This window comes from Pleurodeles waltl, chromosome 2_1, assembly GCF_031143425.1.
Source record: "Pleurodeles waltl isolate 20211129_DDA chromosome 2_1, aPleWal1.hap1.20221129, whole genome shotgun sequence".
Lineage (NCBI taxonomy): Eukaryota > Metazoa > Chordata > Amphibia > Caudata > Salamandridae > Pleurodeles > Pleurodeles waltl.
Genome location: NC_090438.1, coordinates 11,893,226 through 12,181,583, shown reverse-complemented (window position 1 = coordinate 12,181,583; position 288,358 = coordinate 11,893,226). Strand labels below are relative to the sequence as shown.

General features: G+C 46.3%; 1 protein-coding gene across 3 annotated transcripts; it reads left to right on the top strand.

Moving 5' to 3' along the window:
• Positions 1-76,542: 76,542 nt before the first annotated feature.
• On the top strand, positions 76,543-281,426 carry LOC138260374 (NXPE family member 1-like). 3 transcript variants are annotated; one of them, XM_069208800.1, is made up of 8 exons: positions 76,543-76,679; positions 171,462-171,534; positions 194,138-194,290; positions 194,382-194,451; positions 260,814-261,523; positions 268,492-268,553; positions 273,316-273,534; positions 280,844-281,426. In XM_069208800.1, exons 3-8 carry the CDS (start codon positions 194,265-194,267, stop codon positions 281,377-281,379), a joined length of 1,623 nt encoding a protein of 540 aa, XP_069064901.1. In that variant the 5' UTR covers positions 76,543-76,679; positions 171,462-171,534; positions 194,138-194,264; the 3' UTR covers positions 281,380-281,426. The 3 variants fall into 3 exon arrangements, with proteins under 3 accessions (XP_069064901.1, XP_069064910.1, XP_069064918.1); XM_069208809.1 differs by lacking the exon at positions 171,462-171,534 and having other exon boundaries at positions 76,546-76,679; XM_069208817.1 differs by lacking the exons at positions 171,462-171,534; positions 194,138-194,290; positions 194,382-194,451 and having other exon boundaries at positions 76,547-76,679.
• Positions 281,427-288,358: the final 6,932 nt, after the last annotated feature.

Here is a 288,358-nt window from a genome sequence, read left to right as displayed (position 1 = left end):
AGGCAGTGGGCTGCTATCCTATGGCTATCATTTAGTGGAAAAGGTAGGGATAGGCTCCTTACTGTGAAAGAAAATGATGCTAATAATTTCCAAGTTCTTAAGAATGCACTCCTGGATGGTTATGGCTTAACCACTGAACAGTACAGGATAAAGTTCAGAGAGACCAAAAAGGAGTCTTCACAAGACTGGGCTGATTTCATTGACCAGGCAGTGAAGGCCTTGGAGGGGTGGTTACATGGCAGTAAAGTTACTGATTATGACAGCCTGTATAACTTGATCCTGAGAGAGCATATTCTTAATAATTGTGTGTCTGATTTGTTGCACCAGTACTTGGTGGACTCTGATCTGACCTCTCCCCAAGAATTGGGAAAGAAGGCAGACAAATGGGTCAGAACAAGAGTGAACAGAAAAGTTCATACAGGGGGTGACAAAGATGGCAACAAAAAGAAGGATGGTAAGTCTTCAGACAAGGGTGGGGACAAATCTAAAAATGAGACTTCATCAGGCCCACAAAAACACTCTGGTGGGGGTGGGGGGTCCAAATCCTCCTTTAATCAGAACAAGGAAAAGAAACCATGGTGCTATTTATGTAAAATAAAAGGCCATTGGACAACAGATCCCAGTTGTCCAAAGAAAGGCACCACTGCTCCTACCACTACAACCCCTACTGCTACACCTAGTGTCCCTACTAATAGCAGTGGTGGTGGGAGCAAACCTACTAATAGCCAATCCAAGGGAGTAGCTGGGCTCACTTTTGGTAATTTAGTTGGGGTTGGTCTGATTAGGGAGACCACAGAGGCTACTTTAGTCTCTGAAGGGGCTATTGATTTAGCCACTTTGGTTGCTTGCCCCCATAACTTGGAGAAGTACAAGCAACTAACCCTAATAAATGGTGTTGAGGTCCAGGCCTACAGGGACACAGGTGCCAGTGTCACAATGGTGATTGAGAAACTGGTGCACCCTGAACAACACATACTTGGACACCAGTACCAAGTAACCGATGCTCACAACATAACACAAAGCCACCCCATGGCTGTTGTAAATCTCAACTGGGGGGGGGGTAACTGGTCCAAAGAAAGTTGTGGTAGCTTCAGATTTACCTGTAGACTGTCTATTAGGGAATGATTTGGAGACATCAGCTTGGTCAGATGTGGAGTTGGAGGCCCATGCAGCAATGCTGGGCATCCCAGGGCATATTTTTGCTTTGACAAGGGCTCAGGCCAAAAAGCAAAAAGGACAGGGAAGCTTGGATCCTGGAACAATGGACCAAGTGCTCCCTAAAGCTAGGGCTAGTAGAAGCAAACCACTTCCTACTATCCCTCCCTCTACAGTGGATTCTACTTCTGAGGAAGAAGAATTCCCTCCCTGTGCAGAACCTACACCAGAGGAGCTGGAAGCAGACACTGCTGAGCTTTTGGGTGAAGGGGGGCCTGCCAGAGAGGAGCTGAGTGTGGCACAGCAAACCTGTCCCACATTAGAGGGTCTCAGACAGCAAGCTGTCAAACAGGCTAATGGGGATGTCAGTGACTCTCACAGAGTTTACTGGGAGGACAACCTCTTGTACACTGAGCAGAGGGATCCTAAACCTGGAGCTGCCAGGAGATTAGTAATTCCTCAGGAGTACAGAAAGTTCCTCCTAACACTGGCACATGACATTCCCCTAGCTGGGCACCTGGGTCAAATGAAAACTTGGGACAGATTGGTTCCATTGTTTCACTGGCCTAGGATGTCTGAGGACACAAAGGAATTTTGTAAGTCCTGTGAAACCTGTCAAGCCAGTGGCAAGACAGGTGGCACTCCAAAGGCACCCCTTATCCCACTGCCTGTGGTTGGGGTTCCCTTTGAGAGGGTAGGGGTTGACATAGTTGGCCCCCTTGACCCTCCTACTGCTTCAGGCAATAGGTTTATCTTGGTGGTAGTGGACCATGCCACAAGATATCCTGAAGCTATTCCTTTAAGGACCACTACAGCTCCTGCAGTGGCAAAGGCCCTCCTGGGAATATTTTCCAAGGTGGGCTTCCCAAAGGAAGTAGTATCAGACAAAGGAAGCAATTTCATGTCTGCATACTTAAAGGCCATGTGGAAGGAGTGTGGTGTAACGTACAAGTTCACAACACCCTATCATCCACAAACAAATGGACTGGTGGAGAGATTTAATAAAACTCTCAAAGGCATGAATATGGGTCTCCCTGAAAAACTCCGCAGGAGATGGGATATCCTTCTACCATGCCTCCTTTTTGCCTACAGGGAGGTACCCCAGAAAGGAGTGGGCTTCAGCCCCTTTGAACTTCTTTTTGGACACCCTGTTAGGGGTCCACTCACACTTGTAAAGGAGGGTTGGTAACAACCTTTAAAAGCTCCTAAGCAGGATATTGTGGATTATGTACTTGGCCTCAGATCAAGGATGGCTGAGTACATGAAAAAGGCCAGTAAAAACCTTCAGGCCAGCCAAGAGCTCCAGAAGCAATGGCATGATCAGAAGGCTGTTTTGGTTCAGTACCAACCAGGGCAGAAAGTGTGGGTCTTGGAGCCTGTGGCCCCAAGAGCACTCCAAGATAAATGGAGTGGTCCCCACACAATTGTTGAAAAGAAGGGAGAAGTCACCTATTTAGTTGACTTAGGCACTGCCAGGAGTCCCCTTAGGGTGCTCCATGTCAACCGCCTGAAACCCTACTATGACAGGGCTGATCTCACCCTGCTCATGGCAACAGATGAGGGACAGGAAGAAGACAGTGATCCTCTACCTGATCTCTTCTCTTCCACAGAACAAGATGCTCTTGTGGAAGGTGTAGTTTTGGCTGATTGTCTTACTGCTGAGCAGAAAGATAATTGCATAAATCTCCTAGATCAATTCTCTGAACTCTTCTCTACTGTGCCAGGTACCACTTCTTGGTGTGAGCACACTATAGATACTGGAGACAGTTTACCTGTCAAAAGTAAGATCTATAGGCAGCCTGACCATGTCAGGGACTGCATAAAGCAAGAGGTCCAGAAAATGTTAGAACTAGGAGTGGTTGAGCACTCTGACAGTCCATGGGCTTCTCCTGTGGTACTGGTACCAAAACCCCATTCCAAAGATGGAAAGAAGGAAATGCGGTTTTGTGTAGACTATAGAGGTCTCAACTTGGTAACCAAAACTGATGCTCACCCTATACCCAGGGCAGATGAGCTCATAGATACACTGGCATCTGCCAAGTATCTAAGCACTTTTGATTTGACTGCAGGGTATTGGCAGATCAAATTGTCAGAAGATGCTAAACCTAAGACTGCATTTTCAACCATTGGAGGACATTACCAGTTTACTGTAATGCCTTTTGGTTTGAAAAATGCACCTGCCACTTTTCAGAGGTTGGTGAACACAGTCCTGCAAGGGCTGGAAGCTTTCAGTGCAGCATATTTGGACGATATAGCTGTCTTTAGCTCCAGCTGGGATGATCACCTGGTCCACCTATGGAAAGTTTTGGAGGCTCTGCAAAAGGCAGGCCTCACTATCAAGGCTTCAAAGTGCCAGTTAGGGCAGGGGAAGGTGGTTTATCTGGGACACCTTGTTGGTGGGGAACAGATTGCACCACTTCAGGGGAAAATCCAAACTATTATTGATTGGGTTCCCCCTACCACTCAGACTCAGGTGAGAGCCTTCCTAGGCCTCACTGGGTATTACAGGAGGTTCATTAGGAACTATGGCTCCATTGCAGCCCCTCTTAATGACCTCACATCCAAGAAAATGCCTAAAAAGGTATTATGGACAGCAAACTGTCAGAAAGCTTTTGATGAGCTGAAGCAGGCCATGTGATCTGCACCTGTCCTGAAAAGCCCTTGTTACTCTAAAAAATTCTATGTCCAAACTGATGCATCTGAATTAGGAGTAGGGGCAGTCATATCACAACTTAATTCTGAGGGCCAGGATCAACCTGTTGCTTTTATTAGTAGGAGGTTGACCCCTAGAGAAAAGCGTTGGTCTGCCATTGAGAGGGAGGCCTTTGCTGTGGTCTGGGCTCTGAAGAAGTTGAGGCCATACCTGTTTGGCACTCAATTCATTGTTCAGACAGACCACAAACCTCTACTTTGGCTAAAACAAATGAAAGGTGAAAATCCTAAATTGTTGAGGTGGTCCATATCCCTACAGGGAATGGACTATACAGTGGAACATAGACCTGGGAGTAGCCACTCCAATGCAGATGGACTCTCCAGATATTTCCACTTAGACAATGATGACTCATCAGGTCATGGCTAGTCTTATTGTCCTTCGTTTGGGGGGGGTTGTGTAGGAAAGTACCATCTTGCCAGGGCCCCAGTGCTCATAAGTGTGCCTGAATGTGTTACCTGTGTAGTGACTAACTGTCTCACTGAGGCTCTGCTAATCAGAACCTCAGTGGTTATGCTCTCTCATTTCTTTCCAAATTGTCACTAACAGGCTAGTGACCATTTTTACCAATTTACATTGGCTTACTGGAACACCCTTATAATTCCCTAGTATAGGGTACTGAGGTACCCACGGTATTGGGGTTCCAGGAGATCCCTATGGGCTGCAGCATTTCTTTTGCCACCCATAGGGAGCTCTGACAATTCTTACACAGGCCTGCCACTGCAGCCTCAGTGAAATAACGTCCACGTTATTTCACAGCCATTTTACACTGCACTTAAGTAACTTATAAGTCACCTATATGTCTAACCTTTACCTGGTAAAGGTTAGGTGCAAAGTTACTTAGTGTGAGGGCACCCTGGCACTAGCCAAGGTGCCCCCACATTGTTCAGAGCCAATTCCCTGAACTTTGTGAGTGCGGGGACACCATTACACGCGTGCACTACATATAGGTCACTACCTATATGTAGCTTCACAATGGTAACTCCGAATATGGCCATGTAACATGTCTATGATCATGGAATTGCCCCCTCTATGCCATCCTGGCATAGTTGCACAATCCCATGATCCCAGTGGTCTGTAGCACAGACCCTGGTACTGCCAAACTGCCCTTCCTGGGGTTTCACTGCAGCTGCTGCTGCTGCCAACCCCTCAGACAGGCATCTCCCCTCCTGGGGTCCAGCCAGGCCTGGTCCAGGATGGCAGAACAAAGAACTTCCTCTGAGAGAGGGTGTGACACCGTCTCCCTTTGGAAAATGGTGTGAAGGCAGGGGAGGAGTAGCCTCCCCCAGCCTCTGGAAATGCTTTCTTGGGCACAGATGTGCCCAATTCTGCATAAGCCAGTCTACACCGGTTCAGGGACCCCTTAGCCCCTGCTCTGGCGCGAAACTGGACAAAGGAAAGGGGAGTGACCACTCCCCTGACCTGCACCTCCCCTGGGAGGTGTCCAGAGCTCCTCCAGTGTGCTCCAGACCTCTGCCATCTTGGAAACAGAGGTGCTGCTGGCACACTGGACTGCTCTGAGTGGCCAGTGCCACCAGGTGACATCAGAGACTCCTGCTGATAGGCTCCTTCAGGTGTTAGTAGCCTATCCTCTCTCCTAAGTAGCCAAACCCTCTTTTCTGGCTATTTAGGGTCTCTGTCTCTGGGGAAAGTTTAGATAACGAATGCATGAGCTCAGCCGAGTTCCTCTGCATCTCTCTCTTCACCTTCTGATAAGGAATCGACTGCTGACCGCGCTGGAAGCCTGCAAACCTGCAACATAGTAGCAAAGACGACTACTGCAACTCTGTAACGCTGATCCTGCCGCCTTCTCGACTGTTTTCCTGCTTGTGCATGCTGTGGGGGTAGCCTGCCTCCTCTCTGCACCAGAAGCTCCGAAGAAATCTCCCGTGGGTCGACGGAATCTTCCCTCTGCAACCGCAGGCACCAAAAAGCTGCATTACCGGTCCCTTGGGTCTCCTCTCAGCACGACGAGCGAGGTCCCTCAAATCCAGCGACTCTGTCCAAGTGACCCCCACAGTCCAGTGACTCTTCAGTCCAAGTTTGGTGGAGGTAAGTCCTTGCCTCACCTCGCTGGGCTGCATTGCTGGGAACCGCGACTTTGCAGCTACTCTGGCCCCTGTGCACTTCCGGCGGAAATCCTTTGTGCACAGCCAAGCCTGGGTCCACGGCACTCTAACCTGCATTGCACGACTTTCTAAGTTGGTCTCCGGCGACGTGGGACTCCTTTGTGCAACTTCGGCGAGCACCGTTTCACGCATCCTCGTAGTGCCTGTTTCTGGCACTTCTCCGGGTGCTACCTGCTTCAGTGAGGGCTCTTTGTTTTGCTCGACGTCCCTTCTCTCTTCAGGTCCAATTTGCGACCTCCTGGTCCCTCCTGGGCCCCAGCAGCATCCAAAAACGCCAAACGCATGATTTGCAGCTAGCAAGGCTTGTTGGCGTCCTTCTGGCAGGAAAACACTTCTGCACGACTCTCCACAGCAAGAGGGATCCGTCCACCAAAGGGAAAGTCTCTAGCCCTTTTCGTTCCTGCAGAAACCTCAGCTTCTTCTGTCCAGTCGAAGCTTCTTTGCACCCGCAGCTGGCATTTCCTGGGCATCTGCCCATCTCCGACTTGCTTCTGACTTTTGGACTTGGTCCCCTTGTTCCACAGGTACCCTAGATTGGAAATCCACAGTTGTTGCATTGCTGGTTTGTGTCTTTCCTGCATTATTCCTCTAACACGACTTCTTTGTCCTTAGGGGAACTTTAGTGCACTTTGCACTCACTTTTCAGGGTCTTGGGGAGGGTTATTTTTCTAACTCTCACTATTTTCTAATAGTCCCAGCAACCCTTTACAAGGTCACATAGGTTTGGGGTCCATTCGTGGTTCGCATTCCACTTTTGGAGTATATGGTTTGTGTTGCCCCTATCCCTATGTTTCCCCATTGCATCCTATTGTAACTATACATTGTTTGCACTGTTTTCTAAGACTATACTGCATATTTTTGCTATTGTGTATATATATCTTGTGTATATTTCCTATCCTCTCACTGAGGGTACACTCTAAGATACTTTGGCATATTGTCATAAAAATAAAGTACCTTTATAACTGTGTATTGTGTTTTCTTATGATATTGTGCATATGACACTAAGTGGTACTGTAGTAGCTTCACACGTCTCCTAGTTCAGCCTAAGCTGCTCTGCTAAGCTACCATTATCTATCAGCCTAAGCTGCTAGACACCCTATACACTAATAAGGGATAACTGGGCCTGGTGCAAGGTGCAAGTACCCCTTGGTACTCACTACAAGCCAGTCCAGACTCCTACAGTCATAAAAATAAAGTACCTTTATTTTTAGTATAACTGTGTATTGTGTTTTCTTATGATATTGTGCAAGTGACACTAGTGGTACTGTAGTAGCTTCACACGTCTCCTAGTTCAGCCTAAGCTGCTCTGCTAAACTACCATTATCTATCAGCCTAAGCTGCTAGACACCCTATACACTAATAAGGGATAACTGGGCCTGCTACAAGCCAGTCCAGCCTCTTACACCCTGAACATCCAACACTGATTGTGTGTGATTTGTGTTATTGTGTCCAGTCCTACAATGATTACTTACAACATTGGCACCTGAACGGATTCAGGAACTCCAAAGGGAACAGCACGATTCACAAAAACGTGTGTGAGGGAGTAGCTGATCCTAAAGACAGACTACTGAAACCTCATGTAGTACACTGATTGGGCAATCAATACAGGGAGTGCAGAATTATTAGGCAAATGAGTATTTTGACCACATCATCCTCTTTATGCATGTTGTCTTACTCCAAGCTGTATAGGCTCGAAAGCCTACTAGCAATTAAGCATATTAGGTGATGTGCATCTCTGTAATGAGAAGGGGTGTGGTCTAATGACATCAACACCCTATATCAGGTGTGCATAATTATTAGGCAACTTCCTTTCCTTTGGCAAAATGGGTCAAAAGAAGGACTTGACAGGCTCAGAAAAGTCAAAAATAGTGAGATATCTTGCAGAGGGATGCAGCACTCTTAAAATTGCAAAGCTTCTGAAGCGTGATCATCGAACAATCAAGCGTTTCATTCAAAATAGTCAACAGGGTTGCAAGAAGCGTGTGGAAAAACCAAGGCGCAAAATAACTGCCCATGAACTGAGAAAAGTCAAGCGTGCAGCTGCCACAATGCCACTTGCCACCAGTTTGGCCATATTTCAGAGCTGCAACATCACTGGAGTGCCCAAAAGCACAAGGTGTGCAATACTCAGAGACATGGCCAAGGTAAGAAAGGCTGAAAGACGACCACCACTGAACAAGACACACAAGCTGAAACGTCAAGACTGGGCCAAGAAATATCTCAAGACTGATTTTTCTAAGGTTTTAGGACTGATGAAATGAGAGTGAGTCTTGATGGGCCAGATGGATGGGCCCGTGGCTGGATTGGTAAAGGGCAGAGAGCTCCAGTCCGACTCAGACGCCAGCAAGGTGGAGGTGGAGTACTGGTTTGGGCTGGTATCATCAAAGATGAGCTTGTGGGGCCTTTTCGGGTTGAGGATGGAGTCAAGCTCAACTCCCAGTCCTACTGCCAGTTCCTGGAAGACACCTTCTTCAAGCAGTGGTACAGGAAGAAGTCTGCATCCTTCAAGAAAAACATGGTTTTCATGCAGGACAATGCTCCATCACACGCGTCCAAGTACTCCACAGCGTGGCTGGCAAGAAAGGGTATAAAAGAAGGAAATCTAATGACATGGCCTCCTTGTTCACCTGATCTGAACCCCATTGAGAACCTGTGGTCCATCATCAAATGTGAGATTTACAAGGAGGGAAAACAGTACACCTCTCTGAACAGTGTCTGGGAGGCTGTGGTAGCTCCTGCACGCAATGTTGATGGTGAACAGATCAAAACACTGACAGAATCCATGGATGGCAGGCTTTTGAGTGTCCTTGCAAAGAAAGGTGGCTATATTGGTCACTGATTTGTTTTTGTTTTGTTTTTGAATATCAGAAATGTATATTTGTGAATGTTGAGATGTTATATTGGTTTCACTGGTAATAATAAATAATTGAAATGGGTATATATTTTTTTTTGTTAAGTTGCCTAATAATTATGCACAGTAATAGTCACCTGCACACACAGATATCCCCCTAACATAGCTAAAACTAAAAACAAACTAAAAACTACTTCCAAAAATATTCAGCTTTGATATTAATGAGTTTTTTGGGTTCATTGAGAACATGGTTGTTGTTCAATAATAAAATTAATCCTCAAAAATACAACTTGCCTAATAATTCTGCACTCCCTGTATGTAGGAGTACATTTGTAGGAAAAACTTTGGCCAATGAAGCTGCCAAATCTGCAGTAGCTATGGCTTCTGTCTCTGCAATTACTTATTGTCATACAAAATTGGATGATGAAACACTGGCTTCTGTGAAAGCTTTGGCTGAGGGCAAACCTTTACCAAAAGCATACCCAGCAAAATATTCCTACCATCGCACACACTGAAACACTACATTTGCAACAACTTCAGGGGTCGGAGATCGAGTGATCCCCAACCAAGCCCAGAGATTAGATCTCATTAGAGCAGCATACAAGGGTGTTGCATCTGTCCATGCAAGTGTGGCAGCTACTATTTCCCTGCTACAAATAAACGCTATTGGTAGCCAGGTCTATACAAGCAGACCTAACAGGATGTCCATTGCTGCTACATTTGCCAGCAAATTAACAGGTCTACCATTAAATCCCCAACACAGACACCCCTCCAAGTGTTAAAAAAAACACTACAATGTTTATACCTGGATCATTGTGGCCCCTTACAATCTGATGGTGCATACTAATAATCACTGTTGACTCATATTGTAGATTCCTGTGGGTGTGGCCACAACAGTTGGCTGCCGCCCAAACTTTTATTAAAGCTTTGCAAGTCTTTAGCGGAACATTTGTGGTTACATCATTCCACTCGGACCATGGCCCTGCTTTAGCCTCCAGGGCATTGAGGGACACCATGGGGGTTCAAATTCATCACTTCTCACACTACCATCCTGAATGTAATTTGGTCATGGAGAGGAAGAACAGAAAAGAATCTTTAAAGCAAGGGTATTAGGTGCTGGCCATAGTTGGCTTCATCCCCCATATGGGGTCCAGAGAGCATGAAATATTCTGCCCAGAAGGTCCTTGGGAGGATGCATCCATATGAGGTCCTATGTATGTCCCAGATCTTGATGGCACTGGCGTGGTGGCAGCAGAAACACTGTTTGACATAAATGAATGTGTCACTATTTTACAGGAAATACAGCAATTCTGTGACGAAAATTCATCTGCCTATGCCGCCATCTTGGGAATGAACTATTTGTCAGCAACATCAATGTGCTGGATTTCTAAAGTTGGAGATCGGAATAGAGAAAAGATTGCTGTCAAAAAGGAGTTTGACCCATCCTATAGAGCCCCGGGTCCAGTCCTGAGTATACTCAGTACCAGAACTGTCATTCTACCACCGCTGCCTGGTTCCAAATAAAACCACTTTGTTCCAATTGGAAATATCATATTATACCATGTGACTGATCCTGCACAGTAGACCATGAGGATTCCTGGGTAGTTGCCCTTCCTCTCTCACTACCGCATGAGAAAAACCTCTTCAAGCACTCAAAATTGCTTCTGCAAGTACCAATGCTAACTCCCAAGCTTGGGAGGGTGGAGAATGAGCTTCTGTAAATTCCTGTCAACACTTCATCAACAAGAAATGTCCAATCTATGGATCTATACTATTATAATTTAACACAAACATATGACTTCGTTTATTATGAACCACCAACATTGGATCCATCTACCAGTTCTGCACTGACTCCTGTTTTTACCCAAACTGCTTCTGGTTACTTTGTCGACATGGACCACCTTTCATCAAACTCTTCTGCAACTGCACCAGTATCAAAGACATGCAAGCTGTATAACTAGTGTAGGAGAGTCCCCCTTTTTGCCTTGGTCACCCCGAAACTTTTTGGACAGATACTGGTGGTTACTGACTCTTGGCTGTGCCCTGGGTACTGCTTACCAGTCCAGGGCCAGTGCTCTGTGTAAAGTAGATATGCAAATTAGGCTAATTATAATTAGCAGTATCAACCTACCTATAAGTCCCTAGTATATGGTAGGGCATGTAGGTTTAGGAACCCCAGCATAGGTAGTGCACCCATAGTGTCATTTTAAAAGCAGGCCTGCCTTGCTGGCTGCTTTTAAACTAAAGTTTTATGCAAATTCAACTTTGGATGTTAATGTCTTAAACTACCATATTTTTACATATAAGTCCCCCCTAAGGTGTGCCCTATGTGCCCATAGGGTTGAGTTCCATGTAACTATAAGCAGGGATCTTATACAAATTGTTTTATAAGCCCTGGTGAGGTAAAATAGCCAGATGTGTTTTTCCCTCACTGTAGTGAATGGCCTCTATAGGCTAACATGGGGAGACTTTATTTTAATTGACAAAGTCCCCTTAAGTGTCAGATACCTCAAGTTTAGTATTGCATTAATTGTTATAATAAATCCCACAACTTACAATTGTTGGATTTAATATAACTAGTTCAAATAAAGAGTTTTAAACTCTACCTTAAAAGTTGCCAACTTAAGCTCTGTAGTGCCCTTCTCTGATTGGCCAGCCTCTGGCAGCCAGGCCAGGCGGTCTTGATGAGGTGTGAAATGGCAATGGCTGAAAATAAAGGATATGCCTGGGGGAGGAGATCTGCCTCAGCAGATGGGGAAGTAGGAAGGGGGAGGACTGCCAAACTGGTCTTCAAAGGCAGGGAATGACATTTGGGACAACCCAGCACCTCACTCACATCCTGTAACCCCAGACAATTAGGTGCCCTCTTGATTAGAATAGGGGAGGACCTGAGAGGGGTATGTTTAGGATTTTTAGCCTCACCAGTGGACATGATGGATTTTTGAAGAATGTTGCTCCCTGGGATTGTTTATTGCCACACTTCCCAGGAAGTGGCCATCACAAGGGGAAGGACCCTGCTTCTAACTTGAGAACCCGGACTACCCTGGTTTTTACCCAGGAGCAAGGATTAATATGGCAGAGCTGGTCCCACACCTCAAATCCCTACAAGGAAGAACATCAGAAGAAGAAGGAATGCCCTGCGGGACCCCTAACCTGCATCCTGGACACTGCTCTCTGAAGGGCTGCAACACAAGAAGGACTTTGCCTGGCTTCAACTGGTTCTAGGAGAGACTCCCTGTTTGCTACCGGTACAAAATTCCTAACCAAAGTCCCCTGTCTCAGATCTTGAAGAGACTGACCAGCTGATCACTGTCCAGTGGCCAATTTGGAGTTTGAGCCACGTGCATTCTGGGAGTTGTAGTCCGTACCCGCAAGAAGCAACTCAGAGCTTCTGGAAACTTTATGTGAGCTGCAGACTCCTAAAAGACTTTAAAAGACCTTCTGGAAGAAGATCCAGAAGTTTTGAGAAGATTGGAGAACTTTTTAGACAAATTTCCATAGAAGGGCCGACCCGCCGCAGCAACTATAACCAGCTTGGCTCAACCGCGACCCGGCCTGACTTGCAGGTTCCCCCTGCTGAAGAAAATCTACAAAAAAGTGATTAAGTCCGAACTTAGAAAGTTGACCGCGACCTCCCGCACAGTGTATCTTAAGAGGGCTCCAGGTATGTTGGATCAAGATTCAAGGTTAGCCCGGTTGAAGGATTTTCATCTAAAAAAATTGTCTAAGTACAAATGTAGAATTCTTCACCAAGGTCTCATGTGACGCGTATCTGAGGAAGGGCTCCAGGGATGTCGGATCAGACTGGCGACTTCGTCCCACTGAAGAAAACCTTCAAGAAAACGACTAAGTCCGAAGGTAAACTTTTGTCTGAGGCCTCCCGTTTTCTGTAGCTGAGCAGTGCTCCGTTGCAGTTGGCCTTAAACTTTGACTTTGTCCCAGCAAAGGTGCGACCAGATGGCCAGATTGGCGCTATTCGCTTCTAAGCGCTAAAAAACATTAATTGCTTAAACATTCATGTCTCCATTTCCCCATATCTGATTTTATTTGCTCTGGTGTCATTTTAAAGATACAAATATTTCCTATTTTTATAAATTGGTTTTAGATTTTTAAACTGATTCCTGTGTTTTATTTAATTACTGTTTTGCGATACTTGAATGCTTTACACTTTGTCTGCAAGCTACCACGGGTTGAGCTGGGATTAATTTATTGAGACCTAACTGAACCTAGTGGAGGTTAGTGGCCAATTGCTAAGTGTAGGCACTTACTTGCCCTTGTTAATAATCCACTTTTCAACAATTAGCTTAATAATAACTATCTGGTCCATCCATGGTACTATCTATGGATACTACTGTCATTGCTTGCCTTTCTGTTCTGGATTGGTTTTGTCATTGTTTTCTTTCTGTTGATAAATGGTCATTATCTTCCTAAATGTTCTGCTGATAAACTGGTGGATGAGGTTCTGACACCTTACCTTTCTTTCCATAAGGTCCGAAGAAACTTGTCCCTAGTGAACATTTCAGCTGTTCCGAATCCAGATGGGATTGTTTGGGATAAAGTTCCAGTCTATATATTTGGCTCAACTTAGGTCATTAAAATTCCATATGTGTTTAAAGTTTCTATGAGTAATGTAATTACACCTGGGGTTGTTTCTGATGATTGTGATGTCAAAACAGTTGATTTTATGCTTTTTGAGATTGAATATTGTGCTGTATTTGAAAGTGAAGATGTTTAACTGAACACTGCGAATTATGGGGAAATTGTCTGTTATCACCGTTAACAACAAAAGTTTTAGCACCGTGCTAGTGACCCTAGATCAGTTTTTAATTACACAGAATAGGAGCATTGTTCAACTCCACCAGTGGGGAGTTCCAAAACATACATAGAAAAATGTGCACATTTTACTGGCCATAATGCTAAAAATGCAGGATCTTACTATTTTAAATTGCCTCTCTTGAACGTCTGAAAAATATTGCTAACTAATATGAAATTGATGTATTCAGACTCCTTTGTTTCCCAGCTTGCTGTTGAAGTATTTGAGTTTAAAAAAAACAAGATTGATTCAAAAAAAGTATGGGAACAAAAGATTAGCAAATACAGGGCAGGGAAGCTTTATTTTCTATGGCATGCCTTACGCCTGTACAAATGATATTTTCGAATGAAAGTGTACAGCAAACAACTTGCCTGGGGTTAGCAAAGGTAAAAGAACTAAATGCACCCAGTATTTCTACACCTGCTAAATTTAACAATTGGTAAACATCACGGTTCAGCACTCGGGTATTATGACAACATATAGTGTGGGTAAGCTTTGCCAATAATGGTTCCATTCTTCCACATTAGCAGCTGTCAAAGAACACATTAGTCTCCTTTCAGAGGAAGTTGACTTACAAAATTTCTTATTAGGTCCTATAAAGCCACACTCAAAATGTTTTCTGTATTCCATGTAAAATGAGATCTGAAAGCTTTCGCAAATGGAAGCTGCTGCACATTTGAGGCAGATTGGCAAAGAAAAAACAAGGAAAGGGCTTTAGCTGTTGGTGATAATGATATGACTACCTTGTCCAACCACATCCACACCACTACACATGTGTCTTCTTCAATAGACTTTATTGAAGTTCAGTTGTCATTTTTTAAGGGAACGGACACAGTCAACTGAGGTCCATTATTCAGTTGGGCTGGACTCTACAGGTTCTTAAAAGTAGCTGCGTGCCCTGCCAGCACATTAACTCTACTCAGTTATTTGCAACATTTATTTTGACCAGGCAACAACAGCTAATGGCTAAAAAGGAATTTAAAATAATCTCCTTTCACTGTAGCAGAAACTACCTCTGCAGTTTGGCTCATATATGGAGGGATAAATGTACCCATTTCAACATTTCACTTTAAATAGGTAAGGGATAGCTATATACACGAGGTGTGGGAATTGCCTTTTGATTACAAATGTATGAACAGTGAAACGGAGGTTCTTAGCGGAAGCAAATGTGAGACTACTTTTAGTCATTCTAGGATTTACAGGCAGGTCTCCTTGCACATCACTTGCAACTAAGCCATATCGAATTTGACCTGCTATCGGAAGGCTTTGTAACTTGTTGTGGTCATGTGTTATTCCCCCAGCACAAGGGATAAAAGTAGCCGAATTATCGTAGCACATTGGTACTTTAAATGTACATTTTGACAAGATGAGCAGACTAAACGCGTTATTGTTTCAAAAACATGTGGCTCTGACATCAGCCAAAGAGACTTATGACTTACATGTAGCAAGATCATCAGCAGAGATACAGACCCTATTAAATACCAATGTCCCTAAACACTTAGAAAAGTTGGTAAGCAGGATTTTTAACACATCTAATACTGTGGGAATTTTTCACTTTTTAAGGATTTCTTCAGCCATTCATTCACTCTTTTTTAAGTGTCTTCGGTGGATTCCCAATAACGTTGGTGTTGTTTGGCGGTATTCTGCTGCTCCTATTTTTAAGATGCGGTGGCTGTCCCATCTCAACAAAGCGGAGTGATGGAGCCACCACCAGCCCAGCTGTGTCATGTTCACATGATGCAGTACTTTGGAGCTTCCTTTCTAGAGGAACTGGAGCTGAAATGGTAACCGATTTTCCATTGCTTATGGTGTTCTTCGAATGTGCATCGAAAGTGTGTTTTGCAGTATAGCCTGTGCCTTCTTTGGAAACTAATCTGTTAATGTTCTCAATGAGGGTTCATTCACGTACATGCCCACTGAGACTGTGGTTGATACGCAAGGTATCTTATGAGCTGTAACTTGTGGATTTGCTGGCTCCATCCACATCAGGTGCAATGAGAAATGCTGCCTCCTCAACCTCCTCTAGGTCTCTGCACACTATTGCTCAGTGAATCCTTCAGCCAATGTGCTGGTCAACGTATTGTTTGCCGCAGTGGAGTCCTTCCTGGCTTCTGTCTCCAATGCTGATAACAAAGATATTCTGCAGGATCACAATTATTGTTGGCATTCGACCATTGGCTTTTTTAAAATCCAAAACACGTTTCAAAATTGTCTTTTGAATTTGGCTTGTCAGTTGGCCTGCCTGGCTTGTCAGCTTTGACATTTTGCCTCCTTTTCTGTATATTTCATATTGCTTTTAGTGTTTTAGTTTGGTCTTTGGACTGGCACTCTTGTTCCAGCACTGGGAGGGTGGTGTGTGTTCATTTTAGTATCTTACTTTGGCCCATATATTTTAGGCTAGCTTGGGCCTGTGGCCTGAGCCCTTTTACCCAGGTTATATGCTCTATTCTCATGTTTTCATTTTAGAATAGCTTGCTTTTCAGTGGGAATGTTTTATTTTTCCTAATCAGCTGCTATTCTGCGAGAGCATTGATATTATTACTATGCACAACATTTCTCATCATGCTCCTGACCCAAGGTTGACAAGGAACAGTACGGCAGTACGAGACCAACACAAGATAATATTTAGCATTGCTGCTACAAGAGCACTCACACACTATCACTTAGGCACATGCCAACATCAGGCCTATTTTTCAGAACAAAAACATGATTTTCTATCAAACACCATGCAGGCCAAAAAGGGGTTGAGAGGAGTCCTTCTGACCAGTATTTTCATTTATGCTCCATGCCATTTTTCATCAAGGCCTCAGCCTTGTCCCTGCAAGCCAGCTAAGGAGACGAAGGGCAGACCTTCATTCTAAGGCAATGGGCGTGGGTACTCCTCTCACGGGGCTGAGTATGGACAAATTGGGTTATCACCACACTGCTCTCGCTAGAAGGTAGATGCTAGGCATAAGGTAGGAATTCTAAATATGTTATGATTGTTCATCTTTTTCTCACTAACCGTTACAATCTTAATTTTGTTATGCCTCAATATCCCAATATTTGCAGCTCATATATATTATCGTAGATTGCAGTTTTTTCACTAAAAGTATTCAAAATGATTCTACATCTCTTCATTGCCTCTGTGTGTGTGTGTGTGTGTGTGTGTGTGAGACCCTTTGCTAATGAAATGAAGGGGTGAGATCTATTCACCACGACTTTCCTGAAAAGCCACCAGAGTGACATGCAATAGGCTGCCACAAGTCACCTTTCCTTCTTCGGATGGGTGAGGTGCTGCTAGAAAGCCGGTAGGGTTGGGCCAGCAGCCGTCAACTGGTGTGGAAATGACTCAGTCACCCACAAGTGGTGTTGCTGCTGCCCCAAATCCAGCATTCTCGCTAGAAACAACGAGACTCCTACAACACTGGCCTATTGGTTATGGCCTCAGACATGCACACTGAAGATTAAGGGGGTCATTACAACATTGGTGGTAAAAGCTGCTTACCGCCGTGCAGAAGACCGCCAACAGACCGCCACGGCCGCGGAATTCCGCCACAGCTATTATAACCCACATCTCGGAATCCGCCAAAATTCAGACACCCACACAAGTCCGCCACACCAAAGGTCAGTGCTAAACTGGCGAAAGCAAAACCGACACCATCACGCCAACAGAAATACACCCACACTATCACGAACCACGAATCTACGCGGCGGTCTTTCATCCGCAGTATTCCATTGATGGTACACACCGCCGCGCTCAAAATACAAACACTCTTACAAAACACAGCCACATTGGACAATTTGAAATACACACACCTGATACACATACACACCACTCCCACACACCCAATACAATATAAAACACACACCCACATCACCCACAAACCCCTACGACCACAATTCATGACTGAAGGCCAGAGAGAGACACCACCATCAACAAACTAGCATCCACAGGCAAACAACACCATCACCCACACAACTTACACGCCCCTCACACAACACACCACTACATATCACCACACTTATCACCACACACACCACCCCACACATCACCTACACCACCCCATGGCACGGCAAAGACAGCCCAGGTTCTCGGAGGAGGAGCTCAGGGTCATGGTGGAGGAAATCGTCCGGGTAGAGCCACAGCTATTTGGATCCCAGATGCAGCACACCTCAATTGCAAGGAAGATGGAGCTATGGTGAAGAATAGTTGACAGGGTCAACGCAGTGGGACAACACCCAAGGAATCTGGAGGATATCAGGAAAAGGTGGAACGACCTACGGGGTAAAGTGCGTTCCGTGGTCTCAAGACACCACCAGGCGGTTCAGCAGACTGGCGGCGGACCCCCACCTCCCCACCCACAACTAACAACATGGGAGGAGCAGGTCTTGGCAATTCTGCATCCTGAGGGCCTCACAGGAGTCGGTGGAGGAATGGACTCTGGTAAGTCAAAGCTTAACTATTACATCCCCCACCCTACCTGCATGCCATCGCATACCCCCACCCTCGCCCTCACCCCTATCACTCCAACTCCTCACAAATGTACCAATATCACAAACCACACATCACAACACCAAGCCCTGCATGCAACAACAACGCATGGACACCCATCACTAAAGCATGCCCACTGCACATACCCATACACCCCCCTAAACCATCATCACACAAGCTCACACACAGGAATGCCAGCACTGGGGTACACGGTCACCCACCCATTGCACACCATGCCACACACAGATGCAATACTCATGCATTTCCACCCCTGCAGGACCACTACCCAACGTCACCAGACAGGAGGGTCCAGACATGTCCACTCCACCCACAGAAGAGGCCCACACTGATGACAGCACCTCTGTCCAACTGGATCTAGATGACCAGCCCGGACCATCGGGGGCCTCGGGACAGTCTGTTCCCCTCACACAGGCACAGGCCACCACAGACCTTCCCCCCTCTGGAAACACCAGCACAGCACCCACCCAGTGGGCCCATACCTCCGTCCCCAGGACACATCAATCAGCTGTGTGTCCACCACTACAGGGAACCCAGGATAACCCACCACCCTAACAACAACAGGGACCTGGGGGCAGTGGCAGTGGGCACACGATCCAGGGGACGGAAGCACAGGAACACAGGGGAACTGGGAGGGCTGCTGTGCGATATGAGGCGGACAGGCAAAGGGAACCCACTCTCCACGAGGCCCTCTCCTCCATCATGGGAGCCTACTACCTCTCCCAGGAGACGATGGCAATGGCACTGGCCAAGTTTCTGGAGACCCAGCGGATGCAGGAGGAACAGTATTTGAGCTTCAGGGAGGAACTCAGAACCATCAGCTCCACCCTGGGCACCATTGTAGGGGTGCTGAAGGAAGTACTCAACACCATGAGGGACACTGTGGCACTACAAGGGGCCCCTGACACTAGCATGGACGATGAACTGCCCACCACCTCCACCGGCACTAGTGGACAGGAGGCACCACCACAGGACCACCACACCAGCACCCCACCCCCTGCAGACGGAGAACCACCCCACAAATGGTCCCTGAGATCCAGGAACAAGACAGAGCACAATGCCAGACCTCCGCCAAGAAATGAGACCACCCTGATTGTCATCCCACTGTCCCACTTTGTCACACTGTCCATATTTAAACTGCCCCAGCTTCACTTCCTATGCCCATATCAGCAATGCTCCTGTGAGACTAATAGACTGGACACTCCTCCGCCATCACCCCTCACCCTTTAACTTCCCCCTCCAATATTTTGTATTTAAGTAAACACACCTAAAGCACCGAAAGATCTGGAGTCTGTCTGTGATTTCAAAATAGTGTATTTGCAATTACAGTGACAAAATGTTCTTGAAATAGTAATGTCAACATACCTATGTCACACATCTCTAGTCCATGAGGAATCTAAACAGATGACACACGTTGGGACCCATACCTGTGAAACCGTAAGGGAAAGTGACAACTCATTGACCATACACTGGGTGAAAACGACAGACAGTATAGAGGTAGTAGTGTAAAAGTACATGTAGTAGACAGGAATGTATTCTCACCTGTGTTTCACTGGAAATATTTCTGGATTACTGAGTTCCTGTTCTGCATGTCTCCTTCCTCTGCTTCATCCTCATCACTGTCCACAGGCTCCACAGCTGCCACAACACCGCCATCTGGACCATCCTCCTGCATAAAAGGCACCTGTCGTCGCAAAGCCACATGGCAAGGGTGGGGATGGGGGCCACTCACTTTGACGGCGCAGTTGGTAATGACTTCTCTTCTTCCCCTGTACATTTGATGTAGGTCAGCGCCCACCAGAAGAAAGATATTTGGCGTGCCATCGCCAAGGACGTCCGGACCCTGGGGGTCTACCACAGACGGAGCACCCACTGCCGGAAAAGATGGGATGACATTCGCCGCTGGAGCAAGAAGATGGCGGAGGCTCAGCTGGGGATGGCCTCCCAATGTGGGAGGGGTGCCCGTTGAACCATGACCCCCCTGATGTTCAGGATCCTGGCGGTGGCCTACCTGGAGTTGGATGGGCGCTTGAGGGCATCACAGCAGACACAAGGGGGTGAGTACACTCTCATTCAGCTGACTTTACGTGCAGTGGATGTGTCTGGGTGGGGGAGGAGGGCTGTGGGTTTCCCTAGGCCAGGGTGTAGGGTAGGCCCCTCCGTAAGGAATGGCCCTGTGGCCCCCCATCCCTGTAGAGTGCCATGTATAACTATTTATGCCCCTGTGTCATCTATGTGTGCAGATGTCGTCGCAAAGCCAAGTTGTGAAGCATACAGCAGGCCACGATGATCTGGCACACCTACTTTGGTGAGTAGAATAGGGATCCACCTGTCATATGCAGACACCTGAACCTGGCCTTCAGGAGGCCGAAGGTCCGCTCGATCACCCTCCTTGTTCGCCCATAGGCCTCATTGTAGCGTTCCTCTGCCTTGGGATTCCTCACTGGGGTCAGTAGCCATGACAGGTTGGGGTACCCAGAGTCACCTGCAAATGGCGAGGGACAACTGTTAGACACACACTAACCTGTAGGGATAACCCCAGACAACCATTCCCACTGTCTTGCTTCCAGGGGCTCACCTTATAGCCACACACGGTGTCTCTTGAGTTGACCCATCACATAAGGGATGCTGCTATTCCGCAGGATGTAGGCGTCATGCACTGAGCCACGGAACATGGCATTCACATGGGAGATGTACTGGTCTGCCAAACATACCATTTGTACATTCATGGAATGATAACTCTTCCGGTTTCTGTACACCTGTTCACTCCTGTGGGGGTGGAGGGGTGACCAAAGCCACATGTGCCCTATGATGTTGGGGATATGCCCAAGGGCATAGAAGTCACCTCTCACTGTAGGCAAATCCTCCACCTTAGGAAAAACAACGTAGCTCCGCATGTGTTTCAGCAGGGCAGGGCCACCAGCGGTCGGTACACCAAAGGATTCCGCCATCTCCTCACATGTCCCAGCGGACGGTGCCTATGAAGGACAACAGCGAGCACAGAGTCAAACAACTCAGAGGTATGTACCCACAGTTTACACAGAACACCAATCATACACAAAATGTGGCCTGTAAGTGTGTTGAGACTAGGCCTAGGTATGTGTGAGGCATTTGGAAATTAGGCCATGTGGGTCCCTGAAATGGCGGCTGCCTGACCTCTAAAGTGGGACAATGGGATGTGAGGTAACTGTGCTGGCGTTGTACACCATCGCAGTAGGCAGTCGAAGACCGCAGCGCAATGCTGCATTGGTTAACATCGGACCCTATGGGTCCCAGGAGCCAATGACGATGTACACTGGCGGTGATGGTACGCACCGCCGCGGACGTGACCGCCATTTTCTATCTGTATAATCACTCGATACCTGATCTTTGACAGGAGAGGACCTACACTGCAAGTGCTGCTGTGACCTCGGTCTGGAAGAGACAATGGCTCGTGCGTCTGGGGAAAGGGCCCCTGCCTTCACATCGGAGGAGTTGGAGAAGCTCGTCGATGGGGTCCTCCCCGAGTACACGCTACTCTACGGTCCTCCATACCAACAGGTAAGTACACAGGAAGCATGTTGTATGGGCCATGCCTGTGTGGAGAGGGCTGGTTGTAAGAAGGAAGGGGGCAGAGTTCTGCATGCATGTGGGTGCATGTGCCACATGGCAAGGGTGGGGATGGGGGCCACTCACTTTGACGGCGCAGTTGGTAATGACTTCTCTTCTTCCCATGTACATTTCATGTAGGTCAGCGCCCACCAGAAGAAAGATATTTGGCGTGCCATCGCCAAGGACGTCCGGACTCTGGGGGTCTACCACAGACGGAGCACCCACTGCCGGAAAAGATGGGAGGACATTCGCCGCTGGAGCAAGAAGATGGCGGAGGCTCAGCTGGGGATGGCCTCCCAACGTGGGAGGGGTGCCCGTTGAACCATGACCCCCCTGATGTTCAGGATCCTGGCGGTGGCATACCTGGAGTTGGATGGGCGCTTGAGGGCATCACAACAGACACAAGGGGGTGAGTACACTCTCATTCAGCTGACTTTACGTGCAGTGGAGGTGTCTGGGTGGGGGAGGAGGGCTGTGGGTTTCCCTAGGCCAGGGTGTAGGGTAGGTCCCTCCGTAAGGAATGGCCCTGTGGCCCCCCATCCCTGTAGAGTGCCATGTATAACTATTTATGCCCCTGTGTCATCTATGTGTGCAGATGTCGTCAATAGCCTTGTAGGCTATTTCCCAGTAATTGCACTGTAGAGCCGAAGAGCGCGACGTAGTGCAGGGGGCTTCTGTGTCTGTCTTGTCCGCCAACGGTAGCGGTAATCCATGCACTCAACATGTCTTTCTTCTGTTCCCCCCCCCCTTTTTGTGTTCTCCCTGTTCTTGTGTGCATTAGCATCATCAGGCGGAGGAGCAGTGGCACCGGAGCACGAGGGAGCTGCATCCAACATGGCCATGGAGGGCCACACTACAGACTCAGAATTCACCAGTGGGACGGAGGGCGAGGGGAGCACCACGGCGGGGACAGGAGCTGACACCAGCGACACAGACTCGTCCTCTGATGGGAGCTCCCTTTTGGTGGCGGAAACATCTGTGCCCCCGCATCTACAGGTACAGCCGCCACCCCACCTTCCAGCACCTCCCTCCCAGCAACCCCTCAGCATTCGCCCCGTGCCCGCTCACCCAGGAGGGTGGGCATCACCTTCGCCCCAGGCACCTCAGGCCCTGCCCCAGTCACCCCTGCTGCCCTCAGTGAGGAAGCCATTGACCTCCTCAGGTCCCTCACTGTTGGGCAGTCTACCATTTTGAATGCCATCCAGAGTGTAGAAAGGTAGTTGCAACAAACAAATGCATTCCTGGAGGGCATTCATTCTGGTCAGGCGGCCCTTCACCGAGCCTTTCAAACTCTGGCCTCAGCACTGATGGCAGCCATTGTCCCTGTGTCTAGTCTCCCCCCTCCAACTTCCTCCACCCAGACCCAATCCCCTGTACCTCTGCCTATCCCAAGCACACCATCAGAACAGCCTGCACACACCTCACCACACAAGGGAAGCTCAGGAAAACATAAGATCCACACATCCCACAGGCACTCACGCAAGCATCACACACATGCAGACACACCAACATCCACTGCCTCCACTGTGATCCCCTCCTCCTCTTCTCCCTCCTCCCTCCCAGTCTCGTCTACGCACACACCTGCATGCACTACCTCTACAGCCACTACGTCCCTCACCAGCACACCCCGCTCACGTGCAGTCACCACCCCCACTACCATACACACGTCCCCTGTGTCCTCTCCCAGTGTGTCTGTGACGCCCCCACTCCGAAGATACACAAATGCAGGCACACATCCACCCAACAGCCATCCACCTCACAACAGCCTCCAGCGCATGCACCTGCATCCAAAGTCACCAAATGTACACCTCCTACTACCACCACCTCTTCCTCCACTCCCAAACCCCCTCCAGCTACCCGTCCCAGTGTGTCCAAAAAACTTTTCCTATCCAGCCTTGACCTATTTCCCACCCCCCGTCCAACTCATAGGTCCCGAACTAGCACCTCAGCCACAACATCTCTGGGACCAGTGGTGCCTGTAGTCACAGGTATGTGGAGTGCACCGGCCACCAGGACAGCCAGTGTGGCACGGAGCCACAGCACAGCCAGTCCCCCCCTGTGAAGCACCAGAAGTTGGCCAGTGTCCGGCGGGAGAGGGGGAAGACTCCAGCCACCCAAGCCGCTCCCAGGGGTCAAGGAGGCAGTGTGGACTCAGCTGTGACACCTCCCAAGGTGGGGAAGGGCCACAAGAAACCCGGAAAGTCTGGGAAGAGCAGCACGGCGGAGAAGACTGCCATCATCCCCGCTGCCCAGGAGGGCCCCGCCAGCCCCATCCTCGCTGCCCAGGAGGCCACCGCCAGCACCATCCTCGCCAGCCAGGAGGACACCGCCAGCCCCATCCTCGCTGCACAGGATGCCACTGCCAGCCCCATCCTCGCTGCCCAGGAGGTCACCGCCAGCCCCATTCTCGCTGCCGAGGAGGGGCTGGCAGTGCCCAGCCACAGCCCAGCTGCCCAGGAGGGCCCCGCCAGCCACAGCCCAGCTGCCCAGGAGGGCCCCGCCAGCCACAGCCCAGCTGCCCAATGAAGGACCGCCAGCCCCAGCCCAGCTGGGCAATAAAGGACCGCCAACTCAAGCACCGCTGAACAGGGCAAGCACCGCTGAACAGGACACCGCCAAATCAAGCACCGCTGGGCCGGGCACCACCAACTCAAGCACCGCTGAACAGGGCACTGCCAACTCAAGCACCGCTGAACAGGGCACCGCCAACTCAAGCACTGTTGAACAGGGCACTGCCAAATAAAGCACCGCTGAACAGGGCACTGCCAAATAAAGCACCGCTGAACATGGCACCACCAACTCAAGCACCGCTAGCCCATGAGCGGCAGGGGCACTGACACAACTGGGACCGTCACGGGGTGAGTGATGCACTCTGGGCACCAGTCCCCCTCCAGAACCAGTAGAGACATGCATCCATTATCTCTGTCCTTCACAGGATGAAGCACTCTGGGCACCAGTCCCCCTCCAGAACCAGTGGAGAGATACATCCACTACCTCTGTCCTTCACAGGATGAAGCACTCTGGGCACCACTCCCCCTCCAGAACCAGTGGAGACATGAATCCACTACCTCTCTCCTTCACAGGATGAAGCACTCTGGGCACCAGTCCCCCTCCAGAACCAGTGGAGACATGCATCCACTACCTCTGTCCTTCACAGAATGAAGCAGTCTGGGCATTAGTCCCCCTCCAGAACCAGTGGAGACATGCATCCACTACCTCTGTCCTTCACAGGATGAAGCACTCTGGGCACCAGTCCCCCTCCAGAACCAGTGGAAACTGTTATCCACTTGAGAGACTGTGGCTTTGCACTCCCCAGGATGCAGCAGTGGGCAAACAACCCACTGTATAGACTTGAGAGACTGTGGCTTTGCACTCCCCAGGCTGCAGCAGTGGGCAACCCACCCACTGTATAGACTTGAGAGACTGTGGCTTTGCACTCCCCAGGATACATCAATGGGCATGGAGCCCCCTCGTTGATCTGGCGTTGTGCACTCATCCGGCTGAAGTGCCCTCCATTCCCTTCCCCCTGAGGTGCCTGTTGTATTTCTATCTGATGCCCCTGCAGTGTTCTCTCCATTTTGATCGGGTATTTTGTGTGGGCCTCGCCAATGCATTTTTGGCCCAGTGGTCCACGGACTATGAATGGTGCAATACCTGGACTACTATTCTTGGTGTATATTTTGTTAATAGTGTATTTATGTATATTTTTGCGTACTGAATTTTGATATATTACAATGGTTACACTCATTTCCTTTTGTCTTTGCATGCTTCCAGGGGGGTTGGGGAGTGTAAGTATAATGTATAGATATGTATTAGTGTGTGTGTTGTAGTAGGTGAGGGTGGGGGTGGGGGTGTTGCATGCTGCTTGTGTATGTCACTGTTTTTCCCTCCCCCTCCCCTGTGTCGTAGGTGTAGTACTCACCGTGTTCTTCGCCGCCGGCGTTGGTGCTCCTGGTACAGGAGCAGGAAGACTATCGCAGGTAGGATTTGGAGTTCCATGTCCATGGTGTCCTCCTTCCTCGTGGAGTGTGTAGAGGTGAGCGTTTTCCCTTCGAAATTCCTGTTTCCGCAGTGTTTTTATCCGCGTTGAATCCGCCCCGGAAAAGGTGGCAGATTGGCCTGTCATAATAGTGTGGACAGTACATTGTCCTCCGCTTGTCTGTTGGCGGTGACTGCCGCGCTGTTTGTTTGTATCGCCGTGGCGGTCAGAGTGTTAAAGTGGCTGTCTTTGTTGGCGGTTTCCGCCACGGTCGTAATTCCAAATGTTTTTCCGCCGGCCTGTTGGCGGTCTTACCGCCGCTTTAACACCGTCCACAATGACCACCTAAGTGTTCCAGTCTAGGTGAGTCAGCGGTCATTTCTTGCTTTAATTTCTTTTCAACTCTAAGTATTTAAGTTACATACTGAAAGGTTAGGTGATCAAACTATTTTTAATTGACCTAAACATTTTTTCTTTTCAGTTTGTCTGGAAATAACTCATTCTAAGTATCTCCTTGATCAAAGCCTAAAAAAACTCTATCTCTATGTCTCTCTCAATTCTAAAGCTTTCTCTCTATCAATCTCTCACTTGTTCTCTATTTCAGGGTTGAGTGGTCAATGGGGATTAGCCACAGGCCTTTTGGCCAAACCCAGTTGCGCACGGTGGCTTAGGGGCGGGTAGCCAAAGGCCGTGTGTGGTAGTGGTTGGATTATTCTACAGTAATGAAAATTACTTTACATTAAAACAAAATTCATAGAAATTTACTCGAAAAAAACAAAGGTTACAGGGACGTTAAAGTTAGGAATTCGAATTAAAAAAACGTAAAAATTCACTTAAAAAATGACGCTCACATTTCAAAAGTACAATACCACAAAAAATCCCAAGTTGTAGTTAGAGTTATTTCAGGTAACTTTAACTCATCCCCTAAGGTAACTATAACTTGTGCACTCACCATGCACTGCTAATTACCCAGGAGGATATTACAGCACTCATGATGACATCTTTATAACATGATTTTCACAAAAAAAAACTGTGCATGGCGGGTCGCAAGCTATAGCTTTTGGAAGTGCTTCACTGTTTTGAGGACTTGCACGTTTTCTGTACCAGTCACATGGTGCTACTGTTCTCACTTGTTGCACATGGGTGGGATGTTAATATGCATTTAAACAGGAGTAATTTCTCATTTAACTCATGTTGTTGTTGCATTCCTAAAATACATACCCATCTAATGTAACAACTTCCTTTAGCTCTTTATTCATCCATGTAATTCTCGAAATCCTCTGGAAAACGTAGAAGTGTTTTTAAAAGTGATCATGTATACCTTGTAAAAAGTGAAAAATGTCAGTATAACATGATGTATATCTCTATGATTCAATAATAGAACAATAATTGTTTTAGTTGTAAAACTTGTTCAGTTAATTAATTTCTGTCAACAAATTATTAGGGTCATTGAAATTGAAATTGTAGGGTGCACTGTTCAAATGGTGAAGGTTGTGTTGTTTGTGGAGGAAAATGACATTCTTCCAATGGAACAGGCAGGCTTTAGAAAGGCTCATAATACTCTAGATAACATCTTACTAATGCAAACAATAATTGATAAATATGTCCAGATTAGGGGGGGAGTGGTCTATGCTGTGTTTATTGATTACTCCAACGCATTCGATAGGGTGGACAGGAAGACCTTGTGATGGAAACTTCAACAGCTGGTGGTTCCGCCTTGCCTGTTGCGATTTGTGATAGCCCTGCACTTTTTGACTTGGTGTAAAGTCCTTATGGGTGGTGAGCAGGACTTGTCTTCAAAGTTTTCAACCACCAGATTTCTGGGGCAACATAAGTTGGAATGGGTAGATGCATACTGGTTTCTGGGAAAAATCTTTTCGCCCACGATAAATGATCAAGATCACCCTCGCAATAAGGCTCTCTCACATGCTCAAGGCTTAGTGGCTTTTCTTAATGCAAACGGTAAACGTCATTTTCACATCTATTGTCTGCCTATCAAAGTCAAGATCCCAGCTACCCTTCTGTATGCGATAGAAAGAGCTGGCTAACGGTCGTTTGTATCTGGATGGGTGTTGAATAATTAGGCATTTGGTGAAGAATGCGGTCTCGTTCAGCGGATGACTCCCTGCAGCCCAGCTCCTGTTTCGGTCGGGCCTACTACTGAACAATCAATTGGACACGACCCCTCCTGTGACGCAGGCTTGGGCTGTTGTGAGTATCTATTGTTGCCTCGTGATCCTGCTCTCGCTGTTTGATTTCTTGTATTAAGTGTAAATATCACGAGACGGGAAGGTAACTGAGTTGTTTCGTTAATGTGTTTCCTGCATAGTGTAGTGTTGGTGATTGATTTATGGTTAATATATGTATATACCGTACCTCTTAGTCTGCTTTTTTTTCCTTATTGCATTTGTTCTCTGTCTCCAGTGGCATGTCAAGGGCATTTCTTCCTCTATTGCGGGCTCCTCTAATACACCTCGTGAAAACATTCAGATAGTTAACTATAGCCGTCCGCCGGCTGCTAGCATTCTGTGTTCAATCAATCAATCAATCATAGTATTTATAAAGCGCGCTATGTACCCGTCAGGGTTTCGAGGCGCTGAGGGGGGAGGGGGGGAGCGCTGCTGATTTAGCGGTCGAAGAGCCAGGTCTTGAGGAGCCTTCTGAATGCGAGGAGGTCCTGGGTCTGGCGAAGAGATGTGGGGAGAGAGTTCCAGGTCATGGCGGCGAGGAAGGAGAAGGATCTGCCGCCGGATGTCTTGCGCTGGATTCGGGGTACGATGGCGAGGGCGAGGTTGGCGGATCGGAGTTGACGTGTTGGAGTGTAGAAGTTAAGTCTGGTGTTGAGGTAGGAGGGTCCGGTGTTGTGAAGTGCCTTGTGAGCGTGGGTCAGGAGTTTAAAGGTGATCCTCTTGTCTACCGGGAGCCAGTGGAGTTCCTTTAGGTGAGGGGAGATGTGACTTCGGCGGGGTATGTCGAGAATCAGTCGGGCGGAGGCATTTTGGATACGTTGGAGTCGTTTGATGTCTTTGGTTGGGATGCCTGTGTAGAGTGCGTTGCCGTAGTCAAGTCTGCTGCTGACGAGGGCCTGGGTCACCGTCTTTCTGGTTTCTGTTGGAATCCACTTGAAGATTCTGCGGAGCATTCGAAGGGTGTTGAAACAGGAGGAGGAAACGGCGCTGACCTGTTTGGACATGGTGAGGGCGGAGTCCAGGATGAAGCCGAGGTTTCTTGCATGGCTGGCAGGGGTGGGCGGGGGTCCGAGGACGGAGGGCCACCATGAGTCGTTCCTGGCCGAGGGAGTGCGCCCGAGGATGAGGACTTCCGTCTTGTCGGAGTTGAGTTTCAGGCGACTGTTGTTCATCCAATCGGCGATGGATTTTAGTCCCTCGTGGAGGTTTGTTTTGGCGGTGAGCGGGTCTTTGGTCAGGGAGAGGACGAGCTGGGTGTCGTCGGCGTAGGAGATGATGCTGAGATGATGTTGGCGGGCCAGTTGAGCGAGGGGGGCCATGTAGACGTTGAACAACGTAGGGCTGAGGGAGGATCCTTGGGGGACGCCGCAGATGAGGTTGGTGGCTTTGGAGCGGAAAGGGGAGAGACGGACTCTCTGCGTTCTGTCGGAGAGGAAGGATGAGATCCAGTGGAGGGCATTGTCTTGGATGCCGGCTTCCTGGAGGCGGGTCAGTAGGGTGCGGTGGCAGACGGTGTCAAAGGCGGCTGATAGGTCGAGGAGGATTAGGGCTGAGGTTTCGCCGTTGTCCATTTGATGTCTGATGTCATCTGTGGCGGCGAGGAGAGCAGTCTCAGTGCTGTGGTTTCGTCTGAATCCGGATTGTGAGGGGTCCAGGATGGAATTGTCTTCGAGGAAGTGGGTGAGCTGAGTGTTGACGATCTTCTCGATGACTTTCGCTGGAAAAGGGAGGAGAGAGATCGGACGGAAGTTTTTGAGATCGTTGGGGTCGGCCTTGGGTTTTTTGAGGAGGGGTTGGATTTCTGCGTGTTTCCAGCTGTCCGGGAAGGTGGCAGAAGTGAAGGAGAGGTTGATGATCTTGCGGAGTTCGGGGGCGATGGTGGCGTTGGCTGAGTTGAAAACATGATGGGAGCAGGGGTCCGTGGGGGAGCCTGAGTGGATGGTGTTCATGGTTGTTATGGTTTCTGCCTCGTCCACGTGGGTCCAGGCGGTGAGGCGGCAGTCGCGGGAGGAGACGTCGGGGGTGGGGTCTGGCGGTGGACCGGTGTTGAAGCTGTCCTGAATGGTAGCGATTTTCTGGTGGAAGAAGGTGGAGAGGTCGTCGCAGAGTTTCTGGGAGGGCGGGATGTCGTTGGAGTTGGCTTTTGGATTGGAGAGTTCCTTCACAATGCCGAAGAGTTCTTTGCAGTCGTGGGCGTTGTTGTTGATGCGTTCGGTGAAGTGGGCGCGCTTGGCGATGCGGATCCGTTGGTGGTGTTCGCGGTTGGCGTTTTTGAGGGCGACGAGGTTGTCGGGTGTGCGTTCTTGGATCCATTTCTTTTTGAGCTTCTGGCAGATGCTTTTGGAGGTGGTTAGATCGTCTGTGAACCAGGCTGTTTTTTTCTTTCCTTGGATGGCGGTGGGTTTCTTGAGAGGGGCAAGGGTGTTGGCGCAGTCGAGGATCCATTGATGGAGGTTGATGGCGGCTGTGCTCGGGTCGGTTGCGTCGGGTGGAAGGTTGTTGATGAGGGTGCTGGTCAGTTGGTCTTGGGTGACTTTGCCCCAGCGGCGGTGGGGAGGTAGCTGGATGCGGTGTTGCTCTGTGGTTTTCTTATAGGTGAAATGGACGCAGTGATGGTCGGTCCAGTGGAGTTCGGAGGTGTGGCTGAAGGAAACGTGGTTGCTTGAGGTGAAGAGGGGGTCAAGGGTGTGTCCGGCGATGTGGGTGGGCGTGTTGACTAGCTGGCGGAGTCCGAGGTTGAGGAGGTTGGAGGTCAGTGATGCGGTGTTGACGTCGTTGGCATTTTCCAGATGGTAGTTCAGATCTCCCAGGAGGATGTAATCCGGGGAAGCGAGGGCGTGGGTGCTTGCAAGGTCGGCGATGGTGTCGCTGAAGGGGGCTCTTGGTCCTGGAGGGCGGTATATGAGGGTTCCTCTGAGGGTCATGTTGGGGTCCGTGTGGATCTGGAAGTGGAGGTGTTCGGCTGTCCTGAGGGTGTCGTCCGAGTGGGTGTGGATTTTGAGGGTAGCTTTGTGAGCGATGGCTATTCCGCCGCCGATTCCGTTGGTTCGGTCTCTTCTGGTGATTTTGTAGCCGTCCGGTATGGCGATGGCGATGTCCGGAGACGAGGAGTCGTTCCACCAGGTTTCGGTCAGGAAAGCCACGTCAGGAGCAGTGGTGTCGAGCAAATCCCAGAGCTCGATGGCGTGTTTTCGTGCGGAGCGGGTGTTGATGAGGATGCAGTTCAGGTGGTTGGGGTTGAATGTTTCAGTAGTTGGATTGGTCGTTCTGATGCAGGAGAAGTTGCAGGTACGGCAGGAAAAAGGTCCTTTAGTGTGCTTCGGGGATGCCCGGCAGCATTCAGTGGAGGGGCCGGGGTTGAAGGCGCGGAGTTCGTTGATCGAGTAGCGGATGCGGGGGGCGCGAGGGCCAGGGGGTGTGGCGCTGGGCGCGGTCCATGCGCGGACGGGCGCAGACGGGCTTGCCTCTGGCACGCCTCTGGCGCGCCAGCGGCGCGCCCGCTGCGCGCGGACGCGCAGCGCCAGCCATTAAGAAGGGAGGGGGGAGGGAGGAGCAGCTGGGAGGCGGGAGGCGGGAGGGAGCGGCAAATGGGGGCACGAGGGGGGCGGGGCCGCAGGGAGGCAGCGGCAGGGAACGGGGAGCGCACAAGGGGCAAAAAACACTGAAAACGAGCAAAACTACAAGCAGTTACAATGAGAAAATACAATCAGAAATACAATAATGGCACAATAAACAATCGGGGAGACAGCAATCAGGGGGGCACAAAGGGGGCAGAAGCGCAGGCGGAGAGGCGCTGAAAAAACGAAAAAGCCAAAAAACACTTACAGGACGGCGGAAGCGGCACACGGGTCAAGTGAGCCCACTAGCCACCAGGGATGAGGCGCAGGAGGATGCCTGCGGGTGGAGGAGGGCCTCGAACACGCAAACGGCAGCGTGCTCGTGGGACAGAGGCAGAAGGCAGCAGGTTGGTGCTGCGGTCGTGGGGGGCGAGCTCAGGACCTGAAACAGGTCAGAGTTCGCTCACTCGCGACGCGCAGCGCCAGCCATTAAGAAGGGAGGGGGGAGGGAGGAGCAGCTGGGAGGCGGGAGGTGGGAGGGAGCGGCAAATGGGGGCGCGTGGGGGGCGGGGCCGCAGGGAGGCAGCGGCAGGGAACGGGGAGCGCACAAGGGGAAAAAAACACTGAAAACGAGCAAAACTACAAGCAGTTACAATGAGAAAATACAATCAGAAATACAATAATGGCACAATACACGATCGGGGAGACAGCAATCAGGGGGGCACAAAGGGGGCAGAAGCGCCGGCGGCGAGGCGCTGAAAAAATGAAAAAGCCAAAAAACACTTACAGGACGGCGGAAGCGGCACACGGGTCAAGTGAGCCCACTAGCCACCAGGGATGAGGCGCAGGAGGATGCCTGCGGGTGGAGGAGGGCCTCGAACACGCAAACGGCAGCGTGCTCGTGGGACAGAGGCAGAAGGCAGCAGGTTGGTGCTGCGGTCGTGGGGGGCGAGCTCAGGACCTGAAACAGGTCAGAGTTCGCTCACTCGCGACGCGCAGCGCCAGCCATTAAGAAGGGAGGGGGGAGGGAGGAGCAGCTGGGAGGCGAGAGGCGGGAGGGAGCGGCAAATGGGGGCGCGAAGGGGGCGGGCCGCAGGGAGGCAGCGGCAGGGAACGGGGAGCGCACAAGGGGCAAAAAACACTGAAAACGAGCAAAACTACAAGCAGTTACAATGAGAAAATACAATCAGAAATACAATCAGAAATACAATAATGGCACAATACACGATCGGGGAGACAGCAATCAGGGGGGCACAAAGGGGGCAGAAGCGCCGGCGGCGAGGCGCTGAAAAAACGAAAAAGCCAAAAAACACTTACAGAACGGCGGAAGCGGCACACGGGTCAAGTGAGCCCACTAGCCACCAGGGATGAGGCGCAGGAGGATGCCTGCGGGTGGAGGAGGGCCTCGAACACGCAAACGGCAGCGTGCTCATGGGACAGAGGCAGAAGGCAGCAGGTTGGTGCTGCGGTTGTGGGGGGCGAGCTCAGGACCTGAAACAGGTCAGAGTTCGCTCACTCGCGACGCGCAGCGCCAGCCATTAAGAAGGGAGGGGGGAGGGAGGAGCAGCTGGGAGGCGGGAGGCGGGAGGGAGCGGCAAATGGGGGCGCGAGGGGGGCGGGGCCGCAGGGAGGCAGCGGCAGGGAACGGGGAGCGCACAAGGGGCAAAAAACACTGAAAACGAGCAAAACTACAAGCAGTTACAATGAGAAAATACAATCAGAAATACAATCAGAAATACAATAATGGCACAATACACGATCGGGGAGACAGCAATCAGGGGGGCACAAAGGGGGCAGAAGCGCCGGCGGCGAGGTGCTGAAAAAACGAAAAAGCCAAAAAACACTTACAGGACGGCGGAAGCGGCACACGGGTCAAGTGAGCCCACTAGCCACCAGGGATGAGGCGCAGGAGGATGCCTGCGGGTGGAGGAGGGCCTCGAACACGCAAATGGCAGCGTGCTCGTGGGACAGAGGCAGAAGGCAGCAGGTTGGTGCTGCGGTCGTGGGGGGCGAGCTCAGGACCTGAGAAAGGTCAGAGTTTGCTCACTCGCGACGCGCAGCGCCAGCCATTAAGAAGGGAGGGGGGAGGGAGGAGCAGCTGGGAGGCGGGAGGCGGAAGGGAGCGGCAAATGGGGGCGCGAGGGGGGCGGGGCCGCAGGGAGGCAGCGGCAGGGAACGGGGAGCGCACAAGGGGCAAAAAACACTGAAAACGAGCAAAACTACAAGCAGTTACAATGAGAAAATACAATCAGAAATACAATAATGGCACAATACACAATCGGGGAGACAGCAATCAGGGGGGCACAAAGGGGGCAGAAGCGCCGGCGGCGAGGCGCTGAAAAAACGAAAAAGCCAAAAAACACTTACAGGACGGCGGAAGCGGCACACGGGTCAAGTGAGCCCACTAGCCACCAGGGATGAGGCGCAGGAGGATGCCTGCGGGTGGAGGAGGGCCTCGAACACGCAAACGGCAGCGTGCTTGTTGGACAGAGGCAGAAGGCAGCAGGTTAATTTGGTCCTTCCATTGTATTACACCATTTCCTTCCTCCCGGCGCTGCAGCTGTATATTTAGATTAGCTTCCTGTATTTCATGTAGCATGTTACTGTGAGAAGGTAGCCTCTTTCTAGCCTTGTTACCCCCACTTTTGGCCTGTTTGTGAGTGTATGTCAGGGTGTTTGTCACTGTTTTCACTGTCTCACTGGGATCCTGATAGCCAGGCCTCAGTGCTCATAGTGAAAACACTATGGCCCTCATTCTGACCCTGGCGGTCTTTGACCGCCAGGGCGGAGGACCGCGGGAGCACCGCCGACAAGCCGGCGGTGCTTCAATGGGGATTCCGACCGCGGCGGTAAAGCCGCGGTCGGACCGGCACCACTGGCGGGGTCCCGCCAGTGTACCGCGGCCCCATTGAATCCTCCGCGGCGGCGCAGCTTGCTGCACCGCCGCGGGGATTCTGACCCCCCCTACCGCCATCCAGATCCCGGCGGTCGGACCGCCGAGATCCGGATGGCGGTAGGGGGGGTCGCGGGGCCCCTGGGGGCCCCTGCAGTGCCCATGCCACTGGCATGGGCATTGCAGGGGCCCCCGTAAGAGGGCCCCTAAACTGCACCCGTCGCACAGCTTCCACTCCGCCGGCTCGATTCCGAGCCGGCTTCATCGTGGAAGCCTCTTTCCCGCTGGGCTGGCTGGCGGTCTGAAGGAGACCGCCCGCCAGCCCAGCGGGAAAGTCAGAATTACCGCCGCGGTCTTTCGACCGCGGAACGGTAACCTGACGGCGGGACTTTGGCGGGCGGCCTCCGCCGCCCGCCAAGGTCAGAATGAGGGCCTATGTTTTCAGTATGGTTGTTATGTGTCACTGGGATCCTGCTGGTCAGGACCCCAGTGCTCATAGGTTTGTGGCCTATATGTATGTGTCACTGGGACCCTGTCACACAGGGCCCCAGTGCTCATAGGTGTGCATGTATATGTTCCCTGTGTGGTGCCTAACTGTCTCACTGAGGCTCTGCTAACCAGAACCTCAGTGGTTATGCTCTCTCATTACTTTCAAATTGTCACTAACAGGCTAGTGACCATTTTTACCAATTTACATTGGCTTACTGGAACACCCTTATAATTCCCTAGTATATGGTACTAAGGTACCCAGGGTATTGGGGTTCCAGGAGATCCCTATGGGCTGCAGCATTTCTTTTGCCACCCATAGGGAGCTCTGACAATTCTTACACAGGCCTGCCACTGCAGCCTGAGTGAAATAACGTCCACGTTATTTCACAGCCATTTTACACTGCACTTAAGTAACTTATAAGTCACCTATATGTCTAACCTTTACCTGGTAAAGGTTAGGTGCAAAGTTACTTAGTGTGAGGGCACCCTGGCACTAGCCAAGGTGCCCCCACATTGTTCAGAGCCAATTCACTGAACTTTGTGAGTGCGGGGACACCATTACACGCGTCCATGGTAACTCCGAATATGGCCATGTAACATGTCTATGATCATGGAATTGCACCCTCTATGCCATCCTGGCATTGTTGGTACAATTCCATGATCCCAGTGGTCTGTAGCACAGACCCTGGTACTGCCAGACTGCCCTTCCTGGGGTTTCACTGCAGCTGCTGCTGCTGCCAACCCCTCAGACAGGCAGCTGCCCTCCTGGGGTCCAGCCAGGCCTGGCCCAGGATGGCAGAACAAAGAACTTCCTCTGAGAGAGGGTGTGACACCCTCTCCCTTTGGAAAATGGTGTTAAGGCAGGGGAGGAGTAGCCTCCCCCAGCCTCTGGAAATGCTTTGTTGGGCACAGATGTGCCCAATTCTGCATAAGCCAGTCTACACCGGTTCAGGGACCCCTTAGCCCCTGCTCTGGCGCGAAACTGGACAAAGGAAAGGGGAGTGACCACTCCCCTGACCTGCACCTCCCCTGGGAGGTGTCCAGAGCTCCTCCAGTGTGCTCCAGACCTCTGCCATCTTGGAAACAGAGGTGCTGCTGGCACACTGGACTGCTCTGAGTGGCCAGTGCCACCAGGTGACGTCAGAGACTCCTGCTGATAGGCTCCTTCAGGTGTTAGTAGCCTTTCCTCTCTCCTAGGTAGCCAAACCCTCTTTTCTGGCTATTTAGGGTCTCTGTCTCTGGGGAAACTTTAGATAACGAATGCATGAGCTCAGCCGAGTTCCTCTGCATCTCCCTCTTCACCTTCTGATAAGGAATCGACCGCTGACCGCTCTGGAAGCCTGCAAACCTGCAAAATAGTAGCAAAGACGACTACTGCAACTCTGTAACGCTGATCCTGCCGCCTTCTCGACTGTTTTCCTGCTTGTGCATGCTGTGGGGGTAGTCTGCCTCCTCTCTGCACCAGAAGCTCCGAAGAAATCTCCCGTGGGTCGACGGAATCTTCCCCCTGCAACCGCAGGCACCAAAAAGCTGCATTACCGGTCCCTTGGGTCTCCTCTCAGCACGACGAGCGAGGTCCCTCGAATCCAGCGACGCTGTCCAAATGACCCCCACAGTCCAGTGACTCTTCAGCCCAAGTTTGGTGGAGGTAAGTCCTTGCCTCACCTCGCTGGGCTGCATTGCTGGGAACCGCGACTTTGCAGCTACTCCGGCCCCTGTGCACTTCCGGCGGAAATCCTTCATGCACAGCCAAGCCTGGGTCCACGGCACTCTAACCTGCATTGCACGACTTTCTAAGTTGGTCTCCGGCGACGTGGGACTCCTTTGTGCAACTTCGGCGAGCACCGTTTCACGCATCCTCGTAGTGCCTGTTTCTGGCACTTCTCCGGGTGCTACCTGCTTTAGTGAGGGTTCTTTGTCTTGCTCGACGTCCCCTCTCTCTGCAGGTCCAATTTGCGACCTCCTGGTCCCTCCTGGGCCCCAGCAGCGTCCAAAAACGCCAAACGCACGATTTGCGTGTAGCAAGGCTTGTTGGCATCCTTCCGGCGGGAAAACTCTTCTGCACGACTCTCCAAGGCGAGAGGGATCCGTCCACCAAAGGGGAAGTCTCTAGCCCTTTTCGTTCCTGCAGAAACCTCAGCTTCTTCTGTCCAGTCGAAGCTTCTTTGCACCCGCAGCTGGCATTTCCTGGGCATCTGCCCATCTCCGACTTGCTTGTGACTTTTGGACTTGGTCCCCTTGTTCCACAGGTACCCTAGATTGGAAATCCACAGTTGTTGCATTGCTGGTTTGTGTCTTTCCTGCATTATTCCTCTAACACGACTCTTTTGTCCTTAGGGGAACTTTAGTGCACTTTGCACTCACTTTTCAGGGTCTTGGGGAGGGTTATTTTGCTAGCTCTCACTATTTTCTAATAGTCCCAGCGACCCTCTACAAGATCACATAGGTTTGGGGTCCATTCGTGGTTCGCATTCCACTTTTGGAGTATATGGTTTGTGTTGCCCCTATCCCTATGTTTCCCCATTGCATCCTATTGTAACTATACATTGTTTGCACTGTTTTCTAAGACTATACTGCATATTTTTGCTATTGTGTATATATATCTTGTGTATATTTCCTATCCTCTCACTGAGGGTACACTCTAAGATACTTTGGCATATTGTCATAAAAATAAAGTACCTTTATTTTTAGTATAACTGTGTATTGTGTTTTCTTATGATATTGTGCATATGACACTAAGTGGTACTGTAGTAGCTTCACACGTCTCCTAGTTCAGCCTAAGCTGCTCTGCTAAGCTACCATTATCTATCAGCCTAAGCTGCTAGACACCCTATACACTAATAAGGGATAACTGGGCCTGGTGCAAGGTGCAAGTACCCCTTGGTACTCACTACAAGCCAGTCCAGCCTCCTACACATAGACACAGAATGGGTAAAATCTTTTCGTGCATCTGGCCCTTAATCTCCAAATGGGATGGTGCTACTAATTCTTGTGACTTGTGTCAAGGTGGGGTACAGAATCTTAAGCATACTTTATTTGTCTGCCCAGTTTTAGCTGCTCAGAGGAAGTTATGGTTGCAACCCCTCTACCTGTGGTTAAATACTAGATCTTATAGGGAGGCTTTAGATTTAAGCTATAACCCCCCTAATGAAAGATTTTGTTTCAGGACTTTTACATTTTTTCAAACTTTCCTGCAATTAAATTGATCTCTTTTGATTAGATTGCCTCTCTGGCCCTCGTCTGGAAATCAAATACCGCAGGGAATGCAGGGGCTTTTTACAGCTTTTTCAGGGGCTTTGAGGGAGGAGTGGCCTCTCGAATGTCCATGAAATTTTAAGTTGTCCTGTTTACAAAGAGAGATTTACTGGAAGATGGGAGGGAGGGGCGTGACCCTTAATTTCACTGAACGGGGATTTTTAGAATTTGAGTCTGTAGTAGGAGGGTAAATCCATGTAATCTTAAGATCAAATATTGCCATATATAGATAGTTCTCGTAATGTGTGAAGTATTTTGGGAAGAATTGGTGGTTTGGAGTTTTATTTACTTTTAGAAAATGCATTAATTTATTATATATTTGTATTGTTTTGTATCATTATACATGTGGATCTCTTTGGAGTTCCAAATCATGATAATAAAATAATTTGAATTGAATTGAAGGTTGTGTTATTTGTGCAATTGTGAAGCATTGGCATAAAAAACTAGTGTCAGAAACCTATTTAAAGGAAGTTATCAATTTTGTGGTAGGAAGATGGCCTAGAGAAAAACGCTACAGGTTAGTTTGGTGCCTTTTTGGAAACTGGGGATGACTTATTTGTAGCAAATGGGTTACTGGTGAGGGTGTGACAAGGTAATTTCTCATTTAATGTTTCAGACAGAGCATTTTAGAAACAGTACATGCAGGTCACTTGGGCAAGGATACTGCCAAATAGACAGTACGTTGCTAGAGGAACGCATCCCATTTCCTTGCTTGATTTGTTTCAAGGCTAAATTGGATACTGTTAAAATTCTGAAAGTGGATCAGAGGGTGCCATGTGCCCTACCCTAGCAAAACTTAAATGAGGTGGGGTGAGTATCTATGATGAACCAGTCCATAACACTTATCCACTTTATGTTGGCTTAGTTTCAACTGGGATAAATAAACCCTACTAAAATGTTGAGACCTCAGAAAAAAAGCCCCTCCGTACCTTGCTGTAACACTCGGTTATAGTCCTTCAAGATAACCTGCATAATGTAAGAACAAAACTGGAGAGAAAACTATTCTATGGAGCAGTGGGTCTTAATCTTTCGACTCATGTGGACCCTCACTTAATCATTACTGGAACCTGCGGAATCCCACTGCATCATTCCTGGATGTAAGGGATCCTGGTCTATTAATAATTTGTATTTTGGATTCCGAAACAATACACAAAATACACTGAAGCAAACATTCATCATACAAATTCACTAATTTTGAAATAGTTTCATTATTCAAAAACAGACACTCAAAGAACTAAATTTAAATTTTTATGAGATGAATGAAGGCCACTCATCTTCCATACTAAATTCTTGTTTGACACGCTTCCACTGCTCCCACAAACCAATATGAGAATACTAACTTAATTTATATCATTTTATCTCCAATCTAAAATTCCTTCACATTTACAGTACGTTTTAACCCCTTCGCTGACAGGCCTTTTCCCCCTCCTCTGCCAGGCCTTTTTTTGGCTATTTGGGGCAGTTTGCACTTAGGCCCTCATAACATTTTGTCCACATAAGCTAGCCAAGCCAAATTTGCATCCTTTTTTTCCAACATCCTATAGGTACCCAGACTTTGTCGGTTCCCCTGGATGAGTCCAAGAAATTAGCCAAAATACAGTGAATTTTTTTTTTTTTTTTTTTAAATATGGGAAAAAGTGGCTGCAGAAGAAGGCTTGTGTTTTTCCCTGAAAATGGCATCAACAAAGGATTTGCGGTGCTAAAATTACCATCTTCACAGCTTTCAGGAACAGGCAGACTTGAATCAGAAAACCCAATTTTTCAACACAATTTTGGCATTTTACTGGGACATACCCCATTTTTACTATTTTTTGTGCTTTCAGCCTTCTTCCAGTCAGTGACAGAAATGGGCATGAAACCAATACTGGATCCCAGAAACCTAAACATTTCTGAAAAGTAGACAAAATTCCGAATTCAACAAGGGGTAATTTGTGTAGATCCTACAAGGGTTTTCTACAGAAAATAACAACTGAAAAATAAAAAATATTGAAATTGAGGTGAAAAAAACAGCAATTTCTCTCTACGTTTTACTCTGTAACTTTTTCCTGCAACGTCAGATTTTTTAAAGCAATGTACTATTACGTCTGCTGGACTCTTCTAGTTGCGGGGATATATAGGGCTTGTAGGACCCTTGACCCTGTCACCAGGCAGGTCGCTCCCCCGTCTGCCACGCAGCCCCCTGTGAGTTGAACCTCCGTTGCCGCTTTTGGCGCCTGACTACTCGCTCCCTTTTTTCTGTACCCCTGTGCTTGGCTTCTGTGCCACTTTGTTTTTTCATTCTGTGCCCCTGAGTTTTGCTTTCTGTACCCCTGTGCTTTGTTGTCCCTTTCCCGCCGTCTTTTCCCGCCGTTTTTTCCCCGGGTTTTCCCCCGGGTTTTTCCCTTGCTGCTGAGCCCCTGCTGCCCCGCCCCCTTCACTCCCATTGGCCGCCCGCACCCACCTCCCAGCTGCTCATCCCTCCCTCTGCCCTCATATGGAGGCCGCGAAGCGGGCGCGCCGAAGGTGCGCCTAAGGCAAGCCAATCTGCGCCCGTCCAGGCCTGGACCGCACCCAGAACCCCTGGAACCCGCATCCCCGCAACGCCAGACTGCACTACCACGCAAGCACCCTCCACGCACTCAACACCAGACAAGACAACCCCTGCTACCGGGCCACCCCCAAACGCACCGAGGGGCCTTTCACCTGCCGGAACTGCAGATTCACCAGCATCCAACCCTCCACACCTCCGCTGCATCCTCCTCAACACCCGCTCCGCTCCCAAGCCTGCCATCGAACTTTGGGACCTTCTAGACTCCACCACCCCCGACGTCGCCTTCCTGACGGAGACCTGGCTGAACGCCACCTCAGCACCAGACATCGCCATAGCCATCCCACAGGGCTACAAGATCTCCCGCAGAGACCGCACCAACGGAGTGGGAGGAGGAATTGCCATCATCCACAAAGACTCCATCAAAATCTCAACAAACACCAATGACACCCTCACCACCGCTGAGCACATGCACTTCCAGATCCACACCGACCCCAACACCACCCTCAGAGGAACTCTCATCTACAGACCTCCCGGACCCCGCCCACAGTTCAGTGACACCATCGCCGACCTCATCGGCACTCACACCCTCGCTTCCACGGACTACATCCTCCTTGGGGTCCTGAACTTCCACCTGAAGAACAACAACAACGCCAACTCCACCTCCCTGATCGACAACCTCGCCAACCTCGGACTCAAACAGCTCGTAATGACACCCACTCACGCCGCTGGACACACGCTCGACCCCATCTTCTCCGCAAGCCCACTCATCTCCTTCAACCACACCACCGAACCACACTGGACCGACCACAGATGCGTCCACTTCACCTTCAGAAAACCCACCACACACCACCGCACCCAACAGCTACCAAGCCGCTGCTGGGGCAAGGTCACTGAGGACCAACTGACTACCGCCCTCGCCCTGAGACCACCCACCGACCCCACCGACCCAGACACCGCTGCGACCAACCTCACACAGTGGATCAATGACTGCGCCAACACCCTCGGCCCTCTCAAGACCTTTACAGCCAACCACACCAACAAGAAAGCCGCCTGGTACACTGAGGACCTCCGGATCTCCAAGCACACCTGTCGGAAGCTGGAGAAGAAATGGCTCCACGACCGAACACCAGACAACCACACAGCCCTCAAGAGCGCCACCCGCAGACATCACCAACTCATCAGGCCCGCCAAGAAGACCGCCTTCAAGGACCATCTAGACAACAATACACACAACACCAAAGAGCTCTTCAGCATTGTGAAAGAACTCTACAACCCCAGCTCCATCACCAACGACATCCCGAAATCTCAAGACCTGTGCGACTCCCTGGCCACCTTCTTCCACCGCAAGATCACCAACATCCACGACAGCTTCAACCCTGACCCCCCGCACCCACCACTGAGTCCATCACCCCTGCGACTACCACTCGCACCAGTCGCCTGACCGTCTGGTCCAGCGTCAGCGACGAAGACACCATCAAAACCATGAACTCCATCCACTCAGGATCCTCATCGGACCCCTGCCCTCACCACGTCTTCAACAAAGCCAGCGCAGCCATCGCGCCCCACCTCCGGAAAACAGTCAACTGTTCCTTCGAGACAGCAACCTTCCCAGAAAGCTGGAAGCACGCCGAGATCAACGCCCTTCTGAAGAAGCCCAAGGCGGACCCAAAGGACCTCAAGAACTTCCGGCCCATCTCCCTGCTCCCTTTCCCAGCAAAAGTGACCGAGAAGATTGTCAACAAACAGCTGACCCGCTACCTCGAAGTCAACAACATCCTGGACCCCTCCCAATCCAGTTGTCGCAGTAACCACAGCACCAAGACCGCCCTCATCGCCGCCACTGACGACATCCGGACCCTGATGGACAAAGGAGAAACAGCCGCCCTCATCCTCCTGGACCTATCAGCAGCCTTTGACACGGTCTGCCACTGCATCCTATCAGCACGCCTCCATGACGCCGGTATCCAAGAGAAGGCCCTGGCCTGGACCACATCCTTCCTCTCCGGCAGAACCCAGAGCGTCCGCCTCCCACCCTTCTGCTTCAAAACCACTGAGATCATCTGCGGCGTCCCACAGGGATCCTCCCTCAGCCCAACACTGTTGAATATCTACATGGTCCCCCTCGCCCACGTCGCACGACAACACAACCTCAACATCATCTCCTACGCCGACGACACCCAGCTGATCATATCACTCACCGAAGATCCCCTCACCGCCAAAGCTAACCTCCACCGAGGAATGAAAGCTTTAGCCGACTGGATGAAGGACAGCAGACTGAAGCTAAACTCAGACAAGACGGAGGTCCTCATTCTCGGACCCACCCCATCAGCCTGGGACAACTCTTGGTGGCCCACGTCACTAGGCACAGCCCCGGAACCCACGGACCACGCATGCAACCTGGGGGTCATCCTCGACTCCACTCTCTCCATGACCAGGCAAGTCAACACCGTCTCCGTGTCCTGCTTCAACACCCTCTGTATGCTCCGCAGGATCTTCAAATGGATCCCCCTCGACACGAGAAAAACTATTACCCAGGCCCTCATCACCAACAGACTCGACTATGGGAACGCCCTCTACTCAGGAATTACAAACAAGCTCCTGAGATGACTCCAACGCACCCAGAACGCCTCGGCCCAACTCATCCTCGATGTCCCCCGCCGCAGTCACATCACACTCCACCTCAGAGGCCTGCACTGGCTCCCCGTCAACAAAAGGATCACCTTCAAGCTCCTGATCCACGCACACAAAGCACTGCACAACACCGGACCCACCTACCTCAACAACCGACTCAGCTTCCACACCCCCACCCGAAGCCTCCGCTCAGCCAACCTCGCCCTCGCCACAGTCCCCCGCATCCGAAAAACCACCGCCGTGGCAGATTCTTCTCCTACTCCGCCGCCAAGGCCTGGAACACTCTCCCCACCATCCTACGACAGACCCAGGACCTGCTGGCCTTCAGAAGACTCCTCAAGACCTGGCTCTTCGACCAGTAGCACTCCCCCACCCCAATGCCTTGAGACCCTCGCGGGTATGTAGCGCGCTTTACAAATGCAGTGATTGATTGATTGATTGATCAAGAACCCTAGGTACCCAGGGCCAATAAATGAGCTGCACCCTGCAGTGCGTTTGCATTCTATACCGGGTATACAGTAATTCATTTGCTGAAATATAAAGAGTGAAAAATAGCTATCAAGAAAGCTTTGTATTTCCAAAATGGGCACAAGATAAGGTGTTGAGGAGCAGTGGTTATTTGCACATCTCTGAATTCCGGGGTGACCGTACTAGCATGTGATTCACAGGGCATTTCGCAAATAGACGTCTTTTTTACACACTCTCTTATATTTGGAAGAAAAAAATGTAGAGAAAGACAAGGGGCAATAACACTTGTTTTGCTATTCTATGTTCCCCCAAGTCTCCCGATAAAAATGATACATCACTTGTGTGGGTAGGCCTAGCGCCCGCGACAGGAAATGCCCCAAAACACAACGTGGACACATTCCATTTTTTTTTTTGAAAAAAGAGGTGTTTTTTGGAAAGTGCCTACCTGTAGATTTTGGCCTCTAGCTCAGCCGGCACCTAGGGAAACCTACCAAACCTGTGCATTTTTTAAAACTAGAGTCCTAGGGGAATCCAAGATGGGGTGACTTGTGGGGCTCTGACCAGGTTCTGTTACCCAGAATCCTTTGCAAACCTCAAAATTTGGCTAAAAAAACACATTTTCCTCACGTTTCGGTGACAGAAAGTTCTGGAATCTGAGAGGAGCCACTAATTTCCTTCCACCCAGCGTTCCCCCAAGTCTCCCGATAAAAATTATACCTCACTTGTGTGGGTAGGCCTAGCGCCCGCGACAAGAAATGCCCCAAAACACAACGTGGGCACATCACAATTTTTGACAGAAAACAGAGGTGTTTTTTGCTAAGTGCCTACCTGTAGATTTTGGCCTCTATCTCAGCCGGCACCTAGGGAAACCTAGCAAACCTGTGCATTTTTGAAAACTAGAGACCTAGGGGAATCCAGGATGGGGTGACTTTTGGGGTTCTGACCAGGTTCTGTTACCCAGAATCATTTGCAAACCACAAAATTTGGGAAAAAAACACGTTTTCCACTCATTTCGGTGACAGAAAGTTCTGGAATCTGAGAGGAGCCACAAATGTCCTTCTACCCAGCATTCCCCCATGTCTCCCGATAATAATGGTACCTCACTTGTGTGGGTAGGCCTAGCGCCCACAAAAGGAAATGGCCCAAAACACAACGTGGACGCAGCACATTTTTTCACAGAAAACAGTGCCTACCTGTGGATTTTGGCATCTAGCGCAGCCGGCACCTGGGGAAACCTAGTCAACCAGCACATTTTTGAAAACTAGAAACCTAGGGGAATCCAAGATGGGGTGACTTGTGGGGCTCTGACCAGGTTCTGTTACCCAGAATCCTTTGCAAACCTCAAAATTTGGCCCAAAAAACACTTTTTCCTCTCATTTCGGTGACAGAAAGTTCTGGAATCTGAGAGGAGCCACAAATTTTCTTTCACCCATTGTTCCCCCAAGTTTCCCCCATAAAAATGGTACCTCACTTGTGTGGGTAGGCCTAGTGCCCACGAAAGGATATGGCCCAAAACACAACGTGGACACATCACATTTATTCACAGAAAACAGAGGTGTTTTTTGCAAAGTGCCTACCTGTGGATTTTGGCCTCTAGCTCAGCCGGCCCCAGGGGGGCAGAAATGGCCTAAAATAAATGTACCCCCTCAACCTCTCCCCGGGAGCAACCATTTACCATGGGGTCACTCCCCTTGCGTTACATTGGCGCAAAAAAATACAATCCCCGGTGCCTAGTGGTTTCTGCCCCCTTGGGGGCAGATTGACCTAAAATCAGCCGATCTGCCCCCTAGGGGGGCAGAAATGGTCTAAATACAATTTGCCCCTCAGGGGAGCGACCCTTGCCTAATGGGTTGCTCCCCATCTCTAAAATGACAAACAAACAAAACAAAAAACACAAAAATAAAATTTGCCCTGGAGCCTAGAGGTTTCTGGCCCCCCTGGGAGCAGATCGGCCTGGTAACAATAGGCCGATCTGCCCACGGGGGGCAGAAATGGCCCAAAATAAATTTGCGACCCCAACCCCCCCCCAGGAGCGACCCTTGCCTACGGGGTCGCTCCCCATCTCTAAAAAAACAAACAAACAAAAAAAAAACACAAAAAAAATATTGTCCTGGCGCCTAGAGGTTTCTGCCCCCCTGGGGGCAGATCGGCCTAATAACAATCGGCCGATCTGCCCCCGGGGGGCAGAAATGGGCTAAAATAAATTTGCCCCCCTAGCCCCCCCCCCCCCCCCGGGAGCGACCCTTGCCTACGGGGTCTCTCTCCTTGCGTGACATTGGTGGACAAAAAAAAATCCCCGGTGCCTAGTGGTTTCTGCCCCCTTGGGGGCAGATTGACCTAAAATCGGCCGATCTGCCCCCAAGGGGGGCAGAAATGGACTAAATACAATTTTCCCCCCAGGGGACTGACCCTTGCCTAATGGGTCGCTCCCCATCTCTAAAAAAACAAAAAAACAAAAAATTTCCCTGGCGCCTACAGTTTTCTGCCCCCCCTGGGGGCAGATCGGCCTAATAATAGGCAGAAAGGGGGGGCAGAAATGGCATAAAATAAATTTGTCCCCCCCACCCTCCAACCCCCCCCCTGGAAGCGACCCTTGCCTACTGGGTCGCTCCCCCTGCGTGACATTGGCGCACAAAAAAAAAATCCCCGGTGCCTAGTGGTTTCTGCCTCCCTTGGGGGCAGATTGGCGTAGCAAAAATCAGCCGATCTGCCCCCAAAGGGGGCAGAAATGGCCTAAATACAATTTTCCCCTCCAGGGGAGCGACCCTTGTCCAAGCGGTCGCTCCCCATCTGTAAAAAAAAATAAAAAAATAAAAAATCCCCTGTGCCTAGTGGTTTCTGCCCCCCCTTGGGGGCAGATCGGCCTAATCAAAATAGGCTGATCTGCCCCCCAGGGGGGCAAAAATGGCCTAAAATAAATTTTCCCCCTAAGGGAGTGACCCTTGCCTAAGGGGTCGCTCCCCTTGCATGAAATTCATTTAAAAAAAAAAAAACTCCCTGGTGTCTAATGGTTTCTGTCCCCCTTGGGGGCTGATTGGCCTCATAAAAATAGGCCAATCTGTCCCCAAGGGGGTCAGAAATGGCCTAAATATAATTTGCCCCCTAGGGGAGCGACCCTTGCCAAAGGTGTTGCTCCCCACCTCCAAATAAACAGAACAAAACAAAAATAAAAAAAATAATAAATGATCCCTGGTGCCTAGAGGTTTCTGCCCCCGGGGGGGGCAGAAAAGGCCTTCCAAAAAAATGCCCCCCCTGGGAGCGACCCTTGCCCAAGGGGGCGCTCCCTTATGCCAATTTAAAAAAAAAAAAAAGAAAATCCCTGGTGTCTAGTGGGCGTTTCAAAAGCCGGATTGCTTTGCAATCCGGCTTTTGAAACGCTCAGAGAGACTTCAAAGGGAAGGAAATTCCTTTCCTTCCCTTTGAAGCCTCTCTGGGCCTCCCCCACGTGATAGAAAGAGAAATGCTTTGCATTTCTCTTTCGATGGAGGAGGCCCTCTGTTATTGTCACGGGGGATTGGGGGGTCGGGGTGGAAGGGGAAGGGCTTCCCCTTCCATCCCTGCCTTGGGGGGGGTGGGTTGGGAGCACATGAGGGGAGCGCGACCGCTCCCCCCAGTTCCCGAGTGCAGGACGAGGTGATCTCATCCAAGGCACCCGGGAACCGGTGCCTTGGACGAGATCACCTCGTCCAAGGCAACCTAGGGGTTAAAGTTTTCAATTTTACATTTTGCTCCTCTACATATATACATTTTATCCATCTGATAATATTATTTCAATTTAAAAGCAGTTGTGAAACCCCTGAGTAGGATTTCAGATCACAGGATAAGAATCACTGCTATGAAGGAGAAAGTGTATAACAAAAAACTACTGAAAAACAATTTCAAAATTCTAAGGTCAGATAAAGCCTAGTTTGCCCTGCACTAATTTTTAGGATAAAAAAATCCCACAAGAAAAGTATTTAAACTCTATAAACTGATGGCCATGAGCAATGATATTGACCACCCATCATCGATACTTTCCGACATCCTTTCCAGCTTTTCTGTAGAAAAATGAATAGGCTAGGCAATTGTTAGAAAGTAGCCTCTTTCTAGCATGGTTCCCCCCACTTGTGGCCTGTTTCTGAGTGTGTGTCAGTATGTTTTTACTGTGTCACTGGGATCCTGCTAGCCAGGACCCCAGTACTCATAGTGTGTGGCCTAATGTGTGGGTTGTCAGTAGTGCTTAATTGTCTCACTGAGGCTCTGCTAACCAGAACCTCAGTGCTTCTGCTCTCTCTGCTTTTACATTTGTCACTATAGGCTAGTGGCTTCATTTACCAATTTCAATTGGAAAACTGGACCCCCCTTGTAAGGTACCTAGGTACCCAAGGCATTGGGGTTCCAAGAGATCCTTATGGGCTACAGCATTTATTTTGCCACCCATAAGGAGCTCAGACAAACCCTTTTACAAAACTGCCACTGCAGCCTGCGTGAAATAGTGCACACACTATTTCACAGCCATTTTCACTGCACTTTAGTAACGTATAAGTCATCTATATGTCTAACCTTCATTTACTGAAGGCTAGGTGCAAAGTTACTAAGTGTGAGTGCACCCTTGCACTAGCAAAGGTGCCCCTATGCAGTACAGGGCCAATTCCCCAGACTTCGTGAGCGAGGGGACACCATTACACATGTGCACTACATATAGGTCAATACCTATATGTAACTTCACAGTGGTGACCCCGAATATGGCGATGTAAGGTGTCTAAGACCATGGGACTGTCTCCCTATTCCAAATCTGGTATTGGGGTGCCAATTCCATGCATCCTGGCGGCTCCACCATGGACCCCCAGTACTGCCAAACCAGCTCTCTGAGGCTTGCGCTGCTGGTACAGCTGCTGCCACCTCACAGACAGGGTGCTCCCTCCTGGGGTCTGAGCAGCTCAGTCCCAGGAACTGGGGATGGATAACCTCTCAGAGTCTCTGGAAATGCTTTGAAGGGCACATATGGTGCCCTCCTTGTGTAAGCTAGTCTACACCAGGTCAGGGACCCCCAGCCCCTGCTCTGACGGAAAACTAGACAGAGGAAAGGGGAGTGACTACTCCCCTATCCATCACCACCCTGGGGGTGGTGCCCAGAGCTCCTCCAGTGTGTCCCAGACTTCAGCCACCTTGTTTTCCAAGGTGTGGGGACACTCTGGAGGCCTCTGAGTGGCCAGTGCCAGCAGGTGACGTCAGAGACCCCTCCTGATAGGTCCATACCTGAGAAGGTAGCCAATCCCCCTGTCAGGGCTATTTAAAGTATTTCCTGTGGGTTTCTTTTCAGATTCTACTTGCAAGTTTCCAGCAGGAATCCTCTGCAACTACTACTTCATCCTCCGACCTCGGATTGACCACAGACTGCTCCATGATCCACTGTACAGCAACAAAGTATCCAGAAGGGCTACTTTTCCTCTGCAACTTCAGCTCCAGCCAGCAACTGCAACAGTTTCCATGGTGTGCATGCTCTGGGGACTCCCTGTCTTCACCCTGCAATAAAAAGGACCAAAGAAATCTCCAGTGGAGTGACAGTGTCACTTCCCTCCTCTTGCAGGCACCTTCTATGTCGATGACCAGTTCTCTTGGACTCCTCTCCTGGAGACGAGCGTGCTCTTTGGAACACAGATGGTGGATCCCTTCAACACAGACAGCCCTGAGGTCCTGCTGTCAAAATTTGGAGGAGGTAAGAGCTTGCCTTCCCTGTTAGCGACAGTACCCCTGTGCACTGCATCATCTTCACCTCCTGGGGCCTCTGTGCACTATTTGCAAGAATCCTTTGTGCACAGCCTGGCACAGGTCCCTAGCACTCGACCCTGAGTTGACCTCCGGCGGCGTGGGACCTTCTTTTGCAGGGCTGCAGCAACTGCAATTTGCACCTTCTTTGTCCCCGGGTCCTGGGACCTCCAGGGGGGCTGCCTGGTCATCTGTGGGTTCCCTACAGGGTTGAGAGGCCCATTTGCCTCCTCAGTCTGAGTTGAGGACCCCAGGTCCCTCCTGGGTTATGGCAGCGCCACTTTGATGTAAAACTTGGCTTTGCTTGAACCAAGGCTTGTTTGACGAATCCAGTGTCAAAACTCGCTTGCATCCAACATCTCATCGAGGGACAACCAGTGCATCATGCAGGAACCCGTAGACATCTTCTTTTGGTGTATTTCTGCAGTCTTCGTCCAACTGTGGACTCTTCTTTTGCACCCTCTTCTAGGTTTGAAGGTAGCTGTAACGTCCAAGTGAAGTTGTGCAGGAACCTTGTTTTATACTATTGTGTTTTTAAGGTCATCCCAGGTGGCAATTAGGGCATATTCTGTGCCTCTTCCCAGACATAATCCTGTTTGGAAGTCAAAAGGTATGGAGTTATTTTAAATGAATTGAGACATCTGGGTGAATATTGCTCTTTGTATCAGGTTGCTGAGAAATGCTCTATTTTCAATCAGTCTGTACTTGTTTGAGTCTTGAGAGTCCAGGTTTGTTTTATTTATTAATGGACATATGTATGTCGTTTTTAAGTCTTCTGGAAAACATCATTCAATCTGCATTGTTCTGACTGGGGTGACACCAGAGGTTATTAAAAGGATGGTCTTGAAGATTTGTGGTGGACAAGTGTCAGAGGGGCAGCCAGATGGCCTGCTTTTTTTGAATTATTGGGAAAGGGGTAGTGTTGGTGCTTTTCTTTTAGCTTAAATAGGAATCTAACATTTCTGGTTTGGTTATGTAATGAGTTGCCAGTTTACCAATTCATTCTTGGGAAATGGGATGGTTTGCTTATGGGCATTTGTAAAGTGAGAATTTGTATAAAATTCTTTATTTCCACATTTTGCATTTTGAATTCTGTATGAAAAGTAGCTTGTTTTAGTATTTTTGATAGATGAATTGTATATTCTGTTTTGTTTGTATAGGCAAAGTTTGTCTTCAGGGTTGTTTGTAGTGAGACAAGTACAGTGCAGCTTTGCAAATTGTTGTTTTATCTTTTTTAGGTCTGCATTCATCCAAGGTGCTTATAATATTCTTTTGGCCTATAGATTGCAATCTATAGTATTTTCTACTGTTTGTACTAATCTATGACTGTTTACGTACCTGATTTTGGTTACTAGTGTATATATTGTGTATAATACTTATCTCCAGAAGGAGTATGGCCTCCAAGATATTTTTGGCCTTGTGTCACTAAAATAAAGTACCTTTATTTTTGGTAACACTGAGTATTGTCTTTTATTGTGTATAAGTACTGTGTAACTATGGTGGTAGTGCAGGAGCTTTGCATGTCTCCTAGTTCAGCCTTCACTGCTCTGCTACAGCTACCCCTAGACCGCCCGGCTGCTAGACACTGCCTACATTTCACTAATAAGGGATAACTGGATCTGGTATAAGGTGTAAGAACATTAGGTACCCACAACAAACCAGGCCAGCCTCTTACATTAGGACATCAATGCTTACAGGAGCCACTCACATAGTGGTTCCTAAAAGCTTAAATGAATGTATTATGTTCAGATCTGTGTTGGATGTTAGTTGTATTTCTAAGTCCTCAAAAATCAGTTTGTTCCAAAGTTGATTTGTGCTTGCTGGTAACGTGGCCATAGCTGTGGAGAGATGTGTTGTCTTGTGTTGGAAAGATACCAGATGGTGGTCTGACCATGTGACGTGAATAATCCTTTAGAAAGTGCCTGATTCTAGATTGGCAAAAATGACATCTAGGACGTGTCCAGAAATGTTTATGGGTTTGGGGATGATCTGATGTAGGTTCATTGTGCCTATGTTAGTGATGGTATGTCTGGGATGGGGCATATTAGGTTTATCAAATGATATGTTTATGTCACCAAGGAAGCTTAGGTTTGAATGTAGTGTCAGAAGATTTGAAACTTTCTCTAGAAATGTGTCTAGGAATATTCTATTACTAGGTGGTGGTCTGTAAAAAAGAAGGAAGTTACAGGAGATAGATGGTGTAGAGTTGTATCTGATGATGACGGTCTCACAACCTTGTATAGAAATGTTCCCAGCTTTGATGAGATTTATTGCTTCTTTAAATATAAATGCTAGTCCACCTCCTCTTTTGCCTTTGCAATTATGTGTGAGAGTTTGATAGCCTGGACAACAACGTTATGCAACATTAGATACATATCATCCCCCAACCATGATTCGGTTATGACAAGCAAGTCATGTTGTCTGTGAGCAGGTCGAATTGTAATGATTTTTTTTTTATAATGGGATCGTACATATATTAGTAGGCAGTTTAGAGTTTGCATTTTGGTGGTGTAAATGTGTTTTCTGGAAGAGCGAACAATATCCTTTGGGCTTGTATTAGCTTGACTATTGTTGATGTTGTATCAGCATAGCAATAATGTTTGTCTATATTGTTATCCTCATCCAAAAGGCTTAGAATGCATTTTATGGTTCTGTGTGTGCAGGTGGTGGGGATAGAGACTGAGAGTAAAGGGTGGGCTGTGCAGCTGCTTTTATGGTGTAGTCTTGTTGGACAAAAGATAAGGAGATGCAAAGTTGTGAAAAGTGGTGTGTTGTTTAAATCATTTTCATATGTTGTGGGTGGAAAATATATGTGTGAGGGGGTGGTAGGGCATGTGGGTCATGTTTTAAGGCTCTAAACTGTGCAATGGATGAAAGGTGAGTGGATGAATATTGCTGTGTACTGTTGTTAATGTTTGAAAATTTGTGAAATTTGTGTGCAAAGCTGGTTTAGGATGTGTATTACTTGTACGGGTATAAGGGAGTATTAGGAAGGAGTCTTTGGTTGGCAGTCAGTTTGCACTCTGTCCAAGCAGGGACCCTCACTCTAGTCAGGGCAATGGAGAAACACACTTAGATAACCCCTGCTTACCCACTTGGTAGCTTGGCACAAGCAGTCAGGCTTATCTCAGAAGCAATGTGTAAAGTATTTGAGGCAACACACACAGTAATACCATGAAAGCACTGAAACATGGATAACACACCAGTTTAGAAAAATAGGTAATATTTATCTAAATCAAACAAGACCAAAATGACAAACATCCAACATACACAAATCAAAATATGAATTTTCAAAAGAATAAGAGTCTTACTTCATAGAAAACAATGGAAATGTTGATTTTATACAAAGTACCTGGTTAGCGTCAAAAATTAAGCCCCATGGGCGAGAGTGTGTCAGAGAAGTCAGCGATGCTTTGATTCCTTACTCGCAAGTGAGGCTGTGCGTCGTTTCTTCTCCGGTCGGGTCAGCAATGCGTAATTTTGTTCCCTTGCAAGAGAGCGACACGTCGATTTACAGACAGGTCATCTCAGATCTGCGCAGGGTCACAATGACTGTGACGCCCAGGGACAATGTGTGAGAAATCCGGTCGCACAGTGTTAGAAAACCAGGCTGTGTTGGGTTTACTTCATTATCAGCAGCTGCAAGTGGGTGTTGTGTCATTTCTCCAGCCGCAATGCATCGATCTTCTAGCTGCGATGCAGGTAAAACTTCGATTCTTGCCACGAAGCAGGTGGCACATCGTTTATCAGCTGCGTTGTAGGTGATGCGTCAAACATTTCTCTGCACGGTGTTCTGTGTGAGCATTTCTGCTCTTGTTCTGCCAACTTCAGCTTTCAAGGGCCCAAGAACTGGATTGGGTACCACTTGGTACGGCAGGAGTCTCAGCAGAGAGTCCAGGTGTTGGCAGAGGAAGTCTTTGATTGTCCTGCAACTTTAACACAGGAGGCAAGATCAGAACAAGCCCTTGGAGATTCTTCTTCAAGCAGGAATGCATAACAAAGTCCAGTCTTATATGTCCCCTTTCACAGGCAGAAGGAGCAACTGCAGGATAGCCCAACAAAGCACAGGCAGGGGCAGCCCTTCTCCTCAGCTCTTCAGCTCTTCTCCTTGGCGGAGGTTCCTCTTGGTTCCAGATGTGATCTAATGTCTGGGTTTTGGGTCCACTACTTACACCCTTTTCTGCCTTTGAAGTTGGCAAACTTCAAAGGAAAGCATCTGTTGTTCACAAGATTCTGCCTTGCCCAGGCCACAAACACACACCAGGGAGTTGAAGACTGTATTGTGAGAGGGCAGGCACAGCCCATTCAGGTGTAAGTGACCACTCCTCCGTCCAATCTAGCTCAGATGGCTCATCCGGGTATGCAGGCTGCACCCCAGGTCCCTTTGTGTCACTTTCTAGAGGAGATTCACTAACAGCCCAACTGTCAGTTTGACCCAGACAAGGAATCCATAAACAGGCAGAGTCACAGAATGGTTTAAGCAAGAAAATGCCTACTTTCTAAAAGGGGCATTTTCAAACTAACTTCACTAAAAGATGTATGTAGCCCCCATGTTAACCTATGAGAGAGATAGGCCTTGCAAAAGTAGAAACTGAATTTAACAGTATTTCAATCACTGTTAGGACATGTAAAACACATTAGTACATGTCCCACCATTAAAATACACTCAACCCTGAAAATGGGGCTATTTACGGCCTACCTTAGGGGTGCCTTACATGTATAAAAAGGGAAGGTTTAGGCCTGGCAAGTGGGTATATTTGCCAAGTTGAATTGGCAGGTTAAAACTGCAGACACTGCAGTGGCAGGTCTGAGCCATGTTTACAGGGGGCTACTTGTGTGGGTGGCCCAACCAGTGCTGCAGGCCCACTAGTAGCATTTGATTTACAGGCCATGGGTGCCTCTAGTGCACTTTGCTAAGGATTTACTAGTAAATCAAATATGCCAATGATGGAAAAGCCAATTACATATACACTGTACACAGGAGCACTTACACTTTAGCACTGGTGTGAGAAACATGGCTGATTGCAGAGGCCCCCTAACTTTTTGCCCCCATTTTCCACTTTTTGCTGGTGTTTTCCTGACTCTGATGGTGCCCTGGGTACTGCTTACCTGTCCCAGGGCCTGTGCTCTGTGTAAAATCAGTATGCAAATTAGGCTAATTATAATTGGCTAAGTCAACCTACCTATAAGTCCCTAGTAAATTGGTAGGGCATGTAGGTTTAGGGACCACAGCATAGGTAGTGCGCCCATAGGTGCACTGCTGAGGTGCCCAGTGTCATTTTAAGCCTTGCTGGCTGCTTTTAAATTAAAGTTATATGCAAATTTGAATTTGGAATTAAAGGTAGTTCTAAAGTCTTAAACTACCTTATTTTCACATATAAGTCACCCCTAAGGTGTGCCCTATGTGCCCCAAGGGCTGGGTGCCATGTATCTATAAGCAGGGACCTTATAAAAATAGTTTTATAAGCCCTGATAAGGTAAAAACAGCCAAATTTGTTTTTCCTTCATTGTAGTGAATGGCCTTCATAGGCTCGAATGGGGAGACTTTATTTTAATTTAAAAAGTCCTCTTAAGTGACAGATACAAAGAGGTTGGTATCAACTTAATTGTTATAATAAATCCCACAACCTCCAGTTGTTGGATTTAATATAACTTGTTCAGGTAAAGAGTTTTAAACTTTACCTGAAAAGTTGCCAACTTCAGCCCTGCATTGTTTTTGCTGCTGTGCTCTGATTGGCAAGCCTCTAACAGCCTGGCCAGGCTGCCTTGATGAGGTGTGAAGTGGCCTGGCTTCACACAAAGAGATGTGCCTGGGGGAGGAGATCTCCCCTCAGCAGATGGTGAGGCAGGAAGTGGGAGGGCTGCCAATCTGGTCTTCAAAGGCAGAGAAGGACATTTGCAGCAACCCAGCAACACCCCCACATCCTGCAACCCCAGGCAACTAGATGCCCCCTTGATTAGATTAGGAGAGGGCAGGAGAGGGGTGTGTTTATGATTTTTAGCCACACCAGTGGGTGGGCTCAGCCAGATGTAACCTCCAAAAATCACTTTCAGCCATGATGGATGTTTGAGGAATGCTGCCTCCTGAGATTGATTTTTGTTACACTTCCCAGGTAGTGGTCATCACAGGAGGAAGGACCGTGCCCCTGATTGGAGAACCAGGACCCCCCTGTTTTTCACCCAGGAGCAAGGATAAAACTGGCAGACCTGCACCCACACCTCAGATCCCATTCAGATTCCAACAAGGAAGAACAACAGGAGAAGAAGGACTGCCCTGCTGGACCCCTGACCTGCACCTGGACACTGCACTCTGGAGGACTGCACCAGCTGCACTCTTGAGCTTCACCACTAAAAGGACTTTACCTGTCTTCTACTGCTTCAAGAAGGGACTCCCTTTGCTACAGGTACAAAGGAGCTGCCCAGAGTCCCCTGCATCAAGTCCTGCAAACAGAGCCCAGCTGACCAGCGCCCAGTGGCCATTTGAGGATTCTGACCAGGTGCATTCTGGGAATTGTAGTCCCAACTCCCAAGGAGCAACTGAGAGCTTCTGGAACCTTGGATCAAGTTGTGGACACTTCAAGGACACAAAAAGGACCTCTGGAAGATCCAGAAGTTTGGAGAAACTCCATAAGTTGAAGAGGTGCATTGTGGGAATTGTAGTCCCAGATCCCAAGAGGCACACTAGAGCCTCAGAACCCTTGGCTGGTGCTGTGGACCGCTTTCCTGAATTAAACACTTCTGAAAGTAAGTGTGACAGTGTTACCTCGTGGGTGGCCTGAACTCTGGACTTTGTTCCTTTCCAGTGTGACCTTTTTTAACCCTTTGAGCACTAGTTGCTTCTATGGCTAGAAAGCATTAATTCTTTAAAAATTCATATCTCATGTTCCCCTTATCCGATTTTATTCGTTTTGGTGTCATTTAAAAGATAAAAATATAATCTATTTTGATAAATTGATTTTGGATTTTTAAACTATTTCCTGTGTTTCGTTTAATTACTGTTGTGTGATATTTAAATGCTTTACGCTTTGTCTCCTAAGTTAAGCTTTGTCGCTCGTTGCCAAGCTACCAAGGGTTGAGCTAGGTTTAATTTACTGAAACCTAACTGGACCTAAGTGGAGGTTAGTGGCCTATTGCTAAGTGTAGGTACTTACCTGCCCTTGCACATAAGCCATTTTCCAATACCTGGTCAGCAGTGGTAAAGTGCCCAGAGTACTAAAAACAGCAAACACAGGGTCTAGCACACAGTCAAGCATGGGAAGCAGAGGCAAAAAAGGCATGGGAGACCACGCCAAGGATGGCAGGTTTAACAGGGAGGGAGTGGGTGTTTCTATTATGTTATGGAATGTAGAAAGAAATTGTGAGTATTATGTTTAGTTTTTGTGAAGTAGGCATATGTGTGACAATGGTGTTGTAGGTTTGTGCATAGTATTTGGTTCTAAAGTTCTGGTTGGGAGTGTATGTCGAAGGGGAAAGTGTGGTGATGTGTGCTGGTGAAGAGTGTATGTGGTGTGTGAGAGGAGACAAACAGGGCTCTGAGTGTCTATAGTTGATCTGATAGCATGAAGAGATAGCGAGCAAGGAGTGTTTGGCTGTGTGTTTTGATAAAAAGAGGAGGGGTTTGTTGTTGTGGATGATATGACAGAAGGTTTAGTAAAGGGTTGCAGGTGCTAGAATGGGGTCTGCTAGAAGTGAGTAGAAGGTAGAACTGTTTTTGCATTAGTGAAAAAGCGAAAAACTGAGGAACCATCTAGGAGGAACCAAATCATGGAAAAACAATTTTAAGGAAAATCAATTTAAGGAAATACAAATAAATAGAAAATTAATAGAAACATTCAAAAGGTAGGATAATTTTAGGGAAACATTCAAAATCACACACTTGGATGAAGATTCGGGATAGTGAGAGTTTTTGGGATTCAGTGATGGGTCATGTTCAGAGGCAATGAGAATTTTTTTAGGCTTGTTAGGACTCAGGAATAGGGGATTCTAGGCATGGTATGTTTTTATTTAGGTTTTTAGGGATCAGGCATGGGTAGACTTTGGAGTGTTGTGGGGCTTTACTGTTCATGGATGAGAGTAGTTTAGGGGCGGTGAGGGGTTTTTAGGGTTCTGAGATGGGTGTCATGTAAGGGTGTTGAGGCTTTTTAGGTTTTACGCATGGATAGAGTTTAGAGCTGGTGAGCGTTTTCAAGGTTCAGTGTTGGGTAGAGTTCTAGGGTGATAAAGTGTTTTAGTGGTCAGGATTGGGATAGGTTTTAGGGTGGTGTGGGGATTTAAGAGTTTATATATACAGAAAGAGTTTTTGTGGTTCAGGAATGGGAGAGTTTAGGGGTCATGACTGGGTGGTCTTCAGAACTACGGAGTGTTATTAAGATTCAGAGATGACTGGATTTCAGGGGTGGTGCAGAATTTTAAGGAATCAACAATGGGTGGGGTTTCGGCATACAAAGGGGCTTTTAGGGTTCAGGAATAGCTAAAGTTTAAGGGTAGGGAGGGGGGGTTTAGGTTAAAAGATGCATAGAGTTTAGGAATAAAAAAGGTTTTAACCCCTTCGCTGCCAGGCCTTTTCCCCCTCAGGTGCCAAACCTGTTTTTGGCTGTTTGGGGCAGTTCGCGCTTAGGCCCTCATAACCTTTTTTCCACATAAGCTACCCACGCCAAATTTGCGTCCTTTTTTTCCAACATCCTAGGAAATCTAGAGTTACCTAGACGTTGTGGTTTACCCTGGTTTACCCTGAAGGAGACCAAGAAATTTGCCAAAATACAGCAAACATTTTGTTTTTTTCCAAAAAATTGGAAAAAAGGCTGCAGAAGAAGGCTTGTGTTTTTCCCTGAAAATGACATCAACAAAGGGTTTGCGGTGGTAAAATCACCATCTTCCCAGCTTTCAGGAACAGGCATACTTGAATCAGAAAACCCAATTTTTCAACACAATTTTGGCATTTTACCGGGACATACCCCATTTTTATGCTTTTAGCCTCCTTCCAGGTAGTGACAGAAATGGGTGTGAAACCAATTCTGGATCCCAGAAAACTAAACATTTCTGAAAAGTAGACAAAATTCTAAATTCATCAAAGGGTAATCTGTGTAGATCCTACAAGGGTTTCCTACAGAACATAACATATGAAATAAAAAAATATTGAAATTGAGGTAAAATAAACAGCCATTTTTCTCCACGTTTTACTCTGTAACTTTTTCCTACGATCTTAGATTTTTGAAAGCAATAAACTGTTATGTCTGGTGGACTCTTCTGGTTGCAGAGATATGTAGGGCTTGTAGGTTCATCAGGAACCCTAGGTACCCAGAGCCAATAAATGAGCTGCACCTTGCAATGGGTTTTCATTCTAAACAGTTATACAGCAATTCATTTGCTGAAATATAAAGAGTGAAAAATAGGTATCAAGAAAACCTTTGTATTTCCAACATGGGCACGAGATAAGGTGTTGAGAAGCAGTGGTTATTTGCACATCTCTGAACTCCGGGGTGCCCATACTAGGATGTGAATAACAGGGCAGTTTTGAAAAAAAACAATTTTATGCTGACAAGTGCAGCAGAATTTTTATTGGTATAGATGAGACAATGCTGGGTGGTAGGAATTTTGTGGATTCTTGCAGATTCCGGAAGGTTCTATCACAAAAATGTGGGAAAAATGTGTGATTTCCAGCAAAGCTGGAGGTTTGCAGGGCATTGTGGGTTAGAAAATAGTGCGGGTGCATGTGAAGCACAGCACCCTGGACCCACCCAGATGTTTCAATTTCAGATGTGTCTTGGTCTTGTGGATTTTTCTACATGGCAGCCTCCCGAAGTTCAAAAAGTGCAGCCCTCACCATTCCAAGTGGTATGATTTTGTGGGTTAGCCAAGCTCTCATGGCCCAAATGTAAAACCAAAACCCAAAATAATCAAATGTCATCTTGCTTGCCTTGGGATAAGATGTTTTAGTGTGCGGGGAGAGCTGAAAGACTGTTACCCCCTTCAGTTGGGGTGGGGGCATAACCAGGCCCATACTTGTTGGTAGCCACTACCCCACTATTTTTTTTTTTTTTGATTCCCTGGACTTTCTGCCCCCGGGGTGTGGATCAGGGGCAGAACAACTTTGGCCCACCCTCTTATTTTGAAAAAAAAAATCTTCCCTGGTCTCTGGTGAGCTTTCTGCCCCCAATAGGCTGATCTGCCCCCAAAGGCAGCAGATATGGCCAACAGTAATGTGCCCCCATGGGGAGCAACCCTTGCCCAAGGGGCTGCCCCCCAAACAAAACACCCACATACACACACACCAATCCCTGGTGCCTAAGTGATTTGTGACCCCTAATAGAAATAGGTCGATCTGCCCCAAAGGGGAGCAAAAATGGCCTAAAATAAATGTGCCCCCCCCAGGGGAGCGACCCTTGCCTCAGGGGTTGCTCCCCTTGAGTGATATTGGTGCAAAAAAGAAATCCCCTGTGCCTAGTGCTTTCTGCCCCCAATGGGGGCAGAAATGGCCTAAAATAAATTCGCCCTCCAGGGGAACGACCCTTGCCTAGGGGGTCTCTCCCCTTGCGTAAAATTGATGCATAAAAATTTAAATCCCTGGTATCTAGTGGTTTCTGCCCCCCTTGAGGGCAGATTGGCATAACAAAAATAGTCCAATCTGCCCACAAGGGGGTCAGAAATGTCCTAAATAGAATTCCCCCCCCCCCCAAAGGAGCGACCCTTGCCTAAGGGGGTCGCTGTGATATACAAAAAACAGAAGTAAACATAAGCAAAAATATATCCCTGGTGTCTAGGAGTTTCTGCGTCCGGGGGTCGATGGGCCTAATTGTAATAGGCCGATCTGCCCCGGGGAGGGGACAGAAAAGGCCTAAAAATATTTCCCCCCCTTCCCCAAGGAGCGGCCCTTGCAAAAGGGGCCGCTCCCCTCATTGAATAAGATTTTTTTAAAAACCCTGGTGTCTAGTGGCTTCTGCCCCCCTCGGGGGCAGATTGGCCTAATAAAAATAGACCGCTCTGCCCCTAAGGGGGGCAGAAATGGCATTAAAGTAATGTTGCCCCCCGGGGAGCAACCCTTGCCTAAGGGGTCGCTCTCCACATATAAAAAAAAACAAAAAACACAAAAATTTATTATCCCTGGTGTCTGGGGGTTTCTGCCCCCTCTGGTGGCCGATCTGTCTCATTATCTTAGGCTGATCTGCCCCCCCTAAAAATAATTTGGCTCCCTGGGGAGCGGCCCTTGCCCAAGGGGCCACTCCCCTAATGTCAATTGCAAAAAAAAGAAAATCCCTGGTGTCTAGTGGTTTCTGCCCTCTTTGGGGGCAGATTGGCCAAATAAAAATAGGCAGATCTGCCATCAAGGGCAGCAGAAATGGGCTGAAATTAGTTTTGCCCTTAGGGCATGACCCTTGACTAAGGGGGCTGCTCCCCACATATAAAAAATAAACAAAAATAAAAAATAATTATCCCTGGTGTGTTTTTTTCAAGGATTGAAAAAAACACCTTCAACAAAAATAATTCTGAAAGTAAGACCTGGAACCATTCAACTTTCACCTTAAAAAATACGCATGCAGAAGACAAAAAGACATTCCATTCATTGGTTTCTCTAAAAAGTTAAATATCATTCAACCTGAACATTTGCATGAAACTGATTTTAGATTAAATGTTTTCTCAGTATTTGTATTCCATTAGATCATTTTTCAATTAAATCACATACAACCAAATTATAGGAACTTTAGGAACTACCTCCTAGAGGTCTCTGGATGGATGAGGGATAACTCTCGGATCCTGGCAAAAAAAAAGGTTGTGGTCTTTGGTCCTGCCTTTTCTTGGTTTCAAAAATGATGGCTGGACTTGTTCGGACCTTTACACAAAGCATCCGTTCAGGCTTCGAAATTAGGGACTTGGAAAAATTCCAACCTGTCTTTAAAAGAACATATTAAAAACACTTGAAAAACAGGGTTTATACTTTTGAGGATCATGAGGAAAATCCTTCCCTTCCTTGTAACCTTGGCAAGGAAGGACAAGGTGGAAGCCGTAATCTTGCCAAGACTCGATCACTGTAAATTTCTCTTCATACTTCTTCCAAAGTATCTGCTGCACAAAACTCAGCTGTTTCAGAATGCACCAACACAATTAGTGCTTGGTCTGAAGAGAATTTCCACATCTCTCAGGAACTGGGTAATTGTCGCTGGCTCCCTGTTCTTTAGAGGTAGCAAATTAAGGCTTTTTCCTAATGTCATAAATTTCTTCACCAGTCTACTTACCTGGACCCAGTGTTTACCTGTACCTAGCACCATGTAACCTAAGAAAACATGCTTATCGGGTGGTCATTCTCAAGTTTCATAAGGTCAGAATGGGTGGGTGCTCTCTGTCTGTGGTGGTGGCAAAAGCCTGGAAATTTCTCCTTTTGGCTCTTCTCTCTGATTGTCACCTTCTATTTTTTAGAAAAAACCTTAAGATTTCCCTGTTTTCCAAAAGCAACTTGGGCATTGATTTATACTTTTTCACGCAAAACTGCATTGGCGCAGTATACCGCCGGCTAGCCTCATCCTAAGACGCCGGACAGGCGTCATATTTATGGTATGCTGGTAGCCGGCGGTGTGCTCCAGATCACTGCCATCTTGGAAACAGGTGCTTTTGGCACACTGGACTGCTTTGAGTGGCCAGTGCCAGCAGGTGACATCAGAGACTCCTTCTGATAGGCTCTTACCTGTGTTGCTAGCCTATCCTCCTTCCTAAGTAGCCAAACCTCCTTTTCTGGCTATTTAGGGTCTCTGCTTTGGGAAATTCTTTAGTTAACGAATGTAAGAGCTCATCAGAGTTCCTCTGCATCTCTCTCTTCACCTTCTGCCAAGGAATCGACCGCTGACTGCTCTGAACGCCTGCAAAACCGCAACAAAGTAGCAAAGACGACTACTGCAACCTTGTATCGCTGATCCGGCCGCCTTCTCAACTGCTTTCCTGGTGGTGCATGCTGTGGGGGTAGTCTGCCTCCTCTCTGCACTAGAAGCTCCAAAGAAATCTCCAGTGGGTTGACGGAATCTTCCCCCTGCAACCGCAGGCACCAAAAGACTGCATCACTGGTCCTCTGGGTCCCCTCTCAGCTCGAAGAGCGTGGTCCCTGGAACTCAGCAACTCTGTCCAAGTGACTCCCACAGTCCAGTGACTCTTCAGTCCAAGTTTGGTGGAGGTAAGTCCTTGCCTCCCCATGCTACACTGCATTGCTGGGTACAGCGTGATTTGCAGCTGCTCCGGCTCCTGTGCACTCTTCCAGGATTTCCTTTGTGCACAGCCAAGCCTGTGTCCCCGACACTCTAACCTGCAGTGCACGACCTCCTGAGTTGTCCTCCGGCATCGTGGGACCTTCTTTTGTGACTTCGGGTGAGCTCCGGTTCACTCTTCTTTGTAGTGCCTGTTCCGGCACTTCTGTGGGCGCTGTTTGCTTCTGAGTGGGCTCCTTGTCTTGCTGGGCGCCCCGTCTGTCTCCTCACGCAATTGGCGACATCCTGGTCCCTCCTGGGCCACAGCAGCATCCACAAACCCTAACCGCGACCCTTGCAGCTAGCAAGGCTTGTTTGCAGTCTTTCTGCGTGGGAACACCTCTGCAAGCTTCTTCACGACGTGGGACATCCATCCTAAAAAGGGGAAGTTCCTAGTCCTCTTCGTTCTTGCAGAATCCACAGCTTCTACCATCCAGTGGCAGCTTCTTTGCACCCTCAGCTGGCATTTCCTGGGCATCTGCCCACTCCCGACTTGAGAGTGACTCTTGGACTTGGTCCCCTTGTTCCACAAGTACTCTCGTCTGGAAATCCATTGTTGTTGCATTGCTGGTGTTGGTCTTCCTTGCAGAATTCCCCTATCACGACTTCTGTGCTCTCTGGGGAACTTAGGAGCACTTTGCACCCACTTTTCAGGATCTTGGGGTGGGCTATTTTTCTAACCCTCACTGTTTTCTTACAGTCCCAGCGACCCTCTACAAGCTCACATACGTTTGGGGTCCATTCGTGGTTCGCATTCCACTTCTAGAGTATATGGTTTGTGTTGCCCCTGTACCTATGTGCTCTCATTGCAATCTATTGTGACTGTACATTGCTTGCATTGCTTTCTATTGCTATTACTGCATATTTTTTGTATATTGTACATATATCTTGTGTATATTTGCTATCCTCATACTGAGGGTACTCACTGAGATACTTTTGGCATATTGTCATAAAAATAAAGTACCTTTATTTTTAGTAAATCTGTGTATTGTGTTTTCTTATGATATTGTGCAGATGACACTAGTGGTATAGTGGGAGCTTTGCATGTCTCCTAGTTCAGCCTAAGCTGCTCTGCTAAGCTACCCTTTTCTATCAGCCAAAGCTGCTAGACACCTCTTCTGCACTAATAAGGGATACCTGGACCTGGTGCAGAGTGTAAGTACCCCTTGGTACTCACTACAACCCAGGCCAGCCTCCTACATTGGTTGTGCAGCGGTGGGAAAAGTACTTGCAACTACTTACCACTTTGTCATTTTGTACTTTTCATAAGAGAAAAATATACAAAACAAGTTCAGTGTATGTACACCTAACCAAAACTCTTTGCATTTCTCCTCTTACTCTATTGCGAAGTGCTGAAAAGTGCCTCTAAAACTTTCAAAAAGTTTCTTAAAAGTTGAAAAAGGTTTTTTTTTCTGTTCCTTAAAAAGTTCTGACACTTTTTCTTTCTTTTTCTGTCCCTTAAACCCTTTTCTATCATGTCTGGTACAGGTCAAACTCTGGATCTGGCAAGCACAGCTTATGACCACCTTAACTGTAAAGGTGTAAGGAGTCTATGCATTGATAGAGGTTTAGGGGTAGGGAAGAATCCCACTAGATAATTGTTAGTTAATATGCTCATAGAAGATGATAAGGCCTTAGCTGCCACATCAGGTGAGAGATTAGCTGATGGTTCATACTCTGATTCTGGGGTAGCCCCAGCAAAAGTGTTAGATGAGAATCTTCCCAACCTGCCCCTTAGCAGGCCACCTAGCAGAGCTGGTACTAATGTGAGCTCTCATCACAGTAGGGATGTCACTCCTTTAGGCCCGGTTGTTAGAGTGCCATCTGTTAGGGACAGGTCTCCCGCTATTCATTCACACCATTCTTCTGTGTCTAGGCATGCCCAACCCACCCACCCTGATGACAGAGTGTTAGAAAGGGAACTCAATAGATTGAGAGTGGAAGAGTCCAGGCTGAAGCTTAAAAAGCAACAGCTGGATCTAGACAGGGAAGCATTTGACTTAGAAAAAGAAAGAAAGAGGATGGGGGTTGGACTCCATGGTGGCAGCAGCAGTATTACAGATAGTAATCCTGTGAAAGAGCATGATTCTAGGAATCTGCACAAGATAGTTCCCTCTTACAAGGAGGGGGATTACATTAACAAGTGGTTTGCTGCACTTGAGAGGGCCTGTGTTGTACAGGGGGTCCCTCAAAGGCAGTGGGCTGCTATACTATGGCTATCTTTCAGTGGAAAGGGTAGGGATAGGCTCCTTACTTTGAAGGAAAGTGATGCCAATAATTTTACAGTTTTAAAGAATGCACTCCTAGATGGTTATGGCTTAACCACTGAACAGTACAGGATCAAGTTCAGAGAAACCAAAAAGGAGTCTTCACAAGACTGGGTAGACTTTGTTGACCATTCAGTGAAGGCCTTGGAGGGGTTGTTACATGGCAGTAATGTTTCTGACTATGAAAGCCTGTATAACTTAATCCTGAGAGAGCATATTCTTAATAACTGTGTGTCTGATTTGTTACACCAATATCTAGTAGACTCAGATCTGACCTCTCCCCAAGAATTGGGAAAGAAGGCAGACAAATGGGTCAGAACAAGAGTGAACAGAAAAGTTCATACAGGTGGTGACAAGGATTGCAAGAAGAAAGATGGTGAGAAATCTCAGGATAAGCATGGGGATAAGGGTAAAACCAAAGTTCCTTCTTCAAATCCTAAACACTCTTCAGGGGGTGGGGATAAAACAAATTCTTCCTCTTCTTCACAACCTACACAATTTAAAAAGCCTTGGTGCTTTGTGTGCAAAAATAGAGGCCATAGGCCAGGGGATAAGTCCTATCCAGGTAAACCCTCTGAGCCTACCACCACTAATACATCAAGCTCTAGTGCCCCTAGCAGTAGTGGTACTAGTGGTGGGACTGCTGGCAACAGTCAAACTAAGGGTGTAGTTGGGTTCACTTATGGGTCCATCATAGAAACTGGGGTAGTCAGTCCCAAGACAGTTTCTGTCACACCCAGTGGCATTGGCCTTGTCACACTGGCTGCTTGTCCCCTTACAATGGATAAGTACAGGCAGACAGTTTCAATAAATGGTGTTGAGGCCCAGGCCTACAGGGACACAGGTGTCAGTATCACTTTGGTGACTGAAAACCTAGTGGCTCCTGAACAACACATCATTGGACAACAGTATAAGATTATTGATGTCCATAACTCCACTAAGGGAGTCATTCTGACCCCGGCGGGCGGTGGTCGCCGCCCGCCTGGCGGGAACTGCCATTTGGCCGCACTGCGGTCAAAATGACCGCTGGTGCAATTCCAACTTTCCCGCTGGGCCGGTGGGAAAGAGGCCTGCAACACTGAAGCCGGCTCCGAATGGAGCCGGCGGTGTTGCAGGCGTGCGACGGGTGCAGTTGCACCCGTCACGCTTTTCACTGTCTGCTAGGCAGACAGTGAAAAGCTTCTGGGGGCCCTGTTAGGGGGCCCCTGCACTGCCCATGCCAGTGGCATGGGCAGTGCAGGGGCCCCCAGGGGCCCCTAGACACCCGTTACCGCCAGCCTCTTTCTGGCGGTGACAACCGCCAGAAACAGGCTGGCGGTAAGGGGGTCAGAATCCCCATGGCGGCGCTGCTTGCAGTGCCGCCATGGCGGATTCGCCCAGCCAGGGTAAATCCGGCGGGAAACCGCCGGACCCGGTTTTCTGACCGCAGCTTTACCGCCGCGGTCAGAATGGGCAGGGAAGCACCGCCAGCTTGTTGGCGGTGCTTCCGTCATTCGCGTCCCTGGCGGTCTTTGACCGCCAGGGTCGGAATGACCCCCTAAGTTTCTTCCCTTAGCTATAGTTCAGCTTAGTTGGGGTGGAGTTACTGGTCCTAAGCAGGTGGTAGTGTCACCTAGCTTACCTTTAGACTGTCTCTTAGGTAATGACCTAGAGGCCTCAGGTTGGGCTGATGTAGAGTTTTATACCCATGCAGCCATGCTGGGTATCCCTGAGTAATTGTTCCCTCTCATTTCTACTGAAATGAAAAAGCAAAGAAGAGAAGGCCTGAAAACTCAGGATCCCTCTCCAACAAGAGGTAAAAAGGGTATCACAGTATCCCCTAACCACCCTACCATTCAGGATACCATTCCTGTGGTGGGAGAAACCTCTCCTGGGGTGGCACCTGTTCCAAGGGAATCATCAGCTGGCATAGCTGTACTCCCTGAGGTGGAAGTACCTCTCTGTGGGATAACTCATATTGGTGAGAGAAAGAGCACCATTTTTGTTAACATGGAGCATCTCTCCAACCCTCCCAGAGAAACTTTAGTGCAGAAACTCTACACTGCCTCACAACACTTAGGACAGCATCCCTGTCCTAGTCTGGAGCTCATAGGACAGCATCCCTGCCCTGCACCAACTCAAGAGAAACAGCATCCCTGTCTGGCATTCTCATCACTAGAAATAGGTTCAGTGGACAATTCCCACTGCTCTAAACTAAAACTTACTGATAGAAACTCTGAAAATATATCTTCACATTGTTGCTTAGCTAAAAAACTTCAAACAGGGTGGTTTACATCCCCACAGGGAAGTAACCATATAGTGGATGATAAAGGGAGTAACCAGTCTATTGCAGAGCTACTCTCTACTTATCACCACTTAGACAATAAAGTCTCAACTGGCCAAGGTTAGCCTTATTGTCCTTCGTTTGGGGGGGGTGGGGTTGTGAGAAAGTATCCTCTTTCTAGACTTGTTACCCCCACTTTTGGCCTGTTTGTGAGTGTATGTCAGGGTGTTTTCACTGTCTCACTGGGATCCTGCTAGCCAGGGCCCAGTGCTCATAGTGAAAACCCTATGTTTTCAGTATGTTTGTTATGTGTCACAGGGACCCTGCTAGTCAGGACCCCAGTGCTCATAAGTTTGTGACCTATATGTATGTGTTCCCTGTGTCATGCCTAACTGTCTCACTGAGGCTCTGCTAACCAGAACCTCAGTGGTTATGCTCTCTCTTTACAAATTGTCACTAACAGGCTAGTGACCAATTTCACCAATTCACATTGGCATACTGGAACACCCTTATAATTCCCTAGTATATGGTACTGAGATACCCAGGGTATTGGGGTTCCAGGAGATCCCTATGGGCTGCAGCATTTCTTTTGCCACCCATAGAGAGCTCTGACAATTCTTACACAGGCCTCCCACTGCAGCCTGAGTGAAATAATGCCCACATTATTTCACAGCCATTTTACACTGCACTTAAGTAACTTATAAGTCACCTTTATGTCTAACCTTTACCTGGTAAAGGTTGGGTGCTAAGTTACTTAGTGTGTGGGCACCCTGGCACTAGCCAAGGTGCCCCCACATTGTTCAGGGCAAATTCCCCGGACTTTGTGAGTGCGAGGACACCATTGCACGCGTGCACTGTACATAGGTCACAACCTATGTACAGCGTCACAATGGTATCTCCAAACATGGCCATGTAACATGTCTAAGTTCATGGAATTGTCACCCCAATGCCATTCTGGCATTGGGGAGACAATTCCATGATCCCCCGAGTCTCTAGCACAGACCCGGGTACTGCCAAACTACCTTTCCTGGGGTTTCACTGCAGCTGCTGCTGCTGCCAACCCCTCAGACAAGTTTCTGCCCTCCTGGGGTCCAGCCAGGCTTGGCCCAGGAAGGCAGAACAAAGGACTTCCTCAGAGAGAGGGTGTTACACCCTCTCCCTTTGGAAAAAGGTGTCAGGGCTGGGGAGGAGTAGCCTCCACCAGCCTCTGGAAATGCTTTGATGGGCACAGATGGTGCCCATCTCTGCATAAGCCAGTCTACACCGGTTCAGGGATCCCCCAGCCCTGCTCTGGCGCGAAACTGGACAAAGGAAAAGGGAGTGACCACTCCCCTGACCTGCACCTCCCCTGGGAGGTGCCCAGAGCTCCTCCAGTGTGCTCCAGACCTCTGCCATCTTGGAAACAGGTGCTTTTGGCACACTGGGCTGCTCTGAGTGGCCAGTGCCAGCAGGTGATGTCAGAGACTCCTTCTGATAGGCTCCTTCAGGTGCTGCTAGCCTATCCTCTCTCCTAAGTAGCCAAACCTCCTTTTCTGGCTATTTAGGGTCTCTGCTTTGGGGAATTCTTTAGATAACGAATGCAAGAGCTCATCATAGTTCCTCTGCATCTCTCTCTTCACCTTCTGCCAAGGAATCGACTGCTGACTGCTCTGAACGCCTGCAAAACCGCAACAAAGTAGCAAAGACGACTACTGCAAACTTGTATCGCTGATCCAGCCGCCTTCTCGACTGCTTTCCTGGTTGTGCATGCTTTGGGGGTAGTCTGCTTCCTCTCTGCACTAGAAGCTCTGAAGAAATCTCCTGTGGGTCGACGGAATCTTCCCCCTGCAACCGCAGGCACCAAAAGACTGCATCACCGGTCCTCTGGGTCCCCTCTCAGCATGACGAGCGTGGTCCCTGGAACTCAGCAACTCTGTCCAAGTGACTCTCACAGTCCAGTGACTCTTCAGTCCAAGTTTGGTGGAGGTAAGTCCTTGCCTCCCCATGCCAGACTGCATTGCTGGGTACCGCGTGATTTGCAGCTGCTCCGGCTCCTGTGCACTCTTCCAGGATTTCCTTTGTGCACAGCCAAGCCTGTGTCCCCGACACTCTAACCTGCAGTGCACGACCTCCTGAGTTGTCCTCCGGCATCGTGGGACCTTCTTTTGTGACTTCGGGTGAGCTCCGGTTCACTCTTCTTTGTAGTGCCTGTTCCGGCACTTCTGTGGGCGCTGTTTGCTTGAGTGGGCTCCTTGTCTTGCTGAGCGCCCCGTCTGTCTCCTCACGCAATTGGCGACATCCTGGTCCCTCCTGGGCCACAGCAGCATCCACAAACCCTAACCGCGACCCTTGCAGCTAGCAAGGCTTGTTTGTGGTCTTTCTGCGTGGGAACACCTCTGCAAGCTTCTTCACGACGTGGGACATCCATCCTAAAAAGGGGAAGTTCCTAGTCCTCTTCGTTCTTGCAGAATCCACAGCTTCTACCATCCAGTGGCAGCTTCTTTGCACCCTCAGCTGGCATTTCCTGGGCATCTGCCCACTCCCGACTTGAGAGTGACTCTTGGACTTGGTCCCCTTGTTCCACAAGTACTCTCGTCTGGAAATCCATTGTTGTTGCATTGCTGGTGTTGGTCTTCCTTGCAGAATTCCCCTATCACGACTTCTGTGCTCTCTGGGGAACTTAGGTGCACTTTGCACCCACTTTTCAGGATCTTGGGGTGGGCTATTTTTCTAACCCTCACTGTTTTCTTACAGTCCCAGCGACCCTCTACAAGCTCACATAGGTTTGGGGTCCATTCGTGGTTCGCATTCCACTTCTAGAGTATATGGTTTGTGTTGACCCTGTACCTATGTGCTCTCATTGCAATCTATTGTGACTGTACATTGCTTGCATTGCTTTCTATTGCTATTACTGCATAGTTTTGGTATTGTGTACATATATCTTGTGTATATTTGCTATCCTCATACTGAGGGTACTCACTGAGATACTTTTGGCATATTGTCATAAAAATAAAGTACCTTTATTTTTAGTATATCTGTGTATTGTGTTTTCTTATGATATTGTGCATATGACACTAGTGGTATAGTGGGAGCTTTGCATGTCTCCTAGTTCAGCCTAAGCTGCTCTGCTAAGCTACCTTTTCTATCAGCCAAAGCTGCTAGACACCTCTTCTACACTAATAAGGGATACCTGGACCTGGTGCAGAGTGTAAGTACCCCTTGGTACCACTACAAACCAGGCCAGCCTCCTACAGTGGGGTTGTCCTTGGGACTAGGGAAGGGCACCTGTGGGCCCATTCCATGGTCTAGGAACATGGAAATAGGCCAACAGGTCCCCTGAAGCCTGCCCTGACCGGAAAGGTTTTCAGTTGAACTGTAGATGAACTGTATAACCCTTACTCCAAGAGCTGATTTATGGCCCAAGCTGTGGGCTCCTTGTATTCCCCAAACCAGCAGAGATTTCTGCAGAGGCCTGTGTAAACAGAAAAACATTTAAATAAAATGAAATTTTGTACAGCCTTGAATTCACTAGAAACAAACACAAAGGCCCATATTTATACTTTTTTAGCGCTGCATGTGCGTCGTTTTTTGACGCAAAATCGGCGCAAACTTACCAAATACAATTGAATTTTGTAAGTTTGCGCCGATTTTGCATCAAACAGCGACGCAAATGCAGCGCTAAAAAAGTATAAATATGTGCCAAAGTTGCATTTCCTCTCCTTCCTCTTCACCCACCAGGTGCAATGTGAAGGCTGTTTTTCAGTTGAATAGAATGCAGGCCTCTCTCATAACTCTGGTTGGCTGTTGCCAACCAATCAATATGAAGGTGTGTCTCACACAGCTAAAAATGCGTTGGTATGACTGAGTGATGAGGAATGAGGAGTAGGGATGATGGATGAGGAGTAGGGATGATGGCTGAGGCATGAGAAGAAGGAATGATGGAATATGGAAGTAGGAATGAGAAGCAGGGATGAGGGATTAGAAGTAGGAAGGATGGAAGAGAAGTAGGGATGATGGAAAAGAAGTATGGATGAGGGATGAAAAGTAGGGATGATGGAAGAGAAGTAAGGATGATGGATGAGAAGTAGGGATGATGGATGAGAAGTAGGGATGATGGACAAGAAGTAGGGATGATGTATAATGGATGAGAAGTAGGGTTGATGGATGAGAAGTAGGGATGATGGATGAGAAGTGAGGATGAGAAGTAGGAAGGATGGATAAATAGTAGGGATGAGAGGCAGGGATAAGGCATGAGAAGTAGGGATGATGTATAATGGATGAGAAGTAGGGATGATGGATGAGAAGTAGGGATGATGTATGATGGATGAGAAGTAGGGATGATGTACGATGGGTGAGAAGTAGGGATAATGGGTGAGAAGTAGGGGTGATGGATGAGAAGTAGAGATGATGTATGATGGATGAGAAGTAGGGATAATGGATGAGAAGTAAGGTTGATGTATGATGGATGATGGATGAAAAATAGGGATGATGGATGAGAAGCACGGATGATGGATGAGAAGTAGGGATGATGTTTGATGGATGAGTAGTAGGGATGATGGATGAGAAACAGGGGTGAGAAGTAGGGATGAGTAGTGAGGGCTGAGGATGTCCTAAAATGAATGATGTATGCACGACACACCTTTGAGCACAGTCTGCACAGCACTGAAAGTGCACTGGAAAGTTTGCTAGTGTAGTACATGTATGAAAGTAGCCTCTTTCTAGCATGGTTACCCCCACTTTTGGCCTGTTTGTGAGTGTGTGTCAGTGTGTTTTACTGTGTCATTGGGATCCTCTTAACCAGGACCCCAGTGCTCATAGATAAAAACCTATATGTCAGTGTGTTTTGCCTGTCTCACTGAGATCCTGCTAGCCAGGACCCCAGTGCTCATAGTTTGTGGCCTAATATGTATGCCTGTGTAGTGCCTAACTGTGTCACTGAGGCGCTGCTAATCAGAACCTCTGTGCTCTCTCTGCTTTTACATTTGTCACTGTAGACCAGTGACTTAATTTACCAATTCCAATTGACATACTGGATCCCCCTTATAAGTCCCTAGTATATGGTACCTAGGTACACAGAGCATTGGGTTCCAGGAGATCCATATGGGCTGCAGCATTTCTTTTGCCACCTATAGGGAGCTCAGGCAATCCCTTACACAGGACTGCCATTGCAGCCTGCGTGAAATAGTGCACACACTATTTCACAGCCATTTTCACTGCACTTAAGTAACCTATAAGTCACCTATATGTCTAACCTTCACTTGCTGAAGGTGAGGTGCAACATTACTAAGTGTGAGGGCACCCTTGCACTAGCAAAGGTGCCCCCACATAGCTCAGGGCCATTTCCCCGGAGTTTGTGAGTGGAGGGACACCATTACACGCGTGCACTACATATAGGTCAATACCTATATGTAGCTTCACAATGGTAACTCCGAATATGGCCATGTAACATGTCTAAGATTATGGAATTGTCCCCCCAGTCCAAATTTGGTATTGGGGAGCCAATTCCATGCACACTGGGGGCTCCACCATGGATCCCCAGTACTGCCAAACCAGCTCTCTGAGGCTTGCACTGCAGTGACAGTTGCTGCCACCTCACAGACAGGGCTCTGCCTTCCTGGGTTCTGGGCAAAGGAAATGAGAGTGACCACTCCCCTGTCCAGCCCAGAGCTCCTACAGTGTGTCCCAGACTTCAGCCATCTTGCTTTGCAAGGCATGGGGGGCACTCTGGAGGGCTCTGAGTGACCAGTGCCAGCAGGTGACATCAGAGACCCCTCCTGATTGGTCCATACCTGATAAGGTAGCCAGTCCCACTCTCAGGGCTATTTGGGGTCTCTCCTGTGGGTTTTCTTTAGATTCTGCTTGCAAGTTTCCTTCAGGAATCCTCTGCAACAACTTCAGAATCCTCTGACCTCGGATCAACCGCAGCCTGCTCCAAGAAACACTGTAACTGCAACAAAGTGCCTACAAGAGACACTTTTTTTCAGCAACCTCAGCTCCAAATCAGCAACTGCAACAGTTTCCGTGGTGTGCATTCTCTGGGGACTCCCTGTCGTCATCCTGCACCAGAAGGACTGAAGAAATCTTCCTTGGAGTGATGGAGTCACTCCCCTGCTCCAAGCCGGTTCCTTCCAAGGCGACGACCGTTACCCTGGGACTCCTCTCACGGTGACGAGCGTGCTCCTAAGGACACAGAGGGTGGACATCATTGACATAGACTGTCCTGAGGTCCTGGTGACGCAATTTGGAGGAGGTAAGACCTTGCCTTCCCCAAGAACAACGGTACTCCTGTGTTTTGTGTCTTCTTCGCCTCCTGAGGCCTCTGTGTACTCATTGCAAAATTCCTTTATGCACAGCCTGGCCCCAGCCCCCAGCACTCCACCCTGTGACGCTCAACTCGCTGAGTTGTTCTCTGGCAGCGTGGGATTTTCTTTTGTTGTGCTGTATCACTCATGTTTTGCACCTCCTTTGAACCCGGATCCTGTGGCTTCTGGGGGTGCTGGCTGGCATCCTGAAGGCTCTCTAAAGTGCTGAGAGTCTCCTCTTCCTCCTCACAGAGAGTTGCGGCCCCCAGGTCCATCCTGGGTCCATCCAGTGCCATTTTGATGAAACACACTTTTGCCATAGCGAAGGCTTGTTGGCGCCTTCCAACACGAAATCTCATCTGCAATGACCTTCCCGCGATGGGACATCTTTTGCATCATTCAGGAACCCGCTGGCATCTTCCTAGGGTGCATTTCTGCAGTCTTCAACTAACCAGGGATTCTTCTTTTGCACCTTCTTCTGGGTTGGTAGGGGCTCCTGTCCTTCCTGGAACTTCTTTCGACTTCTGAACTTAGTCCCCTTCCTTTGCAGGTCTTCAGGTCCAATAATCCAGCAATTGTTCTGTGCAGACTTGGTTGGCTGCTGCAAAATCCCCAAAACAAGGTGTAGGGTATCCTAAGGAAACTTGCAAACCTTTACTCCTGCTTTTCTGGGCTGTGGGGTGGGTTAATTTACTTACCTTTAGTGTATTCTTACTCTCTCAGCGATTCTGCACACACTACACTTGTCTAGGGGGAAATTTGTGATTCACATTCCACTTTTTTAGTATATGGTTTGTGTTGCCCCTAGACCTATTTTCTCCCATTGCATTCTATACAATTTCCTACTGTTTGCATTGTTCTATGACTATTTACTTGTCTAATTTTGGTGTCTCGTGTATATATTGTGTATAATACTTACCTCCAGAAGGAGTATTGTCTCTAAGATATTTTTGGTACTGTGTCACCCAAATAAATACCTTTATTTTTGGTAACACTGAGTATTGTCTTTACTGTGTAACTATAAGTGGAATTGCATGAGCTTTGTCTGTCTCCTAGTTCAGCCTAAGCTGCTCTGCTATAGCTACCTCTATCAGCCTAAGCTGCTAGAACACTACTACTTCACTAACAAGGGATAACTGGGCCTGGTGCAAGGTGTAAGTACCCAAGGTACCCATGACAAACCAGGGCAGCCTCCTACAGTACATATTATTGTAATAACGTGAGGCTTGGGTGGGCGTATCACCGATGTCTATCACAAGCTTCAAGAGGTCTGCGTATCACCGAACCATATGCAGGAGGAGTTTGATATAGAGTTCAAGTCACAGTGTGTGCAACACTGAAAATGCGCTATGGATGCAGGGTGCGCGGATCTCTGTTGTGTCACCGAGTATGACCACACCCTTAGCTGGGCTTTGTCAACGAAGATGGCCCCAAAGACAGATGGCTGGGGAATGAAGAAATAGGTGCACCACTCCAAGTAATGCCACAGGAGTGTGCATGTCACCGAGGATGCACACAGGCCCAATTAAAGATGGCCGCGGCATGAGGAGTTGGGCCTCCCTCAGGCAGCGACCAGTCCAGCTGCCTCCGCAGTCTCCAGGTCCAGGACCCTTCCCGCAGCATCCTGTCCCAGTGGTGGAGGTCGCGTTGCATTGCATAGCAGTAAAGTACAAGCGAAGGCTTACAACCCAAGCAGAGCGAGGAGCATGGCTGGTGTGAGCATGGCTGGTGTGAGCATGGCTGGTGTGAGCATGGCTGGTGTGAGCATGGTGGCCATGGCCGCTTGTGGCTCCCTAGTCCGGCCCTTCCTTCAAGTGGAGACAGTGGACACATTCTGCAAACACCCTCGGAGGACCTCCTAGGGACGTCTCTCCGGTCACACAGTCAAGGTGTCACCAGGATCACGACGGAGGTGGAACCATGTGTCGAGTCTGTATTCGCCCTGTCGAGTGTCTGCACTGTTTGTCTTATCTTTTCTGTTTACTCTGTCAGTTAATTTCAGAGGAAGATCGATGTCTATGTTGAGCACATGGTCCTTGGTGAAAACGAAGCCAACAACAGGAGGAAGGTTCTTCACGAACAGAGAGGGCTTTTGTCGCCTCTTAGAGCCCTTCATTTCGCTGCCGTTTCTTTCTAAAAAACAAGCCACTGGCTTCTTCCCTTTTCACCTGTGTCCTTCTGTGATTCTGTGTGAGGCACCCCTCTTGACTGTGGTGAAGTGAAGTTTATTCTAGTAATCTTAACTTTCAGCGGATACTTTACTGGATTACATAGTGTAACCGTCAGCCAACATGTATGTGTTTGAAGTGCACGTGCCCCTTGGATGTCAAGTGCTGTCCCACCCCAGGCCTTCCGTGGCATCCGGTGGGCACAGACCGTCCTTCCGTGGCATCCGGTGGGCACAGACCGTCCTTCCGTGGCATCCGGTGGGCACAGACCGTCCTTCCGTGGCATCCGGTGGGCACAGATCGTCCTTCCGTGGGCATCCGGTGGGCACAGACCGTTGTACCCAGGGCTCCCTGAAGAGGAGTGATGCCCCACGCCAGGCCTTCCGTGGGCATCCGGTGGGCACAGACCGTCCTTCCGTGGCATCCGGTGGGCACAGATCGTCCTTCCGTGGCATCCGGTGGGCACAGACCGTTGTACCCAGGGCTCCCTGAAGAGGAGTGATGCCCCACGCCAGGCCTTCTGTGGGCATCCGGTGGGCACAGACCGTTGTACCCAGGGCTCCCTGAAGAGGAGTGATGCCCCACGCCAGGACTTCCGTGGGCAGCTGGTGGCAACTCAGTACAACATGATGGTTTTACTCGATTTTACTTAAAACGTTTATGGTTTAAAACGTGTATTTTCTTTGCTGGTGCCGGAAAGAATTGGCATTGTGTGTACAATGGAGTGTGTACAGTCTTGAACTGGAGGTTCACCTGGCCCCCGCCCAGACCTGCTGTCAGGTTTGCTCAACCTCCGGATCCTGCTTCTGGCGAGGCGTGGTTGGCAGCGAGAACCTGTTTTATGGGGAGCGTGACGGGACTGGCGCCCGAGAGAGCGTTTTGTGACTTCCAGGACAGTGGTGCTCATCGAAGTGCGCCGCTCTCTTGATTGGGGTTTCAGAGGAGCCATCGCAGCCTGAGCCGTGCCCTGGGTGCCCGCAGGTGCCAGCGAGCGGTAAGTGGCATGCAGGGGCGCAGCCTGGTCAGCAGAGTGAGGGTGGGGGGGACTTCAGATTCTCCAACAAGCGCTTTGCTATATAACATTAAAATACATCATAGGCCATATGTACGAACACTTTTTCCCATAGACAGAGAATAGGTAAAAACCTTTGCTACACCTGGCCCTACATGACAGGAGGGTGCATGAGAGGGGCTCAAGGGGCAGTGGAAGGGAGAGGGATGCAGGTTGGCAGGGGTACTGAGTGAGTGAAAACACCATATTTTGTAAACCACCTTTTTTTAAGACATTCAAAACACAGAGAGAGACTGTGTGTGCATTTTTGCCTGTGTGTATCTCAAAATTCCTGGTGAACTCGGATAGACACAGCTCCATAACTGAAAGCACCTGTACCCAACTATTCACCAGAAAATAAATGTACTACGGGCGTGAAAGACCCTAAGCATCTCCCCAGGAACTGTGTCCCTGGTCGCAGGAGCACCTTGTGACCAAACTCCAAGGTCTCACGGGTCTCAAGCTGGGGAGTGTTGTGGTCTGGATGAGAGTCCTCAGTGAAGTGGACACACTGCGTTGTACTCTGTGACCATCGGGCAGTCGTGAAATGAGCTCAGGATGTACTGTCGCACCGGTGTAAGCTGCAGGCAGGTTTCTGGGCACTGAGGTGACACACCCACCTTTTATTAAACACATTTTAATTGATGTTAATCACAAAGACAGATGCTTCACCCTGCTACCCCCTCTAACTCCTGAGCTGTGTTGTGGAACAGTGTTAGCGTGATGTATATAATCCAGTTGGTCCAGGGCCTGAATACCCACAGACTGCCCTCATAACAACCATTCCCTCAATCATGTATGACCCCTGGTAATAGGCAGCTTTGTCCATTTGGGGTACTAAATCCTCCATGCGTTCCTCTCCCCGAGAGATGGCAGTGCTATGGCTGCGTCTGGTTCCTGCATGCATTCTCCCAAACTCTCCCATGCGTAAGCCCCCTCTGTGGAGTCCTGGCCCCGTCTGGCGTCCGGAAATAGTACCTGGCCTTCACAATCATCTCCGTTCTCTTTGCCAGGTGGCTACACTGCACTTGAAAAGGTTTCCAATTTTGGGTGATCTCTAGCTTTGTCAGGACCATGGCTAGGTCAACAAGCCTGTTAGTAACTTTGGTTTTGGGTGGGTTTGGGAACCAGTGCAGCAGGCGTGGCCCAAGCGAACATTGGACTTCTCTCTTAGTGACATCAGTCACATAGATTGTAACCCCTTTCCAGTAGTCAGGGAAAGAGGGGCAAGACCACAACATGCAGTGGACATTTGCTCCAATTTTGCCACATCTGGGGCAAAATGCTTTTGTTGCAAAAAAGAACTTGTTAAATGTATGGTAAGGTACGCCCTATGGAGGGCTTAAAGGTTTATTAATTTAATTCAGACATTTCTTGACACCTTTGGGGTATGCTCCAGGATCTTCACAGAATCTCCCTCTGGTATTTTGGTCCCCAAGTCCCTCTCCCACTGCTACTGGGACCTGTCTAGGGGCTGCATCATGTCTGTTCTGAGGACCCTGTAGAACAAGAAACAGCCTTAAATGCTCCAGAGGACATACAGACCAGAATGCATCTCTGGCTCGTAGGTCATTTCATCAGACCCAAACCCGCCCCCCCAGTGCTTCTGCAAGGCTGCCACCACTGCTTTATGCAAAAAGAAGTTTCCCAGAGATATAGCAAACTCTTCCTGTAGGTCTGTCAATGGAATTCAACACCTCAGAAAAAATTGCCCACCCAAGTGATGCCGGCCTCCACCCACTAGGTGAGCCTACTCCAATTCCCCGTGGGTTAATACTTCCAAGATTATTAGCAGCATCTCTCGGGAATAGGGACACTAGGTGCAGGGTTTTTGCAATGCACATTTGCCAGCATTGTTTCTGTACTTAAATTCTTCTGACTCTTCTCGAGTAGGTCGCTAGACGCCCAGGACTAGGAGATACAGCTGGGGGACCTTAGGAATGAAAGGCCCTATCACTGATGGCTGGTCTTGCCTGCTCTTCAGTGTTGGACTTTTGGCCTTACGCAGGGTCATCCCCAGTCTTTTTGCCTCCTTTCTCCTGGTTTTTCTGACCTTTCGCTGTTGGCTCTAGGACTCTGAGCACTTTATCACTGCTGACCAGTACTAAAGTACAGGTGCTCTCCCATCTAAAGTTGGTATGATTGGCTTATACCTAATTGGCATATTTAATTTACCTATAAGTCCCTTGTGCAGTGGTATCTCTATACCCAGGGTCTGTAAATTAAATACTACTAGTGGGCCTGTAGCGCTGCTTGCCCCACCCACTGAAGTAGACTTTCAAACCTGTCTCAGCCCTGCTAGCGCAGAGCCTGCGAGCGCAGTTTTCTGCCACAGGGACCTGGCATCTAAACTTACTTGCCAGGCCCAGAACTCCCCTTTTTACTACATGTAAGTCACCCCTAAAGTACGCCCTAGCTAGCCCTATGGGCAGGGTGCCATGTATGTAGAAAGGCAGGACATGTGCCATATTGCATGGCCTGTCCTGGTAGTGACAAACAGCCTAACTTGGTGTCTCACGGCTGTGAGTGCTGCCTTCTCATAGGGTTGCATTAGAAATGCCCTGCCTTATGTGTAAGGGGTATTGTCTGATTTATGAGGGGTAGCGTAGGCGTGTTTGGTATGGTTGTGATGGTGATAATAAATGCTGCTTACTGGTGTGGGTGTATTTTTTATTACTATCACAGAAATGCCCCTTCTAGAAAGTGCGCATTTATCTGTGCTTATGACTCTGGTGTTTTGCAGCTTGACTGCAATCCACGTCTGGGCAGAGTGACAGTTGGGGCTTTGTGCATACTTTTCAGACAGCCTGTACACAGGGAGGGTGGAGGTGTCACCAAGGTGCGTCTGCATACTGAATAGTCTTCCTGGGCTGAGAGAAGGGAGAGGCGGGGCACACCTGCATTTGTAAAGGCAGTGCCCTGGCCTCACACAATAGGGTTGTTAACCCCCCACTGATGTTTGGAGCCTGTGCTGAAAGGAGAGAGGGGGCACTCCCAGAACCAGTTGTAACTGGCTGGAACCTCCTCTCCCTACCATTGTAAAACACTGTAAGAACTGACTATAAGTACAGGGGAATTTTCCCCACAATTTGGAGACTCTTGGAATCATCTTGGAACTGGACACCAAAGGCTGAAAGGACTCACCAGGAACCGCCATGGTCTGCTGCTGCTGTGCTGACCTGTGACCTGCCTGGTCACTGTGAAGGACTTGCCACTTGCTGCCTTTCCCTTGTGCTAGCCTGTAGCTGGGCCCTCCACCTGAGGACCTTGTCTTAAGATTCTGCTCCCCAGGGGCAGGGTGCTGTGGCCCCTGACCCCTGCATCCATTTCTTCACAAGGGGTGCTTCTCCGTGGTGCGGCTGCCATAGCGCTAATTGCAGCGCGCTTATGGAGCCTTGGGAGCTCGTAGGCTCCTTGCTGCATTGTACCCCTTTAAATAAGATCACCGCAGCGGCCCGGGAAGCTGGAAGAACACTCGCGCACCGCATCGGGTGCAGACGAGTGTCTGCTCAGGCCCCAGGAGGGGTCTGATCTTCTTGTGGCTTCACGGCAGGACCAGGGGAAGGTGCGGGAAGGTGCGGGGAGTGCCCCTTTCCCCCTGGCCTCTGCGTTAGGAGCAGGACGCTCCTTTTCTGCTGTTCGGTAAAACGGGCATTATTGTGGGCCCCCCTTGGTGGAAGGGCCAGTGGAGTCCCGGGGGGGGGGGCCCCCAGAGATCGCAAGCTCCTGGGAGGGGCCTGTCATTAAACCAGAGGGGGTGCGTGGTGCCCCCCTCCTGCCCTAAGTTGTTTTTGCTGGCTTTGGCCCCCCTCGTGAGGGCCGGTTGAGGCCCTGGGGGGCCCCCAGTAATCACGGTCCCCGGAGGGGCCTGTTTAAAAAAGAGAGGAGGTGCATGTTGCCCTCCTCTGACCCCAGTGTTCGCCTTCTAGGCACTGGAGGTGCCTTCATCCAACCAGGTACTGTTTAAAGGACCAATATAGTTGCAATCCAAAGTTCTTTCTACAGACTTTTGTTTGATTCATATATTACCTACCTGCGTTTGATGTTTTTACATATGTGTATGCAAATGTTCCTTTTATGGACATGCTTGCTAATATGTTTTTCTAACTTGCCATATGTTTTCTAATGTTCCTACTATGGGCATTTTATGATATTCTTATGACAAGTGCTGTGATGTAATAACGTGTTTTCCTGACTACTGCTTATGTTGCAGAATACTGAGTAACCTGTGTGTTATGTGTGACTACTGCTAGGTTGCAGAGTAACTAATGTGTAACGTTCTGACAACTGCTAAGGTAGCAGGATAGTACTGATATGTGATGTTTGGTCTGATAATTGCCATGTGTACAATACAGTATATTTTCATATAATCTGGTGTTGTGTTTCCTTTGTGGTGGGGATATTGCGTCACATGTATGTGTTGTGCAAACACTTTACACATTGCCTCCAGGTTAAGCCTGACTGCTCGTGCCAAGCTACCAAGGGGGTGAGCAGGGGTTATCTTGGACGTGTAACTCCCTTGCCCTGACTAGAGTGGGTAAGTTCTGCCTGGCTGAGGTGCCTACCCTAGCCAACTAGAAACCCCATTTCTAACATTCAGCCATTGAGTAAACCATTGCACTTGTGCCACTAAAGAGTAAGCCTCCAAGTAGGGAACTGCTAAGCCCCCATGTGTTACCAGTTGCTTCAGTTTTGCTAATGCTACTCTCAGGCAGCTGGATCACAGATAAAAGTAATGAGAAGTGATTCCAGATCTCTGAAGATCCCCTGTAGAATCAGCAGTGGGAGTAACACAAAGAAACAAATAAGTTGTGGGAGTGCATTCATTTTGATTACAGTAATGCGACCTGCTACAGACAAAAGCAGAGTTTTCCAGGACTCTACACTGGATCGAAGGGATTGGGCCACTGGCCCTACATTGCCATCCAGTAATTCACGAGTGTCATGATATATTTTTACTTCTGAATATTGCAAGCAAAGTGGTTCCCATATCTGGGTTCTCAGGCCCGCAGTTGGTTGTAAATCTTCGCACACTGGGAACTGCTTGCATTTTTGCCAGTTCGCCCTCAACCCCAACAGGGCACCAAAGTGATCTAATACTCCCATTGCACCATTCAGTCCCACATTAATATCTTTAAGGAACAAAAACCGGTAATCAGCATATAATGCAATATGTTGCGTAGTCTTGGACCTCAGGGCTCCCAAAAATGCCACCCCTCTCTCACGCTGCATGCCAGGGGTTCCACTGCTAAGGTGAACAGCAACGGGAACAACGGGCATCCCTGTCATGTACCCAGACCAACCTCATATACCTCAGCTATTACACCTTCCGTTTTGACTCGGGCCACAGGTCCCACATACAATAGCCTCGTTCAGCTGATAAAACCTTCCTCCAGCTTCAATTCCCAAACTACGAGGTATAGGAAATACCACTCCAAACTACCAAAGGACTTTTCAATATCTACTGAAAAGGACTGCGGTTGAGTACTTGTTATAGGAGTTATCTCTCATCAGCACAAGGAGCCACTGAATGTTAAGTGCTGTGTTTCTGTCCTGTATAAATCTTGCCTTGTCAGGATGCACTAGTTTTGTCATATATGGCTGAGGAGTTTACAGGCAACATTCAGTATTGATAGGGGCCTGTAGGATGTTTTGTCATGAGGGGGTGGCTAGGTTTTAATAGTGGGGGGACTAGTGCCATTTGTGTGGTGTTTGGCAGTTCACTCTGTCCCTGTGCTGAGTTGTGCTTCTCCACTAATTTATTGCTAGTGTCTCAGCATATGTTGTGTAAAATCCAACAGGGAGACTGTCCGTTCCAGGAACGTATCCTCTGGCCAGTATTATATTGCTCTCTAAATTAGCGCCTCCTCCTGCGTAAGTGTTGGCATGTGCAGCGGTTCCAAATAGGCATCTAAGTCACTTAGGGCTGGGGTTGCATACCCACTCATAGGAATGCATAGTAGTCTTTAAAACTGTTGTGAATGGTGTCCTTTCTATATCGTCTCCCTCCCTGGTCTGATTCTACTTCCAGTATCATAGAGCCCCTCTTTCTGTTCTGTTGCTTTTGGACCTTGTGAATATAGGTCCCCTTTAAACCTGGCCTGACATAAGATATGGTCTCTGTCATTATAATTGAGCAATTTGACCACCATAGAGTGAGCAGGTATCCTGGGCAGTGGAACTCAATGACCCCTCTCCAAGGCAAAGAACGGGGAGAGCCTCTCCGGTGCCACTTCTTCCTCAACCATTGTTTAAGGAATACAAACATATTAGACCCTTTAGACCTCTTAGGTAGCCCTATGAAGGGAATGGTATTACGTCATGCTCTATTTTCGTCATCTTTGGCCCTGTACTCTAGGGTCTTGACTCTCTTCTACATTGTCGTAAGCCTTTCTTTCACAGAGTCTGTTTATGGAGGTATCTCCAACAGGGTATGTTCTGCTGTAGTGACCCGTTCAGCTAGATGCCCCTGATCACCCTGAAGAATTCTTATATCTGCTACAACAGTGTCCATTTTTAATTCCAGGGCTTTGCAGGAGTCCATAACTGCTTGGAGTATGGCATCCAATGTGACCTCCCTCTAAGGAGCCTCCCCAATCATCCACAGTCTCACCAAACTTCTCCCTACCCCTGGGGCACACCGCAGATTGCAACATGGTGGCCCCCTCTTTCTTCTTGGATGACTTGCCCATGGTTGCGCTCCAGAGGAGGAAGACTGAGTCAAGGGTCCTGGTCCGGTCACACAGGACTCAGAAGGGGAAAGGGTAGTGCTCCAACCTGCACAACAGGAGCATCCAGGAGCTTCACCCATCCCTGCAGGCACACACTCCTCAGATTTCACCTTCAGTTTACTGCAGGGGAAGCAGTCCCATCCAAACTCCGTGACCACAGGCCTGCCACGAGTCCACTCTGCCACACTAAGCACCCTTTCTGCCACCTTCACTGCACCTCTCTGGCAAAGTCCAAATGTACTCACCAGCCCCATCCAGGGGACATTTCAGCAACGGGCCAAAGCTCTCCTCTCCATGGTCGACAGTCACTCTCTCCTAGGGCCCACAGGGGCTGCCATGGGCCCACTCTAATGTGACAGTGCACAAGTTTTTAGCAGGATTACAAGGTGGTCTTTGTGTGCCTGAGAGCACAGCTCCATGCTGCACGCTCCTCAGTAGGTCACCCTGAGGGGTTCCACCTCCGGTTCTGACTCAGCACTCGCAGGGAAGCACCTTGCTGCATGAATTCTACTGCTGATCACTTCAGGGGGAGTCTGTACGGGCCCCCATATCAGACTGCGAGACACAGCCCCCCTTTGGGGAGAGTCTGGGGCCCTCCAGGTCAGGCCTGTGTCTCTCCTCCATTGCACAAGCCTGCATGGTTCAGGAGTGTTACTTTGGCACTTGCAGTGCCCGGGTCAGCCACACTGCATGGCTGCAGCCCCGCTCTCTTCCATAGATCTGGTTACCGCTCACTCCAGTCTGCCCCAGGGCATTGTAGCGGGAGAGTGGTTCATTGAAGACAGCCCCCCAGCTCTCGCCATTGTCCTGAGCGGGCTGTTGGGGGTCTGTCGTGAGCAGCCCTGTGATGCCGGAACATCTTCCTTGCCAGCCAGGAAGCCTAGTCAAAGCCACGCTGTTGCCATCTTGTCAGCTCATCCGCATGGTCAACGGCTCTCACTGCAGAGATCCTGGCGTCTGCCAGCCTGGAAAATCTGGATTGTCTCAGTCGTGCGCCTGGAGCTAAGGAGGACCTTCTTCTACTGGACAGTGGCCCCTCAGGCAGGCTCACAGTCAAGATGTCACTGGACGGAGGCAGCTGGCTGGGAGTGGGAGGGTCCTGGCCCAACTCAACTGGCGTTCGGCCTCGCCCCCGCCTCTCCACGCTTTCTTTACTCCAGTGCAAAGCAAGCATCACTGCGCAGCCCTCCATCGCACCACCCAGGCCGGAGCACATGTAGGCCAATGAGAGGACAGATGAAGACGCTGATGCTTGGCGTGGCTTGGGAGCCCAAGATTGTGGACAGAGCTTCGAGAGGCTCTGGTTGTGACGGAGAGGATTTTAGGAAGAAAGCGACACTAGGATGAGTTTTGACTGAGTCAAAAAAACAAGATAACAAGGCAACCTGTAGCAGCAGTTTCCTTGAAGAAAAAGGTTATTTTCCAGCCCGGTCGCTGACAGGGATATGTCTGTTTTAATAAGCAGCAAAGACCTGCTGAAGATATTTATGACTTAAAAATGTAAAGAAGCATGTGGTGGTAGATGTATTGAAGGACGAGCAAGTTTATCTATTCTACAGAAATGTGACCTATTCCTATGAAGCTGTGTGTTTCTGTTTTCTGAGAGTCATTCCTGGCGCAGTAGAAGCAGAGCTGTGGAGATCCATGAGCTTCCCGTGCTGTCACCTTATCTCTGTTGTTGTGAAAGGTTCTTTAACACAGATGTAATGTCGCTGCCGAGCAGGAAGGGGATAGTAATGACTTAAAACAGTACTCCTCCGCTCCTTCAGTCAGTGCATCTTCTAGCGCAGCAAAGCGTGTGAAAGCCTTTCCGAACTGAACCTAAAGTTCTGTAAAACTCTTTCCTGTTACCAAATGAGGTTTTTATTAACAGGAACAAACCGAAACAATTCTAAAATATACAGGAATACCTATGCGTGCAGCATATTTTGGATAAGGCAATTTGGTGCATGGAGAAAAATATTGGAGCTTTGTTTATTTTTCTCCTTGGGATTCTTTACAACCTAAAGGCCCACACGGTTTAGTGTTTATTTATAACTAAATATAAACACTGTGCTGTTCTGCTTGTTTTCAATAAAACCCCTGCATTGGTGCGGTTTTACCTCAGTAACTGAATTGACGTGCACTATCTTTAAGGCTCTATTTTAGTTGTTGTTCCACAATGCTGTGGAGTGAGTCACCTACCTGGCAACAGTTTGAGAAATATTTGTGTCTACCTTGCTTCGTTTTCATTTCTGGATTGCAAAATCATTTATTGTTCTACATGTGGCTAGATACCACTCCTTCATAGCTTCACTTTTAACTTGTTAAAAATGAGAGATTTGAACTAATAAATGAACAACGCCTTTTTCAATCAAGATGTCTGTCACGTGCGGCCTCTCCCTTAGGATTCACACAACAACCTTTAAAGGCCAGCTCCAGGTAACTCCATCTTGGAAAGGTATGTTACCCCGAGTATTGGAGGGGCCAGGCGAGGGGAGGGCAACTAGGGAGGGAACACCAGTGAAGGAGACCTGAAAAGGAATTAGTTAAACACACCCAAAAATGAAGTATAATATACAAATGAATTAGACTCTTTGCTACTCACTCTATTAAGAGCACCACACTTGATGTTTTAGGTTTTGTCAAGGTCACATGTAAATAATAAGACTTTCACATGAGGACCCTAGCAAGCTCAAAGATTGAACCTGACTACAGAGATCTGAGTATATGAAACTGAGCTCTTCTATTACTTCATGAATTATCTGTGCTTTATCTGATTAATAAATGTCTCATTTCATTTAACCAGGTTCTTCTTTCCTGGTTGTAGGGGGTGGCGTGGCTATTCATGATCTGTCACGTTGTTTTCTTTAGACTGGGTTGTTGTATAGTCCCCTGTTCTCTTTCCTCTTCCTCTTGTTCATCTCCTGGTTTGTTTTTCACCTATCCTTATGTCACTGGTACGTTCGGAGACTTTTGTCAAATTGACATTATGTTGTTTTTCTCTGTTTCTGCTGCTCAGAACGGAGCTGTATGTTGCCACTTTCCTTGCACTTTTTCCATCTCCATTTTGTCTTTCTTCTGCTCCACCGCTCTCACATCCTTCAGGATGTTCAAATTCATATTCGCATTGGATGAAAACATTGTCATCATTTATGTCTTTGTAAATTTATTGGGGATTGTTCCCCACTTCTTTTTTTCTTTCTTTCCTATTACTGTTTTCTGTTTTTCTTTCTTCCTTTATTTTTCTAGAAGCGAAGTGTTACATAACCTGCATTCATCACGTCCAGTGTTTTTCAGTCACAGCGTTTGTCATGAATCTTAGAATTGTTCTGTGGAAGGATGGGTTTGATGCCCTCTGTTAAAGGGCAAGGGGTCTGGCCACACTTGGCCAGGTTCAAGAGTCAGGTCATGTCATTGCAAGAAACACATCTTTCTGATAAACTTAGGAAGCAATGGTTCGGGGAAGTATTTTTCTGCTCCTCTAGCTCTAATAAGAAGGATGTTGCTATACTTTGTCAAAATTTTTTCCATTTTTCTTTTATTTCACAAGAAAAGGATTCCGAGAAACTGTGGGTTTCGGTTAAACTCAAAATAGAGGGTGATATGCTTTCAATAATGACTGTTTGTGGCCCCAGTCATCCAGATCAACTTTTTTGGAAACTAATTTCACAGATTATACATCATAAATAGGCCATTGCAATTAGCAGTGCAGGTCAAAGCACAAGAGTACAATACAATTCACAATTAGCTCTTGAGATCACATACACAGATCAGATAATCTGTTGAGCTCAATATTTTTTAAAGTTATGATTGTACATGACCTTCTGACCAAGCTATGTTTGCACATATTTTCTTATTAAGGACAGCAAGCCTCGTGCACCAGGTGAATGGTATGGATGAAGCTGTTGAATTTGTAGGTGTGAGATGCAAGAGCATGGTGCACACATAATTAGTCCCTCTGATGGGAATCCCTAAATTTCCCTGAGCTGCCACTAAAGGCATCTTTCACCAGAAGATATAACTAGAGAGGACACTTAATATGTGTTTACGATATATCAGTGTAAGACAAAATGTACTTTGTTCAAGGGCGTTTGATGCCTAGGATGCTTAGGGGCGATTTAAGAAACTAGGATTACGGTGGTCAAATGTGGCAGTCCCACTACCAACAGGCTGGCGGTGCAGACCGTCACATTATGGGTGTGGTGGGTTGGCCTCTGCCAACCCACCACATCTCCACTCATACTACCATGGCCGTCGGAACTGCCGGTCCGGAGATGATCATCTCCGACCCAGCGGTCTTCTGTGGACCACTGACAGTATTAGGAGGTGAGCTTTCGACATGCTTACGTGGCAGTAGCACTGCCACAAAAACCATGGCGGAAAGGCTACCAGTGACAGGGAATTCCTTCCCTGTCACCAGTAGATGTCTCCCCCACCCTCCCAGCAGGCACTAGACCCCCTCTGCCCCCTCTCCATCCCCCCTTCACCCATATCACCCCCATGCCCCACCCTCAACCTCCCTCCCCTCATACATTCACACAGACACCCACATGTACCACGCATACACCCATTCACCGACACTTGCATACACACATCCACTCACATGCATCCATACAAACATTCACAACAACATCCATACACACATTCACACACGCATTCACAACTACATTCATACCCGCATTCACAACTACATTCATACACGCATTCAAGTATGTATACTCACACCCATCCAAACACGCATCCACAATTACATGCAGACACGCACTCACTTCAACTTTGAGACATGCATACAACTACCCATTCACTAATTCATGCACACACACAGACACCACACACTCATACACACAACACCCCCACCCTCCCACCCCCTCCCCTGTCGGACAATCACCTTACCTGTTCCAGGGAGAAGGTCGTCCAGCAGGGAACAGGAAGGGACGCTTCAACCGCCAGCAGCGCCCCACCAGCAGGACACCACCAGGCCATATTATGACCCATAATACAGCAGGCGGTGTCCTACTAGTGGGGTGGGCCGGTGGTGGAACCGCCAGAGCACTTCCGCCTGCCAACACGACTACTGCTGAATTTTTACCCAAAGTGTGGCAGTAATCCGGCAGTACCCATGATATGGTGGGCGGTCTCCTGGCACCCGCCGCTTTGGCGGTCTTCATGGAAGACTACCAAAGTCGTACTGAGGGCCTATGTGTTACGAATGTGTTGGCCCTACCCTCGAGGGATCAGCCCCTAGTATCTGTCACACAAAGGGACCACCTGTCTTGGTCCTCAGGGATCTCAAGACAAAGTGCTTTCATGGTGAGGTCATCTTTGAGAGACCCGGGTAAAGTGCAAATGCAGTTATGCTTCCCTCTGTGGGAGCCTTTAATGCTTTGGGGCAGTTTAAGACACTAGAATCATAAAGTGCAGATGCATTGACCCTGCCCTCGAGGGTTAGGCCGCCACTGTCTACCACACAAAAGGACCACCTAGCTTGGTACTTATGGATATCAAAACAAAGTGCTTTATTGAGAGGTTCTCTTTAAGAAACCTGGATGAGGGATGCAAATGTGCTTCCCTCAGTGGTAGCCCTGCAACAAGTCAGTGCTAGGTCGCTAGAGTCTAACAGAAGAGAATGCTTTCCTTATTAAAGTAATTCTTAAGGGAAGTGGATTCTTTTTCAAATCAATTCACTAAGGGTGTAAACTGCAAAGGCAAATATATAACCCTGTGAAGTGTACCCCACATGGATCGATAGACTATTGTATCCATAAAGGAGTTGGCTTTCTCCTGTGGGGCTTAGGGCCATTAGTGCTATCCTTGAGCTTATCCTTTTTAGGGATAGCTTAGCCATTCATTTGTCTCTATGATTATTAGTACTAAGCACGTAGGTTATAAAAAGGATTTGTCAGATTTCGAGTTGGCTTTCTCCATTAAAGTGCTGATGATTTGGTAATTCCTGAGTATTTGTCCTTCATGTGATTATCAACAGCTGACATATGCAAACTATAGAAGGGCCATCATTATTGGAGAAGGCAAAAAGTAAATCCCAGAGTTTGTTTTTGCAGCAGAAAGAATAATTAATTATTGAGAGGTGCAATTCTAGGTCCAGAAGGGAGTTAGATAGAATCCAAAATGGAAATGGAGTCCTAGTATTGGGGAGCGATATTCATAACTTAAAATCAAGTGCAACGCTCGTGTCCTCGGTAGTGCATGATCCCCTCGGTGCACATAACATCATAGCACTAAACAGAATAATACAAGCAGTGCTTCTACTAGTGCCTTACTTCACTGGACCATGGTTCCAGGTTAATACTATGTTAGTCCAAAGACAGTTTATTACATTTGTGACAAGTTCTTAATTTGGGATTTATTAGAGCATTATGAGATATTGATTCTGAATCAATAGATTTTTTGGGAAGTGTTCAGATGGCAAACACATCTGAGACTTTGTGTTCACAAGCTGTCTTTCAGTGAATACAGTTTTTCCTGGGCTCAATCTCTTAATTTACAGGCAGTTTAGATATGAGACGAGATTACCAAGACTATGTTTTGGTCATTTGATCTCATACAGAGAGCTTCTGCTTCATTACACTTCCTAAAATTGTGCTGAATAAAAAGTATACATATTTCTGTATACTTAATGTGTGGTGGCACAGCAGCAGAAAATTACTTTGTGTTCTTTGGCCTCTCAGGGAGCAAGGATATAAATCTGCTCCCTCCACAGGAGTTGATGACCATCTTTTGGTAACTGGTGCCACTGGGAATGTACCCAATCTGAACTTTAGATAGATTTAAAGATTTTAAGAACATTTTGCACTTGCGGTCTTGTTTAAATGACAGATAGTGTTTTTGCAGGAGGCCTGCTCGGCTTATTTTCACTCGATTGATGTGTTCCTGGAATGACTTCATAATCAAAACAAGGCTAGCATTTGTGATGGTTACAGAATAAAACCAGAGATGTTCTAGGCCAATATTATGAAGGACATTTGATCTAAGAGGGAACCATGTTATTGTGTGGTTGTTTTGATTTATCATGATGTCTGAAAGTGTGGATCTGTAAGAGGTGGGCTCATGTTTGGACCAAATGCAGATCCAATATTTTATTGTTGCCAGTGCAATGTAATCCTTAATTTTTTGGATGTCAAGAACTGATCTCAAAGCATCTATCAGTGCTCCACGGCCCAAGTGCAGTATGCGTTGTGGAAACTTGTTTAGAGTGATTTGAATAGATAGTGTTTTCCTGTACCCCAAGATCTCAGCACCATTTGTGCTTGCTGCCCTCGGTTTCATTTTGTACGCTAGAACAGTCGAACCTACTGAGTGGTTTCTGAATGATTTAGTAAATCTCAATCCTGCGCCAGCTTGCTGGACCAGAGTGGTGTTACTCTTAGATACCTACAGGGCCCACAAGATAGATTGCCGTCCAGACGGATTCCCGTAGTCACAGGTTGACATATGGTCCAGAGGCTTGTTGTAGACCCTAAAGGTTACTCTCAGGTTGTTTCTTTCTTAACGACCATGTATTTTGTTTTCCCAACATTAATGGTTAGACTTCTAGTAGGACAGAATGTATCAAAGCCTTTCAGTAGGAGGTGCATTGATTACTCTGTTCTGCCCATTAGCACCTCAACATCTTTGAAGAGTAGTATTGGGATCTCCTTCTTACTCATTTTGATCACATCCAACGTGAGGTTCGTTAGTGATTTCACAATGTCATTGATGTACCAACTAAAAAGAGATGGTACTAGAATGTAGCCTTGCTTGATGCCTTTCTCTGTGTCCCTGCTGTATATTCGTCTCTAGTACTATACTTCACCCGGTTGGTGTTAATTACTCACAGAATGTAATGTGCTGTAACTGTAATAGCTTTTCCATGATTCCCAGCACTTTTAAGGCTTGCGATAGTGGGGGACGATCATCCTTATTGAAAGCTTTTTGGAGATTGATGAATACCTAATGTGGTGCCACCTTTTTGAGCAATATATATCTATAGCAGATTAGAGTTAATCTGATAGCATGATCCACTGTACTCTGGCTGCAACTGAAGCCCGCATGGTATGGAGATATTAGGTCTTCTTCCAACTACTATTCCAAGCAGCATAGTAGCAGCATCCTAAAACGTTTTCCCACTCCGCAGTGAAATTGGTTGGTAATTCCCCACAAGATCCCTGGACCTTTTTTTATGTAGTGCTACAATTATTAAATTTGTCCAGGAGGACTGGATCTCGTCAGAAGACCAGATGTTGTTAAAAGAGCAAGTTAGTACAGGTGACCATAAGGTTAAGTGGTTATGATAGACATCCAAATGAATTTTGTCCGGTCCAGCAGCTTTACGCAGCTTTTGGTCTTGAATTGTTTGGCCCTCAACCTTTTCGCTAAATTCATCCATTAACCACCAGAGTTCACTAATGGGGGAAAGAACTAGTAGAAACAGAAAATTGCAAGGCTTTGAAGCGGCTATTGTAGGCTATAAATGGCCCACAAGTTGTTTTTCTAGACTACGTTTTCTGGTCATGTTAACCTTTATGTCAGCATTCCCACTGTTCTGCTTTGGTTGTGATATTTCCTCTAGTTTGGTGCTACCTCCTGGTGCAACCTGGTTCTGCAGAGCTGTGGCCTTCATTTTGAACAGTGCATTGGCTCCTTCTTTCTGAGAAAAAATGGTAAAATGGTTTATCCAGAGTTTTGGACTTGCTGCATTCTACTTGGCCAGTTTCCATCAAAACTCATTCAGTTTGATACTTTAGGTTGGGGAAACGGCCTTTTCTACACAGCCAGAGCAACGTGTATCATAGCCACACAAGCATTACAATACTTGCCTGAACCACGCACATGCCTGAACCACGCAAATGCGTGGTTAAGGCCCTTTGCATATGTGTGGTTCAGGCACACAGCATGAACAGCTGGTATAGGAACATGGTAGCCGGGTAAGTTCGGCTGGGGCTGGTGGGGTGATTTTTAATGACAGGGCAGGGTAGGTTTTAGAGTTCAGGGTGTGGTGGAGGGGTTGGGGTAGTTTTTAGGACAGGGTAGGGGAGGTTTGGGGTTCCAGGGTGGAGGCAGTTTTTAGGACAGGGTGGGATAGGGTTTAGGGTGGGGGTCAAGGTAGTTTTTAGGACAGGGCAGGGTAGGTAGGGCAGGGTAGGTTTTAGGGTTTAGGGAAGTGGTGGGTAGTTTTTGGGACAGGGTGGAGTAGTTTTTAGGCCAGGCTAGGTTTTAGGGTTTAGGGTTTAGGACAGGGAGTCAGGGTAGTTTTTAGGACAGAGCAGGGTAGGTTTTGGGGTTCAGGGTGGGGGCAGGGGGTGGGGTAGTTTTTAGAACAGGGTGGGGTAGTTCTTAGGACAGGGTGGTTCTTACCGCAGTGTCAAGAGATGCATGGTTATCCCATGCATGGTTTTGTCATACAACCTTGAGGTTGTGATGTAGATGCTGGTTCATACTTCAATATGTTTTTCTATGCTCTGTTGTTTCAGAATTTTTGACTTATGTTTGGCAAAAGGTTAAAGTTATTACCACTGTTTACTTACCTTTTTCGTTAGATACATTGGGGCATATTTATACTCTGTCTGCGGCGAATTATGCGTCAAAAATTAAACCTTGCCCCATATTTATACCATGACGCCCGACCCCGCGAACGTCAAAATCCCTTTGTGTGCGTCATTTTCTGGATGCGTGAAACCGCCTTGCGTTAATGACATGCAAGGTAGGCGTTACCATCCAAAAAATGACTTTAAGGCCCTTGTGCCTTATTTATATTCCCACGTCATTTTGATGCACAGGAGGAGGCGAGCCTTTAAAAAACGGCACACAGCCTGATGTGCAATGTTTTTTAACGCCTGGGTGAGGGCAGGCGTTAAGGCGAGGCGAGGGCGCTGGTTTGCGTCAAAAAGTATAAATATGGGCCATTGTTTTTAGGAGGAGGTTCACTCTGTTTGGTCTCATAACATAATGCTAGGAAAACGTGTAATAGCAATTGCTTTACAGGTCATTCCTTCTAACTGGAAATCCAAAGAAAATGTTTCTATCAACTGTTGTTGTAGTTTAGTATGTCACAATCAAAGATTTGACAGATTTAATCTGAACTCCCTATAGTTAACATTTAAACGTGGCAAACTGATCTCACCAATTACCAATTATTTATCTCATAGTGTTATTGTTAATGCTACTATGTCTTCACAAGACTAACTAACTTTTTGATGAATTTTATCTTTTATAAGTTATCATTCATGTTAAATTTCACTTGGATTTTAATTGGATACTTTGTTATCATCTGTTTTGCCGGTCGGGGTAGTTTTTAGGACGGAGAGGGTAGTTTTTACGGTTTAGGGCAGGGGTTGGGTAGTTTTTGGACAGGGTGGGTTTGGTTTTAGGGTTCAGGGTGGGGGTGAGGGGTCAGTTAGCTTTTTGGAAAGGGCAGGGTACTTTTTAGGACAGAACAGGGTGGATTTTAGGGTTTAGGGAAGGTTGTTGGGGTAGTTTTTAGGACAAGGTGGGGTTGTTGTTAGGACAGGGTAGGTTTTAGGGTTTAGGGTAGGGGGTTCAGTTTTTTTTTAGGACAGGGTAGGTTAGTGTTTATGACAGGGTAGCTTTTGGGGTTTAGGGTGGGGGCTGGGCAGTCGGGGTGGGTTTTATGAAAGGGCAGGGTAGTTTTTAGGGCGAGTTCGGGTAGTTTTTAGGAGAAGGTGTGCTAGTTTTTAGGACAGTGTAGGTTTTAGGGCTTAGGGCGATGGGTCAGGGTAGTTCTTAGGGCAGGGTGGGGTAGTTTTTAGGAAAGGGTACATTTTAGGGTTTAGGGTGGGGTGTGGGGTCGGGTAGGTTTTAGGACAGGATGGGGTAATGTTTAGGACAGGGAGGATTTTAGGGTTTGGGGTGGGGGCAGGAGATCGGGATAGTTTTTAGGACAGGGTGCGGTAGGTTTTAGGACAGGGCAGGGTAGGCTTTAGGGTTTATGGTGGGTCAGGGTAGTTTTTAGGACAGGTAACAGTAGTTTTTAGGGTGTAGGGCGGGAGTTGGGGTAGATTTTAGGACAGGGTGGGGTTGTTGTTAGGACAGGGTAGGATTTAGGGTTTAGGGTAGGAGGTTGGGTAGTTTTTAGGACAGGGTGGGGTAGTGTTTAGGACAGGGTAGGTTTTTTTTAAAGGGATTATGGTGGGGTGGGTGTTTGGGATAGTTTTTAGGACAGGGGGTAGATTTTAGGGCAGAGAAGGGTAGCTTTTAGGGTTTAGAGTGGGGGCTGGGTAGTCAGTGGGGTTTATGACAGGGCAGGGTAGGTTTTATGGTTTGGGGGGTTGGGTCGTTTTTAGAACAGCGTGGGCTAGTTTTTAGGACAGGGTAAGATTTAGGGTCTAGGGCCGAGGGTCATGGTAGTGTTTAGGACATGGTGGGCTATTTTTTAGGAAATGGTACGTTTTAGGGTTTAGGGTGGGGTGGAGGGTCAGGGTAGTTTTTAGGACAGGGTGGGGTAATTTTTAGGACAGGGAAGGTTTTAGGGATTATGGTGGGTGGGGGGTTGGGATAGTTTTTAGGATAGGGGGTAGGTTTTAGGGCAGGGAAGGGTAGCTTTTAGGATTTAGAGTGGGGGCTGGGTAGTCAGTGGGGTTTATGACAAAGCAGGGTAGGTTTTATTGTTTGTGGGGGTTGGGTCGTTTTTAGAACAGGGTGGGCTAGTTTTTAGGACAGGGTAAGATTTAGGGTCTAGGGCCGATGGTCAGGGTAGTGTTTAGGACAGGGTGGGGTATTTTTAAGGAAAGGGTACGTTTTAGGGTTTAGGGTGGGGTGGAGGGTCAGGGTAGTATTTAGGACAGGGTGGGGTAATTTTTAGGACAGGGTAGGTTTTAGGGTGGGGCCTGGGGGTAGTCTCTCGATTTAGTGCTCTGTTTTTACCACATGAACCTGGTGGTAAGATTGAGTGTGTGCTGAGGAAGTGTTAAATATCATTTGCTATTCCCTAAATGGTTGTCCGCTATACATACATTTTTTCCAAATGCCGGCTAACGTGAGTGGATTGAATAGATTTGCAAAGATTACAACACTGAATCACCTGGGACACTCCTTACATACATTTGAAAACAGGAATCATTTCTCATTCTTCTCAGTTTTGTCACTAATTTTGCTGTGCTACGGAAGAATATTACACTTTAAAGAGAACGTCCAAGAATTTTGTGGCTGATCATGGTGCCACCAATGTCCTGTAAGGTGCTCCTCTTCATTACAAAGGATTTATGGATTTATTTAAAAAAACTCAAAGAGGCTTTTTGACCCCTTTACTGGGAATATGATTGTGCTATTCTCCTCGAACCTGGTATGACCATTCCATTTAGAAGAACCTACTCCCTCTCAAAGTCAGAGAGGAAGGTGTTGAGGCAGTACCTTGATAAAATCTCCAAAATGGTCTCATTGCTTAGTCCTCTTCACCTGGTGGGGCTACACTATTCTTTGTGCTAAAACGTTCCAAAGAAACTGTGACCTTGTAAAGACTTTAGAGGTTTAAACAAAGTAACCATCAAGGACAGGTGCAAAACTGTTTACAAAATTTGATCTTCATGGAGCCTATCATCTCTTACGAATCAAAGAGGGTGTCACCGTTTGCACGCTTCTTACCAATGTACTCTGCAAGTCTCGGGGCAACACCTGGTTTCTGGCTTGATCTGGATTGGCCAAGATTAGGGCGACCCTTTCCAGTAGCCATGATGCTGCTGACAATACTACGTCTTGCAGGTCGTACCCTCCAGAAGGAGTCCCAGAGAAAAAACTCAAAATATGGGGAAAAAAAACCTCAGACCACAGGAACTCCTGAGAAGAGGCAAAAAGAGAAGCAGAAAGAACTTAAAATCAGGAACAACAAAAGTGCAGGCAAAAACAGAATAGCGGTCCAGAATCACTGGCAGCAGGAGCGAGGATCACCACCAGGAAGTGTTTGCAACGCAAGGAAAAAAAGACCTTCTGTATTTTTAAACTGGCAAACAGGATTGGGAAAGCCACATACAGATGAATAGAGAAAATGCCATTGCAGAAAAGGAAGTAAGTAATGCATGAAGGGAAGGAACCCCAGACACCTGGGAAAAAGATAATATCGCCACAAGAATAAAAAGGGAAAAGAAGAAAGAAAAGAGAACAAGCATTTTCAATGCAACGGGGCTCGCATTTTCTCACGTTGGAGCTATTTGCGTTGTAAACTCCTAACCTAACTTTTCTTGCCACACAAATTAAAAAAAAAAAACACAGCGCGATGGCGCTATGTAAAATGCAGCGCAATCGCGCTGCAATTGAAAACGGAAAAACTGCGCGTGAACGTATTATGTAAACCCTAGCGCGATCGCGCTGCGGGGAAAATTAACAGATAAAGTTGTCTGGACCCCAGGCTCAAAACATCGAGCCTCGTATGTTTTTGGTAGTTTACCAGTGCTGTGTAGACGGGCTAAACACCGGAAAAGGCATGACGTGTGCATGCCTTTCACAAATGAAAGCAAGCAGATTTTAAAGAGCAAGCCCAGGAACTAATGAAAGAGACTGACGTGACCTGGGCGTGGTTTGAAGCCCAAAGAGAGATTACTCTATGGACGGAGCGCTTTGCGCTCGCCCATAAGAAGGATTCCAGCAAGCAGGTAAGAAAAAACGACGGGCCACAAGTGGCGCGACCCAAAGCCCAAGACCGAATCCCTGGGCCATGCTGCAGTCGAGAAAGCAGGTCGCGACCTAAAGTACAGCCCGCAGTAGGACCGGCTGCCTGAAAGGTGGACGGCCAATCTGATTGCGGCCCGCTGGTGGGACGCCAGGGGAATCCGTGGTATCACAGTGGGGGGTGATTGGAAAGCAGCTGTCATTCCGTTCAGATTAAGCAATGCCCTACAGTCTTTCAACACTACATGCATCATCCCTTGGCAAATTTACTGAACCAGACTGTTGTGGTCTACGGGTTGACATCCTTGTCTTTTCTTCTGACACTTCTCTGCATCATCAATCAGCCTGAGGTTGAATGCTTAGGCCTTCACATTAACGAAACTGGGATTTCCATGGACTCTTATAAAGTTTCCACCCTTCTAGAGTGGCCTCCACCATCACAATAAAAGAAACCCAGGGTTCCCTGTGCTTCACTAATTTGTATCTGCAATTCATTGGAGACTTTGCTATTGTAACCCGTAATATAACCCGAGTCATAAAGAAAGAAAATCTCTGTCATGGTTTCAAGTGGGATACTGAAGCTCAGAACACCTTTCAGAAATTAAAAGAAGCCTTTACCCAAGCACCTATTCTGGGTCATCCAGATTCAACCAAGGAATTTGTTGTGGAAATCGATGCCTTAAACTGAGCTGTTGGAGCTGTTTTATGACAAATAGAAGAAGAAGATGGCCTGGAACATCCCATCTTCTATGTTTCACATATCTTGTCAGACTCTGAAAGAAAATACTCATTATTGGAAGTAAAGCTTTAGGCAATGAAGTTAGCTTGCAGAGGCAATTCCTAATGGGAATTTGAGTACCCTTTAAAATTAGGATAGACCATTGAAACCTCCAGTGTCTTCATACCATGCAATGTAGGAGCAGCTGGTAGGCACATTGGACCTACTTTTTCAACCAGTATGACTTCATCATTACTTACATCCCTGGCTCCAAGAGCATCCTGGCTGATGCTCACAGATATCCATAATCACTGACCACCTTTAGTCAGAAAATTTTAGTCCCTCAGCAAATTATTGGAGCAATTCAATCCTCCCTTGAAAGAGTATTACTTAGTTATTCTACAGTGACTAAGAAAGGCTGAAGCTCTTTAATTGGACAGATTCAAAGAAAAAACAAGTTCTATTTCAAGAACAAAGCCTTATCCATAATAAATAAGAAATTACAACTTGAAGTCCTTAAAATGTGCCATGATTTCCCATTAGCAGGTCAAAGAGGCACCAGATCCACCTTAGAACTAATTCTTCATTCTTTTTGGTGGTCATCTGTCTGCAGTGACATAGAACATTATGTCAACTCTTGTCTAAAAAGTGCCCAAAGAAAGCCTCCTCATACCCTACCTTTAGGTTTGCTCCATCCATTACCAATCCCACCTGAGCCATGTCACTTCATGTCAACTGACTTTATCTCTGTATTACCCCCTTTAGCAAGTAACAGTCGTAATGGCAACAGCTGATTTCTAAGTTGGCATATTTCACCCCTCTGAAGAAATTGCTGTCAGCTAAAGCATTGTCACCATGGCCTTCCTGAGGTTAATGTGTTAGACTGAGTTTCACAATACATATCAATCATTTGGAAAAAATGTGGAAGTCTCTATATCTGAGGCTGCCTTGTCATCTGGTTTCCATCCCAAAACCAATGGCCAGATAGAACGTCTCAACCAGAGTCTTGAACAATACCTTTGATGTTTTTGCATTTCATCTCAGAGTGACAGGTCCACCTCTTTGTCCCTTTCTGAGTTCACTAACAATAATTCCATTCATGGCGATTCAAAGGTTACACCATTTAACTGTATGTATAGGAAACATCCACAAACCTTTCTGTCAGTTCCACAGGGGTTCATTCCTATTTCTGCAGTGGCCAGTTTCCTTCATCATCTTCAAAATGTTAGACATTCAATATCCCTCAATTTGCAAGAATCTAAGTGGAAGATGAAAGCTTCAGCTGGCGTCCATCGGCACCCATCACCCACTTATCAGGTTGGGTGACAAGTTATGGCTGTCTTCCAAATTTCTACCTGCTCACCTGTCCCAAAACAAATTCAAACCATGGTTTTATGGGCCTTTCAAGATTGTTCACATCATAAATCCTGTGGTGTTTGAAGTCCAGTTGCTCTTTTCTTGGAAGACACACCCAGTATTTCACTCCTCTCAGCTTATGTGGAAGATATGCTCTCCCGTGTCTTTTCATGACCTCCCACAATTTTGGCAAATGATGCCCCTTGAATATGAAGTCCTGTACGTTTGCGAATCCTGTTTAATTAGGAACCTTACAGCTCTTAATGCATTAGAAGGGCTATGCTCCCAGTGAAAAATCGTGGGAAGATGTTTTTACATTTAATGCTCCAGTCCTGGTCCAGCAATTTTTTAAGGAGTTTCTGGACAAGCTCGGAGCCTCAGAAGTGGAGGATACTGTTGTCTTCTAAGGCTCCGACCTTGTCAGGAAATTGCCTCCCCCGTGTCCCACTGTCTATAGTATGACAAGCTTTGAAATCACCCTCAGGTTAGCAATGAAGAAGGTGGACTGCCACATACGCCTATAAAAATGTGAACCAATGGTGGCTGGTAGGGGCCACTGACATTCATTGTTTGGGACAACACTTAATTTTCCTCATCAGACATTTCCCTAAAACAAGAGTGGGAAAAACACACAAACTTGAAAGAATGAGAAAGGAAAGAAGGAAAAACTGTCACCAAAGTAGAAAGCAGGAACCTGCAAGAGTGTCATAAAGGGGCAGGCAGTATCTGATAGTAGATTAAAGAGACCTAAGGTGAACTCAGGTGTATGCAAAGAAAATTGAGAGCACATAGGAAGCAAGTCATAGGATATGGGCGCTCACAGTGAGTCAATATAATAGCATTAACATTCCAATTTTAACATGGTGCTCCTGGCAAGAGGATCTTCCTAACTCCTCTAATGTTTCCAGGGAAACTCACAATGACAAAACACAGCTGTCAGGGCACCCATGAATCTATAATTCCAAGTAAGTAATATATCAATATGTAATGTATAATGGCATTAATACCATGGAGAGTTTCAAGCTCAATTTATTGTTCAACAAAAAAGTTCATCATAGTAACCACAGAATTGTCCTTTGACATCCATGTTCATGTAGTAAACACAGTATTGAAGTCAGTATCCATGTAGCACATACAGCCACAGCCAACACGTGTTTCGTCCTATGAGAACAGTACTCTCACGGACTTCATCAGGGCTTAACTCAAATTATATCTACATGTATAACCAGTATCATTAAGAACCGTCCAGAGTCTGAGTAAAATATATATAATATCCAACATTAGGATATGTATTGATTTTATTCGTAAGTGCGGGGATAGGGTCTGATATCATCTTTTCATAACAAGTCACATCCCCTAGTTGCCTATAAATCTCCTGATCATAATCTGAGGTGTTCATTACTACAATATTTCCCCCCTTGTCTGCCTCTCTTATGGTAATCTCCCCATTGGTACGCAATAGTCTTAAGTTTGTCATTTCCTTTTGGGTGAGGTTCTGATGCCAAATATAATGGCGACTGTCATTCTTTGATTCTAGTTTATTAAAATCACGCCAGACCAGTCTGAAAAAGGTTTCTATACAGTTATCACTATTCAGGGTTGGTGTCCACATTGATTTACTTTTTAAACCACTAGGCAGTGAGTCAGATGGGATATCTAGATCCGATAAAATTCGAGTTATAGTGGTAGGATCCTGTTCGCAGTCCGCTATAGACAATAGAGTGGCCGTGTCTTGAATATCCTTAATGGACAACTGTTGGTCTTCATTGAGACCATCCAGGGAGATGATGTTGTCCCTGTTATCAGAATGATTCGCAAAATATTTTTTCAGTTTTAGACGTCTAATAAATTTGAAAAAATCAATTTTCGTATTCTGAAAGTCTCCAAATTCTCCTGGACAGAACCCTAGTCCCTTGCCAAGAAGTGTAAGGTCATGAGAAGTAAGCTCCAAGTTGGAGAGGTTAATTACATTGATAGAACCAATATCAGAATTGGCTATTTCCCCCTGTTCCATGATCTTGTCTGCATTCCTTGTCTTATATTTGCGTGTTCCTCCTCTGCCACCCCGCCTGATTTTCCTGGGTCTATCTTGCGTCGGCCTAGTTCCCATTGTCCCTGCCTTATCCTCTGGACCTCTGCTAAAAAAGAGGGTTGTGCTGACCTGTCCTGTCTAGAAGTGTTGGAAATAGCACTTAAATCACTGTTGCTGGTAGAAGCACTATTTAGTGAGGATGAGGAGCCTAAATCAGAACCTAATGGGGACGCACTTCTTTTGGATAAATGATCATATTTATGGGAGAATGTAAAGATCCTACCATTTTTGTAATCCAACTCATCTCGCCTAAGTTTGCGTGCCTTCCTTTGTGTAATCTCATTTTGATGCAGTTCCATAAATTCATTAAGAATTTTATAGTTCTTAGCCGTTGGTTCCTCCATGTTCATTTTGTTAATATCTGTTTCTAATTCAGCAATTTCTGCTTGTAATTTAGTGATTTTCCTCTCCGAGTTTTCTATCAGAATATTCATTAGTCTAAAAGAACTTGACACTATTTCTTGTTCCCAATTGTCCAATAAGTCTGGATCAAGATCATCAAAGGTAGGAAAAATATGTGATCTTAGACCTCTAGGTATCCTGTGAAGTTTTACATATTGTTTTAAGGTTGCCCCATCCCACCATTTAGACATCTCCTGTTTCTTCAATTTTTCTAATTTGAAAAATTTGTCACGGAGCCCCATTTTGGTGTGCTGGGCACCCGCTGTATAAGGTTTAGGTATAGTCCCTGTCTGCTCTAAACTACCAAAGATGTCTGCTGCTAGTTTATCACGGTCCATATTTACAATATAAAGTACAAACGAAGCAAAGCACTCCAATCAAAGAATAATCAAAACATACAATACAAAAGGCTGGAGCAGCACCCCTATGTTTAACATCAAAGAAAATTGAGAGCACATAGGAAGCAAGTCATAGGATATGGGCGCTCACAGTGAGTCAATATAATAGCATTAACATTCCAATTTTAACATGGTGCTCCTGGCAAGAGGATCTTCCTAACTCCTCTAATGTTTCCAGGGAAACTCACAATGACAAAACACAGCTGTCAGGGCACCCATGAATCTATAATTCCAAGTAAGTAATATATCAATATGTAATGTATAATGGCATTAATACCATGGAGAGTTTCAAGCTCAATTTATTGTTCAACAAAAAAGTTCATCATAGTAACCACAGAATTGTCCTTTGACATCCATGTTCATGTAGTAAACACAGTATTGAAGTCAGTATCCATGTAGCACATACAGCCACAGCCAACACGTGTTTCGTCCTATGAGAACAGTACTCTCACGGACTTCATCAGGGCTTAACTCAAATTATATCTACATGTATAACCAGTATCATTAAGAACCGTCCAGAGTCTGAGTAAAATATATATAATATCCAACATTAGGATATGTATTGATTTTATTCGTAAGTGCGGGGATAGGGTCTGATATCATCTTTTCATAACAAGTCACATCCCCTAGTTGCCTATAAATCTCCTGATCATAATCTGAGGTGTTCATTACTACAATATTTCCCCCCTTGTCTGCCTCTCTTATGGTAATCTCCCCATTGGTACGCAATAGTCTTAAGTTTGTCATTTCCTTTTGGGTGAGGTTCTGATGCCAAATATAATGGCGACTGTCATTCTTTGATTCTAGTTTATTAAAATCACGCCAGACCAGTCTGAAAAAGGTTTCTATACAGTTATCCCTATTCAGGGTTGGTGTCCACATTGATTTGCTTTTTAAACCACTAGGCAGTGAGTCAGATGGGATATCTAGATCCGATAAAATTCGAGTTATAGTGGTAGGATCCTGTTCGCAGTCCGCTATAGACAATAGAGTGGCCGTGTCTTGAATATCCTTAATGGACAACTGTTGGTCTTCATTGAGACCATCCAGGGAGATGATGTTGTCCCTGTTATCAGAATGATTCGCAAAATATTTTTTCAGTTTTAGACGTCTAATAAATTTGAAAAAATCAATTTTCGTATTCTGAAAGTCTCCAAATTCTCCTGGACAGAACCCTAGTCCCTTGCCAAGAAGTGTAAGGTCATGAGAAGTAAGCTCCAAGTTGGAGAGGTTAATTACATTGATAGAACCAATATCAGAATTGGCTATTTCCCCCTGTTCCATGATCTTGTCTGCATTCCTTGTCTTATATTTGCGTGTTCCTCCTCTGCCACCCCGCCTGATTTTCCTGGGTCTATCTTGCGTCGGCCTAGTTCCCATTGTCCCTGCCTTATCCTCTGGACCTCTGCTAAAAAAGAGGGTTGTGCTGACCTGTCCTGTCTAGAAGTGTTGGAAATAGCACTTAAATCACTGTTGCTGGTAGAAGCACTATTTAGTGAGGATGAGGAGCCTAAATCAGAACCTAATGGGGACGCACTTCTTTTGGATAAATGATCATATTTATGGGAGAATGTAAAGATCCTACCATTTTTGTAATCCAACTCATCTCGCCTAAGTTTGCGTGCCTTCCTTTGTGTAATCTCATTTTGATGCAGTTCCATAATTTCATTAAGAATTTTATAGTTCTTAGCCGTTGGTTCCTCCATGTTCATTTTGTTAATATCTGTTTCTAATTCAGCAATTTCTGCTTGTAATTTAGTGATTTTCCTCTCCGAGTTTTCTATCAGAATATTCATTAGTCTAAAAGAACTTGACACTATTTCTTGTTCCCAATTGTCCAATAAGTCTGGATCAAGATCATCAAAGGTAGGAAAAATATGTGATCTTAGACCTCTAGGTATCCTGTGAAGTTTTACATATTGTTTTAAGGTTGCCCCATCCCACCATTTAGACATCTCCTGTTTCTTCAATTTTTCTAATTTGAAAAATTTGTCACGGAGCCCCATTTTGGTGTGCTGGGCACCCGCTGTATAAGGTTTAGGTATAGTCCCTGTCTGCTCTAAACTACCAAAGATGTCTGCTGCTAGTTTATCACGGTCCATATTTACAATATAAAGTACAAACGAAGCAAAGCACTCCAATCAAAGAATAATCAAAACATACAATACAAAAGGCTGGAGCAGCACCCCTATGTTTAACATCAAAGAAAATTGAGAGCACATAGGAAGCAAGTCATAGGATATGGGCGCTCACAGTGAGTCAATATAATAGCATTAACATTCCAATTTTAACATGGTGCTCCTGGCAAGAGGATCTTCCTAACTCCTCTAATGTTTCCAGGGAAACTCACAATGACAAAACACAGCTGTCAGGGCACCCATGAATCTATAATTCCAAGTAAGTAATATATCAATATGTAATGTATAATGGCATTAATACCATGGAGAGTTTCAAGCTCAATTTATTGTTCAACAAAAAAGTTCATCATAGTAACCACAGAATTGTCCTTTGACATCCATGTTCATGTAGTAAACACAGTATTGAAGTCAGTATCCATGTAGCACATACAGCCACAGCCAACACGTGTTTCGTCCTATGAGAACAGTACTCTCACGGACTTCATCAGGGCTTAACTCAAATTATATCTACATGTATAACCAGTATCATTAAGAACCGTCCAGAGTCTGAGTAAAATATATATAATATCCAACATTAGGATATGTATTGATTTTATTCGTAAGTGCGGGGATAGGGTCTGATATCATCTTTTCATAACAAGTCACATCCCCTAGTTGCCTATAAATCTCCTGATCATAATCTGAGGTGTTCATTACTACAATATTTCCCCCCTTGTCTGCCTCTCTTATGGTAATCTCCCCATTGGTACGCAATAGTCTTAAGTTTGTCATTTCCTTTTGGGTGAGGTTCTGATGCCAAATATAATGGCGACTGTCATTCTTTGATTCTAGTTTATTAAAATCACGCCAGACCAGTCTGAAAAAGGTTTCTATACAGTTATCCCTATTCAGGGTTGGTGTCCACATTGATTTGCTTTTTAAACCACTAGGCAGTGAGTCAGATGGGATATCTAGATCCGATAAAATTCGAGTTATAGTGGTAGGATCCTGTTCGCAGTCCGCTATAGACAATAGAGTGGCCGTGTCTTGAATATCCTTAATGGACAACTGTTGGTCTTCATTGAGACCATCCAGGGAGATGATGTTGTCCCTGTTATCAGAATGATTCGCAAAATATTTTTTCAGTTTTAGACGTCTAATAAATTTGAAAAAATCAATTTTCGTATTCTGAAAGTCTCCAAATTCTCCTGGACAGAACCCTAGTCCCTTGCCAAGAAGTGTAAGGTCATGAGAAGTAAGCTCCAAGTTGGAGAGGTTAATTACATTGATAGAACCAATATCAGAATTGGCTATTTCCCCCTGTTCCATGATCTTGTCTGCATTCCTTGTCTTATATTTGCGTGTTCCTCCTCTGCCACCCCGCCTGATTTTCCTGGGTCTATCTTGCGTCGGCCTAGTTCCCATTGTCCCTGCCTTATCCTCTGGACCTCTGCTAAAAAAGAGGGTTGTGCTGACCTGTCCTGTCTAGAAGTGTTGGAAATAGCACTTAAATCACTGTTGCTGGTAGAAGCACTATTTAGTGAGGATGAGGAGCCTAAATCAGAACCTAATGGGGACGCACTTCTTTTGGATAAATGATCATATTTATGGGAGAATGTAAAGATCCTACCATTTTTGTAATCCAACTCATCTCGCCTAAGTTTGCGTGCCTTCCTTTGTGTAATCTCATTTTGATGCAGTTCCATAATTTCATTAAGAATTTTATAGTTCTTAGCCGTTGGTTCCTCCATGTTCATTTTGTTAATATCTGTTTCTAATTCAGCAATTTCTGCTTGTAATTTAGTGATTTTCCTCTCCGAGTTTTCTATCAGAATATTCATTAGTCTAAAAGAACTTGACACTATTTCTTGTTCCCAATTGTCCAATAAGTCTGGATCAAGATCATCAAAGGTAGGAAAAATATGTGATCTTAGACCTCTAGGTATCCTGTGAAGTTTTACATATTGTTTTAAGGTTGCCCCATCCCACCATTTAGACATCTCCTGTTTCTTCAATTTTTCTAATTTGAAAAATTTGTCACGGAGCCCCATTTTGGTGTGCTGGGCACCCGCTGTATAAGGTTTAGGTATAGTCCCTGTCTGCTCTAAACTACCAAAGATGTCTGCTGCTAGTTTATCACGGTCCATATTTACAATATAAAGTACAAACGAAGCAAAGCACTCCAATCAAAGAATAATCAAAACATACAATACAAAAGGCTGGAGCAGCACCCCTATGTTTAACATCAAAGAAAATTGAGAGCACATAGGAAGCAAGTCATAGGATATGGGCGCTCACAGTGAGTCAATATAATAGCATTAACATTCCAATTTTAACATGGTGCTCCTGGCAAGAGGATCTTCCTAACTCCTCTAATGTTTCCAGGGAAACTCACAATGACAAAACACAGCTGTCAGGGCACCCATGAATCTATAATTCCAAGTAAGTAATATATCAATATGTAATGTATAATGGCATTAATACCATGGAGAGTTTCAAGCTCAATTTATTGTTCAACAAAAAAGTTCATCATAGTAACCACAGAATTGTCCTTTGACATCCATGTTCATGTAGTAAACACAGTATTGAAGTCAGTATCCATGTAGCACATACAGCCACAGCCAACACGTGTTTCGTCCTATGAGAACAGTACTCTCACGGACTTCATCAGGGCTTAACTCAAATTATATCTACATGTATAACCAGTATCATTAAGAACCGTCCAGAGTCTGAGTAAAATATATATAATATCCAACATTAGGATATGTATTGATTTTATTCGTAAGTGCGGGGATAGGGTCTGATATCATCTTTTCATAACAAGTCACATCCCCTAGTTGCCTATAAATCTCCTGATCATAATCTGAGGTGTTCATTACTACAATATTTCCCCCCTTGTCTGCCTCTCTTATGGTAATCTCCCCATTGGTACGCAATAGTCTTAAGTTTGTCATTTCCTTTTGGGTGAGGTTCTGATGCCAAATATAATGGCGACTGTCATTCTTTGATTCTAGTTTATTAAAATCACGCCAGACCAGTCTGAAAAAGGTTTCTATACAGTTATCCCTATTCAGGGTTGGTGTCCACATTGATTTGCTTTTTAAACCACTAGGCAGTGAGTCAGATGGGATATCTAGATCCGATAAAATTCGAGTTATAGTGGTAGGATCCTGTTCGCAGTCCGCTATAGACAATAGAGTGGCCGTGTCTTGAATATCCTTAATGGACAACTGTTGGTCTTCATTGAGACCATCCAGGGAGATGATGTTGTCCCTGTTATCAGAATGATTCGCAAAATATTTTTTCAGTTTTAGACGTCTAATAAATTTGAAAAAATCAATTTTCGTATTCTGAAAGTCTCCAAATTCTCCTGGACAGAACCCTAGTCCCTTGCCAAGAAGTGTAAGGTCATGAGAAGTAAGCTCCAAGTTGGAGAGGTTAATTACATTGATAGAACCAATATCAGAATTGGCTATTTCCCCCTGTTCCATGATCTTGTCTGCATTCCTTGTCTTATATTTGCGTGTTCCTCCTCTGCCACCCCGCCTGATTTTCCTGGGTCTATCTTGCGTCGGCCTAGTTCCCATTGTCCCTGCCTTATCCTCTGGACCTCTGCTAAAAAAGAGGGTTGTGCTGACCTGTCCTGTCTAGAAGTGTTGGAAATAGCACTTAAATCACTGTTGCTGGTAGAAGCACTATTTAGTGAGGATGAGGAGCCTAAATCAGAACCTAATGGGGACGCACTTCTTTTGGATAAATGATCATATTTATGGGAGAATGTAAAGATCCTACCATTTTTGTAATCCAACTCATCTCGCCTAAGTTTGCGTGCCTTCCTTTGTGTAATCTCATTTTGATGCAGTTCCATAATTTCATTAAGAATTTTATAGTTCTTAGCCGTTGGTTCCTCCATGTTCATTTTGTTAATATCTGTTTCTAATTCAGCAATTTCTGCTTGTAATTTAGTGATTTTCCTCTCCGAGTTTTCTATCAGAATATTCATTAGTCTAAAAGAACTTGACACTATTTCTTGTTCCCAATTGTCCAATAAGTCTGGATCAAGATCATCAAAGGTAGGAAAAATATGTGATCTTAGACCTCTAGGTATCCTGTGAAGTTTTACATATTGTTTTAAGGTTGCCCCATCCCACCATTTAGACATCTCCTGTTTCTTCAATTTTTCTAATTTGAAAAATTTGTCACGGAGCCCCATTTTGGTGTGCTGGGCACCCGCTGTATAAGGTTTAGGTATAGTCCCTGTCTGCTCTAAACTACCAAAGATGTCTGCTGCTAGTTTATCACGGTCCATATTTACAATATAAAGTACAAACGAAGCAAAGCACTCCAATCAAAGAATAATCAAAACATACAATACAAAAGGCTGGAGCAGCACCCCTATGTTTAACATCAAAGAAAATTGAGAGCACATAGGAAGCAAGTCATAGGATATGGGCGCTCACAGTGAGTCAATATAATAGCATTAACATTCCAATTTTAACATGGTGCTCCTGGCAAGAGGATCTTCCTAACTCCTCTAATGTTTCCAGGGAAACTCACAATGACAAAACACAGCTGTCAGGGCACCCATGAATCTATAATTCCAAGTAAGTAATATATCAATATGTAATGTATAATGGCATTAATACCATGGAGAGTTTCAAGCTCAATTTATTGTTCAACAAAAAAGTTCATCATAGTAACCACAGAATTGTCCTTTGACATCCATGTTCATGTAGTAAACACAGTATTGAAGTCAGTATCCATGTAGCACATACAGCCACAGCCAACACGTGTTTCGTCCTATGAGAACAGTACTCTCACGGACTTCATCAGGGCTTAACTCAAATTATATCTACATGTATAACCAGTATCATTAAGAACCGTCCAGAGTCTGAGTAAAATATATATAATATCCAACATTAGGATATGTATTGATTTTATTCGTAAGTGCGGGGATAGGGTCTGATATCATCTTTTCATAACAAGTCACATCCCCTAGTTGCCTATAAATCTCCTGATCATAATCTGAGGTGTTCATTACTACAATATTTCCCCCCTTGTCTGCCTCTCTTATGGTAATCTCCCCATTGGTACGCAATAGTCTTAAGTTTGTCATTTCCTTTTGGGTGAGGTTCTGATGCCAAATATAATGGCGACTGTCATTCTTTGATTCTAGTTTATTAAAATCACGCCAGACCAGTCTGAAAAAGGTTTCTATACAGTTATCCCTATTCAGGGTTGGTGTCCACATTGATTTGCTTTTTAAACCACTAGGCAGTGAGTCAGATGGGATATCTAGATCCGATAAAATTCGAGTTATAGTGGTAGGATCCTGTTCGCAGTCCGCTATAGACAATAGAGTGGCCGTGTCTTGAATATCCTTAATGGACAACTGTTGGTCTTCATTGAGACCATCCAGGGAGATGATGTTGTCCCTGTTATCAGAATGATTCGCAAAATATTTTTTCAGTTTTAGACGTCTAATAAATTTGAAAAAATCAATTTTCGTATTCTGAAAGTCTCCAAATTCTCCTGGACAGAACCCTAGTCCCTTGCCAAGAAGTGTAAGGTCATGAGAAGTAAGCTCCAAGTTGGAGAGGTTAATTACATTGATAGAACCAATATCAGAATTGGCTATTTCCCCCTGTTCCATGATCTTGTCTGCATTCCTTGTCTTATATTTGCGTGTTCCTCCTCTGCCACCCCGCCTGATTTTCCTGGGTCTATCTTGCGTCGGCCTAGTTCCCATTGTCCCTGCCTTATCCTCTGGACCTCTGCTAAAAAAGAGGGTTGTGCTGACCTGTCCTGTCTAGAAGTGTTGGAAATAGCACTTAAATCACTGTTGCTGGTAGAAGCACTATTTAGTGAGGATGAGGAGCCTAAATCAGAACCTAATGGGGACGCACTTCTTTTGGATAAATGATCATATTTATGGGAGAATGTAAAGATCCTACCATTTTTGTAATCCAACTCATCTCGCCTAAGTTTGCGTGCCTTCCTTTGTGTAATCTCATTTTGATGCAGTTCCATAATTTCATTAAGAATTTTATAGTTCTTAGCCGTTGGTTCCTCCATGTTCATTTTGTTAATATCTGTTTCTAATTCAGCAATTTCTGCTTGTAATTTAGTGATTTTCCTCTCCGAGTTTTCTATCAGAATATTCATTAGTCTAAAAGAACTTGACACTATTTCTTGTTCCCAATTGTCCAATAAGTCTGGATCAAGATCATCAAAGGTAGGAAAAATATGTGATCTTAGACCTCTAGGTATCCTGTGAAGTTTTACATATTGTTTTAAGGTTGCCCCATCCCACCATTTAGACATCTCCTGTTTCTTCAATTTTTCTAATTTGAAAAATTTGTCACGGAGCCCCATTTTGGTGTGCTGGGCACCCGCTGTATAAGGTTTAGGTATAGTCCCTGTCTGCTCTAAACTACCAAAGATGTCTGCTGCTAGTTTATCACGGTCCATATTTACAATATAAAGTACAAACGAAGCAAAGCACTCCAATCAAAGAATAATCAAAACATACAATACAAAAGGCTGGAGCAGCACCCCTATGTTTAACATCAAAGAAAATTGAGAGCACATAGGAAGCAAGTCATAGGATATGGGCGCTCACAGTGAGTCAATATAATAGCATTAACATTCCAATTTTAACATGGTGCTCCTGGCAAGAGGATCTTCCTAACTCCTCTAATGTTTCCAGGGAAACTCACAATGACAAAACACAGCTGTCAGGGCACCCATGAATCTATAATTCCAAGTAAGTAATATATCAATATGTAATGTATAATGGCATTAATACCATGGAGAGTTTCAAGCTCAATTTATTGTTCAACAAAAAAGTTCATCATAGTAACCACAGAATTGTCCTTTGACATCCATGTTCATGTAGTAAACACAGTATTGAAGTCAGTATCCATGTAGCACATACAGCCACAGCCAACACGTGTTTCGTCCTATGAGAACAGTACTCTCACGGACTTCATCAGGGCTTAACTCAAATTATATCTACATGTATAACCAGTATCATTAAGAACCGTCCAGAGTCTGAGTAAAATATATATAATATCCAACATTAGGATATGTATTGATTTTATTCGTAAGTGCGGGGATAGGGTCTGATATCATCTTTTCATAACAAGTCACATCCCCTAGTTGCCTATAAATCTCCTGATCATAATCTGAGGTGTTCATTACTACAATATTTCCCCCCTTGTCTGCCTCTCTTATGGTAATCTCCCCATTGGTACGCAATAGTCTTAAGTTTGTCATTTCCTTTTGGGTGAGGTTCTGATGCCAAATATAATGGCGACTGTCATTCTTTGATTCTAGTTTATTAAAATCACGCCAGACCAGTCTGAAAAAGGTTTCTATACAGTTATCCCTATTCAGGGTTGGTGTCCACATTGATTTGCTTTTTAAACCACTAGGCAGTGAGTCAGATGGGATATCTAGATCCGATAAAATTCGAGTTATAGTGGTAGGATCCTGTTCGCAGTCCGCTATAGACAATAGAGTGGCCGTGTCTTGAATATCCTTAATGGACAACTGTTGGTCTTCATTGAGACCATCCAGGGAGATGATGTTGTCCCTGTTATCAGAATGATTCGCAAAATATTTTTTCAGTTTTAGACGTGTAATAAATTTGAAAAAATCAATTTTCGTATTCTGAAAGTCTCCAAATTCTCCTGGACAGAACCCTAGTCCCTTGCCAAGAAGTGTAAGGTCATGAGAAGTAAGCTCCAAGTTGGAGAGGTTAATTACATTGATAGAACCAATATCAGAATTGGCTATTTCCCCCTGTTCCATGATCTTGTCTGCATTCCTTGTCTTATATTTGCGTGTTCCTCCTCTGCCACCCCGCCTGATTTTCCTGGGTCTATCTTGCGTCGGCCTAGTTCCCATTGTCCCTGCCTTATCCTCTGGACCTCTGCTAAAAAAGAGGGTTGTGCTGACCTGTCCTGTCTAGAAGTGTTGGAAATAGCACTTAAATCACTGTTGCTGGTAGAAGCACTATTTAGTGAGGATGAGGAGCCTAAATCAGAACCTAATGGGGACGCACTTCTTTTGGATAAATGATCATATTTATGGGAGAATGTAAAGATCCTACCATTTTTGTAATCCAACTCATCTCGCCTAAGTTTGCGTGCCTTCCTTTGTGTAATCTCATTTTGATGCAGTTCCATAATTTCATTAAGAATTTTATAGTTCTTAGCCGTTGGTTCCTCCATGTTCATTTTGTTAATATCTGTTTCTAATTCAGCAATTTCTGCTTGTAATTTAGTGATTTTCCTCTCCGAGTTTTCTATCAGAATATTCATTAGTCTAAAAGAACTTGACACTATTTCTTGTTCCCAATTGTCCAATAAGTCTGGATCAAGATCATCAAAGGTAGGAAAAATATGTGATCTTAGACCTCTAGGTATCCTGTGAAGTTTTACATATTGTTTTAAGGTTGCCCCATCCCACCATTTAGACATCTCCTGTTTCTTCAATTTTTCTAATTTGAAAAATTTGTCACGGAGCCCCATTTTGGTGTGCTGGGCACCCGCTGTATAAGGTTTAGGTATAGTCCCTGTCTGCTCTAAACTACCAAAGATGTCTGCTGCTAGTTTATCACGGTCCATATTTACAATATAAAGTACAAACGAAGCAAAGCACTCCAATCAAAGAATAATCAAAACATACAATACAAAAGGCTGGAGCAGCACCCCTATGTTTAACATCAAAGAAAATTGAGAGCACATAGGAAGCAAGTCATAGGATATGGGCGCTCACAGTGAGTCAATATAATAGCATTAACATTCCAATTTTAACATGGTGCTCCTGGCAAGAGGATCTTCCTAACTCCTCTAATGTTTCCAGGGAAACTCACAATGACAAAACACAGCTGTCAGGGCACCCATGAATCTATAATTCCAAGTAAGTAATATATCAATATGTAATGTATAATGGCATTAATACCATGGAGAGTTTCAAGCTCAATTTATTGTTCAACAAAAAAGTTCATCATAGTAACCACAGAATTGTCCTTTGACATCCATGTTCATGTAGTAAACACAGTATTGAAGTCAGTATCCATGTAGCACATACAGCCACAGCCAACACGTGTTTCGTCCTATGAGAACAGTACTCTCACGGACTTCATCAGGGCTTAACTCAAATTATATCTACATGTATAACCAGTATCATTAAGAACCGTCCAGAGTCTGAGTAAAATATATATAATATCCAACATTAGGATATGTATTGATTTTATTCGTAAGTGCGGGGATAGGGTCTGATATCATCTTTTCATAACAAGTCACATCCCCTAGTTGCCTATAAATCTCCTGATCATAATCTGAGGTGTTCATTACTACAATATTTCCCCCCTTGTCTGCCTCTCTTATGGTAATCTCCCCATTGGTACGCAATAGTCTTAAGTTTGTCATTTCCTTTTGGGTGAGGTTCTGATGCCAAATATAATGGCGACTGTCATTCTTTGATTCTAGTTTATTAAAATCACGCCAGACCAGTCTGAAAAAGGTTTCTATACAGTTATCCCTATTCAGGGTTGGTGTCCACATTGATTTGCTTTTTAAACCACTAGGCAGTGAGTCAGATGGGATATCTAGATCCGATAAAATTCGAGTTATAGTGGTAGGATCCTGTTCGCAGTCCGCTATAGACAATAGAGTGGCCGTGTCTTGAATATCCTTAATGGACAACTGTTGGTCTTCATTGAGACCATCCAGGGAGATGATGTTGTCCCTGTTATCAGAATGATTCGCAAAATATTTTTTCAGTTTTAGACGTCTAATAAATTTGAAAAAATCAATTTTCGTATTCTGAAAGTCTCCAAATTCTCCTGGACAGAACCCTAGTCCCTTGCCAAGAAGTGTTGAACAATAAATTGAGCTTGAAACTCTCCATGGTATTAATGCCATTATACATTACATATTGATATATTACTTACTTGGAATTATAGATTCATGGGTGCCCTGACAGCTGTGTTTTGTCATTGTGAGTTTCCCTGGAAACATTAGAGGAGTTAGGAAGATCCTCTTGCCAGGAGCACCATGTTAAAATTGGAATGTTAATGCTATTATATTGACTCACTGTGAGCGCCCATATCCTATGACTTGCTTCCTATGTGCTCTCAATTTTCTTTGATGTTAAACATAGGGGTGCTGCTCCAGCCTTTTGTATTGTATGTTTTGATTATTCTTTGATTGGAGTGCTTTGCTTCGTTTGTACTTTATATTGTAAATATGGACCGTGATAAACTAGCAGCAGACATCTTTGGTAGTTTAGAGCAGACAGGGACTATACCTAAACCTTATACAGCGGGTGCCCAGCACACCAAAATGGGGCTCCGTGACAAATTTTTCAAATTAGAAAAATTGAAGAAACAGGAGATGTCTAAATGGTGGGATGGGGCAACCTTAAAACAATATGTAAAACTTCACAGGATACCTAGAGGTCTAAGATCACATATTTTTCCTACCTTTGATGATCTTGATCCAGACTTATTGGACAATTGGGAACAAGAAATAGTGTCAAGTTCTTTTAGACTAATGAATATTCTGATAGAAAACTCGGAGAGGAAAATCACTAAATTACAAGCAGAAATTGCTGAATTAGAAACAGATATTAACAAAATGAACATGGAGGAACCAACGGCTAAGAACTATAAAATTCTTAATGAAATTATGGAACTGCATCAAAATGAGATTACACAAAGGAAGGCACGCAAACTTAGGCGAGATGAGTTGGATTACAAAAATGGTAGGATCTTTACATTCTCCCATAAATATGATCATTTATCCAAAAGAAGTGCGTCCCCATTAGGTTCTGATTTAGGCTCCTCATCCTCACTAAATAGTGCTTCTACCAGCAACAGTGATTTAAGTGCTATTTCCAACACTTCTAGACAGGACAGGTCAGCACAACCCTCTTTTTTAGCAGAGGTCCAGAGGATAAGGCAGGGACAATGGGAACTAGGCCGACGCAAGATAGACCCAGGAAAATCAGGCGGGGTGGCAGAGGAGGAACACGCAAATATAAGACAAGGAATGCAGACAAGATCATGGAACAGGGGGAAATAGCCAATTCTGATATTGGTTCTATCAATGTAATTAACCTCTCCAACTTGGAGCTTACTTCTCATGACCTTACACTTCTTGGCAAGGGACTAGGGTTCTGTCCAGGAGAATTTGGAGACTTTCAGAATACGAAAATTGATTTTTTCAAATTTATTAGACGTCTAAAACTGAAAAAATATTTTGCGAATCATTCTGATAACAGGGACAACATCATCTCCCTGGATGGTCTCAATGAAGACCAACAGTTGTCCATTAAGGATATTCAAGACACGGCCACTCTATTGTCTATAGCGGACTGCGAACAGGATCCTACCACTATAACTCGAATTTTATCGGATCTAGATATCCCATCTGACTCACTGCCTAGTGGTTTAAAAAGCAAATCAATGTGGACACCAACCCTGAATAGGGATAACTGTATAGAAACCTTTTTCAGACTGGTCTGGCGTGATTTTAATAAACTAGAATCAAAGAATGACAGTCGCCATTATATTTGGCATCAGAACCTCACCCAAAAGGAAATGACAAACTTAAGACTATTGCGTACCAATGGGGAGATTACCATAAGAGAGGCAGACAAGGGGGGAAATATTGTAGTAATGAACACCTCAGATTATGATCAGGAGATTTATAGGCAACTAGGGGATGTGACTTGTTATGAAAAGATGATATCAGACCCTATCCCCGCACTTACGAATAAAATCAATACATATCCTAATGTTGGATATTATATATATTTTACTCAGACTCTGGACGGTTCTTAATGATACTGGTTATACATGTAGATATAATTTGAGTTAAGCCCTGATGAAGTCCGTGAGAGTACTGTTCTCATAGGACGAAACACGTGTTGGCTGTGGCTGTATGTGCTACATGGATACTGACTTCAATACTGTGTTTACTACATGAACATGGATGTCAAAGGACAATTCTGTGGTTACTATGATGAACTTTTTTGTTGAACAATAAATTGAGCTTGAAACTCTCCATGGTATTAATGCCATTATACATTACATATTGATATATTACTTACTTGGAATTATAGATTCATGGGTGCCCTTACAGCTGTGTTTTGTCATTGTGAGTTTCCCTGGAAACATTAGAGGAGTTAGGAAGATCCTCTTGCCAGGAGCACCATGTTAAAATTGGAATGTTAATGCTATTATATTGACTCACTGTGAGCGCCCATATCCTATGACTTGCTTCCTATGTGCTCTCAATTTTCTTTGATGTTAAACATAGGGGTGCTGCTCCAGCCTTTTGTATTGTATGTTTTGATTATTCTTTGATTGGAGTGCTTTGCTTCGTTTGTACTTTATATTGTAAATATGGACCGTGATAAACTAGCAGCAGACATCTTTGGTAGTTTAGAGCAGACAGGGACTATACCTAAACCTTATACAGCGGGTGCCCAGCACACCAAAATGGGGCTCCGTGACAAATTTTTCAAATTAGAAAAATTGAAGAAACAGGAGATGTCTAAATGGTGGGATGGGGCAACCTTAAAACAATATGTAAAACTTCACAGGATACCTAGAGGTCTAAGATCACATATTTTTCCTACCTTTGATGATCTTGATCCAGACTTATTGGACAATTGGGAACAAGAAATAGTGTCAAGTTCTTTTAGACTAATGAATATTCTGATAGAAAACTCGGAGAGGAAAATCACTAAATTACAAGCAGAAATTGCTGAATTAGAAACAGATATTAACAAAATGAACATGGAGGAACCAACGGCTAAGAACTATAAAATTCTTAATGAAATTATGGAACTGCATCAAAATGAGATTACACAAAGGAAGGCACGCAAACTTAGGCGAGATGAGTTGGATTACAAAAATGGTAGGATCTTTACATTCTCCCATAAATATGATCATTTATCCAAAAGAAGTGCGTCCCCATTAGGTTCTGATTTAGGCTCCTCATCCTCACTAAATAGTGCTTCTACCAGCAACAGTGATTTAAGTGCTATTTCCAACACTTCTAGACAGGACAGGTCAGCACAACCCTCTTTTTTAGCAGAGGTCCAGAGGATAAGGCAGGGACAATGGGAACTAGGCCGACGCAAGATAGACCCAGGAAAATCAGGCGGGGTGGCAGAGGAGGAACACGCAAATATAAGACAAGGAATGCAGACAAGATCATGGAACAGGGGGAAATAGCCAATTCTGATATTGGTTCTATCAATGTAATTAACCTCTCCAACTTGGAGCTTACTTCTCATGACCTTACACTTCTTGGCAAGGGACTAGGGTTCTGTCCAGGAGAATTTGGAGACTTTCAGAATACGAAAATTGATTTTTTCAAATTTATTAGACGTCTAAAACTGAAAAAATATTTTGCGAATCATTCTGATAACAGGGACAACATCATCTCCCTGGATGGTCTCAATGAAGACCAACAGTTGTCCATTAAGGATATTCAAGACACGGCCACTCTATTGTCTATAGCGGACTGCGAACAGGATCCTACCACTATAACTCGAATTTTATCGGATCTAGATATCCCATCTGACTCACTGCCTAGTGGTTTAAAAAGCAAATCAATGTGGACACCAACCCTGAATAGGGATAACTGTATAGAAACCTTTTTCAGACTGGTCTGGCGTGATTTTAATAAACTAGAATCAAAGAATGACAGTCGCCATTATATTTGGCATCAGAACCTCACCCAAAAGGAAATGACAAACTTAAGACTATTGCGTACCAATGGGGAGATTACCATAAGAGAGGCAGACAAGGGGGGAAATATTGTAGTAATGAACACCTCAGATTATGATCAGGAGATTTATAGGCAACTAGGGGATGTGACTTGTTATGAAAAGATGATATCAGACCCTATCCCCACACTTACGAATAAAATCAATACATATCCTAATGTTGGATATTATATATATTTTACTCAGACTCTGGACGGTTCTTAATGATACTGGTTATACATGTAGATATAATTTGAGTTAAGCCCTGATGAAGTCCGTGAGAGTACTGTTCTCATAGGACGAAACACGTGTTGGCTGTGGCTGTATGTGCTACATGGATACTGACTTCAATACTGTGTTTACTACATGAACATGGATGTCAAAGGACAATTCTGTGGTTACTATGATGAACTTTTTTGTTGAACAATAAATTGAGCTTGAAACTCTCCATGGTATTAATGCCATTATACATTACATATTGATATATTACTTACTTGGAATTATAGATTCATGGGTGCCCTGACAGCTGTGTTTCTCAGGTGTATGCAGGTTTGGTATTTGGTGTGCTGACATTTAATAGTGTCGGCCAGGCTTCTGAACAGAGCTTCATGCACGTGTGCTCATTGTTTTACAAATTAAGCATGGTAGACAATGGTGTGGTGCGTTAATGGATGGGTTTTGCTGAGAGGGTATCATGGTAAAGTACTGAGGGTGGGTGATGTTCAAGGGGGCCTGTTGAAGCCCCTGTTCTCATTGCTAAGATATAGGCAGTGACAGATAAAGCCATGAAAGCAAGAGAGACCCAACACAGGACAAACCTGCAGGCCAGAAGTGCCTGAGTCCTTCATCGTTGTAGTTGGCTGCTCTGGTCACAATGTTGCTTGTGTCTTGGGATGTGTCATGGATGACAAACCTTCGGTGTTCCTATACTTTTTGTGCACTTCTGAGATGTTTCCTGGGTTCCAGCCAGGGAATATTTTTTGCATTGTGTCATCCTTCCCGTAGCTGCAGGATTGGCCATCAATAGCCCCCGGGGTAGGGAAATGGATGGCACACCGTAAGTGTGGAAACAGACCTTGAAATTGATAATGATTACTGTAGGAGCCTGTAAATTATAAGGGAAAAGGGGGGCAGAATAATAAATGGTGCATCATGAGGAGAGATTAGATTGACAGCCATCCTACTTATTAAATGTGACAAACTCAGCACCCAAAGAATTTGGGGGCAAGAAAAAATGTGATAGTAAAGCTGTTCCGGTTTACTTTTTTTGTGTTATAATTCTTTATTGATTTTATACAGCACAAAGTACTACATGTAAACTGCTTGATATTAGTACCATATAGTTCTAGTCCATTCTAGCATCCAGGGTATGGCATATTCACATTTCTTTAAGTACTAACAGTGGTGCCTATATCGTATATGCCAGTGTATCAATACATTAATTGCATTAACATTAGTAGAGACAATTTGAGTGCACTTTATGGTAAGATTTGTATATCCAGCAGAGGATCCTGGTGAAACATTGCCATAGCCATGAAATTCCATCAGGGAATGCATTGTGATAACCTCTAGTCCTTTCTTAGTTCTCCCTCTGATCAATCATGTCCCCACCCGGTTAGTCCCATATCTGAACTTCACTGCAATGAACCTGTTACTCATGCGGGGATAAGTGTCTAGTTTAGCTTCCAATTTTTCCAAATAAATGTCCCACTGGAAAGAACATATGCCTCTGCTCCATCATTTTGCAGATGCAACTTCATGTCGATCACGGCTTAGGATCATCTCTGCATATCTGTCACTCAGTCCCCAAGTGTTGGTGCCATTGGTGCTTTCAATGACATGGCGATGCACTGCATGGCAAGCACTAGTGCCAGGTCAATAAACCGGGACACATATTTTTTGTTTTTTTAGAGCGGGCCATTAACACCAACATATACGTCAAAGCATCTCTCAGTATCACCTGGCCTTTTGGTTCAGATATACATTGGAATATTGTGCCCCACTTTTGCACTATGACCGTACAGTGTCAAACCATGTGCTGGAAGTCAGCAGGTTCCTCCCTGCATCTGGGGCATGCGCTCTCTGCCCCTGGGAACATGTTGCCTCTACATTGTGGTGTTATGTGAGTATGATGTAGATAGTTGAATTGTATGTAATGCATCTTAGCATTTCTGGACACCCCTTTGACAGCCATTCAACATTTCTCCCATTAGTTGCCCTGTTAATTTCGCCTATGATATGTTCTCACCACTCTTTAAGGTGCCCTGTCCGTCATGCGTTACTTTATAGTAGGGCTGCGTATAGTGCTGTCACGCCATGTCTATTGAACCCATGTATCAGTAGTACTTGAAGGCATTTTGAGGTCACTGGTTTTATAGTACTCGTCCCCAATACTGACGGAGGAGTTTGTCTCTTGATGAGTGAAGTAGATAAGTGCCCGGACCCAAAGGGCATGTCTCATGTAAGCTGTGAAACAGTTGCAGTGTACCTTTCGAAAACAGATCACCCCAGATTCTAGCTGTCCTGGTTTATGATATTGACCTCAAACCCATTGCACTTTAATAAATCTGATGAGGGTTTGCAGTGCTTAAAGTAGGCTGAAAACGTTGGGGTCTGTAAAGGAGCTGTGGCCTAAAAAGAGTCATTAAGAATCATTTACCAGAGGCTTGGCCTTGGTAAACCAGGTCTTGCCCACATATCTGGTTTACAATCATGTTGACTTCTTCCCAATCCTTCAGGGCCTTTCTCTCCTCTGGTCATTCTCCTCCCTCGAGTTCCTGTCTCCTCCAGTTCCTAGTATTTGTCCACCTCCCAGTGGTTGTCCTGCGTCAAATCCTCTTCATATCCTGTCCTTGTTGTCCTGGCCATCCTGGCACTCCTCATACTGCTGATCCTCCTCTGGGCAATGGCCTTGATTTTTCTGGTCTTAGTCTTACAAGCCCTCTTGGCACCTCTTTACACCCCTCGTCTTCCTCCTGGTGCACCCGCTGATGATCCTGCACCGCTTACTCTCGCTCCTTGTCATTGGTTGACAGAATCCAAGCTTTTTAGTTTTAGATTTTTTTTGGCAGCTTCCACATTTTCATACGAGGGAGATTGGGAGAGGGGCATAAAGGACAGAAAAAGAGATTTCAGTTGTAAATCCTCTCTGGTAGGACCTGCCTCTAAAAATACTGGGGTTAAAGCTGCAGAGATATATTTGTATTTAACTTGTTTCTGAGTTTAACATGGTGAGTTAACTCTTAACGTACTTGCTTTAGAAATGTGTGTGTGACCTCTGGTCAAAGATTTGAAGCATTATAAGATAGTACTGAATGACAACAGATGACAACCACTTACAGCAATCGACCGAGAGGTTTGGAGGCCTAAGCACCATTGGGCATTGGATGCTTGGCAGGTGAAACGCTTCATTCATTACCTTCTACCCGTGCTGCAAGGACCAGCGCAGCTGCTGAGGAAGGCACCCACTGCACGGGACCCACACAGTCATGGGGCAGCCCTACAAGAAGTCGGGCACTGGTGCAGGGTACTACCCATTGGCTTGGGTTCTGAACATCACTTCATCCCACAGCCTGCTGACACTCCCCCCCCTCCTCCGGCACTGGAGCACTTCATCACCTGATAATATGCACAGGAGAGCAGGGTGAGAACTGGACTATCAGGGTCTAAGATGATCAGATGTATTAATCGTATACCACTGCAGAAGCTGACATCCTCCTGCACTTGAGGGAAGGCTCTGAGCCATTCTCCCTACCTCCAATTGGTATCTGGTAGTCATTGTGCTGCTTTCAGTGACTCCCACCTCATCCTTTCTACAACGGTTGGTGAAGTCACCAGCAGGGACATTTAAAGCACTGGAACTGTGCAGAATGGCTAAGTACTGGCGTAGGAGACCACCCAACAGATTGGGATACGATCTTTGCCTATAGGTGCAGTACATCACAACAGTCCACACTAGTGGGAACCTCTTATACTCCCAAAGACTAGCCCAGGGGAATAAGGTGAGACCAGGACTCCCCTGCACACGCACCACTGCAAGGCCTTCCACGCACTTGGAGCTTCCACATTCAACTGGAGTTATCTCATACATCCTTCTCTTGGCCCAGTGGACCTCTTTTTCAGACCATTGGCAGTGGCACATCATGCCTTTGGTCCTGGCTCCAGTGACTGTTAGAATACATGAAAACAGTTCTTGATAATCTGATACCACTACACTGTAGGACCCATTAACACCCCATGCCAACAGAGCCTCTGCATGTACACCTCTCCCTTAGGGAGCCTGTAAACAACCAACTTGATCCCTTGATTAATCCTTATATCAGGACTAGCAATTAGAGAGAGGTGCCACTTTCAGAAGGACCTTGCTTACAGTATTTCTTAAGTGCAGGAATGCTGCCAGTGCAAGACATTGGCATATGGCCAGTGTTTACAAGTGCCGTCCTGCAAACCTCCAAATCGTCAGCTCCTATTTTCGGAAGCAGTCCAGCACTCCAAATTGTACCTAAAAGCATCCTCTTCTCAACTATTGAGACGGGATATGAAGACTCTTCTTAAAGAGTTGTCTGCCATAGGGCAACCCTTTCCACCGTGGATGTCAAGATGTCAGATCTAACAATGGAAGTAAAGTAAATGAGGTAAGACATATCCTCCATTCATAGGAGACTAGGAACATTGGATTGATGACTAGAGTTGTTGGAATTCTGCCATGACCACCAACCATACTGGGTACAGGGCAATAAATTCCTCTGCAACAAGGAGACCAACCGGGAGGACAGGGAAAGGAGAGACAATTTCCAGTTCTATGGTGTGCCTGAGTGAGCAGAGAAAGATGTCATGTTCCAGTTCTTAAAGTCCATGATACCACAATTCCTTACCCCCTGATTCGCTGAACCCCTCTCACTCAACTACCCTCTGCCCAGTCATAGTCTGTGTACTTCACCACCAGCAGAGCCAGGCAATATTGCAGTCCATGAAGAGAGCCACATGACCCTTGATGTTTGATGGGCAACGTTCCAGGAGATTTTTCCGATCCCACAGATGCTGAACGTAAACGATTCCTGATACTCCAACTCAGAATGAAGAACAGAGATCTTAAATGTTTCTTTATGGAGCCGGCACTTATGCTTGTAACTATTGATGGAAAGGCAAAGTACCCTCACCCCAGTGACCTTGAGAAGCCTCTGGACACCTTAGATAGATTCTAGCCAGTCAGATACAGTGGCTACTCTGCCGGAAGGCCCCCTCTCCATCCCAAACACAATTAGGTATCATCCCTGACATTTTAGGCTGGGTGGTGCACACAGACACCAATCTGGCCAGGCCAGCCTACACCAGATAGTTGAAAATATTCACAAAGACAGAAATAGGGCTAAGTCACAGCCCCCCCCTGAAGTCAGGTGCTGGGAAAAACAAAGATGAAGAGAAGGACTGATGCTGCCCTTGGCATAGCACCCACCTGATGAACCATTATGTATCCTTCTAATTTGATTGACATGTTTGTATTTTCCTATTTTCCCTTCACTGGGCCTCCCCCAGATCACTCCACACATGTTCTTGTTTGCACGACCTTCCGGGTCTCAGCACATATTAAAATGATTGCACTAGTGTGTGCTCCTGAAGTGCTTGAGGCATCTAAAGGGTGATGGCTTGGTGGACAGGAGAGGGAGGTAAGGTGAACTACAAGAAATATAGCACAATCGAGGCCTTATTATCAATGAGACACCACCAGACCCTTCCCTCTTCACCCTAACATGGCATCCAATGGACTGTTGATGTCACATCGACCAACACAGTAGGATTCATGGCCCCCAGAGAAGTAGCCTGTACACCCAAAGGCAGTGAACGGGTGCTGAACCAGTACTCTGTTGGATAGGAACAAGCTCCGGACCTAAAGTTTAGAGTTCCTTCTCAGACACCCCCTCATACTACACATCTCCACAGGAGAACTACCTTTGTTACTTTCATTGCCCTGCTCTAACCCTGCTCATTCTTAATCAGACAACTCCATGTAACTCTGCTGAATTTCATCACATCATCAGGGACCCTAGGTGACTGTAAAGGGCCTTTCCCTGACATTTTTTGGACCTCTCCACCTCACTACACTACCATCACTAATTTCTCACTCTTGTTTCCTGACACCTCACATCTACCCTTTGATCGTGGGTGCTAGTGTGCCCTCTGATCCCTGCGTCCCATCATCACAGTACCCACACCACACTTTAGTGCTACTCAGGGATCTCCAAACCACTGACTTCACTCTTTGTGAATGTGAACAACTGTCACATTATATCAGGCTGAAGAAGATCCGTCACTATCTCCAGATGAAACACACAGAAATATCCCTTCTGCAAGAAACCCACCTATTGTCACAGGAGACCCTGAAACTCAAAAGGGAATGAGTGGGCACCGTAATTAGTAGCAGCAGAACAGTGAATGCACAGGGTGAGTCTGCCCCCTCACATATATGTTCCAAAAAGTGTGGATTGACCAGATTGATTCGGAAGAGTCTCTGATGTAAGACCCTCTTAAGACCTTGGTAGATGAGCAGGGATGGTGGGATTTCACAAACTTTGAGTTATAGAACAAAGCATTATTTGGGAATCTATATACACCCACACTATGGACAAAATCCACTTGTGTGCACAATTTTCCTTGCTCCTATGCATTTTTGGGAAGACATCTGTCTTGTTTTACTGCATTGTAATCTAATGTTAGACACAATTGTTGATCCGGTCTAAAGGCTGTGCTCTCCTGACTGGGAAATTCCGGAAGATGAAGCTGCCAAGGCTATCAAATTTCTTCTTACCTGTAAATCCTCTGGGAGGATGGATTTCTAAGAGAGTTCTATAAGACCATTATGCCCCTTCTAGTGTTGGCCCTCACACACGCCTACCAAGAGACAATGGAGATGGGCTCATTAGGGGCCACATCGAACAAAGACACTATTTCCATCCTACTCAAGGACAACAAAGACCCACTAGAGTGCACTGGCTACCGCTCAATATCATTACTGATTGTGGATTTTAAGATTACGGCAAAGATCCTGGAGACAAATCGGAGCAAGGTAAGACCAATGCTCATGCTTGAGTCCCAAGTGAAAATCTCACAAGGCTGCAGCTCCGACAACTATTTGAGGACCCTAGCCCACCATCTATGTCTAACAAAAGATGATACAGAGGAGATCCGTGTGCTCTTACTACATGACCAGTAGCCATTTGATTGGTAGAGTTACTTTATTTGTTTCTGGCGATGTCCCCTGGGGGCATGGGGATGATTTTATATGGAAATTACGGCTTTTGTAGGATACTCCTTTGACAGAGATCTTGTGCAGTGGTTTTCTATCCAAACCTCTCCAAACTGGCTATGGCGCATCCCAGGACTGTCTTCTTTCACCGCTCCTCTTCTTGCTGGCCTTAGAACCCTTGGGAGAAGCCATACGCCTCACCTGGGATGTGCAAAGTATAGCAACAACAGTTGGGGAGATGAAGGTCCTACAATAAGCAGATGTTATGCCTATGGTCTTCGACTGTGGTAGTGATGTCTATCATCAGTGCCTTTTCCACATCCTCAATGTATAGTATTAGCTAGAAAAAGTGTGAGTCATTACCCATGTCTAACAGTACTACTTGCACTAGTATACACGGCTACAACATGAGCTGGGTATCTGAGAGTCTTTGCTACCTGGAAGAACACTTTAACAGAATGACTCACATGGTGGAGGACAATCTTTTGCCCCTGATATAAAGAACCAATCAAGATTTTGTAAAATGGGCACACCTTGATCTATCTCTTTTGGGAAGGGGCAGACAGTCAAGAAGATGGCTGCTCCCCCGATACAGCTATTTACTTGGCATGCTTTCTGTGAGAAAACAGGGCTGATTGCAGAGGCCCCCTAACTTTTTGCCCCCATTTTCCACTTTTTGCTGGTGTTTTCCTGACTCTGATGGTGCCCTGGGTACTGCTAACCAGTCCCAGGGCCTGTGCTCTGTGTAAAATGGATATGCAAATTAGGCTAATTATAATTGGCTAAGTTAACCTACCTATATGTCCCTAGTATATGGTAGGGCATGTAGGTTTAGGGACCACAGCATAGGTGGTGCACCAATAGGTGCACTGCTGAGGTGCCCAGTGTCATTTTAAAGGCAGGCCTGCCTTGCTGGCTGCTTTTAAATTAAAGTTATATGCAAATTCGACTTTGGTATTAAAAGTAGTTCCAAAGTCTTAAACTACCTTATTTTTACATATAAGTCACCCCTAATGTGTGCCCTATGTGCCCCTAGAGCTGGGTGCCATGTAACTATAAGCAGGGACTTTATAAAAATAGATTTATAAACCCTGGTGAGGTAAAAACAGCCAAATTCGTTTTTCCCTCATTGAAGTAAATGGCCTTCATAGGCTAGAATGGGGAGACTTTATTTTAATGTTTAAAGTCCCCTTAAATGTTGCATACCAAGAATTTGGTATCAAATTAATTGTTGTAATAAATCCCACAACTTCCAGTTGTTGGATTTAATATAACTTGTTCAGGTAAAAAGTTTTAGACTTTACCTAAAAAGTTGCCAATTTCAGCCCTGCATTGTTTTTGCTGCTGTACTCTGATTGGCCAGCCTGCAGCAGCTTAGCCAAGCTGCCTTGATGAGGTGTGAAGTGGCCTGGCTTCACACAAAGGAATGTGCCTGTGGGAGAGAATCTCCCCTCAGCAGATGGTGAGGCAGGAAGGGGGAGGGCTGCCAAACTGGTCTTCAAAGGCAGAGAAGGACATTTGGAGCACCCAGCAACACCCCCACATCCTGCAACCCCAGACAACTAGGTGCCCCCTTGATTAGATTAGGAGAGGGCAGGAGAGGGGTGTGTTTATGATTTCTATCCACACCAGTGGGTGGGATCAGCCAGATGTAACCTCCAAAAATCAGATTCAGCCATGTTGGATTTTTGGAGAATGTTGCCTTCTGGGATGGATTTTTGCCACACTTCCCAGGAAGTGGTCATCACAGGGGGACGACCCTGTACCTGATTGGAGAACCAGGAGCCCCCTGCTTTTCACCCAGGAGCAAGGATAAAACTGGCAGACCTGATCCCACACCTCAGATCCCCACCAGATTTCAACAAGAAAAGAACTAAAGGAGAAGAAGGACTGCCCTGCTGGACCCCTGGCCTGCACCTGGAACCTGCACTCAGAAGGACTGCACCAGCTGCACACTTGGGCTTCACCACAAGAAGGACTTTGCCTGGCTTCAACTGGTTCAAGGAGGGACTCCCTGTTTGCAACAGGTGAAAAATTGCTATCCAGAGTCCCCTGCACCATCTCCTGAAGAAAGTGACCAGCTGACCACTGTCCAGTGGCCAAAAAGGAGTTTGCGCCAGGTGCATTCTGGGAGTTGAAGCCCGCACCCCCCAAGGACCATCTCAGAACTTCTGGACCCTTGGGGTGAGCTGTGGACCCCAAAAGAACCTTAAAAGAACATCTGGGTGAAGCCCCAGAAGTTTGGAGAAGATTTGAGAATTTTTGTAAAGAAGCTCCATAGAGGGACCGACCCGCCGCAGCAATTCTAGCCGGCTTGCCTCAACCGCGACCCGGGCTGATTTGGTGGTTCGTCCCGGTAAAGAAAAATCTCCGAAAAAGAGACTAAGTCCGAAGGTAAAAAGTTGACCGGGACCTCCCAGCCATCGTATCTGAGAAGGGCTCCATAGACGTCGGATCAAGATCCAGGTTTACCCCGGTCGAAGGATTTTCACCTCGAAAAAACGACTAAGTCCGAAGGTAAAAATCTCCACCGAGGAATCCAGCATCGCGTATCCGGAGAAGGGCTCCAGGAGGTCGGATTCGACTGGCAGGTTCGTCCCGCTGAAGAAAATCTTCAAAATAAAGACTAAGTCAGAAGGTAACTTTTTAACCGAGGCCTCCCGCGACCTGTAGCCGAGCAGGGCTCCATCGCGGTCGGCCTGAAACTTTGACTTTGCCCCGGTCGAGGTGCAACCAGATGACCCGATTGGCGCTTTTTGTTTCAAAGCGCTAGAAAAATAATAATTCTTTAAAAATTCATATCTCCGGTTCCCCTTATCCGATTTTATTCGTTTTTGTGTCATTTTAAAGATAAAAATATAAACTATTTTCATAAATTGGTTTTGGATTTTTAAACTGTTTCCTGTGTTTTATTTAATTACTGTTTTGTGATATTTGAATGCTTTACACACTGTCTCCTAAGTTAAGCCTTGACGCTCGTTGCCAAGCTACCAAGGGTTGAGCTGGGGTTAATTTACTGAGACCTAACTGGACCTAAGTGGAGGTTAGGGGCTTGTTGCTAGGTGTTGGTACCTACCTGCCCTTACCAATAACCCATTTTCCAACATTTTTGGTGGCAGCGGTGGGATCCTGTACTTGTGTTCAGTATCACGTTACAGTTTTAAGTAAAACAAATTAAAAATCCTTTAAATTGTCTTAGTGCAAAAAATGTTTTTTTTTAAATTCATTTAAAAAAAAAAAAAATTCATTTGGATTAATTTCTATTATTGAATTTTTGTAATTTTTCTAAATTATTGTTTCCAATTTTTGCAAAAAGTTTTTGTTGACACAAAACTAGGGAACCATGGAGCTTGATCTGGCTAGCCTACCCACACTGACAGTAGTCCAGCTTAGGGGGTTGTGTACTGAAAGAGGGTTGCCTGCAACCACTGACCTCAGGAAGCAAGTCCTGATCAAATCCCTGACAGCATGGGCTGAGGCCCAAGAGGTAGACCCAGGGGAAGCTCCAGGGGAGGGAGAAACAGGGGAGGATGCTAGCTCTAACCACTCAGGGGAGGGAGGGCATCTGACCCTAAGTGAGGATGAGGAAGAACAGTCCTCAGTACATACAGTCACTAGGGGCAGACCCAAAGCTAGTGGTGGGAAGGGGGTCCTTTCAGGAGGAGAGAACCCATCCATCAGGGAAAGAGAGCTGGAGGCCCAGCTAGCATACATAGCTTTGGAAGCAGACAAGCTGGCACTAGAAAAGAAAAAGTGGGCAAAGAAAGAGAAAAGAGATGGTGGCAGCGACAGAGAAGTTGAGGTGTCCATGGGTGGGGGAGTTTGCCCCAGATTACCCAAGGGGGTGGTTCCTGCTTATATAGAGGGGGATGATATAGACAAATGGTTGGAGGCCTTTGAGAGGGCACTCCAGATGAGAAGGGTTAGGCCTCAATACTGGGGTTCCCTTTTGTGGGAGTTGGTCCCCAACTCAGGGAGGGATAGGCTTCTGACCTTAAGGGGGGAGGAGGCAGATTCGTACCCTAGTATGAAGAGGTGCTTAACCAAGAAGTTTGGTCTGACCCCAGAGCAGTATGGAATGAAGTTCAGGGACACCCAGAAGGTCAGTACCCAGTCTTGGGTTGACTTTGTGGACTTTTCGCTAAAGGCACTAGAGGGCTGGATTATTGGTAACAAAGTAAATACTTATGAGAGGTTATACAATCTGATCATGAGAGAGCACATCTTGACCAATTGTACCCAAGAAAGGTTACGCCAGCATCTAGTGGACTCTAAGCAGACCAACCCTAGAGAGCTAGGGGAGGCAGCTGATGAGTGGTTGAGAACCAGGGTGGTTGTCAAGTCCCAGGGGGGAGACTCCAAGAAGGGGGGGGCGGGTCCCCAAAAACCTAAGGAGGGAGGTGGTAAGCCCACCACAGAGACTCCCTCTGTACCCCAGAACCCTAAGAAGGAGGAGAGTAAATCCCACTCCCACTCTGACAAGCAGAGACAGGGAGACCCAGGGTTTAAAAAGCTCTTGGACAGTAGGGCTTGCTTTGACTATCAGCAGACAGGTCACTTCAGAGGAGATGCAGCCTGTCCAAAGAAGGTGCTTAGAACTGGGCTGTCCAGTGTAGCCATGGAGGAGGACTCCTCAGATGATGAAGTCCTCCTAGCATTGAGCTGGGAGACAGGACCAGATGGTAAGCTGGTGATCCCTGAGGGTGGAAGTAGGCACTTCCACCCCATTCAGGTGAATGGGATCCCTACCACTGGCCTGAGAGACACCTGTGCCAGTCACACTATAGTGAGTGACCGGTTAGTGACCCCAGACATGTATGTCCCAGGAGAGACAAGGAAAGTCAGGATAGCCACAGGGGAGGTCACCTCCAAACCTGTAGCCATAGTGCCCCTAGAGAGGGAGGGTATCCTTGACTGGTTTAGGGTGGTAGTCAGTGCTGACCTCCCCCTAGATTGTATCCTGGGCAATGACTTCCCAGAGGTGGGTTTGGTCCCAGATGGGGCGGTCGCCCAGGGCGTCCCCCCAAACCAAAGTCCTGGGGAGTCAGTCCCTACAGTTAGGAGACAGGGGTCCCCAAGAAAAGGAAAGAAGAAAAGGAAGGGTAGGCCACTCTTAAAGAGAGTTCCAGGGAGCCAAAGGCCTTCTGCCCCAGTAGGGGGGAGCCCAGAATTGGCACTGGTGAGGCCTCACCTGACCCCAAGGAGGTCCTGAGTAGTCAGGCAGCTGTCCAGATGCAGGGTGTTGCCCCTGCATGGACAGAAGGCAGAGTGGAAGGAGGGTGTCTGCCACAGGAGGTGGTAGCCAGCCACTCTAGACAGCAAGAGGGGTGCCAGGACCCCAAAGTTGCCCCTAAAGCAGCTCAGCCACCTGTCAGTGGAGAGCTTAGGGTGTGGTTCTGGGTACTGACACCTGGCAGTAGCCTCTGCTGGGTGCTAGCCTTCCTGGCAGCACTGTACCTGGCCTGGGAGGCAGACCCCATGGCCAATAGCAAAGTAGGCCCCCTGACCCTATTGGTCATGGTGGGGTTGCTCAAGTGTTGGGTGACCTCTTTGGGTAAGCTAGGTGTTGCCCTAGCAAAGTTAGGAGTAGGGGAGGTGGGCACCTCACTACCCAAGTTGGCAGAGAGAGAGGAGGAAGACCCCCCTAGAGGGAAGTTTCAGTTTGAGATGGGTCCTTTCACTGTTGGGATGGCTTCACTACCCAGAGGGAGTGACCATGACAGGAGGATGTAAGGCAGAGTAGGCCCTGCAAAGGGACAGCCAGTTTTCTTCACTGTCTTCCTCGCCTAACAAGCCAGGAAGACTCTCCCAGGGTTGGGCTGAGTCTCCTGGGCGTGTGGGCTGGGGGGGGCTTGTGAGAAAACAGGGCTGATTGCAGAGGCCCCCTAACTTTTTGCCCCCATTTTCCACTTTTTGCTGGTGTTTTCCTGACTCTGATGGTGCCCTGGGTACTGCTAACCAGTCCCAGGGCGTGTGCTCTGTGTAAAATGGATATGCAAATTAGGCTAATTATAATTGGCTAAGTTAACCTACCTATATGTCCCTAGTATATGGTAGGGCATGTAGGTTTAGGGACCACAGCATAGGTGGTGCACCAAAAGGTGCACTGCTGAGGTGCCCAGTGTCATTTTAAAGGCAGGCCTGCCTTGCTGGCTTCTTTTAAATTAAAGTTATATGCAAATTCGACTTTGGAATTAAAAGTAGTTCCAAAGTCTTAAACTACCTTATTTTTACATATAAGTCACCCCTAAGGTGTGCCCTATGTGCCCCTAGGGCTGGGTGCCATGTAACTATAAGCAGGGACTTTATAAAAATAGATTTATAAACCCTGGTGAGGTAAAAACAGCCAAATTTGTTTTTCCCTCATTGAAGTAAATGGCCTTCATAGGCTAGAATAGGGAGACGTTATTTTAAATTTTAAAGTCTCCTTAAATGTTGCATACCAAGAATTTGGTATCAAGTTAATTGTTGTAATAAATACCACAACTTCCAGTTGTTGGATTTAATATAACTTGTTCAGGTAAAAAGTTTTAGACTTTACCTAAAAAGTTGCCAATTTCAGCCCTGCATTGTTTTTGCTGCTGTGCTCTGATTGGCCAGCCTGCAGCAGCTTAGCCAAGCTGCCTTGATGAGGTGTGAAGTGGCCTGGCTTCACACAAAGGAATGTGCCTGTGGGAGAGAATCTCCCCTCAGCAGATGGTGAGGCAGGAAGGTGGAGGGCTGCCAAACTGGTCTTCAAAGGCAGAGAAGGACATTTGGAGCACCCAGCAACACCCCCACATCCTGCAACCCCAGACAACTAGGTGCCCCCTTGATTAGATTAGGAGAGGGCAGGAGAGGGGTGTGTTTATGATTTTTAGCCACACCAGTGGGTGGGCTTAGCCAGATGTAACCTCCAAAAATCAGATTCAGCCATGTTGGATTTTTGGAGAATGTTGCCTTCTGGGATGGATTTTTGCCACACTTCCCAGGAAGTGGTCATCACAGGGGGACGACCATGTACCTGATTGGAGAACCAGGACCCCCCTGCTTTTCACCCAGGAGCAAGGATAAAACTGGCAGACCTGCACCCACACCTCAGATCCCCACCAGATTTCAACAAGAAAAGAACTAAAGGAGAAGAAGGACTGCCCTGCTGGACCCCTGGCCTGCACCTGGAACCTGCACTCAGAAGGACTGCACCAGCTGCACACTTGGGCTTCACCACAAGAAGGACTTTGCTTGGCTTCAACTGGTTCAAGGAGGGACTCCCTGTTTGCAACAGGTGAAAAATTGCTATCCAGAGTCCCCTGCACCAACTCCTGAAGAAAGTGACCAGCTGACCACTGTCCAGTGGCCAAAAAGGAGTTTGCGCCAGGTGCATTCTGGGAGTTGAAGCCCGCAGCCCCCCAAGGACCATGTCAGAACCTCTGGACCCTTGGGGTGAGCTGTGGACCCCAAAAGAACCTTAAAAGAACATCTGGGTGAAGCCCCAGAAGTTTGGAGAAGATTTGAGAATTTTTGTAAAAAAGCTCCATTGAGGGACCGACCCGCCGCAGCAATTCTAGCCGGCTTGCCTCAACCGCGACCCGGCCTGATTTGGTGGTTCGTCCCGGTAAAGAAAAATCTCCGAAAAAGAGACTTAGGCGGTCATTCTGACCCTGGCGGTCAAAGACCGCCAGGGCGGAGGACCGCGGGAGCACCGCCGACAGGCCGGCGGTGCTCCAATGGGGATTCCGACCGCGGCGGTAAAGCCGCGGTCGGACCGGCACCACTGGCGGGCTCCCGCCAGTGTACCGCCGCCCCATTGAATCCTCCACGGCGGCGCAGCTTGCTGCGCCGCCGAGTGGATTCCGACCCCCCCTACCGCCATCCAGATCCCGGCGGTCCGACCGCCGGGATCCGGATGGCGGTAGGGGGGTCGCGGGGCCCCTGGGGGCCCCTGCAGTGCCCATGCCACTGGCATGGGCATTGCAGGGTCCCCCGTAAGAGGGCCCCTAAATGTATTTCACTGTCTGCTGCGCAGACAGTGAAATACGCGACGGGTGCAACTGCACCCGTCGCACAGTTTCCACTCCGCCGGCTCGATTCCGAGCCGGCTTCATCGTGGAAGCCTCTTTCCCGCTGGGCTGGCGGGCGGCCTGAAGGCGACCGCCCGCCAGCCCAGCGGGAAAGTCAGAATTACCGCCGCGGTCTTTCGACCGCGGAACGGTAAGCTGACGGCGGGACTTTGGCGGGCGGCCTCCGCCGCCCGCCAAGGTCAGAATGAGGGCCTAAGTCCGAAGGTAAAAAGTTGACCGGGACCTCCCAGCCATCGTATCCGAGAAGGGCTCCATAGACGTCGGATCAAGATCCAGGTTTACCCCGGTCGAAGGATTTTCACCTCGAAAAAACGACTAAGTCCGAAGGTAAAAATCTCCACCGAGGAATCCAGCATCGCGTATCCGGAGAAGGGCTCCAGGAGGTCGGATTCGACTGGCAGGTTCGTCCCGCTGAAGAAAATCTAAAAAATAAAGACTAAGTCAGAAGGTAACTTTTTAACCGAGGCCTCCCGCGACCTGTAGCCGAGCAGGGCTCCATCGCGGTCGGCCTGAAACTTTGACTTTGCCCCGGTCGAGGTGCAACCAGATGACCCGATTGGCGCTTTTTGTTTCTAAGCGCTAGAAAAATAATAATTCTTTAAAAATTCATATCTCCGGTTCCCCTTTTCCGATTTTATTCGTTTTTGTGTAATTTTAAAGATAAAAATATAAACTATTTTTATAAATTGGTTTTGTATTTTTAAACTGTTTCCTGTGTTTTATTTAATTACTGTTTTGTGATATTTGAATGCTTTACACACTGTCTCCTAAGTTAAGCCTTGACGCTCGTTGCCAAGCTACCAAGGGTTGAGCTGGGGTTAATTTACTGAGACCTAACTGGACCTAAGTGGAGGTTAGTGGCTTGTTGCTAGGTGTAGGTACCTACCTGCCCTTACCAATAACCCATTTTCCAACACTTTCCCTTTGGTTACTCCAACAACTCCTGGTCAGGATCAAGACTAATATTTGGTCCTATATATGAAGCGTTCAAAATCCCAGACAGATGGTATCAAGGCTATGGACAGAAACTATGGCCGGAGCCTCAGACTACCTCACATCTTATCATACAATTTGGCCTTCCAACATTCCCAACTGTCCCTAAATCTGCAGGTTCTGAGAGAGGCTCCATTGTGAGCGTGGCTGGAAAGACAACTTTTGGGCTTGCCAAATGTATCCCTACCTGTTTACATTGATATCACTGATCTGTAGCCACCATCAACCCAACCATAACTGCCACAGTGATGGCTCGTGAAATAACCACAAGCGTATGAATATTCACCCCATTATTACATCTAAGGGATCCACTGTGGCACAATATGTTGCTGCAAATAGAGCGCAAAGCTACTTATTGGGTTCACTGGCATAAGGCAGGCATAAAACGCATGGATGAAGTTATCAGCGGGGGATCCCTCAAAACAATCTCAGCTCTAAAACAAAGGTTTGGCATCCAGAATAATGACCAGATGTGGTACTGTCAGTTGATACATTGCTTACACAGCTCTCTGGGCCCCAACCCATGGCTTAGTTAGCCTCCTGATTGCCCCAATACTTTCAGGTGGTGTTCGTCCGTCGTTGTCGACAATGACCAAGGACATCACGTTGAGGAGGTTGGCTGGGTACAGTGGGTTCTGCTGTGGCTGATCAGTTCGATGCAGGCTTGGAAAGCTCGGACCCACGTCGGGCACAAGTAGTCTGCTAGGTTGGTTGGCAAAGAGTAGGCTATGATTTTGCAAAGCTCACACTTCTGCACCTCTGCAATCCTGCTCTGCTCATACTAAGTAGCGCCTTTGCTGATACAGCTTTGCCAGGTAGGACAGGTCTGTGCTAGGATTTCCCCGGAGTCTGGGTCAATGACTGTTCAGCACCCTTACAAAGGCAATACGCTCAGGCCAACACTACAAAATAAAATGATGGACGGAGTGTTGAAACTTCTTAAACACTCACCCCCAGTCACAATTTGGACCCAGCCATATACAAATCAATCTTGCCCCTGTTCCCCATGGGAACAGTCCAGCCCGATCTGCCAGGCCAGGCCCTCCCTGGTCCAAAAAGAAGCATCATGGGACTAGTTTTGGGGTATCGCCCATTATCAGCCATACTAGCTTGAATCCAACGGTGCAGCGAGCAAGGGATCCACGTCTAGGCATACCCTAGTTGTTTAGGGTTTCACATAGCAAACTCCAGAAAATAAAATGATGGACTTCGCCTCTTGACCATGACAGGGTCCTTCTGGAATCCAAGTTAAAATTTCTGTATTGAATGACTAGTACTGGTCTCATTAGAAATTTAAGTGAGAACAGCTTTTACCTCTTGAACTTTTGATGGAAATAGACAGCTACCCATTACAATATATCTTATATCCTTTGGTCATGGCAATCCTTACATGCCTACTGGTTAGAGGTATGTTCCTTAGTATGGGCCTCTCTGCACCACTGCAGCTCTGTCCGGATACTCCTATCTCCTTGATTATCCACATAGCATGATGTATCTGACTTCTCTTTCAAGACTACACACATAAAACGGTGGCTGGTACTATCCTTAGCAGTAGCAAAAATATGTACCCTGCATCATTGGTGACAAACCTCCAGGAGACTTGCAATGAGTGGGAGACTGACCTTCATAGAGTTGCCACTCACAAGCAACAAGTTAATAATAAACTAATGGTTTTCATATGATTCTGAGGAGATTTCCTGAATGCTGCTTGTACACCGCCATAATGACTCCTAGACTCCTTCTGTTAGAAACAACCTCCTGGAGTGATGATGACATGGTCTGCAGTTCAATGAGTCTCAAGTATTGCATTTTAGAGACATAGCAGGACACCAGGAGAGACAAGTATGGGAATAAGATTACCTAATCCGGCACCTATCCCAACCCTCTTCCCTCGCCTTTAATCACAGAGGCCCAGATTTATCAAACTTTGATGTAGCGCAAAGCTACAAGACAACAATAAAGTGTAAAATAGCGCTTGAAAGCATAAAATGCTGGCTAACAGCAATGGAGCACAGTTCATATGCAGTCCCAGGTTAGCCCCATCAACCAATCAATCAGTGATTTTTAAAACGTGGCTAATCACCCGTAGGATCTTAAAGCGCTGTTTGTGGGTATGCTGCACAATCAAAGAGCCAGGTCTGCTTCATTTATGCGGTCTGCCTGTACTTGAGAGGTAGCGTGTTCCATGTCCGGGTTGTGAGGTAGGAGCAGGATCTTCCTCTTGCTGTGCTTCGCCGGATTATGAGAACAGCTGTAAGGGTGAGCTCGGAAGAATGGTGATGTCTGTTGGATACGTAGAAAGAGAGGCGGTGGTTGAGGTTTGCCGGTCCTATGTTGTGTAGTGCCTTGTGGGTGTGGATCAGAAGTTTGTGATGTGCTTGTTGACTGGGAGCCAGTGTAGGTCTCCAAGGTGGGAGGAGATGTGGCTGTGTTGGGGGGGTGTCCAGGAAGAGTCTGGCTGCAGCATTCTGGATTCTTTGTAGTCTTGACTGTAGTTTCTTGGTGATGCCGGCATGGAGTGCGTTGCCATAGTGAAGATTGCTAGTGACTGTCTTCCTTGTGTCAGAGGGGATCCACTTGAAAATCTCTCACATGAGTCAGAGGGTGTGGAAGCATGACGATGAGACGGTTTTGACTTGGCGGGTAATGGATATAGATTAGTCCAGGATGATGCCCAGATTGTGTGCGGTGTCCGTGGGAGTGGGGGCGTTTCCCAGTGCAGTGGGCCACCAGCAGTCAATTAAGGCAGAAAGGGTGGAGCCAGTTATGAGGATCACTGTCTTATCCAAGTTGAGTTTGAGGCAGCTGGCTTCCATCTAAGCAGCGACCGCTCTTAACCCGTAGTGGAAATTTCTCTTGGCCTTTCCAGAGTCATCAGACAGGGAGACGATCAGCTGGCTATCGACCGCATAGGAGTCTATGTTTAGCCTGTGTTGTTTGATGATCCTGGCTCGCGGGCCATGTAGATGTTGAAAAGTGTCAGACTGAGCAATGATCCTTGTGGCACTCCACAACATGTGTCTGTGGGTTCGAACATGAACGGCGGTAATCTGACATTCCATTCTGGTGAGGGAGGACATGATCCAATCCAGTGCTTTATCTCTGATGCTGGTTTTCATGTAGTCTGTCGCAGAGGGTGGAGTGGGAAACAGTGCCAAATGCAGCAGAGAGGTCGAGGAGGATGAGTACGGTTGTGCCTCCGTCGTCTAGTGTGATGCGTATGTTGTCAGTGGCTGATAGCAGTGCACCTTTTCAGTGCTATGGTTGCTTCTAAATCTGGATTGGTATGGGTCTAGGATTTGGTGTGTCTTGAGGAATTCGGTGAGTTGCTGGTTGACAGCCTTTTACATTACTTTGGCTGTGAAAGGAGCAAAGTGATGGGTCTGTAGTTTTTCAGCTCCCTTTGGTCGGTGGTGGGTTTCATGAGCAGCGGGTTGATCTTGGCATGCTTCCAGTCTGATAGGAAGGTGGCAGTCTTGAAGGATCAGTTGACTGTCGTCAGAGCTTAGGTGCTATGGTGGCACTGGCCAGGTTGAAGGTATGATGAGGTCACCGGTCAGAAGATGCTCCCGAGTGGATGGAGTTCATGAGTCTTTGGGTGTCCTCTTTGGTGATGGGGGTCCAGGAGTTCAGGATCTGGTGTGGTGCTGGGTCCGTTAGTGGGTGGTGAGGGCGGTTTATAGTTCCTGAAGCCTTAATAAATGTCCTGGATTTTTCAGTGAAAAAAGGTGGCATGGTTATTGCAGAGGTCTTGGGAGGGAGGGATGGATGAGTTGTCTGTCCCGGAATTCGTGATATCTTTGACGATGGCGAAGAGCTCCTTCCTGTTCGGTGTGCTGAGGTGTTAAATAGTGGCTTTTTTGGCAGCTCTGATGTTCTGGTGGTGCATTCTTGTAGGCTGTTTGGTCTTCGGTTGTTTTGCTGTTCCTCCATTTCCATTCCAGCCGTCTGCAGGAGCATTGGGACACCTGTAGGTTTGCCATAAACCATTTAGGTGTTTTACTATGTCTGTTTCCAGGAGGTTTCCTTAGGGTGCTGTGTTGTTGGCGCATTCTGATAACCAACAGTGTAGATTGCATGCAACTTCATTAGCGTCCACTGCATCCGGTGGGGGGGAGTTGTTGAGTGCGTTAGTGAGTTGTGTGTCTGTAACTTTGCCCCAGCATCTGCCTAGGGGGCGGGGATCGTAGTGACATGTTTTGTTCTTTTTGAAGGTAAAGTCGACTACTTGTGGTGGGTCCAATGGTGTTTTGAGGTGTGAGAGATAATGATGTTGTTCCCTGCTGAGTAGATGGGGTCGAGAATGTGTCTGGCTCTGTGGTTGGGAACGTTGACGAGTTGTTTGAGGATGAATGTTGTGAGGTTGTCCAGTAGGTTTATAGTGTTGGTGTTATCGTGGGTATCATGGTGGAAGTTGAGATTGCCTAGTAGGATTTAGTCGGAGGAGGTAAGCGCTTTGGGGGCAATGTGATCGGCAATGTCTTTAAAGAATTGGGATCGGGGTCCGGGTGGCCGGTAGATGAGTGTGCCATGGAGGGAAAAGTTGAGGTTGACCTGAGTCTGGAAGTGTAGGTGTTCATGGGTTGGCTGACACTGTGACTCAGTGGTTGTCAGACGGATGGTGTTCTTGTAGACTATGGCAATGCCTCCTTCAGGCCGGTTGGCTCTGTCCTTGTGGATGATTTTGTGTTTGTCTGGGATGGCTGTGGCGATGTCCGGGGCAGAGTTGGAGGTGATCTATGTCTCCATGAAGAAGGCGACATATGAGGCGGTCGAGTCAGGGTGGTCCCAGACTTCTACTGCGTGCTTGACGAGGGAACATGAGTTGAGGAGTATGCGCCTGAGGTGATCGTCTGTGCTTGGTAAGGAATTGTGAGGTGGTCCTTGTAGGGTGCAGGAGCTTGCGCAGCATGACAAAGGCCCATGAGTGTTCCTGGGGTCAGCAGGAGGCAGGCTTAGGATCTTCCTGGGTTCAGGGCACATACAGTGTTGGTGTCGAAGCGGCAGATGGAGCGAGGGCCAGGGTCCATGGCGCTGGACGCTGTCCAGGCGCGGACAGGCGCAGACGAGTGTGCCTTTGGCACGCCTTTGACGCACCAGCAGTGCTGCCATGCAGTGGCCACTGTTAAGAAGGGGAGGGAGACAGAGGGTCCGGTCAGCTGGGAGGGTGGAAAAAGGGCTTCACAGGGGTGAGGAGCGGGCCGCAGGGGCAGCATCGCAGGGAAGACACAGGGAGAGTGAAAGGAGAGAGAAAGAGATAAGAAGGAAAACAATGGAATTAAAGGCACTAAATAAAAACAGAAGTTAAAAACAGAAGTAGAGGCAGAAGTAAAAGCTGGAGTAAAAAGAGAGAGAAGATACTTACTTGGAGGTGGCCACTGGGCCACCAGGGATAAGGTGCAGGCGGGATCCTATGGGTAGAGGTGGGCCTCGAACTGAGAGTCAGTCACACTCTCAGTTCGCTTGAGACAGAGGCAGCAGGGGAAACATCACCTACAATGCGGCAAATGCAACAAGAAGCATTTACCACAATGCCATCACCAAGCTTGCTGGAACAATGACTCCCTCTTTCTTTGCCTTAACCACGCATGAGCTGAACAATGCACATGTGTTGTTAAGGCAGAGAAAAAGGGAGAGTACACCAGGAGAGGACGCGGTCAGTTAAGTGGGGCTGAGGGATAGTTTTTAGGGATGAGTGGGTGGGGGAGTTAGAGTTATTTTTTTTTTAAGGGGCAAGGTGGGGGGACGGGTAGTTATATTGTTTTAAGGGGCAGGGGTGTTACTTGGTGTAATTATTTTTTTAGGGTGGGTGGTGGGGGGTTGGGGTAGTTATGTTTTTAGGACGCTGGTGGGGGGTCAGGGTAGTTATTTTTTTTAGGGTTGGTGGGGGTCAGGGTAGTTATTTTTTTAGGGCAGGTGGGGGGTCAGGGTAGTTATGTTAGGGTGGGTGGTGGGGGTTGGGGTAGTTATGTTTTTAGGGTGGGTGGGAGCTCGGGTAGTTATGTTTTTAGGGTAGGAGGGGGTCAGGGAGTTGTGTTTTTAGGGTGGGTGAGGAGGGGTCGGGTACTTGTGTTTTAGAACAGGTGGTGGGGGGTCGGGGTACTTGTGTTTTTAGAGCAAGGGGTGGGGGGTTGGGGCATTTGTGTTTTTAGAGCGGGTGGTAGGGTCAGGTTACTTGTGTTTCTAGGGTGGGTGGGGGGGCAGGGTAGTTATGTTTTTAGCACTTGTTGGGAGGCAGGGTAGTAGTTTTTTTAGGGTGGGTGGTGGGGGGGTTGGTGTAGTTATGTTTTTTAGGGTGGGTGGAGGTCGGAGTAGTTATGTTTTTAGAGCGCTGGTGGGGGGTCAGGGTAGTTATTTTTTTTAAGGGGGACGGGGGGTTAGGGTAGTTATTTTGTTAGGGCGGGTGGAGGGGTCAGGGTAGTTATGTTATTAAGGTGTGTGGTGGGGGTTGGGGTAGTTATGTTTTTAGGGTGGGAGGGGGTCAGGGGTTGTGTTTTAGGGTGGTTGAGGAGGGGTCAAGGTACTTGTGTTCTTATGGTGGGTGGTGGAGTGTCAGGGTACTTGTGTTTTTAGGGTGGGTGTTGGGGGGTCAGGGTACTTGTGTTTCTAGGGTGGATGGGGTAGTTATGTTTTTATGACTTGTGGGAAGGTAGGCTAGTAGTGTTTTTAGGGCTGGTGGGGGACGGGTACTTGTGTTTTTTGAGTGGCAGGGTACGTATTTATGTTTTTAGGCCTGATGGTGGGGTCGGGTAGTTATGTTTTTAGAGCGGGTGGGGAGGGGTCAGGGTACTTGTGTTTTTAGGGCAGGTGGTTGGGAGTCGGGGTACTTGTGTTTTTAGGGCAGGTGGTGGGAGGTCAGGGTACTTGTGCTTCTAGGGTGGGTGGGGTAGTTATGTTTTTAGGACTTGGGGGGGCTAGTAGTGTTTTTAGGGCAGGTGGGCGGTCGGGGTACTTGTGTTTTTAGGGCGGGTGGGGGATGGAGTACTTATTTTTTTAGGCCGGGTGGGGGGTCAGGGCAATTATGCTTTTAGGGTAGGTGTGGGTCGGGGTACTTGTGTTTTTAGAGCAGGTGATGGGGGTTCAAGGGGCTTGTGTTTTTAGGGTATTGAGGGCGAGGTAGTTATGTTTTTAGGGTGGGTGGGGTGGTCAGGGTAGTTATGTTTTTAGGACCGGAGGTGGGGGGTCAGGGTAGATGTGTTTATAGGGCAGGTGGGGTGTCTGGGTAGTTATGTTTTAAGGTGGGTGGGGTAGTTATGTTTTTAGGGCGGGTGGGGTGGTTGGGATAGTTATGTTTTTAGGGTGGGTGGGGAGGGGTTGTGGTAGTAATTTTATTGTGGGTGGTGAGGGGTCGGGTTTGTTATGTTTTAAGGGAGAGTTGGGGGTCGGGGTAGTTATGTTTTTAGGGCAGGTGAGGGGGCGGTTATGTTTTTAGGCCGGGTGAGGGGGTGGGGTAGTAGTGTTTTTAGGGCAGGTGGGTGGAAGGATAGTAGTGTTTTTTATGGTAGGTGGTGGGTGTTGGGGTACTTGTGTTTTTTAGGGAAGATGGGAACAGGGTAGATATGTTTTTAATGCAGGTGGGGGTGTTGGGGTAGTTATTTTTTAGGGCAGGTTGGGGGTGGGGTAGATATGTATTTAGGGTGGGTGGGGGTGCAGGTTTTTTTTCAGGGTGGGTGGGGGTCAGGGTAGTTATTTTTTTAGGGCAGGTGGGTGGTCAGGGTAGTTATGTTAGGGTGGGTGGTGGGGGTTGGGGTAGTTATGTTTTTAGGGTGGGTGGGAGCTCGGGTAGTTATGTTTTTAGGGTAGGAGGGGGTTGGGGGAGTTGTGTTTTTAGGGTGGGTGAGGAGGGGTCAGGTACTTGTGTTTTTAGGGCAGGTGGTGGGGGGTTGGGGTACTTGTGTTTTTAGAGCAAGTGGTGGGGGGTCGGGGCATTTGTGGTTTTAGAGCGGGTGGTGGGGGTCAGGTTACTTGTGTTTCTAGGGTCAGTGGGGGCAGTGTAGTTATGTTTTTAGCACTTGTTGGGAGGCAGGGTAGTAGTATTTTTAGGGTGGGTGGTGGGGGTTGGTGTAGTTATGTTTTTAAGGGTGGGTGGAGGTCGGAGTAGTTATGTTTTTAGGGCGCTGGTGGGGGGTCAGGGTAGTTATTTTTTTTAAGGGGGTGGGGGTTAGGGTAGGTATTTTGTTAGGGCGGGTGGAGGGGTCAGGGTAGTTATGTTATTAGGGTGTGTGGTGGGGGTTGGGGTAGTTATGTTTTTAGGGTGGGTGGGGGGCTCAGGGTAGTTATGTTTTTAGGGTGGGAGGGGTCAGGGGTTGTGTTTTTAGGGTGGGTGTGGAGGGGTCAAGGTACTTGTGTTCTTATGGTGGGTGGTGGTGTCAGGGTACTTGTGTTTTTAGGGCGGGTGTTGGGGGGTCAGGGTACTTGTGTTTCTAGGGTGGATGGTGTAGTTTTGTTTTTAGGACTTGTTTTTAGGACTTGGGAAGGTAGGCTAGTAATGTTTTTAGGGAGGGTGGGGGACGGGTACTTGTGTTTTTTGAATGGGAGGGTACGTATTTATGTTTTTAGGCCTGATGGTGGGGTCGGGTAGTTATGTTTTTAGAGCGGGTGGGGAGGGGTCAGGGTACTTGTGTTTTTAGGGCAGGTGGTGGGGGTCGGGGTACTTGTGTTTTTAGGGCAGGTGGTGGGGGGTCAAGGGGCTTGTGTTTTTAGGGTAGTGGGGGCGAGGTAGTTATGTTTTTAGGGTAGGTGGAGTGGTCAGGGTAGTTATGTTTTTAGGGTGGGTGGGGTAGTTAAGTTTTTAGGGCGGGTGGGGTGGTTGGGACAGTTATGTTTTTAGGGTGGGTGGGGAGGGGTCGTGGTAGTATTTTTAGGGTGGGTGGTGATGGGTCGGGTTTGTTATGTTTTAAGGGCGAGTGGGGGGTGGTGGTAGTTATGTTTTTAGGGCAGGTGAGGGGGCGGTTATGTTTTTAGGCCCAGTGAGGGGGTGGGGTAGTAGTGTTTTTAGGGCAGGTGGGTGTAAGGATAGTAGTGTTTTTAGGGTAGGTGGTGGGTGTTGGGGTACTTGTGTTTTTTAGGGAAGGTGGGGACAGGATAGATATGTTTTTAATGCGGTGGGGGTGTTGGGGTACTTATGTTTTTAGGGCAGGTTGGGGGTGGGGTAGATATGTATTTAGGGCGGGTGGGGGTGCACTGGTAGATATGTTTTTAAGGCAGGTGGGGGGCGGGTAGTTATGCTTCACGGCAGTTGGTGGATTGGGATTATTGGTAGAACCACACATGTTGTTCCCACACATGCCTTTACTATGCATGCTTTTACAATGTAAAATCGTTGTAAAGGCATGCGTGGAAACAATGTGGTCATTTTATGACCACGTTGCTCATGCATGCCTTGTTCCTTCATACATCCGGCAGTAGCAACAGGTGGAGCTGCACAGGGGAAGGCAACAGATGCGGACCAGGAGGTCAGAGGAGTCGCCCCACTGAAGTTTTACCTTCTCAGTTTTTGTTCCAAGAGTCTTGCTCATGTTGGAGAGAGTCGTGACCATCATGGAAGGCTGTCAGCCGGCGGGCTGGAGTTTCCTGTTAGCGATCCGCAGTTGATGCTGTTGTGCAAAGAGACAGACTTGTGAAGGCTTGTACTGGATTTCGGTGTTAGCCACATGGTCTTGGTGCGAACTGGCCAGTTCATGGTTGTGAAGTGCCCAAAAGCTTGATTTAGGAGCCCCTGAGCCAAAGCAAGGGTCCAGTCCATGAGAGGCACAACTTTGGGGTTAGAAGCATGCTGTAGCTGGGCCCAGGAGCTGGTTGAAGAGCCTTTCATATCCCTGAGGCTCAGATTAGGAGGCCACCAGACTACCCCCTAGAGTCACTCTGGGGTCCTGGGTTTAAGGTGAAGTTGCAAGTCCAGTTCTTCCTCCCCAGGTAAGGGGGGCAGCAAGCAGCAGGTCAGCACTACAGGGCAGCAGCTCCTTCAGAGTTGAAGTCCTTGTACAATCAAAGCAGTCTTTCTTCTTGGCTGAGTATCCACAGGTCCAGAAGTGTACTGAAAGGTGGGTGTCTGAGGTCCCTTTTTTTATATCTTAGTGCCCTGGTTCTGGAAGGTGGGAGAAGCTTCTAGACAGTGTTTTTGAAGTGCGTGTAATCTCCTGCCTCCCTTGCCCTTGCTTCAGCCTTCTTTCAATTGTAATTGTGACCAGCTCCAGCCATATCCTGCCAGCAGATGGCTCATTCAGGCACACCTAATCCCTCTATTGTGTAACTGTCTGGAAGAAATTCAAAACGTCTGTCAGCTACACTCAGTCATGTGACTCAAGACAGGGTAAGGCATAAAAGGGCTAAGGGCAAGAAAATTCCAACTTTCTAAAGTGGCATTTTCAAAATTGTAATGAAAAATCTGACTTTACCATTAAACAGGGTTTATCATTACAATTTCATTGACACCAAACATGACATAGCCACAGCTCACAATTGGACATTGCAGCTTAATGAATCACTACTTCTATGCTATGGGAGGTGTGGGCCTCACAGTACTGAAAAGCGAATTTCGGACTTTTTCATTACCGGGACATGTAAAACTAAAAAATACATGTCTAGCTTTTAATTTGACAACACCCTGCCCTATGGGATACACAGGGCCTACCTTAGAGGTCACATAAATGTAATAAAAGAGGAGTTTAAGGCTTGGCAAGAGAGTTTAAATGCCAATTTGGCATGCCAGTTTAGAGCTGTATTCAGGCTGCAGTGGCAGACCTGAGGCATGTTTCAATAGCACAATCAGTGCTACAGGCCCACCGGTAGCATTTAACTTACAGGCCCTGGATATATGGTATACCACTCTGTAAGGGATTTACAAGTAAGCTAGATATGCCAATTGGGTGTATGCCATTTTAACTATGTTTTAGGTAGAGCGGGGGTGCTTTAACACTGGTTAGCAGTGGTAAAGTGCACTGAGTTCCTAAGGCCAGCAAAAACGATCTTAGCAACAATTGGAGGGTGAAAGTCAAAAGGTTTGGGGGTGACCCTGGAGAGTGGGCCAGGTCCAACACAGCGTTTCTCTAATAGGAGCAACTTATGTTCATTAAAAATCACCCCAACCTAACAGTGACCACATCTAACAAGATTATATTAGTGGCCACAGAATGCAAGATTACCAGCAATAATCACTTTAGGTAGGGCTTCCAGCAATAATGTATGAAAGGATGTGTCAACATGCATATTACAGCCGTAGATGCAATGCCACTGCTACCAAGGTATTCATATTACTAGTAATATGTCTCCATCAATGCTGCATGATTTTCATCCAAAAATGAACTTGAAATATAATTTCGGGAAGTGAATCTTTTTTTCCAAATATCAGTGTATGAGTTCTAAAAATAGACACATTTTCATCTTCAACATTTAATTTAGTAGACGGGGCTGCATACAGGAGAGTTACCTTCAGGTAGCTATAAAGCTACCAGTGACTACCCATTAGACAAGCCTGGTCTGCATTCTCCTCCCTGACCTGCCCCCCTTTACCTAACGTCACTTGTATGCTTCTAAAATGCTTGACCCATTCTTGAGGGGGGATTGCAACCTCTATAGTAAGAATGCTCACATCCTTAAAATAGATTTGGCTAATTCCTTAGTACATTTTTCCTTTCCTCCAGCACTGACATATTTCATGCTAGCACTGTTTAAGTTTTTCTACTTCCTGTGTTCAATGTCGCCTTTAATGCTGTGTGAGCTTTAGTACAGTTCTTATCAAGCCATCCTCCTACCACGGGATGTGGACCTTAACCCTTTTTTGATACCGGTATAGATTGCTGTAAAGGCCTTCTTTTTTTCTACATTACCTGCTGTCTCATCCCAACAAATCTCAAAGTACTTTTTGTTGGAGATAGTTTGATTAGTTAGTAACACATTGGAATTCACCCTATTTCATCTTATAGTAGGGCCATTTATCCTAGCGACTGCAATGTATTCCACGCAGCCCACTCCTGTTGCAGTTCCTTCGAATTTGGATGGTGATACTTAAAGGGTTATGATCATTCACACATTTATGAGTTCTAAAATTACATACAAATGGACACAACTGATGTGTAATCAGAATAAGATCAGTCATGCTCCCTCCCCCTCTCCCTATAAACATATGAATAATAGGGACAGGGAGATCTCAAATCTCATTTATAAAAACAAAATTATTCTTAATGAATAAAAGTGGCATCACGTTTTTATAGGTACAAGTGGGGTTATGCTGGGTAGTTGGAATTTTGAGGATTTCTGTTGATACCACAATTTTCCATCACAGAAATGTAAGGAAAGTGCATGATTTTAGGTAAGGTTTGAGGTTTGCATGGTATTGGGGGTAAGTAAACCTCATGCGATTCACACATAGCACACCACCCTGGAATCCCCTATTTGACTCTTTTTAAAAAATGTTTGTGGTTTGTCTGTTTCCTTGGGTGGCAGACGATCACAGCCCCAAATCCCCTAGCTACCCCTAGTGGTGATCTATCCACATAGCACTTTAGAGTCTTTTGTGTCAAGGTCTCTTGCCCACCCACACAAGTGACCATTTGTATCAGAGACATGGGGGAATGTTGTGTAGGAGGAAATGTGTGTCCCTTCATAGATCTCCGAAGTTTTCCACACAGGATTGTGAGGGACATCTTTGCTTTTAGTCTACATTTGGGGTTTGCAGGGCTTTATGGGCAAGTCATTGGAGTGGGGTGCATACGAATCACACCATCCTGGACTCCCTCAGATGTCTAGTTTTTAGAACTGTCTGGGTCTGGTAGGGTTTTCCAGATGGCAGCCTACCCAAGCCGAAAAAGTGCAGCCGTTCACTGTTGCAAGTGGGATGGTCTTGGGTGTTAGCTACACACTCCTGGCCCATATGTAAAAACAACACCCAAAAGAATCAAATGTCCTCTCTCTTGCCATTGGGATGGGATGCTTTAGTTCACAGGGGAGCAGAAAGATTGATGAGGTTTTAGGGGCGAGTGTGGGTCCTGATGTTAGGATGGGAAAGACCCACCCCATTACTTTATTGAAAATAAATATTGCTGTCACATAGAGGGCTTTCTATCCCTTTCAGGTGGGCACATAGGAGGTAATTACCCCCATCTGCATCCTGGGTGGCAGAAAGGCTGCTGCCCCTTTAATTGGGGTGGGGCACAGCCATGCCAGGCAGCCCCCACTCCTATGTTTAAAAAAATCCCTGGGGGCAGGAAGGCTGTCATTTTAGTTTTTGGGGGTGGCGGGATGGCCTTGCTCAAAATGGGCAACCTCAATCCACTATGAATCCTAAAAAGTAACCCTGGTGTCTGGTGGGATTTTTGCCTCCCCTGGGGAGAAGCAGATCAGGAGTAAATACCCCCATTTTCTCCAAAGGGGTGCAGAAAGACTGATCTTATATGGGGTTGGGAAGTGCATAAGCCATTTCCCTGGGCGGCCACTTCTTCAAAATCCCTGGTGCTAGCTCTCCTGTGGCAATCCCCAAGCAGGGATCCCCTGGGGAGAAGTATCATTGGAAAGGATGAGATTCTCTCTTTTCCAACGATATCTCTCCCACCCCGACCAGTGCTCTGGCGGCAGAGATATGCCCCGAGCACTAATGCAGTGACAGTAAATGAACCCATCAGCTCACTCCACTTTCGCTTTAGTGTAATGATTTCAGTGTGCCCTGCGCATGGATCGTCATTACACAAAATAAAAGACTGACTGCTGGGGAAGCTCTTCCTTAGTAGCCAGAGTTAAAAAATATGAAAGCCTCCCCAGTGTCGGCCAATGGTCGATACCAACACTGTAGCGGTTGAGTGGCCAACAGCATTGGTCAACGGCCACACCTCTAGTGTTAATGGCAGAAAATCATTGTACATTGTCACTTGCACTTAGGGGTGGAAATCAATTCTAAGTCTTAATATTATACACAACACTTATACAATTATATGTGTAGATATCAGGCCGAGTATTGGTTACACTAAGGGGTGATTTAATCTGAGAGTTGAAGGTCATGCCTTGGCTTAATTTAAAAAATATAATTTTCACTAACCTGGTAACTTAAAATTCAACACAACACAGTCACCGCCATATGTTTTTGTCTGCTTCCTGTCCAGATGTAGGAAAGTACCATCTTGCCTGGCATGTTACCCCCATATTTCACTGTATATATGTTGTTTTAGTTGTATGTGTCATTGGGACCCTGCCAGCCAGGGCCCCAGTGCTCATAAGTGTGCCCTGTATGTGTTACCTGTGTTATGACTAACTGTCTTACTGAGGCTCTGCTATCCAGAACATCAGTGGTTATGCTCTCTCATTTCTTTCCAAATTGTCACTAACAGGCTAGTGACCAATTTCACCAATTTACATTGGCATACTGGAACACTCTTATAATTCCCTAGTATATGGTACTGAGGTACCCAGGGTATTGGGGTTCCAGGAGATCCCTATGGGCTGCAGCATTTCTTTTGCCACCCATAGGGAGCTCTGACAATTCTTACACAGGCCTGCCCTTGCAGCCTGAGTGAAATAACGTCCACGTTATTTCACAGCCATTTACCACTGCACTTAAGTAACTTATAAGTCGCCTATATGTCTAACTTTTACCTGGTAAAGGTTGGGTGCTAAGTTACTTAGTGTGTAGGCACCCTGGCACTAGCCAAGGTGCTCCAACATTGTTCAGGGCAAATTCCCCGGACTTTGTGAGTGCGGGGACACCATTACACGTGTGCACTATACATATGGCACGACATATGTATAGCGTCACAATGGTAACTCCGAACATGGCCATGTAACATGTCTAAGATCTGGCATTGGGGAGACAATTCCATGATCCCCCGAGTCTTTAGCTCAGACCCGGGTACTGCCAAACTGCCTTTCCCGGGGTTTCACTCCAGCTGCTGCTGCTGCCAACCCCTCAGAGAGGTTTCTGCCCTCCTGGAGTCCAGCCAGGCTTGGCCCAGGAAGGCAGAACAAAGGACTTCCTCATAGAGAGGGTGTTACACCCTCTCCCTTTGGAAAAAGGTGTTAGGGCTGGGGAAGAGTAGCCTCCCCCAGCCTCTGGAAATGCTTTCATGGGCACAGATGGTGCCCATTTCTGCATAAGCTAGTCTACACCGGTTCAGGGATCCCCCAGCCCTGCTCTGGCGCGAAACTGGACAAAGGAAAGGGGAGTGAGCACTCCCCTGACCTGCACCTCCCCTGGGAGGTGCCCAGAGCTTCTCCAGTGTGCCCCAGACCTCTGCCATCTTGGAAACAGAGGTGCTGCTGGCACACTGGACTGCTCTGAGTGGCCAGTGCCAGCAGGTGACGTCAGAGACTCCTTCTGATAGGCTCCTCCAGGTGTTGCTAGCCTATCCTCTCTCCTAAGTAGCCAAACCTCCTTTTCTGGCTATTTAGGGCCCCTGCTTTGGGGAATTCTTTAGATAACGAATGCAAGAGCTCATCAGAGTTCCTCTGCATCTCTCTCTTCACCTTCTGCCACGGAATCAACCGCTGACTGGTCTGGAAGCCTGCAAAACTGCAACAAAGTAGCAAACACGACTACTGCGACCTTGTAACGCTGATCCGGACGCCTTCTCAACCTTTTTTCCTGGTGGTGCATGCTGTGGGGGTAGTCTGCCTCCTCTCCGCACTAGAAGCTCTGAAGAAATCTCCTGTGGGTCGACGGAATCTTCCCCCTGCAACCACAGGCACCAAAAGACTGCATCAACGGTCCTCTGGGTCTCCTCTCAGCATGACGAGCGAGGTCCTTTGAACTCAGCAACTCTGTCCAAGTGACTCCCACAGTCCAGTGACTCTTCAGTCCAAGTTTGGTGGAGGTAAGTCCTTGCCTCCCCACGCTAGACTGCATTGCTGGGTACTGCGTGATTTGCAGCTGCTCCTGCTTCTGTGCACTCTTACAGGATTTCCTTTGTGCACAGCCAAGCCTGGGTCCCCGGCACTCTAACCTGCAGTGCACGACCTCCTGAGTTGTCCTCCGGCGTCGTGGGACCTTCTTTTGTGACTTCGGGTGAGCTCCAGTTCACTCCACGTCGTAGTGCCTGTTCTGGCACTTCTGCGGGTGCTGCTTGCTTCTGAGTGGGCTCTTTGTCTTGCTGGATGCCCCCTCTGTCTCCTCACGCAATTGGCAACATCCTGGTCCCTCCTGGGCCACAGCAGCATCCAAAAACCATAACCGCGACCCTTGTAACTAGCAAGGCTTGTTTGCAGTCTTTCTGCACGGAAACACCTCTGCAAGCTTCTTCACGACGTGGGACATCCATCCTCCAAAGGGGAAGTTTCTGGCCCTCTTCGTTCTTGCAGAATCCACAGCTTCTACCATCCGGTGGCAGCTTCTTTACACCAACAGCTGGCATTTCCTGGGCATCTGCCCACTCCCGACTTGATCGTGACTCTTGGACTTGGTCCCCTTGTTCCACAGGTACTCTCGTTTGGAAATCCATTGTTGTTGCATTGCTGGTGTTTGTCTTCCTGGCAGAATTCCCCTATCACGACTTCTGTGCTCTCTGGGGAACTTAGGTGCACTTTGCACCCACTTTTCAGGGTTTTGGGGTGGGCTATTTTTCTAACCCTCACTGTTTTCTTACAGTCCCAGCGACCCTCTACGAGCTCACATAGGTTTGGGGTCCATTCGTGGTTCGCATTCCACTTCTGGTTTGTGTTGCCCCTCTCCATATGTGCTCCCATTGCATTCTATTGTGACTATACATTGCTTGCACTGTTTTCTATTGCTATTACTGCATATTTTGGTATTGTGTACATATATCTTGTGTATATTTGCTATCCTCATACTGGGGTACTCACTGAGATACTTTGGCATATTGTCATAAAAATAAAGTATTTTTAGTATATCTGTGTATTATGTTTTCTTATGATATTGTGCATATGACACTAGTGGTACTGTAGGAGCTTCACTCGTCTCCTAGTTCAGCCTAAGCTGCTCTGCTAAGCTACCTTTTCTATCAGCCTAAGCTGCTAGACACCCCTCTACACTAATAAGGGATACCTGGACCTGGTGCAAGGTGTAAGTACCCCTTGGTACTCACTACAAGCCAGGCCAGCCTCCTACACCAGGAAACTCTGCATACTATGAAAATGCCTTCAAATAGATTGTTTGTTTGTCCTACTCTTTTCCCCCACTCAGTGCACCTTTGCCACGATCAGGACATCAATGATGAAATGACACACATGCACTATAAACTGGAATGGTCGAGAACCATAAAACTAGTGTGCCTAGTAGCATTAGAAAAGGACAATGTGTATCCTCCTCTGTCCATAAATTAACTCCAAGTTATCAGAGTGGCAGCTCAACATAACATTCCACATATAAAGTCACGGGTCACGAGTATTAGTATTAGGAACGCAGTCTTTCCAATATAGCTGCCAACACTTAAGTCAGCAGCCCAGTTAATGCAACTTGTGATATCGGATAATGAGCTCCAGTGCAGCATCTTGCCATCATGCTTTATGGCAGGAGCCAAGGAGATGCTTTATGTCCCTCGCTTTATACTTAGGTCAGAATGAGGCTTAAAAATATTCAGTATTCCTTCTCCTGAGTTAGGCACACAGCAGGAGGAATAGGAGTTGCCACTTTTATTTAGATACTAAACAATATTGTATTCTTGTATCTCGAAGGAGATTTATAGTTTGTTTCCCCAGAAGATACATATACTTAACGGCCCACTGACAATAAACTGAATGTGAATCATTTATATTATTAGCTGAGCACAAGTAAGCCCATTGTAGGATAGACTTTTATCATCTACTAATATGTTCTCTCTAAATGCATAGGATTGATATCATTTTATATTAACTACAAACTCCTTGGGACTGGGCACAGAGGGTCGATTTTAGTCCATGGTGATGCGCATATGAAATGTGTGTTTGTCTCTATAGCTAGAGGACCGGTTGCATGTTGCTAACTATTTAAGCACCTTTGATTTGCTGGCTGGCTACTGCCAAATCCCTTTACTACCCAGTGTGAAGGAGAAAACTGCATTCTACATGCCGAAAGGATTACTCTAAGTCAGAGTGATACTCTTTCAGGTGGAGAATGCCCTTTCCACTGTCTAGTGCCTTATGAGACGTTCTCTCAGTGCTTGAAGAGTACTGTGTGTGACGTTAGATGGAAGACATTGCAGTGTTCAGCAATTCATGGAAGGACTACCTGAAATACCTGAAATACCCAGAGCAGGTGGTGTTCAGGATACAGGGGGCAAAACTGACCATCGAGACAACCAGTTTTCAAGTGGACCAACACACTGTAGTCTACTTTGGTGTCAGATTATAACAGGAAGATTAATCCATTGGTTAAGATACAGGTGTGAGCCTTCTTAGTTCTCACATGCTATTTCAGGAAAGTTGAAGCCAACTCTAAGATTATAATTGCCCCATTGACAGCTCTGCATTCAAAGAATTAGCCCAAGAAGGTGATGTGGACTGAGAAATATCAGAAAATGTTGGAGTGCCTGAAGAAAGCACTAAACAATGCACCTGTATGAAGGTGATTGTTGATATCTCTGTGTTGTACAGACAGACATCTCATGAAAGGAACTTGGAGCAGTGCTGGCTCTACTTGATGACAAGAGTAGAGAATGTGTGGTGGGCTTTATCATTTGTAGATTACTCCCAAGAGAGGGCATACCTAGTGGCCTCTGAGAAGGACTGCTTTGCCACAGTGAAGGCTTTGAGAAGTTTCTGGCTTAGAACTAAGCTTCTGGTACAGAAAATCAGAAAAATCAAAAGCCATTTAATTTGTTGATGGCAATAAAGGGTGAAAATCCTAAATTGCTGAAATGTTCTCCATGCTATATGGGCTGGTTTTCACAGAGGAGCATTAAGAGAAATTGAATTATGAGAAAGCGGATGAGTATTCCCGCCGATTTTGCTGATCCGATGACAAGACTTCTCTAATGGTAGAGTAAGAATCTCTGTAGGCTGATTCGGAAGTGGTATTTGTTGGGATGGTAATATCCCTTTCATGGTACTAAGGCATGTTTCCCAGCCCTGAGTGCCCAACAATGTGTCTCTGGTATCCTGACTTTAATTTTTGATCCCAGTGTCTAGCCTGTTTTCAGAGACATCTGCTTGTCCCTGACATGAGGAGAGCTGGGACTTGACCTGTGACCTGAAGCGCTGCACCAGGCATGCCATCATTTACTGACAGTGGGCTACCGTCCCTTTTATGGGTTCAGCTACCAAACAGTGGTGGTGATGGTGGGAATGTATTGTGTTTTTATAATTCAGAGTGTGATCAGCCCTTTTTATCTGAGTCACTAGAGTTGAGGACTACTGGCCCAGTCATCTAAAGTTCCCCTCTTCTGTGCACTTACCCATTCCTTTGGCTAGCATCCACAGTGCATGTGATGCGTGCTGACTTGTGTAGCTTGCATTGTACATGCATGGTGTGTTTCAGAGAGGTCACATAGACATGGAAGTGAGAGAAGTGGAGACTGTGCTCCTTCACATATTTGATTTGGCCATTTGCTTAGTCTGGAGACTATTCTGCTGTACATAAAGGCTACGCCTAGAGAATGGCCTGGAAAGGACACTTGAAAGGAGACCCTCTCTAAACTAGTTCTACAGTTCCAGACAGGGCATACACATCTCCTGTCAGCCACTTGTTACAAAAATAGGACTCCACTTTCCAACTTGTTTCAGTTCAAGTCCTCTATGACCAAGGAAGGCAGTGCTCCACACAGTACTCAGAGGAATGTTGTGTAACCGGTGATGGTCCTTGCCTGACAGCCAGTATGTCAAATGTGAGGGGCAATCACCCCAAGTCTGGATCACTTTCTGGAAGAGCTGTATACCTGTCCCAGAATACTGCCTGTCGGCTTACATAGGAAAGGAGCCTGCAAAGCCTGCAGTGGAAGTGTCTGTACAGGAGATGCAAGATGCAGCACAGCCCCAAAATCTGTGGGGCACCCAGAGAAGACGACCGAGTAGAGCTACGTGTTGGACCCAGCATCTGAAGGCCTGAAGTCTCTTCTTGACAGTTCCTGACAGGAGCAATGACTTTTTGACTGACTTTACTGGGGACCAGTTGGGGTTGTGACGGTGGGCCTGAATCAGTGGGTGCATAGCCGCAACTGTCATGTACTGTGATAGGTCTGTAGGTGGCAGCAACAGCCAATGTGGTGCCTGGTCTCTGTGTGGCCACAACTGTCTAGAAGAAATCAGCCTACGTTGGCTGTGACTGCCTTGCATGATCGTCCTGTCAATAGACCGCGGGGGTCATTTTGACTTTCCCGCTGGGCCGGCGGGTGATCGCCAGAAGATCGAACGCCGGCCCATCGGGAAAGCCCCTGCAACGAGGAAGCCGGCTCCGAATGGAGCCGGCTGAGTTGCAGGGCTGCGACGAGTGCAGTAGCACCTGTCGCGATTTTCACTGTCTGCATAGCAGACAGTGAAAATCTTTGTGGGGCCCTGTTAGGGAGCCCCTGCACTGCCCATGCCAGTGGCATGGGCAGTGCAGGGGCCCCCAGGGGCCCCATGACACCCGTTCCCGCCATCCTGTTCCTGGTGGGTTTTACCGCCAGGAACAGGATGGCGGGAAGAGGGTCGGAATCCCCATGGCGGCGCTGCAAGCAGCGCCGCCATGGAGGATTCTCTGGCCCAGGGGAAATCCGGCGGGAAACCGCTGGATCCCCTTTTCTGACCGCGGCTTTACCGCCGCGCTCAGAATGGGCACTGAAGCACCGCCAGCCTGTTGGCGGTGCTTCCGTTGCCCGTGGCCCTGGCGGTTTAGGACCGCCAGGGTCAGAATGAGGGCCTATGTGTTTTTAGTTGTCTCCTTTTATGCATTTCACAGCAGTATACGTGTTGTTTTTCTTTGAAAAGGTTTCCTGCCTCCATTTTTCTGCTTGACTGTTTCTACTCTCCCTGCCATTACCAGTTCATCAATCTCACATGTCTACGAGCTTCTTTATGTTGGTCAGTGCTCTTTACTAACAGCATAATTTAAACAATCCTCTTTCTCACTGGAAGTAGGGTAGTGAGGAGTATTTGAGCATCTCCCAAAATACCTACACTGAAGTTCAGAAGAGAATGGTCAATAAACAGGCTTTTAATCTTTATCTTGTCACATTTGCTGTGCATTCAAAGACAGGTCAAATGTTAGGCTCTGTCTTCAGAGGGAGTTTGGGCTTTACTTTTCTTTCTCTTTACTGCAAAGTGAGATGATTTATGTGACAATCGTGCTGAGTACTGGGGGTGGGAAAGAAAAGGCTGTAGGATTTTATGTTTTTCTAGCACACAAGAAAATATTTTAAACTATATCAGAATTAGTACAGAACAAGTGAAGTACATTTTTTGCAATTCTGAAGTGTGGTGGAAGGAAGATATTTTAATATGATCAAAACAAATCAATACACTAGGTGATGCCTATTTCCACATGTTTCCAATGGTGTGCTGTATAGTTCTATCAATAAAACTGTATGCCTGTGCAAACGTAATTGTACTTTCAAATGCAAATATGTTGTTTGCAATGTCAGTGCTTTACCACACCATGAACACTCCATCCTGTGCCACTACATTTTATGCTATTCTATGCCACTCTGTATCACACCACACCACACTGACACTCTACTCTATTGTACAGCACTCCACTCTATGACATTCACACTACAACACTTCACTTGACTCTTCACTGCTCCACTCTAGGACACTCTATAACACACATCTCTATTGCACTCTATGTCGCTCTACTCCACTCCACTCTATTCGACTTCACTTTATGACATTATACTACACTCTACACAACTCCATTCTACACCACTCCAACCATCTGTACTCTGTGGCACTCCACTGTAGGACACTCCACTCAATGACACTCAACTCCAATTTATGCCACTCCAATCTATTACACTCAACTGTCCTCCACTTTGCTCTACTCTATGACACTATACTCCATTGTGTGCCACTTCACTCTACTACACTCTCACCAGTCCAAAACACTCTGTGCCACTCCACTCAATGACACTCCATTTCACGCTATGCCACTTCACTCAACAACACTCTAACCACTCTCTATGCTACACTACTCTATGCCACTCTATGCCATTCCCCTCTATGACACTGTACTCCGCTGTACACCACTCCACATCACTCCACACCACTTAATTCCACTCTATGGCACTCCACTCTATGAAACTCCACTCTATGCCACTCCACTCTTCATCACTCTATTCTATTATATGCCACCCCACTCCATGACACTCCACTCCACACAGCACTTAACTCCACCCTACGCCATCCACTTTAGGACACTACTCCCCTCTATGACATTCCATGCCACTCTACTTCACTCCACTCCATTCTGTTCCACACCACTCTATTGTACAACACTTTACAACACTCTTTGCCACTCTACACCACTATACGCCACCCTATGCTACTCCACTTTACACCACTCCACTCCACACCATTCCATTCTACACCATTCCACTCTACTCAACTCTATGACACTCCACTTTACGACACTCTACTGCACTCAGCTCTATGCTACTACACTCTATTACACTGTATGACACTCCACAACACTCTACTTCACTCTGCACCACTCCACTCTGCAACACTCTAACCACTCTCTATGCTACAGTACTCTATACAACTCTATACTACTCCACTCTATGCCACTCCACTGTATGACCCTGTACTCCACTGTACCTCACTCCACAACACTCTACTCCACTGCACACCATTCCACAGCACACCATGCCACTTTACTCCATTCATTGCCACTTCACTTCACTCCATGGAACTCCACTCTGCACCACTTCACTCCATTCTACTCTAAGGCATTCTACTCTATGGCACTCAGCCCTCCACTCTATGACACTCCACTCTACAACACTATACTCCACTCTTTCAAATTCCACTTTCCTCAATTTTACTCAACTCTAAGATACTGTACTCCACTTCACTCTGTGCCACTCCACTCAATGAGACTCAACTGCACTGTACGGCAATCCACTCCAACACTACTCAATGCTACTTCGTGCCAGTCACTCCACTGTATGACACTACATCACTTCAAAACACTCTACTCCACTCTATGCTACTCCAGTCTACATCACTCCGCTCTATGCTATTTTATGCTACTCTATGTCACACCTCTCTGACACTGTATTCTACAGTACAACACTCCATTCAATGACATTCACAGTACAACACTTAACTCTATGGCATTCCACTGTATGACACGTTATATCACTCCTCTCTATGACACTCTAAGACACTCCAATTTATGAGATTCAAGTACACTCTATGCCACTCTGCTCTACGCCACTCCTTGGCTACACTCCACTCTATGCAACTCCCTTTTATGTCTCTTTATTGCACTCTGCTCTGAGGCACTTCGCTCGGTGGCACTCCGCTCTATGACACTCCAATCTATGAGAGTCTACTCCACTTTATACCTTCCACTTTGTCACAGTCCGCTGTTCTCCGCTGTTCTCCACTTTACTCCCCTCTACAACACTATACTCTACTCCATTCTATGCCACTCCATTCTACAACATTCTTTATTCCACCTTTTGACACTCCACTCTATGTCACAAGACTATATGCCACTATTCGACTCGTGCCACACCATTCCATGACACTCTACTCCTTTCTACACCACTCCATTTAACAATTAATTCCACTGAAGGCCAATCCACTCTAGGACACTACTACACTCTATGCCACTCCATGCCACTCTATGCCACTCCACTCTTCAACACTCTACAACACTCTATGTCACTCCACAATGCTATACACCACTCTGCGCTGCTCCACTCTACACCACTCCACTCTACAGCATTCCATTCTACACCATTCAACTCTTATCACCTCTACGACACTCCACTATATGACAATCTATTCACTCCACTCTACACCACCCCATTCTATTACACTCTATGACACTCCACAACACTTAACTCTACTCTATGCCAATCCACTCTATGAAACTCTAACCACCCTCTACACTATACTACACTACACCACTCTACACCACTCCACTCCACAACACTCTATGCCTCTGCACTGTATGCCACTCTAGTACACTCTATGCCATCCTACTCCATGACACTCTACTCCACTATACCGCACTCCACTCAACACTTAGCTCCACTCTAACCCACTGCACTCTAGGACACTAACCCACTCAACACCACTCCATGCCGCTGTATGACCCTCCACTCTATGCTACTCTACTCTATGCCACTCTACACCACTCCACTGCACACCAAAACAATCTTCCACTCTATGCTACTCCACACTACATGACTCCATTCTATGCTATTCTATGCCACTCTAGGTCACACCACTCTATGACACTGTACTCCACTCCATTCTACACTACAACACTTCACCGCACTATATGGTACTCCAATCTATGCCAGCCCTCTCTATGACACTCTATGCCACTTTACTCCATTCCATTCTATGACGTTCCATTTATGATTTTCAGCTACACTTTATGCCACTCCGATCTACACCACTCCATGACACTACTCTGCTCAGTGCAACACCACAATGCACCACTCCACTCTACTCTACTCTAAGGTACTCCACTCTATGGCACTCCACTCTACGGTACTCCACTCTATGGCACCCACTCTATGACACTCCTCTCTATAATATTCTACACCACTTTCTGCCACTCCACTCTATTACACTCCACTATCCTCTACTTTACTCCACTCTATGACACCATACTCCACTCCACTGTAAGCCACTGCACTCTACTATACTCTTGCTTACTTCACTCTGCGCCACTCCACTCAATCACACTCCACATCACTCTTTGCCATTCTACTCTTCCACACTCTAACCACTCTCTACGCTACACTACTCTGTGCCACTCTACGCCATTCCACTCAATGACATTCTGCTCTAAGACACTCTACTCCATTGTACACATCTCCATGTCACTCTATGTCACTGTACACAACTCCACAACATTGCACACCACTTTACTCCAATCTATGACACCCCACTCTATGCAACTCCACTCTATGCCACTCCACTTTATGCCACTCTATTCCATTCTATGCCACCCCACTCCACGACACTCTACTCCATTCTTTGCTACTCCACTCTACACCACTCTACTCTATACCATTCCATTCTATACCATTCAACTCTACTCAACTCTATGACACTCTACGACACTCTACTGTACTCCACTCTGTGGTATTCCGCTCTACTACACTGCATGCCACTCCACAACACTTTACTTCACTCTTAAACACTCTACTCCACTCAGTGACATGGCACTCCACTTTATGCCACTCCAACCTATTCCATTCTACTCTATGACACCCCACTCCACTCTATGCCACTCTATTCCACTCCACTGTACAACGCTCTTCTCTTAGCCACTAACTTTTACGCATGCGGAACAGCAGCCACACTGGTGAAACATGCCAAAAACATTACTAAAACAAAGTTTCCCTCTCTTCGCATTCTGCAGTCTTTACTGAATTGTTTCCTAATATGCCTCGTACTGCCTCATTCTCCTGTTTTGTTCCTAGTGAGTGTGTTCCTTTGTCCTATGCTGTCTACCATATTGTGAGTATATTGCTGGTCTCTCATGCCGTCTGAGCGAGTATTTCTAAACAGTTTGTTGTACGGGGTACTATATTATAGTTTCTGTGCTGCGAGTCTTGTTAATAAAGCTTATTCATTGCTTTGTTTACCTTCTTCACTTCAACGATTCTCAGAAAATAAATATTTACACTCATAACAGGATTTCATCAACATTTTTGGTCATGTGATGCCGCTTCTGGTTTTGGTCCCAGGTAGCCACATACTCTGTCCCTTTGATTTTTTATAATGAAATCTCAGACTACAACCTTTTCCACCACTAGTACATTTAACAAACATGCCTTCTTAAGTTTTGTAACTACTATTTGTGTGCATTTTCCATTAATCCATCTGTCTGTGTTTAAGCCATTTGCCACTTACATTCAAAGCCAAGTCTGTGCTCCTATCAGTTTTAGAGATGGCAGAATTTGTGCATTGATGTCCCAATTATGACTCTAGGGCAGTGGTGACATATTTTAATTATCTGTTTTGTTGTAGTGTATGGCCTTGGTGAAATCGATGATGTCAGGATTCCATTTTTAGATCAAAGCCTACCAGACAGCATAGCAGCTTGGTTTCAAAGACATATTGGGGACATGTTGAAAGCTTAGCTAGGAATGCATTCTGCCTATTGCTTACCATTAACCTTGTGCTTTTTAACTCACATTTGTGTGTTTTCTATTTGCTGGCTTTATTTGTTTTAGACTTGCCAGAATGTCTTTGCTCGTGGAGTATTGCCTGTTTACCACTTCTCTTACTAGATCCTTGTGATCTTTCATGAGTGTTTGATTTTCTGGGAAATCATTTTTTCTTTTTCACAAGGCACTTCGTAGAGTCATTTTTTTTCAGCTCACCCTTTTATGCTCACCCTTGTATGCTAGTTCATGAAACAGTAAATGTGTATATGTCTTTGAAAGGGTTTCCTGCCTCGTATGTTTTTGCTTGGCTGATTCTATTTATCTCTGGCACTATCTGCTCATCAATCACTGTTGCATAATTTTGAGGACAGTACAGTATGACACCCACAAATTAGCTCTATGACTCACAGTCCACATCATGTGCATCCGGATCACTGCCACAACATCAGAATCAACAATGTCATGTAACAAAAATGGTGTGTCAAAAATCTAAAAATCTAATTTACAAAAATATAATTTCCCTATTCTTATATTGGAAATTACAAGAATATTAAAAAAATATTTTTCCCCACCAATATCATTAAAAACATGACAAAATATTGTTTCTTTTTATATATGCATGCCACTTGCACGAAGGAAGCACCCATCCGAAAGTGTTAGGCAATATTGGTGTCATTTGTGAAAGGATAAATTTATAGTTTAAAGCGATAAACCTCAAATATTTTAATAGATACCATTAATACAATGTTCATTAAATAAATCTCAATAATATTTAATACTATATATAAATATATACTTATATAAACAAACATACATATATATATATCTGTGTTGTATGTTTACATATATAATGTAGCACAATTATTAGAATATATATTTTGCATTATATTAAAATGTTCTTTTAGTTCTTTAAATTAACTTCTATGAGATGTGGTATATATGGAGAGAGAGAGAACTCTGGGTAGTTCCCAGGTTTAGGTGGAGAGCAGCTCTCTTCTTTTTGCGTAATTAATGTGTCACACTAACCCTGGAAGGGTGTCATTGAAGTTGCAGTGTGTCCCTTACCTGGAGCTGCTCTCCACTTCAACTTGGGAACTACCCAAAGTTCTGTCTTCTTTTCTGCATGTATATATATATATATATATATATATATATATATATATATATATATATATATATTCACAAGCCAAATCAGTCCTCTCACGGTGCGCTCAATAGCTGGTGCCTACGTCAGGGACGGACCATTTCCTTGCAATTACATATCTTCCAAATGGAAAGCACTCCAAAGACTTGATATCCATATTTTGATGATCACCAGAGCAGACCATCACCATCACCAATGCGTTTTGACTGTCACAGTCTTGACGTGAAACGCCTTGGTGGGGGTCTGCTCTGCTGATCAAATAAAATATGGATATCAAGTATTTTGGAGTGCTCCATTTCCATTTGGAAGATATATATATATATATATATATATATATATATATATATACACACACACATATATGTATTTATATATACATCCACAAGAAAAACTGTTCCTGCTAGAGCCCTTAAATGTAAGGGGTGGAGCACCATTATAACAATGGCATCTTGTGCCTTCAATGGAATCACAAAGTAATGGGGCAAAATGCATGAAAGTAAGGCATAACCTGGAAAAGCACAGTCCAGGTGAACACAGAAACTAAACACACAGTGTATTGTAACAACTATAAAGTGTGTACAAGAGACACAATGAATACTCGTGATGCAGTACCACTGAAAAAACACTGAAAAAAGGGACTATTGCTGCAAACATCGAGACAGAGTAAATGCCCAAAAAGAAAGAAACTTCTAATTAAAAATTCACTGTGAAAAACAAATCCGAAATGGGCATATGCCCCAGGAAACTGATAATCAGAGAGTACTGTTGGTCAGGAATTGCTGGTCAGCCCACAGATTGCATGAAAAGGAATAATGTCATTTGTCTATAATACGGAGTCTCATAGACACAGGTAGAATGTATACAATAAGGCACAGCCTGACAAGTCATGGTCCGGGTAAACAAGGCGAGTATGCACAGTGAGGTCTACTTTAAACCTCAAGTAAACACTTGTTTACTCAACACAAGTAAATTAATATAATGCAAAACATGGCGATAAAGATAGGCAATTCCTGTACCAACGGAGACAAGGCAACTGCCTAGAAAGAAACCCCTGTTCACAGTGAGAATACCACTGTGAAGGATAAATCAGTACAGGGGCGTTATAGTTAGGATCAGAATTGACATGCACAAAGCCATAGAAACACAGCAGTTATTGTTATCTCAAGAAACTATAACTTATGCCCTGAGATAACTATAACTAGCAGCCTTCACCATGCACTACTAATTAACCCACATATTACATCAGTAATTGCATCTTCTATGACATTATTAATAATATCATTGCAACATTTTTTAAGTTTTACGTTTTTTAAATGTTAATGCCTAACTATAACGTCTGTGTAACCTTTGTTTTTTTCAGAGAATTTCTATGTTTTTGTTAACACAGCGGGGTTGGTCACAGAGCCTGACCTGCAGCAAGGACTTACAGGAGAAGACACACAAAAATAAGGGAACAAGCAAGGTGGAAGCAGTGAAAACAAGGGATAAACAAGATGAGGACAAATATAAAATGGAGGAAAAAACCAGGAGAAAGCAGTGAAAATGAAGGAAAACCGAAGAGCAGGCACACAAATAATGTGGGGAAAAGGCAATGAAAAAGCAGTGAAAATGAGGGAAAAGCCAGGAGAGGGCATATCAAAAATGGGGGAAAAGCAAGGAGAAAGCAGAGAGAATGAGGGAAAAGCAAAGGGAAGGCACTCAAAAAAGGGGGATAAGTGAGGAGAAGACAGGAGGAGGAACAATGCAGCAGCATGGGGAGGTCTGTGCCATTTTTTCAATATTGCCACGAATTCATGGATCCACTGTGATTTCACAGCAAAACTTTAAAAAAAAATGTTTTTGGTCTCCTGTTGAGTCCCTATGGGACAACAGCACCAAGCCTAGGGGGCCTACCCTGCCCCCTCCTCTTTTTTCTTTTCTACTTTTTTCTTGGGAGTCTGAGTCCCAAGATGGCTGCCAGCACTTCCTGTTTGCAGTGCTGGCAGCTAATCAGATCGCTATGAGATATGTCGCATCCATGGAGGTTCTACAACTCTAGATACACCAATTTCTGTTTTCATGAATCCCTCTAAAATTACTGAATAGATTTACATCAAATTATAAAAAAGGGCTCTTTCTGGACCAAGACTTTCGGCCAAATTTAGTGTAATTCCTTTCAATGGTTTGTGCTTAAGTTGTGTCTAAAATCTCTATGGGAAATAACATAGGAAACACAAATGTTGTGACCCCTCTTTTTCTCAGCCCACCTACCCTGCTTGACAGATCACCCCAAACCTTTCTAAGCAGAACCCGACAAAGTAGAAAATCTTTTGGGGACAATTTTGTGGGTATTCATCAACAGGTGTCAAAGTTATAAGCAAACCAAAAACTCTGACATAATACTGATTCACAAAATAGCAAAACATAAAAATACCAGAAATTAAACATTGATAGCAAAATTATAAATTGTGTATATTTAACTGTAAAAACACAAATATCAAGAATATCAAGAACACAAATATTGTAATTAAAAATATAAATTTTTACATATATCGAAAACAACAATTTTGATACACACATGTTTAAGTTAAATAAAAATATATCAAAACAGTTATCAGTCATATATCTAAAAATGTGCATTAATTACAAACATTGAAACGCCAACCTATGTATATAAATATACATATCATATATATATATATATATATATATATATATATATATATACATATAAAACCTACTGGTGGTCGCCAGTAGGTAGTTATAGCTAGGTCAATTCTTTCCATACACAGAGCGTTTTTTGTTTTGCCAGCCAATAGTTTTGGCGCCACTTGAGGAATCTTCTTGAAATTTTCAAAACGTATTCTTTGGTCACTTCAGCTGCTATGTTCAAAGTTTTAGGGTGCTCTGTCAAGTGGGGGCCAAGAAAAAAGGGGGTCCCTAATCACTTTTTAACAATTCTACGTCAATGGGATTTTTCAAATTTGTGAACACGACTACAGCCCGAACCGCTGAACAGAGGTACACAAATTTGGAAAAAGTTAGCTCTTGGTCCACAAAGTGTGCTTTTTGTGATTTGTTGTAAATCCCTTCAGTAGTTTTGGAGATATTAGAGTTTAAAAATTATAGATATCTAGAGACGTGGATCCTCCGCACATACAACTGTCCCCATGCTGGTATCTGATTGGGAGCCAACACTTCAAACAGGAAGTGTTGGCAGCCATCTTGGGAGTCGGCTGAAGCCGAGTCCCAGAAAAAAAATTAAAAAAGAGAAAAGGGGCCAGGGTAAGAACACCCTGACCCCTTAGCACTGGATCTGCAGATTGTTCCAATTTTTTTTTTTTTTTTTTAAAGGGAAGTTTACTCCACTTTTCTTTTAAATTAGTCCCTGGGTGGGCCAGGTCCCTGGGGCATCGGGGTCTTTAATAAAGGAGGAGGGCACACAGGGCCTCTCTTCTAGGGCGTGCATTAGCCCCAGGGCCACCATCTCCCCAGGGCGATGAAAAAGAAAAATGTGAGGGGGATGTGCAGCCCCCCTGCACCCTGGGGACCACCATCTCCGCCACGCAAAATAATTCTTTGATATGGGGGAGGCCATATGACCTCCCTTAGATCCCCAGGGACCACTACCTCCCTGGGGCTAGATAAGAAGTTTGTGCCCGGTGGCCATGCAGCCCCCTACAGCCCAATTAAGGGGGGGTCATGCAGTTTCCATGCAACCCCAGGAACCGTCACCTCTCCTGGGCTGCAATAAAAGAATGAAGGGGGTCTGTTGTGGAACCCTGGCCCTGGGAACTACCACCTCCTGTGTGGCAAATTCAGCAACGGAGGGGGGCTGCTTGCACCCCTCATGGAGCCACCAATGGCCCTGAGGACTGCCATTCCCCAGGGCCGGCTCCTGCTATGTCCCAGGGTGCCCACCACTGGGACATATCTGTTTGCTGTGACTTGGTGGGAACTTTGACAGTTTCCGCCAAGTCACAACAAACACTGTCAAATATATGTGAGGTCATAAGCAGTGTATTACGGGGATGCAAGTTATTGTTAGCTCACATAACTATAACTGATGAATTTCACTGGTTTTGTATGAGTTAAATGTGAGACTCGCTATAACGTCCCTATAACCTTTGTTTTTTTCAGTGAATTTCTAAGTGTTTTTTAATTTTATTTCCTAACTATAATGTCCCTATAACCTTTAGTTTTTACAGTGAATTTCTAGGTTTTGTAAATTCTATTTCCTAACTATAACGTCCCTGTAACATTTGTTTTTTTAAAAAATCTATTTCGTAACGATAATGTCCCTGCAACCTTTGGTTTTTTTAGTGAATTTCTAAGGTTTTTTAAATGTTATTTCCTTAACTGTAACTACTAACCTTTGACATTGAGTGTGTGAGTGAGAGAATAAGTTTCTCACTAGGTCTATGAATGAATGTGAGAGTGTCTGAGTGGGTCTGTGTGTAACTGTGTGAGTGTCTGAGTGAGTCAGTGAGTGGGTGAATCCATGTCTCAGAGGATCTATGAGTGGGTGCATGAGTCTCTTAGTGGGTGTGTGAATGAGCATTTTACTGCCTGAGTGACTTAGTCTGTGATTGGTTGTATGTGTGTGTGAGAGTAGATATTGTACCATTGCTCTACTAATGAAACTTGAGTCATGGACTTTTTGACTTTGTTGAAGTTATGAAGGGTGTTCAATATAATACTATTATGTAAGTTTCTGTTGTGAAATTCTCCTCTATCACATTGAGCTACCTTTATAATCATGGGGACGGCTAGTTGGGGAAAGTAGGTATTGCCTGCAGAGTTCCAGCTGCATATCACCATGACAATTTTTTAAATATAATGTCCATTTTTGTGACAACTTCATTGTTCACTGGACACCTTTGTTCGTGAGTATGCTGTTGTTTGAGACGACGAGGGGCATTGCGAAACATAGTTTCCGGTGATGTGATTAATCACGACTATAGCATGTTTTTTTTAAGTGTAATACACATATATACACATATTTTAATTAGTACTTGATATCAGCAGTTTATTAATATAATGTGGAAACTCATATTTATGTAACTAATTTTATTATAAAACTCTCTCAAACTATATTTCAGTTTTTGCAATGACATTGGTATTCCCAAAGATGACAGTGTTTATGATGATCATGTTACCTGGAAACAAAGAGATGTGATTCGGGGAAACACTTTTTATTCATTTTCATGGGAAGTTCTCACGTGTTTCTTCCTTCGTGAAGGTTCCACTTGCTGTTAGGATCATTCTTGGAGTTCTCCTGTACTTTAAATTGCAGAACTATGTTGGATTCTTTTTTTTATAGTTTTTCTAAAATAAAACAAAATCAGGGAGAAGTGAAGATGAAGAATTTCATCATGAGGCCGAAGAGCAGGAGTTAGCAGCTGGAGCAGAGGGCTCTCCTGATGAGGAACTACCAGCTGAAAAAAAAGCATAGCATGGACTTTTTTCATCATACCATCAGGTAAATCAAAAATAGTGCACATTGTGCAATGCAACTCTATTGAGGTGCAGTGCCAAGAACTTTCATGTGGCACAACTTTTATGCTCTACCACTTGAAAACTTATCATAAAAGTAATTTTAGAAGGGCACATAAAGAGAGAGATGAAGAGAGCAACCGTCCAGTTGTGGGTTTCACCACAAGTGGCTGGAGACAGAGTGCCAGGGGAAGTGGAGACGCAGAGGCTAGTAGTGTCACTGAAGTTAAGGAGAGTTGGTACTTATTGTTTTGATTGTAATACCACCCTCACAGATGTTGAGCAATGTGTAGGTGGTATTGTGGATGCAAGGACGTTGCACACCTGTTAAGTTGTGCTATAATTTCATTCAGGTTGTGGGCTGATTTTCTTTTTGATGTTACAACTTTTAATACCCTACTGTCAATTTATCACTGTCACAAATCTGTTTCCTCTCTCTCAGTTGAACCAAAGGTGTTAATGAATTTTGGTTTTTTTTGTTTATTGTTGTTAGGGAAAACTGCTTTAATGAGAGCATGGATTTGTCACACCTAAAGGTCATTTTGTTGGGTTTGTTGGTTGTTAAGTGTAGGAATGGTGAGTTTGAATGCATTACACCAGTAATGTCACTTTTTGCATAAAGTCCCTGCCTTCCATTTAATTCCAGTAATTGTGTTTGTGTAATGGCATTCTGGTTGTGTTTGGGGGCATCAAAGAGCAATCCTAAGTCTCATGTATGGCTGATAGTATTGTGTTGGTTGAACAAGGATGTGGTGCTTTTTAATGTGGCATGTTCTGTTCTTCCGCTCTGGTTTCTGATTTCTCTGATTCATTCATGAAGCATTCTGCTTTGATCGGGGGTGAATCGGACAGCTACATGTACGCATGGCTGTATGTTTGGACTGATGCTATACTGAGTGGAGCATCAGCATGCATGGTAATGGTAAAACCTAATTAGGAAATAAATGGTGCTCTTCAAGTGCTCATTCAATGAGGCAGTTCTCATAGTAGATAATAATCCTAGAATGATCTCCCCCAGAACATGAGGACAGCCGCTTCATACACGGATTTCCACAAGAAACTGAAAACCTGGCTCTTCAACTGATCCCATTTTCAGAACCCGCACCTGCTCAGCAACTGAATATCCTCACAGGTGACACTTCTTGCACTCAAGATATCCATGTGACATTAAATTACAAGATGTCTGGGGAAGCTGTTGCCATTCTGCCTCCATCTGAAGAGTAGAGACAGAGAGAACCACATGGGGTGACTCCGATGTTCAGTTTCCTAGAACCTTTTAAGCTGCTGCTTAAGGTCTGTTTTCTGATTACCTCCTTTTTGAGTATCTCAACATAATTTGAAAGCTGTTTGTGAGGGGCTGCTTGGAAGGAGACAGTAAGTTCATGGAATCTTTTCACTCCATGTGTGGGTGGCAAAAGAAGCTTTATATGTGCCCAAGGTCAGCCCAAGAATCATCGTGTATTTTAGTGTCAGTGCTATTTTTATAATGGTTTAGTTTGTGAGTCAAATTCAAGTGGCTGACTCTACCCAAAGCTCCTGGAAATCATCCAGATGTTTCCTGGCACATAGCAGGAATGAGCCCAGATTTTCTTTATTTATACATTTTGGAATCACGGACGTCATCTGTATTTATTATTTTCTTATATTGTTGGTTTTGGTCCATATTTATTTTTTTCAATGGATACAAGAAGTTGCACGTAAAATATGTCTTAATTTATTTAGCTGATAAAAAGTATGGTGACATGGTGTTGTCTTTTGGATTTGAATGTGTTATATAGCTATCTGGGCTACTTCTAGGGCATCTTGAGCTCCTACACAAACTGTTACGATCTTAGTTAAATGGATGTTTTGTTGAAAGCAGAGCTTGGAAACACAGGGCAGTGATTGCCTCTTTGTGTTTCACAGCTCCGCTGTCAGAAAAACATGCTGGAACTCGAAAATATTTTGACTAAAGACACTAAAAGGAAGTGGACCGATCCCTTCTGCACTGGTGCAGCGCAGAAAACGACACCATGGGCCAGATAAAAGGAAAAGTAGCAGCCCCACGCTACGTCACTTTAGAAGCACAGGGGTGCGCCGTATTTAAGTGAATACGGCACACCCCTACGTTTCCCTGCGCGCTGGTGCTAAACTTAGCTGCCAACGTAGGCATCCTTGCACCATAGTACGTTGAGGGGTGTGATTGTTTATGTGCGGGAAGGTGTCCCGTCCTGCTCATAAACAATCACTCATGGCGCTTTGGCACTTCTGTGTGTGCTGCACAATGCAGCACACACAGAAGTGCCAAAGCGTCATTTCCAAATGATTGTTTATGTGCAGGAAGGGAAATCTTCCCACACATAAACAATAATTTCTGGCATTTTGCTCTTTCTATGCGTGCTACAGGATGCAGCACGCATAGAAAAAGCAAAAAATAAGGAGGAATAAAAGTATTTCTCATCGTTGTGCCCTGCTAATGCCACCCCTGGGTGTGGCGTTAGATTTTGGTGCTGCCTTAGGTTTACGAAATCTCATAAATCTGAGGCAGTATCAAAATGCAATGGGTGTTGCTGTGGCACGCCCACAGCAACACCCGTTGCACGCCCCTTCCACGCACGGTGCTGCGTGGGAAGGGGCCATATTTATAAGGTGGCATTAATGCCACCTTGTAAATACGGCGAAGTGCTTAGCCCCACAGGAGCGTCACAAAAAGTGATGCTCCTGTGGCGCTAGGGGCCCATAAATATGGCCCCATATACGTCTCTCTCCAACTGCAGTATCCATACTCCATGCCTCCTTGCCACACCAAAAAGCGATATGGGAGCAAATTGATTTTCTCTGTGGAGCTAGTGGCAGGAGTGGGTGTAGGCAGCCATTTTTAACATTGTTCCCCACAGAGTGAAAGGGTACCCGCATACAAACTCCTTAACCGACAACCAATGAGTGAACTTTTAAAAACTCTGGATCGTCACTTTTTGTGATGCTTCGGTGGCGCTGTGCACTGCACCATAGTTATAAGATGGTGCTAAGCCACTTTTTGTCACTTAATACCGCTTTGTGAAGAAGGGCCCTTCCAAAGCAGTCTTGTTTGTCAGAGGGGCATGCAATGGGTGTTGCTTTGGGCACCCCACTGCAACACCCATTGCTTTTGAGGCCGTGCTTGTTTTGTTGCGGGAATTTACACCATTCAATGTGAAATCTCTCCTTTCTGTGAGATGGCAATTAACATGAACTGATAAGATGTTTTGCATTGTTGTAAACTGCCATTCAGGGGAGCTAGCAGGACACAATTGCTGTGAGATTAAAAATGCTTCAACTATTTCCTCTGCAAACCTTTAATAGCAACCTTTACTTCAGGACTTTCACTACCATGGACTGCCCTTCCCTTCAATAGGTGCTTCTGGTGAAAACAATAAAATTGGTGAAAAGCCATAAAGCCAAGTCATTTCTCAAAGTAAACACACACTACATGTGTCCCTTTTCAAATTAGATAGGTTACTCTCCAAGACACACATAATCCTGTTAAAGCAACATAGAGCCCCGGTGAATACACAGAAGTGAAACAAATTGATGCACCTCTCAATCCTCTCTCCCAATATTACGAACAGGCAAACAACTGAGACATGGTCCAACACATGGCCTGTGCATGGTACTTAGCTAACACTGCATCATTCGGCAAGTTATATGCAGGGCTCTGAGTTCATGTCCACACCGACTTAACCTGTCACCTCTATTTCTTGCTGTGTAAACAAAAAACTGTGCAAATACACCTGCACTGCAAAATGTTTATGATATATAGCATGTTTTCCTGGCACCACATCTCAGATTATCCATTGTCACAACTCTGTGTAAAGGACACCCTTCTTAACAGAAAGGCATAGCATCAGTGTTAATGTCTTCAAAGTAGCTGGTTGCACATTTGTTTGATTTTCCTCAATATAGCCCACTGTCATTTTGTATGCTCTGTCTGATCATTGTTGTTTCTTCTTGGTGTTTTCAACATTATATGCAACTCTAACTGTTGTGACAATGTCAATGAACTGGCAAAGCCAACAAGAGAGAAAAAATCTGTTATCCCAATGTTACATGAAGTGTTATTAAAAGGTTATGTTACAGTCTCGTAGATGGAGCATAGGAGGGGCAGGAGTGGGCCCCCCTGGGGAAACTAATCTGCATTCCTCTTTCATATAAACATCTCACTTTCAATCAATCAATAAATCAGGGAATTTGTAAAGCGCACTACTCACCTGTGAGGGGCTCAAGGTGCTGAGGGGGGGAGGGGAAGGGGGATGGCTGCTCCTACTCGAACAGGCAAGCCTTAAGAAGTCTCCTGAAGGTAAGGAGGTCCTTGATCTGACGCAGGTGGATGGGAAGAGTGTTCCATGTCTTAACGGCGAGGTGCAAGAATGATCTGCTACCTGTGTTTGTTCTGCAGATGCGTAGGACGGTGGCGAGGTCAGAGGAGCGGAGCTGTCGGTTCGGGTGTAGAAGGAGAGCCGTCTGTTGAGGTATTCTGGTCCGGTGTTGTGCAGTGCCTTGTGAGCGTGGGTGAGGAGTTTGAAGGTGATTCTCTTGTTGATGGGGAGCCAATGCAGGTTTCTCAAGTGGCCTGTGATATGGCAGTGGTGGGGGAAGTCCAGGATGAGGCATGTGGAAGCATTCTTGACTTTCAAGTCAGCAGTAAACAAAGAATACTGCACCGAGTTCCTTGGAACACACAGCTTGACATTTGAACTCTGTCTTTGAATACACAGCAAATTTGACAGGATAGAACAATATTTTAAGGGCTTTTTAGAGAAAAGGAGTTTGTGGAAGGATACAGAAAACACAGTTTTGGCAACAGGAGGGATGGATGGAACCTGCTGAGCCTAAAGCAAATAAAGCCAGCAAATACAATACAAAGACAATGGTGATCAACAGGCGGAATGCATTCCTAGGTCAACTTTCTGAAAGTCCCCAAGATGTCTTTAGCAAGCCAGCAAGCTGCGCTGTCTGGTAGGTTACGACCTATAAAGTTAAATGCACACAAGATCATGAGGATGCTGACAATAAATCTAACCACTAGCAATTGTTCAGGTTAGCATTCATGCCCATCATTCTTTTGCCCACCATATCACTTCACTTTTGACCAAGGCATATACAAATCAGTCTTGACCCTGCTGTAATAGGAACATTCCAGCCTGAACTACCAGGCCAGGTTCTCTCAGAACCAGAACATAAGTATTCCAAGACTGGTTTCACCCTGATTAAGAGAATTCTCCTCAACCGAAAGATGGATTACTAGGGGTGTACCACAGGGCTTATCGATCACTCAATCAGTCATTTGTAGAGCACGTCGTTGTCACCCCTGGGGGTATCTGGCCACTGGGGTGCAATTTCTCTGTCAGAGACCAAGGTCTTGAGTCTCTTCCTGAAGTCTGCCAGTGAGGGTGCAGTTTGGAGGGGGACTCCAAGGTCATTCCAGGCCTTGGCAGCGATGTAGGGAAAAGAACAGCCATCACTGGGCCAGATTCTAGGTGTGTGTATGAGGGCCAGAGAGAAAGAGAGCAGGTGTCTGGTGGATTGGTGGAAGTGTAGACGGTGGTTGATGTAGTCTGGTCCTTGATCGTGTAGGGCTTTGTAGGTGTGCATGAGGAGCTTGAAATTACATCTCGTCTGGACGGGGAGCCAGTGGAGGTTTCGGAAGTGGGGGTGATGTGGGTGCACTTTGGAAGGTCCAGGATGATTTTGGTGGTGGTGTTCTGTATTGTCAGGTGTCACTTTAGGAGGTGGGAGGATAGAGTGGCGTAGACAGCATTGCCGTAGATGAGGCAGCTGGTGAGGGGGGACTGGATTAAGGTTTTCCTGGTGTTGGCTGTGATCCATCCAATTATTATCCGGAGCATGCGAAGGATGAGGAAGCAGGAGGAGGCGACTATGTTAATCTGCTGCCTCATGGTCAGCTGACTCTCAAAGATTATGCCAAGGTTGTGAGTGTGGTCTGTAGGCAAGGGAGTGGGTCCGAGTTTGGATGGCCACCAGCTATGGCCGCAAATGGAGGTGTTTTTTCCCGAAGATCAGGACTTTTGTCTTGTCGGAGTTGAGCTTCAGGCAGTTGGTCTTCATCCAGTCTGCTACTATGGTCATGGCATTATGGAAGTTGGTTTTGGTGGTGGAGGGGTCTTTAGTAAGTTAGAGGATCAATTGAGTATTGTCTACGTAGGAGATGATGTTGAGTCCAATGGATCTTACAATGTCGGGGAGGGGGGTCATGTAGGTACTGAACAAAGTGTGACTGAGGGATGAACCTTGGGGTATGCCTCAAATGATGCTCATGGATGTGGAAGTGAAAGGGTGTAGTCAGATGCTCTTAGTGCATCCTGTCAGGATGGAGGTGATCCATTTCAGTTTATTGTTTTGTATTCCGAGGCTGTGGAGTCTGTTGATGAGAGTGTAGTTGGAGACGGTGTCAAACAAGGTCAAGGAAGATCTGGTCTGCAGTTTCCCTGCGGTCAAAGAGTGCTCTGATGTCAGCAGTGGCAGCGATGAGTGTGGTCTTGGTGTTGTGGTTGGAACGAAAACCTGATTGGGAGGTGTCCAAAAGGTTGTCTTCTTTAAGGTTGCTGGTGAGCTTCCGATTGATGGCCTTCTCAAATACTTTGGCTGGGTGGAGGAGTAGAGAGATGGGTTGGTAATTGTTGAGTTTTTTGGGTTTGCTAGAGGGTTGTTAGGAGGGGTTTCATTTCCTCATATTTTCATTTGTCCGGAAAAACTGCAGAGGTGAAGGAGGTGTTGAGGGTGCTGGTTTGTTCCGTGCTGATGAGGTCGGTTCCGAGGTTGAACAGGTGGTGGGGGCATGAATCGGTGGGTGACTTGAGTTAATGGATGACATGATTGCTGAGATGGATTAAGTGGTGAGTGGTGCCCATGTAGAGATCATGCTGTTGGTGTACACTGGAGTTGTAGAGAGAGCTGAAGTTAGAGAGTGTGAGTTGGGGTTCTAGGTTGTTGTAGATGGCGGTGATCTTGCTGTGGAAGTAGTCTGAGAGTGTGTTGCAAAGTTCTTAGGAGGGGTGAATGGTGTTCCCTGTGGCTGCTGGGTTGGAGTACTCTTTGACTGTTTTGAAAAGTTATGTTGTGCAGTTGAATGCTGAGTCAATGAGGGTCGTGATGGCTGCTCTCTTGGCCTCCTTGAGTTGTTGTTGGTAGTTGCTGAGAGCTGCTATGTGGGTTGTTCCATCGGAGGAATTCCTGGTAGATTGCCATTGTTACTCGAGTTTGTAGCAGCTACACTTGGTGGCTCTGAGCTCTGGAGTGTACCAGCTGGCATTTGTAGAGGTTGTGTTGGTTCTTGCTGGTTTCAGCAGGGCAATTGAGTCAGTGCACTCAGTGATCCAGGAGGAGAAGGTCAGGATGGCCTAGTCGAGGTCGGATGAGGCCTTGGGTTTGGATGAGCTGAGGGCCTGCGTCCACTGTGATTCAGTTATTCTGCTCCAGTTGTGGTAGTTGGCTCAGTGGTTGCCGGTGGTGGTGTGTTGGGCATCTGCAATGGTGAAGTGGACGATGCTGTGGTCGAGCCAGAGAGTTCTGTGCCGTGGCTGAATCTGACTCCGTCAATGGTGGAGAAGAGGGGGTCGAGGGTGTGTCTGGCCTTGTGTGTGGGTATGTTGACCAGTTGGGTGAGGCCTATGTTGCTCTAGTTCTTGAGGAAGGTGAAGGAGTTGGCATCATTGGGATTGTCAATGTGGAAATTGAGGTCACTGAGTAGAATGTAGTGGTTGGAGTCGATTGCTAGAGGTGCAATGATGTTGGGGTTGACGTCATAGAAGGTTGGTTGGGGTCCTGATGGTCTGTATTCAAGGGTGCTTCTTAGGATAGTTTTGGCATTGGTTTGTAGTTGGAGTTGTTCCATGATGGATGAGGTGTCCTCGCCGGTGGCAATGCATCAAATGGTGTTCTTGAATATGATGGCGATGGTCCCACTGTGTTTGTTGGTGCAGTTTTGGTTATGATCTTGTAGACGTTGGCTGTTGCAGTGGCAATGCGGGGTTTTAGGCAGGTTACGGTGATGAAGGCAACTTCTGGTGAGAAGGAGATGATTATGCCCCAGATTTTTGTGGCATGTTTGCAGAGCGATCGGACGTTGAGCAGGATACATCGGACAGGTTCTTGGTTGACCGTGGCCTTCCGGGCGGGTGTGGCGCGGGGTCCTGTGTGGGCTGGGAACTCGGTGCTGCAGGAGAAGCAGCAGTTTTGGCAGATGAAGAGTCTTTTGGTAGCACAAGGGGATGTGGTGGCATACTATTGTTTTCAATTGGCTCCTATCTACTGTGGAGTCTTAGAACCAAAATGTTGGAGCTAATCCTGCACAGTACATCAATAGTGTCAAAAAATGTTCTACTATTGCTCCTACCCAGCGCCATGGTGTGCTGTATCTACAATACACAGTGCACACATGGTGACGGTAGGATGGCACTAAGAGGTGCAAGAAAAGTGGCAGTGCGTTGGATGCAGGACCACCTTTCCTAAATGAGGCCCCTAGTGTTTAAAACGAATGGGCGCCCTCATGTTCACCATAATTCAAACATGCACATTTTACAACTTAGGTTATTTCCTCTGTAAGGACTTTAAACACAGCTTAATTAATCACCATATGCTAACTTCTATGCCATCACAAAAGAACTTTACTCATTTACAATGAGACAAAATCAAAACTTTGTAGTTTGATAATGCATAGATCTAGTTTCAAGATAATTAACAATTCTCTTTATAGTCTGATGATTTCTGTTTCTCATTTTTTCCCTTCTCTGTTTATTCTTGGCGCTTTGTTTTCTCCAGCAATGTTAAGCTTTGTAAAATCCAAGTGCCCAAATTATGGACACTGTCACAATCAATAAGGGTTTCAGGATCATTCTCACAAAACCATTTCCCAAGTTTCCTAAGCAAGAGCGTACCTTTGAGAAACCTTCACCTATTGTCTCCCAAATATTGTTCTGTTTCAGGTCATTTAAGTCATTTTTCAGACTTGTCAGATTAAATAAGTATCTCCTTATCTCCCTGCTGTTATTGGGGAAATAAGTGCAGGAGTGCTGTGACTTTAACACTCAGCAGTCTCCACCCTGACAAATAAGTAGACATCTTATCTACAATCATCCTTATCTTTATGTAATTCAAGATCACACCTACTGATGGAATAAAAGCTACAAAAATATCTGCAGTAACTTCTTACCTGCTCCTCTTTTAAATCTCATTTAAGGCCTCTCAATCCCTGCAGGTTTGTTAATGTCGTCCAATTTTTTGAAAAAAACACTCCTAATTAGCATGCACCATACCAGCCTTTCGGCAACTCGTAATAAGCATTCTTACCACAGATGTAATACACTCCAGGTACAGCGAGATCTTCACCATTTAGCATAAAATCCCATACATTCTTGAACAGGAACACATGTCTGCATTCACTTGTTCCTACAAACGTATTGTCAGCTTTTGATTGTGGCCTATATATACACAAAGCCTTCCTACATGTTGCCAATCTAAAGCTAAGCATCTTTGTGTATCAGGTGTGTTATGAACTGTTTTCTTCTTGCTAGCTATACCCTTATTTATCTATCTACCTTTCCTTTAATTGATTTCCTCCTAGCATCCACTTGATTAATGAACTTCTTTTCTACTGATGTAAGAAGACATATCAAGTTATTCCAGTGTGCATATGCTGTGCCAAATGTTAGAATACCTTCAAAGAATCCACCTAATATCCTCCTTTGCAATGCTGCTGAAATGCTGATTAATAGGAATAAACAAGAAAACTAAGAACCACATAACAACCCTGGCAGTCGGTGATAAAGTGGCAGTAATACCGCCAACAGGCTGGTGGTAATTACCACAAAATTATGACCATGGCGGAAAGAGCTCAGATAGACAGCCACTTTACCACACCGACCGCCAGGGCGGAAACAACAGCCACCACGGTGGTAGCAGCCTACAGCCAGGCGGAAGACAATGTTCCTCCCACTGTATTATGACAGCCCAATAAGCCACCTTTTCTGGGGCGGTATCAACGACATCAAAAGCCTGGCGGAAACACTGCACAGAAGGGAAAGGACTCACCATTGGGGACACAGGAAACAACCACGCTGCCATGGAGCCCGAGCTTCAAATATTTCCAATGATCTTTTACGTCCTGCTCCACCACGAACTCCAACAACGGCCAAGATGACCACGGTGAGTACAGCCGCCTAGCACACAGGGGAGGGGGGAAGCAAAAAGAAAGTAACACACACACGCACAGCACACACACCCACCCCAACACCATACACACAATCAGATGCATTAAGAAAACATATTTACCCCATACCCCTCAGGAATAATGCAAGGACAACACGAATAGATGAAAGTGAGTGTAATAATATAAATACAGTAGAAAGACGTACATCCAATCTAAAAGTATATACATATGTACAATTCAAGGGACACTACCCAGTCCTCAATGTGCATGGGTCAATGGGCCACATGACAAAGTCCAAGTACCCACTTGTATCCTGCCACAACATGGAGAGAACACTGCAGTAGCATCAGTTGGAAAATAGGCAGGCACCTCAGAGGGACAGGGAATGGGGGGTCACCTCAGCCGGCAGATGGAACAACACCACTGGTCCTGGATTGCTCTGTCCTGGGGAGTGCAAGGCCACAGTCTCTCAAGTGCGTGACTTGCCCACTGCTTAGTCCTGGGGAGTGCAAGGCCACAGTCTCTCAAGTGGGTGACTTGTCCAGGTGTTCTGGAGGGGGAAAAATGCCCTGTGCGCGGTCCTGGGGATGCAATGCCACAGTCTTCCAAGTGGGTGACTTGACCTCATGCTCTGGAGGGGGCAACATGCCCTGTGTGCTGTCCTGGGAGTGCAAGGCCACAGTCTCTCGAGTGGGTGACTTGACCACTGGCTCTGGAGGGGGCATTGTGCCTTGTGATCTTCATCCTGGGGAGGATGGGGTTAGTCGGTGGCTTCCCCACTGGTTCTGGAGGTGGGATCGTGCCCTGTGATCTTCATACTGGGGAGGATGGGGTGAGTGGGTGGCTTCCCCACTGGTTCTGGAGGGGTCAACATGCCCTGTGATGCAGATATTGGGGAGTGCAAGGTCACAGTCTCTCAGCTGGATGTCATACCCACAGGATTTGCAGGGAGCAGGCCGCACAACAGCCCATGAAGGCAGTTCTACAGAATGTCCACTGGCGGAGACGGCTGTTCAGTGGTAGCAGTGGTGGTACTGCTGCTGGTAGTGGTGGGGGAGGCTCCTGCCCTTCCCCTGCAGCCTCAGACAGCTGCCCACTGCTGGTGGTGGTGGTGGTGCTGCTGCTGGCGGTGGTTGTGGGGGGAAGCTCCTGCCCATCCCCTGCAGCCTCGGATGGCTGCATAACCATGGTTGGTGGTGGAGGCTCCGACTGAGTCCCAGCACCAGGTCCCTTGTCCTTCCTGCCTGCTGGTGCAGACCCCCTGCCCTTCCTGGCAGCAGCTGGGTATGACTCCTTGCCCTTCCTGGAAGCAGCTGGGGATGGCTCCTTGCCCTTCCTGGAAGCATCTGGGGATGGGTCCTTGCCCTTCCTGGCAGCACTTGGGGCAGGCACCCTTTCCCTGAGGCTGCCTGATGCCCTGGATCCTTTACCAAAACGAGTGGGTGTCGACACTACTGGGCCCTTGGACTGGGTGGCTGAGGTGCTTGGCTGGGTTTTAGCCACCCTGGCCAGACGTGAAGGACGGGGGGTGGGTAGGGAAGAGGTCAATTGTGGAGAGGAAAAGCTGCTTACGGACATTGGGATGGGGAGAGGGAGAAGGTATGGAGTGCAGGAAAAAGGGGAGTTGTAGGAGGTGTCTTTCTGCTGTGTTTGGGTGCAGGTGCATGGGCTGGATGCTGTTGTGTGGTGGATGGCTGTTGGGTGTCTGAGTGCTTGCATTTGTGTACCTTGGGAGGGGGGGACAGACACAGTGGGAGAGGACACAGGGGACGTGTGCATGGCTGTTGGGGGGCTGACTTCCAGTGAGGTGTGTGTTCTGATAGGTGTGCTGGAGATGGCAGTAGTGGATGTGGATGTAGTGCATGCAGATGTGAGTGTAGATGCAAGTAGGAGGGAGGTGGAGGAGGAGGAGGACGGGGACACAGTGGAGGCAGTGGATGTTGGTATGTCTGCATCTGGATTGTGTTTGTGTGAGTGCCTGTGGGATGATTTTTGGTGCTTGTGTTTGCCTGTGCCACTCTTGTGTGTTGTCTTGTGTGCATGCTTGTCTGCCTATGTGCTTGGGATAGGTTGTGGTTGAGGGGAATGGGATTGGGTAGAGGAAGTTGGAGGGGGGAGGGGTTAAACAGGGACAATGGCTGCCGTCAGAGAGGAGGCCAGAGCCTGGATTGATCTCTGTTGGGCCGCCAAGCCAGTGTGAATGCCCTCCAGAAATGCATTGGTCTGTTGTATCTGGGCTGCCAGCCCCTGGATGGCATTCACAATGGTTGACTGCCCAACAGAGATGGATCTCAGGAGGTCAATATCCTCCTCACTCAGGGCATCAGGGCTAACTAAGGCAGGGCCTGAGGTGCCTGGGGTGAAGGAGATGCCCACCCTCCTGAGTGAGCGGGCACGGACAACTCGCTGAGGGGTTGAAGGGAGAGCGGTGCTGGTACGGGGGTGGTGGCTGTACCTGTAGCTGGGGTGGTCACAGAGGTGCCCGTCACCACCAGGGAGCTTCCATCAGAGGAGGTATCTGTATCCGAACTGTCCCCTCCAGTCTCCGCCTTGGTGCTCCCCTAATCCTCCGTCCCACTGGTGCCCTCACCGTCGGTGGACTCTGCCTCCTGGGTCTTGTGGGATGTAGCTCCCTCCATGACCGGTTCCTCTGCTCCTCCGTCAGATGATGCTAATGCACATAAGGACAGGATGACAGACAAAAAGAGGGAGAGAGACAAAGGATACACTTGGTCAATGGCTGCACTAACACCACTGTTGGCATACACAGTACCCACACACACACAGGGAACAGGCCTACACACTATGCAATGTACTACCAGTTCAATGCTAGTCACCAGGGCATGGGGAGGGACACATACCGCCAACTGCAGCATACCTGGGACCCACACAGCCCTGCCCAGTAGTGGATGCCTACAAGCTAGGTAGGAGGACTATCACATCAGAACCCTAGCCAACATGGGACCTACTCTACAATGTCAGGCCTAGCCTAGAGGCACCCACAGACACACATCCCCCACCTGGATACTACCCCACCAGGCGTAAGTAGTAATGATGGGCACTCTACTCACCCTCTTGTGGCTGCTGTGATGCCCTCAAGTGCCCATCCGGCTCTGGAAAGGTCACCACCAGTATGCGGGTCATCAGGGGGGTCAGAGTTCGACATGCACCCCTTCCTCCTTGGGAGGCCGTTCCTAGCTGGGCCTCCGCAGTCTTCCTTGCCCACCATCTCAGGTCCTCCCATCGTTCCCTACAGTGGATACCCTTCTTTTGATGGGTGCTGAGCTGCAGAGAAAACGCACACAGGGAAAGGTATTAGTCAGACCGTCCTCCCTGTTACACTCATGGCCCACCTTACCACTTACGATTCCCATTTGCAAAGACCTGGCCCAGCACACAAACAGCAAGCCACCCAGGGGACATCCACCAACCCCCCCACACGAGACCTTCACATACACCCCTCCATGCATCATGCTCACAGTGTCCTCACCTGTTGGTCTGGAGGCCCATACAGCAGTCTTTACTGGGGTTGGACCCCATCCACCAGTCTCTCCAACTCCGCCGAGGTGAAGGCAGGGGCCCTTTCCCCAGTCACACGAGCCATGGTAGGTTCCAGACACAGGTCACAGCAGCACATGCAGTGTAGGTTCGCTACTGTTGAAGGTCAGATAGCAAATGAGTCAACAAATAGAAAATGGCGGTCTCGTCCGCAGCGGTGCATACCGTCACTGCCGGCGTACATCACCATTGGCCACTGTACCCAATAGGGCCCAATGTTATCCAATGAGGTGTTAGACGCCGGTTCCCAACCGACTCCCGCAACGGCGCACAACATCAGCGGAATTACCTCACACAGGACAGGCGTATGCCATTTTGGGGGTGTCCTGTATTATAACTGTGTCACAGTTCACAATTGTACATAAAGGACAGATGCCACTTATACAGTTCAAAGTAACAACATACATTGTACTGTTGTGGCTACATTGCACAGTTTGTGACCAGCTCCTCACTCTTTTGCCCCATAGATAACCGCTGCGGATGAATAGGAGATGGAGACATACCCCTGTGTACAGACCCCTGGTGGACTTGGCAACACTGGAGGACAGGCACATTATCCTCACCCACATACTGGACAGGGCCACAATCACTGAGCTGTGTGCCCAATTGGAGCCTGACCTGATAGCTGCTATCTGTCACCCCACTGGGATCCCCCCTCTTGTGCAAGTCCTATCTGTGCTCCATTTCTTGGCAACTGGTTCTTTCCAAGTGACAGTGGGCTTGGCCGCAGGAATGTCACAGCTAATGTTCTCAATAGTGCTGACAAGAGTGCTAGATGCCCTGATTAAACACATGTGCAGCTACATTGTTTTCCCCTAGGTGGAAGATTTGGCCACAGTGGAGGCTGACTTCTATGCAATGGGACATATCCCCAACATTATTGGGGCAATTGATGGCACACATATTGCATTTTTTCCCCCACGGCAAAATAAACAGGTGTTCAGAAATTAAAAGAGTTTTCACTCAGTGAATTTCCAGATGGTGTGCCTGGCGGGCCAGTACATCTCCCTCATCAATGCTAAGTATCCTGGGTCTGTGCATGACGCCTTTATCCTGAGGAATAGCAGCATCCCAAGTGTGATGGCCCAACTGCAGAGGCGCAGGGTGCGGCTAATAGGTGAGCCCTGGTTCCCACCCAGTGGATATTGGTGTATGGGTATAGTGTTGGCCATGTAGCATAGTGTGTGGCTAAATGTTGTCCCTCAATATTAGCAGGTGACTCAGGTTACCCCAGATTATCATGGCTACTGACCCCAGTGAGGAATCCCATGACAAGGGCAGAGGGACATTACAATGAGGCACATGGGCGAACAAGAAGGATAATTGAAATTACCTTTGGCCTACTGAAGGCCAGGTTTCGGTTCCTCCACCTAACAGGTGGATCCCTGTGCTTCTCACACAAGAAGGTGTGCCGGATAATTGTTGCATGCTGCATGTTGCATAACCTTGCCTTAAGACGCCATGTGCCTTTTCTGCAGGAGGAGGAGGAGGGTGGATGGCATTGTGGCAGAAGTTGACCCTGTGGACAGTGAGAATGAGGAGGCAAAGGATGAGGAGAACAGAACTGCAGTGATTTGACAATACTTCTAATGACACACAGGTAAGACAGTGTAGCTTCACATTTCATTGTCATTTGTTTGTTTCACATTGTCACTGGCAGGGTGTGATTTCCCACTTCTATGCCCACTCACTGTTCCCTTTGGACACTCTTTTTGCAGATGTTGGTGCCCCACTATCACTACTGGTGTGTTCACTGCAGCCAACTACAGGTCTATCCTATATGCACATTACTGTACACTTGATTTGCAATGTTTGAACCTTGTTAAACGAATACATATTTAAATCATTTGACATACTCCATAATTGTATAAAGTGTGTTTATTGAAGTGCTATAAAGAAAAGGGGGTAGTGCAATGGGCTAGGATGATGATGGAGGAAAGTCCAGGGTATTGTTCCAGTCTATTTGTAGCACAGGTGCATTGTCCAAGGGGACATAGGAAGGGGAGCAATGGCAGTTCAAGGTAGTTAGGGTGACATAGTGGGACAATCAGGAGAGTCTTATTTCCTGACGGGGGTCTTGGCGATAGTCCCTGGCTTCTGCCTGAATCACAGGGAACGTTTGCGGGGTGGTTCACCTTCTGCAGGGGGAGGGGTGCTGGTGGCCTGTTTGTCCTGTGGCTGGGCCTCCTGTCCACTAGTGGCAGCGGAGGTGGAGGGCAGTTCAGTAGTCTGGCTAGTGGCAGGGGCCCACTGTTGTAAGACTGCCTCCCTCATAATGTTGGCTATGTCTGTCAGCACTCCTGGTATGGAGACCAGGGTGGTGTTGATGGCCTGCAAGTCCTCCCTTATCCCCTGGTACTAACCCTCCTGCAGCCGCCTGTTCTCCTGCAAGTTGTCCAGGATCTGGCCCAGCGTATCCTGGGAATGTTGGTATGCTCCCAGGATCTCGGTGAGTGCCTCCATGAGAGTCGGTTCCCTGGGCCTGTCCTCGTCTGGCGCACAGCACTCATTCCAGTTTTCCTGTTGTCCTGTGCCTCTGTCCCACTGCCACTGACCCCAGGTCCCTGATTGCTTTGGGTGCGAGGTGTGCCCTGGGGTCCCTGTAGTGGTGGATACACTGTTGATTGATGTGTCCTGGGGACAGTGACATGGGAACGCTGGGTGGGTGCTGTGGTGATGATTCCTGAGGGGGGAGTCTCTGTGGTGGTGTGTGACTGTGGCTGGGTAACCGACTGTCCAGAGGTCCCTGATGGGCCAGGTTGGTCATCTAGATTCAGGCAACCAGAGTTGCTGTCATCACTGTGGGACTGTTCTGTGGGGGGACTGGAAGTTGCTGGCACCTCTTCTCCACTGACATTGGCTGGAATACCTGTGGGGATTTAAATGCAGTGTTATTGTTTCTGTGTGTGACATATGGTGCATGGGTGGCTTGCCCTCTTTGGTTTTATTTGCGCTGGCAGCTTTGACTTGTGTGAGTTGGTATGTGGTGGGCTAGCTGATTCTCTCTAGCGTGCATGTTTTAATGATAGGTGTCATGCATGGCAGTGAGTGGTGTCCATGCATTGGTATGGCATGTAGGGCTTTGCATTGAGATGACTGATATGTGATGGTAGGGGGTGTGGGAGGTGGTGACGTGATGGGAGTGAAGGTGGGCGTATGTGATGGCATGCAGGTAGGGGGTGATAATAGTAAAGAGTTGACTTACCAGAGTCCAGTCGTCCTGCTACTCCGGCCAGGCCCTCAGGATGCAGTATAGCCAAGACTTGCTCCTCCCATGTTGTTAGTTGTGGGGGAGGAGATGTGGGGTTCACCGCCAGTCCTCTTTACAGCAAGTTGGTGTCTTGCTGCAATGGAATGCACCTTCCACCGTAGGTCGGTGCACCTGTTACCGCATTCCTTGGCGGCTAACACGTTGGTCAATCAATGCTCCTTTTACACTCAACCCACAAATCTGCTGGAACCACAATTTCAAACAAAGTGTTCAGAGCTTCCTACAAACCCTCCTCAAGCACGGGGCACATCTATCATAAGTCTGCTTTGAACCAAAAGCATTCATAGGGGTCATGGCTGGCATGGTAGTGCTCAGTCTCTCCATTTCTATATTAGTTCAAAAGTTAAATTCATTGCTACTGGCCCTATGGTTACTGGAACTGTTAATGCTGGTCCTGACAAATCTAACTGATTTTGTCAGAACAATAATCCTTTACCTTGGCCAGTCCATACTATACCAAAATCTTGACTCGACTGATTCGGGGCAACATTCTGTGGTGCCATTACTGGGAAATATGAAGGCATCATCTGTCTCTGGTTTATAATTTGTACAGGTGTCTGTTCATTCGGTGGGGGCTCAAATTGAGTCATTCCTGGATTTGGAAATGTTGGATAAACTGATGGCACCTGTGCAACATTAGCAATTGGCATTTCTGGAATTATCTGAACGTAACTTTGTGCAACTGGAGCTGTGGCAACACTCGGGACTACACTCTGACTTACTGATGTGACTGCATTATATGGCGGGGTGATTCTGCAACAACTGAGTTATGAATTCATCTTCTGAATCACTCTCAACATCGGCTACCCTTTTATTTTCACTCAATTTCTGTTCTGTATCTTCCTCAGATTTCTTTTTGGCTTTGGACTTAACATTTACATCACCTTCCTGTGTCATTGCTGGAAATACCTTCACTGCATGTAATGTATTTGTTCTCCACATTCTCTCCTCTGCATCCCATCTAGCCTCTGCTAGCACTTTTCCTGCTTTCCTCATTCTCCTTTCAAATTTCTGAGCCTCAGTTTATCGTCCAACTAATTCCCAAATAGTAAGTGATTCACATTGCGCAGGTCTAGGAAGGGGTTTGGATTCATACAACACCCTCCTCAAATTCTCCAAAATTCTCAAATTAAGGGATCCGTAACAGGGATAAGCTAAGTTACCCTCCTTGCCGTTTATTTGCACCATTGATTTACCCAAAGACATGCAGAAACTCCTCTTTACTACATTACCTTGAATGCTGGTGTACCATCAGGTGGGGTAGGCTCACCTTCCCTAATTGGAATAAAAACATCTCCTCTCAACGCACTTTTTAAAGCTTTGAATAACTTACTTTTTACACAAATCAAATTCACAAACACAAATTCTACATAACCAGGAAGTAATTTTCAATCCCACTGTTGGACTTTTTTTGCTTATGCAGGGTCATCCCCAATCTTTTTGCCTCCTGCCTCCTATTTCTTCTGACCTGTTGCTGTTGGCTTTTGAACTCTGAGCACTTTACCACTGCTAACCAGTGCTAAAGTGCATATGCTCTCTGTATAAATTGTATGTAATTGGCTTATCCATGATTGGCATATTTGATTTATTAGTAAGTCCCTAGTACAGTGCCTTAGAGGTGTCCAGGGCCTGCAAATCAAATGCTATTAGTGGGCCTGCAGCACTGGTTGTGCCACCCAAATAAGTAGCTATGTGTTCATGTCTCAGACCTGCCACTGCAGTGTCTGTGTGTGCAGTTTTAACTGTAAATTCGACTTGGCAAGTGTACCCACTTGCAAGGCGTAAACCTTCCCTTTTCTTACATGTCAGATACCCCTAAGGTAGGCCTTAGGTAGCCCTGAGGGCAAGGTGCAGTGTATGGTTAAGGTAGGACATATAGGCCCTCATTCTGACCTTGGTGGGCGGCGGAGGCCGCCCACCAAAGTCCCGCCGTCAGGTTACCGTTCCGCGGTCGAAAGACCGTGGCGGTAATTCTGACTTTCCCGCTGGGCTGGCGGGCGGTCGCCTTCAGACCGCCAGCCAGCCCAGCGGGAAAGAGGCTTCCACGATGAAGCCGGCTCGGAATCGAGCCGGCGGAGTGGAAGCTGTGCGACGGGTGCAGTTGCACCCGTCGCGTATTTCACTGTCTGCACAGCAGACAGTGAAATACATGTAGGGGCCCTCTTACGGGGGCCCCTGCAATGCCCATGCCAGTGGCATGGGCACTGCAGGGGCCCCCAGGGGCCCCGCGACCCCCCCTACTGCCATCCGGATCTCGGCGGTCCGAACGCCGGGATCTGGATGGCGGTAGGGGGGGTCGGAATCCCCGCGGCGGTGCAGCTAGCTGCGCCGCCGCGGAGGATTCAATGGGGCCGCGGTACACTGGCGGGACCCCGCCAGTGGTGCCGGTCCGACCGCGGCTTTACCGCCGCGGTCGGAATCCCCATTGGAGCACCGCCGGCCTGTCGGCGGTGCTCCCGCGGTCCTCCGCCCTGGCGGTCAAAGACCGCCCAGGTCAGAATGACCACCATAGTAATGTGTTTTATATGTCCTGACAGTGAAATACTTCTAAATTCGTTTTTCACTGTTGCAAGACCTGTCCCTCTCATAGGTTAACATGGGGGCTACCTTTAAGTCTGACTGACGTGTAGATTCCCTTTGGGAGCCAACGGACATGTGGAGTTTGGGATCTCTGAGCTCACAATTTAAAAATACATCTTTTAGTAAAGTTGATTTTGAGATTTTGTGTTTGAAAATACCACTTTTAGAAAGTAAGCATTTTCTTGCTTATACCATTTCTGTGACTCTGCCTGTTTGTAGATTCCCTGTCTGGGTCAGTTTGACAGTTGGGCTGGTTGCACCTCACACTAGGCAGTGACACAAAGGGAGCTGGGGTGTAGTCTGCATTTCCTGATGAGCCATCTGTGTTAGGAGGGTGAGGAGGAGTGGTCACTTACACCTGAAAGGTCTGAGCCTGTCCTCACACAATGCCGTCTCCAACCCCCTGGTGAGTGTCTGGGCAAGGCAGGATTTCACATTCAAAAGAGACTTTACTTTGAAGTAGGCCTTTTTCAAAGGAGAAATTTGGTATAAGAAGGGCACCCAAAGCCACACACTTGAGAAACACTTCTGGAAACAAGAGGAACCTCTGCCTGGAGAAGAGCTGAAGAGCTGAGGAAGAAGAGCTGCCCTGCCTGTGACTGTGCTTTGTGGAGGTATCATGCAGTTGCTGCTTCTGCCGGAGTAAGAGGGCAAAGCCTGGACTTTGTGTGCCTTCCATCTTGAGAAGAAATGTCCAAGGGCTTGATTTAGAGCTTGCCTCCTGTTGTTTGAAGTCTCAGGGACAGCAAAGACTTCTCTCTGCCAGCACCTGGAGTCTCTGGACAGACTCCTAGTCTGCCCTGTGGTGCCAATCGAGTTCCTGGGACCCTGAAAGGAGGCAGCCTAAAGACAAGGAAATCCACGCACTGAGCGCTGTGTGGGGAAAAGATCGACGCGACTCCAATCTGCTGCTGGAAAAAAGATGCGCCACCCGCTCCACAGCTGAGAAACGACGCTCACAGGTAACATGACCGAAAAATCGACACACGAAGCAGGAGAAATGACACGCAGCATCGCTGATGGACGCTAGGAGATCACAACATGCGCTGCGGGTTTTCGGATCATCGTGTGGCTGGATTTCCGACTCAAATACCGCTGTGCATGGACAAACAACGCAAGGCCTGCCCGGACCCGTGAGTGCTGACCGGATCGACGTACTGCTCTCCTGCGGAGAGAGGAAACAACGCACTGTGACCCGGCGAAAGGAGAAACAATGCATGGTCCCGCTCATGAGTAGAATCAACCCATCGCAAGAAATTTTTGAGACTCACTCGCCCGTGCGGGGTTATCTTTGAGGCAACCAATGTACTTTTTCACGCTGACAGCGTTTGTGTGTGTTTAAAACTTCTTAAAGATTCTTTTTGATTTTTAATTGACAACTTGACTGGGGTATTGTAGATTTTTTTCGTTTTGGTCCTATTTTGTTTAGATAAATATTTCCTATGTTTCTATACTGGTGTTGTGTCATTTTGTAGTGTTTTCATTAAGTTACTGTGTGTGTGCTGGTACACATACTTTACACCTAGCACTCTGAAGTTAAGCCTACTGCTCTGCCAAGCTACCAAAGGGGTAAGCAGGGGTTAGCTGAGGGTGATTTTCTTTTACCCTGACTAGAGTGAGGGTCCTTGCTTGAACAGGGGGTAACCTGACTGTCAACCAAAGACCCCATTTCTAACACCGACAATCCTTTTTACAAGCTTTTCTCAACCTATAGCAGCGCAGTCTTGTCCACCAATCCGTGCATGGCTTTTCTCACCAACCAACCTATCCCAGAGTGGACCAAATTATGTCACACTCACTTCGCTCAGCAACTGCGACTCACTTCAGAGCCATCTCATATACCTCTCATGCAAAACCTAAATGTTAATATTGCAAGCACAAAAATCAAAACTTATCTGTTCACTACGGATAGGACTCAAATGATTTGAAAGCTTGAAGGAAATTTGGACTTGCCCTGTCACACAAACAGCTACTCTTCCTGCTATGGCATTCTCACAAACGCAAGATTTGACCGCAAACCTCACCCTGATCTTCCATGTGCACTCATGATTCACCCAACCAACAACACATAAACACTGAAGGGAAATCTACTGATATTGTCGACGGAGCTTAATGGACCAACCCCTTACTTGCAGATAATACATTAGCCAAGTTTCTCCGTTATGCCATAAACACTATTAAACATCATAAGCAATTCAACACTAAATCAAACTCCAAACTGATTAAAATTTCAAAACTTTCTTACAATCCCAAAATCAATGTCACATATATGACACGCAAAACTAAGTTATAAACATACATGACAACCATAGGTTGACTGAAACCTCTGAAAATATTTAGCCTACTAAACATCCACACTGTTAAACACTCCAAAACACTTTGCTGTGCGTCCTGCTTATGAGGTTTCTCCAACGGCCTGACTGCGCTTGCCTTATGTTAAGAAGTCTCAGGGACATCAAAGACTTCCCCTGCCAGCCCCTGGGTTCTCCTGCTGAGGACCCTGACTTGCCAAGTTATGCCCACTCCAGTTCCGGGGCCCTAGGGAGTGAAGTCTGGCATAAAACAAGAAGAACCAGGAACACCAACTCAGGACGACTCCAGATCTGGTGCCGCTGTCTACATCTGAGGCTGTGGTGTGCGCTAAAGTGAAACAACCGTGATTGACACCACAGACCTGACTCCGCTGCATTGCCTCTGAAGTCCCACAACACTGTGAGTCTAGAGTGCTGTGTCACCGATGTCTGTGGCACCCGATTCCACCGTGGTGCCTGTGGCCCCGTGGTGTGACTGTGACCCCAAGAGATCGCTCGTTCGCATCTTGACCTGCTGGACTCATCGATCCAGCTGCATCGTAAGGAACCAACACCTCAGCGTTGACACTGCCTCTGTAAGGAACCGACGCCTCAACTCCCCTGCGTAGCACTAAGGAGCTGACACCTCCTGCATAGCAGTATGGAACCGATGCCAAACCAGCTCCAGCAATGGCTCAGCGCCCTCACTCCACACCACATTTGCCTCTTTTCTAAGGAACTGTACGTTGGGTCCGTGCGACTCCATGACCAGTGCTGCACACCCTCGAGAGTGGCATCGGACTGTTGGGAATTACTCCATCACAATGCTGTGATAGCACCAGTTGGAGCTATTGTATTTCAAAATGCTTTTATTACAATGTAATCTTTAAAAATGTGTATCTTTGCTTATGTATGTTGGATTTTTGTTGTATTGGCTATTTTTCTAAACTGGTGTGGTGTCCATTTGTAGTGTTTTCACTTTGTTACTGTGTGTGGGTACAAATACTTAACACATTGCCTCTGAGATAAGCTTGACTGCTCGTGCCAAGCTACCAAGGGGGTTAGCAGGGGTTAACTTAGGAGTGTGACTTCCTCACCCTGACTAGATTGAGGGTCCCTACTTGGACAGGGTGTAAACTGACTGCCAAATAGAAACTCCATTTCTAATACCCCTGATATCTGCCCTAAAGCTTTTGGTGAGAAGCATATTGACCTTTTTGGTTCCTTTACAGGAAACGTACAGAGCTTGGGCAGGGAGACAAGCACCTAGATATAAGTTGCCATTAAAAGCAAAGACATTATTGGTTGGCAGGACTTAGCCAAGACGGGTTTGTATCTTTTTCCTTGTTCTGATATTCCCTTGATACTATTCTAGTCAAGCCTAAAGAGCTATTCTACAAACAGGTTGGCACTGTGAAAGGTTTTGTGCATCACATCAGGTAAACCCTCAGGCACAACCTTTTGTATATAAAGTACATCAAGTTCTCTTATCAGTCAGAGAAGAACTCAAACAAATACTAAAAACATTGTGCAGCCAATACATCATCAAACCTGTAGAGTCATCCCAGAGAATTGCACCTATTGTTGTTGCATGGAAAAAATCAGGCGGCATCAGGTTGTGTGCTGACTTACAGACCTTGAATGCCAATATTTTGGTTGACTGCCACCCTCTACCGAGGATACATGAGATGATAGGTAACCTGGGGAATGCCAAATGGTTTTCCAGCAATCATTTGTGGTTGGAATACCACCAAATCGTATTAGAGAAGGAGTCACAAGAAGTGACGGCTTTTGTCACTCCCTTCGGAGCTTACAAATACTTGAGACTACCGTTTGGGTTGACATCACCCGCCAGTTTCTTCCAGAAGCTTATGGATGTCCTGTTTGCCGATCACAAAGGAGTACAAGCTTACCAGGATGATATAATTGTTTTTTCAGATTCTTTAGATCAACACAATTGCATACTTGATAAAGTTCTGTCAATTCTCACACACAGAAGTATAACTTTTAGAAAGGATAAGTCGAAATTTGCCATCAAAGAACTGGATTACCTAGGTCATACAGTCACATATTCTGGCATCAAATCCAAGTTCTCATTTGTAAAAGCTATCAAAGAAGCTAGTGCACCCACTGACTGTGATGCTCTGCATTCTTTTCTAGGTCTTGCAGAGTATTATGCTCAGTTTGTTTCAGGATTAGCAGTAGCAGTAAAGCAACTCAGATCTTTGTTGGGTAAAGGACAAATGTTTGTTAGGGAGGAGGATCTACAGACTGCTTTCAACTATGTAAAATATTTGATTGTAAAAGCACCGGCTCTGTCTGCTTTAAAGTATGATTGTACCTACATAACTACTGTAGATGCTAGCCTCCATGGTTTAGGAGAAGTTGAGGTAAAAAGTCAGGACCGGAGAACAAACTGTAGCATTTGCTTCCAGAATACTCAGGACGTTTGAACAACAGTACATCACCACTGAGTGTGAAGCATTAGTGTGTATTTGGGCAGTTCGAATATTTAAAAAGCATATCTGTGGATGATGGTTTGAGTTACACACAGACCACAAGCCTCTAGTTTACAGTTTAAAGGGGGGATTCCAAACAATGTTTCTGCAAGACTCGCAAGATTGGTTGCAAAGTTGCACAAGTACACTTTTAATATTAGTCATGTGGCAGGAGGGAAGAATTTTCAGGCAGATTGCCTGCCTTGTAAGCCTCTGCCTGATATGGATGAGTAGTTTGACATGGATGATTTTGTGTATGTTGCTTCCATTGATGCGGTACAGGACCTCCAAGATGGCAATTCCGCATTTGAATATGATGATTGGTTAAATGCTTTCCAAAAAGATGAGATTTTTAAACAGGTCAGTTCGTACGTAATCCATGGCTGGCCAGAAATCAGGTGTTTGCAGGGGGACATGAAGACCTATGGTCAAGTGGAAGGTGAGCACTCATTGGTTAAAGGATTGATCTTAAGGGGGATTTACATGTTCCTTCTAGATTGCGACAATACTTCATTTCCAAAGCACATCAAGGGCATCTACGTACCACCAAGATTTGTATGCGCATCAAGCAACCTTATTGCTGACCCGCTTTAGATAGTCAGGTAAAGCAAGTAGTTGACAAATGTGCCTTCTATCTGATAAACATTGAAAGTTGAACAGAACACCCCTGCACCCTGTTCCATGCCTTGAAGCAGCCTGGGACATTTTGGATATTGATTGCTTCCTGGTGATATGAGATATGTCATCTTTTTCATTGACTACTTCTCCAAGAGGTTGTACTTTTCTTTTTTCATTTCTTCCTCCTCTCACTCAGCAATTAAATTTCTGAATCAGGTGTTTGCTATTAAGTGATCGCCCTGGTCCCATGTGACCGACAATGGCTCACTTTTTTTATACGATCGTATGAACAAGTTTTTTATCAAACTTGATGACAAGCATTTAAGTGTTGGTTTTACTTGCCATCCTCATACAGTTTGATAGAGAGAGGAAATAAAGTAATAAAAGGAGGAATTCAGACAGCTCCTGCAGCAGGGCTAGATGTCAAACGGTCCCTCAAACACAAAGTATGGGAACACAACACTGGGGTCACTCCATCCCTATTGTTGAGAGGGCATGGAGATCACTCACCTTTATTTGGTACCTGACTGGGTCCCTAAGGAAACAAACGTGAAAACCACTTCAAGAGATGAAGGCACAGCAAGAGTTTTTGAAAAACATTCAAAGATAAAACAAGGTTTAGACTACCACAAGAGCTGTGATTCTTACCTTGCCATTGGAGATTAAGGGCCTGATTCTAACTTTGGAGGACGGTGTTAAACCGTCCCAAAAGTGGCGGATATACCACCTACCGTATTACGAGTTCCATAGGATATAATGGACTCGTAATACGGTAGGTGGTATATCCGCCACTTTTGGGACGGTTTAACACCGTCCTTCAAAGTTAGAATCAGGCCCTAAGTGTTGATCAAAAAACCAGGAGTCGTAAAAACAGTAGAGTGTGTTTTTTCTTCCCCTACAAGAATCTCCAGGGTTGGCAAGGGGTGAGTTCTTGTAGCTAATAAAGGCTGGTGGACAGACAGTGTTAAGTTAGACTCATCCCACAGCATGACATCATTAGCCATAGGACAGGCTTTAAGGCTGATTCTAACTGGACACAATGGATACAACCTAGCGAAAGGACTCGGGAAGTTAGATCAAGTCACGAGAAGATGTCGAAAATGGAAACAGTGTCAACAAGGATTCTAATTTTTATTCTGATAGAAGATGCAGATGGTCACAGATTATCAAAGAAAACAATACATTGAAAGATGATGTGATGATGTTTATTCTCCACTTCAGCCTCTCTCCACGTGCTCAGTCCTTCTTGTTCTTATGTTTTGCGGGGTTGTTTTACATTGAATAGTTCTAATATGCTTGCCTTTCATTTTGTTTGTTTTTTCATTTTGGGGGGATGGTGATGCAGTTTATCGATATGTAACATGTTATTTGTAGCTCCTCGGCAGCCGGAGCGCTGCGTTCCTGCTCGGCCACTGTCATTCCTTTCAGAGTCTGTATGCTGGAGTGTGGCCCGCATGGGCAGACTGAGTGACTGCCGAGGATTCTGGTTGAGGGAGTCAGTTCGCCTGCAACCAGAACCATCTGGTCACTGATGAACCCACTGGCCGACTCCAGACCCATCCTTACTTCACTCACCAACACAATGTAAGTGTTTCACTCGCAGAACGGAAATTACCACAGTGATCGGTGCTGGCACCAAGTACCACGTTTTTTCTCAGCCCATTTTTCACAAAGCACAATTCGGGTTCTCCTAACGAGGTTTTTTTTGGCCCGAAGGCGTTAGAGTTCTTAAAGTAAGCAGCACATTATTTCCACAAGGTCAGGTTTGTTTTTTCCCAGAAACTAGGAAATGAAGTGAATTGTCCGAAAGGGCTCCGGGGCTGGACTAGCAAACCTACCTTCATCGCTGACATGTGATTAATGCCAAGGTGATCTCTCTCACGCTTGTTTGCTGTTAAATCGTCAAGTATGAACTGAACCGACGATTGATAATCATATAGCCCATTAAGTATACAATCTGCGCAGGAAATGTATGTTTTTATGTTTTGCGTCCAGTTTTCTTCTTGTGCTCTACACATGGTGAGGGTTTTTTGATCACAGTAGATCTAAGGGTGCGCTATGCTATGGTTTCTTAATTCTCTCGTTTTTCAGATACTGACGCCTCAACAGCATCGTAAGAAAGAACCGTTTCCTGCCCTCATACACCTAAAATAAGCAAGAACACTCGTGCACCTCCCATCACTATTCTCACCATCATCGCGTTGCTAGTTATTGCACAATGGCACCCCTAAATTTCACAGACAGGTTGGTATTTCGAGGAGTGTGATCATGCAGATGGCTAATTCTCTGTTAGAAGCACTAATTTGAATATTTATTTATTTATTTATTTTAACAGAGCAAAGAAGGCCTTTCTGCTGATGGTCATTGCAACGTGCATATTCCTGATATACATGCTCTTGCCACAGGTAGGAGTTACAATGTTTTGTTTCTAGTCACAAATACACTTCCTTCTGCCAACGCTGCACTTGGGTGTTTAGCACTGGCGCCCACTATGGGTAACGTCTGGTATCACATGTTGAATAGTAGTCCTGGAAGATATATATATCTATATCCCCCCATCTGCCTCTAGTGGCTGCAGAGAATCTGCGGCAGCCCTGTTCCTGCGGCAGCTGTAGCATGGCCAGCACCTGACTGTCACCGTATGGCACTGTACCCCTGCCCCTTTTGTATCCTTGAAACAGAGGGACATATGTACAACACATTGGCGCTGTCCCACGCCAATGTGAAAGGGCAGCAATGCCCTGTATTTATGAAACACGGTGCCTTCCTTATATTGCACCCAGCCCCGGCGCACAGTTTGGTGCTGAGAGCCAACAAAAGTACCGTTGCACCATGTGCAGGGGTGTCTGCGTTGCATGCAGGATTCTTTTTATGCAGGAAGGGGCACCTTCCTGAACAAAAAAACTAAATCAGTCCCAAAAGGTATTTTCCTCTATGTGTGCACATATTCCTCCTCGTAACTCCACCCCTGGGGAGGTGTACATTTTTGGCGCCATCCTAGGTTTACATTATTTAGTAAATCTGAGAAGCCATCAAAATCCATGGTTGTTGCATGGGAATACCCGCAGCAATGCCCATGGAACTCCCCCCAAAAAACAGTAAGGCAACAGAGCAACTCCATATTCACGAGGCCATGAAAAGCCGTGCAAAGTGGCTTTGCCTGGCATCATAGATATGGTTCTGCAGTCTGCGCTGCTGGATCATCAAAAAAAAGTGACTCTCCGGAGGTGAACGGGGATTGTAAACATGCCCTCAAGGGCCCTTTTTTTTTCCATCTTCAATTCAGTGACAAGTCCACAAGCAACCATGCATGTGGTTGCAATTAACTGAGAAACGCCAAGAGGAGGGACAAGAGCTTTTAAACTCTTTGTTCAACTCACCCAACCAGCAACGCCTTCTCTTCCCCATCATTCACTGCAGACTTCCTTATCTGGGAGGTCTCATGCCATTACTACTTTAAAAAGTACACTATTATATAGTCAGAGAGTGAACTTTGAATCAGTTTTTATCAGAAATACCTAACCGTTCTGCTAAAATACTCACATTTTATAGGTGCATAAACGCTGAACATATTATAGTGTGCAAACAATATCCAGCAGTGTGGAAGAGCCCTTGGGTAGTAATTACATCATTGAAGGTGAAGGAGATATCTTTAATAATGAGTAATGTTATGGAAACTTGGGAGAACTTCGAAAAGGTGGATGATGTGTGTAGTCTCCTAGTGTGTAGGATTGAGTGGAAGGGTAAGGAGCACAGATGTGGGCAGATATATGCCCCTGTTACATATTGATTTACAGGAATTTCTTCAAGAGCTTGCAAGATGTTGGCTTATTAGAATCTGATGTTAATAAAGTTAGTTATTGACATAAGTATGTGAGTTTATGTGTGTGTGTGTTTTAAGACAGTTTTGCCTATTAAGGATATGAAGGCCTTAGTAAGGAGTGTGGTAATGAAACAGAAAGTTTTGTTAGGGTGGGAAGATCAAAGAGATTTTGGAAATTTTCCTTGAACCTGATCATCCGGTGCAGTTGCTTGTGATGCAGAAGATGGAGTGGAGAAATTGGTAACAGAATTTCCTCAGTTTTTCCTTATAGAGTTAAGTTTTCTGAAAGGATTCACTCACAAAATAAGATTCCGAAGTGGTGAAATCCAGAACGTCAGAAATGTTTCTTTGATACTGAGGAAGAGATGTGTGATAAAAGCATATTGAGCTAATCAAGACCTCACGATGGTTGATACCAGTGATTCTTGTGTTTAAGTTCAGCTAAATGGTCGAATAAGGATATCGAAAGAATTTAATTAATGAGTGCAACTGGGAGGACTGGCATCTCCTACCCAGTGGTGTCTGGTAAGTGCAACTTAAAGGGATTGGGGGTCACGCAAACACACACACATTCATTTACACCCATGCATTCCCATGGGCACAAACACACATTCACAACACTCACTCACAAATACACACACATTCATACATACATGTGTGCACCAAAAAGTCAATTAAAACACACTTATTTACTGCAGTGCTCAGGGGTAGCCTCAGAGGTGCCAGGAGGAATGGGACTGCTGCCTCCACTCATTGGCTGACCCTATGTCAGCCAGTGAGTGGAGGCAGCAGCCACTACCTCTTCCTAGAGAAGGATGAAGTCAGGGAGACTGCTGACCTCACCTAATTTGTGCCAAATTGTCAATGACTAACACTGGGCCCTACTCACTTCGGGCTTATTTAAGAGCCCCTAGCGCCATTCCAACATCACATTAGCAAATTTTTTTTACAGAGAAGCTGACACTTACACCTGAAAAGAGCTGTGCCTGTCCTCCCACAAGGCAGTCTCCAACCCCCTGGTGTGTGCCTGGGGCCAGGCCTGTGCAAGGCAGGATCTTGTGAACAACACAGACTTTCCTTTGAAGTTTGCCTACTTCAAAGGCAGAAAAGAGTATATGTAGTAGACCCAAAAACCCACATTTTTAGATTACCTCTGGATCAAGAGGAACCTCTGCCAAGGAGAAGAGCTGAGAAGCTGGAGGAGTACTGCCCCTATGCCAGTGAGTGTGCTTCGCTGGGTTGGCCTACAGTTGCTGCTTCTGCCTTTGAGAGGACAAAGACTGGACTTTGCTGTGTTTTCCTGCATACAAAGTGTCTCCAAGGGCTTGGACTGAGCTTGTCCCCTGTTCCGAAGTTTCAAGGCCACAAAAGACTTCCTCTGTCAGCAACTGGACTCCTACCCAGCCAAGCAGTGCCCAATCCAGTCCCTGGACCCTTAGAAGGAGAAGCTAGTCGAACCAAGACTCAAATCTGCACACAGGACCCACGGCATGCGTTGTGTCAAATTTTCAGTGTGGAAGTCAGTGCTATGTCATTCCAGTTGGCAGTGCTGCAATTTCCCAGCCGCCATGCAGGCTTTGCGTCGATTTCTGCAGGCACTGCATCAATTTCTGAAGCACAAGGATTTTCTTTTAGAAGGAATGAAGTCTTTGTTGGTCCTTAGACTTCGGAAACAGGAGGCAAGCTCAATCCAAGCCCTTAGAGAGCACTTCAGGAGAAAGGCAGAGTCAGAGGCCAGCAGGGCAGCAGGACAACAAGCAGGGCAGCAGTCCTTCTAGGCAAAGCAGTACAGCTGAGTCCTTTGGGCAGCCAGGCAATTCCTCTGACAGAGTGTAGGTGTAGGTCCATAACTGTCTGATTTGATGGGATCAGAGATCCAGTTTATATACCCAAAATGCCTTTAAAGTGGGGGAAACTTCAAAAAGTGGTTTTAAAGTGCAGAACTTCCCCTTTCAGCCCAGCCTTGTCTGCCAGGATCCCTGTGGGGGGTTATCAGTTCTTTGCGTGATGGCAGGCCACTGGCCTTTGAAATGTAAGTGTAAGCCCCTCCACCCTTTCTGTCCGGGAAGACCCATTCAGTATGCAGATGAATACAGATGTGACTGAGGGGGTCATTCTGACCCTGGCGGTCTAAGACCGCTGGGGCCAGGGTCGGCGGCAGCACCGCCGACAGGCCGGCGGTGCCCCGCAGGGCATTCTGACCGCGGCGGTTCGGCCGCGGTCAGAAGAGGCAAACCGGCGGTCTCCCGCCGGTTTACCGCTGCCCTTAGAATCCCCCATGGCGGCGCAGCTTGCTGAGCCGCCATGGGGGATTCTGACACCCCCTACCGCCATCCTGTTCCTGGCAGTTCGCCCGCCAGGAACAGGATGGCGGTAGGGGATGCCGCGGGGCCCCTAGGGGCCCCTGCTGTGCCCATGCCAATGGCATGGGCACTGCAGGGGCCCCCGTAAGAGGGCCCCGAAAAGTATTTCAGTGTCTGCTAAGCAGACACTGAAATACGCGACAGGTGCAACTGCACCCGTCGCACCCCTGCAACTACGCCGGCTCAATTCTGAGCCGGCGTCCTCATTGCAGGGGCATTTCCTCTGGGCTGGCGGGCGCTCTTTTGGAGAGCGCCCGCCGGCCCAGAGGAAATGTCTGAATGGCCGCCGCGGTCTTTTGACCGCGGTGCGGTCATTCAGCGGCGGTACCCTGGCGGACGGCCTCTGCCGTCCGCCAGGGTCAGAATGAGGCCCTGAGTGTCCTGTGATTGTGGTTGTCTCGGTGCAATGCACAAGGGGAGCTGTCAACCAGCACAGACCAGACGTGGATTGGAGACAGATGGTAGTAAGTGCAGAGAAATGCCCACTTTCTAAAAGTGGCATTTCTAAATAGTAATATTAAATCTAACTTTACCAGTAAGCAGGATTTTCTATTGCCATTCTGGCACTTAAGAATATATGAGGGCAGTTATAATGCTAGTCTATAAGAGGAGCAGGCCTCACAGTAGAAGTAACTTAGTTTCTCACTACCTGGAAATGTAAAACACATAAGTACATGCCTGCCTTTTACCTACATAGCACCTAAGGTAGGCCCTATGGGTTACCGAGAGCCTACCTTAGGGGTGACTTATATGGAGAAAAAGGGAAGTTTAAGGCTTGGCAAGTAGTTTTAAATTCTAAGTGGGAATGGCAATGAAACTGCACACACAGGCCATGCAATTGCAGGCCTGAGACATGGTTAAAGGGCTACTTATGTGGGTTGCACAATCAGTGCTGCAGTCCCACTAGTAGCATTTATTTTACAGGCCCTGGGCACATGTAGTGCACTTTACTAAAGGCTTACAGGTAAAGTAAATAGCGATATAGGTCGGAACCAATGTTACCTTCTTTAGGGGAGAGTATATGCAGTTTAGCACTGAACGGCAGTGGTAAAGTGCGCAGAGTCACAAACCAGCAAAAACAGTGTCTGAAAAATGAAGGGAGGTAGGCAAAAAGTTAGGGAATGACCAGCCTACGATTGTCAGATCTAACATGTGTTCCTTCCAGCTGAAAGTAGGGAGAGCTACCCAACCCCTTGGGAGCTCTCATTACTAAGGCAGAAACATCTGGAGAGACCATCAGCATTGGCGTGGTCAGTCCCTGGGAGATGCTCTAACGTAAAGTCTATTCCCTGTAGGGAGATTGACCACCTCAAGAGTTTAGGATTTTCACCCTCATCTGCATGAGCCATCTGAGGGGCCACTGGTCTGTGTGAACTCGGAAGTCAGTCCCAAACATGGGGAATGCTACAAAATGCCTTGTGCCACGTGTGCTGTTCTTCATAACATAGCAATGAGACAGGATCTTCACAATGTCAACATTGAGCCAGAATCAGACTCATACCTCATAGATTCAGCAGGATGGGACACGCAAAGGAGAGGGTCAAGCACGATGCACGGAGATCACAAACTACTATTTTTAAGGTAAGAATGATGACCACATCTAAAAAAGGAGCAGCACACATAATGGTAATGTTTTTCCATCACAGAAAGATAACCTTTTATTCAGGTTGTAAATATTTTTATAATTGTCCATCATCAACTGTACCTTATAGAATGTCATTGTTTAAACAAAGCAACAAAGTTTGAGAACACAAACATAACAATATAGTAACATATACCTCAGTGCATACAAAAGTTACTTTTTATGACCTCTAGGGCGGGTTGCCATCTCAATTGGACTTGGCTGTGGAGTTTGGGATATTTCTGTGCCATATGTATTCAGCATGCTCCCCTTGTACAGCATCCATCTGGCACAGATATGCCACTGAATTCAAAGCTGTCTACGCTTTCAGGTGGTGGTAATATGTTTGTGACTGAGAGGTTATGTGTTTGAATGTTCTCCAGAGCTGTGGTCACTTGGACCAGACCATGTGCTACATCTGTACAGCAGTGCTCCATGTCAGTTTGGATGTTCACAGTTCTCCTGGCAATAGTGGTGGTCGCTATTGCCAATCGGTTCTTTGATTTGGTAACTGTGTCTGTGGAAAGTGGAATATTAGTAAGGGCACGTAGGGACCTACACTTAGTAACAGGCCACAATCCCACACTAGGTCTAGTCAACGTGTCAATAAATGAATCATTGTCCAAACCTTGGTAGCTTGGCCGCATAAGCATTTAGGCTTAATTTAGGAGACAGGTGTGTAAAGCATTTAATATCAACAAAACAGTAAATAAGTTAATCATGACACATAATAAAAATCGACCAACACTTTATAAAAATAGGAAATATTTTTTATCTTCCATATGGTACCAAAATGACAAAAATCCAATGTAGGAAACCGTAGATATACATTTTAAAGATTAGATGTAAAAATGTGTTTTCTAGTTCCTAAAAGAAAAAAGCGTCAACTGGGGACAGCTGGTCGTGCTTGACTGGGGCAAAGTCAAAGTTTGAGGCCAACCACAATGGAGCCCAAGTTGGATACAATGAGCCCTAGGCCTCATTCAAAATGTTACCTTCTGACTTAGCCTCTTTTTTGGAGGTTTTTTCCATCATTGGTCAAGGCTCCTCTTCAGGCCAGCTTGCGATGCAATGTCATCGGCTTGGCTCAGTGCAAAGTCCCAGTCAACTCCTGGAATTCTCTACAATGGGGTAAAGCTCTGGAGATTCAGCAGGGCAAACTTGAAATTCATGCAAGTTCTGGAATCGACGTGGCTGGCTAGACTCTTGTTGTCGGATCAGTCACCTTATGGATCTTTTTCACAAAGTTGCTTGAAACTTCTCCAAACTTCTGGATATTCTTCCAAAAGTCCTCTTTGAGTTCTTGAAGTGTCCACAAACCTGATCCAAGGTTCCAGAAGCTCTGAGTTGCTCCTTGGGAGTTGGGACTACAGTTCCCAGAATACATCAGGTCAGAATCCTCAAAACGGCCAATGGACGCTGGTCAGCTGGGCTCTTCTTGCAGGACCTGATGCAGGGGATGCAGGTTAGTTCATTTATACCTGCTGCTTAGAGGCAGATCACTCCTGGTGTTATAGAAGCAAGGCAAAGTCCTTTTCTAGGTGAAGTCCAGAGTGTTCAGCTGGTGTATTCAGTATGGGTGCAGTCCTTCAGGTGCAGACCAGGTGGTCAGCAGGACAGTCCTTCCTCTCCAATATTTTTCTTCCAGCAGGGATCTGACTTGCTGGGCAGCTCTGCCATATTTATCCTTGCTCCTGGGTTGGCAAGCAGGAAGGCACCACTGACCAAAGGGATGCAGGGTGCTACCGTCTGGGGTAACCACTTTCTGTGAAGTGTGGAAAAAATCAATCCCAGTAAGCAACATTCTTTAAAAATCCAAGATGGAGGAAATCTCTCCTTGGAGGTTACATCTGGCTGAGCCCACCCACTGGTGTGGCTACGTTTTCATAGCATGCCCCTTCCAGCCCCCTTCCCCATCTAATTACTGGAGCTCCCATCTGGCTGTGGGAGCCAGCAATGGGGGAGGTCTGGTTTCTGTCTCAGGTGGCTTTCTCTCTTTTGAAACAGTTTGGCCACTCTATCCCGTTCCTGCTCTGCCATCTGCTGCAACCGTTGTCCACTCATCAGATGCTTCCTTTGTTTCAGCCCAGGCACCTTCCCCCCTCATTAAGGTAGCTTGACTCAGGCTGCCAGAGACTGACCAATCAGGAAAGGGTACTACAGGGCTGATATTGGTAACTTTCAGAAAGAGTTCCAAAACTCTTTCTCTATACCAGTTATAATAAATCCAGCATTGGCAAGTTGTTGGATTTATTCTAACTCTTAATTTGATATCAAACATGATATATTTAGCTCCTTTTGGGACTTTAATTATCAAAATTAAAATCTCCCAATTTTAGCCTATGGAGCTCATTCACTACTATGAGGGAAACAAATGTAGCTATTTTTCCCTCACTAGGGCTTATAAAGCATGTTTTATAAAGTCCCTCCCTATAGTTACATGGCACCCAACCCTGGGGGCACCTAGGGCACAGTTTAGGAGTGACTTATATGTAAAAATAGGGTAGTTTAAGACTTTGGAAGTAATTTTAATTCCAAAGTCGAATTGGAAGGTAACTTTAATTTAAAAGAAGCCAGCAAGGCAGGCCTGTCTTTAAAATGACACTGGACACCTCAGCAGTGCACCTATGGAGAGGGAGTTTTTTAGGCTTTGGGGGATGATATACTTAGAATGAGATATTTTTGGACAAACTTAAAAGAAAATGTATTTGTCAATTAAAAAGAATAAGATCACATTTCAGTATGAACCTTAAACTTTTGAAATTGAAAAGAAATTAAGGGAGGGCAACGGTCACAGACACACCTGGAGTGGAACCTACAACTGTCAGTGAGAGGGTCTCAGAACTCAAGCATTAGGCCATAGTGACTCTTTATTGTGCTTTCTCCAGACATAACTATGACATTCAGCCCACACATTCTTCGTGAGGAATGAGACATGAATGTACCATTACAAGGAAGGTTTAACAGTATAATCACTAGTAGATTAACGGGCTCTCTACCTTGACACGATAGGCTTTGAATCATCAACCTACTGAGTGAAATTCCAGGAGCCTTACCAGTAGGTCAGAAGAGACTCTGTTTTGCTTTGCATTAAAAAATAACTATAACATTCAAACCACACATCTTGTTAGTCTAACTCTTTAAAGTCATTTTCATTGAGAGACTATCAAATGACAATTTCTCTCTCTCTCCCATCCCATTATGGGATGAAAGAGAGAGAGTGACAGGACCCCAGGGAGAGCCTAAATGCCCCTGCGATCCAAGCCGGCTTCCTGCTTCCTGCAGGAGCCAGCATTGCTCCCAGAAGCAGGGAGCTGCTTTTAGTAGCAGCTCCCTGCTTCTAGGAGCATTGCTTTCATATCTCTTCCCTGCACACATATTTGTGTGTGGGGAAGACGGATCAAAACTCAGCTTTCTGACAGCGTGAACTGTTAGACAGCTCCTGCTGGCAGAAAGTTGAGTTTGTTTGCTTTTGCTTGGTGGTGGCTATCAGCTCCCACTAAGCAAAAGCAAACAGCTACGTCTGGGGGTGGGCACCCCAGGATATAGCTGGAGCCAGCACTGGGTGGTGGCCGTCCCCAGGGCCATCACATTAACTGCCAATTTTCACTCTGAGGGATTGCTAAGAAGACGTCTTCAATATTATTCTGACAGTGGCACTATGCTTTGGGAAGAACAATGTGATTGGCACTTTGCTTTGTGGATAACAATACTCACCCAGTGGAGTTGCAATATTGATGTAGTTGGAGGAATTGTGTAGTTATCATGAATTGGACTATCGAAGGAGTTAACAGCTTCCAGGTGTGTGCGGCACTGGACTACGAGTCCCAGAATGCTAGTATGATGCATAAAAGTAACACATTTAACAGCAGGTGTGTAAACAGACGGAACCACTGCTGAAATGTTAATAAGTGGAGATTGCCTGAATACACCCCCCGAGAGTGCAGCCAGAGAGGTTTGCTTGGTAGACCAATTGCTTTATAATTTATAAAGAACGATGGCGCCAGCATTGGGAAGGATTTGAACTACACATTGCACTGTTTTAGAGTGAAGTGAGGAGATACTAATCCCCTGTGTGTTGTACTTTACAATTGGACACTGACTTCAATTCCGCAGTGCGCATCTCCTTCACTGTGCATGTGAGTGAAAAATACCCAGAGTGCCGATGCAGCCCTTTACTGATTCATTATTGAGTGGGAAGGGCTCCGGGATCAAGGGTGAAGTTCTTGTTGCTGTTATCATGAAAAAATGGCGTTGACTGGGTAAAATACATGAACTGCCAATATCCACTCTGAGGGATTGATAAGAATGCGTGTTCATAATTATTCTGACAGTGGCACTGTGCTTTGGGAAGAAATATATGATTGGTACTTTGCTTTCTGGATAACAATACTCACCCATTAAATTTGCGATATTGATGTAGTTGGTGGAATCGTGTAGTTATCATGAATTGAACTATCAAAGGAGTTGGCTTCCAGGTGCGTGAAGCACTGGACCACGAATGCCAGAATGCTAGTATGATGCATAAAAGTGACTCATTTAACAACAGGTAAGTAAACAGACTTACCATTTTGACAAAGACAGAGGTTGAAACGTATCATGGAGTCTGATGAAATGTTAATAAATGGAGATAGCATGAATATAACCCCCAAGAGTGCAGCATTTCCTTGCAGGGTCAATTAATGAGGGTTTTGGTCCATATATGTATGTGTATATATATATATATATATATATATATATATATATATATATATTAAAGGCAGGACTGCTTTAATGGCTGCTTTTAAATTAAAGTTATATGTTAATTTGACTTTGGAGTTAAACGTACTTCCAAAGTCTTAATTATTTTATAAGCCCTAGGCTAAAATGAGGAGACTTTATTTTAATTAACAAAGTCCCCTTAATTGTTAGGTACCTTGATATCAAATTAATTGTTATAATAAATCCCATAACTTACAAATGTTGGATTTAATATAATGATTTCAGGTAAAGAGTTTTAAAACTCTCCCTGAAAGCTGCCAACTTCAGCTCTGTAGTGCCTGTCTCTGATTGGCCAGCCTCTGGCAGCTGGCCAGGCTGCCTTGATGAGGTGTGAAGTGGCCTGGGCTGAACACAAAAGATGTGCCTGAGGGAGGAGATCTGCCTCAGCAGATGGGAAGCAGGAAAGGGGGGAGCGCGGCCAAACTGGTCTTCAAAGACAGGAAAGGACATTTGGAGCAGTCCAGAACCTCCCTCACATCCTGCAAACCCAGATAATTAGGTGCCCTCTTGATTAGATTAGGAGAGGGCAGGAGAGGGGTGTGTTTAGAAATTTTAGCCACACCAGTGGATGGGCTCAGCCAGATCTAACCTCCAAAAATCACTTTCAGCCATGTTGGATTTTTGAGGAATATTGCTCCCTGAGATTGATTTTTACCACACTTCCCAGGAAATGGTCATTAAAGGGGGAAGGAGCCTTCCAGTGATTGATACACAGGAACCCCTGGTTTTTCACACAGGAGCAATCATAAATATGGCAGAGCTGCATCCACACTTCAAATCCCTACAAGGAAAAAGACAAAGAAGTAAAAGGACTACCCTGCTGGACCCCTGACCTGCACCTGGACAGTGCACTCCGAAGGACTGTACCAGCTGCACAGTTGGGCTTAACCACTAAAAGGACTTTGCCTGGCTTCTTCTGCTTCGGGAAGGGACTCCCTATTTGCTACAGGTAAAAAGGAGCCGCCCAGAGTCACCTGCATCACGTCCTGCAAGCAGAGCCCAGCTGACCAGCGTCCAGTGGCCATTTGAGGATTCTGACCAGGTGCATTCTGGGAATTGTAGTCTCAACTCCCATTGAGCAACTCAGAGCTTCTGGAACCTTGGATCAAGTTGTGGACACTTCAAGGACCCAAAAAGGACCTCTGGAAGAAGGTCCAGAAGTTTGGAGATGTTTGGAGCAACTTCATAAGTTGAAGAGGTGCACTGTGGGAGTTGTAGTCCCAGACCCCAAGAGGCAAACCATAGGCTCTAAACCCTGGGCTGGTGCAGTGGACCACTTTCCTGAATCAAAAAACACTTCTGAAAGTAAGTGTGACAGTGTTACCTCATGGGTGGCCTAAACTCTGGACGTTTTGTGCCTTTCCAGTGTGATCTTTTTTAGCCCTTTGAGTGCTAGTTGCTTCTATGCACTAGAAAACATTAAGGCCCGTATTTATACTTTTTGACGCTAATCTGCGCTAACGCAGTTTAGTGTCAAAAAAATTAGCGCCGGCTAACGCCATTCTGAAGCTCCATGCGGGCGCCGTATTTATAGAATGGCGTTAGCTGGCGTTAGCCGACCGGCGCTGCCTGGTGTGCGTGAAAAAAAACCACTTACACCAGGCAGTGCCGGCGTAGGGGAAAATGGCGTATGGGCGTCTAAAAATGGGGCAAGTCAGGTCGAGGCAAAAAAATCGCCTTAACCCGATTTGCGCCATTTTTTTACGACGCCCATCCCCCATTAACATGACTCCTGTCTTAGCAAAGACAGGAGTCATGCCCCCTTGCCCAATGGCCATGCCCAGGGGACTTATGTCCCCTGGGCATGGTCATTGGGCATAGTGGCATGTAGGGGGGCACAAATCAGGCCCCCCTATGCCACAATTTATTTTTTTTAAAAATACTTACCCCAACTTACCTTTTCTTCCCTGGGATGGGTCCCTCCATCCTTGGGTGTCCTCCTGGGGTGGGCAAGGTTGGCAGGGGGTGTCCCTGGGGGCAGGGGAGGGCACCTCTGGGCTCATTCCGAGCCCACAGGTCCCTTAACGCCTGCCCTGACCCAGGCGTTAAAAAGAGGCGCAAATGCGGGGTTTTTTGCCCCGCCCACTCCCGGGCGTCATTTTTGCCCGGGAGTATAAATACCACGCACATGCCTCGGAGTTATTTTTTAAGACGGGAACGCCTCCCTTGCATATCATTAACGCAAGGGAGGTGTTCACGCCAAAAAATGACGCTAACTCCATGAACTTTGGCGCTAGACGCGTCTAACGCCAAAGTATAAATATGGAGTTAGTTTTGCGTCGAAAAAAATGACGCAAATTCAGCGCAAACGGAGTATAAATATGCCCCTCATTCTTTACAAATTCATATCCCTGGTGCCTCCTAATCCTATTTTAATCATTTTGGTGTCATTTTAAATATAAAAAAATATAATCTATGTTTATAAATTAGTGTTGGATTTTTATTTTGGTTTGTGTTTTACTTATTTACTGTTTTGTTATTTTTAACTGCTTCACACACTTGTCTCCTAAGTTAATCCTTGTCGCTGATTGCCAAGCTATCAAGGACATGAGCTGAGTTTAATTTATTGAGACCTAACTGGACCTAAGTGGAGGTTAGTGGCCTATTGCTAAGTGTAGGTACTTACCTGCCCTTACCAATAATCCACTTTCCAATACCAAGCATTGCTAAAACTGTGCATTATAGGAAATTGACTTATTAGTTGTGCAAGATGTGAGGCCTGCACTGGTAAGACAGCCACGATTCCCCCTTACTGGGAGCCAAGCACCACGTGTAGCACTTGACTCTTTCAGGGTAGAAAAGCAGAGCAGTCCAAAGCCTACTCAGGGGAGGTGGTGTAGGGCAGTAATAATCACTGGCTAGCATGCAAAATGAACACTCAATAAATGATTGCCAAGTCAACAAATGAAAACATTTTTAATATACACACACTGCAAAATACTGCACATTAATTTACAAATATATACATTAGGCAGATTGAAACTACCTTAGATGACATTGTGACCCCTAAAGGGTCATGACTCCCAAGATCATGTTATACTTCACCTATACCTGATAGCCCATCAACATATAGACTGGTGTGTTCCTATTAGAACAGGACCAAGGCTGATTTACATATGGCTGCTGTTAGAACTGGCCCTTTTTAAAGCCCCCCCGCATTTTTGCCTTCTGTTGCTGCACTCGTTTTTAGCATTAAGACTCTGTACACCTTTTCCCTGCTATCCAGCAGTGAAGTACTTGTGCGCTCTTCCAAAAACATAGTACTATTGGCTTACAGCTAATTGCCATGTTTTACATTTACTTGTAAGTCCCCAGTAAATTGTACTACCTGTATCAATCACCTGTAAATTAAATGCTACTAGTGGGGCTGAAGCACTCATTATGCCATCCACTAAAGTGGCCTTTTAACATGTCTCAGAAATTCCAGAGCAGCCAGTAGTGTAGTTTCATGTGGTAAAATAAACCTTTTGTCAGACCTAAACTTTCCTTATTGATACTTCTAACTTACCCCTACGGTAGGCCCAAAGGCTTAATGGGAAGGGTGCAGTGTATTTAAAAAGTAGGGCATGAGGGTTTACATTTTACATGTCCTGGTAGTGAAAAACTCCTAACGTCATTGTTACTAGTGTAAGAACTATCTCTCCCATTGATAAACGGGGGCACCATATTTAATTAAATAAGTGATAATGTTGGATTGGGAGCAGATAGAAATATGCTTTTTAGACTCAAATGAATTATAATTTAAAACACTCTTTAGTGGTAAGGTTGGATTTTAAGTCTAAGCGAGAATGGCACTTGTAGAAAGTTGCCATTTTATTTTCCTACTTATTTGCTACTTCTGCCAGTATCCTAGGCAGCATGATTGTGAATGCTCTGCTATTGGGGCTTGTGCATTACTTTTAAAAATTAATATCTATAAGTGTTTGGTCAAATAGTAGGAAAGAATATATAAACCTAAGTCACATACAATGAAGCAATACATCTATCATTTAGCACCCATAATGCCAGGCCTGCTCTTGGCTCTACAGAGATGACCATCTATGATGCTCTCCCTCATCCTCCACCACAAATGGAACTCCTCATGACAAACTTTGAGACTGTAACTTTTTCAGCAAGACTAACCTGGTCCCTGTATCTAGTACTCACTCAATAGCAGTCAGTGTGAACTTATGACTTTTCCATTTTAGGCGCTATACCTACAATCAAATTTAAAATTGGATATCTTTGGTTCTACTGATTGGATTTCTGTTGTTCTGGCATCATTCTGTTTATTAAAATATACTCTAGTTATCTAAATTAGGCACTTTATTACCTTTTGCATGCTGCATAACTACTTTAAACGTTGCCTCTAAGTTAAGCCTGACTGCTTTGTGTCAACCTAACAGAGGATTAAGTACAGGTTAATTTATTGACTTTTGTGGTTCACCCCGACAAAGATTATGGTTGTTGCCTAATTAGGTCATCCACTCCCTCCAAACAATAACTCAAAGTTTCAACGTTTATTGACAGATCGAAATAAACTTTGTAATTCACTAGTGGTAATTCAATACTGACCCAATATAACAGCTGTTTTAGAGTTGAAAGTTTTGTAGCAGGATGGGTTCCAAGGTCTAATGTTAGGGGCAGCAGCATGGTCCTACCCCTGTTATAGCTCTGAGGAAGTTGATTTCCTTGACTCCCAAAGTGCTCATGTTACACTGCCCCCAGAGTTCATCCCCATAAAGGGTGGCTCCCCTCACCTGCATTTTTGTAGCTGTCAACCACAGGATTGACTGGGAACCACTGAACTTTTTTTGCGTCCTAATAATGTCCCCTGCTCTGTGGCTGATAGTCTGAGAGCTTTTTGCTATCTGGGGGAGCCTCGATTCAGAGTCCACCAATCTGTCACCTAAGTTAATCCCCGAAACCCTTTCTAGGTTCTAATTCTTCAAAGTAACCACACCCCTCAGCCTCCTCTTTTTAGTATGAACCATTAGCTTCGTCTTTGCATTATTAACCGCCAAGCCAAAAATCTTTGCAAAATGCACAAAAACTGTTCAATAGGTTCTGAACCCCGCCCTAGTTTTGGATAGTTAAAAGGCATCTTCAGCATAGAACAGGCCAGCTAGGGAAGGGTAATCATTTGTGCACTTAGTTAGGTAACTGAGGCAGTTGTAAATATAAAGAATAAAGAGCATGGGCTCCAAAGCGTGTCCCTGTCAAACCCCTTTTACAACAGTTACTGGGACTGTTAGCTTACCCTTAGTACCATATCGGATCCTGGCATAGTTCCCCTCATGCAATTGTATGATAATTCTTAACAGTTCTTTTGGGACCCCCCATCTCCCACAGGGTAATCCAAAACTTCCCTCTTGTCACTAGGTCACAGGCCGCATGGAGGTCTACAAAAGCCACAAAGAGATTCCCACCTCCTAGATACAGTCTTTCACTTAATCTGCATAAATTTAATTACTTGATCGATGGAACTAGTTAAGAGTCTAAGCCCTCCTAGGAGGTTTGAAATTACATTGTTTTAGTCAATCCACTCCACAAACCGATCCAGAACTTGCTTACAGAAAACTTTCTGGAGATTATCCAGAAGGCTAATTAGGCGGGAATTGGATAGATCTCTGGGTCTACCCTTTGTTAATATTTCAGCCCCCTTCCCCATTGGAGGTATTGATCCGCCAGCAGAAATTGCATTAGTAATGCAGTTAATGTATGGCACCCAGATATCAGTATTCGATTTATATAAATTGCCCGGAATTTTATCCAGGTCATGGGCCTTTCCTTGTTTAAGTGTTTTATCTGGTGATAGGGTTTCTGTTAGTGTAAACTCTAATGGAATGGAGACCGTGTCATAAGGGCCATCAAAGTGAGGCCTCTCTAGTGAGTATCGGGGGTCAAGAATATAGATTGTTTAAGTGAGTGACCTGTTCGCACGGGAGTATTGAGTACCCTGTAGGAGCTTGTGGGTTCCAGCTGACTCTGCTCATAAGCCACTAGAAATTTCTTTGGTCATTAATATCAGCAGCTTCATTGAAATCGTACCAAAGTTCACCATTGCATTTACTTTTTGTCTGTTCTCTCCTATAGTAGCCCTAGTCTTCCTGCCATTCCCTGCTTCTTTCTAATAGTTCATAATCTTCCTACAGATTTTATTGAACTACCCAGTATTGCTTTTCTGCCTGCCTGAACTAGAAGTTAGACCTAAACACAAAAAGATCTTTCAGTGTGCTAAAAAGATGAATCCGTTCCTTGATGATTTCCCCACAATCGCTCCAGTGTATGAGCATCGCCTCCATATTTGCAGTGATGGACTGATATATTGCATTTGTTACTATGGAGGAGTGTTCTACTGCCTCCCATTTAACATTTCTGCCATTTCTGGTCAGTTTCAATTACTGCTTGTAACTCCCTGAATGTAGTGGGGTGGTTAGTGCTAACAAATTCCTAGTAGAAAGTACTTGCTCAGTAACTTTCAAATCAGCCATGTGTTTCCATAATTTAATATGTAACCTGACTTAGTCAATAGGGCTTTTATAAGACCCACGCCTAAACATTGGAGCTAAATGGGCATCTGAAGGAGAATGGCCATTGCATCACGAAAGTGTGTGCCAAGGTGATGTCCACCACCAGCAAAGATGCTCTGGATAGACGTCACCTAGGAGGGACTTTCAGCTCTGGGATTCCCCAGATTTGATCTTCTTCATTAGATGTATCCTGGGTAATAAAGTTTGGCTCAAAGGTAAGATTGAAGTCTTCGATAATTGTATAAAGGGGTGCCTTAATGCCTGTAATAACATTATCCATCCAGTGAAGACTGGCTGACTTGCAACTTTTCCCTATGCTTCTGTTAAACAAATTTTTGAACAGTATGGAAACTTCTTTGTCTAAAGAGAGGACTAGCCCTAACCCTACCCTAAGGTAAGATGGTTGACAGTGCATAGTAATGCCATGTGTCCAAACAAGTCAGCCTCCCCAAGGCCACCCTGCCACCGATGCACTAGCTGGGATCCAGCTTTAAACCATTTCTGTGTATTGGATCTAATGCCCAGGTTTCTTGGAAGAGGCATATTTGATGCTTATCTACAAATTGCCTCTTTGATGGATTTTTCAGTTTCAGCCGAATCCCGACAATATTCCAACTCAAGATGTCTACCAGGTTATCTGGGGAGGTTAAGAGGGAGGTTGCTGGTTTCTCCTTTGAACAATAACTCAATTTCTTATTACTGAGTCTAACTGGAGGTGGTGCGGTAGAGAAACAATTATCTGGGAGTGCAGTCAAGGTAATTACCAGTGGCTGAGATTAATTCAACCATTCCCCCATCACATTTTTGTTCTACTACAGTATGATGCTCTAAAGGCGATGGGTATGCCCAGGTGTGATTTCCTTGCTCACTGTGTCAGTGAAACCAAGCGGCACCCACCAGAGGAGCCCCAAATAGGGTGAAACCAGTCTTGGGTTGGATGAGTTCCAGGTTAATAAACTAGGTAAAACCAGAACTTGTGATTCAGACTATAATGTCAATGTCTTAAAATAAATCAAACAACTGGTTAATAATATATCCTTTGCATACACTTTGAGCCAGTAGACCCCAGACCTCCATAACCATCCTACATTGTTCTGCCCATTTGTAAAGATCCAATTGCACTGCAGCTTCAGTGGATTACCGGTAATATGCGACCAGAGAACGAGCAAAAAGAGAAATAAAAAAGATCCTGTTCTGATTAGGTGAGGGAGGCAAATAGGTTACTGATTAGGAAATAGAAGAGCCTGGCAATACAAAGATTGGGCTGTATATGCAGGCAACAAATGTTACTAATCTCTGTAAAAATTCTTCTTTAGAAGTATGTACCCAATTGCCTTACAAACTATAACAATAAAAATGTCTTGTAAAAAGTTTATGTAAGCGAGTTAGTATGAAATAATGATGATATAGAGAGAAGAATTGAATGCTAATTAGATTGGAGATTACAGGGAAGGTATGTATTTCCGTACTAAATTGTGGCAATTCATTAGCTGATATTCGTCCTCAGCCCATCTTGCTCACATCTTTTCTTGGACATCCTAATGAGATACTGTAGTGGCCCCTGCTGGAGAGTGGTGGAATGCAATCTCTAAGACAATTATTGTTTTCCCCTCATCCTTTTTTAACAAATAATTCAGCTAGTGGAGGTAGTTATAAAAATGTTATCTTTAGCTTAGCCCATATGCAGTCTCTATGTTTGCAAATTACTTCATTGTATCAAGGTAATAGAGCTCTTCCACTTCTTTAATTACCTTCATTTTCCAGTTGCACAGGTACACAGTAAGATCACAACGATGTTTTGGGGTTTTCCATAACGAGAGAGTCAATCTCACTTTCTGAACAACATATCATAATTGAGGCATATTACTTTTAATATGAAGATGTAAACTGCTTTTAATATTTTAAGTTATCAAATCAAAGTACATATCTATATAGCTCTTGGTGAATTGACAATTTGATTTAAGAATGCCTACCCACTGTTATTTGTGAAATGTTTACAAAGCATTAGTGTTCAAAATGTGGGCAAGCTCATCCTTGGGAGCTTTTGTTTCCTTCCAATATATATTTAATACTTCATTAGGAAAAATCTTTGTTTTAGATAGTAGGGAAGTGGTTGAATAAGAAACAAGCAGTTTAATGATTTTAATGCAGCCAACTATAGAAAAAGTTCAACTTTAGTTAATAATAACATAATTCCATGTATATAAATGACTTCCCCTGGAATTAACAATTACCCCTAGATACCTAGTCATTATTGTTGTGAGGCCCTGGGATTTGATGAATTCCACTTTCTGTGTATTTGCTTATGCAATATCCTGAAATACTTGAAAAAACACCTATTAATGTAAATAAAGCACAAGCGTTATCTATCTGTGGGCTTACATATAGCTCTACATCTTCCCCCTAAAGCATATCTTAGACACTCCTGGGGCTGTATTATAAATGGGCTGCACTTTCACTGTTTGCACCATAGCACACTGACTGTCTACCCCCTTCTGTGTTGCCCAGTAAGTGTGCATCCTGATGGCCCCTTGGCCTCTGCACAAGTCCCCATAATATGGCACAGGTACAGAGACATCTTGTTTCACTCATTTGCACTGGGCTGAATTATTTCTGGCTGTCATATTTGTGATCACTGCCTGCACTGGTGATGTTGAGTGTGAAAATAATGTGCAAACATCTCTTCTGACTTACTTGACCAAGTGCCTTCTACCTTATGGTAAACAAGTGATGTTGGATGTCTTCTGTAGGCCAACCTGGTGAAGCTTAAGGTACCTCCAATAAAGACATTGTCACTTTTTTCCCAATGCCCAATACACCCCAAAACAGAAGCAAGAATCAGACCATTTATATGTGATTTGCTTAAGCAAGGGGTACTCTTGCCTGCTAAAAGTGTGCACAATACTCCTATTTTACTTATCAAGAAACCTGACAAAGGCACCTACTGATTTGTGCAAGACTTGTGAGCCAGTTATGCTATAGTTATAGCTAGTTTTCCTGTTGTTCCCAATCCTGTGACCATACCCACCGTATTCCAACCACTGCCTGATTTGTAGGTAATATATATATGGATTTAGCCATCTTCTGTATCCTATAAACACTGGCAATCAACATCTCTTCACATTTTCTGGGGAGCCAATGATGTCAACTGCCTCATGGGCTTACTAAGTCACTATCCATTGTCTCTCAAGCACTAAAAATAATTACTTCCTCATCTCGGGAGGATCTACTTTAGTTCAAATATGTAGATCATTTGTTCTTGCCAGCAAACTCCCTTAATACATATATGACTGACTCCGTGTATCTATTATTAGCTAAGAAAGGGCAGAAGACACTGAGAGAAAAAATTATTACAATTCAGTCTTCTCCTTGTCCAGGATTTAGGCCATTACTAGTCCTGTGTGTAATTTTTGATATGCTGACATAACCTTGAGACTACAGGAGATTACACCATTATGTCACATCGCCTAAATAAGATGCCAGTTTAGTCAAAAATTCTGTCGCAGGAACATAGGAAAAATGTAATTGATGCACAGGAACAACACCATCGACCCGAATGCAAGTGCCAGGATTTCATCATGCACACTGGTAAAGTTGAAGTTGACAATTTATTTTAAGTTACCTTATTACCTGAGTGGACCTTAAGACTCAGGTCCTGAAGAATCCTTCCCGTGGTTTGTTTAGCCTTTGGTCATTTTGGATTTGAATTTTGGATAAAAAGGAACACTCTTCCTTTGTCTGCAGTCTCTACTGCTTCATCCACCCTTGGAATGTTTACTTTTTAGGAAATCAAGTAAGTTCTGTGAAGTGTTTTCCCAATGTTTGTTGTGGCCAGAAACCCCTAATTTTGTTCATTTAAAAAAATATGTTTTGATGAAAGGAGTAAGGGATCTTAGGTTGTATATATGTCCAGCTTTTTCTTGCATTTCCTTGTGAATTTCCCCAGATCTGTCATTATAATGTGCTGTTTTAATTTTTGGGGTCTCATCTGCTCTAGACCTTGGATACATTTTGTAATGTATTTATTTACATTCTCACTGATGCTGTGCTGGAGATTTTATTTATTATTTTAGGGTTTGTGGTGGCTTTGCATCCATTACAAATATAGGGCCAGATTTAAAAGGCTCTTTTGCCACCGGAGCATCAGAGTGTCCCTACTCTGGCCCCATTTAATTACTTCCTGCTTGAAGTGCAGAGGATCCACATCCCTAGATATTTATATTTTTTTAAATCTAAAATCTCCAAAACTAGTAAAGGGATTGACACCAAGGGCCAGATGTAGCAAGCATTTTGCGAAAATGCAGTTTGCGCCATGCAAAATGCCCATCGCGATGCACATTCACAATTTGCGAGTCGGTACCGACTTGCAAATTGTGAATGCGACTTGCAAATAGGAAGGGGTGTCCCCTTCCTATTTGCGACTCGCATTGCTATGCTAAATTGCTTGGTGACCGCGAATACGGTCGCAAAGCAATTCGCAGTTACCACCAGTGTCATACTGGTGGTAACCCATTCGCAAAAGAGAAGGGGTCCCCATGGAAGTGGTCCCCATGCAGGCAGTGGTCCAATGGACCACTGCCTACTCTGAAAATACTAAACCAAATGGTTTTGGTATTTTTTTTATTTTGCAACTCGTTTTCCTTTAAGGAAAACAGGCTGCAAAAAAAAAAAAACTGCTTTATTTAAAAAGCAGTCACAGACATGGAGGTCTGCTGTCTTCAGCAGGCCACCATCCCTGTGAGTGCAGGGACTCGCAATGGGGTCGCAAAATGCGACCCACCTCATTAATATTTATGAGGTGGGTCTTTGCAACCCCATAGTGAATCGCGTACGGTGTCTAAGACACCGTTCTGCATCCGGTTTTGCAAATCGGAAATTGCAAGTCGCACCGACTCGCAATTTCCGATTCGCAAAATCGGACCTACCTACATCTGGCCCCAAATCACAAAAAGAACACTTTGTGGACCAAGAGCTAGCTTTCTGCCAAATTTGAATGAATTCCTTTCAGAGGTTTGGACTGTAGTCATGTTTAAAAAATTGAAAAATCCCATTGAGGAAGAGTGGGGAAAAAGTGTTTTGGGACCCCCCATTTTCTCAGCTCCCCCTTGAAGGATTACCCAAAAACTTTGAACACAGAAGTTGAACTGATCAAAACATAAGTTTTAAAAATTCTTTGATGATTCGTCAAGCAGTGCCAAAGCTATTGTCAAAATAAAAAATGCTCTATCTATGGAAAAATGGTCCTAACTATAACTACCTACCGCCAACTGCCAGTAGGTAATACTATCTATCTATCTATCTATCTATCTATCTATCTATCTATCTATCTATCTATCTATCTATCTATCTATCTATCTATCTATCTATCTATCTATATATATTTATATACATAAACATATATACACACACACTATATATATATATACATATATATGCAATTCTTGTGCAGTATCTTATTAAAGGAACTTGAACAGGCCAAAAGAACGGAAATAAATAAATAGTGGGAGAAAACAACTTAAAAAAATAATATTGAATGCAGAAGAATCCCGAGGGGATTGAGGATATTTGTATTGCCTACACTTAATGACATTTATGCTGCTCTACTTAAACAGTGGCAGACAGTCACAGTGGAATGCTCCATGAGGTTGATGCAAACATTAATTACCCAAGCAGATCGAAAAGTAGATAAGACTTTACAAAGGATAAAAGAAATTGAGGATCGACTTGAATCTGTTAATACATCAGAAGACATCAGAAAAATGTTAAATCAAATTGAAATACGACCAGCAAAACATGAAAAAGTGATACAAGTAAATAAACGGAAGAAATGTAATAGAGATAAGTCAGATTATTCAATGGGGAGAATATACACATTTGCAAGATGCTTTGACTCTTTCGATGCCAAACAGAATATGGACAAGAATATGGACAAGACCACTGAAAGACAGAGGATTGTGTCAAGTACTGAAAGCTCTGACATAAGTTCGGGGGATGAGCTCCCCTCAATAGAAGGTCCAGTACTGGATTTTTCAGGAGAGATGAACCTCTACAACATGGAAACGAGACAGAGGGGAAGAGGCACACAAAACAAAATGAACACAAGAGCACAAGGAGATCAAAGAGGAAGAGAAGAGGCAAGAAAAGAGGAAGCACACAATAGATATTAGCAAGTTGGGACAGCAAGAGGACTTAGGTATAAACATAATACATTTTCCAGGAAGTTGAAAATGAAAAAATGTTTAACATCAAAAAATCAACAAAAGAAATCAGAGCAGAATAAAAAACTACAAGATGTGTCTCCCAATAACAGTGCAGAGATGGAACATATAAGAAGTCTTCTTGAATTGGAATAAGAATCCAAAGAGATTACCAACAAATCAAGTGCTGAAACTCTATCTGATCAAGAATAATGCCAAAATATTGGCATTCCAACGGATTGCACAGTCTCAAGTGGAGGTAGATCCAAATCACAGTTTTGTCCTCTACTTCCTATGGGGAACAAAGTAGACCTGTTCCAAGAAGTGATGGTAGAGAGGTTGATGAATGATGCTTTGGAAACAAGTAAACATAAAGAGGCTAATATGATGCAAAAAGATTGGGAAGGGTTAAGGGGCCTGAAAAATGATGATACAATCATCATCAAAGCATCAGATAAGGGAGGCAATATTGTGATTTTAGACTGTACTGAAAACATCAAGGAGGCAAAGAGACAACTCAATGGTAAAGGGAGTTACATCAAGCTAGGTTGGAACCCTATGGATGAAAATATGGCAGAATATCATAACAAATTAAAAAGATGGCAAGATGAAGGTCTCTTAGAAGAAGAGGAAGTGAGTTACCTGAAAATAGACCATCCTATCACTCCGACAATATACTTTTTACTGAAAGTACATAAGAGCAAAACAAATCTACCAGGGCGGCCAATTGTAAGTTCCATAGGACCAGTATTAGTACACACTTCAAGATGTGTTGCTATATTTTTGTTCCCTTATGTTCCTAGTCTTCCCTCGTACTTGAGAGATTCTATGGATTTTTTTAGTCAGATCAACAACATGACAGGAAGATGGCTTAGAGGCCTGCAAGTATTTCTTATGAGCCAGGTCAGTTAGTTTATTGAAACACACAGAGATGATTTTGGAGATGTTACAATATTGTCTAATCCACCATGTTTTTCATTTTGATGGTCAATTTTACTTACAAAAGAGAGGAACAGCGATGGGAACATCCTTTGCACCAACGTCCCTAATTTAGTGATGGAATGGAGGGAAGCAGAAACCATCTGGCGAGACAACAATAAAAAAAGTCTGGAACATGTGGTATTGTCCCACGCTGCCGGAGAACAACTCAGCGAGTTGAGCGTCGCAGAATGAAGTGCTGGGGACCTGGGCCAGGCTGTGCATGAAGGAATTTTGCAAAGAGTGCAAAGAGGCCTCCGGAGGCGAAGAAGACACAGTACTCAGGAGTGCCATCGCCCTCGGGGAAGGCAAGGTCTTACCTCCTCCAAATTGCGTCAGGACAGTCTATGTCGATGGTGTCCACCCTCTGTGTCCTTAGGAGCACACTCGTCACTGTGAGAGGAGTCCCAGGGTACCGGTCGTCACCTTGGAAGGTGCCTACTTGGAGCAGGGGAGTGACTCTGTCACTTCATGGGAGATTTCTCTGATCCTTCTGGTGCAGGATGAAGACAGGGAAGTCCCCCAGAGCATGCACACCGTGGAAACTGTTGCAGTTGCTGACTTGGAGCTGAGGTTGCTGAAGAAAAGGGTCTCTTGTAGACACTTTGTTGCAGTTACAGCGTTTCTTGGAGCAGGCTGCGGTTGATCCGAGGTCAAAAGAGTCTGAAGTTGTTTCAGAGGATTCCTGAAGGAAACTTGTAAACATATTCTGAAGAGAACCCACAGGAGAGACCCTAATTAGCCCTGAGAGGGGGATTGTAGGAAAGTACCATCTTGCCTGACATTTTACCCCCATATTTACGTGTATGTAAGTTTGTTTTTGCCTGTCTCACTGGGATCCTGCTAGCCAGTGACTAACTGTGTCACTGAGGCTCTGCTAATCAGAACCTCAGTGCTTATGCTCGCTCTGCCTTTAAAATGGTCACTATAGGCTAGTGACCACTTTTGCCATTTTCAATTGGCATACTGGAACACCCTTATAATTCCCTGGTATATGGTACCTAGGTACACAGGGTATTGGAGTTTCACGAGATGCCTATGGGCTGCAGCATTTCTTTTGCCACCCATAGGGAGCTCAGACAAACCTTTATACAGGAGTGCCACTGCAGCCTGCGTGAAAAAGTGTACACACTATTTCACAGCCATTATCCATTTTTGCACCAGAGCGGGGACTGGGGGTTCCCTGAACCGGTTTAGACTGGCTTATCCAAGGAGGGCACCATCTGTGACCTTCAAAGCATTTCCAGAGGCTGGGAGAGGTTATAAGGCTTACAAAGGGGGGTCCAGTATGCCAATTGAAATTGGTAAATGAAGTCACTGGCCTGCAGTGACAAATTTAAAAGCAGAGGGAGCATAAGCACTGAGGTGCTGGTTAGCAGAGCCTCAGTGACACAGTTAGGCACTACACAGGCATACACATTAGGGCACAAACTATGAATACTGGGGTCCTGGCTAGCAGGATCCCATTGAGACAGGCAAAACACACTGACATATAGGTTTTTATCTATGAGCACTGGGGTCCTGGCTGTCAGGATCCCAGTGACACAGTAAAAACACACTGACACACACTCAGAAACAGGCCAAAAGTGGGTGTAACCATGCTAGAAAGAGGCTACTTTCCTACACATGCAGGGCTTGGCATTGGTGTTAGTGAGATGTGTACGTGCAGCGTGTGGGTTGGAGTGGAGTGATGGGAGTGAGGGTGAGGGTGTGAGATGGTATGAAGGTTTGGGGGGGTGATGCTTAGTAAATGTTGACCTACCAGTGTCCATTCCTCTGGCTACTCCAGCGAGTCCCTCAGGATGCAGTAATGCCAGTAATTGCTCCTCCCATGCTGTGAGCTATGGGAGAGGAGACGGGGGTCCACTGCCAGTCCTCTGTATGACGAGCTGGTGCCTTGCTCCTATGGAATGTACCTTCCCCCGTATGTCGTTCCACCTCTATCTGATGTCGTCCCTTGTTCTTGGTTGCTGTCCCAACGCGTTGACCCTGTCCACGATTCTCTGCCATAGCTCCATCTTCCTTGCTATGGATATTTGCTGTACCTGTACTCCAAAGAGCTGGTGCTCTACCCTGACAATCTCCTACACCATGACCCTTAACTCTTCCTCAGTGAAACGGGGGTGCCTTTGTGGTGCCATGGGTGTGCTGGTGAGGGTGTGTTGGGTAATGTGGTGGGGTGTGTGATGTGGAGTGCATGAGCGGTGTATGGGTGTAAGTGGTGTACGTGTCTAGCTGTCCCTGTGCTCTACTTCTCAGTCTCCTGGTGGCAATCTATTTTGTGTTTCTGATGAAATCTTGCTGACTTATTCACACTGACTAAACCACAATGGTATGTATTATTAATGTCAGCCATGAAGTTTAAACCTTAGCCAAGGTTTTTGGTGATTACCTCTATGCTACCTCCATAGCATTAGGGTTAGTCTCCAATCAGATAGAAATCCAAAAGGACTGTCCTTTTGCAAAATTAAATGGCCCTTGATTTTGAACTCACAGTCATGGGTGGAGAATGTACAGCTGTGGGATTCCAATACTGTTCATTCATACTTAATGCTTTGTTAAGTATACATGATCAGATTGAGCACATCTGGTCATGTATCAGGTCATGTATTATTAATGTCAGAAGTAGTCTGTTATAGAATTGAAGTTAAGTTTTGCTTAACTATTATCCTGTGGAATGCTTCATCTTTGTTTCATTTGACTATGCTTTTGAATATGAATATTTTCATATTGTTGTGAATATTTTCACAACAAATGTTAAAGTGATACATCAATGATGTTACTATAAGAGATGTCATGAGTGTTGTAATACCTGATGTAATTGGCAGTGCATGGTGAGGGTGGCAACCCCACCACACATGGCCGAAGGACGTGCAGGGCATGGGGTTGGGTGGTTCTGGGGCATAGGCTGCAGGGCCTGGCCAAATGCCATGCGTAGCAGTGTTTGGATTTACTTATAGTAATTAAAATTACTTCAAGGAATACAAAAACCATAGCAATTGAGTGAAAAAAACAAAGGTTACAGGGATGTTATAGTTTGGAAATAGAATTTAAATATATAAAAATTCACTTAAAAAAAAACAAAGGTTAGAGATATGTTATAGTTAGGCTCACATTTTAAAGGTTAAAATCACAGAAATTTGGCTGTCATAGTTAGAGTCATTTCAAGTCACTATAACTCGTGCCCTAAGAAGGTAACTATTTTTGTTTCCTCACCATGCACAGTTAATTGCCCCACATATTACATTGTTGATGACATCTTCTATGGCATCTTTGATACTATTTCTGCAACATGTGCAATACAATTATTGATGAGAAAACTCTGCATGAACGAGTGAATCCTTGTGTCGAGAAGACGACAAGACTACAAAGAGTTGAATCTCAACCAAACAAGGGTAATTTCTCCTAATTAAGTATAGCAGGTGCTTCTTTAGTGGAGATTTGCCCATATTCCTCTGCATTAGGAACACATCTCCAAAATCTTCAGTGAACATGCTGAGGGGGCCTTATAGTAAGCTGTCCATCATCATGGCAAAAGGCGGGAAGAAGTTTCTTAACACTAACATATATGTGGCGGGCCAAACGGGCGGGCTTCTGAGTCATTTTGCATACTTGTAGTGGTTAGAATGGAGAACAATGAGCTCTGGTTTCAACAGGAGACGAAAACCCATAAAAGAACCCACTCATCACAGTCACTGTATAATATATTGCATTTGAAAGAGTAATGATGCAAACACCTTAATAAAGGATCCCAGATAACTTTAAAAGGTCACACTACAGAGAAAACACACTAGCTTTCTCTTGGGCAAGCGCCCAACATTTCCTGTGAACCTCAGGGGGAGCCTCAAGGCCCCGTGGTCCCTGCTGGCTCACCACTTCCAGTAGGAGCTGTCACTGCTCCCGCACACAGGGAGTAGCTAAAAATGCTGCTCTCTGTGTGCAGGAGAAATCCTTTTCTTTTGAAAACATATGAAAAGTCCACTCCGAGTGAGTGGGAACATTTTTCCTGCTCCTGCCCACTGGGAGTGGACTTGCAGTTTGCTCTCTTTTGGCGGGGCCCATCAATGTTTCCACCAAGTGAAAAACTCCCATCCCCTCAGGGTGGGTACCTCGGGAGATAGGAAGCCAGCCCTGGGAGGTGGTGTTCCCCAGGACCATTAGTGGCTCCAGGAGGGGCCCCCTCTTCTTTCTTCTTCAGGGCCAGCCCCAGAGAGATGGTAGTCCCCGTGCCAAAAACAGCTCCCCTCCCGGTTGCTTCAGTATTTGTGGCCCTGGCGAGGTGGTGGACCCAGGGGCCCTCAAGGGGCAAAGGAGGGGGGTCCGTGCCACCCCCGCCCAATATGCTGTTAAAGCCCTAGGGAGATGGTGGTCCCCTTGGCTCTTTAGAGCCCGTAGAGTGGGTTCTGCACGGCCCTCCTCCTATTCATTCTTAATGTTGTGAGGGGCGGTGATGCCTGAGGCTCTTCTGAGCCTAAGGAGGGGGATCAGTGTGCCCCCCCCACCTATTTTCAATTAAATTACCACCCAGGGAGTTGGTAGTCCCCAGGGCACTCTAAACTGTAAAATGAGGAGCTGCATGCCCCCTCTTTCCAAATATTATATGGACACATGCACCTGGGACCTGGCCCACCTAGGAGCTGAATGAAAAACAAGAAGAAAAGATCACAATTTTGTGTTTTTTAATTTGGCTGCAGATTCACGGATCTGCCATGATTTTGTGGCAAAATAAATTAAAAAAAGTTCAGGACCTGATCTAAGTGTTCAGGTTTTTTCTACTTTCCCCCTTTTTCTTTATTTTTACAGTTTTTGGTGGGACTTGGCTGTGTTCAAGTCCCAAAATGGCAGTCAATACTTCCTGGTTAAAGTGTTGACATCCAATCAGATATCAGTACAGGGACTGTCAGATCCACGTCCCTAGATATCAACCTCTTTTTCCTTTAATATCTCAAAAACACTGGAATAGATTTACACCAAATCACAAAAATTGTGCTTTCTGACCCAAAAGCTACCTTTCTGACAAATATAATGTAATTCCGCCCAGCTGTTCATGCTGTAGTGTAGTAAAGTCTAAAAAATCCTATTAAAATTGCATGGGGAAAAGGTGTTTTGGCACCCCTCCTTTTATTCAGTCCCGGTCAACAAACCACCCCAAAACATTTGACACAGTAGTTGAACTGACTGTCTTCCTTGTTATGAAAATTTCATGAAAATTCTTCAAAGTGGTCCAAAGTTATTAGCAAAACAAATAACTCTTTTCCTGTGGTAATAATTCTCTACTATTCACTGAAAAAGTAATGTTATAGTTAGGTGAATTTCTCAGTGCCAACATGATTTTTTTTAACTAAAAAAAAAACAGAAATTCACTTGTTATAGTTAGCAGCACAAACTATAATGTGCACCCCTGCCATGTACTGCTTAGGACCTCACACATGACATAATTCATAATGTCCTATATCGCATCATTTATGACGTCACTGACAGATACAACTCCCATAGGTGTTGAAAGCCAACATTATGCATTATTGACCCTATAAAATACATAGGTAGCATAGTTCACATTAACAAGCAATCACAAATATATAGGAAACCCTCATTTCATATGGTGTTCAATCTGTATACAACTGTTCAGAGAAAGACAAAATAGTGAATGTCAGTTTCAAATAAAATACCCTTCTATTGACAGTTTTTATCAGTATCAAATACCTGACACTCAAAAAAAAACCTACATTAAGATATTATATATATGTAAATAATGTTTACTCTCTGAAGAAAGTTTATTCGTACCACACAGTTTGCAAACAGTGAAACTCTCATGAGAAATACACCACAGAGTATTAAAACGTATCAACTAAGCACAGTGTACCCGCTATGCAAAACATGTCCAAAGAGAGAAATTCAATTAAAATAACCAACGTTTGAAGGTGAAAAAGATCATACTACATGCACACTTTATACTGTGGAAAAAGCTGTACAGATAGCTCATCTTCTGAAACAAAAGAAGCACATCTACATAGGTTAGCAAATGCTTCACACAGTCTTCTCTGTTATGTCGAAAGTCTCATGCTGAGACAATTCTAAGTAACTCAAGGCAGCTTACAATAGTTAATATGTTGTATGTAGAATCTTTGCAATGTTTCAAACATTTTGTACAGAGCCTAAAACCTTGTTTGGACCCTAATGGACACAAGTTGTCAACTGTCAAGTTACACAAGGTTATTCTTCAAGACAAACATCTATAGGTTCAATACCTCAACATGTGTGAGGCATTAGGAGCACAATTTGTTTTGTGAACACTTGCACCTATTAGAAGAACCTTAGCTGTATAAAGCTTGAAAAAAACATAATAGGGTAGTTACTCACTACAATGTAAACTATAAAACAAACTAGCACACTCATTGGATGATGCCATCAGTGATGTAATCAATGATGTCATTTGAGATGTCATCAGTGAGGTTATAAATGATATCATAGAAGATGTCATAGTGGTATTATAGGAGAATTCTTGAACAGTGTGGGGCGCAAGTTATAGTTACTGCTAACTATGACTGCTGAATGTCTGTGTTTTTTAGTTCAAAACTTCAAAACGTTAATGTTGTCGCGATTTTGTTAATTATTTAACCTTTTTTTTCAGTGAGATTCCAAGGTTTTTTTTGGGAGCAACACAGATCTTATTATTGCACCTAAATAAAATGTTGCTTTAACCTTAGTTTTGTTGTATACAAATTTAGGCCCATATTTATACTTTTTGCCGAAAAGTATAACGCCAGCTACCGCCATTCCTACGCGCCAGCCGGGTGCCTTATTTAAGGGATGGTGGTAGCTGGTGCAGCGGCCTGGTTAGCGTCAAAACAAATGACACTAACAGGCAGCGGAGGCATCAGGATGAATGGGGGTTGTGCGTCAAAGAATGAAGCAAGTCAGACTAGAGTCAAAAATATGACTCTAACCTGACTTGCGCCATGTTTTTTGCACACAAGACCCTGGACATGACTCCTGTCTTAGCAAAGACAGTAGTCATGCGCCCTACCCAATGGCTATGCCCAGGGGACATATGTCCCCTGGGCATGGCCATTGAGCACAGTGGCATATAGGGGGGCCCAAGTTAGGCCCCCCTATGCCACTTTAAAATATTTAAAAAACACTTACCTCCACTTACCTCTACTTGCTGTCGCTGGGTCCCTCCATCCTTCTATGTCCTCTAAGGGTGGGCGAGGGTGGCAGGGGGTGTCCCTGGGGGCAGGGGAGGGCACCTGTGGCCTGCTTCCATGGTCTCCCACCATGGAAGTGAGCCCACAGGTCCCTTAAAGCCTGTCCTGACCCAGGCGTTAAAAAATGACTCTAAACGGGGATTATTAATGTCTCTCGCACTTGAAATAGTGCGTTGCTAAGGCTGGGGAAATCACCAACGCGACACTGGCTGGAAGAATGCTCCTGGCACTCTGAGACATGCCCGGCGTTGTTTAAAGAAGCGCGCCAAAGTCGCTGTGTTGCAGTTTGCAGACAACGAGCGAGCGCACTCCTATCGTGCCCCCAGGGCGACGCGCACTCCACAGAGCGCCCCCGGGCACAAGCAGGCACCTGCTTTGCTGCCTGCACACTGCCGCGGCTCGAGCGGGCCGACAGAAAGGAAAGAAATGTCAGGTGGGGAAGGAAGCCTCGTCCAAGGCTCCCCGCCCCACCGAAGCTCCCTTTGGTTCTGTGAATGGGCAGGGTGTTTTCTTTGGGGCTTGCCTTGCCCCCCCTCGTCGAAGGGCCAGTGAAGGCACGGGGGCCACCAGAGATCGCAGGCCCCAGGAGTTGCCTGTTATAAACACCAGAGAGGGTGCAGACCGCCCCTCTCCCCAGCATCAACACGTGGCCCCTGTTTTGCACATAGGAGCGCTGGGGGCCCCACATTTATCTTCCTGGACATGTGCCTCATCATACCACAGGTACTTTTTAAAGACATATGATCTATAATGTCCCTGATATGGACATGGCATATTCTTATGTTAACCTGTTTTAATGATGTTGTGTTACATATATGTGCTGATGTTCATTTTATGGGCCTGCCATCCTTATATGCGCTTTATGACTTGCCATAGGTTTTAATAATGTTCTTAGTACAGGTATTTATTATATTCCATGACAAGTGCATTTATTTCCTTACTGTGATTCCTGACTACTGCCTATGTTGCAGAATCTTACATGTTCTAATGTGACTACTGCTTATTCTCGCAGAGTATTAGTAACCTGTGTAACGTTCTGACAACTGCTAAGGTAGTAGGGTATTACGGACATGTAATGTGTGGTCTAATTATGTTTTGTGCAATACAGTTTATTTTTACATAGCTCAGTGTTGCGTTTACTTTGTGGTGTACATATTGCGTCACATGTGTTGTGTGTGTTGTGCAAACGCTTTACAGATTGCCTCCGGGTTAGGCCTGACTGCTCGTGCCAAGCTACCAAGGGGGTGAGAAGGGGTTATCTTGGACGTGTAACTCCCCTGCCCTGACTAGAGTGAGTGGGTTCTGCCTGGCTTAGGTGCATACCCTAGCCAACTTAAAACCCCATTTCTAACAATAGTTGTCAGCGGTGAGGATAGGTCTTGTACTTGCACAATACCATTGTGACTCATTGTTGCACCACAAATTGCACTTAGACCCCTACATGTTCTAATTTTCTTTTCTTTTTTATTATTCTCCTGTTCTCTCAAACCAGTCATTTTTTTTTTACTCCTGTGTTGTATTCTTGCACTTGGGAATCTGGTTGTTTTATGCCTGTGTTGTGCTGTCATCAAAGTGGAGCCTACTTTTGACGTAGAAGACTTGTGGTTTTACACTCTAGAAGAGTTAAAGGGATTTTGCAGGGAGAGTGGTATACCTGTTATGTGTGGAGAATCCAATATAATCTTCCCCAGGAGAGCCCTGTATTATTTTGAGCAGGCACACGAGGCATCAACAGAAAAGGAGGGCAAGGGGGGGATGGTTCTGAGGGAGACCCTGAAGAGACCCATGAGAGTAGTGATGACTCTGAGAAGGAGGGTCCCCAGTTCACACCCCAGGGGAACAGTGACCCCAGAGAGACGCCAGTAGAGAGAGGACCCCATTCATAGGGAGTCCCTAACTGGTTCCTTGCTTAGCAGCAGCACCACCTCCCATTCCCTGTCACCTGTGGAGCTCATAGATAGGTGAGAAGAGAGGAACCTGAGGCTTCAGCTAGCTGTGGTGGCTGTAGAAGAGAGATGGGCTGATGTAGAAAAGACCTTAGTTCAGTAGAGGATGGCAAAGGCCGAAAGGGCCTTTGCCAGGGAGAGGTTAGCTCTAGAGCGCAGTCTGACAAATCTGGACTCACCAGCTCTGCAGGTGGAGTCCAGTTGTGTCAGCATTGATTGTATTGTTAAGCACAATACTTACCTATTCACAGACTTGGTACCTGGGTTCAAGAAGGGGGGCAACATATCGGTGGCTGAGGGAGTATGAGGAAGTTCTAGTTGCACACAAGTTCCCTAAGTGGGATTGGGGAACTGTCCTAGAGAGCTATATTCCTGAGGTGGAAAGGGATGCCCTACTGGCCCCAGAAGGGAGTGACAGGCAGGGGCATCCCCACATCAGAAATGCCCTGATAGAAAAGTATGGTCTCACCCCTGAAGACTACAGGTTGAGGTTCAGAGGCAGCAAGAAGCGTTCTCACCAGTCTTAGGAGCATTTCATGGGGAATTGTTGCAAAGCACTAGAAGGATGGGTGGAGAGTAGCACAGCAACCACTTATGATGGGCTGTTTGACCAAATTATAAGGGAGCACATGTTCTGTTGCTGTTTTTAAGAGCTACGCCAACAATTGTCACACTGTGATTTTCTGACCCCAGGGAACTTGCAAAGGAGGCCGACCTCTGGCTTAGTGCTACAGGAACTAGACAGGCATTAAGGGCTGTCTTAGGTTCACCGTGGCAAGGGAAGGTTCTGGGTAAACCAGGCAAAGTTCTGAGCTTGGAGGGTGCAAGATCTAGAGGGACCTGCCCTCTTACGCTAGTTTTGGACGGCACCCACAAGGAGCCCCAGGGCAGGAACTTAACTGACCCCAACAAGATCCGGAGCGGGGAGGGTGCAGGATCCAGAGGAACCTGTCCTTTTACACATGTCTTGGAAGGCACTCAAAAGGGGTCCCAAGGTGGGAAATTAGTTGTTACCAAAGGCCAATCCTCTGAAAGGGATCCCCTGGTGTCTGGTGGAGTGGATGGGACAATTGGAACCAGTGTCCCGCCAGCTCTGGAGACCAGCAGCACTACCCCCCCAAGGGGGGTGTGGGTGTTTTCTTTGAAGGGTTTGAGGAAGAGGGAAGACTCTCCCCTAACTCATGTCCAGCCCAGGTGTACCGTCCCTAGGTTGGAGAACCAGGTCATGGGCAACCCTCTAGATCTGGAAGTAAAGACTGCTGTACCCAGCATCCCTACTGTTTTGTTCCTAGGAATTCCACTTCTGAGGGGAAGGGTTTGAGGGAGAGGGAGGACGCTCCCCTAACTCATGTCCAGCCAAAGGGGACAGATCCTAGGTTGGAGAACCAGGTCATGGGCAACCCCCATGACCTGAAGGTAGAGACAGCTGTCCCCAGTCTTTCTACCAATACTTCTGGGGGTATCACTCCTGGTGGGAGAGTGCGCAACTCTAGAAGGAGGGGCAGGAGGAGGAAAGGCTCTTTCCTGACCCCGGCTCAGCCAGAGGTGAAGGACCCTTGGTTGGGAGACCAATTACAGAGGTCTTGTCGCGTAGGCTCTCATTATCCTAATGAGACTACTGGATTTTTGGGCGGCAAGATCGTTCACAGTGTGGGGGACTAAGTCTGACCCACGGTGAAGGACCCTTGTCACCCCAAATCTGGGGTTTGCTCCGGCTAACTAGCAGTGCCTCATCTCTCCCGAAGGGAAGAGACAATTGGGCAGCCGAGCGCATGACATCTTAGTACTTCCCAGGGAAGTTGTGGTCACTCAGGTCACAACCGGTTCTCTCATACACAGTACGGTCTCATATAGAAATGACAAAGGCACCTTAAGTTTTAAAGATTGGTTTAATAAAACAACTGCATTTTAGATAGCAAAGCGTTAGCTGCAATAACCAGAACTACACAACACAGTAGGATTAAAATAGTAACGATGAGAGTGAAGCACAAGAATAAGGCTATAGTGCAACTAGATTAGGTTCTCTCTAAGTTATATTCTGAGCACAGCATGTGAAGCTCTAAGCCTGCCTTTCAGGTTCCCCCGGGAGGACATCAACCCTCATACCTGAGCAAAGGCCTGTAATCTGCATAAGCATCTGCAACGGGGCAGTCAGCATCTAGTTGTAGGTTTCCGGTCGAAATCTCCCTCTGACGTGTACTGAGACTAGAAAGTGTTTTTATAACTAACATGCAGATGTTCTAACCGGAAAATCCACCCCAAAGACTATCAAGGAGTAGGTGTGTTCCAAAGCCCCAGTGTCCACCAAGGCGGCATCCCATGCAGAGCCTGTGAACGAGTTAATATCAACTTCCTCCAGGAAGGGTATCTCGTAATCAGCCTCTCGAAGCAAACGCAGCCGCAGCGCGCATGTCTGGTAATGAGCCCTCATCGGGAACATCAACAGATCAGCATCAACCACTGGGGGGAATTGCTGTGAGAGACAGACGTCCAGTACATGTTCAAAAGAGCACCAACGGCTCCGAAACATGGGCTGCACCCAATCCAAAACCGGTCTGAATGACAGAGACCAGTCACACTCCAAATGTTCCAGGAGTGTTGCTCCAAAGTGCTGCATCATGCGTTCAAGACACAGCTGCGCTGATGGGAGTGCCCACATTTGTCCTTGTTGTGGCGGGACAGCCATTGCGGAAAAACAACAGCAACAGCAAAATGCCGGCTAATAAAGCCAAAGTTATCAGAAATCCCCCAAAAATGCTTCCAAAAATTGAATGAATAGCCGAAGGTATTAAACCGAATATGGAAGAGAAGGTGTGAATGAAAGCAACACCAACAGCTTTGAAAAAATGTGCTAATCCAGCCGAGCTGGACGCATTAAATATATGTCCCACGAGTTCACCAAAGTGGCTTGGAAAGTTGGTATTTAACAGGGACTGTATTTCCGCTGATGACCTTGCCACCTGAAGTGCGTAGGTCTCGCGTGCAGATGTAAGGGCCACATGCTTCTGAAACAATAAAGCCTTCAGTCTACTTAACTTGTCGAAATTCACCTTGAAAGTAACAATGTGAGGCCAAATATCCGCTACCTCCCTAATTTTAGTGGGGGGAAACATCATACTCCTGCAGCAAGTAACGACCTTAGTGACCAAAACAACATAAACTATTGAGGAGGACGTATCTGCTGTTTTAAAGCACCTGGAATGTGCGTTTAATCAAGGGGACCGGAACTCCCTTCAGGTAGCAAGCCAAGTTTGCATTACACGCCCCATGCAAGGACAGCTGCTTACAAATCATCGAATGGCTGACTGAAGTCTCGCATTCACTACCGCTAAGAAAGACTTCTTTCATGCCATTGATGCATTTGTACAAGAAGGGAAGCTCCCACACCTAGTGGATGTAATTATCTCCCAATTTTTCATATCTGCCTACCGGAACATGTTTCAAACAAGAAATGAATTGTAATGTAGAAATAGGCAGATTAATAACCCCGTGTATCAACCACTCTGCAGAGGGAATCTCAGCCACGGTAAAAGGCAATCTTTCTAACTTTTCAATGTTGAGCATGACATATGTCGCCTCCTTCTTAGCCATTAGTTGTTGTTGTTGCATTAAATTAAAGGAAAAAAATATTTCCCTGGCACTGATGTGCTGCCACAGAACGCGACCCGCCTTCAATGTCTGAAGCGTCCAGCCCAACTGCATAATGGACCTGGTCTGACTCTGTCCATGATATAAAGAAGACATATCAGATCGTATAATGTCTATAGCAGAAGAAACAATGTTGTTAATTGTATATATCCAGTCGGACAAGGTGTGAATTCCATTATCCACAACAGCTAATGCTTTTTTCAGATTTTCCTGATCTATCTGCCTTAACCGGGCTGCAGCCTCTTGTTGGGAAAGTTTCCATATTTCATTATACACTTCATACAAGAAACGCTTCCTACGTGGTGTCTTCGGGCCTGACAAAAAATCTTGTAAGTCAGTGTTATTAAACAGGAGAGTGAGATGTGTCTTAACTGCATCTAGCGAGGATGATTTTAGCCACTGCTGGCACAATTTTCCCACACTATGGTGGTCATTACAACCCTGGCGGTCGGTGTTAAAGCGGCGGTAAGACCGCCAACAGGCTGGCGGTAAAAACTTTGCAATTACGACCGTGGCAGAAACTGCCAACAAAGACAGCCACTTTAACACTCTGACCGCCAGGGCGGTACAGACAAACAGCGCGGCGGTCACCGCCAACAGACAGGCAGAGGACAAAGTACCGCCCACAGTATCACAACCTACCAATCCGCCACCTTTTCCGGGGCGGATTCACTGCGGATAAAAACACGGCGGAAACAGGATTCCGAAGGGGAAACGCTCACCTCTACGCACCCCACGAGGAACTAGGACACCATGGAGCTGGAACTCCAAATTCTCCCTGCGATAGTCTTCCTGCTCCTCTACCAGGAGCACGAACGCCGGCGGCGAAGACCACGGTGAGTACTGCACCTACGACACAGGGGAGGGAAAAAAAGGGACACACAACACCCCCACCCCCACCCTCACCCACTACAACACACACACTAATACATGTTTATACATTATAGTTACACCCCCCCAATACCCTCCGGAAGAATGCAAAGACAAAAGGAAATGAGTGTAACCATTGTAATATGTTAAAAGCAAGTATGCAAAAATATATATATACACCATTAACAAAATATACACCAAGCATAGTAGTCCAGGTAGTGCTCCAATTAAGTCAGTGGAACACTGGGCCCACACGGTATGGGCGAGGCCCACACAAGATCCCCGACCATGACGGAAAGAACACTGCAGGGGCATCAGAGAGCAATAAAACAGGCACCTCAGGGGGAGGGAAAGGGGGAGCACCTCAGCCAGTTGAGTGCACGGCGCCAAATCCACGAGAGGGCCACATACCCACAGTTCAATCCTGGGGAGTGCAAAGCCACAGTCTTTCAAGTGTCTACAGTGGGTGGGTTGCCCACTGTTCCATCCTGGGGAGTGCAAAGCCACAGTCTCTCAAGTCTCTTCAGTGGTCGGGTTGCCCACTGTTCAATCCTGGGGAGTGCAAAGCCACAGTCTCTCAAGTCTCTACAGTGGGTGGGTTGCCCACTGTTCAATCCTGGGGAGTGCAAAACCACAGTCTCTCAAGTCTCTACAGTGGGTGGGTTGCCCACTGTTCCATCCTGGGGAGTACAAAGCCACAGTCTCTCAAGTCTCTACAGTGGGTGGGTTGCCCACTGTTCCATCCTGGGGAGTGCAAAGCCTCAGTCTCTCAAGTCTCTACAGTGGGTGGGTTGCCCACTGTTCCATCCTGGGGAGTGCAAAGCCACAGTCTCTCAAGTCTCTACAGTGGGTGGGTTGCCCACTGTTCAATCCTGGGGAGTGTAAAGCCACAGTCTCTCAAGTGGATAACAGTCTCCACTGGTTCTGGAGGGGACATTGTGCCCAGAGTGCTTCATCCTGCTAAGGACAGAGGTAGTGGATGGATCTCTTCACTGGTTCTGGAGGTGGCATTGTGCCCAGAGTGCTTCATCCTGCTAAGGACAGAGGTAGTGGATGGATCTCTCCACTGGTTCTGGAGGGGGCATGGTGCCCAGAGTGCTTCGTCCTGCCCGTGACGGACTCAGTAGCGTCAGTGCCCTTGGCGCTCATGGGCCAGCGTTGCTTGAGACTGCGGTGCCCTGTTCAGCGGTGCTTGAGACGGCGGTGCCCTGTTCAGCGGTGCCCTGTTCAGCGGTGCTTGAGACAACGGTGCCCTGTTCAGCGGTGCTTGAGACGACGGTGCCCTGTTAGGCGGTGCTTGAGACGGCAGTGCCCTGTTCAGCGGTGCTTGAGACGGCGGTGCCCTGTTCAGCAGTGCTTGAGACAGCGGTGCCCTGTTCAGCAGTGCTTGAGATGGCGGTGCCATGTTCAGCAGTGCATGGAGTGGCGGGCTCCTTTGCAGTGACTCAGCTGCTGGCGGTCCTTCATGGCCCAGCGGGGCTTGTGCTGGCAGTACTTCATGGCCCAGCGGGGCTTATGCTGGCAGTCTTCTCTGTCCCAGTGGGGCTTGTGCCGGCGGTCCTCACTAGCCCAGCGGGCTTGTGCTGGCAGTCCTCTCTGTCCCAGCGGGGCTTGTGCTGGCGGTCCTCTCTGTCCCAGCGGGGCTTGTGCTGGCGGTCCTCTCTAGCCCAGTGGGGCTTGTGCTGGCGGTCCTCTCTGTCCCAGCGGGGGTGATGGCTGTGGCCTCCTGGTCAGCGGGGATGATGGCTGTGGCCTCCTGGTCAGCGGGGATGATGACTGTGGCCTCCTGGTCAGCTGGGATGACAGCTGTGGCCTCCTGGGCAGTGGGGATGACGCCTGTGACCTCCTGGGCAGTTGGGATGTTGGAGGTGTCCTCCGCCGTGCTGCTCTTCCCAGACTTTCCTGGTTTCTTGTGGCCTTCCCCACCTTGGAAGGTGTCGCAGCTGACTCCACATTCCCGCCGGGACCCCTGGGAGCTGCTTTGGTGGCTGGAGTTTTCCCCCTCTCCCACCGGGCACTGGCCAACTTCTGATGCTTGACAGGTGGGGGACTGTCTGTGCTGTAGCTCCATGCCACACTGGCTGCCCTGGTGGCTTGTGCACTCCAGATTCCGGTGACTACAGGCACCACTGGTCCCGGAGATGTTGTGGCTGGGGTGCTAGTTCGGGAACTAGGAGATGGACGGGGTGGGGGAGGTGTGGGAAAGAGGTCAAGGTTGGACAGGAAAAGTTTTTTGGAGACACTGGGACGGGCAGCTGGAGGGGGTTTGGGAGTGGAGGAAGAGGTTGTGGTTGTAGAAGGTGTTCGTTTGCTGACTTTGGGTGAATGTGCATGCGCTGGAGGCTGTTGTGAGGTGGATGGCTGTTGGGTGGGTGTGTGCCTGCGTTTGTGTATCTTGGGAGGTGGCGTCATGGACACAATGGGAGAGGACACATGGGACGCATAAATGGTAGTGGGGTGGTGACTTCACGTGAGCGGGGTGTGGTGGTGGGTGTGCTGGTAATGGTAGTAGTGGCTGTAGAGGTAGTGCATGCAGGTGTGAGTGTAGACGAGACTGGGAGGGAGGAGGGAGACGAAGAGGAGGGGGACACAGTGGAGGCAGTGGATGTTGGTGTGTCTGCATGTGTCTGATGCTTGCATGAGTGCCTGTGGGATATTTGGTGCTTATGTTTGCCTGAGCTTCCCTTGTGTTTTGACGTGTGTGCATGCTGGTCTAGAGGTGTGCTTGGGATAGGCTGGTGTACAGGGGATTGGGTCTGGGTGGAGGAAGTTGGAAGGGGGAGGCTTGACACAGGGACAATGGCTTCCATCAGTGCTGAGGCCAGAGTCTGAAAAGCTTGCTGAAGGGCCGCCTGACCAGAATGAACGCCCTCCAGGAATGCATTGGTTTGTTGCAACGGCCTTTCTACACCCTGAATGGCATTCAAAATGGTAGACTGCCCAACAGTGAGGGACCTGAGGAGGTCAATAGCTTCCTCACTGAGGGCAGCAGGGGTGACTGGGGCAGGGGCTGAGGTGCCTGGGGCGAAGGTGATGCCCACCTTCCCGGGTGAGCGGGCACGGGGCAAAGGCTGAGGGGCTCCTGGGAGGGCGGTGCTGGAAGGGGGGGGTGGCGTAAGTACCTGTAGATGGGGGGGCACAGATGTTGCCGCCACGACGAGGGAGCTCCCATCAGAGGACGAGTCCGTGTCGCTGGTCTCAGCTCCTGTCCCCGCTGTGGAGCTCCCCTCGCCCTCCGTCCCACTGGTGAAGTCCGATTACATAGTGTGGCCCTCCATGGCCATGTGGGATGCAGCCTCCTCATGCTCCGGTGCCACTGCTCCTCCGCCTGATGATGCTAATGCACACAAGAAAAGGGATACCACAAAAAGGGGGGTGAATGACAGAAGAAAGACGTGTTGAGTGCATGCATTACCGCTACCGTTGGCTGACACAACAGACACAGAAGCCCCCTGCACTACGCCGCGCACTTGGGCTCCACTGTTCAATTCATGGGAAATGGCCTACTAGGCGATGGATGACATCTGCACACATGGATGACACAGGGGCATGACTAGGTGTACTTAGCACTCTACAGAGGTGTGGTGGGGTGCGACATGGCCTACCTTACACATGGACCTTGCATACGGAACTCGCCCTGGCCTAGGGAAACCCACAGCTCACCTCCCCCACCCAGACCCCTCCACTGTGCGCAAAATCCACAGGATGAGAGTGTACTCACCCCCTTGTGGCTGCTGTGATGCCCTCAAGCACCCATCCAACTCCGGCTACGCCACCACCAGGATCCTGAACATCAGGGGGGTCATGGTGCGACCGGCACCCCTCCCACGTTGGGAGGCCATCCCCAGCTGAGCCTCCATCGTCTTCTTGCTCCAGCGGTGAATGTCCTCCCATCTTTTCCGGCAGTGGGTGCTCCATCTGTGGTAGACCCCCAGGGTCCGGACGTCCTTGGCGATTACACGGCAAATATATTTTTTCTGGTGGGCGCTGACCTACATGATTTGTACAGGGGGAAGAGAAACGTATTACCAACTGCACCGTCACAGTTATTGGCCCCCATCACTACCCTTGGCATGTGGCACATGCACTCACCGTCGTTTCATGCACGCCGCACTCTCCCCCCTTCCTTCTTACATCCACACCTCTCCACACAGGCATAGCCCATACAGCATGCTCCCAGTGTACTTACCTGTTTGTCTGGAGGACCGTATAGTAGCGTGTACTGGGGGAGGACCCCATCCATGAGTTTCTCCAACTCTTCTGATGTGAAGGCAGGGGCCCTTTCTCCAGACACTCGAGCCATTGTCTCCTCCAGACCGAGGTCACAGCAGCACTTGCAGTGTAGGTCCTCTCCTGTCGAAGATCAGGTAGTGAGGAGATGGCGGCATCCTCCGGTGTACCGACCGTTGGTGGACCTGTCTACAATGGAGGAAAGGCATGTGATCATCACATACAGGCTTGACCCTGCCACAATCCAGGAACTGTGTACCCATTTGGAGCCAGACCTGATGTCAGCTATCCGCCATCCCACAGGAATCCCCCCTCAAGTGCAGGTGCTATCAGTGATCCATTTCCTTGCAAGTGGGTCATTTCAAACAACAGTGGCCATAGCATCAGGGATGTCCCAGCCTATGTTTTCCAACGTGTTGTCCAGAGTGTTGTTTGCCCTGCTGAAACACATGTGGAGCTACATCGTTTTCCCTCAGGTGGAGGATTTGCCTACAGTGAAAGGTGATTTCTATGCCCTGGGACATATCCCCAACATCATAGGTGCCATTGATGGGACACATGTGGCTTTGCTCCCCCCCCCCACAGGAGTGAACAGGTGTACAGAAACCGGAAGAGTTATCATTCAATGAATGTACAGATAGTATGTTTGGCAGACCAGTACATATCCCATGTGAATGCCAAGTTCCCTGGCTCAGTGCATGACGCCTACATCCTGCGGAATAGCAGCATCCCTTATGTGATGGATCAACTCCAGAGGCACCGTGTGTGGCTATTAGGTGAGTACCTGGAAGCAAGACATTGGGAATGGTTGTCTGGGTCTGGGGATATCCCTACAGGTTAGTGTGTGTCTAACAGTTGTCCCTCGCCATTTGCAGGTGACTCTGGTTATCCCAACCTGTCATTGCTACTGACCCCAGTGAGGAATCCCAGGACAAGGGCAGAGGAATGCTATAATGAGGCCCATGGGCGAACCAGGAGGGTGATCGAGTGGACCTCCGGCCTCCTGAAGGCCAGGTTCATGTGCCTCCATATGACAGGTGGATCCCTATTCTACTCACCAAAGAAGGTGTGCCAGATCATCGTGGCCTGCTGTATGCTTCACAACTTGGCTTTGCAACGAAATGTGCCTTTTCTGCAGGAGGATGGTCCAGATGGCAGTATTGTTGCAGCTGTGGAGCCTGTGGACAGTGAGGACAAGGAAGCAGAAGAAGAAGACATGGACAACAGGGACTCAGTGATTCAGCAATATTTCCAGTGAAACACAGGTAAGAATATGAACCCGCCTACTACATGTACTTAAACACTACTACCTCTCTACTGTCTGTCGTTTTCACCCAGTGTATGGTCACGGAGTTGTCACTTTCCCTTAGGACTTCACAGATGTGGGTCCCAATTTCTGACATCTACTTTGATTCCTCATGGACTACAGCTGTGTGACATGGGTATGTTGACATTACAAATGAAAGAGGTTTGTGCCACAGTAATTGCTAATACACTATTCCAAAATCACAGACTGACTCCAGATTGGTTTGTGCTTTAAGGGTGTTTATTTAAGTGCTCAATATTGGAGGGGGTAGCAAAATGGTGAGGGGTGATGGTGGAGGAATGTCCTTGGCAGAGTCCAGTCTATTAGTCTCACAGGTGCATTGCCCTAATGGGCATAGGAAGTGGAGCTGGGGCAGTTTAAGGATGAAAGGGTGACAAAGTGGGACAGTAGGATGACATTCCGGGTGGTCTCATTTCTTGGCGGGGGTCTTGGCATCGTTCTCTGTCTTTGTCCTGGATCTCAGGGACCGTTTGCGAGGTGGTTCTCCCTCTGCATGGGGTGGGGTGCTAGTGTGGTGGTCCTGTGGCGGTGCCTCCTGTCCACTAGCGCTGACGGAGGTGGTGGCCAGTTCATCGTCCATGCTAGTGTCAGGGGCCCCTTGTAGTGCCACGGTGTCCCTCCTGGTGTTGAGTACTTCCTTCAGCACCCCTACGATGGTGCCCAGGGTGGAATTGATGGCTCTGAGTTCCTCCCTGAAGCCCGAATACTGTTCCTCCCGCAGGCGCTGGGTCTCCTGAAACTTGGCTAGGACCGTAGCCATCGTCTCATGGGAGTGGTGGTATGCTCCCATGATGGAGGAGAGGGCTTTGTGGAGAGTGGGTTCCCTAGGCCTGTCCGCCCCCTGTCGCACAGCAGCCCTCCCAGTTCCCCTGTGTTCCTGTGCCTCCGTCCCCTGGACTGTGTTTCCACTACCACTGCCCCCAGGTCCCTGCTGTTGTTGGGGTGGTGGGTTATCCTGGGTTCCCTGTAGTGGTGGACACACAGCTGATTGACGTGTCCTGGGTACGGAGGTATGGGCCCGCTGGGTGGGTGCTGTGCTGGTGTTACCAGAGGGTGGAAGGTCTGTGTTGGGCTGTGCCTGTGCGAGGGAAACCGACTGTCCCGAGGCCCACGATTGTCCGGGCTGGTCATCTGGATCCAGTTGACCAGAGCTGCTGTCATCACTGTGGGCCTCTTCTGTGGGTGGGGTAGAGATGTCTGGACCCTCTTGTCTGGTGACGTTGGGTAGTGGTCCTGCAGGGGTGTAAAAGCATTATTATTGCATCTGTGTGTGTCATGGTGTGCAATGGGTGGGTGAGCGTGTAACCCAGTGCTAGCATTCCTGTGTGGGGGCTTGTGTGAGGATGGTTGGGGGGGTGTTATGGGTATGTGCAGTGGGCATGCTTTAGTGATGGGTGTCCATGCTTTGTTGTGTCATGCAGGGCTTGGTGTTGGGATGGGTGGTTTGTGTTATTAGTACATTAGTGAGTGGAGTGATAGGGGAGGGGGTGAGGGTGGGGATCTGTGATAGCATGCAGATTGGGTGGGGGATATGATAGTTTAGATTTACTTACCAGAGTCCATTCCTCCACCGACTCCTCCGAGGCTCTCATGATGCATAATGGTCAAGACCTGCTCCTCCCATGTTGTGAGTTGTGGGGGAGGAGGTGGGGGTCCGCCGCCAGTCCGCTGTACCGCGATGTTGTGCCTGGAGACCGTGGAACTCACCTTCCCCCGTAGGTCGTTCCACCTCTTCCTGATGTCCTCCCTATTTCTTGGGTGCTGTCCCACGGCGTTCACTCTGTCGACTATTCTGCGCCATAACTCCATCTTCCTGGCTATTGATGTGTGCTGTACCTGTGATCCAAATAGCTGTGGCTCTACCCGGACGATTTCCTCCACCATGACCCTGAGCTCCTCCTCGGAGAACCTGGGGTGTCTTTGCCGTGCCATGGGGTGGTGTAGGTGATGTGTGGGGTGGTGTATGTGGTGATGTGTGTAGTGATGTGTTGTGGTGTGTGGTGTTTTGTGCGTGGATGTTGTGTGGGTGATGGTGTTGTGTGCCTCTGTGTGGTGGGGTTGTCTATGCTGTGCTGTCTCTCTGGCCTTCGTCAATAAGTTTTGGTCGTAGTGGTTTGTGAGTGATGTGGGTGTGTGTTTTATATTGTGTTGGGTGTGTGGGAGTGGTGTTTGTATGTGTATCAGGTGTGTGTGTGTATTTCGAATTGTCCAATGTGGCGGTGTTTTGGAGATGTGTGTGTATTTTGAGCGCGGCGGTGTGTACCGCTAATGGAATACCGTGGTTGAAAGACAGCCGCATTGATTCGTGGGTCGTGATAGCATGGGCGTGTTTCTGTTGGCGTGACGGTGGAGGATTTGTTTTCGCCAGTTTATCACTGACCTTTGGTGTGGCGGACTTGTGTGGGTGTCTGATTTTTGGCGGATTCCGAGATGTGGGTCATAATAGCTGTGGCGGTCTTCTGCACGGCGGTAAGCGGCTTTTACCGCCAATGTTGTAATGACCCCCATAGTCAGTATTCTATGTTTGTCCTGAGGTCCTGTATGGGGAAATACTGCCTCCAGCGTATACATTTTCTGCGCCAGCCAAAATGGAGTCTCCTCCCGTTTTGCTGGGACTTTACCCATAATAGAGTGTACAGTCACCGGGTTTAGACTTGGTGTTACTGCGTGTGGTTGTGCTGGAGCAGCACGTGCTGGGTTTGTATTTAGTGTCTGCATCACAAATTGTACTAATCGTCTATATATCGCTGTTAATTCAGTATATAAGCGTCGAACCTCAGCCACTGCCATATTGGCAGCCGCAGGATGTGGTGTATATGTAGCCAATAAAGGCCAGGTAGGACCATCATTACTTAGTGGACATAACCTTACTGGTAATCTTGTATGGGGTAGGGCGCCATCAAGCCAAATATTATATTCTTGATAAGATATAGGTATCTCTAAGTATGCACACACCCTGTATTGTCGAGGCGTGTTCGCTACTGTATATGTATGGAATGTATTTGTATTCCCATCAACTGCAGGAAATGTGACCCAAGAGTAAAAAAGGTCTGTTCTATAGGCTGCGTGGGCGTCCACCACAAACGTGACCAGACCACCCTGGGCCGTGAGGCCGTTTGCTAGCAAATGTGCTGTGAGCGGTTGTCTCATGTTAAGAGCTATTTGTACAACCTGGGGATTCGCCATTATAAAAGCACCAAGAGTTTAGATAAGGCACACCAAGATGGGTTCTTTATCCTTTTAAGGTTCAAGCTTGAACAACCATCCGCTGTAATTAGGATTACCTATACCTCAGTGACGGAAATCATCAGTGCCATGGACGTCTCGGCGGAAGGAACTGAGGGATCATTATAATATATGAGACCGAGAGAAACCGGTGGACCCGAAAATTAGAGGCAGACCAAACGTTGGCGGCGCCGTGTCGCGTAGGCTCTCATTATCCTAGTGAGACTACTGGATTTTTGGCCGGCAAGATCGTTCACAGTGTGGGGGGCTAAGTCTGACCCACGGTGAAGGACACTTGTCATCTCAAATCCAGGTTTTGCTCTGGCTAACTTGCAGTTCCTCATCTCTCCCGAAGGGAAGAGACAATTGGGCAGCCGAGCGCATGACATCTTAGTACTTCCCAGGGAAGTCGTAGTCACTCAGGTCACAACCAGTTCTCTCATACACAGTATGGTCTCATATAGAAATGACAAAGGCAGTTTAAGTTTTAAAGATTTGTTTAATAAAATGACTGCAATTTAGATAGCAAAGCGTGAGCTGCAATAACCAGAACTACACAACACAGTAGGATTAAAATAGTAACGATGAGAGTGAAGCACAAGAATAAGGCTATCATAGTGCAACTAGATTAGGTTCTCTCTAAGTTATATTCTGAGCACAGCATGTGAAGCTCTAAGCCTGCCTTTCAGGTTCCCCCGGGATGACATCAGCCCTCATACCTGAGCAAAGGCCTGTAATCTGCATCAGCATCTAGTTGTAGGTTCCTTGTCGGAATCATCCCTCTGACGTGTACTGGGACTAGAAAGTGTTTTTATAACTAACAGGCAGATGTTCTAAGAAAACCTCCCTACGTAAGAATGCGTGTTTTTTACGAACACTAGAGACTAAACTTCTACCACGTTTACCGGTAATGTACCAGACTATAGCCTTCACTGAAGCACAGGGTGAGCAAGAATGCATTGTTTGAGAACACAGTGCAGAACTAAGCTAAACAGTGCAATAGAAATAAATAAAACAAGCCCGTAAAACTGGTTATTGAAAAATGACAGTGCAAGGCTAAATAAAATGTATCTAGGGCAAAGTCCACAGAGGCCTTATATGTTAAGCCAACGTGCATGAAGCTACATTAAAAAATGGCTACACTACAGTCTCCTCTGTACTGGTGGGTCCTCTGAACTGGTGGGTGAGCTGAACAGGACGACTGACACCAGTGTCCTGGGTACCACTCCTCCACAGTGGGTGCGGAACCCTAGAAGGAGGGGCAGAGGGAGGAAGGACTTTTCTCTGACCCCTATTCAGGCTATGGGGCCAGTCCCTAGGCTAGAAGACCAGTGGCAGGGGGTAAGCTCTGAACTGGTGGGAAGGAAAGTGGAGAGAGAATGCTATGCACCTGGGGCTCCAGCCCTCTACTCAGAGAGGTTTCAGAGACCAAAGGCTCAGGGGACATGTATCTGGCCACAGACCACGGGGATGCCACCATAGGTTAGCTTAGATTGTCTTGGGAGCATAGACAGAGGGACCCAACTGGGTTCAGATTGGCGTAGAACTGGATCATGCCCCTTCAGTTGTGGGCCAGGGTCCTGGTTCTATCACCTCAAGCAGGGAAGACTTTCTAACATAACTTATCTTGAAAAGTCTAATAAACTGGAAATTGAATACTTTCTGGTCATTGGGTCTTGGTGCTCAGCAACAGCCTAATAGCTCCCCTAAGCTTTTTCTCAGTGGTAGGTTCAATTAGGGTTGATTTAGATTCATTTGAAACCTTCTTCAGGTAACTAAAAATCCCTTTAGTCTTTTCGTGATTTTGGGTTGGCATTTCTGAAAATAATGCTTAATAAAACTGATGAAGCACCATGGACATCTCATCTGGCGTTTTCACTACTTTTCATTTTCTTTATAAAGTATCCTCTTAACTTAGTTTTGTGAATTTCTACTTTTTGTTTCCAAAGCCGTCAGTTCTCAAAATGTTGTTATCTTCTTCAAAGACCTGCTAATGTATTGTCTTTTGGTACAATTTCTTTCTACTGTAGTTATATGTTTCATCTCTTCTGATGGATTACGGGCAAACAGCCTGAATACTTGCATGATTTGTTGCTCAAACATTTGCAATTCTGTGACCTTGAGATGCTTTTTTACTGATAATGTGTGAGGTAAAACATCCCATTCCCTAAATGTGTTTTATACTTTGTGAGGGAAATCTTCTCTTCATTATTAATGACAATGATATCTCTTACCAAGGAGTAAAATGAGTCTATGGGCCTGATTCCAACTTTGGAGGACGGTGTTAAACCGTCCCAAAAGCGACGGATATACCACCTACCGTATTACGAGTTCCATAGGATATAATGGACTCGTAATACGGTAGGTGGTATATCCGCCACTTTTGGGCCGGTTTAACACCGTCCTCCAAAGTTGGAATCAGGCCCTATGTGTCTGTGTTTGGCAGTTTGTGTACCAGTAATCCTACAAATTGCTATAAATAGCGCTGCATTGTCAGAATTGATTGGAGAATACAGGACCTTAAGAAAGATATTTTTGTTCTTATGAGGAAGTAATCAATCATAGATTGACTATTGTATCTTTTTTTTTTTTACTAAAATACATGGGCCCATGAAGTTCAGGTGCAGCGGGCACCATCTCCATATATATGATATGGATATGCCTGATCTTCGTTGTGTGAAAGTATCTTCCTAAAGGGGATAGTGTCACATTAAAAAAACTCCCATCTGCATTGGTCGAGGAAGGTAACAAAATCAGTTCACTGGTCTGTAAACCACAGGGTCTCTATAATAAGATAAGAGCACACAATTGCCCATCAGCACAATTATCTAGGTTCCTACTCAATCTGTTTGCACAATTCCAGTAGTTCGTCCTTACTGTACACGTGACTCCATGGGCTGGTGCTAAATGGTATCTTCCACCCATCTACAGTCTTTAAGAAGGTTGAAACTGACTGCTGAAAAATATAAATGTTCACCTTTAATTCATGAAATAACATCAAGCAGACTTGTGCCTTGATCCTATTATGGAAACCGTTCACAATTACTGATAACATTTTAATGTGTCCATTATTTTTTGTATTTACAGTTCTATCCGTTTTTTGCCAGTTAAACAATCACATTTTATTTTTTCATCATTTAATTTGCATCTATCTCACACCCGCCTCATTGTGTCCTCTCCCCGACTTGCAGCCAAACTGTCCCTCCCGACGTTCTCCCTTCCATAGAGCCAAAAAATATTGAAATCTTTCAAAATTCAAAATGTTTCATGAGACCCAACTAAGACTGTGTATGCATAAAGTACATAACATGTTTATTGCATCTCTTAAAAAGACATATTTTCCCTGTAACATACCTACTCCAGTTCTCCCTGGCGTGTTTGAATTTGAGTTAAGAATGTCTAAGCTCCTGTGTCTGTGTTGGACTTGGGCCCATTCTGCAAGCTCATCCTCACAGGGTCTTGGGGTGAGCTATTTTTCTAACCCTCACTGTTTTCTTACAGTCCCAGCGACCCTCTACAATCTCACATAGGTTTGGGGTCCATTCGTGGTTCGCATTCCACTTTTGGAGTATATGGTTTGTGTTTTGCCCCTATACTTATGTGCTCCTATTGCAATCTATTGTATCTTTACACTGCTTGCATTACTTTTCTTGCTATTACCTGCATAATTTTGGTTTGTGTACATATATCTTGTGTATATATCTTATCCTCATACTTAGGGTACTCACTGAGATACTTTTGGCATATTGTCATAAAAATAAAGGGGCATATTTATACTCCGTTTGCGCCGAATTTGCGTCGTTTTTTTAGACGCAAATTCGACGCAAAACTAACTCCATATTTATAATTTGGTGTTAGACGCGTCTAGCGCCAAAGTTCATGGAGTTAGCGTCATTTTTTTGCGTGAACACCTTCCTTGCGTTAATGAGATGCAAGGTAGGCGTTCCCGTCTAAAAAAATGACTCCGATGCATATGCGTCGTATTTATACTCCCGGGCAAAAATGACGCCCGGGAGTGGGCGGGTCAAAAAAACCCGCATTAGCGCCGTTTTTTAATGCCTGGGTCAGGGCAGGCGTTAAGGGACCTGTGGGCTCTGAAGGGGCCCAGAGGTGCCCTCCCATGCCCCCAGGGACCCCCCCTGTCACCCTTGCCCACCCCAGGAGGACACCCAAGGCTGGAGGGACCCATCCCAGGGACATTAAGGTAAGTTCAGGTAAGTGTTTTTTTTCGTATTTTTTTTGTGGCATAGGGGGGCCTGATTTGTGCCCCCCTACATGCCACTATGCCCAATGACCATGCCCAGGGGACATAAGTCCCCTGGACATGGCCATTGGGCAAGGGGGCATGACTCCTGTCTTTGCTAAGACAGGAGTCATTTCTATGGGGGTTGGGAGTGAAAAAAAATGGCGCAAATCGGGTTGAGGCGAAAAAATTGCCTCAACCTGACTTGCCCCATTTCTTGACGCCCAAGCCCCATATCCCCCTACGCCGGCGCTGCCTGGTGTACGTCGTTTTTTTCCACGCACACCAAGTAGCGCTGGCGGCTAACGCCGGCTAACGTCATTGATTAAATACGGCGCCCGCATGGCGCTTCAGAATGGTGTTAGCCGGTGCTAATTTTTTTGACGCAAAACTGCGTTAGCGCAGTTTTGCGTAAAAAAGTATAAATATGGCCCATAGTACCTTTATTTTTAGTAACTCTGTGTATTGTGTTTTCTTATGATATTGTGCATATGACACCAGTGGTATAGTAGGAGCTTTACATGTCTCCTAGTTCAGCCTAATCTGCTTTGCCATAGCTACCTTCTATCAGCCTTAGCTGCTAGAAACACCTCTTCTACACTAATAAGGGATAAGTGGGCCTGGTACAAGGTGTAAGTACCTCTGGTACCCACTACAAGCCAGCCTCCTACAGTCTGTAACTCACATTTTCTTGCATTCCATTTGCAGGCTTTATTTGTTTTAGGCCATCTAGCTTGAGTTCTTCCCTTTCCTTGCCCAAACCTTGTATACAGTATCTTTCTGGGTGTTCCATTTCTTTATACAGGCCTTTAAATTGTGTTCTTATTTTGTCCCATTTGCAATGTATTCAAAGACCAGGGTTAAATATCAGGCACTGTCTTCTGAGGGCGATTGTTTATTTTTCTTTCTCTGACTTGAAAGTGAGAAGATTGATGTGACAATCCTCTGGATAATGGTGGTAGGAAACACTGTTGCAATTTGGCCTATTAATTGTGTATCCAGCACAAATAATAGTTCCTCAAGCGAGGTGGAGTGGGCTAGTAATCACCAATCACTGGCACGCAATAATAACACTCAATAAATGATTGTCCATTCAGTAGTTTTTCTTTAAAAAAGAAGTACATTTATTTTGTACATACAACACAGACATTTACAAATATATATTGGCAGATGGGAAATACCATAGATGACATTGTGTAATCACTGGTGACCCCCCCAGAGGAGTCACCCAAACAATTAAAGTCAGTATTAACAGGGTCCCTTCACTCAAGATAGTCCCCTCCTGGTCACCTGGTCATGCCTCAGAAGGTGTGTACCTGCCTTCTACATCATATCAATAGGGGCCACACCTCCCAGCCAAACCAGGACTTCAGGGGGCCTCAGGGGTGAACCCTAAGGCTGGTACACCTAAAGTGCACCTAGCAGGAGTACACTAGGGTAGATCCTCTTCAGCCTGTCCTTCTGACAGTTCAGAGCGACCATTGAGTAGCGAAGCTCACTCACAGTAAAGGTCCAAAAATTGGGTGATCATCAAGTGAAACATCTCGGTGGAATAAATGGGTGGAACAGATTTTGAAGCCCTAACAATCTGCAAAGTGGTTTAACGGCTTGCCAAGTCTATTAAGTGCTATAGAAATGGAACCACAATGCAAACTAACTAGAGTATATTTTATTTGTACTTTGACAGTCCTGTGCACTATGTGATTGCTGCATTATGATAGCTGGTGTGCAGACTTTGACTGTGTTAGGGGCAGGTGGAGCATGTGATATGTTATATTCTAGCATGTCACTTTATATTTTGTGCTCCTAATGCATGCTGTTTTGGCCCGTGCATGGGAGTGCTTCTGTTGAGGCCACCAATCATCCTTATTCGATTCTGTTTGTTGTACTTGAGCTGCTCCCACAAATCAAGATAAGGATATCAACTTAATTGTTGGCCCCCAGTTTCAAATTCCTTCACATTTACAGAGCATTTTAAAATACTCATTTTTCAATTTAGCTTTTTTACGTTTACTTCAATAATCTGCTAATACCTATTTTGTAAACAGTTGTTGACTCGCATCATTGACCCTCTGTTAGATTGCATTGTTATGTTTGTGCAATTGTTTGCATTTTTGTCTGATTTCTGGTAAGGAGAAGAGCCATGAATAGCAGATTGCTTATCCCTCTTATTAGTGCCTTTTGCAAAAAAATCAAGACAGGCAGCTCACTGGCATGTAAGTGATTTATTATTTCATCATGAATACCACAATGTAAGGTGGGGCTGCAGTGAGACAGAACATTTCATTTAACTATCACTCCACTCTGGAACTCACCCGTCTTGGTCCACCTGCATAGATTGAAATTTAAACCAATGCTCCTCACTGCCTTTTCATAAGTGTCAATGTGTGGGAACTTAGGAGTTTATTTACAAGGAGCTTGCTCCGACAATGCGCAGTCAGTACTCCATATTTACAAGGTGACACTGATGTGTTACTTTTAGTCGTCCTGCATTGAAAGTTTCCTGTGCCTGTTGCTGGATGCTTCGGTAAGTATTAATGTATGCAAGGTAAGGCGTTCCTGCATAAGGTTTACCGTAAAACTGATGTCTGAATATTTACAAGGAAAATGAAAAGTGATGCATCAGATGGAAGTTTACCCCAAGTGTAAAAAAATGCTTCAAAATTCCTGGGCATCCAAAACATAGGCGTAGGAAATGACACACTGGCACCGTAACATAAAGAGAACACAGAAAGAAGAGTCTAGTAAGCTCAATGACATCATGGAGCTCCTCACATTGAAGCTGGGAGTGGCACTGAGAAGGTGACAACTCCAGCTACCCCACCCACAAGCACTGCCACCCAACTCCTCACCCCAAGGCAGAGCAGGAGAAAGCAGTGCACATATCGGCAGTGGGTTAGCTACCTTGACCTAACGGAGGATGAGGTCATCACCAACTACCATCTACGGAGGCAATCAATCATCCATTTGCTGCATCAGATAGCACCTAGGCCTCAAACAGCAACTGGATGGGCTTTGCATGGCTTTGTAGATATTGGGCTTCCAGCCTGCTACCACAGGTTTGGCATAAAAAGTAACGCTACTGCCAGGCAAGCCGCTTGTAAATATGCTCCTAAATGTATATGTCACGAGACATTCAGAGCCACTGTGTCAGTTTGTCAAAAATGTATTGACTGGTTCATCTTCCTTTTTCCTTTTAAGCTGACCAAAGATATGGCCTACGGGTGTGGGCAATGACTGTAGGAGGCTGGCCTGGTTTGTAGTGGTCACCTAAGGTACTTAAACCTTGTACCAGGTCAAGTTATCCATTATTAGTTAAATGTAGGCAGTGTCTAGCAGCTTAGGCTGTCTAGGGATAGCTGCAGCAGAGCAGCCAAGGCTTTACTAGGAGACATGCAAAGCTCTTGCAATACCGCTATAGTCACACAGTACTTATACACAATAAAAGACAATACTCAGTGTTACCAAAAATAAAAGTACTTTATTTTAGTGACACAAGGCCAAAATATATTAGAGGCTATACTCCTTCTGGAGGTGGGTATTATACACAGTATATACATTAGTAATCACAATCAGGTAAGTAAACAGTCATAGAATAGGCAAACACTGAAAAACACAATAGATTTCAATGGACCTTGGGCAACACAAACCATATACTAAAATAGTGGAATGAGAAATTCGGATTCCACCCTAGGCAAGTATAGTGTATAGAGGGGCACTGGGAGTGTAAGAAAACACCAAAGGTAAGTAAACTACCCACCCCAGAGCTCAGGACATCAGGAGTAAAGTACAGCAAGTTTCCTCAGAACACACTAGAAGTCATGGTAGAGGATTGTTCAAGAACCAAGCAGGAATGCAAGAAGCCAACTATGGATTCCTGGACCTGAAGAGAGAGGAGACCTAGGCCCTCATTCTGACCTTGGCGGTCTTTTCGCAAGACCGCCGAGTTACCGCCGCGGTGAAGACCGCCGACCGCGGCGGTATGCCGCTGTGCGCATTCTGACAGCTGGGAGCGTTCCGCCGGAAAACCGCCAGCAGCCACACTGGCGGACAGCGGGAAAGTGGAGACTGGTCAACCTCCACCGCCACGCCAGCAGAACACCGCCCACAGAATTACGACCCACATTTCTGTGTGGCGGTCTTCTGTTGGCGGTCTTCTGTTGGCGGTCACCTCCCCATGGCTCCCGTCGCCTCCCGGAGGACCAACGCACAAGGTAAGTTGACCGTCCGTGAGGGGAGGGGGTGGGGGGGTGTTGTGTGATGTGGGCGTGCATGGGGGTGTGCGTGTGAGTGTGTAGAGGGGGTGTGTGAGTGCGTGTATGCGGGCGGGGGGTGCTGCTGTGTCTATGGGTAATGTGTGCTGTTCGGCAGGTGCGCATGTCTGCATGTATGTGTGCGGGTATGTGTCCCCGTTGTGTATGTGTGTGTAGGGGGTGTGTATATGTGCATGTTGGGGGTGTGTGCATGTCGGGGTGCATGTATGTGCATGTCGGGGTGGGGGTGGGGAGGGGGTTCGTACCACCTCTGGGGGGTGGCAGGGGGGTGGAGGGTGTGGGGGGAGGACTCGGGTGGGTAGTGGGGGAGACCCCTATCAGTGCCAGGGAAGGAATTCCCTGGCCCCGATAGTGCCTACCGCCATGGTTCGCACGGCGGTTCCCGCCCGCAAGAAACCGCGGCGGTAGGCAGGGTCATAATACCCTTGGCGGTCTTGGGACGACCGCCGGGCCGGAGTGCGCAAACTCCAGCCCGGCGGTCATGACCGCCGTGGCGGTCGGAGTGGAGAAGTGGCGGTCGGTCGCGGCGGGGACCGCCGCGGTCAGAATGCCATTTTTAATACCTCCGGTCTGTTCGCGGGCCGACCGCCAGGGTCAGAATGAGGGCCCAAGTCCAGAAGTCAAAGAAGAGCCCAGTAAGAACAGGAGCCCCTGCCCGACTGGAAGAAGGTGCAAAAGTGGATTCTCTGGTTGGAAGAAAAGTACAAAAAGGCACCAAAGAAGATAGCTGCAGGTTTCTGCTTGGTGCAAGAGATGTCCCACATCGAGTTGTTGGGTGCAGGCTGTCACTGGATTCCGCCAACGAGCCTTGGTTCACGCAAGTACATGGTTTGCATCAAAGATGAGCTGCCTGGACGCAGGAGTGACCTGGGAGTCTCAACTTGGACTAAGGAGACAGAGTGGGCTCTCAGCACTTCAGAGAGCCCTCAGAAGACCAGGCAGCACCCACGGGAGGACCCAGAACACGGGGACAAAGGAGTTGCAAAGTGTGGCCATCACAGCACTACACAGGAGGATCCTGCGCTGCTGGTGAACAACTCAGAGAGCTGTGCATCACAGGATGGAGTGCTGGGGACCTGGGCTACTCTGTGCACACATTTTTTTAGGAAGAAGTGCACATCAGCCCCAGGAGCTGCAGAGGATGTGATGCACAGGGGTACTGTCTGGCACAGGGAGGCAAGCTCTTACCTCCACCAAATTTGGGCAGCTGGACCTTTGGACAGTCGGGTCACTTTGGTCCACCACCTGTGTTCCAGGGATTTTGCTCTGCGACAGACGAGGAGTCCCAGAGTACTCGTCATCATCGCAGAGAGGTGCCTGCTGAAGCAGGTAAGTGACTCCATAATTCCACAGGAGATTCCTTCGGTTCTTCTGGTGCAGGTTGAAGACAGGCAATTCTCAGAGCGTGCACATCTTGAAAACTGTTGCAGTTGATGGCTGGAGCTGATGTTGCAGGTCACAGGAGCCTTCCTGGATACTTTGTTGCAGTTACAACAGTTCCTGGAGCAGTCTGTGGTTGATCCAACAGTCAAAAGCTGAAGCAGAGGATGCAGAGGAGTCCTGGAGGAATCTTGAAAATTTAATCTGAGGAAACACCCAGAGCAGAGACCCTAAAAAGCCCTGAGAGGGGGATTGGCTACCTACCCAGGTATGCACCCATCAGGAGTGGTCTCTGACATCAGCTGCTGGCACTGGTCACTCAGATGCTCCCAGAGGGTCACCACACCTTGAAATCCAAGATGGCTAATGCCAGGGATACTCTGGAGGAGCTCTGGGCACCACCCCTGGGGTGGTGATGGATAGGGGAGTGGCCACTCCCCTTTCCTTTGTCCAGTTTCATGCCAGAGCAGGGCCTGGGGGTCCCTATACCAGTGTAGACTGGATTATGCAAGGAGGACACCATTTTTGTGCCCTTCAAAGGGTTTCCAGAGGCTCTGGGAGGATACCCCTCCCATGCCAGTAACACCTATTTCCAATGGGAGAGGGTGTAACACCCCTTTCCAAAAGGAAATGCATTGTTATTCCTTCCTGGGATTGAGCTGTTCAATCCCCAGGAGGGCAGAAACCTGTCTTTGAGGTGGAAGCAGCTGGGGCTGCATTGGAAACCTCAGAGAGCTGGTTTGGCAGTACTGGGGGTCCATGGTGGAGCCTCCAGGGTGCATGGAATTGGCCCTATTATACCAGGTTTGGATGGGGGGTTCGATTTCACAATCTTAGACACCTCACATGGCCATATTCAGAGTTACCATCGTAAAGCTACATATATGTATTGACTTATATGTAGTGCACGCTTAAAATGGTGTCTCTGCACTCACGAAGTCTGGGAAATTGGTCCTGGACAATGTGGGGGCAACTTTGCTTGTGCAAGGGTGCTTTCACACACAGTAACTTTGCACCTAGCCTTCAGTAAATGAAGGTTAGACATATAGGTGAGAAATACGTTACACAGTGCCGTGAAAAATGGCTGTGAAATAGTGCGTGCACTATTTCACTCAGACTGCAATGGCAGTCCTGAAGGAATGTTTGTATGAGCTCCTAATGGGTGGCAAAAGAAATGCTGCAGCTCATAAGGATCTCCTGGAACCCCAATGCCCTGGGTACCTAGGTACCATATACTAGCAACTTATAAGGGGGGTCCAGTGTGCCAATCAGAATTGGCATATGGAGTCACTAAACTATAGTGACAAATTTGGTACACTGAGGGAGCATAAGCACTGGAGTTCTGGTTAGCAGAACTCCAGTGACACAGTAAAGCATACTGACAACACATATAGACCACAAACTATGAGCACTGTGGTCCTGGCTACCAGGATCCCAGTGAGACAGTAAAAACACAATGACAAACAGGCCAAAAATGGGAGTAACCATGCTAGAAAGTGACTACTTTCTCCCAGTATGTTTGAAATGAAATGACTAAATGGATGGGTTGTGCAGAGAAAGTGTCATTCTTGCTGTAGATGGTCAATAGGCCACAAACAGATTTTCATCCAAAAGTTGTACTTCGTGCTATAAGTGAAGCCAAATGTTATGTAACAGCAAATACGTGATTCAAGTGTAAGTTCTCAAGGTTATGTAGGCTCACATACTGTTCCCATTAATGTCCTCACTCTCCTTTGAACCATTTGATTGTCACATCATGGTCGATTGTGTGCTAGCATCCATTAACATATCTGCCACCTGAGCAGTCACATATTTTTGCATGACCATTGACAGATTTTTATTTGTAGAACTCCATACATGCAAGTTTGGTAATTACTTGTTAGTTCAGATGCACATATGTTTCCCATACCCGTTTATCTTTGCCCTGGTCTCATTTTGTAATATATCTATTGCACACAATTTAATTTTGTGAATCTGTGTTATAGGCCAGCAAAAACAACAAGGTGTACTCCGTCTTATAATTAAAAGACATTCAACAAGCTCTATGGGGAAGGGGATTTCATTTACAAGTGGACATAGAGGCAAGTTGCAAATGGCAGTCCTTGGTTCAACAACCCCAACATTTCATCAGAGCCACAGAATGTCCAGACAGGGTCCAACTGGCTATAGATTGCATTGCACATATGTGTAAGAGTAGTGTTTCAGTGAGGGAGAGAATGATCAGATTGCCAATAGGGAAGTTCAGCCAGATGGACAATCCTTAATTGGGTGAGGTCCAAACAAATGGTTTTCTGATGTGCATCACTATCATTGCCCCTGACTCAACCCGATTTAGTACAATACATGGGTTCAGCTGGTCCCTAAAAATGTGTTGTCACCATGCACATGAGGGCAGCTGAGCGATATGTATTGTTATTAGAAATAATCTGCATTTGGCTCGTGGTATGTTTCTATGTGTTAATACTTCACATACCACACACCTGACCCCCTTCACCCTCACCCCACTGAGGTGAGCTGTTTCCCCTTTGACAGGCACATGCTATTGGCTTTGTAACAGTGCATGCCTATGTTCATGGGCCCATGTCAGACACATCAGCCTCATGGTACAAGGGGACCCGCATGTTTCCCATCAGGTTGTATAGGGTTATGGGGTCCATGCATGACATGTTGTTGCAGTCCATGGTGAATATGTTCATGCAGCTTCTGCTGCTGGTACTTCACTATTTGTGACACACCAGTGGGGGGAGCTGCAGACCCATTTATACAATGCCACAATGCTCAACTTTGCACAGATCTTTCTGCTATTGGAGATATGTATTGCAGCAAGGCTAAATAAGTGGCTGTAGTGACACCTCCCTGGAGGGACTGTACCAAGGAGTGTTGTCTCTTACAACATTCCTTGTTACTTATTCCCTAGTTCACTGAACCTAGGCAGGTGTTGCTTTGTTTTTTTACTCTTTTTTGTGTGCTGCATTCTGCATCACACATAGGAAGAGTACAATGTCAGACATTATTGTTTGTGTGCATGAGGGTGTCCCTTTCTGCACAGGGACAATCCTGTCTGCAGTGGAGTCATCCTGACCAAATATTGCAAGAGTACTGCCAATTTGGCAATGTCCTGCCCAGTGTGGATCAATGCAGGGGCAGAGAACAGTAATGCACAACATCTAGTCATTAGAGGCTGTTTCTCCCCTTTCCATGTGGCACTTAGTAGCACAGAAAGGTGTTTTGCATTGCTGCCCCGTGCTGCTTACCTTGTGATTGGGCCTACATGTTTTTGAACTATGGTTCTGGTGACCCATTTTGTGTATTGCACTACTCATGCCAGTATACACTGATTGACATGGATTGGCGATGCGCATCACACATGTGTCATAGACTGACTGAGCAGTGCGGCATATTAGTGGGCAGTGAGAGTGACATTTCAGTAAAGGTTAATGGGACATGGTCCAGATTCCTGTCCTATGCTCTGCATACAGCCCAGAGGAGCCCCCGTTAACTGTACCCTGTATCCGTGATTGTTCCTTGTGTGCTATACTATCTTGTCTGGGATGACAGCTGTCACCCACTCCTACAAGGCATCCAGCTCCTCCTGGGGCGCTGCACTCCCTCCTCCCTTGCTGTCTTCAAGTTGTTGGCCAGTTTTTTTATCTTGTCTAGGATGGACTGCCAAATGGTCTCCTTCCTCCCTAGTGGCAACTTTGAGGTGATGAAAAGCTGATGTTGGTGCTCTGCCTCCTCAGTGATCAAGATATCATTCTCATTTTCATTGAAGATTGAACCTCCTCTTTCTCTATCCTAGTGAGTCTGTCTGGACATCCTGGATGGTGCTAGAGTAGTGGTCCTGGCATCTGCTGCCTGCTCCATAGGCACTCTTCTGTGAAGTATGCCATTGTTTGTCCATGCACAAAAGTGATGCAGGGCTAATTTACATTACTCTCTTTTGCAGCAGTAGCATCAGATTTGCCTGTGACAAAAAGCACACGGATGAGTCATTTTTTCTGCTGCAGCCAGTTTCATTGGCCGATGGTGCGCCATATTGGAAATATGGCGCTTCCATGGTGAAAGAATCTGGTGTACTGTAGCACAAGTATTTTTGACACATTGTTGCCGCAATTAATGATGCATCATTTCTTGTAAATGAGGCCCAATGTTTGTATAATTTCACGGCATGCCAAAGAATTTGCAGTATGTAATCATCCCATACACTAGGTTTTCAAAATGAATTCATTTGACTCCATGTGAAGCCAAGGAAGAAGAACAAAATAGGATAATACATTTGAAGCAATTCATTTTTAAGCAATTGGCAACATGTAAAAATAGCACAGCACTTAGATGATGCAATTAATTATCAAATATTATCTAATTTCAAAACCTGGGCACACTGAGAAAAGCAGAGAAAATAGGAAAGAAAGGGAGCGTTTTTAGGTGTATATTTCTGGATGGAGATGTGGTTTATCGTCTTTAGATGCTGACACCATGAAACCTGGGGATCAAGGTTTCGAATACAAGCCTCAGTGCTTGACCCAATGTTCCGTGATTCTGGGCAAATTACTTAGAGTCAAATTCACAATCCTTTTGTGCTAGGGTTGCATCACAAAAGTCATACAAACCCACAATAGAAAGTTGCCTAAAAGTAACACAAAGCAGCGCAAAGCACTGCTTTGCCTTACTCTGCATCAGAGGCACATCACATGTGTGGTGCATGGGCACTCCACCCATGTTTGTGATGCAAAACTCTATCTACTATCAATAGTAGGCAGGGATTAGCACCAAAAAACAGTGGCACTTTGAAGCAGGCGTTAAAAGGAGAAATACCTTTCTTTGTCTTTTCTGACATTACTTGTTCGCCACACTGTACAGCACACATACAAAGTAAGAAAAGATTTACAGTTTGTCTAGGCATAGTACATTGTACTGGAAGGGTACCTTTTTACTACAAACCTATGCTAGACTCACCCAGACACCATTGCACTATGAGTTTTGAAGATCTGCTGTGGCCGCTACCGAGCCGAGACCTGAAGTTGCATCTGCAACCTTTGTTGATAAATGCTCAGACTGTCAGCTGGGTGCAACGTGAAGCATACGTTTATTAGGTTAGTTAATGCAGCAGATGGAATGCCAGTACTCCTAAATTTCCCATGCCATACGTGACATCCTTAGCTTTATTTTAAACTAGCAGTACTAGGTATTCTGAGACTTGTATCTTGGCTATTCCCATTAACAGTATTGGTTCACATGATACTTATTCTTATTGGCTGAATGGCTAGAACTGGCTGAAAGTGCCATGTAAGACATGTAGGCACTTGGTAGCCATTGTGTTATGTAATACAGTACTGAGGAATCTGTAATTAAACAACTCCTAACTCCGAAAAAATATATATATTTCAATTAACAAATTGTAGAACTGGGTCACTAGCCTGCACGCATTGGTAGCTTAGGAAGTCTGGTCACCCTATATCTTGCCCTATCTCCTCCCACAATGGTAAACCTGCCTTTGGTGTTTTTACTTTGTCTTCCTCTCAACTAAGTTGCCTCTGACTCCAGAATTAATTACAGTTTTTGAATTCCTTTCCTGTTCAACAAAGCAATGGCACAAGGTTTTACACTGCAGCTGCCCCATATGTGATAATGCTAATGATAAGCCATTGTAGAGATTCAGCCTATGTTGCATAGTGGAGTGCTTCACCATGCATGTATGAATGAATGTATTTGGCATTTATATAGTGTGAATCTAGCTGAAAGGCAGTGGAGCACTGCACGTGGTCTAAAGCAAAGATAAAATCACTGTATGTTTGGAGGGGTAGATGGCTTCTTAGATTGAAAGAGGACTGTTAATACACAGAGGGATAGTGACCTGCTTTCCTGCATTGCCTGCATGCATTTTAAATGCCAGACTCCCTGCGTGAGCACAGGTAGACAGCGGTGTCTGGAGCCCCAAAACATACTCGTTGAAGTTGTTATCCACAGGGGTTCTGGGGTTCATCCTACTATGGCTCTGCAAACTTGGCAAAGTACAACCTTTGCCACACTTGACTTGCAGGCTAAGCAAGGGTGAGTTGTCACGGGCTTCTCAGAGAGGCACTTTGGGGGACAAGAGCTCAGTACTCAAAAGCCAATCAATAGACACAATAACTTAATGTCCAGTACAGTGATTATCTTTTATATGAAAAGTGAGTATTTTAATTACACATCGGAACTAAATGCTACACAGCCCAATTGAAATAAAACAAATTGCAGGGCTGTAAACATGGATTACAATTTTAATAAGAGTTGGACTTGGGTCTTTCTGTCATCCCCAAACTTTTTGCTGGATTCATTTTTGTTCGCAGTAGGACTCTGTGCACTTTACCGCAGCTAAGCAGTGCAATGGTGTTTGTGCTCTCCCATTTAAACATGGTGGAATTAGCTTATACCAAATAAGCACTTTTAATTTACTTCTAAGTTCCTAGTAAAGTGCACTAACTGTGCCCAAGGACTGTAATTAAAATGCAACTACTGGCCCTGCAGCACTGATTATTCCACCCACTTAAGTAGCCCTTTCAAACAAGTCTCAGGCCTGCCATTGTAGAGCCTGTGGGTGCAGTTTTAAACTGGCATTTCAACCTGGTAAAATATATCTTTTGCCAGGCCCAAAACATTATTTTTAATAAATATAAGTCATCCCTAGGGGGCGCCCTGGACAGCCCAGAGGGCTGGGTGTAATGTATTTAAAGAAGTAGGATATATACTTTTAACTTTTACATGGTCTGGTAGTGAAAAATGCTTAAATTAGTTTTCACTGCTGCAATGCCTAGCTTGTCCATGGGATAACATTGGAGGTGCCTTATTACATTATATAAGTGCAATTTCCAAACGGAAAGGAATACTTTCTTCAAGCATGGTGTCTCTGGAATCACAATTTAAAATTCTAACTTATGGTGAAGTCAGTTATTAAAGTGCATTTCTGAAAATGCCACTTTTAGAAAGTTGGCATTTTCTTACCTTGGCCATTTGGTGCTTGAAACCTGTCTTTGGTCACATGACTGGGCGCAGTTGGGCTTTGTGTATTCCTCCTAGGCATCCACACACAATGGGGAGTTTAGGTGGGACTTGATGAGCGATCCCGGAGAGGGGGGAGGAAGGAGCTGGACAAAGCCTCACTTACACCTGAATGGGCTGTGTCCTGTCCACACACAAAGGGCCTATTGACCCTGTATTGTTACTCCATCCAGCTTGGAGCCAGGGCAGGGGAGGCTGAGAATTCCTTGCACTTCAAAGCCACTGTCTACAAGTTTCTCCCACCTTCCTGAACCAGGGCACCACGTGTGATCTCTGCACCTGGCTGACATTAGCCCTCCTGAAGCAGTGATCAAAGAGAAATAAAAGGGCAGGTCCTGCCTGGTAAATTCCTCACCTTCAATAAGAGAAACAGCAGTTCCACCCCCCATCCTTCCATCTACCAAATGGCAGTGCTCTGTAAGCCCTAAACAGCAGTCGTTTGCTATAAGGAATTAATTGGATTTCCTAAAAGGTCCTTTTTCTCATTCTTCTCACCTCAGTGTCTGGCTCTGTACTCTCCAGCCACAGGAATTCGGGGACTAAGCTTCCATTGTCAGTGGAAAGCTGTCCTTATCCTTCTCTTCATCTGGTGCCATGCTAAATAAACAACATACAAAGTGGATCCACTGGCCTCAGTACACAACTTTACACAAGAGGGGTAAATAGAGTTAGAGAAAAGGGTCAGGATCACACTATAATTTAATAAAACATGATACAATGCCATCAGCACTTTATATGATGCACACATGGCATGGACCACGTATTGTCAAGGACAGGCCTAGGCGCCTATACACACTTTCCATGAGTGTGGTGCCAGGGGTTGTGAAACAGGAGTTAACAGTGGCTCATGTCTGTTTCCCTATGCAGCCCACATTAGTATCTTGTTTATATCATCTGTTGAATTCATCAGCTCTCTGAATGTGGTGATGTGGCATTGCCAAAACAAGTCCAGCTCATTTAACACAGGCAGCAACACCAACACAAGTGGTGCCCTGTCTTGGGCTCAAATGGGACAGCCATGAGGGAGGTTCCGATACAGCACCATATAGAAAGCTCTATTGGTTGTTATTCTGGATCCTGAGTAAGGGGCAAGCACAATGACAAATCATCTGCCACCATCTGTTAGGGGAGGAGCTATGCGGCTGAAGTATGCATGTATTAGGGGAGGAGCTATGCGGCTGAAGTGTGCATGTATTAGGGGAGGAGCTATGCGACTGAAGTGTGCATCTAGTAGGGGAGGAGCTATGCGGCTGAAGTGTGCATGTATTAGGGGAGGAGCTATGCCGCTGAAGTGTGCATGTATTAGGGGAGAAGCTATGCGGCTGAAGGGTGCATGTATTAGGGGAGGATCTATGCGCCTGAAGTGTGCATGTATTAGGGGAGGAGCTATGCGGCTGAAGTGTGCATCTATTAGGGGAGGAGCTATGCGGCTGAAGTGTGCATGTATTAGGGGAGGAGCTATGCGGCTGAAGTGTGCATGTATTAGGGGAGGAGCTATGCGGCTGAAGTGTGCATGTATTAGGGGAGGAGCTATGCGGCTGAAGTGTGCATGTATTAGGGGAGGATCTATGCGGCTGAAGTGTGCATGTATTAGGGGAGGAGCTATGCGGCTGAAGTGTGCATCTATTAGGGGAGGAGCTATGCGGCTGAAGTGTGCATGTATTAGGGGAGGAGCTATGCGGCTGAAGTGTGCATGTATTAGGGGAGGAGCTATGCGGCTGAAGTGTGCATGTATTAGGGGAGGAGCTATGCGGCTGAAGTGTGCATGTATTAGGGGAGGATCTATGCGGCTGAAGTGTGCATGTATTAGGGGAGGAGCTATGCGGCTGAAGTGTGCATGTATTAGGGGAGGATCTATGCGGCTGAAGTGTGCATGTATTAGGGGAGGAGCTATGCGGCTGAAGTGTGCATCTATTAGGGGAGGAGCTATGCGGCTGAAGTGTGCATGTATTAGGGGAGGAGCTATGCGGCTGAAGTGTGCATGTATTAGGGGAGGAGCTATGCGGCTGAAGTGTGCATGTATTAGGGGAGGAGCTATGCGGCTGAAGTGTGCATGTATTAGGGGAGGATCTATGCGGCTGAAGTGTGCATGTATTAGGGGAGGAGCTATGCGGCTGAAGTGTGCATGTATTAGGGGAGGAGCTATGCGGCTGAAGTGTGCATGTATTAGGGGAGGATCTATGCGGCTGAAGTGTGCATGTATTAGGGGAGGAGCTATGCGGCTGAAGTGTGCATGTATTAGGGGAGGAGCTATGCGACTGAAGTGTGCATGAGAGTAGTGATAAGCCACTACAGAGTGTCTGCCACATTGAGATAATTGCAGCGTGTTCGTTCTGTCACTACTTGGATTATAACCTTGGTACAGGTCGAAAACTGAACATGGAAATATAGAAAAGAAATCAGAGAACAAAAATAATTGGTAAGAGGCCAAACGAAGAGTTGCAGGTCATAAGAGAGACTTTACTAGCAAAATCAACTGATGTGAATTCACTAAATGGATGCTATGTTGTGTTCGCCCCTTCCCAGGGTTGAGGGTGCACTGGGAAGAACAATGAAAGAAGGGTGAGGGGGCACAGCACTCTTGGCTGCCCCCTCTAGCTCAGCAACTGCAGAGTATGCACTTGCATTTAAACTGTGAGTTTCTGGCATAGCAGTTTCATTGGACACACTAGTGAGAGCTAAGGAAGGCTTGGTGTTTCATCCAAAGGCCTTGTGGGCCGCCCGCACCCTCTAACACTCATGAAAGACAAGTATGCAATGTCATAGCCATGGGAAATGTGGGTCACTACAGAAATTAGGGATACCCCAATAATTCACAACGCCACAAAAATACGATGTCACCATTTCTAAAACAATCAAAGGTTGAGTTTGTTTTTTACACAGTTGATTATTCAGCATTCTTTTCACTTTTCAGTGTATTCTGCAGGTAGGTTTGGAGTACTCCGTCCCTCAGCCCTTCAGATGTGTGGACACAGGTGGCTGTGGAGGACATGACAGTGAATGTCTGTAAAATACCACACCATGTTACGTTGCTTGATGATTAAAGGAGATATTGCAGCACAGTAATCCAGATTGCATGCACCACATTAATTCAAACTCAAATCTTCCTTTGTGTTTTAGAATTCCACTTGTTCGTGTTTGCATCCTTCTAACTTCTCGAGGTTGGTGATGAAGGCTCAGCTGAGATCTAATCAGACGGCCCTCGGCCTGGAAGTGGACAACATGTTCAGCAGCATCGATCAGATGATCCCCCGTGTGACTTACACCGACAAGGGCCAGACGTCCAGCGCTGAGAAGAGCCGGACCTCTCTGATAAACCCCAGGCAAAGCTACTGTGTTGGCGATCAATTAACCATAAGGATTGATGCGCTTGACTATTTGGGGAACAGAAAGAAATATGGGGGAGACCTGTTCATTGGCAGAGTCTTTTCACCTGAGCTCGGAGCGGGGGCTTCTGGGAAGATTGAGGATTTTAATAATGGAACATACTACGCCCACTTTACCCTCTTTTGGGAGGGCAGAGTGAAGGTATCCTTGCTCCTGCTACATCCCAGTGAGGCCAACGCAGCCATATGGAAGGCAAGAAACCAAGGATTTGAAAATGTGGATTTTACTGGCACATTCACCAGCCAGACCCACAGCGTCAAAACCAAGTGCAACTTTGAAATACAGACAGAAAAGCAGCTGTGCGAGTACGCCGACGATAGAGATGGAGAATACTTTTACTGTGTCAAACCCGAGCACGTGCCTTGTGATGGTTTCACGTCCATGATGTCTGTCAACAACGAGCACTCCTACCTGAGCGACCTCGAGAGATCTCTCCTTGTCCGGTGAGTTTTCACAGCCATGCATTACATGAATGAGGCGTCCAGTCAGTGCTTAATTTGTGCTTGTTGCTTCCGGTGCTGAGCACCAGAACTTATTTTTGAGGGCCAGGGCTTATTCTTCTGTCTCAAGCATTTACTGCGAGCAAAAGACACATTTGGGAAAGACGGAGGAAGAGAAAAATGAAAAAGCGTCACAAAGGGAGAAAGCAGAAAGCTGCAAGAGTGAGCTGAAGGGACAGGAACTGGCTTTGAATGAATTGAAGGGACCCAAGGTTAGTTCAGGATTAGCTGCCTCAGTATTCCATTCTCGCACATTTAATTGCAGCACCCGCATGTTTCAGAGGAGAGCTCTGAGCACCGGCACGTTTCTATTTACAAATTAAGCACTGAGTCCAGTGCTGCCTTGTATGATACACACCAGTTCACATCTTAAATGCGCTTAACGTGCAGCTTCAAGCCTGCCCCAGGCGAAATTACATTTAAATATTTAAAAAAGAACAACCTCAGTGAATAAGGTTTATCAATAGGAGTTAAACAAGCATTAGGAAAGCCATGGCTTTTCCAATCTTTTGTGGCCATACTGTACTGAAATTTCTGTACCACATGGCTATCAAAAAAGGAACATGACCACATTCAACATGCAATCATCTGCCTGCTAAATGATGTTGGTGTTTTCCGCTTTTTACTTACCGATCCAAAGTACCAATACAGGTCTTGTGGGTTGGTACATTTAAAAAAGTGTGAAGGCTCTATTTTAAAACACAGCACGAAAGGACTAGAAACATTAAGAACAAACATTTGCAATGCAATAGCTCTCGCATTTGCTTGAGTTAGAGCTATTGGCATTGTAAATTCATACCTGGACTTTTCTTGCCATATAAATTGGTCAACCCTGCCTCATAATTTTGTCTTTTCCACCATATAATTCCATTGGCCCTGCATATATCTAAAGCACTTCCTTTCTTTCTGTATCTGCATCAAAAAAAGAAAATGTTGCTATTTATCATCCTAATTTAAATCTGCCATGCTAATTCCAATAGAATACCACTTTCCCCACCCACCATCAGAGCTCCTGGCTCCCATTCCCTCTTCAAGCTTCTTCCTTCTGTGCCTCCTTGCATAACAAGAATGATATAAAATTAATCTTAGATGAGAAACAACTATGCTGGAGTTGACATTTGGAACAGAAGGGAAGCACAACGGGTATATAGAATTTCCCATGTACTCATTGAGTGCAGCCGGGAGCAGTTCAACTAAACAGTGAGAACTGCATGTATAATTACAGGTGTTAGACCTGACAGCCTTAGGGTGGTCACCCCTAACCTTTTATCTGCCTCCCTCCACTTTTTGGACACTGTTTTTGCTGGTTTTTAGACTCTGCACACTTGCCACTGCTAACCAGTGCTAAAGTGCATATGCTCTCTCCCTTTAAACATGGTAACATTGGATCATACCCAACTGAATTATTTAATTTAATTATATGTCCCTAGTAAAGTGCACTACATGTGCCCAGGGCCTGTAGATTAAATGCTACTAGTGGGCCTGCAGCACTGATTGTGCCACCCACTTAAGTAGCTCCTTAACCTTGTCTCAGGCCTGCTATTGCAAGGCCTGTCTGTGCAGTTTCACTGCCAATTCGACTTGTCATTTAAAAGTACTTGCAAAGCCTAAAACTCCCCTTTTTCTTCATATACATCACCCCTAAGGTAGGCCCTAGGTAACCCCTAGGGCAGGGCGCTGTGTGGGTAAAAGGCAGGACATGTACCTGTGTAGTTTACATCTCCTGGTGGTGTAAAACTCCTAAATGTGTTTTTACACTGCTGTGAGGCCTGCTCCCTCCATAGGCTAACATTGGGGCTGCCCTCATATATTGTTTGACTGGTAGCCGCTGATCTGAAAGGAGTAGGAAGGTCATATTTAGTATGGCCAGAATGGTGATACAAAATCCTGCTGACTGGTGAAGTTGGATTTTATATTAATACTTGAGAAATACCACTTTTAGAAAGTGAGCATTTCTCTGCACTTAAATCCTTCTGTGCCTTACAATCCACGTCTGGCTGGGTTTAGTTGACAGCTCCCTTGTGCATTCACTCAGACACACCCCAAACACAGGATACTCAGCCTCACTTGCATACATTTGCATTTTGAATGGTTCTTCCTGGGCTGGGAGGGTGAAGGGCCTGACACTTACATGTCAAAGGACTGTAGCCTGGCCTCACACAAAGGACTGCCACACCCTCTACTGGGACCCTGGCAGACAGAATTTAACTGAAAGGGGACCTTGTGCACTTCTAAGCCACTCTTTGATGTCTGCCCCACTTCAAAGGCACATTTGGGTATTTAAACAGGGCCTCTGCCCTACCAACTCAGACACTTCCTGGAGAAGAGAACCTGAACCAGAACTTGCATCCTACCCAGAAGAACTGCCTGGCTGCCCAAAGGACTCACCTGTCTGCTTTCTGTGAAGAACTGCTGCTTTGCTGTTGCCCTGCTGCCTTGCTGCTCTCTGGCTGTGGTGAAGAAGTGCTCTCCAAGGGCTTGGATAGAGCTTGCCTCCTGTTCCCTGAAGTATCAAGACCAAAAAGACTTCATTTCTACAAAACGGACTCCTCATGTGGCAAAAATTGACACACAGCCTGCCAGAAACTACGCACAGCCTGCACGACGGTGAAAAATTCACTGCATGCCAAACTGAAATGACGCAGCCCAACTTTGCAATGAGAAGATCGACGCAGCGCCAGTGTAGCGACCAAAAGTTAGACGCACGGCCACTGGATCAATGCACAGCCGAGCTGGAACGACACAGCCCGACTTCCAGAGAGGAATCGACGCAGTGCCTGCCGTTCGGTAGAAATTTCCCTGCAACGCCCACCGCATCGACGCAGCCCCTGTGGCTTCATCCTGTCAGTGCCAGAAAGCCACGCAACATCCCCGGGGCATTCGAAATCCCCACAACCCGAAGAGAATCCACAACCAAGCGCTGGAAATTGACGCACAGCCGTCCCTGCGTGAAAACTAAACGGCGCATCGCTGTGTGCGGCCCAAGAAATCAACGCACACCATCTTTGTTTCCACGCATCTCCTCCTCTGCAGTTCTTTGCAGAGATTTTGCATGTGAACCAGGTACTTTGTGCTTGAAAGAGACATTTATTGCTTTTTAAAGACTAAAGACACTGCATATCACTTTAACAGTGATATCTCAACATATACTTATTACATTTTAATCGTTTTGACCTGCATCTTATCAGATAAATATTATATATTTTTCTAAACACTGTGTGGTGTATTTTTGTGGTGCTATGCTGTGTTATTGCATGATTTATTGCACAAATACTTTACACATTGCCTCCTAAGTTAAGCCTGACTGTTCAGTGCCAAGCTACCAGAGGGTGGGCACAGGATGATTTGGATTGTGTGTGACTTACCCTGACTAGAGTGAGTGTCCTTGGACAAGGGGTAACCTGACTGCCAACCAAAGACCCCAATTCTAACAACAGGCATACAGTAGCCAGACAGCATATACTTTTCTTCTCAATTACATGTGCACTGCAAGGCGCCTTCCGGGTTCTCAGTCTACATAAAAATGGCATTTTCATTCATTAAACAATTCCAAAGCATACATAAAATTATTTCTTGAAAAAAAACACAAAAATCGACTTTTTAAAATCAGCTCTTGTACATCGACGTAGTAAAACCAGTGTTGAGACCACATTAGCTGTATCGAAGTACTATACAAATGCCAATTTCAACACTAAACCAGAGCCATTCTAAAGAATAAACTGGCAGTATTTGGTAAAACACAGGTACAGACTGGACAGGAATGAAAGACTCTTTAAATACGAAACTAAAGTTAAATATCTCCGGATGTTCTCTGCACCTTATAGCGGCATAATCTTATCGTTCATTTCACACTCAAATCCATCCAACTGCAAAAGAGAGGGAAGAACTTGAATAGTGTATTTAAACGGACACATGTCCTTCATGGTTGTGTTTAAGTAGCTTGCTTCCGAAGTGCATTAGTTGTATTTCCGGGTGAGTGGCAGCTACTTAACATTTTGCTCCCTAAGGTGTTGTCTTCTGTACGTTACCGTGGTGCTGGCAAGAACCTCCCACCAAATGCAAGTCCACTATTCTCCCAGATTCTTACGTATTTTTGCAGCTCGTTTGCTGTTCTTTCTTTTAGAAACAAGTAATTCAAACTGTTTTGTAAGCTTCAATATGAGCATTTCATGTGAGGCGGTAGAAATTTAAGAACCTATGAAAGGTTCCAGCCTCACTGCTTCTTTGCCCTTAAACAATGGAGCATAGTTACCATTGTACATACAGGCTCTGAAACATGCCGGTGATGCTGCTGGTGGTCAAGATGAAATATCTTTGAAGTGTTGATGGCTCCATCACACAAGATATTTTCTTGGTCTGTGGACGCCACCTAGTGGGCAGCAGCGCTGACAGCTTGTTTAGTTAGAACTGCTCCCTGAGGAGGAGGGGCGGAGGTCATGTGAGATTCTTGTGAGAGATTTTGCCGTGGGGCGATGGTTGGGAGTAAAGAGCAGAAGCGCCTGAAGAGGATTCAAGTTGTGGATGTGTGCAGACATGCTGTGTTGATACGAAGCTGCTGACTGCCTGGCTGGGAACACTGTGGCCCATATTTATACTTTTTGACGCTAAACTGCGCTAACGCAGTTTAGCGTCAAAAAATTTAGCGCCGTCTAACGCCATTCTGAAGCGCCATGCGGGCGCCGTGTTTATGGAATGGCGTTAGCCGGCGCTAGCAGACCGGCGCTGCCTGGTGTGCGTGGAAAAAAACCACGTAGACCAGGCAGCGCCGGCGTAGGGGGAAAATGGCGTTAGGGCGTCTTAAAATGGGGCAAGTCAGGTTGAGGCAAAAAAATCGCCTCAACCCGATTTGCGCCATTTTTTTCGACGCCCAGACGCCATTTAAATGACTCCTGTCTTAATAAAGACAGGAGTCATGCCCCCTTGCCCAATGGTTATTAAGCATAGTGGCATGTAGGGGGGCACAAATAAGGCCCCCCTATGCCACCAAAAAAATTTAAAAAAAAAAACAATTATACTTACCTGATCTTACCTGAATGTCCCTGGGATGGGTCCCTCCATCCTTGGGTGTCCTCCTGGGGTGGGCAAGGGTGGCAGGGGGGGTCCCTGGGGGCATGGGAGGGCACCTGTGGGCTCATTTTGAGCCCACAGGCCCCTTAACGCCTACCCTGACCCAGGCGTTAAAAAGTGGCGCAAATGCGGGTTTTTTTTACCCGACCACTCCCGGGCGTGATTTTTGCCCGGGAGTATAAATACGACGCATTTGCGTCGCCGTCATTTTTTTAGACGCGAACGCCTTCCTTGCATCTCATTAACGCAAGGAAGGCGTTCACGCAAAAAAATGACGCTATTTGCCCATACTTTGGCGCTAGACGCGTCTAACGCCAAAGTATAAATATGGCGTTCGTTTTGCGCCGAATTTGCGTCGAAAAAAACGACGCACATTCGGCGCAAACGGAGTATAAATACGCCCCTGTGTCTGCAAAGGAAGCTGAGAAAAGAACCATTTGAATTGCAACGGGTCTCGGGTCATTGGAGTTAGAGCTATTAGCGTTTTCCTGCCGCACAAACTGAGAATAAAAAGTAAAGCAGCTAACATAAACAGACGGGTCAAAGCCCACCGTCAGCTCGCAGAGACAGACAAAAGGAAAAAGCATTCGGAATGCAAGGACAGAAAATGCGCGAGCGAGAGTAAAGAATGGAGTACACAAAGTCACACGTGACTGCAGATGAGAATGAGTAAGAGACTAGAGCCCTGGTAACAGAAACAGCCTGGAGCCTCTGAAACATGCCGCGCTCTGGCCACATGCCATTAGCCAAAGGAAAAAGTACTCCCTAAGCACATGCTACATAGGCACAAGTGGAAGGGTACAAGTACTAGGGCCATGCTCCAACTGCGACAAAGTAAGTACATCTGATACCACACTTGGGCCTCCGACCCTCAGGCCAAATCAGTACTCGTTAAGGCTGCACTTGGCTCAAATCGTAACCAGGGGTGTGATGTCAGACATACGAGTCAAATAGTTAGCAAAAGCAAAGATTTGTAATTAAAGGCTGCACATACCTTAACTGGAAAGCAAAATGTTTGGCAAAAAAGGTAGTCTTCAAAAGGCTTGTAAAGGTTAAAAGAACTTTACATTATAACATACTAAACCTATTGTTATCTAAGAAAAGGGTGAGATTCCCAGTCAGGGGAAGAGTCAGTGAACGGGTTACACTGTGGCTAAGCTTCCGTCTCGGGGTTTCACCGTTTAGTGATGGCTTAGTTTGAGACCACTAGCGCTCACCTTGTGGGGACTGGCAGTGATTTTTCCGCATTATACATTTACGAGAGCGAGAGAGGAGACAGCACACAAAATGGAAAAATGGAGGAATGGAAAGACGGAATAAGGTGATAAAGGGGGGCAGCAGGACCCTGCAAGAGTGTGATAAACGGGTGTGTCTGGTATTCAGTGCACTGACATTCAGCTGCACCGGCTGCAGGTTTGTGAGAAGAGCCCTGGCACTCATTCTTTTACAAGTGAAACACAGCTTCATCTTAGGTTTAGGGTTGGGGTAACTGAGGCTTAGCGGGTGCAGGTGAGGTTTGGTACCGCACAGCGTTCTTGTCTGCCTGCAACAAAATTATGAAAATTTGGAACATTTCAAACTTGACAAACCGAGCTCGGAGACATCATTTTTATTCGAACTACATGTTTTTGCTGTCTTTAACGAATGTTTACCTTTTCCACGATTTAATTCCACGTTTTTAACCTCGAGTTGTTTATTTGGCGGTAATATTGTAATCGCTTTGTATGTTCACACAGGAAGCTAGGAGAAAAGGGCAAATTAAGTTTAAAAATGTACCATTGGAATGCAAATATGTTCGAAATGTCTATGTTCAAGAGAACATTTTTTATTTTGTTGTCTTACAGATCCAACATTGGTAAAGAACTGAAAAAGCCCTTTGAGGATATAAATGTTCTTCAGTGTGACAGTAAGTTGAAATCCCCGTGGTACCCCTGGTTATGGGGTATTACAGTTAGGTTTCCTGTTGATACCAGATCTTCTCTTATCTACTGCTTTTCTGGATTCCAGTAAAGATTAAGGGCCATATTTATACTAAAATGTTACCGCCAGCTAATGCCATTGCAACGCGCCATGTGGGCGCCTTTTTTAAGGAATAACGTTAGCTGGCACTGGGGACTGATCAGAGTAAAAAAAAAATGGGCATGGTCATTGGGCACAGTGGTATGTAGGGGGGCCCAAATTAGGCCCCCATGCCACTTTCAAAAAGAAAAGAAAAAACTTACATAAACTTACCTGTGCATACCTGGGATGGGTCCCCCCATCCATGGGTGTCCTCCAGGGGTGGGCGAGGGTGGCAGGGGGTGTCCCTGGGGGCAGGGAAGGGCACCTATGGACTGCTTCCATGGTCAGAGACCATGGAAGTGAGCCTACAGGTCCCTTAACGCCTGCCCTCACCCAGGTGTTAAAAAACGGCGCACATCAGGCTGGGCACTGTTTTTTAAGGCCCGCCTCCTCCTGTGTGTCAAAATGACACAGGAGGCGCACAGGCCTTAAAGTCATTTTTTGGCCGGGAACGCCTACCTTGCATGTCATTAAGGCAAGGCAGTTTCCCGTATCCAAAAAATTATGCACACGGAGGTTTATTGATGTCCGCGGGGTTGGGTGTCAAAGTATAAATATGGGGCAAGGTTTGCGCTGAATGTGTGTCAACATTTTTGATGCACTTTTGGCGCAAACAGAGAATAAATATGCCCCTAAAAGTCTACATCTTTGCTTTTTCTTTGTGGCAATATCTGCCTTTAACTCTCATGCCATTTGTTTTATGTAACTGCGACTTTCGCCAGTGCCTGGAAGGCCTGAAAGCCGTGTATGCATTTCGTTCTACACAGATATCTGTGAATGTAATTGCATCCATGTTGTGGGTAGAAGCTTTGTGTATACGATTGCTGAGCCATGGGCAAATAATCTGAATGACGACCAGAATGAATCAGTCCCTTGTCAGTGGGCTACTGGCCTCAGCTGTGGGCATGAGGTTGTTTGCTTTCAATATCCCTAGGTCCAGCTACTGTGGCTCTTCAAAACTGGGACAAGTACAACCCCTACAAGGACGTTCTCTCAGTGGTAAAATTGACAAGCACTCCCAAGTTTCACGGAAAGTAGTATGCACGAGCTCAGCAGTGTAACGATTGTACAACTCAGTGCTTTCCTTCCAAGAAAGAAAATACTGTAATGCGCATCAGAACTAAAGACTACACACATGATTAGCAAGATGCAGTTTAGTGTTCTTGACACTGAGGTAGGTTTTGCTGTTTCCTGCTGTTGGTCCCCATTCCCCCTTTTAGTTCAAGTGTGTCCCTCCCAAAGTCAAAATTATAGAGTGATTAAGCTCAGTGGCAGATGACCCTCATTACTCTCACAGTGTGCTCAGTCTTTAACAGTTTCGTGTTTTCTCACTGAGCAAGACTTGCTCAGGCTGTGATGGAGGGTCTTCACACCCAGGTGGCCGACTGATACCTCCTTCACTCACTCGCTATCCCGCCCCTGATAGACTGTGGACTGGCAGCTCCAACAGGGCTTCTCCTGCAGTGGTGCATTCAACAAGGCAGTGGCTCCATGTTCTTCGATGGTTGTAGTGGCATCCCGTAGGTAACAATTGCTGTGAGCTATTCTGAGAACAAGGCCAAAAGCTAGGAAATTGCATTGTGTGAGAACACTATCCTAGCACCAGTTCCTGAAGGCAGAATGGAATGCTTTGCAGAGCCTTAGAGAGTCTTGCTGAAGGCTTCTTCACTCAAATGGAATCTGGTGCTATGCTCATTTGGGTTTGCAAGCTACAACCTGGATGAAGTTTATCGCTCCTGACAAGTGATAAAGTGGCAACCTTTTTATACAGTATCTTATCTAAGATGGAATTTCCAACATCACCTTAGAAATGTCTTGACATAATCATATACAGCAGTAGACATATTAATAAGGTAAAACATATGTCAAAACAGAACACATTGTTTTGGTTAGATTTGTCATTTGACCTTGTAAAACGTACCTGTCCCAGGCTGATGTTGCACTGTGGATTGGTGTCTATTCCATTGACAGGAGGATATGAGTCAAAAGGATGTGACATATCTACAGTTCAAAACAAGAGCTACCATTTTTGGACCTAGAAAGATAGGGGCTGCCATTGGCTACACATACAGTGAAAATTGGAGTCTGCATTTATGTGTTCAGGAACCTAAAACTAAACTAAAGAATCCCAAAAGCAAGAGAATAAAATAAATAAACTAACAGAATTATGAAGGGAAATGTATAAGATTTATGACATTTCTAGAATAATTTCTGAAATAAGCATTCACTTAGTAATGACTAAATGTGTTTTTGATTGATCAAAACTTCATGATATATTCATTACGCATTTACAGAATAAAAGCACATGCCGCAAACGTGCATTTGATAAAGTAGCAATTCATCACTTGTTACATTTTCAATACATGTCTTCAAACCGAAATGAAAAAGGGGTCTCTGCACTAGAAGACATGACCTTTGCAACACTTCAGGTCAGGTAAACTAGTCTTCCAGCAAGTGGTAGAATCAGGTAATGAACCCTCACCTCTGGAAAGCTGCAGCCAATGCTGATTGCACAGCAATCAAACTTGGAGCTGAAAACCCAAGTCAGTGGGTCTTACCTATGTACAGTAAATGTAGACTTGAGATGAGGATCCACTGTCTGCACTAGAACTGGTTTGGGTGGTTATTTCAAGTGTCCTTCCCAATCTGCTTTTCAAAGACAGGTTTTGTTGATTGATGTTTTTAAAAAGAGGGGTGTCTCCAGCCTGGAACCCTCACAACAGTGGGACAAAGAGGTGTGAGGTTTTTGCACATAGCTGTTGCTGTCATCAGCCATTTGAATGTGGGACACCTTGCACAATATAGCCTACAGTTCTACCCTTCATCCACACCATCTATAAAAAGGCAGTGTTTAAGGTAGACTAATCAACAGCTCCTTATTCAGCAAAAGGCCTAATTCAATTTCTAAAGCAGCCTTGTCTCCAGTACCCTCACTTAAGTGTCTAGGTCTCCTCCCTCCAGCTTCAGGATGTCATCAATATACTTCCACTGTTTGAGAAAAACATCTTGCCTATATTTTGTGCAAAGGTTAGGCCAGGGGCACCCAAACTAGACTCCAGAGTCCTTTGTTACTTTGGCTTACACACACCCCATGCATGTGTCTAAGCTAGCTAAACACACAAACACACGCACCAGACACTTGAGATATTAGCGCTAGGTTCAGGGCAGGTGTGTGCATAGAAATGAACTTTGCACAAGTGTGCCAGTAGATCTCCATTCCAGTGATACGGACAAACAGGTATGACCACTACTATGGATTCACAAAATATAGTACACAGCCAGCATAGCCCTATGAAGTAATCCCATTAGAGGAATAGTAGTCCACAGTCTGTTCAATGACTGCATACTTGGAGCATCCCTCTAGTCACTGGACAGGACAATGATCTCAGCCACGTCTATGGACAAATCAAGGCCTCTGTGCACATGCTAGCTTAACATGAGGCTAGGTTCAAAAATAAAAACCAAGACACCAGATATACATAGTGGGGCGCTCAAGTCAGAGGAACACGAATGTACACCATGCAGAGGCCATTCCTGTTGCAACAAGAGACAAGGTATGTCAAGGTTAAAGAAGGAGATGAATATGGTGCGGAACTTATGCTTTAGTTCAGAGAATCCCCAAGGAAATAATGAATCTATTAAGTAGGACTAAACACGTATTTATCTTGCAGCTTGAGGTGTAGGAAGTTAAAACATTGCTCATGTATTCCAATGAAGTTGTGATATATTCACATTTGAAGAAGAAAGATGACATTTTCTGGCTTTGCACAAGGCAAAACTTGACACCAACCTGCCTGGTTTATTCACTACAACCTTAAATCCCATTTATCACCCCTGGGGCAGCCAGTAGTTGGAATGTGTAGTATATGATGCTCTTTGCGAACTGGCAAACCGTGGCTGACTAGTAGAGTGCTCGCATCCCTAAGCAACAAGGGGAACTCTCCTCTTTTGCTCTTTTTAAAAAAGTTCTTCAGCTATGCACTCAGCAAAGCTTGCATAGTTTTTTTAAAGAAATATATACACAGCCCTATTTAAAAATATGCATCTGTCTAAGAGACCATATACTAGTCTTTTTTATGGTTAATTCTAAGGAGACCTCCTCGAGGTCGAATGAGCACTCATGTCCAGGAAGCTGATCAGCCTTCTGGAATGAGATGAAAGCATCTTGTGCCACCTATGATTTCAAGTTGTGTGACGCTTTGTCTTTTTGTGATTAGTTTGAAAATGAAGGAGAGTCTATTTGGACAGTCTATTAGTTTAATAATATGGTGTAGGAAGCTTTTTTGTCAATCATTCAGGTTCCTTCTAGTGGATTTTACTGCTCTGTTTATTAATATTTCAGCTTAGTTTCAGATGGTTACTTACGGTCACACTGTATCCCAAATTTGTATTTTGCTTCATTGTCTGCATTGGGAAGGATAATTTCATAGCTGTTATTCCAGATACATATTTAGACCCATTCAAGAAAAGGCTTTAGTTCAAAACACATTTCAATCGTACTTTAGGTTGTACACTAGAAAGCGCCAAACAGGCATCTGGATTCTTCATAATTTCTTAACCTGCACAGGCCTCTGATCTCTGCATAATGTGTTTTCTTTTTAAATCAGAAAGCAGATCATTAAAAGAAGAAAAATGCAGGACCGGGATGCACTCCCCATTTCCCAGCGGTTACTTCCTGGAAAGTGTCTGGAATCCAGTTTTTTGCTCCATGTCCCCGAGCAGCACCAAGGATCTGATGGACAAGTGTCTACCGGGGAAGATGATTTACTTGATGGGAGATTCAACTCTTCGCCAGTGGATGCCGTATTTCACAAATAATGTGAAAAGTAGGTTTATCCAGCATTTAACTTAAGAATGATCACCATACTTCAACTCTCTATTCTTTCACAGGTGATGACTTCGCTTGGCATGTTGAAGGAATGCATGATGATCGCTACACAGGGCCAACGCCAGACACCAAAAATGCACCAGGTTGCAAAAAATTATTTTATGTTTCTGGTCTGTCACCAGGGGCGGCTCCTTCACTTGTGGTGAAGGAATGTCGGCCCCCTGGCCAAGAGCCAGGAGATGAAAAATGAAAGGATAGTTCCACCATTGTTTCATTTTTCATCTGCTGGCTCAACCAGCAGTACAGGAAGGGGCGGGGCTGGGCCATGGGAGGGGGAATGGAGGATGAGAAGTGAGTGTACCTAAGTGCGCATGTGTGTTTGGCTGTCCGTCTTAGGCCAGCCAAACATACATGCGCACTTAGGTATTTCCAGCCCAGTTGTATACACAGCCAGGCTGGAGAAACTGCACAGGCCCAAGGGCTGTGTCTGAGCGGCAATCACTGCTCCCCAGACCAGTCCTGGCACTGCTTTCATGCTAACTTTAGCATGAAAGCAGCGTCAGGATTGCTGGGTAGCCTGTGCTGGTGTCCCAGTGAATGCTAGGACACCAAATCAATCAATCAATCAATCATTTGTTAGGCGCGCTACTCACCCAGTAGAGTTTCAAGGCGCTTGGGGGGGGGGGGGGTGCTACTGCTCGAAAAACCAGGTCTTGAGATGCTTCCTGAAGGGCAGAAGGTCCTGGGTCAGACGTAGGTTGACGGGGAGGGAGTTCCAGGTCTTGGCAGCGAGGTGGGAGAAGGATCTGCTGCCGGTTGTGGTACAGTGTATGTGGGGGACGGTGGCGAGGTCAGCGGAGCGGAGCTGGTGTGTCGGGATGTGGAAGTTGAGATGCTCGTTGAGGTAGGCAGAGCCGGCGTCATGGAGAGTCTTGTGAGCGTGGATCAGGAGTTTGAAGATTATCCTTTTGTTGACGGGGAGCCAGTGGAGGTCTCTGAGGTGGGCTGAGATGTGTTTGTGGCGAGGGAGGTAAAGGAGGAGTCGTGCTGAGGCGTTCTGAATGCACTGAAGTTTTTTCTGGAGCTTGGCTGTTGTTCCCATGTAGAGTGTGTTGCCGTAGTCCAGCCTACTGCTAACGAGGGATGGGTGACCGTTCTTCTACTTTCAATGGGGATCCATCTATCAGTCTTGCGAAGCATGCAGAGAGTGTTGAAACATGAGGATGAGATGGCGTTGATTTGCTGGGTCATAGTGAACGATGAGTCCAGTATGAAGCCGAGGTTGCGTGCGTGGGTGGTGGGAGTTGGAGCAGCTCCTAGAGTGGCAGGCCACCAGGAGTCATCCCATGCTGATTTGTTGGAGCCGAAGATGACGATCTCTGTCTTATCCAACTTCAGTTTGAGGTGGCTTACCTCCATCCAGTTGGCGATGGCGTGAAGTCCGTTGTGGAGGTTGGTCTTGGCAGTGGCGGGGTCCTCAGTGAGTGAGATGATCAGTTGTGTGTCGCCCGCATAGGAGACAATGTGAAGGCTGTGGGATCGGACGATGTTGGTGAGCGGCGCCATGCAGACGTTGAAAAGGGTGGGGCTGAGAGAGAATCATTTGGGTACTACGCAGATGGTCTTAGTGGCTTTTGACAGGAATGGAGGGAGGCGGACTCTCTGAGTTCTGCCGGAGAGGAAGGATGTGGGCCTTGTGGCTGATTCCAGTGTCGTGGAGGCCTGTGCGAAGTGTGTGGTGACAGACAGTGTCGAAGGCTGCCAAGAGGTCAAGGAGGATGAGTGCCACGGTTTCACCTTTGTCGAGCATGAACCTGATGTCATCGCTAGCAGCGATGAGAGCGGTCTCGGTGCTGTGGTTCTTGCGGAAGCCGGATTGGGAGATGTCGAGCAGGCTGTTGTCCTCCAGGAAGCATGATAGTTGGCTGTTGACTATCTTCTCAATGACCTTCACTGGGAAGGGGACTAGGGAGATGGGTCGGTAATTCTTGAGGTCTTCGAGGTCGGCCTTGGGTTTTTTGATCAGGGCGTTGACTTCGGCTTGTTTCCAGCTCTCCGGGAAGGTGGCGGTCTTGAAGGAGCTGTTGATGATGGTACGGAGCTGGGGGGCGATGATTTGGCTGGCTTTATTGAAACCATGGTGGGGGCAGGGGTCAGCGGGTAATCCGGAGTGGATGGTGCTCATGGTCTTGGTGGTTTCCTCGTCGTTGGTGTGGGTCCAGGCACTCAGGAGGTTGGTGTGGTTGGGTGCGTTGGGGTTGGCGTTGGCTGCTTTGGTCATGGGGGTCAGGGAGGTGAAACTGCTGTGGATGTCCATGATCTTGAGGTGAAAAAAAGTGGTGAGGGAGTCGCAGAGTTCTTGTGACCGGGGGGTCGGCGAAGCAGGACTTGGGGTTTGTGAGTTCTTTGATGATGCTGAAGAGCTCCTTGCTGATGTGTGCGTTATTGTCAATTTGTTCTTTGTAGAATAATCTTTTGGTGGTCTAGATGAGCTGGTGATGCTTGCGGATGGCAGTCTTGAAGGCGGCGTGGTTGCTCTCTGTTTGTTCTTGGTGCCAGATCTTCTCGGTTTTCCGGCACTCCCGCTTGAAGGTCTGAAGGTTGGCGGCGAACCAGGGTGCTTTCTTGCTGGTGCAGGTGTTCGTTGATTTTCTAAGTGGAGCGAGAGTGCTGGCGCAGTCGTCTAGCCATTGTTTGAGGTTGAGCGCGGTGGTAATGGGGTTGCTGGTGTTGGGTGGCGAGGTGTGGTGTGTGCTAGGGTGGAGATCAGTTGGTCCTTTGCGATCTTGATCCATCTGCGGTGAGGGGTCCGTTGCTGGTGGTGGTGAGTGGTTGGTTTCTGGAAGGAGAAGTGGACACATTGGTGCTTGTTCCAGTAGAGTTTGGTGGTATGGGTGAAGGTAATGTGGCTGCTGGTGGAGAAGATGGGGTTGAGTGTGGCCGGCTGAGTGGGTAGGTGTTGTGACAAGTTTCATGAGTCCAAGGTTGTCGCGGTTGTCGAGCAGGGCTGAGGAGTTGCTGTCGTTGGTGTTCTCCAGGTGAAAATTCAGGTCACCGAGGAGCATGTAGTCCATGGAGGCGAAGACATGAGTGCTGATTGTGTCTGCGATGGCGTCTCAGAATTGTGGATGGGAGGCTGGTGGTCTGTAGACAAGGGCTCCTCTCAGGGTGGTGTTGGCTTTGATGTAAATGTGGAAGTGCAGGTGTCATGGGTGTTGGTTGAGATCCTGATGGTTCTCCTGTGGACTATGGCGATTCCTCCTCCTGGTTTGTTGGTGCGTCTCTTTAGGTGATTTTGTAGCCTTCAGGGATGGCTATGGTGATGTCGGGTTCCACGGAGGGGTTCATCCAGGTTTCAGTGAGGAAGGCGATATTTGGGGAGGTTGAGGTGAGCAGGTCCCAGAGTTCGGCGGCGTGCTTGTGGACAGAGCGGGTGTTTGGGAGGATGCAGCTGAGGTGATTGTTATGGGTGGAGTTGTTGGGAAGAGGAGCATGAGGAGCAGGAGATGGTGGGAAGGTAATTTTGTTATTTTTATTTTCCCCCCTCCGTCTCCGTCCCCTCACCCCCCACCCCTTGAGATTTGCAGTTGCCACCGATAGCTGTCACTATACAATTGGATTACAGTCCCAGATACAATGGTGTCACAGACAGTATGGTTACATGGACAAACCTTTGTTTTACTGTAGCTTTGTTAGGGATATTTAATTCTAGTTTGTAGTTAAGGATTCTGCAGCCTGCCACAGCAGTTTCCTGGCTTCCTTTCATGATGAGGCCAGTGGAGTGTTCTGAATCCAGGCCTGTCTTTAAATTAGGAGAGGGGTGCTCAAAGTTGCTGACGGCATCTCTTTCACTGATTCCTTCTGAGAGAGTGGAAGACCTAGTTTTAACCTATTTCTTTGTTACCCAACCAATAAACATTTTTTGAGCAATGAGTCACCCAGTACTGGTGGGAAAGCAGCAAGGACCTTTGCGATGCCAAATGAACACATGTTCCTTCATTACAGCTTTTTGTTCTGCTCATATTTTCCAGTTGAGGCTGAAATGAGAATTACCAAGTTTTGCATCCATAGACCGACCACAAAAGTGAGAAAAACATGCAGATAATGGGCCAGTATTCCAAATATCTATCTGTTATTTCCAGTCCATATGCATGTGTAGTGGGATATCTCATAACCTCAGTAGTGTTAGGCCTCAAGCGCTACACTAGCCAACCCAGGTGTCTGCCCTCCAGTGGGGGGCTGTGCCCTCTTTGGGCATCTGAAGTCACCCTTAGAGTGACCATACTTAGAGCACTCTATGCATTGGGGTACAAACCTCCCTATCTTATGGTCAAATAACCCTTTCTTTTTAGAATCAGACTAGGACTGGTTACCACTATTCCCTTGAGAATTATACCTTTTTGAACACTCTGCTGCTAGCCCAATGGTCCGCCTCCTCTGCTAACTTCCTGGGATCAGTCAGCTTACTGTCAACTAGGTACTGGCTCAAGTCTGTAAAGCAAATACTGAACATATGCTCTCTCAGGATCAAATTGTACAAACCCATGTAATCATTTACTTTACTTTCCCGCACCCAGCCATTCCGTGCCTTACTAGAAAAACCAATAAAGTCTACCCAGGTTTAGTTGGGGAGCTCGTTCTTGTCCCTGAATCTTTGGTGACACTTTTCAGGGGTCACTCCAAATTTGGCAATTAAAATGGCCTCCATAGAGGTATACTTGGTTTGGTCCCCAACCTCTAATGTGAGATGTGTGTCCATCCCAAGTATTGGCATGTGTTTCCACAAGCCCGCCCCACATTGCTCTTTAGGAACCCCATGAGCCCTTAGTGCAACTTCACATGCAGAAAACCACTTGTCAATGTCATCTCCCACCACATAACTTGGCTCCACATCCTTGGGTATACAAACCTTTTTGTCTTCAGCAGGTCCTTTATGCATGCTGCCTACATTACTGCTGGACTCAGGCTACCTAGCCTTGATGTCCAGCTCTTTAAAACTCAGTTCATGGGCTAGCAATAGTTTCTTATCTGTCAAAGCCCTCTCAGCCTTCCTTTCCTCTGCCTCCGTTTGCAATCTGGCCAACTGTAATATGAATTCTCTCTCCTCTTTCCTTCCCTCTGCAGTCAGGCCATGATTTGAGGCACAGCTCCCTGCTTTCTCAGGGGGCACAAATTCAAGGGTGTCAACCCCCAGTACTGTTGGCAAATCTTCGGGAGAGCCATCCACTTGCTCTCCCAACTCCACATGCTCCTGTGAACAGGCTTCTTCCCAGGCCCTTAGTGCCTTTTGGTAGTCCTCCTTCTTGGGGGCTCCCCGGGTAGGTACTCCCATCCTCTTGCAGAACCCTTTCAGCTGGCTAACAGTGTATGCCTCCAGTGTGGCTAGGTCAAACTGTCCAGCTCCTACTCGGGACCCAGCCAAAGACATGTTGTATAGGATTAGATAAAAAAATGTCCAGTAGAAATATTTTCAGAAAAATAAACAATTCAAAAAATGATCTTTGACTGTGGGTGAGTAGTGTTCACATAGCTATTGTATGGCACTGCACAAACACAAGTGCTTTCCTCACTGCCGATCACCAATGTTAGAATGGGGTCTCTAGTCGGCAGAGGTGTACACCCTTGTCCAAGTAGGGACCACAATCCTAGTCACAAACCAAATTATCCTTTGCCCACTCTCTCGTGGCTTGGCACTGAGCAGTCAGGCTTAACTTAGAAGGCAATGTGTAAAGTATTTGTGCAATAAATCATAAAGTAACACAGCGAAAACACCACAAAAATACACCACACAGGTTTAGGAAAATAGATAATATTTATCTGAATAAAAAAGGTAAAAAGGACAAAGATCCAATAAGCACAAGTTGAAATATTACTTTTACACACACAGTACCTGGTATGCGTAAAAAATAACGACGCCCAGAGCTCACAGAGGAGCAGATGTGTTTAAAAATAAGGTGTTGCGTTGGATATTCAGACACGGCACAGACGATGCGTTGTTTCTTTCCACGCTGCAAGGGGTTTGCAATGTTTTTTGGTGCAGAGTCTTGGTTCCTCACTGTGAAGCGGGGATATTTTGACGCCCAAGGGCAATGCGTTGAGGAACAGTTGCTGCATCAATCTGGTAGGCGATGGGTCCACCCTTCCAGCCCAGGAAGACCCATTCAGTATGCAGATGAATGCAGATGTGACTGAGTGTCCTGTGTTTGTAGTTGTCTGGGTGAAATGCAGAAGGGAGCTGTCAACCAGCCCAGACTAGACATTGATTGGAGACAGGCTGTGAGGCACAGATGGTTTTAAGTGCAGAAAAATGCTCACTTTCTAAAAGTGGCATTTCTAAAATAGTAATATAAAACCCAACCTCACCCATAAGCAGGATTTTCTATTACCTTTCTGGCCATGCTAAATATGACCTGTTTCCCCCTTTCAGATCAGAATCTACAACTCAAAAAGTATCTGAGGGCAGTCCTAATGCTAGTCTATGAGAGGGGCAGTCCTCACAGACGTGGTAATCAAATTTAGGAGTTTTTCACTACCAGAAAATATAAAACACATAGGTACGTGTCCTGCCTTTTACCTACATAGTACTCTGCCCTATAGGTTTCCTAGGACCTAGCGTAGGGTTTACTTATATGTAGAAAAAGGGGAGTTTGAGGCTTGGCAAGTATTTTTAAATGTCAAGTCGAAGTGGCAGTGAAACTGTACACACAGACCTTGGAATGTCAGGCGTGAGACATGGTTAAGGGGCTACTTGGGTGGGTGGCACAATCAGTGCTGCAAGCCCACTAGTAGCATTTGATTTATAGGCCCTGGGCACATGCAGTGCACTTTACTAGCGACTTATAAGTAAATCCATGTTTAAGGGAGAGAGCATATGCACTTTAGCACTGGTTAGCAGTGGTAAAATGTGGAGAGCCCTAAAACCAGCAAAAGCAGGGTCAGAAAAGTGGAGGGAGGGGGGCACTAAGTTGGGGATGACTACCTTAAGGCTATCAGGTCTAACATCCAGTATTAATGATATTCCAAGTATTTTTTTGTAATTCTGGGTCTGCTCTCACCACCTGGAATAGCAAACGACCTGCACCCCAATCGACTAACATCTGCTCTGAAATCAATGCACTGGTCATGTGTGTTCCTTATTTCTATCACTGGTTCATATCTGATTGATGCTATGTTTGATGGCAAAGAGCAAATTCTCTTTGTGCTCCTTAAGAATAATTGGTTCTGGCAAATTACAATCTTAGCTGATTTCTTATTTGCATTGACCTCATAATCATTTCAACTCATTCGATATTCTGTTTCCTCCTCAGCTCTTAAATCTTTTAACATCCATGAAGAAGGTCTCCATGGAACCATACGCTATGTGGACATCGACAAGAACATACAACTTCAGTGGATCAGGCATGGGCATCCATTTTTAACAGAAAGTGTGTACAATGTCAAAAGTCTAGCCTATGTGCCTCGCGAAATTGACAAACTGGTTGGTGGGGCCAACTACGTCATTGTTGTAACAATTGGCCATCACTTCCGTCCTTTCCCACTCACTCTGTTTCTACGGAGAGTCATCTGTGTCCGCAAAGCTGTGGAACGCCTCCTTGCCCGGAGTCCTGATAGCAAGGTGATCGTGAAGACCGCAAACATCCGGGAGCATTCAACAGACATGGAACGTCTGAGTGACTTCCACGGCTACATACATTACTACGCCACCAAGCAGATTTTCCGGGGTCTCAATATTGGCTTCATCGACTCCTGGGACATGACTATTGCATCTGCATCATATTTCCTTCATCCAGTGCCCAGTGTGATTGAAAACCATGTTCATATGTTTTTGACGTACATATGTTAACTTCTGAGTCTAGTGCATAAACAGTGACAACCAGACAATTTGAACAACGTGTGATGGCCAGTTGACGTTCTGGGAGGGTATTTCAATCACAACGTGTTTTTTGCGGGATGTCTGATTAAATATGTGGTGGGTCGTGAAGGAAATGCAGTCAACCAACAATCCAGTGCTGTAATTGCCATGATTCTCAGGGCATGGGCAGGGAATTGTAACACTGTTGTTAGCATGACACTTCATTTTGAATGTGGAGACAATATGATTTTTTAATGACCTTGTGCCTCTTCTGCTGCATATAGACTAATATGCTGCGTTGACAGAGACTGGGTAACACTCAGGAATGAATGTGAGGAGGAAAAGGGCGGGCGTTGTGTTTTGGGGACATTCCTTTATAGCACATAGTACTGTAAAGCTTTGCTTCTCATATATATCCGTTTCATGCTGCGTTACAAATATACATAATATCAGGCACGGGGAAATTAATGTTTTTTTTAATGTCTTTATTTTTTTTACTTTGGTCAAGCACAAAGGTAACCTTTGACGCTTCACATAGCTGTCTATTCTTCATGCAGAATCCAGGTGTTTCACTCAGACCCCGGACACTTCATACAATCTCCAGATACTTCATACATCCCCCAATCCCTTCACACATACCCCAGCTACTTTGGACACTCTCCAGCAACTTCGAACATCCTCGGGCTACTTCGCACCTCTCCCAGCTACTTTGCACATCTTCAGGCTACTCTGCACATCCTCCAACGCTTTGTACATCCTCCAGCTACTTCACAAAGCCTTCAGATACTTTAGAGAGCTGCCAGCAACATCATACAGCCTTTCAACTACTTCACGCAGCCTCCAACCAAGTTGCATATCCTCCAACTACTTCACTCATCCTTCAGCCACTTCGCACATTCGCTAGTCACTTCACACCTCCTCCAGACACTTTGCATATCTTCCAGCTACTTCACAAAGCCTTCAGATACTTCAGACAGCCTTGAGATACTTGAGAGAGTCTCCAGATACTTCAGACAGCCTTTCAACTACTTCACGTAGCCTCCAACCAAGTTGCATATCCTCCAACTACTTCACACTTCCTCCAGCCGCCTCATACTTCTCCATCCACTCTGCACAACCTACTTCGCTCATCCCTCAGCCACTTCGCACATTCGACAATCACTTTGCATATCTTCCAGCTACCCCACAAAGCCTTTAGATACTTGAGAGAGTCTCCAGATACTTCAGACAGAACCTCCAACACTGCACACATCTTCCAACTACTTTGCAATGTCTCCATTCTCTTCATAGTCCTCCAGCCTTTTCATACACCCTAGAGCTACTTCCAGAATCCTCAAGCCACATTGCACATCCTCCAGTTGCTTCACACAACTTCCTGGCACTTCACACATGCTCCAGCTACTTCACACAACTTCCAGTTGCGTCGCTCATCCTCTGGTCAATTCACACAGACTTTGGCTACATAGCACAGCCTTCAGCTACTACACAAATATCTAGGCACTTCAAAGAACCTCATGATATTACACACTGCCTAGAGATACTTCACCTAGCCTAAATCACTTCACAGATCCTCAAACTACTTTGCATAGCCTCCAGACACTTCAGAGAGCCTCCAGTCATTTCACAGAGCTTTCAGATACATAGCGCAGCCTCCAGCTCCTTTGCAAACGTCTATGTACTTCAGAAGTTCTAAATATTGCACATAGCCTGAAGATACTTCATCTAGCCCCAAATGCTTTATACATCCTCCTGATCCTTTATATAGATTCCAGAATCTTCACAGATCATCCAAATATTTTAGACAGCCTCAACAAACTTTACACCATCACCAGATCCTTTCCAGGCCGTGATACTTGACAGTATCTCTACATTCATCACTTAGCCTACAGACGTGTTATCCATCCCCCCTCAGTGCAAGGTTAGTTCACCCCCTCCAGATACTTGACATATGTCACCTCCATATACCGCACATAGCCTCCTTGTACATCTCAGAGCCTCCGGATGTTTACAGGTATTTCTTACCACCTCCAGATACTTCATATACCCTCCGTATACTGCTCCCAAAATAGTTCATGCCTTTTCCAGACACTTTAGATGTCTTCTACAGATACCCGTTGGAGCCCAAGCCAACACATTCAGGTAAAACACACATGCCTCTACATACTGCACAAAACTTTCATATATTTGAAAGAGTCTCACTATATTTCACACAGGATTCACTTACTTCAAACAGCCTATTAATATGTTAAACAACCACCAGCTAGCTCACACAATCTCCAATGTAATTCACAACGTTTACAGTTATTTCAAACATCTTTTAGGTGCGATAGATACTTCACACCACAGTCACATACTGAACATATTTCACATACTTCATATATTCCCAGGTACGTAATAGAGCCCCCCATATACTTAATGCATCCTCAATATATGTCAAATAGCCTACAGATACTTAATTACTTCACACATCCTTAATATACTTCAAATAGTTGTTAAACACTACACACAGCCTGCAATTGGTTCACACAGTCCCAAGATAGTTTATAGAACATTCAGAAAGTGTACACCAAGTCCAGATGTTTTCCATTGCCTCCTACTATTTCCATACGGCTACAGAAAATTCACGTAGCCTACAGATGTGTCTCACAAATTTGAGATACCTCACAAAGCCTGCAGATACTTCACATAACTTTGATATAGTGCACTCAGTCTTCAGATATGGCGAAAACTCTTCTAATTCTTCACACAAATACCAGCTACCAGGCACATCTTTCAGATACTTCACACAGCCATGTATACTGAATGTGCAAATGCAGCCTTCAGATTCTTTACAAGGCTTCTAGATACTTTACACAATCCCCAGATATATTACACAGCTTCCAGATGTGTTACATATCCTACTGATACTTTACACAGCCAGCAGCTACTTCGCAAATCCTCAAGGCAATGGTACCAGATATCTTACATAACCTTCATAAAACTGAAACAGCTCTGGATATTTTGCACAGTCACCACATATCCTCAGACACTTGACACAATCTCCTAGGTACCTGTATTGTACCTTAGCTTTTGTATAACTCTTCCTACCTATTTTTGGGGTGCTGAAGTATTTACCCACACAGAAAGCACACTATCACGCTATCATGTGTATGGTGCGTGGTTGGTAGGGTGTGATTTATGTTTTGAGTCTATCTGGGAAGTGTTTTCATTTGCTGTGTGTGATGACTACTGAGGTACTATTATTGTGTTATGGGACGTAGGCCCTGGTGGTTTCATGGAGGGGCCTATATCGTAATTGTAATAAGGATTCAAACTTATGGTCAGCTACGCTGCAGTAGACTTGCCATAAAAGCAGTGACTGCTCAGGGTGTGTTCACCAAAAAAAGCGGAACTCGTGTATGGCACAGTAACCAATGAACTTTTAGAATTTCCTCCCAAACTAGTTCCACTTTCAATAATAGCAGTGAATGACATTTGAGAAGGAAAAGAGGCAATGTTAGTGAAAGGAGGCTCACCCTACTTCCCTTGTTTCGGCTAGGACAGCAACATGGCACAAGTTTTTGTAGTTCTCGCTTTGTTCAGTCTTAGCCCAGGTCTGATCAGGACATAGGACCTTTAAGAAAAACACCTTTTATATACATTTCAACAAGTAATTTTCCTTCATCTTGCCTCTCACTAGTCCCTTCCCATTTTCTCCGTCCTCCCTCATTAATTATGTTCCCACCTCTAGCAAAAGGCCTTTCATCTGAAACAGTAGTAGCCAATACCTGTATTTTTCTGTTCTACACACCTCCTAATTCAGAATCTCTAAATGCTGACTCCAGCCAGCAGAGTGTGTTAGTTGATCCTTCTGAATGCTACAGTTCAAGTTTGCATTAGGAGAATGGACCATTTGCTTGCCTTCTTCTTCCAAGGACTCAGGCCTTGGGCCACGTAATCAATCAATCAGATGTTTGTATAGTGCAACTTATCATCGGGGGGTCTCAAGGTGCCCAAGGGATGTGGGTCAGTCAAAGAACCAAGTCTTGAGGTCCTTCCAGAACTGAGCCTGCGAGGGCGACTGAGGTGAAGCAGCAGCGTGTTCCAGGTCTGCGCAGTGAGGTAGGAGAAGGATCTTCCTCCAGCCGTGTTCTTCCAGATCCTAGGGATTGTGGAGAGGACCAGTTGATCAGAGCAGAGATTCCCGGGGGGTGCATAGAAGGAGAGGCAGTTGTTGAGGTGGGCAGGTCCGTTGTTGTGAAAGGCCTTGTAAGCGTGTGCCAGGAGCTTGAAAGTGATGCATTTGTTGATGGAGAGCCAGTGTAGGTCTCTCAGGTGGGCAGAGATGTGGCTGTGGTGGAGGATGTCCATTATGAGTCTTGCAGTGGTGTGCTGTATTCTCTGGAGTCTTGTTTGGAGTTTCTTGTTGATACTGGCATAGAGTGTGTTGCCATAGTCAAGTTTACTGTTGACGAGTGAATGGGTGACTGTTTTTCTAGTATTGATGGGGATTCACTTGGAAATCTTCTGGGCCAGGTGGAGTGTGTGGAAGAACGAGGATGAAACCGCATTGACTTGGTGGGCCATGGACAACGAGGAGTCGGGGATGATGCTAAGGTTGCATCCATGGCCGGTTGGTAATTGGGCAGTTCCGACGGCAGTGGGCCACTAGGAGTCATCTCAGGCAGTGGCTGTAAGGCCCAGGATGAGGATCTCCATCTTATCAGAGTTCAGCTTGAGTCAGCTGTCCTTCGTTCAGTCAGCGACTGCCTTCATTCCATTGTGAAAGTTGTTTTTGGCTGTCAATGGTTCGTCGGTGAGAGAGAGAATTAGTTATGTGTCATCGGTGTATGAGACAATATTGAGCCTGTGATGTCTGACGAGACGGGCAAATGGGGCCATGTAGACATATAAGAGGGTGGGGCTCAGAGAAGATCCTTGGGGTACTCCACAGCTCGTTTCAATTGCTTTTGAGATGAAGGGTGGGAGCCTGAGTCTCTGGGTTCGGCCAGAGAGGAAGGAGTGGATCCACTACAGTACTTTGCCGCAGATGCTGGTGTTGTGTAGTCTGGTGCACAAGGTGTTGTGGGAGACAGTGTTGAATGTGGCAGAGAGGTCGAATAGGATGAGGGCAGCTGTCTCACCGTGGTTCAGTAGGGTACGGATGTCATCCATGGCTGCTCAGAGTGCAGTTTTGGTGCTGTGGTTGCTCCTTGAATCGCTTTTTTGATTAACTTGGCTAGAAGTGGGAGCAGTGAGATCGGTCTGTAGTTTCTCAGCTCCGTTGGGTAAGCAGAGGGCTTCTTCAGTAAGGGGTTTATTTCTGCGTGTTTCCAGTCATCAGTGACGGTGGCAGTCTTGATAGAGCGGGTGATGGTATGGCATAGTTCGGGTCCATTGGTGGCACCGGCTCGGTTGAAGATGTGGTGGGGGCATGCGTCTGAGGGTGCCCCAGAGTAGATGGTACTCATGAGCTTCAAGGTGTCTTCCGGGGGGAGGAGGGACCAGTGGTTCAGGGTTAGCAGGGGGTTGAAACCTGAGGTGGTGCTAGTGTTCGAGGGGGAGATAGCTTGCAAATCCTTTTTAGATGTCCTGGATTTTTCAGTGAAAGAAGGTGGCGAGGTAGTCGCAGAATTATTGGGAGGCGATGTCTGTGGTGTCTACGCCCGGTTTTGTGAATTCTTTGACTATGGTTAAGAGTTCCTTGCAGTTGTGTGCATTGCCATTGACATGCTCCTGAATGGCTGATTTTCTAGCTGATCTGATGAGCCGGTGATGCAATGTGACGGCGTCTTTGAAGGCTTTGTGGTCTGTTGTACTTTTGCTACTTCTCCACTTTCTCGTCTGCAGGTGCTCTTGGGTTCTTGTAGGTCAGGGGAGAACCAGCTGGGTTTCTTTGTTGTGTGGAGGAAACAATGCCAAAGAATGCAGCACTTAGTGTTAGTAATTAAGTTATTAAGACACTTCCCAGATATCAAATAAGGCACACAAGATACTCACAGAGGTTAAACAATGAAATAGATGCCAACATACTCACAGCTGTTAAACAATGACACACCGAAAATGTGCAATACAGCAGTAATGAATATATATATATACACTGAATATATATATATATATATATATATATATATATATATATATATATGTGTATAGTCAATCTAGATAATTAAGAATTAAATGCATCAGCATGAGGGTTGAATTCTTAATCCTTGCAAGCTTCAAGTCGAGGAACCCTGTATGGCTGAGGTAGGAGGTCTTACCAACATAAGTTTTTTCCTGAACCTATATCCACGTTCAAGTGAGCTCCTTCTACTTCACTGCCAAATTTCCCCACTTTATATACCTTAAAAAAACTCAAGAGGAAGATTCTAGCAATCTCCCCCTCCCTTTGGTTATGAAATTCAAGCACTGCCTGTATTTGGTCTGCGCCGAAAACACGCAAAGGAATGAGCCTTGCCCCAATGTGCATTCCAGAGACAGGGGAGGTGTACTTTTCCTTGATGAAAACATTCCCATGCTGAGGCTCTCTTCTCACATCCACCTTCCACATCCCCCATGTTTTGTTCCAATACGGTGTGACCTGGTGCTGGTGAGAAAAAGTGCAAACACTGTGTGGAAAACAAGCGCAGTGTGGAAAAAACACTGTGCCGCCACTGTGATAGCACCTGAAGATAAGCACAAAATGGAGCCAGTGGTCAAGATGGAGTCAGTGGTCTATTACAGATAACATTACAGTCTCCTGTGGTGTTGATTACAGGAAGGTTTCCTTAGTGGGGTTAGAGTGTTGGCGCAGTTGGCAATCCATTGGTGAAGGTTGTGGACCGAGGTGTTGGCGTCCATGGTGTCGGGTGGTAGGGAGTGGCAGAGAGCGTTGGTAACCTGGGCTTTGGTGACCTTGGTCCAGTTTCTGCAGGGGCAGTGGGCGTGGCGCCATTCACTGGTCTTAGGGAAGGAAAAATGGATGCAGTGGTGGTCAGTCCAGTGGACG

Bases quoted from the DNA above. Each gene is read 5' to 3' on its own strand.
- LOC138260374 (XM_069208800.1), top strand. From the start codon at position 194,265: ATGGCACCCCTAAATTTCACAGACAG. The intron at 194,452-260,813 runs GTAGGAGTTACA...TTTGTGTTTTAG, and splicing joins TATACATGCTCTTGCCACAG to AATTCCACTTGTTCGTGTTT. The intron at 273,535-280,843 runs GTAGGTTTATCC...TTTCCTCCTCAG, and splicing joins TTTCACAAATAATGTGAAAA to CTCTTAAATCTTTTAACATC.